At 61.6% G+C, this 274,531-nt stretch overlaps 7 protein-coding genes, 1 long non-coding RNA gene and 1 pseudogene across 30 annotated transcripts in view; 4 read left to right on the top strand and 5 right to left on the bottom strand.

The window, feature by feature from the left end:
• The first annotated feature begins 34,963 nt into the window (after positions 1-34,963).
• On the top strand, positions 34,964-50,352 carry FGFR3 (fibroblast growth factor receptor 3). Of its 10 annotated transcripts, none has more exons than XM_036227391.1 (18): positions 34,964-35,135; positions 35,509-35,719; positions 40,726-40,995; positions 41,197-41,250; positions 42,922-43,094; positions 43,193-43,316; positions 43,401-43,591; positions 44,491-44,641; positions 45,871-46,067; positions 46,392-46,537; positions 46,906-47,027; positions 47,121-47,231; positions 47,373-47,563; positions 47,662-47,784; positions 47,869-47,939; positions 48,095-48,232; positions 48,443-48,548; positions 48,672-50,352. In XM_036227391.1, exons 2-18 carry the CDS (start codon positions 35,611-35,613, stop codon positions 48,816-48,818), a joined length of 2,424 nt encoding a protein of 807 aa, XP_036083284.1. In that variant the 5' UTR covers positions 34,964-35,135; positions 35,509-35,610; the 3' UTR covers positions 48,819-50,352. The 10 variants fall into 10 exon arrangements, with proteins under 10 accessions (XP_036083284.1, XP_036083285.1, XP_036083287.1 ...); XM_036227392.1 differs by having other exon boundaries at positions 45,871-46,061; positions 46,389-46,537; XM_036227394.1 differs by having other exon boundaries at positions 42,925-43,094.
• A 5,260-nt stretch (positions 50,353-55,612) lies between these two features.
• Positions 55,613-86,778, bottom strand: LETM1 (leucine zipper and EF-hand containing transmembrane protein 1). 3 transcript variants are annotated; one of them, XM_016159266.2, is made up of 14 exons: positions 86,493-86,778; positions 82,275-82,335; positions 76,133-76,583; positions 71,357-71,500; positions 70,703-70,840; positions 69,836-70,039; positions 64,265-64,384; positions 62,900-63,031; positions 62,471-62,614; positions 61,757-61,885; positions 58,916-59,050; positions 57,627-57,817; positions 56,645-56,783; positions 55,613-55,864 (listed from the first exon to the last, which is right to left on the bottom strand). In XM_016159266.2, the coding sequence occupies exons 1-14, from the start codon at positions 86,569-86,571 to the stop codon at positions 55,715-55,717; spliced, it is 2,217 nt and encodes a 738-aa protein (XP_016014752.2). In that variant the 5' UTR covers positions 86,572-86,778; the 3' UTR covers positions 55,613-55,714. The 3 variants fall into 3 exon arrangements, with proteins under 3 accessions (XP_016014752.2, XP_016014751.2, XP_036083296.1); XM_016159265.2 differs by having other exon boundaries at positions 61,757-61,888; XM_036227403.1 differs by lacking the exon at positions 61,757-61,885.
• Positions 86,779-101,184: 14,406 nt separating this feature from the next.
• LOC118607833 lies at positions 101,185-101,777 on the bottom strand. Its single transcript, XR_004952870.1, has 2 exons — positions 101,681-101,777; positions 101,185-101,562 (listed from the first exon to the last, which is right to left on the bottom strand). It is a non-coding gene; the product is annotated as an uncharacterized LOC118607833 (long non-coding RNA).
• Positions 101,778-106,614: 4,837 nt separating this feature from the next.
• On the top strand, positions 106,615-162,498 carry NSD2 (nuclear receptor binding SET domain protein 2). Of its 4 annotated transcripts, none has more exons than XM_016159222.2 (23): positions 106,615-106,768; positions 124,589-125,219; positions 126,987-127,152; positions 131,263-131,429; positions 131,876-132,319; positions 134,733-134,877; positions 135,433-135,510; positions 137,085-137,203; positions 139,019-139,100; positions 140,175-140,299; positions 149,232-149,363; positions 149,734-149,857; positions 150,606-150,806; positions 151,404-151,583; positions 151,790-151,946; positions 152,076-152,281; positions 153,447-153,550; positions 154,448-154,717; positions 155,101-155,217; positions 157,380-157,521; positions 157,712-157,818; positions 158,399-158,600; positions 159,412-162,498. In XM_016159222.2, exons 2-23 carry the CDS (start codon positions 124,626-124,628, stop codon positions 159,681-159,683), a joined length of 4,134 nt encoding a protein of 1,377 aa, XP_016014708.1. In that variant the 5' UTR covers positions 106,615-106,768; positions 124,589-124,625; the 3' UTR covers positions 159,684-162,498. The 4 variants fall into 4 exon arrangements, 3 of the variants coding, with proteins under 3 accessions (XP_016014708.1, XP_016014709.1, XP_036083297.1); XM_036227404.1 differs by lacking the exon at positions 106,615-106,768 and adding an exon at positions 124,118-124,231; XR_001598693.2 differs by lacking the exons at positions 149,232-149,363; positions 149,734-149,857; positions 150,606-150,806; ... (8 more) ...; positions 158,399-158,600; positions 159,412-162,498 and adding exons at positions 142,747-142,897; positions 143,021-143,153.
• LOC118609160 lies at positions 119,342-119,460 on the bottom strand (annotated as a pseudogene).
• Positions 162,499-163,196: 698 nt separating the features above from the next.
• NELFA (negative elongation factor complex member A) lies at positions 163,197-182,121 on the bottom strand. 8 transcript variants are annotated; one of them, XM_016159228.2, is made up of 13 exons: positions 181,804-181,940; positions 177,706-177,930; positions 177,321-177,432; positions 169,405-169,576; positions 168,321-168,482; positions 167,192-167,281; positions 165,744-165,874; positions 165,585-165,654; positions 165,251-165,342; positions 164,872-164,983; positions 163,849-164,114; positions 163,613-163,712; positions 163,197-163,511 (listed from the first exon to the last, which is right to left on the bottom strand). In XM_016159228.2, the coding sequence occupies exons 3-13, from the start codon at positions 177,360-177,362 to the stop codon at positions 163,327-163,329; spliced, it is 1,422 nt and encodes a 473-aa protein (XP_016014714.2). In that variant the 5' UTR covers positions 177,363-177,432; positions 177,706-177,930; positions 181,804-181,940; the 3' UTR covers positions 163,197-163,326. The 8 variants fall into 8 exon arrangements, with proteins under 8 accessions (XP_016014714.2, XP_016014717.2, XP_016014712.2 ...); XM_016159231.2 differs by lacking the exon at positions 177,321-177,432; XM_016159226.2 differs by having other exon boundaries at positions 177,321-177,930.
• Positions 182,122-191,460: 9,339 nt separating this feature from the next.
• Positions 191,461-194,748, top strand: CUNH4orf48 (chromosome unknown C4orf48 homolog). Of its 2 annotated transcripts, none has more exons than XM_016159242.2 (4): positions 191,461-192,953; positions 193,154-193,308; positions 193,531-193,619; positions 194,637-194,748. In XM_016159242.2, the coding sequence occupies exons 1-4, from the start codon at positions 192,784-192,786 to the stop codon at positions 194,700-194,702; spliced, it is 480 nt and encodes a 159-aa protein (XP_016014728.2). In that variant the 5' UTR covers positions 191,461-192,783; the 3' UTR covers positions 194,703-194,748. The 2 variants fall into 2 exon arrangements, with proteins under 2 accessions (XP_016014728.2, XP_016014729.1); XM_016159243.2 differs by having other exon boundaries at positions 192,800-192,907.
• Positions 194,749-200,080: 5,332 nt separating this feature from the next.
• Positions 200,081-206,420, top strand: NAT8L (N-acetyltransferase 8 like). The gene is made up of 3 exons (XM_016159241.2): positions 200,081-200,540; positions 201,768-201,932; positions 204,277-206,420. Exons 1-3 carry the CDS (start codon positions 200,180-200,182, stop codon positions 204,642-204,644), a joined length of 894 nt encoding a protein of 297 aa, XP_016014727.2. The 5' UTR covers positions 200,081-200,179; the 3' UTR covers positions 204,645-206,420.
• Positions 206,421-206,978: 558 nt separating this feature from the next.
• POLN (DNA polymerase nu) overlaps positions 206,979-274,531 on the bottom strand; it is an 84,987-nt gene continuing 17,434 nt past the window's right edge. Inside the window, exons 6-24 of the mRNA XM_016159234.2 lie at positions 272,964-273,118; positions 270,799-270,867; positions 269,478-269,538; positions 268,753-268,817; positions 259,562-259,645; positions 259,163-259,258; positions 253,153-253,209; positions 252,219-252,272; positions 251,571-251,636; positions 240,346-240,403; positions 239,344-239,421; positions 238,428-238,539; positions 225,403-225,485; positions 220,299-220,430; positions 217,769-217,879; positions 216,947-217,025; positions 213,038-213,105; positions 211,678-211,739; positions 206,979-210,512 (exon numbers count right to left, since the gene is read on the bottom strand). Of these exons, the coding sequence (XP_016014720.2) occupies positions 210,327-210,512; positions 211,678-211,739; positions 213,038-213,105; positions 216,947-217,025; positions 217,769-217,879; positions 220,299-220,430; positions 225,403-225,485; positions 238,428-238,539; positions 239,344-239,421; positions 240,346-240,403; positions 251,571-251,636; positions 252,219-252,272; positions 253,153-253,209; positions 259,163-259,258; positions 259,562-259,645; positions 268,753-268,817; positions 269,478-269,538; positions 270,799-270,867; positions 272,964-273,118 (1,676 nt within the window). The 3' untranslated portion in view covers positions 206,979-210,326. The remainder of the gene's footprint in view (positions 210,513-211,677; positions 211,740-213,037; positions 213,106-216,946; positions 217,026-217,768; positions 217,880-220,298; positions 220,431-225,402; positions 225,486-238,427; positions 238,540-239,343; positions 239,422-240,345; positions 240,404-251,570; positions 251,637-252,218; positions 252,273-253,152; positions 253,210-259,162; positions 259,259-259,561; positions 259,646-268,752; positions 268,818-269,477; positions 269,539-270,798; positions 270,868-272,963; positions 273,119-274,531) is intronic.

Consider the following 274,531-nt stretch of genomic DNA (forward strand, 5'->3'; position numbering starts at 1 on the left):
GGGCCCCGGCACAGGCTCGGTGGCACCGAAGGAAGGATCTAGTGATGGGACGCCACTGTGCCAGGGGCAGGGGACACCAGGGGCTGGGCTTCCTGTGGTCAGGATTCCGGGGAGGGGTGGCCACTGGGCGCTGGGCAGAGGGAGGGCCCCGAGGGTGGGCTGCGCTGGTTACTGTCTTCCCGTTTCTCCCAGCTCCCAACCCCGCCTGTCGCCAAGCAGGAAGTGCCGGGGGCCACCGGCCAGACCTCCTCGTGCTTCTGGGAACCCCCTCCCCATACGCTCAGAGGGAAGGAATGTGCCCTTGCCCCAAGCCCAGGCTTGCCTGCCCCAGGGGCCCCACCAGCCCAGCCTGACACGCCCCTCGCCCTGGCCAGGAACAGCTGGGCGAAGTGGGCTTCTTGGAGGAGGCGTCTTGAGCCTCCTAGAGGCCAGACCAGAGAGGAGGCTGGCAGGTGAGGACTCTGGGCAGGGGCTTATCTCCAGCAGAGTAGGAGGCGGGGGAGACGGGGGCCAGGTGGAGGCTTAGGGGCCCCAGGTCGAGCCTCTTTCTCTAGCTGTCCCCTCCTTCACAGATGGGCTCTGAACCCCATCTTCACACTCAAGTCCCTAAACCTCAAAACCACTGCCCCCAACCCTCACCTGCAGGGACAATAACATGATGGGGACAGTAGTGGGTGAGGCCAAGCCCTCCTGCTGGCCAGGCCAGCTGTGCCCCTGCCCCTGCCTCCAGCCTGTCCGCGCAGGACCTGCGCCCACCTCCCCCCTGAACTGCTGGCGCCTGAGGGCTCGGCGGGGCCCCCACCCCCGCAGACCCACAAACTGGAACTCAGGGACGGCCCCACGGCTGGGAACTCAGACAGATGCTGGGAGCGGGAGGAGGTCAGCGCTTCGGCTGCACCTGGGTGGACACCTGGCCTGGAGACCCAAGTCCAGAGATGCAGCAGGTCTCAGGGAGAGCCATGTGTGGGGTGAGGAGGGCTCTTAGAGGGTGGATGGCCGGGACGGTGACCTTTGGGGCCTGGCCTGCAGGAGATGCTGATGGTGGGGGACACCGGGCCTGGCGTGGGTACCAGGGCCGGGCTCAGGGGCATGGTGGGAGCCTCCATACACTCAGGTAGGGGTGGTGACATGGCTATGCCGTGCCTGGCTGCCCCAGCAAAAAGCTGCAGCAGGCGGGCTGTCCCGGCCACGCCCAGCTGGCCCCACTGGCCCCCAGGCCCTCCCAGGAGGGGGAGCCCGAGGCCCCACTGCCCCGGGCAGGTGGGGGCATGCCAGGCCAGGGCCCTCGTCCATTCTGAGGCTGACGGGCAGCAGGGAGGGGGTGAGCTGCCATCCTGGGGCCGGCACTGAAGGTCCCTGGGCCAGGCCGCGGGGAACTGCTGGGCGGGGCGCACGGCGGCGGTGGCAGACTGGTGTCTCTGCACCCTCACTGCACCCTCACGCCGCGGAGCCCGGCAGCGACGGGACACAGCAGAGCTCGAGCGGACTCCTGGTAGCCTCAGGGTGACCCGCATACCCCCCACAACCCCCGACACTGGCCCCGGGCCAGGGAGAGGCCAACAGACATCCACCAGCTGGGACACCACTCAGGGGCACTTGAGCTCAGGGTGAGATGAGGGGCCCAGTGTTGCAGGCTAAAGAAGGGGCAGGGCGGGCTTCCTGGAGGAGGAGGAGGCCTGCCCCGCACCCCCATCCCCGACGCTGGCCCCTTGGGCCACCAGTTCCCACAGCTTGAGCAGTTCTTATCAGAACCTGGAATCTGCCATTTGTTTTGGGAGTTCTTGGTCTTGGGGAGGGGCTGGCCCAACCAGGCAGGCACCCCTCCCAGGCCCCCTCACACCCCAAGTCTGTCCTGGGCCCATACACTCCTTGGGGGACCGGGATGACCGTTGGATCTCACAGGCAGGGCATATAGGGGACGGGACCCCCCACTCCGTGAGGGGGGCTTCCTGGGAGAGGTGAGGGAGGGCGCCCCCAGGGAGCAGGGGCAGGACAAAGCTGAGCCACCTCCCTGCCCACCACACAGGCGGGTGACCCTGGCTGGGGCAGGGCAGGCTTGGCCAGGGGCGGGACCCTCGCCCAAGGCCAGGGAACAGGGCGGCTCGGGGCGAGGGGCAGCGGGCACGGTGGAGCGGCGGGCCCCGCTGAGCCCGGGAGCAGCGGGCGGGGGTCGGCGGCTCCCATGCCAGCTCAGCACGATGCGGTTTCATGACCAGCCTGGATCCCGCCCCAGCTGAGAAGGAGCATAAAAACCCAATATATTTTAATTATATCTTTGAGGGCCACGGGCACAATCGTTTCCAGATGGGGTCCTGTGGACGGCCGCTCTGTGCTGGGCCTGGGGAGGGGAGCGAGGGCTCAGAGGCGGCAGTGGCCCTGCGGCCAGGGCTCACTGCCCAGCTCACAGCCCAGAGTGGGCCATATGGGCCCTGATCCCCACCATGCGATGGGGAACCGAGCTCGGGCCTGGCGGGCCGCACGGCACAAAGCACAGGGAGTGGGGGGCCCTCCCTGGGGTGCGCCAGCCCAGAGAGTCGGGCTCCGAGTCAGGAGCGGGCCCGGACCACACTGCCCAGAAGAGCCACCTCCACGGGCGTGGGCCGAGCCCCAGCCGGCCGCGACCCGGCCTGGAGCACCGACGGGAGCTCGGGGCTGAACCTGCTGGGGAGGCCCGGCCCGGGGGAGATGTGCGCACGGGGCGGGCGGCAGAGGAAGGTCACTGGGCGGTCAGCGCCGGGGCTTCGGAAGTCGGCCAGCTAACAAGGTCTGCCTGCCGGCCCTCCCGCTCTTCCCGCGGAGGTGCTGGTGGCGTCTGCCCGGAACCTTCCCTTTTGCTGCCCGACTTCGTCTCCTGCCCCAGCTCAGCCCAGCCTGAGGGGGCCGGGCAGACACAGGCCCTGGCTCCCCGCGCAGCGCTCAGGGGACGGGTGGGATGGCTAGAGGCCGAGATTCCACTTCCGCTTCTGCACGGGCCTGGGGACCTTCCTCCCTTGGGCCGGTGGACATGGTGGCGGAGCGTGTGGGATAGAGCTGCGAGGGTCTGCAGGCAGGACTGCCCTCACCCTCCAGGGTGTGCACAGCGGAGGGCCAGGGCGGACCTTGGTCAGTCAGCCTGGCCCTCACCCAGCCCTGCCGACGCTGGCCTGGACTGGGGGACGCCACCCCATCATTTCAGGGAGGCTCCGCCATGGCTCCCCACCCTCTGCCATAGCCAGTGCCCCCAGAGGTGACCCAGCCTGGCCTGATTCCTTGAAAGACTCCAGAGGCCTGGAGAGGGAGACAGGCCGGGCCACTGGAAGGCTCTTTCCTCCTCATGGCCCACCCGCTTGGTGACCCCAGGACAACCCTGAGTGAGGTGAGGCTGCCAGGGTCACGGCGGGCCCTGGCCCAGGGTGGCTCTGGGCTCGGTGCCTGCCAGCAGGCCCCGGGGCACCCGCAGCAGACGTAACGTCAACACACTGGGCCCACCGAGGCAGGTGTGGGTGCTGGTTCATGCCGGCTCCCCAGGGCTGATGACTCAGCCCCGCCCCGCCCACCGCGGCCCCCAGCTCTGCTCTGGGAAGAGGCGGGGGAGGCGGGCCGAGGCCAGGACTTCCTGGGCAGGACGTGCGGCTGGCCCTGGGGGAACCCCGGGCACCCCGCACTGCGCATGCCAGCAGCTGCCTCCCAGCCCAAGGTGCCCAGCAGCGGCCAGCCCCACCAGTCTCTCGGACACGTGGGACTGGACAGGCCACGCCCCCCGGATTTCCGCCACCTTCCCAGAATCCCACGCCAAACCCACTCCAGGCGCCGTCTCCCAGGTTTCTGGGGGACGCGGACTCCCGTTTCCATGTTGCGCCCCCTCACTCGCCTGACCGCCCAGAGACCATCCCCACCTCCTCACCCTGCAGCGAGCCCTGGGCCAGCGGCACACCGCTGGCCGTCCACACACCTCCGAGTCGCCAGGCACCTGCGTCCACGCCTCTGGCCACCGCTCTACCGCGCGGCGTCCTCCCGCGCGTCCACGGGGCCCGCCATCGTCTGACCGTCGGTTACTGACCGTGCTCGCGGCCTCAGGCACTGCTAGAGTGAGGCCGGGGGACGGCGATGAATAAACGGGCTGCAGCGGGTGCGATGTCGGGAGGTGGGCCGCTCCGCCCCACAGGCCCCGCCAGGAAAGGCCAGAGCAGGCGCGGTGGAGGCCGCTGCGGCCTCAGGCCCAGCGCCGGGAGCGCGCGCGACCCCCTCTCCCATCCTGCTCTACCAGCGGGGCGGTGGTCGACGCTGGAATCCGCCCCCCCCCCCCCCCCCCGCACCGCACCTCGACTCCTCTCTGCCGCCGACCCGCTGCTCTCAGGGCCCCCTTCAGCCATCACTGCCCGGCCAGAATCCGGCCTGGACTCTCCTGGGGAGGAGCTGGAGGGTGCCGGGGGCCCTGTGCCTGAGCCCATCCAGAGCCGCCCATCACGCTGGGGGTGCAGAGACTCGGTTTGAGGGTGCCCCCGCCAACGTGGATCTCAAAGGCACTAGCTCAGGACCCGCCCCCCAGGTGTCAGCCCTCAGCCGTTCTGGGTCCTGCCTGGCACAGCACCAGGCCGGGGGACAGCTGGGTGAGGCTTCAGGGGTCAGGGCAGCCTCGCTGGCCTGCAGAGCCTGGGCACATCTGCACCTGGGCCGGCCTCGCGCCCTCCTTAATGGGGCCTGCGGGCAGTGGACCGTGGTCACAGCGCCTGAGGGTGGTGACAGCCCCTCTCGCTGCCAGCAGGTGGGCAGGAGTCGCTGTGGCCCCTGCCACCTGGAGGTGGTTCTGTCTGGTCATGCCACGTTCCCTGGACTGGCACGGTACCTGGCCCATGCAGGTGGCTTTTCACACCTGAGAACACAGACCAGACCCCCACTGGCTTTCAGTCTGAGGGGTGTCAATGGCCTTGGCCCCTGACAGCCAAGGTCAAAGCTGCCCCAGGTGCGGGGTGAGCCGAGGTGCAGGGAAGGCCCGCAGCATCGGTGATCGGGGAGGAATCGGTGTTCACCAGGCAGAGAGGAGAAGGCACGGCAGACCAGAGCCGGGAGGGGGTGAGCCTGGGGCTGGTGTGGAGGGCAGTGCAGGGCAGGGCCGGCCCGGGGCAGGGGCCAGGCGTGGACACCAGGGCCCTCCCAGGGTGCTCCTCGGGGGCCACCGGAGGCAGTGAGGCCCGAGGCAGACGGGCCGACGAGGGCCTCTTGGCTTCTCTGTAACTGGGCTGGGCTCGGCGGAGACAGAGCTGGGAAGAGAGGTCGGCACTGAGGACATGACGGCAGCCTTTGCCAGGGCCGGGACCCGCCCGAGGTGCCCAGGAGGGCCGAGGGGCCGCAAGCCCCAGGGAGGCCCTGGGCCAGAGGCCCAGCTGCAGCCCGCAGCCCGCAGCCCGCAGGGAGCATACGGCGGGGGTGGGGGGGCCTTCCTCGCTGGCACTCTCTCTGGCCACCTCGTCCATGTCCACGTGGCCCCCAGGCCACAGAGCATCTTCCTAGGGAGAAGGGGCCCCAAGATCCTGGCTGGACAGCCCTCCAGGGGCTTCTTGGCCTTTTCGGCGCTGGCCGGGCCCGCGAAAGCAAGCTAGGCTGCACTGGGTCCCACGGGCAGGCCCCTGGTGTCCCCTCCCCCCGCCAGGGCTGCCCCCCGCCCAGGCGGAGATAAACTCCCCCCGCGCCAGGCCCCGGGTACCACAGATCCCAGGAAGTCCCTGCCTCCTCCTGAAACCCCAGCTGGAGCTTGGCTGGGCGTGGGCAGGGATCCCCGCATCCGGGCAGGCCGGTCCCGGAGCCACCACCTCGGCAGGCCCAGCCGCGCCTCCCGAGTCCCCTGCCTTCCTGCCCTGGCTGCACTGCACCCACTTCAGGGCCGAGGTGACCGAGGGGTCCAGGGTCTGACCCCACGTGCCCCACCCCCACTTGGTATTGGCTCTAAATCAAGTGAGAGGCCCCTGGGGGCGCTCGCTCTTCAGTGGCCATAGTGGTGACCAGCTCCTACGGTGCCAGCAGGCCTGTCCGTGGTGAGGGGTCGGTGAGGAAGCCTATGTTTCTAGGATGCCCAGACTCGCCCCCCCGGGTCCCTCAAGGCTGCACTCTTCCTTTGAAGTGTCGGGGGGCAATGAAGGGAGGTACCACGCAGCCCCGTCACGGAGGCAAGTGGGCCTGGCAGAGACCAGCCCATCCAGGGTCCGCAGAAGGGGCGGGGAGGCCCTGGGGCGACTGGGGGGCACACTGGGTGCAGCAGGCAGGCAGCCAGGGGACACAGGTATTCCCGTGCTTCCTTCCCTTGAGCAAGGTGACACCCGCCCAGCCACGCCCTGGGGCCCCAAGGCGGGGGTGGGGAGACCCCAGCCCAGAAGAGTGAGAGCTCTCCCAGCAGGGCAGCGGGGCGGGGCGGGGAGGGGGGTCGCTCGCCCGAGGCGAGTGGAGACCCCGCAGCTCCAGGACCAGCGTCTCCAGATGTTTGTGCGGCCTCCAGAAAGACGGGCACACCGAGGCAGGGGTGGTCACCGGCAGGTGGGCAGCAGAGCAGGGCACCGGGGCGGTCGAGACGCTGGGGCGCAGGCGGCGGCAGACCCCCCTGAGCCTGTCGGGGTGCCTCGGGCCTGCCCCGGGGGGCAGGAGGCTGGCTGGGCTGTGTGGCGGGGGGTGTGGGCAGGAGTGTGGGCAGGAGTGGCCCTCGCCTGGCCGGGGGGCATGTGTGGCGCCGTCGGGCAGATGACTTAATCACAGGCGGGCTTTGTCCCCCTCCGCCCGCACGCCCGGATCCTCGCCAGGGCCGTGATTGCAGGGAGCCCCTCCCCAGCTCCTAGCAACCGGCAGCCAAGCGTGGGCAAATGTAGGCGGGCTGGGGGCTGCACCCCAGGCCTGGGAACGGCGCTGGGGTGGCCGTGGGGCGCGGCCGGGTGGGTCGCCCCGGCCTAAACTTGGGGGGCCCCTGCCCTGCAGGGCCATGCCAGCCCCCCTGGGAGGGCATCCTGGCACAGGAGGCGCCAGGGCTGGGGGCCGGGGGCTTTGTACGCTGCGGGCCCCTCTCTCTTCCTGGGCCCCCACCCGGCAATCCTGTCAGAGCCTTAGAAAGGGAGACAAAAGCCCGGAGGCCCCGGGAGGCCCGGACACAGGCAGGAGATGGGGTTTTAATGACCCAGCTCTAACGTGGCAGCCCGGCGGCTCGTTAACCCTGTCGGGCCCTCTCACTCGGCTGCCCTCCACCCGCCAGGCCCCCCATCGCCGACCCCACGAGACTGGGAACGAATCCCAGCTCCGCAGAGACAGGCCTGGGGACCCGAGTCCCCGGCGTCCCCACCCGGGCAACCTGTGCCCCAGTCCCCTGCCAGGGCGCCGGGTGGGACGGAGGCCAGGACCGCAGCTGGGCACAAGCGGGGACCCCCGTCTGCCATGCGCACGTGTGGCTTTTCTGCCTCCTGACCTCTGACAAGGAAGTGATCTCCTGACCGGTGCCGCCTGCCCCGTGGGAACCTGGCCTCCCGACCGCCAGGGGCGGGGCCCCCCTCCTCACGTCCCCGTCCCCGCACCCCGCACGGCTGCTCCTCACGCAGGCGGGCTGCGGGGCTGGGCTGCGACACGAGGGCTCGCACGCCTCGCACGCCTCGCACGCCGCACACCATCTGGGAGCCTCCCGGCCCTTCCTGCCTCGTTTCCCCGCCTCCGAGGCGGGCGCGTGGGCACGGAGCAGGCCGGGTGGGGGGGGCTGTCTCGGAGGCTCCTTGGCGAGCCCCGAAAGTGGTCTTCCCCGGGCCCCGGGAAGGAGCCCTGTGGATGGGCACCCCGACTGCCCCCCACACTCAGTCCTTTCCTGCCTCCAGCCCCCCCGGTCCCCAGAGGCACTGCTACGCCCACTGGCCCCCCAGCCCACTGCCCCCACCTCCCACCCCTGCCTCAAAGGGCAGAACTGGACCCGGGCCTGTCGCCAGCTGTGCCCTTGGCAAAGCCCTGGTGCCCTGAGCCATGTTTTTCTGGAGGGGAAGGAGTCCAGGGACCCCGGGACGTGGGGAACAGACAGAAGTCCCCAGACCACGCCACACTGGACAGTCCACAAGAGCACCAAGGCTGGGGTTCGGAGGGGGCGCCCCCAGGGCGTGGGCAGGGCAGGACTGCTCATGGGGCTATGGCGGGCGGAGGTGCCCTCGGAAGCGCTGCGCCCCTGTCCTGAGCAGGGCCCGAGGCCCGGACAGGGCACGTGTCCAGTGCCGGCCTCCCGTGCAGGAGGACCCACTTCCTGAGCGGGCACAGCGCCGGCCCTCCCCGGGGCCCCCTGAGCTCCGCTCACCGCAGCGTGACGCCCCTTCCTCGGGACCTGCATCTTTAGCCCGTCCCTAGGGTCCCCGCTCCCTGGTGTGGGCACCCCTCTCCTCCTGGGGGAGGGTCGCCTGCAGGCACTGGCCTGTCAGCGCGCACACACGACGTCCTGGCCTCGGGCAAGCAGGCCTCCAGCCGGGAGCCCCAGAACAGGACGTTTCCTGGACGTGATCGAATCTGTCAACTTACACTCCTGGGCGAAACTTAAGTCCCGCTGGACGGAAAAGAAATGAAACTGCCCTGCAGTGGCCGCCAGGTCCACTCACCTACGGCACGGCCGGCCAGGGGGCCTTGCTGTCCGGGGGCGGAAGGGGGGGACAGTGGGCACCAGGTAGGGGGCGGCTGCGTGCTGCCGAGGCACAAACAGTCGGCTTGTTTTCACCCACGGGTTCCGCAGGGTCTCCAAACGCCTTAGTAAGGAACGCGGCCTGGGCAGGAGCGTGGCGGCCGTGAATGGCGCCTGTGAGCGCCGGGGAAAGGCGGTCCTCTGTGGCCGGCCGGGGGGGGGGCCCGGGATAAATGGCCCCAGTCATGCCGCTGGCTGGCCCAGCGCGAGTGCGCGAAGTTGAAGCTATAAATTACCCTGGGCCAGGCCAGCGCCACCGCAGGGCGGGCGGGGCGGCCCGAGGGGCTCCGGCTGCGTAAATCGGCCCTTTCACCACTGGAGGCCGCGCACGAAAGAAAAACTTTGTTTTATTAAAGCAACATCAGGGCTGTGGCCGCCCGGCCGGGAGGCGCCAACGGCAGGGCAGGGCACCAGGCAGGCAGGGGGCTCCCGCCGCACCCCCCGGCCACGGAGAAAGGCTCCTTCAGTGGGGACCGGCTCCAACCGGGGGGGGGGGGGGGTGCCGCTCCCGAACCCCACCCGGCAGGCCCGGGGCCGTGGGTCTCGCGCTGGCCCCCCAGGTCCCATCCTGAGACAGGGTCGGGGCCAGTACCGGCCCCCTGAGCCAGCCTGTGTCAAGCCAGAGGGGCCTGTGTGCAGAGAGGGGTCTCTGGTGAGCCGCCTCCACCCCTCGCTGCGTCCTCCCTGCAGGGCCTGGGCTGGACCGAGGGTGGTCTGGGGGGACGCAGGCCCTGTGCAGCCCTGGCCGAGGCTTCCGCTCACCACCCACCGCCCCAGCTCCAGGGCCAGGGAGGCCGGGGCTCTGGGAGCTTCTAGGGTAATATTTAGACAACTTAAGTGGAAATAAATGAAAACTAGGGGGCTCATCTCCACTCTTCCCGTGGCCGGCAGGGCCCTGGGGTCATGCGGGCTCCCGTGTGGCAGATGGCGGGGGGAGCCAGGCAGCTGTGAGTGTGGCCTCTGCCACGTGCCACCCCCACAAAGAGGCCCTGATGGTCCACGGCCCTGATGCCCCTGTGCTTGCCCTCACAGGGGCTCCCCTGAGTGGGGTCCCCAGCCCATCACCTTCTGGGCCTCTAGCCTCACCCAGAGCCTCTCCCAAAGCACCCCAGCCCAACAAGCCACAGCGGGAGCTGCGGCCCAGCCGAGGCTGCCCCCTCCCCCCTGCTGCACTGCGGGAGGACAAGGCCAAGCTGCTCCTGCACCCCAGGCGCTGGCAGGATGGGTGCCGGGTGGCAGCTGGGGCCAGCAGGACAGCAGCCCTGGTGGGGGGCCCTCGGCACCACGTGGGGCCAGTGAAGGCTTATTTGGGGCAGGGAGTTGCCAGGCGCGTCTGCCTGTGAAGGTGCAGCGCTCTGGCCTTCCCAGACCCCCGGGGCTTCGCTGCGAGCCAGCCCCGCCCCTCAGAGCCCCTCTGCCACACTGTGCCCAGCCCTGCTCATGCCTGACTGCCCGGCCCCGGTGCTCGGGGGCAGCAGGTTTCCAGGGCCACAGGAGCTGCTAGGAGCCAGGCTGCAGGACCAAACACGACGTGCCCAGGCAGCTCCTTGTCCCCAGGGTCCCAGGCCTGGGCAAAGTCTCGGGGGAGCCTAGAGTCCCGAAGCCCAGGCCCACCTCCTCCCATGTCGCCCCTCACGCCAGAGGAAATCCCCACTTGACCGGGTCACACTGACTACAGCCCCCCTTGGGCCTGGTCCCCGTGCCCCTGTACCTGGAGGTGGCATGAGGCGGTGCCCCGGGCCTGCCTGAGCTCGCCCTGCGCGCCTGCTCCCTTGCTCCCCACGGGGCCTGAGAGCTCAGGCTCCTCCCGGGGTCACACAGCCATTCACAGATGCCAACCCCCCAGGGCACAAACAACGTGGGGTGAGGGGGCCCGTACACGAGGCCAGTTGGGGTGGGGCCGCCCCTCCAGTGGGGACAGACCACAGCCTGGGACCCAGGGAGTCGGTGAGCGTGAAACGGAGCGACTGGGTGTGGGGGGGGGGCGCCCCGAGGGGGGTGTGTTCTAGGGTTGAGACTTGGATGATAAGGAGGAGGCAGGCCTGAGTGGCTGTGAGGTGTAGGGCCCTTGGGGGCCCGGTGGCTGGAGCAGAGAGCCGGGGGTCAGGTAGGGGGCGAGCACGGGGCAGCAGGGACTCTGGCTTTGCCTGCGTGTGCAGAGTGGCACAGGGCAGCGCAGGCCTGTGGAGGGGCGGGGGGCGGGGTTGGACGGGGCGGGGGGCGGGATGCCTGGCCCCTGCGCTCGGACCCTGGGCCAGGCAATGCGGCCGGGAGACACGAGCTGGCTGGGCCGCGGTGCCGGGTCCTGCCAGAGTGCTTGGGGGACCCTGGAGGTGACTGCTCAGGGGATCGCCCAGCCCCCAGCCCTCCCCCCAGGAGATGGAAGGCACCCCACCTCGTGCAGGGCCCTTTGGAGGCTGTCGCAGGGCAGAGGGGTGCCAGGCACTGGGAAGGTGCTGCTGCTGTGGTGGCCGGGACCCAAACGGCCTCCGGGAGGCGTCCTGGCCACCCTCCTGAGGCCTCGCCATCCAGCTCCTGCCCGGAGGTGCCGGGGGCCGCGGAGGGCAGGACACACCACCTTCCTCGACCCCGGCACGAGAAGAACAAGCCCTATGGCTAGTGCCTCGGTCTCCCCATTTGGACTGCTGCATAGACAGAGCTTCCAGGAGGGGGAAGGGAGGGCCCGAGAGAGGCAGGCCCCAAGGCCCCTCTCTAATGTCCACTCCAGGGTCCAGGGTCCACCACTTCGTGGCCAGCACAGAAGCCCCAGCCAGAACTGGGGTGCGGAGCCTGGAGCCTGACTCCCAAGCCGGACCTTGGAACTGGGGGTCAGAATGCCGTGCCCCAGAGGGTGGACGCCCTCCCCCAGCCCCCTGCTCTGCCTGGGGGTGCCCGATGCCCTGACCCAGATGGGGGCTCTGACTCTGGGGCACCTGCGGACAGGGGCGGGGCCTGTTGCTGCCCAGGGCTGGTCTGGGGCTGGAATGTTTGCACTCACTATTTGCCAGAAGGGGGGCTGTCCCTGGCCTCTCCTGGGGAGCCCCTCCCCTTGCCCTGGGGCCCAAGCCCAGCTGAGTCCACAGCTCCCGAGCAGCTGGGGAGGAGGAGGGATCCTCTGGGCCTCTGGGGAATTCCAGGTCCGGCTGCGGCACAAAGGGGTCCCTCCTGCGCCCGGCCAGTCCGCTGGCCCCGTCCCGGCCCCTTCTGTCCCCTGCGCTGGGAGACCTCAGCCCAAATAGTTGCCCAGCCGATCCTCCCCCGCCCAGCTCTCCCCTCCGTCAGGGCTTCCCAGCCCGGCTCAGAGATTATGCAAATCCCTGCGGCTCCTTAATTAAATCCCTAACGAGGCGCTTGGGGCCGGGCCAGGGGCGGCGCTGGGGTCACGCTCCAGAGGGGCCCGGCCCGTCTGCGACGTGAGCCCCAGCGCCCCTCCCGGGCCTGGGAACCGCCGCCAACCTAGGGGGCCCAGACCGTCCCATCCCTGCCGCTCACGCCCCCGCCCCGCCCCCGCCCGCCGAGTCCCCCCCCAGTACCCCACCCCCAGCACCCACGGGGCAGCGCGCTCTCCTCCACCGGGGCGCGCAAGAGCCGGCACCCGCGGCACCTGCGCCCCGTCCAGCGCGCGGCTCCGCTCGGGGTCCAGGCGGGGGCCGCGAGGTCGGAGGCGGGGCGGCGGGGGCAGCGGCCCCCCGCGCCCCGCGCTCCCCTTTCAGGCGCCTGTTGTTGGGCCAACAGCCCGGCCGGGCCGCCTGAAAGGCCGGGATTAGCGAACATTAGCGGCCCTTTGAGCGGCGCCCGGGGCGCCCCTTCCCCGCCCAGCCCCGCCCGCCTGCCGGACGGTCCGCGGCCCCGCGCTGCCGGGTCCCCGGCGGGGTCAGGCCTGGGGCGGCGCGCGGAGGGCCTGGATGCCTACCCCGCGGAGCGAGCGCCACTGACCGGGCGACCCCTCACTGTCCGCCGCTTCCAGGGGGTGATCTGGGGAGGGTCCCAGCGCCTTCCAGGCCCAGAGGGAGAGGCGCTGCTGCCCACTAGGCCCTGCTGGCCTGGCGGCGGCCCCTCGGTCCCCGTGCTCGGCTCCCGGCCGGGCTTCCAACCTCCCAGCTGCCGGAGCAGCAGCCTGCTGGGTTTTCCCAAGCTCAGCTCCAAGCCCCAGGCCCCTCTGAAACCACCCTCTTCTCCTGGCGCCCCAGCTCCAAGATCACATGGGTGGGTGGGCCCCCCTCCCCTGGCACCCAGGGAGGGGGAGCGCCCACCCTTGTCTCTCTAAGGAGCTCCTGGGCTCTGGAGTGGGTCACTCCCAAGGGAGCGGAGAGGAGGCTGCAGAAGGGGGGTGACCCTGTCCCCAGGCAGAACTCAGAGCTGACAGCGACCGAGTGCTGTTTGCGTGCCGGACCCCTTCCCAGACACCTCGCTTGGGTTCAGGTACAAGAAGGTGTCGCTATCACCCCATTTAACAGATGGGGAAACTGAGGTCAGCGTGGGGAGAGCCGAGGTCCCTGCCGGTGGTGTGGAGTGAGGACTTGCCCCCGGCCTCCACCCAGGGACTCCTGTCCACTCCCGCCCAGCCAGCTGCCCGCGTGGGACAGCTGTGCGCCCAGGGGCCCTCGACATCTGCAGGCCGGAGCCCGGGGGGCGGGGGCCTCCGCTGCACCGTGCCTCCCACCCTGAGCCTCCGCTCCCGCTGACTTCTGGTGCCGGCTCAAACCTCGCCTGCCTCTTGGGACACATGCAGAGGGACACACACCTGTACACATGCACACGCATGCACACGCACCACAGCGAGGGGCCCCGCCCTGGGAAGAGTAAACACCTTCTCCAGGGGAAGCAGCAGGCCCGTCTCCCAAGAGAAAAAATGTGGCCAAACCAGACCCAGGCAGCCTGTGGGCCCCGCTCTCGCTGCTACCCCAGAGTCACGATGGCCTCTCGAGTCTGGTGGTGAGACACAGCCACCCCCATGGCCCGGCACCCCCGTGGCAGCTGCTGAGGAGCATAGGGGCCAGACAGGCAGGCCCCGGGGGTCACGGGGCGTGGCAGGCGCTGCTGCCCAAGCAGGCGCATGCGGGCGGCCCACCCCCTCAGGGACTGACCCTCGGGCCGCCTGCCCCAGGATCTCTCTGAGAGAGAACTGTGCTGCCTGCCCATGGGCCCACGGCCCTGCTGCTGCGTCTCCCTGCTCGCTGACCCTGTCCCTAGGTGGCTCGGCTCCGGCTTCGGGCAGGTGTGGGTCCTGGCTGCGGGAGGTTCAAGACAGAACCCCTAGTCCTGGGCCCCCAGGGATGATGCCGGTCCAGCAGTCCTGTCTCTGCTGGCTGCGGGAGGTTTGGACCGACTCTGACCCCGTGGCCTCCGGAAAGGCAGGAGAGAGACAGGCCCAGAGTCCCCCCCTCCCCGGGGGCCCCAGCCCCCTGGCCAGGACAAGACAGGCCTGGCCAGATCCTATGACTGTGGGGAAACCACGCGGAGCCTGGGGTTTGCAGTGGGAAACCCGATAGAGTAATGACAGGGTTGGCGTGGGGGGGACGGGCGGAGGGAGCCCCCCCGTGCCCGTCGGTGGTGGAGAGCCCCCCGCCCCCTCGCTCCCTCTGACGGCAGCCAGAGAGAGGTCCCGGCTCCTCGCCGCCCCTCTGTCTATCTCGTCCAGGGCTGTGAGCCTCTCCCTCAGCCTGGCCCCTCCGAACCTTCTGGATTCCGGGACTTCGCTCCTGGAGTCCGCCCCGGAGGCCGTCAGCCAGGGGAAGTGGGGCTCCTGCACTGTCACCTGCACCCCTCCTTGGGCCAGTTTAGGTTCTCCAGGCCCCAGGGCTGCAAGGCGAGGGCCTGGGACAGCAGAGAACTCACGCGAAGCCAGAGAAACACAGGGCCACACGTGTCCACTGCCAGTTGCCCCCGGAGCCGCGCCGCAGACGTGCACACACGCGGGCTTGGCGGGAACCCCCGCCGCTCCCCGGGGGCTGCCGCTCTGCTAGGGTCTGCAGTCTGGGCTGGACCCCTCAGGCCTGGTGCCCGGCGGCCCAGCCGGCTTTTGGGCAGCTCCTGGGAGGCCAGAGGCAGAGGCTGACCCACCCCCTGCTCCGAAGCCGGACCCACTCGTGAGCCATATCCTAGCCCCCCCACACACACACAAAACAGCCCGTGATCGTGGGCCACGTCAGCCCAGCTCTCAAAAGGGGAAACCGACTGCCTTGGTCACTCGAGAAAGCAGGGTGGTGGGCTGGCCGGGACGGGCAGATGTGGCCCCCAGGCCTCGCGGGCACGGGGTCACCTACTGCGGGCGGGCGCCAGAGCCCCCTCTGCTGAGGCCGGGCGGGCAGCTTTAATTACCGCTGGCTGGGCCCATTGAGCCGCACTAATCCCGGCCGCCACCACGGGCGGCTCAGGCGGGGGCCCCTCCCCCTGCAGCCCGGGCACGGGGTCCCCAGGTTCTCACGTCCCGCAGGCCCCAATTAAAGCGAGCTCGGCGGGGCTGGCGCTGCGCTAATGAGCTCCGCGGGCCACTGGGCTCCAGGCCAGGGGGGTGCAGGGGCGGGGGTGGGGTTGGCTCGGGTGGGTGACTTGGGACTATTCCCGAGGAGAGGCCCAAGGGACTCCCCCGATCTGCGCCCACCTGCTGGGTAGAGTTCTGTGACCGCCCCCCCCCCCCCGTCCCCCGGGAGAAACACCTGACTGGGGAGCCGCCCGCGGTGTAAAGGCCCCGGTGCAAAGCCCCCCGACAGCCAGCAGGAGAGGCACTCGGACGGGAGGGTGCCCGAGTTCGGAGCAGGGGCTGGGGGCTGGAGGTGGGGGGTGGGGCTGGCGGTAGTGTCAGTGGCCTGGCCAGGGCCTTCCTGTTGCCCGGGCAGCGGCCTGGGGACAGCGCTGACAGGCGGTGCATGTCCTGGAGTCCAGCTGGTGCCCGGCACCTCGTGGGGCTTAGACGCAGGGGTACACCCTCTTTGCATTTCGCTCAAAGGGACTGGGGGCCGGGGGCCGAGGGGCTGGAGGGTTCAAGGCCCGGCACGCCAGGCTCTGCAGCCCTAGGTAGCTGGACGGCAGGGTCAGGACGACAGGAACTTGACAGGAACTTCTGAGGTCCACCAGGGGTGCCACTCGGACTGGGAGGGGCGGCCTTGGAGGTTGGGGGAAGGGGTGGGAGGCTCCCTGGGCTTTGCAGACCCCCCATCCCAGGGCCTCAGGTCACTAGAGAGACAAGCAAGCCTCTGGCTCACGGAGTCAACCGCCCGGTGCGGACTGGCCCGGCTGGGAGCAGGCTGGAGAGTTCTTAGCCAGACCGGGTGCTGGTGGGCGGCGATGGGTGGCTAACGGGGCTGGGGTGGAGGTGCCGCCGGGGACGGCCCCCATTGCCAGCCCTGCCTGGGGTGCGCGGCGGCCTTGGAGCAGCCATCCCTCTCAGCAAGCAGGACTGGGTGTGCGGAGACTCCGAGGGATCGGGGCTGTAGGCCCGGAGCCCCCTCCCCACCCGGCCTGCCCAGCAGGGGCTCAGTGCCGGCCTTGCGGTTTCTCTGGGGCCTCCAGGTCTGGCTTGGGCAGCCCCCACTCCCTCTCCCACCCCCTCCAGCTGTGGCCCGCCGCTGTGGGCCCCAGCCTCCGCAGGGGGGTGAACGGGGCCTTGGCAGGCAGAGGCCCCGCTCAGCCCACAGAGGCCCGGAGGGGAGCGGCCAGCATGTGGGCTGGGAGGGCCAGCCTCAGCCTCGTGGGCTGGCAACTGGGCCCACCCGACAGGGCCGTCGACGGGCCTGGGGCCCGGGGCCTGGTCCGCAAGCCCCCCAAGGACTCCGTCCAGCCCCAGCCAACCCCGTGCACGTGGACGGGCAGGCACACGCGTGAGCTCATGGCCCCTGGGCAGCGACAGGCCTGGGCTTGGGAGGGGCCGTGGGGCCGGCCGGCCCGCCACAGGCTCAGGCTCAGTGACTGTTTGTGGTGTGCGGCTGGGGAGGAGGCCAGGGGTTCGTGCAGAGGGATGCGTAGGCCGTGGGATGACCCCGTTTGCTGGGACGGCCAGAGCCAGGCAGAGCCCTGGATGGGTGAGGGCGCCAGTGCCCCGGCCCGAGCCAGCTCCAGGCCACACAGAGGCGTGGGCACCCCGACATGCCAGAGACGCAGCGAAGGCGGGGGACCCGGGGGCTGGTTCACCGGACAGTCCACCAGGCTGGAAACGGAGGCTGTGGGAGGGGGTCACAGCTACTCCCACAGATGCCCCTGGTCGCCCGCTCACAGGGCTGGCTGGGGGCCACGCACACAGCCGGACGGGGGGCGGGCCGTGCGGTGTGCCCCCCGACCCCCACCACCTCCCCTCCGGTCACGTCATCAGACCAGGGCTTTGTGTTCTGGAGAGGAGGGGGCCCCCTTGGACCCCCAAGTCTGCTCCCCATCCCCACACCCTCCAGGAAGCCTTCTCTGCAGGCCTCTCGGGGCCTTGGCTGTCAGTGGGAGGCCACTCACAAGCTGGGAGAGGTTTGAGCCCCTGAGAGAAGCCGATGGGAAGGGGGGCAGGCTTCTCGCTTCCAGGCACCCCTCCCTGGGGCCCTGGCCCTCGGCACCCGCCTCCCTGCCCAGCCGGAGCCCGGTGCCAGGCCTTGTTCCCTGGACAGCCGGTGAGCGCTGGAGGTGCTATCTGTGACAGCAGCAGAATGGGCCAGTTGCACCCAGGGCAGGTGTCGGCGCCTGGGAAGGGGCCAGCTGGAAACCCAACCCCGCCTGCCACCCCCCGCCCGCCTCAAACCTGGCGGGCCCTCCCCAGAGACAGAGATTAGCAGGACCTTGTCCTGGCCCCGCCCAGGTCGATCTGCCCCAGATAGGGGCCGGGCGGGCCCAGGGGGCCTGCTGCCCCCTCCAGTGGGAGCGAGGCTGGGGTGGGCAGGGGAGGGGACGTGTTCTCAGTGCCCAGGCCGCGGGGACCAAGCTCAGATCCCACTCCCTTCCCTTCCTGCTCAGATGGCAGCGAGATCTGGGTCGGGCCGGGGGGGGGGCGGACAGGGGTGCACGGGGTGTGGGCTTCCTGCTCTCACACGGCCCCCCTCCACACCTGGGCCCAGACGGCCCTTGGGGCGCGCACGGGGGCCGGCTCCCACACTGCCCGCCCACCGGGCCTTTGCCCAGCTGTGGCCTCCACCCGGGGCCACCCCTGCCGCCCACCCAGGCAGCACCCCTTCACTGGCCACACGTGTCCTCGTGGCCCAGGCCCCGGCCTAGCGGTGGCTGCTCTGGGGAGCCCCTTTTGAGCCCAACTCCAAGCTCTGCCTGCTGGTCCGAACCCCAGCCGTTTCTGCTTGAGATGTGGGGCTTCCAGGGAGCATTTCACCTCGCAGCCTCATGCGTGGGGTGCTCGTCCCGGCCCAGAGTGCGGGCACTGACCCCACAGCCCTGGGAAGGGGTGCAGTGGGCATGGGGAAGGTCCCCAAAGCCCGCGGGGGCTGGCCCGTGCTCCGTCCTTTGGAGCAGCTCACCCTGCAGTCATAGCTCTGCTGCCGGCTGCCGAGCCCGGCTACCTTGCCGGTCGCATGGACAGCAGACCCGCGTCCACCCCGGCTTCCTGCGTCCGTGCAGCCCAGACTCGTTGGCTGCACCCACAGCGCGCGGTGTCCACCCTCTCCCCGAGAAGGCGGCCACCCTGCAGCCCTGCCCCGGGCTGGACGCACAGTGGGTCCTCACCCCAGCCACGCCTCCTGCCCAGGGGCCTCCCCGTGCCTCGTTCTCATCCCCACATGCCACCCGGCCGCCTGCTGCCCTTCCGTTCCCCGACTGAGGCCGCACACACAGCGGGGCCTGGTGGACACCACCCCCCAGGCCAACCGAAGGCCCGTGCTGGGCTTGCCCTGCTCCCCGCGACCGGTCTGCCCCTCGGCCGCCCCGAGGCCCGGGCCCACCTGTGGGCCCCGTTGGCTACTGCCAGCCATTGCCAGGCCCGGGAACACCTGTGCCCCAGAAGAGGGGCAGCATGGCCGCACCATGTCCACGGCCCAGCTCCAGCACCCCCGACACACCGCCCATCCAGCGCTGCGCGCGTTGGCCTGGGCACATCCAAGCTACCTGGCCGAGGGGGCTGCAGGCCATGCAGGGCAGAGGTCATGGCGAGGTGGGTCTGCTGGGGCCCTACACAGATTATCCACGGGACAGTGCTCACCTTCCCCTCAAGGCCCCTACTGCCTGGGGTCCAAGTCAGAGGCTTCTGGGCTGTGTCCTGGCGGGCAGCCAGGGGCCAGCGCGGACGCCGCAGCAAACAGCTCGTGCACGTGACCGTGTCCGGCTGAAGTGTGTATCCTCCCACGGGGGGCAGCCTGCCGGACACTCGGACTCAGGGGAGCTGGTGCACGAGCGCCGAGCGGGGCCCCCACAGCCCCAGGGCTCACCCCCGAGGTCAGCCTCAGCTCCTCGGTCTGGCAACGGGTGTGGGGACCCTGACTCAGTATCAGGGGGTGATGCCAGTGGGAGCGGGCCTTCGCGGCCTAACGGGGCAGAGGGGCGTCCTACCACCAGCCCAGGGGGCCTGAGTCCTGGGCTGCGCCCGAGCCTGGGGCAGCCGGCCCTCCCTGTGAGACGAGCCCCTCCGTGGGGGCGGGGCCTGTGGAGCCTGAGTGGGGGGCTGTTTCCTGTCCTCTCGGTCCCTCTTCCCATGGACTTCCTGCCTGGCCTACCCCTCCCGGCTCCAGAGACCACGGTCGCGGCAGATGAGGTTGCGGCTGGGAGTCCAGCCACCCTGAACCAGCCCGATGTGGACAAGACTGACGGGGGACATTGGACAGACAGCCCGGGCCGAGCCGGCCGCCCTCACACCCCACCAGGCCGGTGGCTGACGCCGGAGCCTCCGGACCCCAGCCCGTCCCGCTGCAAACAGCCGAGTTTGTCGGGCCAGACTCTGCAGTGAGGTGGCCAGTGCTGGGTCAGCACTGTTCGCAGCCCCGGGGCCAGCGGGGCACCCCTCCCACCCTCCCCGCCCCGCCAGGCCCTGAGGGACGGTGCCTGTCCCAGCCTGGCCCCTCTGCCTCCAGACACAGACGCTTCCGCCAGGAAGCCGCCTGGGAAGCAGATGGCCTCAGTGTCCCGGCGCGTCCAGGGACCTCCAAGGTCCCCACGCGACATCAGCCCCAAGCCAGGGAGCGGGCCCTGACCCCAAGGGGCTCTGCGCCATGGGGTGGCTCCGGGGGGTGGCTGGGGAGGCCGGCAGCGAGGGCACAGCCAGTCCAAGCCCCAATGCCCAGGGGCCCAGCTCTGCTGCCCACGGTCAGGCTGGCGGCAAACCCACTTGGCTCTCCGTTCCAAACAAGCAATGTCTACCTCTCGGCCTCTGGCCCCCTGCACTCACCTCGCTGGCCGCAAAGCCCCTCCTCCCCACACGACCTTTCCAGAGCCTTCGTCGGCCTTGGCTGTCCCTGCCCGAGCTCCATAACAATCTGTACAGTAACCTAAGGCCTGGCCTCCTCCTCACCCCTCCATCTGCCCCAGCTCCAGGGGCCTTGAGGGCTGTCCCCTGGGCCTGGACCGCTCTGCCCTGCATACCAGGGCTATGTGGCCTAGTGGTCAGGAGCCAGGCCTCGGGCCACTTACTCAGTGTGTCCTCTCCCCGCCCCCGGCTCAGCCACTGCGGAGACGCAGTCGGGGGGCTGGCCAGGTGAGCACGGAGGGCCGGGTGCTAGGGCTCTGCTCTGGGGACCCTTCGGAGGATGACCCCATCCCCACTCCAGTCACGGGGCTTATAGGGCCAGGAATGGAGGCCTGGGTCCCCTCACTCCCGGAGGGCTCGTGGCCGGGCCCGGGGTGAGAGTGTTCCGGGCCTCCCCGGCAGGCTGCGTTCTGGCCGTGCGTCCCGCCCCTGGCCTGGACCACGGCCCCCACCCCACAAACACATGCACTAGACTTTCCTCAAACAACTCCGTCCTGTCTGTGCCATCGATTGTCTGCGGAGACAAAGGCCCCTTTCAGGGCGTCAGAAGTTCAGCAAATAAATGAATGGATGAACTCGGCGGAGGAAGAGGTGGCCGGAGGGCTGGGGGCCAGGCCTGCGTCCTCCGCCGGCCGGGCCAGGGGGGACGGCGAGGGCCTGAGTCCTCCGCCGGCCGGGCCGGGGGGACGGCGAGGGCCTGCGTCCTCCGCCGGCCGGGCCGGGGGGACGGCGAGGGCACTGGGGTGCATGCCCACCTGGTCTGGGCCCTGAGCCGCGTTCGGGAGGGCTTGGGGGCCTGAGGCCTGGGACTCGGGGTGTCCCACGCAGAGGGCTCCCACGGAGGCTTGGGGCTTGCTGGGTCTGGAGTTCGATGTGTCCCGCGATACACCTGGGTGCTCTGGGGAGGACAGGCTTGGAAGCCTGGGCCCAGGTGACAGTCTCCTGCATGTCTCCATAAACCAGGTGTCCCCCTTGACTCTACCTTCTTGGTCCCAGAGACCACACTTATCCCAGGGGAGTGACCCTCCTGGGGGTTCTGAGCTCTGTGACGCATGGGCAGGATTTGGGGGTCCCCATGTGCTGCCTTGCAGGGTGGGAGGCCTGAGCTGTGTCCCTGGTCCTGGGACCGCCCACTGTGAATGCAGTGTGCGCTCGGAAGCCGGCCTGCCGGCCCCGGCGTGCTGGCTCCGCTCCTGGCGCGCCCGAGTCGGGAGCCCAGTACTGCCCAGCGCAGGCCAGGGACCCCTCGGAGACGGCCCCGTCCCCACTCCAGCCACCTCTGCCACCACCACTGGTCTCAAGCATGCACACCGAACCCCCAGAGCGTGGCCCTGAGCTCCTCTGCCTCTCTGCCTGGGCCCTGGGGAGGAGGAGCCGGGAAGGCTCAGGCTGCATCTCACACGGGGGCCCGGCCCAGCCAGTCTGCGGCAGAGCAGGTGGGGTGAGGCTCCCCAAGGAAAGCAGATGCTGTAGTCAGCTCCCAGCCCCAGCAGACACACTGCAGGACAGACGGACAGGAGGCAGGCAGCCAGTGGAGTGGCAGAAGGGGTCCAGGAGGCCTGCCTGGAGGAGGGAGCTGGGAGAAAGGCCGGCAGGAGAGAAGAGCTGGCCGGCTCCAGGGGCCTGGACCAGCCGCAGGGCAGCGGTGACTCCGGACCATTCTGCGACAACAATGGCCAACATTTAAATTCCAATTGAGTCAGCCTGAGTGGCCAGCGGGCGTGAGAACAGGAGCCCCCACCCCCAGCCGGAGCCCCGCCCGCCGCATTCCTGCCTCCCCGGAGATGGCCACGGCCAGCCTGTCGCCAGGGGGCCGGGAATGCGGTGCTCAATGGCCAGGGACAACGGCCCATTGAGCAGTGACGGGCGGGATTGAGCCGTCAGCACCCCTCCACTGGGGATCCCCCTCCTCTGCCCCACCCCCTTCCCAGCGCTGGACGTCAGCTGCTCACACCCTCCCGGACCCAGGGCTGGCCAGGTCCCCTGACTGACTGCAAGGCCTTGGTCCTCTCAGCCCTGCCCCCGAAGTCAGAGAGACCGGCATCTTAATTGGATCATGTCACACGCTCCTGCCTGTAGCCCTTGGGGCTGCCCGATGCCCACAGGGACGGAAGGCCAGGCTCCTCCTCCAGCCACAGGCCGGCTGGCCGTGGCCTCCCCTGACTGACCCCCCCCACCCCATTTTCCTCCGTCCTGACTTTCTCCCCGCGGTGCCCTTCATGGCTTGCTCATCAACCCCGCAGAGGCTCTGCGTCCAGCCCCCGTCCCGAGCCCAGCACTTGGGCAACTACATGGGTTTGAGGTATTGAGTTTTACTGCAAATGAGGACAGCATGGCCGGCACCTGATGGCCACGTCCCCTGGGACCCCACACAGGGCAGAGAGTCCTCACGGCGGCCCTGAGGGGAGAGCAGGAGGTGGCGTGCTGGCAGCCCTTGTCCCCCCTGGACCTGCCCTCTGCCCCTGGAGCCTCAGCAGTACCCACCGGGGTCCATCCCCACGCAGACTGGCTGGGCGCGGCACCCTCCCGGGCCGTGTCAGGCCAGGCGGGGGGTGTCAGATAGGATGCCAGGGAACCTGAGCCCACAGGGGTAGTCCCAGGGGGCGGTGGGTGACCAGGAAGAACAAAGCCCCGACTGCTGGGGCCCCCACCTGGGAGAGAAGTCGGGGGCTGGAGGGAGGTTGGCACAGTGCCCGTGGGTGGCAGGGTGTCCCTATGCAGACACCTCCTTCCGCCTTGCATGGGAAAGTGAGCTCACCAGCCTGTCTCCTGGCACACGGGGTGGGGAGCTGGCTGCGCGCACGGGGTGGGAGCCGGCTGGGTGCACGGGGTTGGGTGCTGGTTAGGTGCATGAGGTGGGGTGCTGGCTGGGCGCACAGGGTGGGGGGCCGTCTGGGGGTGGCACACAGTGGGGAGCAACCTCGGCTGGGCGGGCAGCCTGCTGGGTCTGGCACACTCAGAGTGAGCACGGTGTCCCATCCTCCCCAGACAGGTGTCTGGTAGCCGCAGACCCGCATCAGGTGATGGTGAGGGACACGGCTGGGCTGTGCGGGGTCTCCAGGGGCACGTAGGGGCGAGAGCTCCAGGCAGGCAGGCCTCCAGGCCCCGGCCACCCCGCCACGAGGACTGCCACCCCAGGGTCTCCCCAGAAGGCCTGCCCACGCCACCCTCACGCTCACGTCCACACAGCTGGAGGCGGGGGCGGGGCCTACCACACCAGGTCACTGCCAGCCCCTCACACGAAGTGTCCAGAACCCAGCTGGCTCATCGCCCCAGGAGCCGCCCCCAGCCGCCCTACCCCACTGAGACCCTCGGTCAGGTTGGCAGCGCCAGTGCCCCAGGGCTGCTAGCTCACAGCTGCCCAGGACACCCCTGCCCTGTGCCCCACACACCCCCAGCCTACCAACCCCGCGGCCTCAGGGTCCCTGGCCCGGCTGGCAGCGCCTCTGCCGGGAGCTCTCGCTCCTCACTGCTGCGCATCGGCGGTCAGCAAGGCGTGGCCGCCGCCCCCAGGTGCTGTGGACAGAGCCCACGCCGCCCTGGCCGGCAGCCCGTCCAGCTGGAGAGCAGGCCTTGTGCGGCTCTGTGACCCCGCGTCGTGACAGGCATACGGGAGGGGCCCGGGCAGAGCCGCGGGATGAAGGCGCGAGCAGACTCCTAACTCGCGGGTGCGGGGAGGCGGAGAGCACGGGGGCCGGTGGACAGCGCGGACCCGCGGAGCCTGCGGCCGGCCGCCCTGGCCCTCGCCTGCGCCCACGGCCGGGGGGCCGAAGCCCTCGAGCAGCCGGCCTTGCGGGGGGGGGGGGGCGGAGCTCGTGTAGGCTCTGCTCCTGAGGGGACGCCCTGGGCCGCCTGGGCGGGCAGCGGGTTCCACGCAGCTGCAGGAGGCTGGCCCCACCCCCACGCCTCGCCAGCCAAGCCTCGGCCGCAGGTGTCCCCCAGGACGGCCCCGCCTCGCGGGCCTCGTCCTCACGCCCAAGGCCCGTCCACGGCTCAGCCGCCTCGGGGTCGGTGCTGCCCGCGCCCCGGGCCTGTGCCCAGCAGCCCCACTCGTCCGCTGTCCTGAAGAGCTCGCGCCTGTGGCCAGGAGTGGACAGGGACGGCCTTGCGAGCAGATGGCACCCTAAGCACCCTGGTGGGCGAGGCGGGGTGCTGGGGAGCGCCAGGGGGCGCAGGGCCACTCGGCTCTCTTGTTGGTGGGTGAGTTGGCTGCACGGTCCCCTCCAGGGCACGCCAGCACTGTGCGGGCCGTGGCCGCGGCCTTCAGGGGAACGTGGCCGCAGAGCGCCCAGCGCCCCTCCCTCTGACAGCGGACCCCTCTGCATTGCTCCTTCCCGGCCTCAGCATCTTCTCTCTCTCTGTCCTGGCGGCCAGAGAGCTCGGGGTCCAGCCGAAGGCCCAGGAGCGCCAATGCCCCCTCGCTGGGTTCTGGAGTTTCTTCTCTTAACCCAAATAAATCCAGCGTAAAACAGCTGTATTCTTTTCAGCACTTCAAGCTCCACCTACACGGCAGACCTGCCCGGTCTCTGCGTCCCCAGGGTGCACGTCCCTTCCACCCCAGCCCCAAGGCCCGGATGGGCCAGGAACCCGCCCTCCACTGGCCGCAGCAGAGCTGGCCCTGGCCCTGCAGCGCTGGCCTTGGTCTGGGCAGCCATGGAGAGGAGGGCGGGGGGCAGGGCAGCTCTGAGCCTGGCCAACGTTCCTGCAAAGCCCGTCCTCAGGCCCCAGAGCCCGTCCTGTCCCCAACGCAGCAACGCACACCAGCCTGTTCAGGTGACCGCCCTCATCAAGGCCTAGGGACTCACCTGAGCCCCCAGCTGCCGCCCAGGGGAAGGGGCGTCTGAGCAGGCACGAGTGCCCTGCTCCCCAAGGGTTCGAGCTGAGGCCACCCATGTCCGAGGCATTGGCAGAGCTGCCGTGGCAGGTGCTGCTCTGGGTGGAGCGTCACGCCCTGAGCAGGGAGTGGCCGGATGGCCAGGGCGCTGACCCCCGGTGTCCTGCGAGTCTAGCTGAGGCCCACCTCGCCCGGACGCCCGGACGCCTCCGGAGGGCAGGACCTCGGGTTTGGGAGGCCTGACCGGGGCTTGGTGGTCCGGGGACTGGCAGGGGTCCTGGGCGAGGGTGGCGGTGCTCAGGCCACTGTCAACAGGCCGCTGTGCCCCTCCATGGCCGACTGTGCCCTGGCCTCAGTGGGCGGCAGCGGGCAGCCACACACGGCCCGGATGTGGGGCCCTTGGGTGCAGACTGGCGTGTGTTCTGGGGGCTCAGGAGCCCCCCTGTGCATAGAGTGAGCCCCGTACTCTGCCACCCCTGCACTGGTCAGGGGTCCTGGAAGCCCCGGCGGGCAGGGGGACAGGTGGGGGCCGACGACAGCCTGGCACACACAGACGTCCCCTCTTGCTCAGCCATGGTCCTTGCCTGAGGGCACGGGCTTGATCCCTAGAATGCAAATCCCCCTACTCCAGCCTGAAACCCCGGCCCCCAGCCCAGGCCACCCCCTCGGACGCTGGACTGGGCAGGGGTGTGGGGCCCAGTGGTCTGGGGCTGAGGACAGAAACCTTGGGAGCAGCACTGGAGACCTGGGGGAAGGGTGGGGTGGGGGGACTGGCTGGGACCCCCACAGCAGAGCCGATGCCATCGCACAGCGGGCTCTGCTGGGCTGAGGCCTGGGACGCAGACCGGCCCAGGTCCCCGACCGCGCGGGTGCAGAGGCGTGGCGGCCGGGATCCAGCCCCGCGGTCCCCACGGCCCCGGCCCGGGCAGGCGGCATTGGGTGGCACGCAGCCACCAGCTCTCCACCACCAGCTCTCACCCTCTGGGGTCACAGACACACTCGAGCCCTCGGACACCCAGCCCCGCAGGCCCCAGCCCGGGTCAGAGTCCCCCAGGCTGTTGGTCTGAGCTGAGGAACCTCAGGTCACCCCTGGCAGAGGACAGTGGGCGGAGCTGACCTCACGACCTCACGGGGTGGTCCTTCCAGGGAGAGAGAGAGCAGAGTGAGCAGAGGGGTGGGGGCGGGCGGGGTCTGAGCACAGCCCTCTGCTGCAGGGTCCCTGGCTCCCCCATAGGGACCCAGTCACCTCACCCCATGGGGTGTCACCTCTCTGTCCCTGTTCACAAACAGGCCCGAGACGCTTAGCAGTGCCAGCGGAGCTGGGACCCCTCCGGGCAGGCCGGGTGGTGGGGATCCTGCGGGAATGAGGCGGGGGGGCTCACAACCTTGCTCCCCTTCTCTGAGGGTCACCTGGGGGGTAGGGGCAGGGCTGCCTGGGGGGAGCCTGGGCAGGAGGCCCCGGGAGGGGCGCGGGCTGGCCCTGCGAGTCGAGTCCCCACCTGCCCAGGGAGCAGGATTTCTGGCACTACCAGTTCTGTGAGCTCAACAGTAGCAAACAGCCCAGAATCCTTTAAGCTCTTTACAAGAACACGGTGTCTGGGCCGGGTGTGTGCACGCGCGTGCGCACTCTGCTTGGACGCAGCACGCCTTGGGGGAAGGAGCAGGGGTGTCGCTCTGACCCCGCCCCCCCCGCAGGTGGCCCAGGGGACTCCCAGGAGTGGGAGGGGCCTGCAGCTCAGCAGGGAGCCTGGATGGGGGGGGTCGGCCTGCGAGCTGGGCTGGGCAGTGGGCCTGCCCTCGGCCTGGCCGAGCTGCCTTGTCTTGGAGGCTGAACTAAGGGTCCCTCGGCAGCAAGGCGGGTGGAGGGGGGCAGGACAGGGCTGGGGGCTGGGGGTGCGGGGATCTTTAACGCTCCATCGACTCTTGGTTTTGGAAATTCGCTGCTTCCTCCTCCTCCTCCTGTGGGGACATTTGCAGCAGGGGCCTGAGCTGCAGACCCCGCCCCGGCCTCGGTGAGCTGGGTCCAGGCTGGGCTGCTCTGGGCCTCCCTTTGCCTTCCCGGGACTGAGCCCCAGCCTGCAGGCTCCTGTGACCCGCTGCCAGCAGGGTAAACACCGAGCACTAACGAGGCCCAGAGCTGGTCCCCAAGGCTGTAGGGGACGGCCTTTCTGAACCCCTGGAGACTGCCACGAGGTGTGGCAGTGAGGGCGAGTGTCCCAGGGGACATGGCCACACCGAGGTGCCTGGAAGGCAGGCCGCAAGTCTGCAGAGGGGGTTAGTCCCAGATTCGCTGGGAGCCCTCAGGCAGGTCAACGCCCCCTCTGAACCTAAGCAGATTCCCACATGTCCACCTGAGAGCCTTCGCTTCCATAGCCCCATTCGTCCCCAGAGAAGGAGCCCTTTCCTGAGCTGCCCAGGGTTGGCCAGGGTCCCCGGGCCACCCAGTGTTTGCGGGCTAGCCTGGGAGCAAGGCTGTTGCCGTCAGCCAGGTCAGGGGCCTGTGGGGACCACCAGAGCCCTCGTCAAAGGCTGTCAGCTCCAAACGTGCTCGTGCCTCTGAGACATCCACACGGGGACGTGTGCGCACGTCGGCTCGGCCCGGGCCCAGGGGGAGCTGGGATCCAGAGCCCCTGCCCGCCCCAGAGCGTGCCCGGGCGGCTGTGGGGAGCCTGCCCAGCCTTGCTCTGACCTCGTTTCCAGGCCTGGCTCCCCGTGCCCGGGCGGCGGGCCCTGGGCCTGTGGCATTTTCTGGGGGTACTGGCGGGCTCGACGTGCTGAGGGCTTGGCTCACCCTGCGGACACGGGAGGCCGGCGTGCAGATGCGCGTGCATGCACACACACGCAGACGTGGGTGTGTGGGAGTGCTCGGAGGCGTGCCCCATGCGCCCTCTGGGGGACCCGGGCCCACACCGCGTGCCCCTCGCTGGGCCCGCCTGTATCTCATGCTTGCGCTGCTACCACGGTGCCCAGCCCGCCCCTACCCACCACCTCCGGGTGAGTGAGCCCGTCACCGGAGACTGAGCCCCGTGACCCTCCACCCGCGACCTTGCCGGTGCTTCTGGTCACCTCCCCTGGAGGCCCGAGCCCCAGAGCCACAGGGGCCGGGAAGGGTTGTGATGATGTCCCGGGGGGAGCAGTGGGGTCCATGCAGAGACCGCCCGGCGGCTGAGGGGCGGGGGGCGGGGATGGCCGTGAGGAGCCCCTTTGATCCGCGCTGAGGCTGCCTGTCCAGAGATAACGGGGCCTGGGAGAGGGGTTCTGGCGAACGCCTCTCCCTGAGGCCCCTCCCCGCCCCCGTGCCCTGAGCAGACCCCAGGCCCAGACTGTAGAGCGGCTGGTCCTCGGGGCAGTCTGCTGGGAGCTGGGGCGGGGGGCGCTTGAGCCGAGACTGGCAGGGACCCCACAGAGTGGGCCTGGCTACAGGGAGGGGACTGGTGTGCCCCATAGCTGTAGCCTGCTAGGTGGTCCCTGTGACCTGGGTCGCAGACCTGTGTAGACATGGCTCTGCGTTGGGAGGATGTGCATGCTGCCTGGGCACCCTCTGCCTGGCCAGCGTCCCCATGCCCCAGAGGGACACACTCTGGCCCTCGTCCGAGGGGCAGGACAGCTGTTCAATAAAGCTGTCAGTGATCTTGGGCCATGCAGAAGGCAGGTAGGCGAGGCCCAGACATCTCTATTAGGGACCGCAGACCATGCCCGGCCCCTGCAAACCATGCCCAGCCCAGGGCCGGAGAGACCTGGGAGGACCAGGCCAGTGTGGACAGAGGTGGCCCTCAGGCTAAGGACAGGCAGGGGACTCCCTGCCCGTCAGGGCCTCCCAGTGGCCCCTGGACTCGACTCCTGGAGAGAGGCAGAGGAGCACACTGGGGCTGGAGGCTGCAGGGTGACCGGGTGGGGGGGCACCCGCACCCCCAGACCTCCAGAGGCACCACAGCCCCCATCTCCCTCTGAGCGAGAATGCCCTGGGGGCCACACCGCCCCTGTGCTTAGAGAACCTCGACAAGCAGCCAAAGGGGCAGCCAGACCTCTGTACGCAGGTCACCGCACTGTGTCTCAGTTTCCCCATCTGTAACTGGGGCAATGGGGCGGCTCTTCTCGCCTCCAATGGTGCCCCCCGCATGTCTGGTGGGGGCTGCAGGGCTGTGCGCCCACCCCACCCCGAGGTCTCCGTGGCTTCGGTGTTTAGCAGCGAAGCTTGGGGCCCGGGGGACCCACAGAAGCGCCCAGCTCCCGGAGGGCCTGACCGGAGCCCTGGCTTTGGCCATCACCCAGCCTGCCAGGGGCGGCCAAGACCCCAGGAGAACTGCGGCCCCTCTCTGACAGGCCCGACAGCTGGGCTTGCGGGGGGGGGGGCCCACGGGCCTGCGCTCCCCACCTCTCCCCGGCCCCCGGGGCTGGGCAGGGGACGGGGTCGGGGTGCCATGTGGTCTCGGCAGCAGAGCGGGGCCAAAGCCTCCTCTCCGGGAGCCCAGGTCCACAGGAAAGGGTGGGGGCACCTCCTCCGTGACCCCTCTGAGTGCTGTCTCAGGCTGCCTCCTCCCTCCCCACCCTGCGAGCAGGCAGGGCCGGAGCCCCTTTACAGGCGGGAGACTGAGGCCTGGGCCAGTGGCCACTTGCTGAGACCACGGAACTGGGCCACGGCGGCCCTGGGCCTGCTCCAGGACTGCGCCTCAGACACCAGGCTTTGACCTTCCACCCCCTAGTCCACCCCTGGGCCAAGTGGCGCTGTGGCCTCCAGCCTGACTGCATAGTGTCACGGGGGTCGGCCAGAGCGCTGGGAGGGAGCCGGCCGCTGGGGCAGCCCGCAGTGGGGGCAGATCGAGGCTCAGGGCGGGCCCAGCTGGGGCGCATGCGGGGAGGGGGGGTCCTGACAGCGCTGCTCGGTGAGCCAGCAGCCTCTGCCCGGCCTCGGCAGGTTCTCCTGCAAACAGCTGCCTCCTCCAATTAGCTGTGTGCAGCCCCGTGTGCCAGCGCCGGCGGCCGGGCCGGGCAGGGGCAGGGACGGCCCCCCTCCGGCCGCTGGGAGCCAGCCTGAGGCTGGGGGTCCAGCCTGCTTCTGGGCTCCCTGAATACTGCAGAGGACAGAAACCTCCCCGGGCTGTGCCACTCAATTCTCTGTGCCTCAGTTTCCCCACCTGTCAAGCAGAGCTGGTGATGGGGACCTGGCCCCGGGCCCCCTGTGTGAGGAGCCTCCACCACTGCCCACCCAGTCCTCCGGTTCCCAGCTCCGCCCAGCGGGGGTCGCCTCGACCGGGGTCCTGGATGCCCCTTTGGGCCCCCTGGGCTGTGTGGTGTCTGTAGCCTCCGCCTGCTGGGGCTTGAGGCCCCCATTACTCGCTGGACCCAGCCGGCTCCCCCGAACTCATGGGCCATGGCTGGAAATGTAGCTGAGGTTTGTCCATGGGTGACCTTCACAGGGACCAGCAGAGGCAAAGGGAGACGGAGGCTCCAAGCGGGGCTCCGGCCGAGGCTTCCAGGAGCAGGTGACGCCACCCGGAAGGCCAGCAGAGGAAGGGGCATTCCCAGGAGGGCGAGGCTGCCTCTGCAGGGAGCCTGCTGGAGCTGGGGCTGGCCCGAGGGCCGGGGCCTCCGTTCCTAATTCAGCTGGAGCCTGCGAGTTGGGCTTGTTTATTCTTGGCAGGAAGGCTGGTGCTGGGGGTGGGGGGGGGGGCGGAGGTGGGGGGTGAAGCCTTTTTCAAAAAATAATAATAATAAAAACGCTCATTTAGAAGGCTCCCAAGACATGCTGAACTCCAAAAGGGTCTTGGAAAAAATGCTGAGAAGGTTTAAGTGTAAATGGACCCAAAACATCATAATTAAATTTCCCTTAAATTTACCAGAGTTTGGGGTCAAAGAAAAAATAAAACTTAGGGAAAATACACTTGAGGTTTCAGGCAAATGCCAAGTGCTTAGGAAAATAGATTTCTGAGCTGCTCAGCTACCGGCCTGGCCCCCGCCGGCCCAGCCCCAGGAGCTGTGGCCGCCTTAACCCCTCCCTGGCCGGCTCTGGCCACCTCCACACTGCCCTCATTTGGGGACCCGCCGCCCCCCCCCGGGGGCCTTCCCAGCCTGACTCCCCGCCCCTGCACTGCAGAGCAGCCCTGCATGCCAGGCTCTGGCGGGAGCTGCGGGCCCCTCGCCCCCGGCCTGGGCTGGAGCCTGGGGGAAGCCCGCGTCCTCGCCCCCCCAGGCCCCCCTCCGGCCGCCGCTCTCCTGTGTCCACACACAGCCTTTTTGTGCTCATCTGGGAGCAACCACATTTTCCAAACCTAAAGTCAGGATTTGAGGTCTAGCGGTCTGAGTGAACCAAGGGTCAACGAGGCCAGACTGCTGGGACCGGGGCTGCCTCTCGGAAGACAGCGCTGAGCGGCGCACACTGCGCGCAGTCGTCACCCTTTCTCCTCGCCTGCCAGGGAGCTCAGGGCCCAGGCGAAGGGTCTCGCACAGTAGCTAGTGTTGGCAAATGGATTTTGGAATATTTTCTATTCTCCTTGTGCTTTAAAATTTTGTGTCTGTTATAATAAACAAGTCAATTGTGCTTTCTATGTTAACCCTCTTCAAATTTTCCGAGAATAAATTTTAAAGGCAGAAATTACCCATAATGCACAATAGCCACAGCTTTTCTCAAATGCGTCCTTTCTTTTTTGGGGCAGGGGGTCAGCCCGGCCCAGCTCAGTAGGTCATGGGGAGGCGCCTTCTCCGCCAGGCAGGCAGTGGTGGTTTCCAGCAGGTAGGAGTATGCGTTTGGAGGTGGTAGACAGTCAGGGGGACCCAGCAGCCCCCTGGGAGTCCCAAGATCCTCCTGGGAGAGGTGAACTGGGCAGAAGGGACTTGAAGTACTACTGTTAGGGCCTCGGTGTCCCTTGTCCGTCCTCTCAGCTGAGAGGCAGGGCCAGGAGGGCCCTTGCTGGGCCAGGCACTCATCTGGAGTGGAGCTGACCGGGGGGCTCCCTGCCCTGGGCTGCAGGCCTGGCCACGGCCTCGATGGGCCTGCGTCGGGCACAGTGGCAGCCGCTGCTGTGGGCTGTGGATTCTAGAACACTCCAGGAACATCCCCGAGGCTGAGAGCACCTCACTGAGAGCCACGTCCCCAGCATCAGCCCAGGCCTGGCATGAGTAGGTGCAGGGCCGGCTGCACCCAGCACACGGCGCCCGGCTCCCCCCCCACAGCAGCCCCTGGAACTCTGCACAGGCCCCGGCAAGCCGCCTGCTCTGAGTCACAGACCGGGCTGGGCTGGGCTGGGCTGCCCTCAGCCCCCTGACTCTCATCCTGCTCCTGGCCTCCCACACTCACCTGCACTCAGGAACCCTGTGGGTGTGGGCTTTGGGAGACAGGGTGGGCGTGCAGGGGGAGTGGGCAGGGAGCTGCGACCACTGGGGGGGGTTGGCCGTGTGGGGCGTCTCTTGGGGCACGGGAGGCCACCCCTCGGACCTCCGTGCCACCGCGCCAGCCCTCGGTGGGCTCCCCACTCTCCAGTCTTGCTCAGCTGTCCGGCGGGCCTGGGGAGGGCTTGCCGCATCGGGGTGCCAGGAGGACCCAGCCAGGCAACGCCGCAGAGGGTCTCGGGGGATTTGCCGCGTCAAGGGGGTACAATGAACCGGTGGCTACTGACGACTCATGCATGCAAAGCGTCACCAAGAACAAGGACACACGGCAAAGACAGCGCCGTGAACAGGCCCGGCCCGGATGTCACCGGAAACCCCGCGAACGTCGCCTGCTCCTGGTGAACGTGCTGGCTGGGGAGCGGAAATTGAGAACAATACCACCATTTGTCAATAATAGTAATGCCGTGGAGAGCGCCCTCCTGCGGGGGTGGGGGTGGGCAGGTGGGCAGCGACTCCCTGGGTGGTAGCAATGGCCAGTGGACCTTCTGGAAGCAATCTGGCCAAATTAGCCCAGGCCACAAAGATGTTCCTGACCTTTGATCTAAATGGCGCCTGATGGTGCCAGAGGAGAGGCCAAAGGGACCACCTCAGCTTGTGAGCCGCAGCGCCAAAGGGACCAGCCAGGGCAGAGTGTGTGGCGGGCACAACGGAGCCCTCCCAAGGCCCAGTCTGCGTCCTGACCCTGGAACTCAGCAATGTGACCCCGTGGGCAGGTGTCATTAAGTTGAGCTTTTGCAACGAGGAGATCACCTTGGACTATGTGAGTGGACCTCACCTCCAATGACAAGTGTCCTTATAAGCCACGGAAGGCCATGTGACTGGAGGCAGAGGTTGGAGCCAGGAGGCCACCAGCCCAGAAACACCTGGAGCCCCGAGAGGCTGGTCATGGCAGGAAGGACCCTCCCCAGAGCCGGCCCTGTGACACCTGGGCCTGACTTCTGGCCTCCACGACTGTGAGGGACACAGTCTCAGCCAAGTGGTTTGCGGTAGTTTGTCACAGCGGCCCTGGGCGTGTAGTGCTGAGGTCCACCCCCATGGGCCCCGTTGCCTGTCTCCCTCTCTTACTGCTGGGCCCATCGGCCACACGCGCCCACAAACTGGAGGGCAAGGGGGCGGGGGGCACGTGGAGAACAGCCGGCCCATGACTGTCATGCAGAGAAGGATGGCCGGTCACCTCTCAGAGATGGGGGGTGCAGGACACCCTCGGGGGGCCAGCAAGGGTCTGTGGACATGGTCCTGTGAGGGGACCTACGGAAGGCAATGCAGAGCCCTTCCTGGGCCTCAGAAGGGTCCCGTGGAAGGCCAGCCCCGAGGGGTGGAGGCAGGCCCACTTCAGCGCCCCCAGGGAGAGAGGGCCAAGGGGGCCAGCAAGCCACAGCCATCCTGGCTTACTAAGTAACTGATTACGTAAGTAACTGGCTGATAGATTAGAGCAGAATGTGTCACTACGCTCCTGGAATGGCACCCCGGGGGAGCAGGGAAATGGGCATGGCCTGGGGCTGAGCGGCCCCCTTCGGCAGGCCCAGCCTGTCTGGGGGACACAGCACGACCAGGGTAGGCAGTAAGAACAGCATATGGCAGAGGGGGGCATCCGGGCTCCCAGGGGTGGGTCCCTTCCAGGCCCATGAAGTGTGACCTTAGCAGCTGTGGGGTCTCCAGGCTGGCCTCTCACAGCACAGGTGACGCCTGGGGCCAGTCACAGAGGGGCAGTCATCACCATCTTCCCGAAGAGCAAACCGAGTTCCAGAAGTCACAGCCAGGCCAGCCAGAGGCTCTTGGTTGGGGCCACCGCCGAGCCATGCCTGGGTGACACGCTCTCCTCTCTCTGGCTCCTGTGGGCCCCGACCCTCCCGGGCTTGCCTGAGCATGACGGACGAGCCCTCCTCCTGCGAAGCTGGCCACAGAAGCCCGTCACACTGGGTCCTCCCGCCAGCGCTGGCCCAGGACCTATCACGCCTCAGGCCAGCTCGGCCTCCGCCAGCGGCTCGCCTCCTGGTCCTTCCTCAGAGCCTTAGCTTTGGGTCTCCGGCAGGGGCCCCCAGCTCTTGCCCTGCACTCTGATGCCTGGCAAGCACCCAGTCTCCTGGGGGAGCAGGGAACTCGGGCGGCTCAGCTACATGTGTGCCACAGGCGCCGAACAAATGGGGCAGAGCACCAAGCTTCTGGGGTGCAGTCCACCTGCATTTCAGGCTCAGGCAGACAGGCAAAGCTGTCCTCACCTCAGGTCTTTGCACACGGCACTGGCCCCGGCACGGCCAGGCCCTTCTGCACCTGAGGGCTGGCTGCACACGCCTCTGGGGTCCGCTCCAGCAGCTCCCTGTCCCACAAGTCCCTCAGACGTGCTTCACCCACCGAGAACCCCCGAGGCCCTGATCGGCGGCCGGGCGGAAACCGGGACAGGGCGCTGTGCAAATTGAGGCCTTTGCTCAGCCTCCCTGAGCGCCCAGAGGTGCCATGGGGACCTCACCAGCCCAGCCCCGGATCCCACGCCCTCCGAGACCGCCCGGCGCCCCCGCCTGGCCCCGCCCCCTCTAATCCTCTCCGCCGGCAGGGCAAGGCAAGCCGGGGTCCCGCCTCCGGACCGCCCCAGGGGAGGGGCGTGTCCCCGCGCCCGAACACGTCGGGGCGGGCGGGGCAGGGGCGGGGCCGGGGGCGGGGCGGCCGCGGGCCGGCCCCCACTGGCTGCCGCGCGCCCGGCCGCCAGTGCTCAGTGCGCGGTGGCGGCGGCGGCGGCGGCGCGGGTATCTGGCGCCGTGCGGTCCTGCTCGGCCGGACGCACCGCCGACCTGACGGCCGGAGTGAGCGGGCGCAGGCGCTGGACCGGCGGACAGCGAGCCGAAGCGAGGGCCGTACGCAACGAGTGGGGCGCCGGCGGCCGCCAGGTCGGTGCGCGGGGGCCGGGCAGGCGTGGAGGGGTCCAGGCGGGCGCGCGGCGGGGCCGGAGCGCGCGGCGGGCTCGGATCCCGAGCGGTCTGTGCGGCGAGACGCAGCCGGGGCGCGGGCTTCCCGCTCTGGAAAGTTTGCCGCCGCCGCCGCCCTGGGAGGGCGCAGCAGCAGCCAGGGAGGGAAGGGGGAGGAGGGAGGGACCGCGGCGGGAGGAGGCGGCCGGCGCCAGGCGGCCCGGGCGCCCTGGGCGGCGGCGGCAGGCGGGGCAGCCGGGGGTCGGAGGGACCGGGGCGCAGGACCCGCCACCGCCGCTGCCGCCCCTGCGAGCCCGGCCCGCTCGCGTAACGAGCCCCCCGCCTCCTCCCGCAGACTCCCGAGCGGCGCCCTCCTCCCGCCGGTGCCACAGCCGGGCCATGGGGGGCAGCATGCCCGCGCGCGCCGCCTGAGGACGCCGTCGCCCCCGCCCCCGCCATGGGCGCCCCGGCTTGCTTCCTCGCGTTCTGCGTGGCCGTGGCGGTCGTGACCGGCGCTGCCTCGGGGCCCCCGGGCGCGGAGCAGAGCGTCGTGCGGAGAGCGGCAGGTAAGGAAAGACGTGACGCGTACGGAGAGGGGCCTAGGGCCGCGGTAGGCAGGGGCGTCGTGGCGTGAAGCGGCGCCTGGGCGGGTGGAGGCGCCGACCCGAGTGGGCCCTGGGCCGGCACCGCGGGGCCAGTGCCCAGGTTTCTGTCGCCATCCTTCCCTGGGACTCGCAGCCAGAGCTGGCGCGGCAGTTTGCGGGGCGCCTGGAGCGCAGGGCTGTCCCCCGAGAGCGAGGCTGCGGCGAAGGGCCGGGCACCGTGGTGGCACCCGCAGCCCCCGCCCCCGCGCTCCCCCGAGCGGCTCGGTCTGCCCCCAGGCGCCTTCCGGAGGGCGTGGGGACTGCGGGTTCTGCTCTGGCGGAAAGGTCCTTTTATCGGCGCCGCTCCCCTAGCCCTTCTGCGGGCCCCAGTTCGCGGCCGGCTTCGGCCAAAGCGGGAGACGGGACTTGGGAGGGAGAGTTTGCGAGCGCGTCGGCTCGTGCCGGGCCCTGGCTCCCAGTGGCCTGCGTGACGACGCGATACCTCCGAGTGCCTCTGTCCCCCGCCCTGCTCTCGTCCGAGGGGTGCGCGCGGGACTCCAGGAGGGGAGAGGGCTGGCGTGTGAGGGACGTGGAACCACGGACCCCAGGCTGGTGATCAAGGTCCAGCGGGACGACCAGAGCTTCGAGGAGGGCCGGGCCCGCGGGCCCAGGGCATTGGAGGGGCGGGAGCGGGTCTTTGCGCCAGGCCCCGCCCCTCACACGCGCCGCGGCCCTCGAGGCGCAGCGCGCTGTCCCCGTCCTGCCGGGCATCCCGGTGCCGGGGCCCCGACCGCGCGCCGCCAGGGTCCCGGGAGCAGGGCAGGGACGCGTGGCCCGGCGGGCGGCCGCGGGGAACCCGCCCGTTGGGGACAGCCAACTCCCGGGCGCGGGCGAGGGGGCCGCGCACACCCTGCGCCCAGCACGGCGGCCGCGCGGAAGGAGGCCTTGGCCCGGTGAGCTCACGCCCCACCCGGGCGCACCCGAACAGCCGCTCCTTTGTACCTCGGCGCGGCCACAGACGCGCATTGATGGCGGGCGCCGCGGCAGCCTCGCGGGGAGGTGTGAGCGCGGCGTCCCCGGGCGTGCCGGGCCAGCGAGGCGGCGGCCGCAGGCAAGACGCAGGCAGATGGCGGCCCGCCCCGCCCCGCGCCCCCCGCGCCCCTTTCTCCGGCGGCGGCTGCAGCCTCCCGGAACAATGTCATTTTTTTATGAATGAAAGTGGGCCCGGCGCTTGAATGTGCGTGTCATTCAGCGGCGTGACAGAGGCCGTCGGGAGGTCAGCGCGCGCTTTTAGCGCTTGCTCGGGCGGCCCCCGCTTGCCGGGGCGCCGAATAGGCGGCCGCGGGGGGAGCCCCGCATTAGCATTCCGAATTCGCATTCAGATAAAGATATTACTCCCTACGGGCGGGGAATGTCAACTAGCTCCGGGGGAGGGGGCGGCGCGCGGGGTCCAGACCCCCTCCGGGACCCCCTGCCGTGCGCAGGGGCAGCGGCCTCCCTTCTTCCGCGAGCGGGCAGTGCCTGCCGTGCGCAGGGGCAGCGGTGCCCCCGCTGGATGCGGGCCTGGGGCAGAGCTATAGGAGGGACCCCCAGGAACGCGAGAGGGGGGGCGCAGGGCCTCCTCTCTTCTGGAGCGTGGGCGTGCCCCCGCCCCCGCCGCAGAGCTGGCGAAGCTGGTTGGGATTGATAGGTCAATAAACTTAATCCGGTTCCTTAAAGAGATGGGCTGGGCAGTGAGAATACAGACCTGTGAAACTGCCGAGTTCTTGGCTCGCACTTTCTTGAGAACATAAATCGTGGAGCCAGAACTGTCTGGGGGTCAAGGACGGTGGGGACGGGCAACGTGTCAGCCACTGGGCTGCCCTGGCCACCTCAGGCCCCACCAAAGCAGCTTCAAGTCTCCACGTGGGGCCCGTTCTTGGTGAGGGGTCTGGGCTGGGCTCCCCACCAGGAAGGGAGGTCGGTGGGAGCAGCAGGAGGCGACCCCTTGCAGCCTGACCCCACCCGGCCAGCAGGGGGTCTCCGGGGGCAGCCTCTCCCCAGCCTCTCCCGGGAGGGCCCTGGCTGCAGCCTCTCCTCCTCCTCCCCTTGCTTGGGCTGGACTTTGAGCCTCCGGGGCCTCTGGGTGGTTCATTAACCTGGGCTGAGCCCCAGGCTGGACTTGTGGCCTCGGAGCCCCTGCACTGAGCCCACGAGTGCCCCTCCCCCAGGGCCTCAGGTCCCACTTGGGGCCAGTTGAGGAAAGAATGTTATGAGTTTACTTGAGTCAAACTGTAAATTACTGAGAAGCAAAATCTCAACAGAGAAAAAGCTCCAGAGAATGGCAGTTTTGCAGTGTATCTTACACATTAGGGTCAGAGGAGGAGACGTAGTTGGGGTTCATGACAGTGGTGGGTGGTCGACGGGGTGGGGGAAGGCACAGCGGGGAGCGCTCTGGGACTGGGTGCGCGGGATGCGTGGTTTACGTGGGCCGGTAGCGGAGTTCACGTCCGCAGCACAGAGAGGCTCTGCGGGGGGCAGTGTGGTCTCGGGGCTCGTCGCCTGCGGCGGTGCCTGGGAGGGGTCTGGAGGAGGGAGCGCTCTGGCATGTCAAAGGTATGTTGTCTTAGATGCACGAGCCTATAACATTCAGTCTCTATAACATTCAGTCTCGAGGTTAAAGACTGACCTTTGTCGCGGAAGCCCCAGTCAGGTGACTGCCCACCAGGACCTGCTCTTAGGTGGAATTTTTAGCTTCAGACCGCCCTGCGTGGCTCCTTTGGTCCCTGGGTTCGTAGGGCCCCCCGTGGGGCCCCTCCCGAGTTCCTCAGGTTCTGTGTGTCACCTTTGTCCACAGGCACAATCTGGAGCCTGGAGCGCCCCATTCTGTAGCTGAACCTAGAGAGGAAAGTAGGGTCTCCTTGAGGAGGTGGGATCAGAGTCTGTGCAGGCCCGGGTTTGGGGGAGGACCCCCCACGTCACCCCACCCCTACTGGCCACACAGAGGCCCAAGTGATTTACAAGTGAATGAGCTGTGAGTGGGGCCTCTTTGGCCAGGAGGAAGGGGCCAGGCTGCCAGCCCCTCGGTTTCCTCACCTGTCCAGGCAGACCGGTAATGGGGGTGCTGATGGAGGATTAGGCCGGATTAGCCTGTAAACCCTCATTAGCCCGCCCAGCCATGAGCCCCCCTCTTTTCTACTTTGTTACGAAACTTGGAGGAACAACTTGGAGGCGGGAACCTTCCGAGACTTCGAGGTCCCTTTGGGGCACCTCCTCCCTGGGGCAGCATGTCCCAGACTCCGCAGAGCTGTGGGGGGCTTCCCGAACGGCGGAACCAGAAGCTTTGTTGCTCACCCCACCCCGAAACCCACAGCTCTCGGGGCACCAGTGCCAGTGGGATGGTTGTTTCCTGGCCGGGGGGCTCTTGGTCAGGCACAGCCGCACCTGGGGGTGAGCGCCGAGGCGGGGCAGGAGCTTTGGGCTCCGCGGGGAGGACTTGCTGCCTCTGCCCACCCTCCTATGGCACGTGGGTGCCTGCTGTGGCACGCAAGACTTTTGTCCTCTGTGGGACCCAGTGCCTGTGTGGGTGTGGGCAGACCCCCTCTGTTGATCAAGAAAGACTCCTTCCTGGGGCCACTCTGGGGGTGGTGCTGCGAGCCCCACCTCTCCCTAGGTACAGCCAGACACTGGCTGTCTCGGCGCCCCTGCATGCCATCTCCACGTCCCCTGCCCGACACCACCCGGTCAGCCACTGCAGGTCTCTGCCCTGGTCTGGGAGCCCCTGGCCTCTGCAGGCACCTAGCGGGACAGGCTGGCGGGCAGGTGGGGGTCAGCCTGCTTCCCCCACCCTGGCAGATGGCTGCCCGAGGAGGCCGGCCCGGGGGGCTGCTCTGTGTCCCCCAGCCCCCTGCTGGACCAGGCTGAAGCAAACGCTAATGCAGATGACCTGACCAGCCATGCTGCTGCCCAGACCAAACCGGAACCAACTGCTGTTGCCCTTGGGCCAGGGCCGGGGCCTGAGGCTGCCACACCGCCCGCTCTCGGCCTTCTGGGGGGCCTCGGTCGGCTCCTGGCGCTGGGTGGTCCCCACAGGACGTGGTGGTCAGGATGGGGCTGGAAGTCAGGCCAGGCACCTCACACTGTGAGCTCCCCAGGGACACAGACCCTGTGGACACTCTGGAGCCCCTTCTGGTGGGCACAGGGCTTCTGGGGATGCCTGAGGTGGATGGGCGGAATTGGGCTTTTCTGGGGAGCCAGGGACTGGCATGGCCAGGGTGGGCAGCTGGGCCCTCGAATCTAGGCCATGCGTCGGCAGAATGACAAGTAACGGTGCGGCTGACCCAGCCGTGTGGTGGGACCACCCACCCCTCCCGGGCCCTGCGCCCGGGCTGCCCGTCTGCACTGGGCATTGTCTGGCCCTGGCAGGGAGGGCCGGGTGGTGGTCAGCCCCACCGGCGGTGTGTCTCTGGGTCTCAGGCCTTGTTTGCCCCTTGGGAGCTTGGCAGCCATTGGCATGGCCAGGGGCCCAGGGGTGGATGTCACCCTCGGCAAGGACCCTCCACCCCCGGTTGCCAGCACCTGTAGGGCGAGGTGGGCTGGGCTCCTTCTGGCATCTCCCTCTCCTCGGCCCGTGTCCTCATCTGTAACGTGGGGGTCCTGGGCCTCCTGGCCCCACATGCAGAATGGGTTTTGCATGTCTGCGTGGCTGGAAAACGTCAGAGGAGGAGCAGTACTTCACGAGGCCTCGGGATGGACTTCCCGGTGTCCGTTCCCCATTGCTGCTGGCGGCAGCCGCCCGTTAGCCGTTGGGGCTGTGGCGGCGGAGCTGCGCCGGGCGGAGGCACGGGCTCTGGGCGCAGACCCGCCCCCCTTGGGGCCCCAGAGGCCCTCCTGCTGCAGCCCCCCCGGCCCTTCTATAAAGCGGGGTGCCACGGGCTCTCCTGAGAGTGTCGAACCCTGTGTTCTTGGTTTGGGAGCACCTGCCTCACAGTCACCCATCTTGCCCGCAGAGGTCCCGGGACCTGAGCCGAGCCAGCAGGAGCAGCTGGTCTTCGGCAGTGGTGACACCGTGGAGCTGAGCTGCCACAGGCCGGCCGGCGGTCCCTCGGGGCCCACCGTCTGGGTGAAGGACGGGGCAGGGCTGGCGCCCTCCGAGCGCGTCCTGGTGGGGCCCCAGCGGCTGCAGGTGCTGAACGCCTCGCACGAGGACGCCGGCGCCTACAGCTGCCAGCTGCGGCTCACCCGGCGCGTTCTGTGCCACTTCAGCGTGCGCGTGACGGGTGAGTGCCGGCAGCACCGGGCCGGCCGCCGCTCTGAGGCCCGCGTGGTTGCTGGCGGCAGGGCCTCCCCGGGTGGCGCTGTGAGGGACAGGCAGGCCGGGGCAGGCCGGGGCAGGCCGGTGCCTGCCGTGGAGCAGCGGCCGGCACGGGACGTGGTGCCGGACGTGGGCCTCTCACCGCCGCCCCCTCACCTGCTTGTAGATGCCCCGTCCTCGGGAGATGACGAAGATGGGGAGGATGAAGCGGAAGACACAGGTGAGACGGGGTTCCCGGCACGCAGGGCCAGGCGGGCTGGGGGCGCCGGGGGCCTGCTCCCCAACCTGCCCCGACGCGCCCCACGCTTCCCAGGTCTGGGCCTCCTGCTCATCGGGCAGGTCAGAGACTGAAGCCTTGGGGCCCCTTCCCTGGTCACAGGCACGGGGCCTCCTCAGAGCGAGGTGGCGGAGCCGCCCGTGTGGCCGGGCTGGCGGAGCGAGGCCTGGGGGCGGGGTGCTCGTCTTAGGTGTGAGGACACCTGGGGTGTGAGTGTGTCAGGTAGGTGGCTGCTGTGGGGCCCGTGGCCTGAGGGATTTGGGCAAGTGGGGGGGGGTGACTGGAAGTCCAGATAAGAGAGGAGGTCACCATGGGGTGTCAGGGACCCCTGGTCTGGGCGCCCTTGCTGTAAATGGGGTGGTGCCAGTGTTCCCAGTGAGAGACCAGCTGGGGTGATAGCACCCAGACATTTTGGCTGGGACAGTGGTAGGTGGACTTGGCCCAGCCGTGGAGGGGCTGGTCAGGGGAGTGGGGGCACCTGGTGTTGGGGGAGCCAGTTTGAGATGCCAAGAGATGGGGACGAGCCTGTGGGTGGAACCTGGGGGCCTTGACCCTAACGGGCAGCAGAGATACAAAGGGGCCAGCCAGGGTCCGGGGAGAGCCGGGCTCCTCGGACCGGGCCCCAGGACGAGCCAGCCAGGCTCCCGTTGGTTGGCAGGAGGCTCAGAGCCTAGCCGCCCCGCCCCCCCCCGGCCCTCCCCGCCCCCCCCCCCGCCCCCTGCTGTCCCCGCCATGCCTCTGCCCACCACGTGTTCCTGGAGCCCCCGGCTGCCCTGGCCGTCTGGGGCGGGTTCCTGGTGTTTCTGTCTGTGGGCTCAGGGACGTGTGAGCCATCGAAGGCTCCATCCCAGGAAACAGCCCTTGCCACCAAACGGCCAGTTCCCGGGTCACCTCTGGGTCTGTCCCCAACTCCGGGGGCGCTGGGAGGCACCGCCCCCTCCCCCACCCAGGGCCTCAGTGCCCTCTGAAGTGGCTCCGTGGAACAAGGTCAGGGCAGGGGCTGCCTCTCTCCTGGGGGTCGCCGGTCCAGCCCCTACCCTACCCCAGAAAAGGAGAAAAACCAGCCAGGCTCTGAGGGAGGGGGTGGAGCAGGATGGGAGGGGGACCTCCTAGCCTCATGTCACTGCCAAGTGACCCTGTCCCCACTCTCTGCCCGTCAGGCCCTGGAGCACCGCAGAGGGTGGCTCAGGACCTCGCAGACCTGACCGCCTGTGTGGCTCCCGGTTCTGTGGGTGGCTGGGCCCCGCCTCCTCCTCAGCTGCTCGCAAGGCCTGGCCCTGCTCACCCATCCAGCTGGGCTGCCCTGTCCCCTCTGGCCACTGGCTCTGCCCCAGGAGAAACCTTTTGTCCTGAAGGCTCCCGGGCCAGTGTGTCGCAACCTGGACCCTGGGCCGGAGTGGGCACTTGGGAGACGTGGAGAGGAAGGGTAGGGGACATGTGACCTGGCTTTGAGAATGCCGGAGGGTTGGTGCCGAGGCTGCTGGGCATCTTGCCCGGCCCAGGGAGGGATCCTTGAAAGGCCATCACGCCCTACATTAGGGAAACTGAGGCTGGAGTGGGCGGCAGGGAGCCTCTGCGTCCCACCCGGGTGATGGCTGTTTCGCTTCTCGCCAGCAGGGGCCCCTTACTGGACACGGCCCGAGCGGATGGACAAGAAGCTGCTGGCTGTGCCGGCCGCCAACACTGTCCGCTTCCGCTGCCCGGCGGCCGGCAACCCCACCCCGTCCATCTCCTGGCTGAAGAACGGCAAGGAGTTCCGGGGCGAGCACCGCATCGGGGGCATCAAGGTGGGCGTGGCGGGCGCGGCCGCGCCCCTCTGCGGGGGCGGGGGGCGGGCCTCCCCGGGCCTGCTCAGCCACTCGCCCTGTGCCCTGTGCTCCCGCAGCTGCGCCACCAGCAGTGGAGCCTGGTCATGGAGAGCGTGGTGCCGTCCGACCGCGGCAACTACACGTGCGTCGTGGAGAACAAGTTCGGCAGCATCCGGCAGACGTACACCTTGGACGTGCTGGGTGAGGCGCGGGATGCACGCCACGCACGCGGCAGGGCGGGCGCGCGGGCGCCGCGGCCGCCTCTAAGCCCCGCTCTGTCCCCAGAGCGCTCTCCGCACCGGCCCATCCTCCAGGCGGGGCTGCCGGCCAACCAGACGGCGGTGCTGGGCAGCGACGTGGAGTTCCACTGCAAGGTGTACAGCGACGCGCAGCCCCACATCCAGTGGCTCAAGCACGTCGAGGTGAACGGCAGCAAAGTCGGGCCCGACGGCACACCCTACGTCACTGTGCTCAAGGTGGGGGCCGCTCCGGGCCAGGTGACCGCGGGCGGGCGGTCCGGGGGCTCCTGTGTAGAGCGCAGGTGGGGATGGCATCTCAGGCAGGGAGGCCCACTGGGTTAAAGGGATAGGGGGTCCGGCCTCCCAGGCCCTGCAGTGAGTTCTGTTTCCCTGTCTGCTCTCGGTCGGCCTCGGCCCTGGAGGAGGGCTTGCAGAGGGCCCTCTGAGGTGGGCCCAAGCTCAAGGCCCCAGCTGGGCAGGTGGCAGCTGAGCCTGCCCAGACCCTGTGGGCACTCCTTGAGATGGCCAGATGGGGTGCCGTCGGCATGTGCGGAGTCGCTGGCCACTCCTGCCTCCCGGGGCCCTGGGGCAGGACAGCCTCAGCCTTGTTCCCAGGCCCCAGGGTGGAGGCCACCCGAGTCGGGATGGTTGCGACACTCGCGGCCCAAAGAGAAACATCTGTTTAGAGACAAGATGGGCCGACTGGGGTGGGGAGCAGGCATGAGTCCAGACCCGGCCCAGAGAGGCCGCCAGGCTTGCTGGGCGGTGAGCTCGGCCTGGTCAGCATGTGTGCTCAGCGGGCGGCGTCACGGCAGGCCCTGCCGACGCGCCGGGGGTGGGTGGGCCGCGCGCCAGCCCCGAACGCCAGGCCCACGCTCCGGGGTGTGGAAGGTGGGCGCGGTGGGCGCAGAGGGCGCATCCTGTGAAACCACGGCCCTCCGCTGTGAGGTGCCTCCACGCCTCCTCCAGGCAGCCTTCCTGGCTGGCGCGGCCCTGTTCGTTCCTTGGGGGTCTCCCGCTTCCTGTCTCGGAGCCGGGACCTGGGGCCGCCCTCGCTGCGGGGTCTGCACTGGGGCCACTCCGTGCCCGGCAGGGCTGCCGCGGGCACGCCTGAGCCGGGTCTCTTGTCCCCGCAGTCCTGGATCAGTGAGAGTGTGGAGGCCGACGCGCGCCTCCGCCTGGCCAATGTGTCCGCGCGCGACGGGGGCGAGTACCTCTGTCGAGCCTCCAATTTCATAGGCGTGTCTGAGAAGGCCTTTTGGCTGCGCGTTCACGGGCCCCGAGCAGGTAACGACTCTGTCCCACGCCTGCCTGGCACGCCGAGCTCCAGCTGTGACTTCCCGGCCACGCGAGTCCCGCACGCCCCGTCCTGCTCGCCCCCGCCCCCGGCTCGCACTCTGCTCCGTGCGCGGTCGCCTCTGCCATGCCGGCACCTCCGGCCTGCACCGCGACCGCCGGCTTCGGGCCCCGTGGCCTGCGCTGACCCTGCCTGCATCCCCCGTCACCCCCAGAAGGCCCTCAGCACGGCAGGGGCCATGCCCCGCTGTGGGCGTCCGCCTTCCGCCTGGGCTGCTCCCTCTCCCTGCCCCCCCACTGCCTTGTCACTTCCTGTCCGCCTGCCTGTCAGCCCGTCCGCCTGCCTGCCTGCCTGCCCCCCGCCCCCGCGTGTACGAGGACCCCGCATGCCGCGTTCGTGCAGCACGCTGCTGGCCACACGCTGCTGGCCGCACGCTGCTGGCCGCACGCCTGGCGCTCACCTGGGACAGAGGACTCGCCGGTGGAGGGACTGGCTTCGGGCTCAGTGTGGACGCACGAGGCGGAGGACGCTGGCCGCCCGGCGGTGGTGGTGGCGGTGGCGGCGTTTTCTTTGCAGCTGGCTGTTCCGGCACCACATGGACTCGGGCTCTGGCGCCTGTGGGCGGTGCTGGCGCTCGCCTACCGCGCTCTGTCCTCTCTCGTAGACGGCGGGCGCCAACACCACGGACAAGGAGCTAGAGGTTCTGTCCTTGCACAATGTCACCTTTGAGGACGCGGGGGAGTACACGTGTCTGGCGGGCAATTCTATCGGGTTTTCCCATCACTCTGCGTGGCTGGCGGTGCTGCCAGGTACTGGCTCCTGCTGCTGCTTGCTCTGCACCTGTCCTCTCGGGGCTGCTGGCTGGGGACACGCCAAAGCCGCCAGGGACGTGGCCGCCCTGTCCAGACCCCTCACGCCAGCCCCTGTGCCCGGCACGGGAGCAAAGTCAGCCTGGCCCTGTCACGGCCCAGAGGGGCCTACCTTGACCCCCGCCCCACTCCCAGCCAGGCCCCCACCGCCCTGTGCCGGGCTTTGGCGTCTTCCCCGGTGGCGGGTGCGGGTGCTGCTGACTATGCTGGGCTCCTTCTCTCCTGGGTCTGCCTTGGGCATTTCTGACCATAGGACTGTCACCGAGTGACCGAGTGGGGCTCTGAGCCCCCTTCCCTACCCCCACGGCGCGTGCAGCCAGGCCAGGCCCCCAACGCCCATGTCTTTGCAGCTGAGGAGGAGCTGGTGGCGGCGGGCGAGGCCGGCAGCGTGTACGCAGGTGTCCTCAGCTACGGGGTGGGCTTCCTGCTCTTCATCCTGGTGGTGGCCGCCGTGACACTCTGCCGCCTGCGGAGCCCTCCCAAGAAGGGCCTGGGCTCGCCCACTGTGCACAAGGTCTCGCGCTTCCCGCTCAAACGACAGGTAACAGAAAGTAGATACCAGGTTCCGAGCTGCCCGTCCGCCTGCCCCTGGCCTCCCGGACCCCCGTGACCTACTCTGGGCCGCCTGGCTCAGGGATCCCACTGTGAGGCCTGGGGCCTGCCCGGGAACACGCATCTGTCTCCGCAGTGGGTGGGCCAACCCCTCCCCAGCCCTTGTGGTGACCACGTGGAGCAGAAACGTACGAAGTCTCCACTAAGCGCTCGGCGGAGGTCTGGGCCCGCCCCAGGCGCAGCCTCTGCCCGGCCATCCCTGCGGTGGGACCACCCCCTTCGCCGTGCGGCACCAACCTGCCCCTGCCGACCCAAGCAGGTGTCCTTGGAGTCCAACTCGTCCATGAACTCCAACACGCCGCTGGTGCGCATCGCCAGGCTGTCCTCGGGGGAGGGCCCCGCGCTCGCCAACGTCTCGGAGCTGGAGCTGCCCGCCGACCCCAAGTGGGAGCTTCCCCGGGCCCGGTCAGTGGTGGCCACGGACAGACGCAGCGTGCCGGGGCTGGGCACATACAGGGTGTGGTCCTGAGGGGGGCGGGCAGCTGCCGCTCAGACACCTGATCCGGTTCTGATGAGAATCAGGCAGGAATTGGGCTGCCGGCGGAAGCTGGGCCTCGGGTGGCTGCTCCCGAGGTGGGGACAGGGCCACTCCCCTCAAAGTGCTCTGTCTGGAGGGCACAGCAGAGGCCAGAGCAGCATTGTCCCTCATCCTCCGCAGCAGAGTTGTGGGGCAAGTGCGGAGGACTTCTTGGAGGCGGTGGCACTGGGCCACCAAGGCTGTCTGGGCAGAGCTGAGTGGCGGAAATGCTCATTACCTCTGCTTCTGCCCCCAGGCTGACCCTGGGCAAGCCTCTCGGAGAGGGCTGCTTTGGCCAAGTGGTCATGGCAGAGGCCATCGGCATCGACAAGGACCGGGCCACTAAGCCCGTCACGGTGGCTGTGAAGATGCTGAAAGGTGAGAGAGGCAGGTGGCAAGGGGAGGCCTGGGCCAGGCTGGGCCAGGTCAGGCGGGGGGCCGCGCTGCCTGACGCACCCCTGTCCCGCACAGACGACGCCACCGACAAAGACCTCTCAGATCTGGTGTCAGAGATGGAGATGATGAAGATGATCGGGAAGCATAAGAACATCATCAATCTGCTGGGCGCCTGCACGCAAGGCGGTAGGCGTGTCCGGGGGCGGCGTGGGGCGTGGCGGGGTGGGGCTGGGGGCGGGGCCGGGCCGGGGGCGTGGCGGGGGCCTGGGGGCGGGGGCGGGGCCGGGGCGGGGCCGGGCGGCCCTTCTGAGGCGCATGTGGCTGCAGGGCCCCTGTATGTGCTGGTGGAATATGCGGCCAAGGGCAACCTGCGGGAGTACCTGCGGGCCAGGCGGCCCCCGGGCATGGACTACTCCTTCGACACCTGTAAGCTGCCGGAGGAGCAGCTCACCTTCAAGGACCTGGTGTCCTGTGCCTACCAGGTGGCGCGGGGCATGGAGTACCTGGCCTCGAAGAAGGTAAGTGGGCGTGGAAGGGGGGCGCCGTCACGGCAGCCCTGGGCCCCAGGCGGGAGCGGCCCGGCGGGGTGGGTCTCAGCCTGGCCCCTGCCCCCCAGTGCATCCACAGGGACCTGGCAGCCCGCAACGTGCTGGTGACTGAGGACAATGTAATGAAGATCGCGGACTTTGGCTTGGCCCGTGATGTGCACAACCTCGATTACTACAAAAAGACCACCAACGTGAGCCCTGCTGGAGTGGGGGCAGGGGTGGAGGGAGGGGCGTGCCGGAGGGCGCCTGGCGCCAACACACCTCTCTGTCCCCAGGGGCGGCTGCCTGTGAAGTGGATGGCACCTGAGGCCTTGTTCGACCGCGTCTACACCCACCAGAGCGACGTGTACGTGCTGCGCCGCCCCCGCCCCGCGGCGCCCCCCGCGGCCCTCCCCTCCGCCCCCACATCCGATGCCTGGGGAGGGGGCCCTCAGCCCTGGTGCCTGGATCCCACCGGGTCTGTTATGGGGTGGGCTGCTGCTGATGGCACTGTCCCCCCAGCTGGTCGTTCGGGGTTCTGCTGTGGGAGACCTTCACCCTGGGGGGCTCCCCATACCCCGGCATCCCCGTGGAGGAGCTTTTCAAGCTGCTGAAGGAAGGCCACCGCATGGACAAGCCAGCCAACTGCACGCATGACCTGTGAGTGGGCACACCCGTGGCCACCCCCAGGCCCGGCTGCCAGTGACCCCACCGGGACACCCCCGCTTCCGAGGGCTTAGATCACCGCTCCCCCTGCAGCGTCTGCCCCTGTGACAGTTCCTGAGGGCAGTGGGGACACCGGCAGGGCCAGGCGTGGCAGGCATGGGACAGGCGGTTTACCTGAGCCCTCCCCCTGCCGGCCCCCGCCAGGTACATGGTCATGCGGGAGTGCTGGCATGCCGTGCCCTCGCAGAGGCCCACCTTCAAGCAGCTGGTGGAGGACCTGGACCGTATCCTTACTGTGACGTCCACCGACGTGAGTGTGGCCGTGCCACACCCCCCGTGGGCCGGGCCCTGGGGGAGGGCCGGCCTGAGGCCAGGTGTGGCGGGGCCCACAGCAGGGCACAGCCCTGACCGCTACCCACCCGCCTGCCCGCAGGAGTACCTGGATCTGTCGGTGCCCTTTGAGCAGTACTCACCCGGCGGCCAGGACACCCCCAGCTCCAGCTCCTCGGGGGATGACTCCGTGTTTGCCCACGACCTGCTGCCCCCTGCCCCCCCTGGCAGCGGGGGCCTGCAGACGTGAAGGGCCCCCAGCCTGCAGGCTGAGCCTCCAGCAATGTGAGCGTGGACCCCTGCCTCCCGTGCCGCTGTGGGAGTGCTGTCGACCTCTGGGGCCCGGGACCCAGGCCCGAGACCTGGCATGGATGGACGGATGGACAGACGTCGCTTCTGCGTGTGCGTGTGCGTGTGTGCGTGCGTGTGCGTGTCTCGAGGCCCCCAGTGCAGGGCTCCTTGAGGTGCCCACCCTGCTGTACAACGACCTCCTGGCCACCTGTGCTAGCAGCGCCAGGGGGACCAAATATAGAATGTAAGGGGGCTGCCCCCGTGGGGCTCCTCCCCGGGCTCCCTTGCCCCTCACTGCCACCCCACAGGGAGCATCGGGGACGGGCTGGGCTCTGGTGTCCTCCGAGTGCCCCAGCTGAGCCTGCAGGGAAAGCCCTATGTTGTGCCTCCCCCCTGAGGAGCACCTTGCGCCTGAGCGTGAGCCTCACGCAGCCCCCACCTCCGGGCCTCCCCACTGCCCACCCTGTCCCTTGGAGACTGAAATTACGGGTACCTGAAGGCGGGAGCCTTTGCCTTTTACCGGAGAGGTTTATTCCAGAGATGAGTGTACATTTATATAAATAGATGCTGTGTACAACACACACACATATATAGAAGTATCTATTTGGGGGGGGAAGGCTGGGGGAGCTGCGGGTGGGGGGTCCCCCCGCCGGCCTTCCTGCCGAGACAACTACAGAGACCGGCAGAGGGTGGAGGGGCTTTTCCGGCACCAGTTTTGTTTTAAAAATTGTACCTGGACCTGTATATTTGTAAAGCTATTTATGGACCCCCAGACCCTCTCCATGCACCCCCCGCCCCCACAGAGCTGTAGTGTTTAGCCCGCTGCTCAGCAACGGTTTAAGTCTTAACTTATTAACAGCTGAGAAGGCCTAAGCTTCGTTTAGAGGGGTCCCCGAGGATGTGCACCCTGGCGCCTGTGCTCCGAGGCCCGAGCGGCCCCTCGCACCCCTTAACAGGGCGAAGTGGCTGCAGTGCAGATGTTTTCTGGCCTTTGGCCTTCATTTCTCTAGGATTCTTCTTTAGATTTTTTTTTTTTTTGGCGGTGCGGGGGACCTAAAGCAAGCTGGTGTTTTCATACAGGTTCTTCTAACAGCTGTGTGTCCCGGGCGGGGAGGCCGTTTCCAGTGGGGACCAGCCCCGCACGCAGGTTCAGATGTTAGATGTTACGAGTTTATATATATCTATATATATATAATTTATTGCGTTTTTACAAGATGTGTTTGCCGTAGATTTAACACTTCTCACGCGACGATTCTAGACTTCCACAGCCCAGACTGCTGCCTTTCAGAGCTTAGAAGGGAAAGCCGCGAACTCCGTTTTGTCACCTCCCGTCCCGTTGTGCCCAAGCTCGAGCGGCCGTTCTCTGCTCGCCAGCAGGCCGGCCTGGCGGTGGCTTGGGGCACCCTGTTCTCAGGGCCCCGCCGGGTGGGGGCCAAAGGTGCCGGCCCGAACTGGCAGACATGCTTTCCCAAAAATAAACGATTTCCTTCCGATCCCTGCTCCGTGCCTTCTTGTCCCCTCCTGTCCTGGGACCCCGGGGCAGCTCCATGTCCTCACTGCCTCCTGGATGTGTGTGTTCGTCAGCCTGCCCTGAGGACAGAGGAGGTCCCAGCTATCGCTGGGTGGCCCTCAGACTGAGGCTCTCCAAGGGTTTCCAGCCCTGGTCTCTGGCTTGGATGGGACCAGTCCTGGTCAAAGCCGGGGTGAGGGTCCAGTGTGTCCAGCTGCATGGAGCCCCAACACTGGCAGGGCAGAACCTCAGGGTCACCGATGGGCTTCGCTGCCTGGGTCTGGGGTTCCCAACAGCAGGGGGTGCAGAGCACCCGGTGTCTGTGGAAGGGGGCAGTGAGACCTCCATGGGGGTAGGCGGAATGAGGGGGTACTGTGGCTGCCCCCCAGCTCCTGGAGACCATGTGGGTCTGGGGGGCGTGTGCATACGGTGGCAACTGATATGAGACCTCGCCCAGCGCCTGGGATCTGTTTACCCCGGCAGCGGTGCGGGGGAGGGTTCTGGGTGGGTCCCGCATGGAGCCACCTATAAGCACCGATTCAAGCAGACTGGGAAGCTGCTTGCTATCTGCACCAGCAGCCGCCCTGGGGCTGGCGTCCTGCCCCCCCCCCCCCCCCCCGCCAGGGCTGACGCTCTCGGGCTCCACCAGCGCCCCCTGCATTCCCCTGGGTACATGCTGCCTGCTGACCCGCTAGTTGGGGTGACAGCATCTGCTCCCCTCTGCTCCAGAATTCACAGCCTGAGGGGGTGGGATGACAAAGCCGGGTGGGAAGGGACACAGCAGGGCCCCCTCTGGCAGTGGCGGGGAGCAAGTCTGGAAAGGCTTCCTGGAGGAGGCAGCAGTGCCCAGATCAAGCAGGGAGACGGGTGGGTTCAGGGACGGGTAGCACAGACCCTGGAACCCCGCAGTGCCCAGAGCTGGCTGGCCCTCCCAGACTCACCCCTGCCTTGCAGGCCCCCTCCCGCTCCCCGTCCCTCACCCCTGGCCATCCCGAGGGGGGCATCCGGGTAGGCGGCCACTGGTCCGTGAACTTGCACTCCAGCTTCTAGGAAACTCGTGCTTCTCCTTTTACTGTGTTCAAGTCGCCTTCCAGGTGAGGGGCTTTCTGGGCCTGTTTCGGGAGAGCAGGCAAGGCTGCTGGGCTCCGGGTCCAGGTAACAGATATGACTCAATACCTTGCCCACGCTCAGGCGCTCTAGCACTGTGCCCCAAGCCTCTGACCCCCAAGCCCTCCCACCTGCTAGAGACCCCCGTGTTTGTGTCCAGAGCGCTGGGGACACGTCGCGACAGTGCCTGGCGTGGCCAGGGAACCCCGCGAAGACCTGAGCCTGGAGGGACCTCGAAGGGCTGTTTGCCGGGCGGAGCGCGAGCCAGGGGCGCCCTCTAGCGTCCGTCCCCCCGCGCTCCAGCCTGCTGGTCGACTGGGCTCCCAGTGCCCACTCGGGACACCGGGGGACCTGGCAGCTGCGAGGTGGACGGCGTCTACGGACGCTGGATGGAGACGTCGGCTGGGCGCTGGCCAGGTCCAGACAGACCCACGCCGACAGGTTGGGGCGCTGGCCAGACTGGCACCTTCGAGCCTCCCCACCTCCATTGCGCGGCTCCACCTCCTCCCGCGGCCCCGCCCCACACCTGCCCCACACCACCTCAGGCCCCGCCCCTCACCTGTCCCGAGCCACCTCCAGGCGGAGTCCTCACGCTCCACATTCCCTTGGAGGCCTGGGGTGGCGCAGTGGCCTCCGGAAGCGTTCCCAGCCTGTGACGGCCTCCCGCCTACCCGCTGGCTGGACACCGACCCCGCCGCACCCGCGCTTGCGCCCGCGCCCGCGGCCTGGCTGCAGATGCGGGTGAACACACTCAGACGCCAATGCCAGGTCTTGGGCCCAGGGTCCTCAGAGGGCGTCATCGCACGTGAAAGATGCACTCTGCCGCCCCAATGGGGAGTCCCCAGTCGCTCAACCGCAGCCTCCTCAGCGTCTAGCCTGGGACGGCCCCTGCCCTTCCTCCCTCTGCCGGTAGCTTTGAGGGGGACAGGCTATGCCGTGCAGGCCTGGGGCCACGACTTTCCTGCCCAGAGCTGGGGGACAGCGCCTGGGCGCAAGGCCAGAGGCCCTCACACCAGCCCCGCACCCCAGGCTGCCTTACAGAATGGGTGGGTCCAGCATCCCCCCGGCTGTGAGCTGCACTGCGCCCCCTGAAGAGCTTCGCAGTCGGACTGACTTCCTCTGGAGACAGGGCAGGCCCTGGCCTCTTATTCACCTCTTTCCACAACATGGAACTGGTGTGACCTCCAGCCACCCGCCACATGAGGCTTGTCTTCCTGAGCGTGACCCCAGGCCTGGCCTTTGTTCCCAGTCCATTCTTTGCTGTTCGGGTCCCTGCCTTGGCCAGGGGCATCCCTTCAGGCTGGTCTCAGGGAAAGGGTGCAGGGGAGGACGACCCTGAGGCGCCCGCACGGCCCAGGAGGCGTGGGCCAGTGCAGGGGTGAGGCCGCCTGGGACAGGCTGGACGTACTGGGCTGGGGGTCTGTCCACTGACGAGTCGAAGGGGCTGGGAGGGTGAGGGAGACCACCCTGTTCCTGTTCTGCTATAGGGACCCTCTGCTGGGCGGCCCTCCCTGCCAGGCCTCAGCTCTCCACCCAGGGAGGGTACCCTGCCAGCACTGCCTGGGCGCTGGGTGGCAGGCTGAGGTGTGGGAGGACCCGCCTCCTCTGGGCCCCCCGCCGGCGGGCAGTGGAGACCAGCACCTCGGGCCCTCAGGGACTTTCAGAACAGACTGTGCTCTCCTGGGTGAGCCCTCAGCCGGAGCCCCAGCCTCACCTGCCCGGGGAACTGGCGTTTCTCCCCGGGACCCCCGGGCCTGAGGCACCCACTGAGGGTTGGGTGGGGGGAGCCTGGTCAGGCAACGGCCACCGCACCGACCTAGACAAATACACCATGGCACGGCGACAGGTCGTCAAGATAGCGCTTTATTAACCCTTTTCCTCAGATTGAACAGGGCTCAGTGTGGGTACACAGTGACGGGGAGACGGGCAGGGAACGCTGCCGCAGAAAGGGGGGACACCCAGAGGTGAGGGACCCGGGATCCGGCTCCCGGCAGCACGTGCAGACCTGGGGCCCGCTCGCCCAGCCCTTCCGCTGCAAGCCGGAGCTGGACCCAGGCCACACGGCCGTCACGGAGGGGGGTGTTCAGACCCCGTGGACCTTCCCACCTGCACTTCTGAGGCGTCAGCTCACAAATCTGACTTCGAGCTATTATGAGAACGTTAATTTGTTATCTTAATAAAAATGTTATTTCTATAAAAGGTGCTTACATGTACAAACCCAGGACGGAGTGGAGCCGGCCCCAGCACCCTTGGGGGCCAGGTGGGGACGCAGCCAGCGCTGCGCAGGGTGCCGGGGGTGCCGCCCCGCCAGCTCCAGGGCCCCGCTGTGAGAACCACTGCCTGGAGAGCATTCTTCCAAAATTACAAAGTACCACTCAGCTTTACGAAGTCTGGATTTTCACACTCCATCCAGAATGACTCCGGAAGCCGCGTGCCAATTTCCTGAATCTCTAGAAAAGCAGGTGTTTGGGTGGAGTGAACGAGGAACCATGTGCTCAGAATCCACATTTTCGAGCAGACAACATGCTCCTGACGGCACAGAACAGGTGGCCCAAACACAGCCGCCTCTGAAGCACCTTGCCACACAAGACGCTTCTAGGTCCACCACTTGCCCCACCTGCACCTGGACCCCAGCTCCAGCTACGAGAAACAGAGTCCGGGACAGAAGAAACCAACATAAAAACGGGGTGGGGGGGTGGGAGGTGGAGGGGGCCTGCAGCAGGCCTCGCCAGCCTCCCAAGGGCGAGGCCGCCAGAGCGCGCGCGCCCGGGTGCACGTGCGCGGCCCGGGGCAGGCAGGGCCCCCGCGGAGCTGCGGGCTGCAGTGAGGGCAGCAGTGGGGACGCCCGGGGGGCCCGGCAGAGGCGGCGAGAGGGTGAGGGCAGGAGCCGGGCGCGGCTGACCAGGCCCCAAAGTGCTGCTGAGCAGAGCGCGGGCCAGGTCGCAAGCACAGCAGCCAAGCTCACAAGTGAGCGGCTCCTCCGCCGGGGCGCCGGGGGCGGCGCGGGACGTGGCCACGACGGCACGGCCCGCGCCCTGTGCAGGCAGCTGGCGGGCCGCCAAGCCGCTCCCCGTGCACGGGCGCAACCCGAGAACACAAAACCTCGCTCCCAGTTCGTCAGGTGTCTTCTCCGGTGGCCCAGGACAGGCTCGGGGCACTCGGAGGCATCGCTGCACGCACCTCCGCTCAGCTAACCTGCCCACCCTGGTCCTGTCTCCCAGTTCCTACGCTTGGATTCCCCTAAAAGACCGTCCTCGCCAGTAACAAACGCAGCCTTTGAAGGGCGGGTGAGGCAGAGCCGAGGCCACGGGGTGCCCACCCACCCCACGCAGTGCCACCCGACCTCAGCGGCCAGGTGTAAACCCTGCAGGACGCCCCGCCTCTCCGCCCAGGTGTGCCGTGCCGGCCCTGCGCTCCCAGGGCAGCTCGCTGCGGTGCCGGCCACGCCGCAGCGTCCCCTGCGAAAGCCTCCTGGGGGCCGCAGCGCAGGAGCAGCTGCCGCCGGCGGCTCATTCTCAAGGAGCCGGGAGGGAGCCGCAATGCCATGGTCGCCACGGGGCCAAGGAGACGCCAGCCACCCACACCGGGCAACGTGCGGGGAGCCGCAGGGCAGCGAGGCGCGTGCGCGCGGGACGCCCCGGGGCCCCTCCCGCCTCGCCCCGCTCGCGGGCACACTGGCGGGGCGGGGGGCGCCCTGCTTGTGAACCGCCTGAAGGGTGCAGTGAGAACCAGAGGTGACTCGAGAAAGCTGACGCACACAGACAGAAGGTGGCCCGGGACGCCGACGTCGCCAGAGCGCCGTGCTCCTCCGGAGGCCACGGGCGGTCCACGAGCGCTCCCCCGACGGTCACACGGGGCTCTGGACACGCAGCACGGGTCCTGCCGGCCGCACGCCCGCAGAGTCCTCGCCAGCGCTGCGGCGGTTCGCCGGGGGTCCACACGGCGGTCCGCTCCTCCCGGGAGACAGCGCCGGCGTGCAGGCCCGAGCCCACCGCTGAGCCAGGCGGCCGGTGTGGGGCCAGGACCCCCGCCGCACGGCACCGCGCCAGCGGCGGGAACGCAGACTCGAGTCCCGGGAGAGGCCGGGGAGTCCAGACTGACTGAGTCTTCATGGAATGATGAAAATTGAAAATTACTTGATTATGGAAGTTTCTGATTTATTCCAGACAACGTATCAGATCTGTCGCTAAGAAGCACCTCAAGGCAGTCACTCTCACGCGGGAGGGCGGCGGCGGTGGCTAGCCCTTCACCTCGGCGGCCTCCTTCTCCGCCTTCTCCTTGGCCTTCTCCTTCTCCTCCACCTTCTCCTCCTTCTCCAGCGTGGCCACGATCTCGGCCATCTGGCTCGTGGAGATGTGAATGTCTTCTTTGTCCACTAGCTCGATCACCTACACACGGGAAGGGACAAGGGACTCAGGACGTGTCCTTGAGCACCAGCTGAGACAGCCATTGGCACCTGCACAATACACTGTCCACCACCAGGGAGGCCCCAGGGTCCTTCCCTGCCCTAGTCCGCAAAGCAACAAACTCTTACCCACCCCCGAGGGGCCAACAGGCTCCAAAGCCCCAGGCCAGGTGACCAGCCACCAAGGGCCCAGTACTGAGACGGAAGGTGGGTGACAGCAGAGCAAGGCTGTGGAGTCACACCCTGTGGGGCTGGGGGTCTGCTCAGGACAAAGGCCCCTGAGGAAGCTCCCTCCCCGTGGCTTCCCCAGGGCATGGACACCAAGCTGCCGTCCACTAAGGAGGGCCCCTGGACAGGGCAGGCGACATGGGATCGGCCCTGCCAGCCCCTGCACTGGCAAGGTGATGACGCTCCCGCTGGGCGGATGTGGGCTGTCAGGACGGCCTGCGGCCCACAGACCTGGTGACCGCGGGCCCCCGGCCCATGCCTCCTGACCCAGAGTGTGCCACCCAGGTCACCTCCCAGGCGTCGGCTGTCATGCCCCCTCCCCACAACGTGGCTCTGAGAACTGCCCATCAGCTGAGACACAGCTCCCCTGAGGGGTCTGCACGTGCCAGCCGCCCTGCCACCAGACTGGCCAGCGCCCCGCAGGAGGCCAGGAGACGCCAAGTGTCTGCTCCCGAGACACGGTCTCACCACGCAGAGTGAAGGCCGAGGCGCCCTGGGTGAGGCCCCGCCGACCCTGCGCGGGCCTGTCACCCACCTTGACGAGGCCATCGATGTTGACTTTGCCGTCCTTGTCCTCGTCCAGTGCTGAGGCCAGGCTGATGAGCTTGCTTTCTGGAATGTGCTTGATTTGCTTCATGGCACTGATGAGCTCGCTGACGCTGATGACGGTCTCCCTGCAGGGACAGCCTGCGTGTGGCACAGCTGGCCCGCGACTGCCTCCCGGGCTCCCCAGGGCAGGCCCCCCCAGCCTCAGGCGCCCGTGCCCCTCGGGGACAGAGAGGAAGCACCACGTGGTCCGCGGTCGTGTGTGACGGTCCCTCAAGGGGCTGCTGCGCCGCAGGTTGCGAGGACGGAGCCCTGGGCCAGTGCGCCGTGCTGCTCGCTGACCAGGGCGGGCGGGCAGGTGAGCCCACACAGCGGGTCAGCCCCGGAGGGGTGCTGACCTCGTCTGGGGGTGAAGGGCCTGCAACCTGGGGACGGCAGAGCCTGGCCCCCAGGGTGCCCAGTGTTGGGTGTGACCGCCTGGCGGGTGGTTTCACGCCCTTGCAGCTGCCGCTGGCCTCCCAGGCACCTGGGGTGCGCCAGGGCAGAGATGGCCCTCACACAGGAGCCACCACCGAGTACCTGGTGTGTGTCAGGGTTCAGGGCAAGGAAGGAGGTGGGAGGGGGCCCAACAACGTGAGGGGAGCAGAGCTCAGGGTGGCTGAGGCTGGAGGGCGGGAGGTATGGCAGGCAGAGGGGGGACATGGGCTTCCAGGGGCGCTGTGAGCCAATGCACGTTCCGGAAGGGCCAGCCAGCCGGCAGCCTGGAGGAGTGGGCTGGGAAGGACACGGTGACTGTGGCTGCGGCATGTGCTTTGGGAGCACGAGGAGGGGGAGCTGAGCTCCCAGGAGGATGACCATGGAGAAGTGGCAATGTGTCTGGGCTTCGGCCAGAACCACTGGGCAGCGGGGGGCGGGCGGCCGGCACCCAGACGGAGAGCCGGGCTGTCAGAGGCGCTGAGCCCCACACTCACCCCTCAGGCGTGGCTTGGGCAGTGGGGCCCAGCTTGCCGGCCTGCTGGGCGGCCTCCAGCTGCGCGACCAGGCTGTCCATCTGCCCGATCATCTGCTGCACCCTCCTGGTCAGCCTCTTGCTGGCTTTGGACTCCTCCACTTCCATCTCCTTGCCAGTCTTCGAAAGCTCCTTCTTAATCTCTTGCAAGTCCTAGTGAAACCATCTGGGTGTTAGAAGCCCGGCCGCCCAGCGAGGCCCTGAACCCAGCCCGGCCCCAGTGGTGCCAAGGCACTAACTGCTGGCAGGCACAGCCGCGCTGGTCTCTCGCACACGAATGTGTCTGAATTTGCAAATTCAAGTGTTTTGTGGCAAGGGGAATGGAATCCGTTTTGAACCTCAACTTTCTTCATATCTGTTCAAAGACTAAGTAAATGGACAAAAGAATCAGGGAATGGCAGGTGTCTTCCTAAATCTGCCGCCGGCTTGGCCCTAGCAAGGTTCGCCGCGGAGCACCAAGGGGGCCGAGAAGGCCGATTCCCTGCAGAGCAAAGGGTCGCGCCGGGAAAGGCCAAGCTACGGCACCAACCTCGACGGGAGGCACCTTTCCCCAGCAGAGCTCTGAAAGCACAGTTCTTTTAAACCAGGTCAGAGAGTACTACATGTAAACCAAAAAAACAGGTTTTCCTCAAATAAATTAAAGAATCAACTATGAAAAAAAAGAAGTCTCTTTCGGGGACTTGTGAATGAAAATAAGATTTCCCTTGTCAAACGACCAGATTGTTCCTCTGATACCTTCGTGTGTTCAAAAAAACCAAAGCAGACAGGTGCCCGGCACATGCAGGCGAGAGGGGCCAGCTTCCGGGAGCAAGCGGCCCACAGCAGCGGCTGCAGGGCGGGCGCCGACTGAAACCGAGACCAGTCCTCGCCCGGACTGCCCCTGGCCGGCTCGTCGGACACCTGGCGGCAGCACCCCGCGCCCCGGCCCAGCCCGCACCCCGCGCCCCGGCCCAGCCCGCACCCCACGCCCCACGCCCCGCGCCCCGCGCCCCGCACCCTGCGCCCCGGTCCAGCCCGCACCCCACGCCTCGCGCCCGGCCTGCGCCCCGCGCCCAGCACCCCGCGCCCCACGCCCCGGCCCAGCCCGCACCCCGCGCCCCGCGCCCGGCCCGCGCCCAGCACCCTGCGCCCCACGCCCCGGCCCAGCCCGCGCCCAGCACCCCGCGCCCCGCACCCCGCGCCCCGCGCCCCGGCCCAGCCCGCGCCCAGCACCCCACGCCCAGCACCCCGCGCCCCACGCCCGGCCCGCACCTCGCTGTAGTCCTGCACATCCTCCTTCAGCAGCTCCAGCTCCTCCTTCTCCTTCAGCAGGGACGACTTCTGCTCCTTCAGCTTCGAACAGGCGTCGCTGAGCATGTCGATCTCTTCCTTGGTTATTTCCTCCTCCTGGGGAGCGGCACAGCCCGGGATGAGGGGCAAGCTGGGCGCCGTCCGGCCCCAGGGCACGGCGGGGCCTCGGGCTGCACGGGAGGCCGCGAGCTCGTGCTCGGGCAGCCCTGCTCTCCCCCGCGCAGGGAACGCCACGAACGTGCCACCTGACACGGGTCGCGGGGGAGACCAGCACCAGCTGAGAGAAACCTCGGTCACCCCCAAGCTTCCTTGTGCCCCGTGACCCCCACCCCCGCACTGCTGGGAGCTGACGCGCACCGGAGCAGGCTGGTCAGGCCGCGGGAGCTCGCCTGGTCCGCCGTCCCCCGCCCGGCCCCCGTGCCCTGGTGTGCCCCGGACTGCCCTAAGCGGGCACACCAGACTTGCCCGTCCGTCCCTCGGCTCTCCTAGGCCTTTTGAACGTGCATATAACGTTCGGGAAAGAGGCTGCTGTGGTCGGGGTGGCTGAGAAGCCCCCGAGCAGTGGGAGGGCACCAGCGTCGGGAAGTCGGGAAGTGGCCGTGCCCACAGGCAGACGCCTCCCCCGCTCCCGGCCCTGAAGTCAGCGGCAGTCGGCGCCCAGGTCCTGGCGCGTGTCCCACGCACCCCCGAGCCGCTGACTGAGCGGACGTCGCTGTGGCCTGCCTCCAGAGCTCCGGGCCCCTGCGAATGCCGGCAGACGGTCCCGCCGCCGCCACCATCCGCCCAGTCCCGCTGGTCCCGCGTCCGGCCGTCCTGGCGGAGCTGCCGTGAGGACAGGAGCGAGCGCGGCCGCCGCACCATCCGCTGTGCGGGCGCCAGTGTCTCCGTCCGCTGAGGCGGCCCCCCCACTGCGGGGCACTCCGGCGCAGGCGCTGGGGCCTGACCAGCGCTCTCCCCACGCCCCCCGAGATGGTCACGCTCGGCTTCCTCCTGGCTGGGGGGCGGTGGTCACACTGACCGACGTTCTCACTCGCTGGAAGAGCCCATGGGGCCACGACGCGCCACCCTTTCCACAGGAGCCTGCCTGCGTTTGACGCGCTACACGTCTGCTGAGGATTTTCACGCCTGTGCTCACGAAAGACGCGGGTCCGTGTTTCCTCGTCTCCCCGCTTCTGGTGTTAAGTGACGCTCATCTCAAAACAAGTGGGACGGGTCCCTTCTCTCCACTTCCCGCCAGGACCGTGCGGCCCTGGGACGTGTCGCCCGGACGTGGACGTCCCTGTAACTTCCCCGGGGCAGCTGCGCAGGCCTGGGGCTCCTGGGAAGGTTTTCAGCTACGAACTCGGTTTCCTTACAGGAAGAGAGCTGCTCGGGTTCCCTCCCCCTGGACAGACGGCAGCCCCAGTGAAGCCCAGGCCCGTGAGGCCCCAAGGACGGGCCGGTGTTCCTCCTGCCCCTTACGGTGTCTTTCCAGTGACCCCCAGGCCTTCGCTCCAACTTTCCAAAGGTTTTTCTTGCTGACGAATCTTTGGCAATCCTCAGGCCCCAAGTTGTCCTGTGAGTTCTCCACGTCCTTCCACATTGAAGTTTTTAACCCACTGGAAATGGGATGCGCCTGCCTGTGAGAGCCCGCCCCCCAGCCCCACTTATGGAAAGGCGCCCCTTCTCCCAGAAGCCCTCACGGGCCCGGCCAGCCTCCAGCTCTGCTCAGCTGTCCCTGCCCACGCCACCTTAAACACAGCACTAACCCTTCCCAGGTCGCCCTCTGGGGCCAGCTCGGCCGGGCTCCCGGAAGCCCCTCTTCCTGGCCTCGACGCGCCAGGCACACCCTGCGCTCACTCCCGTGTGTCCCCTGGGCTGTGTCCCAGGCGTGGCCCTGGCGTCCCCCACGGCCCGAAGGCCATCAGTGGAGGGAAGCAGAGGCCCACCAGGCTTGCCCCAGGACACATCAGTGGCCAAAAGCAGCCCGCGAGGCTCTGGAGAGCCGCCGCCCCCCCCGCCCCCCACCGCGCTGCCTCGGTGGTCACGCCGTGTCCGGTCACGCCCGTTTCCGAGCTTCATCGCTTCCCACGCTCGAGGGGAGGGACCTGGTGGCCGGGGCCTGGCTCCTCCGAGGCCTCGGCGCTGCGGCTTTTCCTCCTGGCGCCGCCGCTGCCATGGCCACGGCCACCGACCACCCCGCGCTGCCCAGCAGGGCTCACTCCGCAGGCCGCGTCCGCTGGCCCTCAGCGCACCCTCCTCCAGACACGCCCCGTCCCCCCGGTGGCCTCGGCCTCGGCCGCATGGGCGGCCCCTCCGTGGCCTCACGCGGAACCCCGACGTAGCGGCCACCCTGGTCTCTCTCCCGCTCCCGCTGCTGAAGGGACACGGCCGTGGGGCTGGTCAACGCCTGCCCCCACAGCACGTCCCAGACGCCGCTCCACCCCGGTGCCCCTGCCCCAGGACACCTGAGGGCTCCCGACAGAGGGGGTGCTACGGCAGCAGCACCCCAGGACGGCGAGGCCACCTGGAGACGAGCACCCCCACCTCGCAGGCTGCGGGGGGGTGTGCCTGACGCGGACCTCCGCGGAGGGAGCAGGGCAGCTCCCCCCTGCACCTGGTCTGGCTGACGCGACGTGTGAGCACCCTGCCATGCGGACGTCACTCCGCCCTCCAGGCGCCCGGGCCCAGCTCCCCACGGGCCTTGCCGAGGACCTCGCAGTGGCTCCCTGTTCCCGCGCGTCTTCTCAGGGACTTTGTCCGCGAGCTGGCCCCTCGCCCTGCTGCTCAGCCCCCTCCGGGGGGAAGGCAGGCGTCCGTTACCTTCACGCCCTCCAGGACGGGGGCAGTGTCCTTCAGGACCTCGGACGGCAGGACCACCTCGGGCGCTTCCGGCTGCAGCTCGGCCGCCGGTCTCCCAGGGCCAGCTCCGGCCACTTCCGGCTGCACTTCCTTCTGAAACACAAGGCCGCTGCCGGCTCAGCACACTCACCGCACCGCGGCCTTCCCGAGGCGTCCCGCACGGACATGCCGCCGGCCTGTGGCGTGACCGCTGGGACTCGGAAACACCCATCGACCAGCCGGCCGCGGCCAACGCGCCCCGCGAGGCTTCGCTGTCCGACTCCAAAAGCCACAGTCACGCGCCCGCGCACGTGCGCCCTGGTGTGTCCGGGGCGGCCAGGGCACCCGTGAGCAGTCCGGCTCGTGCGCCCTCTTTAGTCCTTTCCTGACGGCCACACACGGTGGCCTGTGACTTGCAGGGGAACACGTCGCGGTCATGCGTGTCAGGAGCAGCCGTCCACCCACAGCCCGGGCTGGGCTCTCGGCAGGCCCCACTGTGTTGACCGGCACCCGGGCCAAGAGCGAGCCAGCCAACTGACGGGTCCCTGGCACCCCAGGCCCGCCTTCGCCTCCGAGCACTGCTGCCCTCCTGCGCCCGGCCAGGCCGGAGCCGCAGGCACTGGCCCGTGAGGCCGCTTCTCCAGACGGCAGAGCAGGCGCGCTACAGCCTGCCCCCGAGCCCCGCCAGCCACTCACCGCCGCCTCGGAGAGCCTCTGCAGCTCCTTCTCCCGGTGCTCCTGCTGGATGGCCGCCTCCTCCTGCAGCGTGGCCTCCAGCTTCGCCTTGTTGTCCACCTGCTCGCCCTCCAGCTCGGCCGCCTTCACCTGCGCTTCCTTCGCCTTCAGAGAGCAGACACCTGAGCGAGCCCTGGGCCCGAGCGCACGCAGCCACCACCCGAGGCCCCATAGCTCCCTGGCTGCCTCTGACTGCTGTCACCAGCCGGGCTTCAAAGGGGGCAGGGCGCACCACTGGGAAACAGCTCCGGGCACCCGAAGGTCACATGTCAGGGGAACTGCGCGCAGGGGAGAAGAAAGTGGGTGGGCCTGGGCTCCCGCGGCCCCTCCCCTTGGCGGCGAGAGGGCCCCTTTCAGAGCGAGTGCAGGAGGGGTCTCCCAGCAACTCACCACGATCTCTGGGAGGGTCTGCAAGGTGGACTTGAGCTGGTCGGCGGGCGACAGGGTGTCTGGGAGGTACATGGCCCGGGACAGGATGAGCAGTGACGTGGGGATCTCCTGGTGCAGGTGCAGCTCCAGCCACTGAGAAGGGGAGGTCGAGACCCAGCCTCGCCTGCTGGCCTCAGCCTCGCGGCTGGCCCTACAGTCCCCCTCGCTGCCCTGGCCCGGCGGGGCGGGGGGCGGGGCGGATGGGCGGCGACCTCTGCGACAGGACTCGAGCAGACGGTTCCACTGGGTCACAGGTCGCATCCCCACCAATCCCCGGGAGGCCGAGTTACCGCTGCGCTTCACGGCTCCGCGCCTGAGAGCTGAGCGCGAGATGCCGAGGGCTGAGCACCTGCCCGCCTGCGCCAGGCGCCAGGGTGCGGGAGCCCCAGGCCAGACGGCCAGACTCTGCTGGTGAAGCTCTTCACTCAGAAACCGCACCAAACTCCAAGGGTAGCGTTTGTGAATTCAGCCCACGTGGAAGGTTTTACAAACCTGCTCCGGGCCAGACACCGTTCCAGGATACTTTAGTGACAAAGAGACCCTGATGACGTTTGGGCAAACACTGGGCCCAGGGAAAGAGGTGAGAGGAGAAGAAACTCTAAGAGCAGGGAGGAACTGCTGAGCAGAGGTGAGAGGAGCGGAGGGGACCCCCAGCGCCTGCGGACAGAGCCCTGGCCTGGGGGCCCGCACACATGCCCAAGGACTCTGAGAAGGCCTAGCACACTCGGGCAGGCCCAGGGAGGCAGGCTGCAGAGCGGGACCTGACAGAGAGCCACGTGGAGGCCGAGGGGCCACCTCTGTCAGCGGGGAAGTGGCCCGACCATCTCTGCCTCCATGGCGGGGACGCCGGCGGCACCGGCGGCTGGAGGGGAACCGGCTGGCGCCCTGCAGGCTTTGTGCCTCCCATGGGAAAACTGAGCTGCCGTGTGCCGCCTCCCGAGGCCAGGCTCACTCCAGGGCCAGTGGGGCTGTGGTGGGGGACCTGAGCGCACAGCAGGCTTGGCCGGCGCTGGCCCGGGGCCTCGTCACCCAGACGGCCCAGGCCCCAGGGAAGGGAGCTAACCTAGTCCTCGTCTGCCCACAGGCGCCTGGAGAGGGGCAGCTCGGACGCTGCCGCTGCCCGTGAGCAGCGAGGACTGTCAGCAGTCCTCACAGAGGGCCAGCGCAGGGCTCTGTGGCAGTCACGGGACCGGGCCCCAGCCAGATGGGAGCTGAAGGCCGAGGCGGCTGCCGCCCACCAGTCCCCGGGGCTTCTTCGTCTCCTTCGAGCGCCCCGCGGCGAGCCCACGTGGGCCTGGCGGAAGGGCAGGCCCCTGGGCCACGCACCTGCTTCAGCTGGTCCCGCAGGCGGTCTTCGGTGACGCCCAGCGCCCGCATACCTCGCGCCCGGCACGCCGCCTGCAGCTCCTTGACGTTGAGGCTGTCCACCCCTTCCTCAGCAATCAGCTGCAGAAGAAAGCCCACTCGTTACTTCTCGAGCGGCCACCAGAACTTCATGGTACTTACCTTCGTGCCCTTGGGAACGGCGTGTCTAAGCGCCGCCCACTTTCCCAACGTGCTCTGCAGAGTGACAGAACCACCACGGCAAGGCCTCAGGTTCGGGCTGTAGGGACAGGCCCGTCTGATAGGGAAGGGGGCCTGGGGAAGCACGTGATGGCCAGGACCCCCCCAGGGAGCCCAAGAACCTGCCTGTCCTGGCGGCGGGGGAGGGGTCGGGCACCTGCGGGATCCGTGCACTCTGCCCCAGCCCCCTCGGTACTCTTGGGGTTTGCGAGATGGGGGGGGAGGGCGAGGGCAGGGGCGACCCTAGGCCCTGACGTGTCTCTTGGCCTTAGCCAAAGTCTCTCGCGCCCGCCCATCTCAGCCTGAGGGAAAAGCGACCAGGAGCCCCAGAGACGAGGACGGAGCGCGGCGTGGAGGGGCCGGGGCGAGGGGGAGGACGCAGAGCCCCTCGTCTGCGCCAGGTGGCGTCCACGCCTCCCCACGCCCCGCACCCCATTCGACCCCGTTCAACCTCAGCGGTCCCGTGAGGAAGGCCGCTGCCCGCTTTCTTAAGCTTTCTACCTCGAGATGACGACAGATGTGACGTGTTTGTAACCACTAGAGTTCCTGGGTGTCTCCCGGGGTGACGTCTCACAAATCCTTACCAGGTCGCCGCCCTGTGCAGGTCAGGCGGGAAACCTCTGCACCCCCCCAGGACTTCACGCTGCCCTCTGCACACCCCCGCCCTGAACCCCAGCACCCACCGATCTGGTCTCGTTTCTGTAACCGTCGCTGGAGCCCGTGACTTTCGGGACTCCACAGACCCGCGCGGCGGGCAGGCCTGTCGATAAGCCGCGCCTTCTGCGTGCCGGCGGCGCTGCGTGGTGCGCGCGCCCGGCTTTAACCGTCCGTCCACAGAGGGCCCCCCGGGCTGTCCCCAGTTTCAGATGCTCACGAAACGATCTGGCCCCCATCTCCCCGTGGGCTGGCTGGGCCCCGCAGCCTCCGCTCTGGCGCTTCCGGGGGCGGCTCGGGGCGCTGCACAGGTGCGAGTAGCCCGCCCCGGAGCGAGTGTCCTCACGGCCCCAGGCCCAGGGAGCCGCAGGGACCTCACCGCCCTTGGTGCCCCTTGAGCGTCTCCATCCCGCTTACACGGACGGCCAGGCGCTCCAGGCCGCCGCCGACGCGAGGAGCAGGACGGCCTGCTGGACGCGCCACGGCGGCTGCGGCCGCGGCCTCCCGCCTCGCGGTCCACGTCTCCTCCGACTTCCTCTGTCCACGGAACCTCCTTCGGGCTCTTCCAGGGCAGGCTGCTGGCCATACAGCTCTCACTGCTCCCTCCTCGGAGGTCCGGTTTCCTCCTCGCTCCTGGACGTTTCTCCCGCACACACGAGTCCAACAGGTTTTTTAGCACAGGAAAAACATCGTTCCGCTTCCTTCCGGTGTCCGCGGCTTCCGACGAGAAACTCACTGCCGTCCGTCGTCTTTCCTGTAGGCGAGATGTCACTCTCCCTGCTTTGAAAATTACTTTTGTCCTTAAGTGCTCGTTACTTTGACTATGATGTGTTGTGGTGTGGACTTCTTTGGGGTTTTCCTGTCTGGGAATCAGGCGGTTTCCAAGGTTTACAGATGTGTGTCTCTCGCTGCACTCGGGACGTGTTCGGCCCGTCCCCTGGAGCACTGTCCAGCCCCGTCCTGTCTCCAGCCCTCCTGGATCCCCCGCCACATGCGTGTCGGCCTGTGGCGGCCCCAGTGGCCGAGGGAGGCTCCGGTCATCACCTCCTCTCTGGGATCTGGATGGGTACGTGCCACTGTCCCCCCCACCCCCAGCTCACTGCCCCGCCCTCTGCCCTCTCGCTCGGCCGCAGAGCCCCCGCGCTCAGTCGGGTCCGCGCTCCGGCTCCGCCGGGTCCTTCTCGGTCCCGCCCTCCTGCGCGGAGGCCGCACGGCCACGTGGCCCCACCACTGCGGCGCAAGCGTTTCACGAGCCGCGTCAAGGTCGCGTGCGGCGTCTTTAACCTGTGCCCTCAGAGCTGGCGTCCGCTCACCAGCTGTCAGCCGCTTTGGGACCCTTCTGGCCTCGGCATGGACAGACGTCCCGAGACCCAGGCTCTCCCCTGGGACGCCGGCCGTCTTGGCTGGCGCCGACCGTGGCGCGGCTCAAGGGGCAGCGTTCCAGCCGCCTCCTGCAGACTCTGTAGCCGATGACCCGGCTCTGCCGATCTGAACCGACGCCAAAGCTCTCCACGTGTCCCCGCGGCCCGGCTCTCGTGGGCGCATGGCGGTCCTGCCCCGGATCTGCCGACCACAAGCCCTGACCCGCGTTCACGTCCCGCCCAGCCCAGAACGTCGGCGGGCCACACCCGCTGCACTGGTAATGACGCCAAGTCCCGTCTCCCCTCCTTCCCCCGCTCCTGCGTCCTGGCCGGGGTGTGTCGGGTCCGTGCATCCCCGAGCAGGTGCTGGGCCCGTCTGTGGGGACCTGTGAACGACAGGCTCCTGTCGCCGCCACTAGCTCTCTGTGCCATCAGCCAAACCCATAACTGCACCCCAAGTACGTTCCGGGACAGGTGGGGTGCTGCCTTGTTCCTGCCAGGCACCCTGCTCAGCCTCAGAAGACCCCTGGGGGAGACGTGCGTGTGTCCCCCATGCTGGGAGGGGAGGGGTCTCTGGCTCCCAGCAGGCCCCTGCTGACACCCCCCAGAGCGGGCAGGGAGGCTCCTGGGGCTGTCCGGTGGGGTGCGGGCCTCACTGTCGCACGTGACGCGGGAGCCGGGGTTCCTCGTGACATCAGACCGGAGCGCAGCGGTGCCGGCTGGACTGCTCTGTCCGGCGAGGGGCCCCTCCTGCGCTTTGGCAGAGAGCGGCCTCCCGTTCTTGTCAGCGTTTCGGGGCTGCCCGCTCCTTCAGCCCGAAGCTGGGCTCTGAGGCACAAAGCCCCCACTGCGCTGCCCGGGGAGACCCGCGGCCTCCGCCCGCATCTCAGTCTTCCACGTCCAGAGGACCACGCGCCCTCTCCGCCTGCATGATGGCAGAGCCATGGCTGCTATCCCGGGTCATCGGGATCTGAGGCGCTCTGCGGGGGAATGACTCGTCCAAGGGCACAGGCGAGTGAGTGGTCGGCACTCAACCCCAGGCCATCTGCTCTCGAGCAGCCTCTCCTGGGGTGGGCAGCCACACTGGCCCTCGCGGAGAGGATGGCCCGCCCAGCCCCGCGCTCCAGCAGAGCGGGTGTTCTTGGCCAGAATTCATGACACGCCCGAGACGGGTCCCTTCTGTCCTTACACAGACCCAGTGATAGATAATCTGTATTCACAGCTGTGATGCGGGGTCGTTTCCAGCTCACCACCTTCCACCGAGACAACCGGAAAAGCCAGGGACAAGAAAAGGCAACACGCCCCAGGTGTGGAGGCTTCGAAAAGCAAAGACGACCAGGCGTTGGGGCAGGGAGATGCTGTGGACCGGGACGGACCAGGCAACCACGGAGGCGCGAGCTGTCCCTCTGTGAGCCGCCGGGGGACCCAGTGGCATTTGCTAACTCGTGGAGCTGAGGGTGCAGGCTAGAGGCTCCTGCTAAGCAGGGGAGACATGCCAGGCGAGGACGGCAGGAGTCGGGGGCCACCGAGGCAGACGGCGCTGAGGGCTGTGGCCCAGGGAGAAGGGGCTGCCGGGGACAGCGCTGGTGTCAGGCCTCACGACGAGAGGGCAGGGCCGAGGGCCGAGCGCAGGGCCTCCGGCTGCGCTGTGCGCGGCGCCCTGCGGGGTGAGCAAACCAGGGCCGCAGGCCCAGCCCCGGTGTGGCGTAAGACCATGGGGGTCGCGGCCTCTCCAAACAGAGCGGACTCGGGGGGCCCCCGGAAATCGTCACCACCCAGAACCTCTAGCATTGTTTACAATGTCTGTGTTCAAAACAGCTAAACACTACAAACGAACCAACCTGAGAGAATAGGAGGACCCGCAGGTCACTGTTACGGGATGACCAGACGCGAACCACTTTCAAGGAAAGGGAGCAAGAGGCCAGTTTTACCTGGGAACTGAGATCTTGAAAGAAACAAAAAACAACCCAAAAAGCTGCTTCTAGGGTGGAAACCAAGGACTGAGCAGTGGGTTTCTGACTAATCAGACACGGGGGAAGAGCTGCGGGAGCGGAAAGGCCCGATGGACGCCGGGGTGGAGGCGAGCCCGGGCGGCGGGGCCGGGGCCGGGGCCGGGGAGCAGGCTCGGGGACGGGAGGGCGGGGAGGACTCGGCGTGACGACCGAAGCGCCGGCATCAGTGAGCAGGGCGGCTGCGGACACAGACACGCCCAGGCACGTTCTCACCGTGCGCGGCTCAGCCCCAAACCGAAGGAAACCTCGGCTGCTGCCAGGGGCGGCGACACCTCCGAACGACGGGCCCCCCCGGCTGACGGCCACAGCACAGCACCTTGCGGTCCAGGAAGGACTCGAGCCGGGAGCTCAGTGCCTGGCAGGAACGCCCCGGGACTGGCAGGGAGGTCAGACACCCACGCGAGTGAGCTGAGGGAGGCCGTCCTGGGGCGGGGGGCGGGGGGGGCTAAAGGGCAGGGGGCGTCTGGGTGGGAAACACGTGGGGCACTGGGCCCAGTGTCTCCAGAGCCGGTGCCGGCGCGGGAGGGCGGGGAAGAGCGCGTCCCCCTACGGGTCTGCTGTGGAGACGGCCGGCCGCACCATGAAGGCGGCGGGGCGTGGAGTAAGGACTGGATTCAGCCAAAAGGGGACAGGAAAGAAGGTTAAGTGCCCCACCCCCAAACAGGGGGGCCAAGGGGAGCATGGACTATGTATAAATACTGCAGGCAAAAGGCAGAAACCGTCAGGCTGCACTCAAACACACACACACACGTTGTAGATAAAACGGTTCAAGAAGCTTCAACGTAAAAAGTCGGAATACCAGATGCTGCAGATTTTAAGGCAAGAAAAGCTCTTAGAGAAGCAGGGGTGTCCCCTGAATCCTCCCTGAGGAAGCGCACTTGGGGTGCACAGTGCAGCTAGCTGCCTGGCAGTGGGCAGCGAGCCCTGGGAGAGTCAGGTTGCGGGCCACAGCCTGCCCGACCTCCCGCCCCCTTGCCCGCCGCCGGGTTCTAGGTCACCGTGCTCAGGAAGTCGGCCATCGTGCCACGGGGTGTGCCGCGGGGCGGTCTGGGGTGGCAGGCGGCTCAGCGACGGCTGACGAGCACGAGGCGAGTGTAACGGCTTCCGTGGGCGCCTGGCAGCACGGGGAGGCCTCCCGCGCCACGCCACTGGGAGACCGCGCGGGCTGCGCGGCCCCGGCCCTGGGCCCAGTAGACACGCGTGTGCGCGCACGCTGGACAGCCACGGCCCGGGAGTGCCAGGGCCCCCAGCGACCTGGCCGCCGACCGCTCGAGGTGGCCCAGAGCCGCTGCCGGGAGGACGCCCACCTTGTCGTCGGCCTTGATGGAGCGCAGCCGCATGGTGAGCTGGAAGCGCAGGAAGTTGTTGGTGCCGATGGACTGCAGCTCCAGCAGCCTGCACAGTGCCACCAGCTGCGGCCGCGTGAGGTTGTCCAGGGTCAGCTCGTCCTCAAACAACTTGGAGAAGCGCATGATCTCCTCGTTGCTGGGCCTTTCCCCCGTCTCTCGGATCTGCAGAAGCCAGCCTAGGATCACTCTCAGTGGGGCATGTCCCCGGCACCCTGCAGCCCCGAGCTGCTCGCCCCACAAGGAAACAGGAGGATGGCTGGACATGCCCGGGACCCTGCACGCCCAACGCCAGAGCTGCCCTCTAAGGAGCGCCCGCCGTGGGCTGCCCGCACGGGCCCACGCCTTTCCTGACTGACCTGCAGGGCCAAGGCTGCCGACTGGGAAGGGGCCACGGGCCTCGCACTGCTGGGCAGGGGGCCCTGCCACCCTCTCGCCACCTCAGACGTGGCTGGGGAGCAGCCTTCTGCCCATCCCCTCCTCTGCTCGACCCCCCAGTTTGTCACACCCACAGGGCCTTAGGTTCCTCGTCTGCCAAACTCCCTCCCCCAGGGCTGCTGCGAAGTCGAGGCACAAGCAAGTAACTCTGAAAGTCAGCAGGTTCAAGTTCTTGGGGCAGAGGCCTGACCTCACTGAGCACGGGGAGCCTCCTAGACAAGCCCGCCCGGCACCAGGCACCACATGCCGGGGGCACCTCTCCTGTCCCACACAGTACAGAAGGCGCAGAGCGCAAGTGGGAACCGCTCCCCAGACGAGGCGGGGCAGCCCGAGGCTCTAACCAGCACTCGGGACCAGTGGGCCGACGCCACAAGGGCTCCGACAGGGCACCTTCTGGAAAAACACGGAGAAGTCTTTGGTGGCGTTGCCCTTGGCCGCCTTGTTCTTCAAGGCCATCTCCTCGATGGTGTCCTGAAGGAACTTGGCCAGCTCCAGCTTGACCCGCAGCTCCTTCTTCAGCCGCTCCTCCTGCGGGGCAGAGAGAGGACGCTGCACTCCCGGAACGGAGTCCCGGCTTCCATTACTCACCCTGTGCCCCCTGAGATGCGGCCCCTCACCGGGGGGTGCTGGCACCCTCCCCCCCAGCTCCCGTTCCCAGACCCGCTGTCCCCCAACCCCCAACAGATTTGGGCTTCACGGCCTGCGGTGTGGGGCCTGCCTCACCTCTGCGGGGGGGCACCAAAGAGGCGGACAACACACACACAGTCAGGCACGCATGTCCCCGGAAGACCCCAGTGACCAGGCACCCAGCGCCCGGGCCGAGATGGTCCCACCCCAGGAATGGGTCTCGCCCTGAGGCTTGCAGAGCTCTGGGCTCCCGAAGCCGTAGTGTGAAACCCGTCTGAGGAGGAGTGGCCTGGCCCCGAGCTGGCTGGACTGAGAGGCCCATGCCGGCCCCTGACGCCCTAGTGTGCGCCTCGGCTGTGCGGCCGCGGAGACCGCCGGGGCCAGGCTCTGCAGCAGCGCCCCCCCTGTACCCCTCACCTTGATGGACTGCGTCTCGAACGTGGATGGCAGCATGTTGGGGAAGAGTTTCACGACGACCGGAAGCAGGAACTCCATGAAGGGCACCACCACGAACACCAGGAAGGGCACCAGGCGGAAGAGGTCGGCGCAGATCCGGAGAAACTGCGAAGAGGCAGCGTGGGTCAGAGGTCACACGACAGCATTCCGTGGAGGCGCCCGGAGCTCTGGGCTCCGAGCAGCCCCCAGACAACTGCCTAAGGCTGCGTCTTTGTCTGGCATGCACCGGCCACCAGGGACAGCCCGCGACCTGCCCGCAGAGGCCCGGACCAGGTGCCCAGCCCGGGACCTGCTCTGTGGAAATGGTGTGGAAACCTGCCCACGGGCTGGCGCTAGCTGGACTTGAGTGACAGGCCGAGGACTGGTCATTGCTGGCAGCGCGAGGACCACCAGGGAAGGCTGTGGCCACACACAACCCCCCCCAAAGGCTCTGTAGGAACGAGGCAGCTGTGCACACACCTCTGGTTTCCCCTGTGAGGTTATACTTGAGACTATGCTTCATCATGGCCATTAGGGAAAAACCCAAGTGCTGCTTCAACACAAACTCCTGCTGACGCCATTAAGGGGACGGCATCCTGAAGCCGTCAGGATCCGAGACCAGCGGCCGCTTGCGGTGGGGCCCCAGGCAGCGAGCCCTGTCTCCAGTCCTCGCTGCCCAGCGCGCCGCTGCCTGCACTGAGGCTGCGCGCCCCGCGCCCCCATCTGCACGTGCGCTGTACGTCGTCAGCCATTTTTTGGAAAAGCGGCGTCATTCCTGGAAACGGCCTTGGTCTGGGCCACACGTTCCCCCTGGAGTGCTGCTTCCGGGGTGACGGCCGCCCCTCCCAGGCGCGGGTGAAAACCGGCGCCGTGCGAGGACACTCGGCCGCGTGCGCACTGCCACCCTCCTGCCCCGACACGCTCACCACGGCTCTGGCGCTCCCGCAACCGCGCCTTCCCAGCTGATCCCTCCCACCCACCAGCCTTGCTTCCCTGCATTCGGGCTCATAATTTATTATCAAAGTGGACTCGTGGAGTCCTGGTTCTCATTTGTTTACAGGTCATTCCTACTTTTATTTTTATGCTCACATGGTTCCAGACTTGGCCGTGGAAAGGCCCTCCAAGCTGGTGCCTTCCTGACATTTCTCCATTAAAAAATTTCAGCTGTTCTACTGAGGTTAATTTACATACCATAACATTCACCCATTTTAAGTGTGTAATTCAACGTTTTTTGGTAAATTTACAGACTGTGAAACCATCACCGCCATTCGGCTCTAGGAGGCTTTCACCACACCGCAGAGCACCCCGTGTCCACCTGCGCCTCCCCGCCCCCCGCCCCCCGCCTCCTGCCCCAGGTGAACGGTGCTCCCATGCTCCTGTGAATTTCCCTCGCCCGGACACTTCCCCTGCGTGGGGCCGCACCGCGCGCTCCTTCCGGGCTGGCGTATGCCGCTGGGTGCACAACCGTCGCGTAATGCTGCACCCTCCTGGAGGCCTGGCCCCTCTGTCGCCATGACACGACCTTCCTTGTCCCTGGTCGCTTGCGCTCTGCAGTTCACTCTGACAGTTCCTGTGGCTGCTGCGGGCGGCGCCCGGCTCTTTCCTTTTTCATCTACGCGTCTTGCGCGTCTTTACGTTGTTTCGCAGAAAGCGCAAGTTGGGTCTTGCTTTTTTTAGTCAAATCTGACAATCTCAGGCATTTAAATAATAAAAGAAGTAAAACCATATAATCATCTAAACAGATGCAGAAAACACATTTGACAAAATCCAAAATCATTCCTTATAAAAACTAATGAAATTTACAAAAGATATTAGAATTCAGTTTGTAAATAAGACCAATATGTAAAAACCAACTGTATTTCTATATGCTAGCAATCAACAACTGGAAAGTGAAATTTAAAAAGTTCCATGTACCTACAAGAGGCAAAAAGTGGAAACGACTCGAACGTCCGCCGCAGCATGCATGGGTTACGGAAATGCGCATGCGCACAGCGGATCACACCGTGGCCTTCGCAGGCAGGGAATCCGCCACACGCTGCGACATTGGGTGAGTCATGCCGAGTGGCATAACCCAGTCACGAATGGACACACACTGTACAGTTCCACTATATGAGGACCCTAAGTGGCCAGATCAAAGATAAAAGGGAGAACAGTGGTTATCGGGGGGGGGGGGCCGCGGAAGGGGAAATGGGGAGGTGTTTAATGGGGAGAGTGTCAGCTGAGAAGATGGACTTCAAGACGGATGGTGGGCATGGTTGTACACGAATGGACTTCATGCCACGCAACTGTACACTTAAAAATGGCTCAAATGGTAAAGTTTAGCTTGTGTATTTATCGCAATAAAAAAACTCCATTTACAATAACATTGAAATCTACGCGACTACACAGTACGGGCTGGATGAACGGAACACGCCCTGTTTCACCCCCACTGGCGCCAAGTGCCCCGTGAATTGTTTTCGAGCCTCTCCTCATTTTCTGGCTCAGGTTCACCTATACCACTGCTGTCCTGCCCCTGGACTGCGACATTTCCGAGAAGCCCTGGCTCCTCTTCATGGGAACAGCTAGAAGCCAAGGGCTGGGGGCCAGGTGTGCTCGTTGTGACTCAGGTGTCATTGCTGCTAGGCCTGGTCACCAGACTGAAAGGCAGTAGAAGGCACCGAGATTGGATGAGGGCCAGTTAACGAAGCCAGAAACGAAGTCACAGAATACCAGATTCATTCACGAGGACGTGAAGAAACCGTGTGTAACTTTCGACAGAGTGCCTGGCACCGAAGGGCAAGGTAGCAGTTTCATGGTCCTGAGAGATCAGCGAACCGGGAGAGCACCAACCGCGACGCTGCAGGCCCCGCCCTGGAGGGAGGGGCTCGAGGACGGAGGGACCCAGGCGGGGTGGGGGTGGGGCACAGGGCAGAGGCCTGGGCTCCCACCAACCCCCAAGCCCCCTCCCGGCCCCGCAGTGCCGCTGCATCTTCTCTACAGAGAACAGAGGTCGGCTACCGCATCTGAAAGAAAATTCAGCTAACCCCGGCAAGAACGAGGGCTTATTACAAGGCAGTCTCTCCCTGCACAGCCATGTCACATGCTTGTCGCCGCAGTTCAGACACGCGCTGTGACTTCACCTACGCGTCACAGTGGACTCCTGTCTGCTATCATCTCTGCCCCCTCTCTTTACAGCATTTTCATGCCGAAGCCGGGTCTCCTATGTCAGGGGGGAGCCTTCTGGGGACAGAAATCCTCCCCCCACTGAACGCTGCAGGTCCCCAGTTCCAGAATCAGGACACAGAACTGCTTCCCAAATGCCTCTGGTTCCACAGCAATGCTCAGACATTTTTGTCATTATTGAGCTAGATGAGCAAGCTTTCACCAGTTACGTGAACTTTAAGTCACATTTCAAATGCATCTTCCATTCAAGCAACACATATACATTTTGCTAATATATTTTTGAATTTCTAGTGTGGCTTTTCTTTGCCTTTGAAAATATCCTAATTTTAAGAATCACTTCTCTATAATTATCAGGACCACTGGCATTTTGTTCAAATTTGAATTATCTATGAAGCCCTAACCCAAGGAAAAAACAGCACAGCTCCCCAAACCCCCTCCTTAACGCTAACAGGGACCCTCCACGGCCACTCCATGGCCACACGGAGACCTTACCCTGGGACTCAGTCATCTGCTCCGACTTTTTTTCTTAAAGGTTCATGCTGTCTTCAATGAAGAAAAAAAAAAATGTAACTTTCACAGGAGAATGGGATGGGGAGGGGCTGGAGGGAATCCGGGTCATAAAGATTATCTTGTAACCAGGGAAACAACAACGTGCGTTGGAATCAATGCCCAACAAGCCATTCGGAAATTCTTATCCAACTGTTCCTACCTCAAACCCCCAACCTTTGCCCTGCTCAAACAGCACCCCTTGGAAAACTCCAGCCAGTTAAACAGAAACAACCCACGTTCTCAGTGAAGGTCTTGAGAACCAGTGTAACCAGAAGCCAGTGACCGTTCCCGGGATCAGCCAGCTCCAAGATGTGGTGACGTGCCCACTGTCTCACCACCACGGTCTACTTTGAGGGATGAGACACTTCTGCCCCTTTCCTTGGGGGATCGCAGGGCACTGAGAGCCTGAGGCCGCCCCTTTCCCCCAGTACCCATCCAGCAAGGGAGGGCAGAAGAAGAAAAAGCTCCCTGTGTAACTGTCAGTTACTTCACGGACCGAGGAAGAGGAGGCCCAGGAGGCCCGAGCACCTGGAAAACAGGAGGACTTTTTTTAAGCGCCGTGGGGGATGGAACGGGCTGCGCGCCCAGCTCAGCAGAAGCTCCTGAGAGCCCAGCGCGGCGACCGCACAGGTTCTGGAACCCGCGCCGGACCCGAAGCCTCGGGGCCCGGGGCCTGGATCCCAAACAACACATAAAACACACGCACGGGCCAGAGCTGCACAGCACTGACACGAGGGAAAGCGGGGACAGGGCAAGGCGGGCACCTGCACAAGGCACGCGGTCCAGCACGCGCGGACCTGTCAACAGCGAGGCGGCGCCAGAGGGCAGCGCGGACGCGCCCCGAGCGGACAGAACGCGCCGAAACCTCCGGCGGCAGAGACACCCACGTGCCGGCCGTGCCGCGTTTCAGTGCTCCTGTGTAGGGCAAGTTCGCTTTTTCAGAGGTGTCCTGATCTTTTTCCTTTACCAAAAACGGAAGAAAAGCCCTAAAAGTACTGAAGCGGCCGAAAGGGGCGGAGCAGGAGCGCGCGTGCGCGCACGCATTACCTGCCTGCGCTCGCGGCGGGTCAGGCTGTGGCCGTTGAGGATGCGCCAGAGCATGCGCGCGGCGATCTTGGTGTCGATCCAGAGCAGGCGGAAGCCGTGGTAGTAGTGCTTCAGCTCGTCCAGGATCCTCTGCCCCAGGGACTTCTTCTCGGCCACCTCCGCAGGGGGGCTGTACACGGGGCCCCCCTCCTCTAGCTTCTTGTTCTTGTCCTTTAAGGACTTGAGCGACTTCTCCACCACGGAGTCGTCGCCCAAACGGGGCGATGAGTGCCAGCCGCGCACGGGAAGGAACCGTGGCCCGGTGACAAGCAGCCCCGCCGAGGCGGGGGCCCACGGCACTAGGGCCACGGCGCACCTGCGCTCGGGCCTCGGAGTCCAGCCGCCCAAAGGGTCGCCTCGGAAGGAAAGGTACACGGCTTGGACGGTAGCGCAGCTGCCCAAAGGAGCACACCTGCAAAGGGAGAGAGGACAGTGAGGTCTCTGGCCACTCACCGGATCTCGACCACACACCCAGTCCACTCAGCGCATAAGCAAACACCCCACCGCATCCGAGGCCTGGAAAACACAGCCGGGGAGCCCTTCCCCTCCAGGGCTGGGGTGAAGGCACTGCCCCTCAGCGAGAGCAGCAAGGCCTGAGGGCTTCCAGCAGGCAGGCCCGACACAGACACAGCCATCAAGAGCCTGGCCCTGGGACAGATGACCCTACTCTGGGCAGATCTCCAAGGCTCCCCTGCCAACAGACTGGGGGACGTAGAGGTGGGGTGTAGAGCAGGGCACTTTCTACAAAAGACCTGCATTCCCGAGCAAGTCCTGAAAACCGGCAAGGATGCTCAAATCAAAGGTGGGCTAGACTGAGGTACCAGCTTTCCAAAGGCGTTTGTGCAAATTGGCAAAAACCAACAAATAAAGCCCACAGCCCATTTCCTCCCTCTCCGCCAGCTGCTCCTTCGCTCTGTACTGTCCCCTCATCACACACATACCAGCAGGCCTCTGGTCCGGGGGACGCCCTGAGGCACTGGCCCAGCGTGATGCATAGCACTGAGCTCCTGGTGAGCCACCCTCGCAGGCTCCCCCTGGAGCGGGGGCTCTCTGAGGCCCAGCGGGCGGCCACCAGGGCCTCGTGGGAGCCCTGCGAGGCCCCGGGGCTGCATGTCTGCTCTTCGGGGCCCCCAAGCAGCTGCACTCCGTGTCTACCCACGAACAGCCCCTACGGCCTGAGTGTCTGCAGCATGGACCGTGCCCCACCCCTGCAGCTTCGGGGCCCAGCAGCCAGAGCCTGGCACAGCCCAGGGTCCGTGTGCAGTGAAGAGCCCCTCCTCGGACTGCCGCCTACAGCCCAAGACCGGGACAAGTGGCCCATACAAGTCTCAGTTTCACTGCCTTCCATTCACCTCGCCTGTCACTAGACGCCTCTCCCTGCTCATGCCCAAACTTACCTCTAGGCAGCCCCAGGCTCCAGCTTACACCGAAGGCACTTGCCTGCTTCCTCCCGCCTGCCCCGCCATCTCTCTGCACCTGGCTTGACGCCAGCTGTGAGGACCTGAGCTCTGGGGCAGGCGGTCCCAGTTCAAATCCCGGCTCTACTAGTGTTGGTGTGTGACCCTGGGCAAGTAACTGAACCTCTCTGTGTCTCTGGGATGTCCTCTGTGAACGTGTGTGCTGACATGTCCTAAGAGCCCAGGACAGCGTCTGGTGCCCGGCAACACCCACCACAGAAGCGGCAGCTACTTCAACTGTCCACCAGAGCGGTCGGGCCACCAATCCAGGCCAAGAGAGAGCTGGGAAATGTCCGGTTTTGCTGCTCCTTTCACAGGTGGGGTTGCTAAAGGACAAGCGTGCAGACCGCAGTGGGCAGGTGCAGCTGACTCCAGGAGCTGCTGGCCCCCGCCAGCTCTCTGTCCTGAGCCTCTGCCCCTGCTTTAAAGGGCAGGGACAATCCTGTCCCGTGGAGGGTCCCTCAAACCCTCCCTGTCCTGACAGTCGCCCCCAGTTATGGACAGGCTGCAAACACAGCAGAGCCGCTTGAGCCTTGGTCGGCTGTGACTGGCCACTGCCGGTGCCTCCCTGCAGCAAGGACAGCACAGGCAGAGATCGAGCTCGCCCCTCGCTCCACTGAGCCTAGGTGCCCAGTTTCGACCCGCTATTAGCAAGGGTGAGGAGCTGCCGCAAGAAGGCACGACGTCAGCAGCCTCAAGGGGCAGCCAACAGGCACGGACACACGTGGAGGCGGACTGAGCGCAGGAGCACACGGCGTGCCCACCAAGGGCCCTCAAGGCCCCGTCTGCGGCCACCAAGCACAGGAGACAGTTATCACTGACACCCCAGTCAGAAAGGGTTACCTCTTTCGAAAGCATAAAACTGCATAATCTAGTATTTAAAAAATTTCTGTCGAAACTAAACCCATGTCGGCACTGCACCTCTGCGGGGCAGCTGGGACAGGGCATCACTGAGAAGGCCGGCCCCGCCGCGCCCCGAGCGCCCGAGCCCTCATCTGAGCAGGGCCCGCGGGCCCCGCCTCCCGCCGGTCACCACGCCTGCCTCTTCTCTTCCTTTTTAGATAAACCACCTTCGAAATGGGGGGCGGGGAGAGGCAGGGGACCCTCTGGGTGAAAGCGACCTCTCAACAACTGTTCAGCGGCATTAAAAAGCCTGGGGACTTCCATTAGCCACTTGTTTGACTTCGGAATGCTGAGTCCTGCGTCCATCTCGACCCAGGAGCCTTGCCATCCCAAGAAAAGAACCACTAAGCAGGGCCTGGCACAGGAGCAGCGTTCACGGCGTCGGCTGCGCAAACACCGGACGGCAGGCTCGGGGGTGAGGGCTGGGCCCCGCCCCCGCAGCGACCCCCTGACTCCTGTACACAGCTGTGAAATATGTCCACTTTAAGGGGGCAGCTCGTCAAGAAATGGCCCGAGGCCAGGCCAGAGAGGACGCCAGCCCTCAGTGTGTCACCCTCGGTCACTCAGGGACACACCACCAGCAGGGGCAACGTGACGCCAGCAGCAGCACAACCAAGGGGGGTGCTTCCAGAGGTGCGAGACCCCTCTGCCCAGAGACTCCAGGTAAAACCACGCTTGCCGGCAGGGCAGGCTGCCCTCCGCTGGAGAACCGGAGCCCACAGCACCTAACAGCTGCCGGAGGCCCCAAGGCCACGAGCCGTCGGCACACCACCTGCAGGGAGCAGGTGTCACCAACGTGTCAGTATTTCCATGGCCCATCTTCGGAGTGGTCACAGCTAGTGAGGCTTAATATAAACGGCCTCAGGTCAGCTCAGGTTTTCCCCCTGAACGAGGTTTCCGAGTTGCTGAACAGTCTGAGTGCTCACTCCAAGCTACGCTTCCTCCTCCCTGTCTTTATCTCTGAGGAAGGAGGTCCGGAGCAGCTGGACAACATCCACGATGACGTTTTAGGCCAGACCCCCTCCACCTGCTCACCCTGCAGGGGTCTGGGCCATCTCAACTGAACACTGAGACTGCAAAACAACTCATCGGTGGTTAAAACTACTAAGACTTGCAACTACTTACCTGTGTGACTCAAGATTCTTTATGTTGTGTGATCGAAATGAAAAGTAACAGTTTTTGGACGCTGAGACTGACATAAGATTGGATTCTCATCTGTAATTCCAAAGTTGAACTGCTTGAGTTCAGCAAAACAGCTTTATAGTTCTCATTGTTCAACTCTCTAAAGTGTTTAACTTTCTAAATAGCACAGCTTTTACGTTTGAATACGAACTTCAAATGCAAGTGCATTTGAATCTTATAAAAGTATCTGACAAATTCAACATCCATTCCTCATAAAAACACTTTAAAATAAGAAAAAACAGACATGGCACAGAGGACCGCAAACAGAAGCTGACGAAATGACACGGCACCGAAACGCAGACAGCCCACGTTCTGCGGCTGAGAGCTGCAGGAGCGCCTCCAGCTGTTCTGACAGCAGGTCTGACTACGGGACCGAACAAGAGCCGAAGCCACAACAGAGATGAGAGACAAACACATCAGCGCCAGGGGAACGCCCACCATCAACGACAGAGGTGTCAGGACAGGAGCAAAAATGGTGGAGCTGTGTGAAGGGGCCAGACACAAGGGAACAGACGCAAATTAGTAACTTCCATGCCGGCACCACTCACGAAAGCTGAGGAAAAGGAGGCCCATTACCACTGGCACAGAGAACGCATCTGAGAGTTGTCGTAGAGGCCACTCGTGTGGCCTCTGTATAGAAAATGACATCCCTTTTCCTGAAAGAGGAAAGATCTTAGTAACTTACACGGAGGAGCACTATGCCTGAGCTTAAAAGTTCATATTCCCACACGATTCTATGGGTTCAATGATGTTCCAGTTACAATTCCAAGAAGATCATTTAGAACTGAAACAATTCATAAGTTCTACCAGGACAGTCTAAAAGGAAGGAAGAAAGCGTGCCAGGCCTGGTCCCCAAGAAGGCGAAAGCTGGCTGGAGATGTCACTCAGGTAAATGAAAGGCGCAGACCGCCTGAGAACAGACGCCCCACTCAGGGGGACAGGCACAGCCGGCCCTGCCAGCTGCTGTGGTCCCCGCTGCCAGGCGCTGCCCCCCGCCACGCCGGGGGCTGTCCACCACGGCACACGCCGTCCACACGGCAGCCCTCTAACCAGCCTCAGCCACCAGGCTCTTCAAAGCAGAGACTCCACACCACACCCCAGACTTCCAGCTTGTCTCGAAAAGCACTGAAAGCTGGCCCCGTGGGGCCACACCCTTCATAGCAACCATGACTGTACCTGTTGGTCACCAGGCCACCCTGTTTCCGGCCACCCGCTAGGCCCCAGGCCTCTGAAATGCCACCTCCACTTCAGTAAGAGTGAGACGTCCTGTACTCGTACATTAACGGTCCCACATCAGAAACAGAAGATGCTGACGACAGCCCTGTGGCCGCAGAGAACCCAGCAGACATCAAAGCCCGGCGCTGGGCAGGTGGGCCCGGAGGCTGCCGTGGGCAGGGCTTTCAAACAGGCTTTGTCGCGTTCCCCGCCAGACACTGCCTTTGCGCCACTCACTGAAACAGAGACACTGACAAGAGCGTTTTAAAAAACCTCAAAGCAGGAGATGTGCTTGAGCACAAGTCTGCTCTAACAGCCAAGCTCCCATGTGTGACTTGTATAGCTTTTATTTTAGGGAATTAAATCTGTCCTAGGAGCATTCTCCAGAAGTTTTGTAGCCAAGATGAGGTGACAAATTAACAATCTCGAAGGCATAAGAAAACCCAAAAGATCCCGTAGCTCCATATAAGGGGGTGCCAGGGGCCAGCTGGACCACACGCGGCAGGAGGTGCCGCCCCTCAAACAGGAAGAACTAGAGATGCTGGAAGGGACAAGGTCCACTGTCTCCAGTGTCCAGGCTGTGACAAGGACCTGGTGCCAGGACAGAGGTCTGGGCATCCCAGCACACAAGTGAGGAGATCAGGAGTCTCTACCCAGGGAGGCCAAGCAGAGGGGACGGTGGGCAGGAGAGCACAGCAGCCTCAAGGGACATCCGGGTCTGTGTGCAGCGGTGGACAGGGCGGGGTGGGGACACACCCTCCAGGCCGCCCTCCAGCCTCACAGCAGGACGCAGGCCTCCCAGCAAAGAGAAGGGCTAAGTCCATCATGTGCTAGATGTGTCCCTAGAACTGGACAGGGCGAGCCCCGTGGCGAGACGTGGTAACGTGACGCTCCGTGAAGGACCGTGCGAACGAGGCGCGGTCTGTGTCCACCGAGCGCCCAGACCGACAGTGCGACCTGGCAAATCTCATTGTTTTCCACAAATGCATAAAAGGCCACTACAAATGGCTGAGCGTGGAAAAGACGTGCCCGTTAAGCACACAAGCCTCAACGCAGACTGCGGTCACCGCTGAATGTCGTAAAAACAGGTACATAAGGAAAAAGAGCGAAATGAAACACACCGAAATGCTGATAATATTTGTAACAGGCACTGGGATCATGAGTGTTCCATTTATTTTCCAAAAACTCACCAGTGGATGCAGTTATCTATTTCAAAGTGAAAAGACAGAGGTCAGATGAAAGAAAACAAAGAACAGGAAAGCAGGGTGCACTGGGAGTTCCAAATCGTCGAAGCATCTTTAAGCCCCCGCTTCCAAACAAGCAGAAAGCGACATTCGTTGACTTACGTGCGGCTTATCAACCCCATGGCACTGGCGCAACTCCGGCAGGCGTGACTCCCCAGACTACCTACGACAGAAACAAAGGGAAACAAGAAAGTCAGTCTCCGACGAGGCGCCGTGTGCCGGCGCGCTGCCCTCTTCTGCAGGGAAAGCTTCGGGAAGCCTGTTCTGCACGCGGGAAGGGCTCAGAGTGTGGCCCAGTGACGGGCCGCCCCAGTTAGGGACACAGTGTCTCTGGGTAAGGAGGGGGTGCCTGGGTCAGCTCCAGCTCCTAGAGTCCCAAGTGGGGGCACCAGGCTCTGCCAGGCAAGGCCCACAGAGTCCGAGCCTTGACGTCTCCCCAGATGACCACTCCCTACTTGCTCCAGCATGGCTCTGGTGGACGGAGGCCATGACCCCTAATGCACAGACAGACCTACGGGGCAAGCAAGGGAGGAGTCCAAATGACCCAGCGTGAGGAGGCAAGGGCCGAGAATTATGGAAAAACAAATGCCAAGAGTCAGCATTTGGACAAACGATACCGATGAGCATATAGCCGATTTTGGGATTCTGATAATTTTTTTATGCTTTCCCCAACTCTCTCTAGTTCCTGTAAGCAAAAGTTCAGGGTTCATTCACATGGCCAACGTTCAGGCCTTGAGGTCACGCCCTGTGCTGGGAAAACGGCTTATGGAGAGGCACGTCCGACACCGGAGGAGGCAGAACCTGACGGGGTGTCAGGCAGCGAGCCTGGAATGGTGGGCTGGCACCCTGAGGCCCTTCGGGCAGCAGGACGGCCCAGAGCAGCTCCGGGTGCCAACCACCAGTCTGAGAGCAGCAGAAGGGAGCACGAGAGATGGGCAGAGGGGACGGCACCAGCCCCGGCCACCCTCGGAACAGGGCACTGCTCCCACTGGACCCTCTGGGGACCCGGGCTTCCAGCTGTCACTTATGTAATTCAGCCAGAGGCCAGCGTCCACAGGGCAGCTCTCACTTTCTGCCGCGGAAGGCTATTCGTGCGGGTGGAACGTGGAATGTTAAGGTGCCAAATCTCAAGCTGTAGGTTGGCAGCTGGGCTCACCCGCTCACTCACCATTATTCACAAGGTAACTTTTTGTTTCAAAGGTTACATTTTCAGTTAAAATCAAAAAGCAGATGGGGAAGAACACACCACTCCAGCTGTGGGCCTGCCTTGTCTCCCAAACAGAAGCCCCCCAACACCTGTGCCTGTCCCCTCCCCCCACCCTGAGCCAGCCCCCCGCCCCCCCCCCAAGAACTTGGTTCAGAAAGGGCTCCGGCCCTGCACGTGCTCCCTGCAAGCAAGCTGTCACAGCTGCCAGAGCCCCTCGCCCTGCCCCACGTCTCTAAGTTGCGTGGTCACACAGCTTGTCCCACCTGCTCCCTTCCCATGCTCACCCTGCTCTGAAAGCTTCCAGCCCTGGCCTGGAAGGACACCCCACAGCGGGCTCTGGGGTTCTGGCCGCCCACCCCGCTCACCGGGGGTTGTGATCCACCGGCCAATCGCTCCTAGGAACACTGTTTTGTCTCTTTTCCAACTGCTACTTCTGCAACTGCCACACACAAGCCGGTGTCCCACAACTCAGTCCTGACTCCTGGAGTTAGTGCAGACCCACACATGAGGGCTCAGTCCCCACAAGACTGCCTCTGCGTCACATCATGTGCAAGCAGAGTCTCCAGGCTGCCCACACTTCCGCCAACCACAAATTCAGGGGTCTCCATGAGCCTGTCAGTTTTGATCATTTGCTAGAGGACACAGAACGCGGACAAGTGCTCAGCTTGCTAGTGCCGTTTTATTATAAAGGGCAGACACAAGTGTCCGGACGGCAAGGTCCACAGGGCGAGGTCTAGAGGAGTCCTGAGTGCAGGAGCCTCTCCTCCATCAGGTCGGCAAGTGCCACCAACCCAGAGGCTCCCCAGCCTCCCTGTTCAAGAGTTCGCCTTTGTCACTTAGGAGTGACTGATGACATCCTTGGCCACTGAGCTTGGCCCCTGACCCCCGGAGGTGGGGTGGGAAGGCCCACGGGCACCCCTGGGGTAACCCTGGGGAGAGGGACGGGGCTCATTATGAGCAACGCCTGAACACGCGAGTGTTCCAAGGGCCCTGGGAGCTGTGGCGAGAACCAGGAAGGGGACAGAGACCAAGCGTATGTCTTCCCACCCCGCAGCTTTCTCCACCTGGCTGCCAGACCACGCTCAACCCTCCAGACCCCGCCCCCGGCTCTCCCCAGACACCGCGGACACACGCAACCCAGAGGTCCCTGCCCACCTCGTACTCGACAGCTCCTAGGCCTCCAGGCTGCCCCAGCCAGTTCCCCCGCCCTCACCCGCTCTGACAAGAGCCGGAAGCCAGGAGTGTCCCTTGGCAGGCTGCTGCTCTCACACCCAGTCCTTGGTGAATGGGGTCAGCCCACCTCTGGCCAACCCGGCCCACTCTGGAGTATGTGCTGCGCACAACCTCCTCCCAAAGAGAGTGGGGCGGAGGGGGGAAAAGTGACTGTAGGGTGGAGGACCCGAGAGATTCCGCCTCAGCCCAATGATCAGGGTCATATCCACTGCCATAAATCACACTGCTAGCAGGCACCCTCGACAGGATGTGATGAGAACACCTGACCCCTGTGGTCTCTTCCCCCGAACCCACGACCCCAGTCTAACCATGTGAAAACATCAGCCGAATCCCCAGAGGGCACTCTACTCTACAGTCTAGCTGACCAGTCCTCTTAACTGCCGAAGGAAGTCTGAGAAGCAGGACAAAAAAGCACCTTACAACAAAGTGTGTGCAGAATAAAACACGTCAGTAATGACAGAAGGATACGTGCAGAATAAGAAGAAAGTATGTAATAGGAAAAAGATACCGGAAAAAAGTATGGAACAGGATAAAACAAATTTAAATACACTATGGACCTCGGTTAACCATAACGTATCAAAGCTGGTTTACTAATTGTGACAAAGAACCATAATGATGTAAGATGTTCATAGGGGAAATGGGGTAATAGCTGCAGCACCCAGCTGGGAAGTGTCTTTCTGGGAGTTCGGGGCCCCTGCTCACCATAGTCCAGTCCCTGCTGCTCCCACAGCAGACCTGCTGTCTGACCCGCTCTCAGCCCCTCCTGTCAACCGAGAACGCAGCCACAGGGAACATTTGTATTCCCCAAATGATACAACTACAGAACACATGCGTATCACTTTTAAACCTTAAACTTGCTATGGAAACGTGAAGTGGCCAGGGATTTTTCTTACCATCCTAACAGGCAAAAGACAGAGTGCTGTGACAGCAGAAACACCTAAGGGCGGACTGGAGCCCCGCGTCCTGTCCTGGCTGCTCAATGCCCCGCCCACCGCCGCTCAAAGGTCTGAGCAGCCAAGCAGCCGTACCCGCTGAAAGTTTCAAGAAACATGACTTCTTGCGGTACCTCTATAAACTGTACAGCGCCTTGAAATACATCATTTCACCTGAGTCTCTCAATTTTATCGGGCAAATTTATCTTTACCCCAACCTTAGACGTAAGGAACTCAGATACACTAACGTAAAAAGAGACACAGGGAGTGTGAGCGCGGGCGCCCTACAGGTGGACCGGAGCCCTGCATTGGGTGTGACCTCCATGCCACAGCTACAGTCACTGCAGTTCCTGGTACAAAAGGGCCTGCCCGAGGCCTGCACAGCGAGGCCTGGGGACCCTCTACAGACGCCCGGGAACGCCATGATATCGGTCGCACGGACGCCCCGGAAGCCCGCCGGCCCCCGCCCACCTCATCTCAGGAGCGCTGACAGCGGCCCAGGGAAACGACTGTCCTCGCGACTGGGCGCCCCGTTCCATCGCGCGTAACCACGAGTGGGGCAGAGGCCGCACCAGGGCCGGCTGTCAGCGCGCTCTCTTCGAAACTTTCCTGTCCCCGCTCTGGACGCAGCGGCCAGCGGCAGGGCGACTAAGGTCACAGCGCGAGTGAGTCACGGGCCGCCGCCCGGGCCCGGCCGCCCAGCGCGCACCACGCCCAGCGGCGGGCTGGCCCTCGCCGGGCGGCGGAGCGGGGCTGCCCAAGGCCCCGGCCCGGCGTGACCCTGGCCCGGCGTGACCCCGGCCCGGGCCGCGACCCAGCGCCCCGACCCGCGCCCTGGGCGCCCGCCCGCCCGCCCCGGCCTCGGCCCCGGCCCCGGCTCTCGTCCGCCCCGGGCCTCCCCGCGGCCCCAGCGCCCGCCCGAGCCGTCGCCGAGCGCCGGCCGCTTACCCTTCCGGGCGGCGGCGCGGGGCGCCGGGAGGCGGGCGGGCCCCCGGCCGCGGCAGCTCCTCAGTAAGATGGACGCCATGTGCCCGGCCGCGGCGGCCGCTCGGGCCTCCTGCTGATGCCTCCTCCTCCGCGGCGGCCGCGGCTCCTGGCCGGCCTGGCGGCGCCTCGGCCCGCCCGCACGGACAGTTGAGAGCGGCAGTTGGCTCCCAGTGGCAGGCGCTCAGCTCAAGGACCCGGCACCGGCGGCTGCCATGTCCGGGCACAGACGTCCGGCGGCGCGGGGCGGGGCGGCCGGTCGCCGCTCCCATTGGGCCCCTGGGCGCCCGCCGCCGGCCAGGTGAGGGCGGCCCCGGCGTGCCCCGCGGCCGACTACAGGCCCCGGCGTGCCCCGCGGCCGACTACCGGTCCCGGCGTGCCCCGCGGCCCACCTCTGTGGCGCACTGCATTCTGGTCCTTTGCCGCGCCGCGTGCCGACCACCCACGCCGAGGAAGCTGGCGGCGCATGCGTAGAGGGCCCTGTCGCGTCCCGGCGGCGAGCAGGGCGGTAACGCGGCCGGCGCCGCACGGACGCGCGGCCAGTGACCCCACCCCAGCGTCTAAGGGGCGCCGGGGGTCGGCCGCATCCCGGGCCCTCGGGTTCAGTGGAGTGCGCCGAGGGCCGGCCCCGCACGCCGCATCCGCCGCCCCGGGTTCTGCCCTGGCCACTGCAGGAAAATGTCCTAAGTGACTCGTTTCCAAGAACAGTCGCTTAACTAGCTTGCAGATGTGGCGGCCCTAGAAAGTGTACGGTCCCGGAGGTCCCCTCAACGAACTAAACCTAGAAACATGTCACCCTGGAGGGATAAAATGTCTACGTGAGCCCCGGCTCCCCAAGATGGTGGCTGGTCACCAGCCCTTTGTCCCCTTCACTTCCTGGTTCTCCCCGCTCAGGACGCTTGGCGGGCTGGTTCACGGGCTGGTCCTGAGCCTGCGACGCCATCAAAACCTGTCTGCCAATGAAGAGAGGGGCGGGGACAGCGGGTGCCTCAGAAGGGAAGGACGGAGCGCGGGGACACGTACCCCTCACCGTGCTCGGCTGGTGCGGGGCTTGCGCACGGGGGTGCGTCGCTCGCTGTGCGCGCTCTGGGGGTGCCTGGCCGTCCTGCGCGACCGCAGATAAAGCCTTGCTTCGCTGTACCTCGTGTCCCCGTGTCCATTCTTTGGAATTGGACGGGCGAATGCGTGTCTCACAAATTGGGGGCTCGTCCGGGATTTCTGCGACTGCAGGAATGATCCCCGATAGAGGGGGAGTCGCGTCCCACCCGATGGCGGGTGGCCTGCTGTGTCTGGGTGCCCCGGCCCCTTGCAGGACTGCAGATTCGCCCGCGACGATTTTTCTGAGGACGGCGAGAGCGACGCTAGCTAGCTGAGGAGGAGCCGGCACCGCGGCCCCGGCAGCCCCGCGCGCAGCCACAGTAGGAAGAGGACGGCCTGGATGGTCGGGCTTTTTCCGAGGTCAAGTGCGGGTGACAGACGTATCCAGATTCGAGAAGAGTGCGGTGTCTACCACAGTCCTCTTCTCCCGTGAGGACAAGGCGGGTCCCGATGTGTGCAGGAAAGAAACCTCCAGAATGGGGTGGAGTACAGAAGGGAGACTCGGATGCCAGGACCTCTCACCTAAAGCGAAAATGGGATGGGGACCCTAAGAAGGGAGGAATTAAGACGAGTCCCGGAACATTCCCTCAGATTGTCCATCAGGAGGAATGTTAAGTATGGGGAAGGAATTCCCGAACAAAGAGCAAGGAGAAACCAAACGATTAAGTACTGTCGTTTTATTTGGACCAAGGAACAGATTCGTAAACCTTTAGTCTTTGGCCACAATTTGGCCCAGATGCGGACTGGGTCCTTCGGACCCCCGACCTCTGTGTTAATGATAAATCTTCATCCCCCAGGAGGGAAAAGATTATGCCCTTTGCTGGTTACCGGGAGCAACTCCCATGTTCCTTTTTAAAACCCAGGGCGAAAACCCCAAGCAAAAATCCGGGGTCCCTCTGTGCTGCTTTCCTCCTCCTTGTGCCTCACAGATTGGGAGACCAGAGGCAGGCTGAATGCTCGGGTCCCCATGCCCATCTACCCTGGTGAATCCATACCTTCGACTAGGGAAAGAATTAGAACAGTGCAAGAAAGATCTGGAAAATGTCCTCCTTCCCTCAGGAGCTCCTGTGGAAACCTCCAAAATGTTGCTCGTTAGGGAATCCCCGTGGGGCAAGGAGAGATTGGATTTATGACTGCCCCCCTCACAAGTACTGAAGTTAGAAATTTTAAGAGAAATGAAATTATTAGAAGACCCCCCTCCATCTGGCAGACCAACTCTACCAATTCTCAGAGCCCAGCTAGTAATTACACTTGGGTCTAGATAATGTGTATGAGGAACGCCCTCCTTACAGGGGAGGAAATGAAAGATGAGGGCAGCTACATCCCTCTGGGACAGACGACCCCCTACCAGACAGGTGGTCCTCCCCACAGAACAAAAGTTCCCAAATTTGGACCCCAAATGGGACAATAATGATCCCAGAGATAAGGCCCAAACGCAAGACCTCAGAAAGTTAATAGTTAAAGGAATTAAGAAATCCACTCAAGGTCCCAGAACGTTTCCAAGGCCTTTGAGATTCCTCAAGAAAAAGGAAACTCCCTCTGCCTTTTCACAGAGGCTTAGAGACTGAATGAGGAAGCACTCCACGTTAGACCCGGAAGACCATATGGGACAGGGTCTCTGCGAAGTTAATTTTGTAACTAAAAGCTGGCCTGATATTAGTAAGTTACAGAAATTACATGGTTGGACTGAAAAACCAATTGAGGAACTACTCAGGCCCAAAAGATGTTTGCGAAGAAGGAGGAAGAGAAGCAAAAATCACGGTATCCATAGTAAAAAGAGGAGTCAGAAAGCACCTGGATTCAAACCCTCCTCACCAGGGACAAAAGCCCTAGATTCTAGCCAAGGGACCAAAGGGGTCCCCATGGAGAAAAGTCCCAAGCTAACAACGGGTCCTATAAACGTGGGAAGGCTGCCCTGGATGGAAGAAGAAAAAAGGATCCCCCTCATGACTTTTGATGAGGATTGGGGGCATTCTGGGGTTTCCTTTGACAAGGTCCCACCAGGAACCCTTGATAAACGTAGGGTGGGACCTAAGGAAGAAGGGAGAACATTTCTAATTGACACAGAAGCAGTTCGTTCGTTCCTCCCTCGTTTTCCAGCCTCGGCACAGAAGAAAAGAAAAATTGTTAGTGCCAGGGGTTAAAGGGGAGGGATTCCCAAGTTCCTGTTTTTAACACTATGAAGATTAAATCTGAATCAGAAACCATGGAGGGGTTATTTTTATACGGACCTGACACAGGAATTAATCTCCTAGGACGAGACTTAACCATAAAACCCGGCCTAGGACTGAGGATCAAGGACAGACAAATTAGCGTGGTAATGGCCTTCCTAACAGGAAGAGGAGAGAACAACTGACCCTCTGGTATGGGCCAAAGAAGGTAATAGAGGGACTGAAAGTAACTCCAATAGATCTAAAGTTAGCCAGGTGAGATAATGAAGACGGTATCCCATTCCCATCAAAGGCAAAAAGGGCCTCCAGCCTGTAATCGAGGACTAAGGACAGCTTGCTGGAACCTTGTCTGTCACCACACCCAGTCAGGAAGTCGAACAGGTCCTACAGAGTAGTGCGAGACGTGCAGGCTATTGACCAAGTTCTAGCCCGGTATCCTGTGGCCCCTAATCCTTACACCCGTCTCAGTAAGATTCCTCCTGAGCATACTGGTTTGGTGTGGCGGACTTAAAGGATGCATTCTGGGCACGTGCCCTAGATCCTGAGTGTTGGGACCTCTCTGCCTTCGCGTGGGACAATCCCACAAATGGCAGGCAGCGACAGCGCCGCTGGGCAGTGCTGCCCCGGAATTCATCGACACCCCCAAACCTACCGGTCAGATCTTAGAGCCAGTCCTAGGGGAATTTCGACCCATAGTGGGCACTCAGTTGTTAGAATATGTAGATGATTTGCTAATTTCTGGGGAAGGAAAAAATGAGGTCTCAGATGCCACGATTAGTTTATTTAACTTCCTGGGACAAAAGGGCTTACGAATCTCCCAAAATAAGCAACAGTTTGTAGAAAAAAGAGGTTAAATCTTTAGGATACTTGATTAGTGAAGGCAGAGAATAAACCCAGAGAGAATAACCGGCATAATAAATTTAACCCCACCAAAAACTGAAAAGGAACTCAGAAAGTTTTCGGGACCCACGGGCTATTGCTGGGTGTGGATTGAATCCCATGCCCAGAAAGCAGAAGGCCTATACTGAAAGCTGTTAGACAGAGCGCCTGCCCCTCTGCAGTGGTCTCCCGAGGAGGAACAAGCTCTGGAAGGCCGCGAGCAGGCCCTGTTCCAGCTCTGGTCCTGGCCCTTCCATCCCCAGAGAAGCTGTTCTGTTTGTAACAGCAGACCAAGGCGTAGCCCTTAAGGTATCAGCTCAAACTTAGAGGAGCAGAAAAGCAGCCTGTTGCTCTCATCTCCAAGCTCCTGGACCCCGTCTCCCAGGAATAGCCGGAGTGTGTCCGAGCCGTAGCGGCCACAGCTCTGTTGGTAGAAGAGAGCAGAAAACTAACCTTTGGAGGAGCCCTGATGGGCAGTACTCGCCACCAAGACAGGGCCATACTCAGGAGGCGGGACGATGGCTCACCGACTTCCAGGCTCTGAAATACGGGGCTAGACTGCGAGAGAAGGATGGCCGGGTCCTGACGACAGGTGCCTGCTTGCACCCAGCAAGGTTCCTGTGGAAAGGTGAGAAAAACCAAGGGGCGTCAGATAACTGGCCAGACGTCACGGATTAGCAAACTGAGGTCAGCCCAGACCTTGAAGTCCCATTACAGAATGCACTTGGACCGTTTGATGAAGGGTCATCCCGGATGACAGAAGGGAAAAGACACATGGTTTTACAGTCGTCGATGGTGACCAAAGATCCGTATCCGAACAGGACAGGTGGCCCGGCGGTTGGGCCGCACAAACTCCTGAATGCTTGCCCTCGCTCAGGCTCCGAAACTCCCTGCAGACCGAGGACCAAGAGGACGCCACCTGCGCTGACTCTACACACGCCTTCGGGCGGTGCACACATTCGGGAAAGTCTGCTGAGAGCGCCGTAGTACGTGTGAGCGGCCATCACAAGGGAGCTCCTTAGAAGCAACAAGAAATAATTCGGCAGATGACACGGCAAGAAGGGCAGCTTTAGAAAAAGACGTCTTACCCCTGACATCCCTGAGGCAGCCCCAAGTCCTCGAGTTACAAAGGAAGGAAGGGAAGAGTTGAACAAACGGGGGGCCGTCCAAAACAAGAATGGACGACGGTTCCTCCGGACGGGAGGGGAATGGTCAGCAGACCTGTGATGAGAGAATCGATGACTGCATGACCACAAGGGAAGCCATGGGGGTCACAGGCTATGCGTGACCCCCCCCGCCCAAAACCCGTGGGCGCAGAGGGGTCTGCGCTGTCGCTGAGCAAATGTGCCCAAGCCATGTGACTTGCCGAAGGATGAATAAAAAGGTGATTTGAAAATCAAAACCAGGAGGGAGAGCCCCGGGGTTAAGACCATTCCTGAGTGTCCAGGCAGATGTCACAGAAATGCCTAAAATGGGGAGACAGATATACCCGCTAGTAACAGCAGACCACCTGGCTGGGTGGGTCTTCCCGCCACGGCGGCGATGGCAGGCTCCGTTATCAAGGCAGTTCTAGAACAAATTGTACCCAGATTTGTGTTAGTGGAAAATTACACTCAGGAATGGGAGTCATTTACCTCTCAGGTGCCACAGGGACTAACGAGAAGCTTACAGATTCGATGGGATTTTCATACTCCCTGGCAGCCGCCTTCGTCCAGGAAAGTAGAGAGGATGAGTAGGACACTTAAAAAACATCCTGCCAAACTGGTGTTAGAAGCCAAGTCACCCTGCACAGAGTGTCTCGGGGGTAGAACAGCCCCTTGGAAACGTGCGGGCCTGCCTCCTTATGGGTTACGCCGCGTCTCCCGTACTCAGGTAGGACCGCTGGCCTCCCCACCATGGAAACTAAAGACCAGTCTCTCAGGAACTGTATACGGGCTGCAGCCTCCACTGTCTTTCCTCAGCCTCAAAGGACTCCTCGTTCAGCTCCCGGCTCTTGAATTCGCCGTCCATCCCTTCTGTCCTGGTGACCTGGTGCAAAGCAAGTCCTGGGAAGGAGACAAACTTCGGCCAGACTGGGAAGGTGCACGCCGAGTGCGCCTCACCACCGACACTACTGTCCAAACTGCAGAGAAAGGGCGGGCTCACGACGCCCAGCTCAAGGGACCGAGACTGGAGGAAGACGAAGATCGATGGGAAGTGTGCAGGCCCCTGTGAGGGTCTTCACGGAAACTTAAAGGAAAGTCCCGTAGGAAATAAGGGCTGGATTCAAGTTCAAGTGCTAGCATGGATGATTATAAACGGGGCAAAAGGTAACTGAGGACCTTACTGAGGGCCACGCAGATACCGGATACCCTGTCCAATTAATGATGAATATAATGAAGACCTCAACATCCCAAGCCATCCAGTCTGATGCATGTCAGGTCCTCCCCTGCGGCAATTCAGAAAATCAGAGGCAACTGTCACAGGTGGATAAATACCTCCGTCCAGAACCAGGCAATGGCTACCATCCCTGCCCCAGCTGGGGTGATGTCTGTAGACCCAGGAAAGGGATGGACAGTAAACATGGGATGGGCCACCCCAAGCTGGAGGCCCTTATAGGATAAAATACATTTATCTAAGGGCATCCCACCAATGGCCTGCCAGAACCTAAAGTGTAACCCCAGACTTCTATTAACGACCCAACCCTCTAGGTCAGGAACCTACGGTGGTGTCCTGAGTATCTGGGCTGGGAGCGGATATTACAGGAAGAGGTCCCGTGGGGTGGTTTGCTCTCAGGCTAATTGAAAACGACACCGTAAGTACTCCCGTGCCAACCTCAGATTCCAAAGAACGATGCAGTCTTCCCGGTAATGACCCCAAAAGGGTGACAAAATTGATGTGAGAGATTTGAGGCAGACTCTGGAGATTGAGCCTGGAGATGGGTAGAGGGGGTTAAATTCTCTGTGCAGGCAGTGAATAAAAGTGATTGCTATGCGCGTGCCGCAGGAGGCCACGTGGTCCCGTTTCCTCGTGGTTGGGGTACAGAGCCATCAGGAATGAACCGTGTTGGCTCTGTACCCAGACAAGGGTGCTTGGGGCAACGGGACTTGGGGGAGCCTGTCGCTGCGCGTGCCTGCCCTGCAAAGGTCAAACCCAAGAGCGACCCCTCCCCCGCGGGGACGACGAATCACTCCTCCCTCCTCTCCAGACAGAGGGAAGAATTCGGCAAGCCTGCAGGAGACCCGTCCACTTGCGCCCACATCCTAAATGTCTCTGGTAAGCCAAGTCACAGCTCTTCCAAGCTACGCCTCCTCCGAGCAGACGTTAGGTGACGCTGTGGGAAGAGGGGCCTGCGTCGTCTGTTGCTGCCCAACTGGACCGGAACCCATGCTTCGGTCCAGTCTGCGGTTCCATTCGCCTTGGCATTCCATCACTCAGCTAAGAATAACAGCGCCCACCGAAGACGAAGGGCCCCAGGAGGATCATTCGACTCTATATATAGACTGGATAGGAGTGGGGGGGGGGCGGTCCCAGTGAGTTCAAGGCGAGGAGGCAAACAGCTACAGGATTCGGATCGGCGCTCTCCTGGCGGTCTGCCATTAACGGGACCGTGGACTGGGTTCCTGATATTTACGATAATCAACAAAGGTTCATTCATACCAGGGATGCCCTCCAAGGTAGCTAGCCAATTAGATGCTACTAGCCACACGGCTTGGGAAAACCGAATTGCATTAGATACGATTCTGGAAGAAAAAGGGGAAGTTTATGTCATGCTAGGTGGAAAACGTTGTACCTTTATTTCCAACAACACTACCCCAGCTGGGACCCTTGCTAAGGCATTACAGGGGCTTATGACATTGGCAAGCTGGCTGAAAATGCAGGTACCGGTGACGCAGTCGCTGATTGGTTAGAAGGATAGTTTGGAAAATGGAAAGGAATAATGACGTCGGTCCTGACTTCCCTTATAACTGTAGCTGGAATTTTAACAGCAGTCGGGTGCTGCATTATTCTTTGTGTCAGAGGCCCGAGGTAGAGGCTCATAGAAGCCACAATTAATAAATGAATGAATGCCCATGACTTAACGCCCGAAACAACCTCAGACTATGATGAGGAAAGCCAACAAATACTAAGACGATTTGAAAAGAACCAAAAATACCAGAACAATGAAAATGGAATCAGGAACTCAGAAAAAGTCGAGGAGGGAATTTGTAAGAAAATGACCTAAGTGATTCGTTTTCAAGAACAGTCGCTTAACTAGCTTACAGATATGGCAGCCTCAGCAAGAGCATGGTCCCCGACGGTCCCTGAACAAACTAAACCTAGAAACGTGTCACCCTTGAATAAAATGTCCACGTGAGCCTTGCCCTTTGTCCTCTTCGCTTCCTGGTTCTCCCTCCTCAGGACTTTTAGCAGGCCTCGTTCACAGGCTTATCCTGAGCCTGACCTATCAAAACCTAAGCTAACCAGTAAAGAGAGGGGCGGGGACAATGGATGCCTCATGAGGGAATAACACAACTTGGGAAGAGGCGCGCCCCGTAGTGCTCAGCCGGCGAGGAGCCGGGGGAGGGGCTTGCGCCCGAGGGAGTCGCTCGCCGTCCGCGCTCTGGGGGTGCCTGCCCATCAGACGCCGGGTGGTGCACGACTGCCGGCCAAGCCTCGCTTGGCCGAACTTCGTGTCCCCGTGTCCATTCTTTGGCACTGGACGGGTGGATGCATGTCTCACACCTGCCCCCTGCCCCCCAGTCCGCGCTGGGGCCTCCCGCATCCCCGCCGGTCCCAGCGGAGCCCGCGGATCCGCGCGTTGAGCTCAAGCGCCCCCTTCCGGCCTGGGAAGGCGAGACCGGCGGCGTGACCTTTGAGCCCCACCGTCCCCTTCTCTCATCTGAGGTCACGTTCGCAGCGGTCGCGGGCGGATTGACGAGGTCACGCAGGGAGAGCAGGCTGGGGGTAATGTGGGGACCCGTCCTCCCCCAGCAGGCTGCCCCCTCCAGCCTGCACCCCAGCCCAGCGGCTCCGTCCCCGGGACTCGCCGCGCTGCTGCCCGGCCCCCCAGCCCCGCAGCCCCGCAGCCTCCGCTTCTCTCGCGCCCTCTGCCTGGAAGCGGGCCCCGTGCTCGCCCATCCGCCAGTCCGCCGCGTCCACTGATGTAATCCCAGGGTGCCACATGGCGCGGGTCCCGCAGTGCACACTCAGCGCGCATCTGTTCTCAGAGGTGCACGAGCGTGGCGCTCTGATCCCGGCAGGCTCCCCGGGGCTCCCGGGCTGGTTGAACGGCACGTCTCCCCCAGGAGGCGTCCCCAGCCCTCAGCCTTCACTTTCTGGAAGAAGTAGCCTGCCCTCCTGCGGTGGTTTTCCTGGACCAGAACCGCCAGGCGCGGGCCGGGGATGGGCCTGGCGTCCCCGTCCCAGGTGTGAGAAGGTGGCGCAGGTTAACAGGCCTCTGCGGCCGCAAACCGTGGGGCCATGCCGTCCCTGGCCACGCCCCTCCGCCCAAGGTCAGGCCTGAGCCAGGTGGACAGACGCGCACTCAGGGCCAGACAAGACTGGCACTTTAACATCCGGAGTGTAGGAGTATGCGCGTCCTAGTGCTAGGAACTGACATTGGTCCGGAGCTCGCGAGGGCCCTGTCCGAAAGCCATGGAGGGCAGGGCGGGAGGCCCCACAGAGCGGGCACGAGAGAACCCGAGCTGGTCCCTGACGGCGCCGCAGGGTCCCAGCTGTCCCCAGACAGGGCCAAACAGGAGGCAGTGACCGTTGGACGGACGGACGAGGGTGCCTGTTTGAAGGACTTTGGAGGACACCGTGTTGGGCCGGGGGGTGGGGGCGGTAGGGAAGCCGCCTCCCCTCTCCGTGTTGCGGGAGGCCCCGGGTGTGAGGAAAGGAAGCAGTGCTGCTCACCTGCCCTTGGGATGACTCACTCCTGACCCATCCCGGAGAGGCGAAAAATAGGGTCTCCACAGAGGGGCAGGCGCGCTGCGTCGGGGGCTTCTGAACGGCATCTGCGACGCTCTCTGCAGCCCAGAGAGGGTGGAGTTTTAGAGAAATTCATTTTTCAACATTTTATACCCTTCTTGGGTTTTCCGATTATCTAAAGAACATGTGCTCGTAGTAGCCATTTCAAGTTTATAAAAATAAAGGCAAACGAACAAGTAGAAAAATGGCATCCCACCAGCGTGCCGCCACACCCTGACGCCAAGTGGGTGGCCATTTTCCCGCCCTGCACCTCGGGGCTGCGGCCCCAGTGCGCAGAATCACGACACAGCCGGTTCCTGTCAATATCATGGACTCTTTGTTTTTTTTCATTCTCTGTTTTTTTTGGGGGGTTCTGTTTTCCTCTTTTCTGTGCTCCACAAATCGTGCATAGCCTTCCATGACCTCTCTGCATTTACACAAACGACAATACTATAAACAGGGTGGGATGTCCCCGCAGCAGGAATGCCTCCGGGGAGGTTAGAGAATTGGGTTAGAGGTGAGGTTAAGGGAGGTTAGGAAATCCAGTTAGAGGGTCAGGTTAGAGACAGGGTTAGAGAATCGGAATTGGCTTAGGGATTGGATTAGGAGCCAGGTCGGGGGTCTAGGTACCAAAGGAAGACTTGGCAGGACTTTGAGCTGTACCTCAGCCACGCTCAGGTGCAGAGCAGGTGGAGCCGGATTCGATACGGTTGTTTTTTGCCCGAAAGTGTGGTGAAGGGAGGGAGGGACAGTGCTGGAAAGGAGTGTTCAGGATAGCAACTGTAGGGCTTGACTAGGAAGTTTGAACTGGGAAGGAGAGGAAGGGGGGAGGGGGTGGAGGCAGCTCAGGGCAGTGGAAGGTGGCGGGATCACTGGCCTAGAAGACTGCTGGACCTGAATGGGCTTTGGAGTCGGGTACCAGAGCAGGCAAGCTGGTAAGACGGGGATGCTCAAGACGAGGCGGAGGCCGGCTGGCACTTATGGGCCACGGTAAGGGCTAAGCCAGGAGAACAGCCTGAGGTGAGGCCAGAGGGCAAAGTCCTCAGGAGAGAGGGGCCAGGATCCCTTTGAACTGTGTGGGTAGACATGCCTTCCTCCAGCGGGAAGCACCCTTGACCAGGCACACGCAGAGGGAGGAGCAGGTGCAGCTTCCAGCCTCCTGTCACCCTGTAGAAACAACCAAGGCAGTGGCCTGGGCTGGATATGAGAGGATCATGCCTTTGGGCCCTGGGAACCCAAGAATGTTGTCTGCGGGAATGAGGTTGAGCTTATTGGATCCCCACAGCAACACCCATTCTCGCCTTGCCCTTCGTAACAGAACCCTGGGGTTACTGGAAAATGCAATTTGCCGGCCTCCCATGAAGCCAGAACTTGGGACTTCGGGGGAAAGATTTTTAAATGAAAGGTGGCCCCTTGACCCTTTGGCTTCCTTCTGTCTGCCAAGCACTGTGGAATAGATGGAAACAGGCCTGGACTGCCACACTCGGGCTTGCTTGACATGACTGAGAAAACATCTACCTTTCTCAGCCATTGCTATTTGAATGAGTTTCTGCATGTGAAGCTGAACTTGAGCACAGTAGATTCAAGGTCATGTCCCAAGAGGCTGGATTGCTGGGTCAGTGTGGTTGCAAATGTGTATTTTTGTAAACTTTTATAATGAAAAGTTTTTCCTTTACTGTGTTAAAGTGAAGCGACAGGTCCAAGTCCTCCGTGTTTCGCCGAAGCGTTTTTCCATTATGCGCATGCCCAGACAGTCCCACGCCAATCACGGCAGAAGGGGGCCGGCTCTCCGAAGCCTCCTCCTGCCCCCTCCGACATCACTCCTTCTCAGAGGTCTCCTCTGCTCCGGCTTCTATGGCCCAAAATCACGTTTGCTTTTTTTCCAACATATAAATGGAATCGAATAGTGTATACTTAAAAAAATAATAATAATAATCGTGGCTACTCTATCCTAACATTACACCTGTCAAACTCATCAACATTGTGTAACATTAGTTTCTTGTTGGTCATTGCTGTGCAACATCCCACCATGTGTTTGTCAGTGCTCGGGTTGGTTGAACTTCTGTTCTGGCGATTGCTGTTAACATTCTCACACGTGGCTTTTGTTGCCTTCGTAGGAGGAGAATTGCCCATCAGTGGTCACATCCAACGCCAGTGGATACTGGCGAACGCTTCCTCAGAGTGCTTCTACCAGCCTGCCCCACCAGCAGCAGAGCAGCGGATGTGGGTCCCCCAGCTCCCCATCAATCCTCGTTTTTGTGGTAGATGTGATTGCGATCGTTCTGGAAGGTGTGGGGTGTGTCGTGGTTCATTTGGCATCCCTTTCCTGACCAAGAATTTCAAGGCACTTTTTCATATGCTCTTGACCATTCGTTTGGACCTCTTCTTTTGTGAAGTGTCCATTTCTCCATCGGGGCATCTGCCTTTTTCTTTGTATATTCTAGATATGAGTCCTTAGATATGTGTATTGCAAGCATTTTCTCTCATTTGGTCGATTACCTTTTCAACTCCTAATGGTGTCTTTTGGTGAATTATCTTGATTTTAATGATTTAATCTCTGTTTTGATGAGTGTTTTTTTATGACTGAAGAAATCTTTGCTACCCAAGGTCATGAAGACATTCTCTTAGGTTTCATTCTGCAAACGTAACTGTTCTGTCTTTCACATTTAGGCTTCTGATCATCTGGAACTCGTGTTTGTTTTGTATATTGTGTCAAGGGTGACTTTTCCCCTATGGGTACAAAATAGACCCAGCACTAATTATTGAAGAGACCATCTTTCTCCTGCTTTAGCAGGCAAAATAATAGCCCCCCAAAGATGTCCCATGTCCCATCCTAATTCAGGAACTTATGAATATGTTACTTCACATGGAAAAAGGCATTTTGCAGAGATGGTTATGTTCAGGATTTTGAGATGGAACATTATTCTGAATTACCTAGCAGGGCCCAGTGTAATCGAGCATACTCAGAAATGGAAGGGGGGGGGGCAGAAGTGACAGGAAGAGGGAGGTCTGGCCACAGAGGAGTGATGTGGCTTGTCGGGCACGCCGGCAGCCATTTCTGGCTTTGAAGACGGAAGAAGGGGCCTTGAGCCAAGGAATGCAAGCTGCCTCTAGAAGCTGGAAAAGGCAAGAAATGAACTCTTTCTAGAGCTTCCGGAAGCGGATGAAGCCCTGACAACGCCTCAGTGTTTGCCAGCGAGACCTGCATCTGATTTCTGACCTGTGTCTGATTTCTGACCTACAGCACTTCAGGGTGATAAATTTGAGTTGTTTTAAGCCACCACGTTTGTGAGAATGTGTTGCAGAAGCAAATAACTAATAAACCCCATTGGATCACAGTGGCAGTTTCGTGTTAAATCAGGTGGCCACGTGTGAGTGGAACTTTGGTCTGCTGCTTCGTCTTTCTCTTTAGACCTGAGCTGATGGCACGTGGTTCTGATTGCTGTAGCTGTATAACCTGTCTCGATGTGCGGTGCTGCCAAACACTGACTGCTTTTTCCCCTTGTTACGGCCATGTCTTCTATTTCCATTGTGTGCCCAACGGCTTTTTATTACGTGTTGGTTATATCGCAGACGACAGGCTCTAGGGTCTCTGAATTCTGTTTTCCTTCTCTGGAAATGACAGCGTACCCTCTCCGAGGTCACCTCGCTGAACACCTTGTGGTCCTGCCTTCTTCCCCTTTGAACTGCGCTTTGGGGGGAGCCAGCTTCCGTGTTAGGAGGAAACCCAAGTGGCCTCCGGAGGGGCCCTCGTGGGGAAGGACTGAGGCTCCTGGCAGCGCCCAGCACCACGGCACAGACCTGCTATTGGCCCACCACAGGCCCTACCAAGCCTTCAGGTGACGGCAGCCTCCTGTCTGCCACCCCGCGGGACACCTTGAGCCAGGTTGTCCAGTTCAGCCATTCCCGAATTCCTGACCAACGAGACTGCATGTGATCATGTTTACTGTTGGTTTGAACCACGAGATTCTGGGGTAACATGATATGCAGCAACAGACAATGGAGACCGGGTGTATCTAGAGAATGTTTTGCTCTAGGATAGGGCCAGGGGATGGATCCCACATCGCAGCTGCGTGCCTGGGATGTTCATGGCAGGTGTCCTCTGGCAAATCTGGGTGTCTTGCCCTAAGCACGTGTAGCCCAGTCCTTGTCCAGGGACAGTGGGGGCATTTAGACTCCCTTCTCCACACTTCTCCAGTGCCCTCCCCACAGACGCCAGCTGAATCGCTGTCCCCTCAGCTCAGTGGCACAACATGCTGTGGTTGGACCGCATCTCCCTATGCCATGGGAGGACACTGCCTGCACATGGAGATGGGGTGGTCAAGGTGGACCTCGTAAAGGTCCCTTCACTGGGGGTCGCAGTCCTGCACGTCTTGTTTCCCGTGGCCTGAAGACAGCTGCCGGGTCCGTTGGTCTGTAACCAGTTTCCTCTGCAACGGCTGCTTCCAGCCGAAGGGGGGGTCTGCTCCAGGCTTGTTACAACTCACAGCAAAAGCCTAGGCTTTGCTTTGTAAGAGCCCCTTCTACACGTGTGGGTAAACTGGTGCGCTCTGATCAAGGCTGAAATTTAATTAAGGGTAATGGACCATCGTCAGTAACTTAGTTTGACAAAGCTGCCATGGAAACCTAATGGTGTTGACTCTAGGGGAAACAGGTGTGTGGGGGACTCCATATTGGCACTGCATCTTTTCTGTAAATGTAAAATTACTGCAAGAAAAAAATAACGAAATAGATCCTTCTGGCTGGGGAGCGAGGAGGAGGAGGGGGGTTCCGTGTCCCGTGTGCCTGCCTGTCGGACTGGCTCTGAGTGGCCGCTCCTGCTGTCTGTGATCTGTCCCCAACTCAGAGGGCGAAGCGGGCCAAAGCGCTCCCCAAGCTGTTACCAGTGCTTCTTACATCGCGGGCTCAGGAGAGACTTTTATTTTCTCCTTTCTGCTGTTCTGGGTTTTAATTTCCTGCAATTTTCATAATTAGAAAAAGAAGTGTTACTTTAGTATAAAATGATGTTTCTTTAGTTAAACCCTGAGCGCGTGGGCAGCGCTGGCTGCGGGCCCTCCCTGGGTGGTCCTCCACCTGGGGCAGCCGCTGCGGAGGAAGGAGACGCAGGGGCCGCAGGAGGTGTGGGAGCGACATGACGGAGGTCGCCCGTCTTCTCGCCACTGCCCTCCATTCTCGGGCATCGCTTCCTTCCCTTAGAGGGACCCAGGAACTCCTCAAACCCAAGAGCCAGGCCGCGCCCTCCCCACCCCAGGGCGTGGAGTCGGGAGGCAGGAAGGTGAACCGCGGGAGCCGCAGCCGGGCGAGGCCGCGGGGCGGGGCTTTGACGCGCTCGGCCAATGCGGTGGGCGGGACCGTGTGGGGCGGGGCCCGGGGGCGGGGCCAGGAAGGCGGGAGGCCTGCGGCGGGCCGGCGGCGCAGGTCTCTAACCCCGCGGCTCCCGCGGCCAGGCGGGGCCTCCACGTCCTCCCCTAGAACGTGCGAGCTTGGCTGCCCCAGCCGCGCTGGCCCCGCTCGGCTCCCACCGCCCCCGGGTGTCCCCTGTGCGTTTTGGAGGGAGAGCAGCAGGGCAGGTGCGAGCACGAGCCCCGGGGAGGCGGGCTCTGCCCTGACGCGGCCATGCCTTCCCTGCAGCCGCTCCCGGAAGGGGTACTGCGTTATCACTGACACGTTTTCCTCACAGAGGCCTCACACCTGCCCAAGGTCGTACAACTAGTAAGAGAGGCGTGGGTTGAATTGTATCCCCCAAGAGATATGCTCAAGTCCTAACCCCCTGCTTGTGAATGCGACCTCATGTGGAAACGGCGGCTCTGCAGACACCCTGGTTAAGAGAGGCAGGTCATCAGGTGGGCCCCGCTCCGATGACCGGTGTCTTCATTAGAGAAAACAGGCAGATGGGCACACAGGGGGACGGGCTCGCGAACACAGAGCCTGGGGCAGGAGTGATGCTGACACCAGCCACGAACACCCCGGACTGCCGGCCGCCACCAGAAGCTAGGAAGACGCGGGGAGGTAATCCCCCGGGGGGGCCTTCGGAGGGAGCATGGCCCTACACACAGCTTGCTTGCAGTTCTGGAGCATGGCCTCCAGAAGCGTGAGAAAATAACTGTGTGGTTTTGCGGTACTTTAACCAGCGGCTCTAAGGAACCAGCAGTCCGGCTCCAGGCAGCATTGCCCCCCTGGGATGAACACGGGCCGTGAGTTCCCTCCAGCCAGCCTGGGAGGAGGTCAAGGAGGGCTTCTGCAGAAAGCAGTATCACAGCTAAGACCTGGCATGGGGCAGGGGACGGGTCGAGGAGAAATTCATTTCCGGACCTGCCTAGGGAGTGTGTGTGGCTGTCACAGGGTGACGTCTGGGGTCTGGGGGGAGTCAGCTTCACAGCCCCGGAGCTCTGGGGAGAGGGCTGGGCTGGCGAGGCAGAGCTGATGCTCTCCCTATCCCTGAAAGTCCAACACGAGTTTGGCTGAGGAGTGGGACTTGTGTGAGGGGCACTGGGGACACAGAGCAGGATTTTAAGTACGTGGGTAATATGGTCAATTATGTAGCTTAAAAAAAATGCAGAGAGTGGACTGGAGGGGGAGAAAGTAGGGCAGGGAACCCACCGGTGAGGATAAAGCTGACCCTAATTCGGGGCCGGAAGCTGAGTACGCCCCTGGCAGTGGTGGGGGCAGAGCAGCGGGAAGGGAGGGACTGGAAGAGAGAGAGTTTGGGAAGTGCAATCCGGGATGGGGGAGGGGAGTCCTGGGGCTCTCCAGGAAGCAGCCTTTGAGGAGGGGAAGATGAGTCTGCTGTTGCCTCCAGGACTGGACCTGGTTCGGGGCTATGGTTTGCTCCTGGAGGTGACCACTGAGACTCTGATGACAGGCACCTCAGGCCTCTTGGGAGCTCCCTTAGGTAAGCCCAAGGCGACATAGAGAGGGGTGGGCAGGGAGAGGTCCCCTGCTTGGCCTCCCAGCCATGGCTCGGGCGGGGCAGATTTTGCAGGGTCTCAGCCTGCATGTCCATTTCCCTGTCTGGCAGGGACCCAGACTCAATAGAGGGTTGGGCCATGTGGCCCACGGGGCCTTGCAGTACCATCCGATGGCTCCTGAGATCTGTTCCAGTGGACCGAGGTGGTCCTTTAACTGGGCGGGAGTGGAGGCAGAGACCTGCCTTGGGAAGGGCGAGCTTCCAGCCTGGAGCACAGAACGGTCATGGCTGGGAAGGGGCTGCGAGAAAGCCAGGGGATGGGAGGCCCCTGCCTTGCTCGACCTGGGCTGAGGGGAGCGGGCTTGCCTCCCCTCCCCTCCCCTCCTTGGAGGCGGGGGCCACCTGGGGCACAGGAGGAGGGGCGGCTTGAGACCACTGGTTTCCACTTGGAAACCCTCTTTATTTGGCGGGGAATGGAGAAAGGCTGGGGTCAGAGTGCACGCATCCCCATGGAAACAGCAATGAGCCTGGCCCCTGGGGGACCCTGGCCCTGGTGGGGGATGGGGAGGCCAAGCTGGGGCTCAGGGGCTCCTCTGGCCAAGGGGCCTGGGCCTTGCCTTTGCCAGCAGCTTTCACAGGAAGGCCCGGGCCAATGAGCAGCAGGGACTGTGGCAGTGAGGAGCAGGGAGGAGGAGCCCCTTCAGCGCGGTCCACAGGGAGAAGTCGAGGGCAGAATGGATGGTGCCTGAGTAGGCAGCTAACAGTGGGCAGCCAGAGGTAAGAAGGCTGCAGGCCTTGCAGCCAGGGGACTCCCAGTTCTGCTTGACTGTCTGAGAGGCTGCGGGTGCAGGGGGGAGCAGGTGGAAACCGAGATGGAAGGCAGCTGAACCCCAGCAGGCCAGAGCAGGGCAGCCCTTGCCCTCTGGAAGGCCTCTTGCTGCTTTATGTCAAGACTTAGTCCCTCCATTGACTGCACTCACCCCCACCTGAGTATGGAGTTTTCATTCAGAGAAGTGACAAGTCTCAAAGAGACCCAAACATGTTTGGTTCCAGCTGCTGGTTCCTTGAGTGCCCTGCACGCCGGGGGCTCAAGGTTTCCTCTCCTGGCCCTCAACCCCACCCTGGCATGAGGCCTGCTACCCAAGAACAGCTGTTCTCTCAGCCTACAGTGTTGAGGGGTTAACCAGGCTGTTCCCACCAAAATAGTTGCCCCAGGAAAAAGTGCCTACCGGGGGAGCCGCCAGGTGCACCTGTGAAGGGCAAGCACCTGTGAGGGGCGTGCACCTGCAGATAGGGCCTCCTTGCTCAGGAACCTGCTCATCAGCTTCCTGTAGTCCATGGAACAGGGCCTCGGCTACGGGTAGGGCTGGGGGGCTGTCAGCCCACTAGACTCGCTGAAAAGGCCTCAGGATTTCCACGAGACAGCTGGGCCGGGTCGGGTCCAGGGAGGCCTGTGCTGGGTGGGGAAAGACCAGCCAGCTTCCAATAACTTTCTTCAAGAAAATCCAAATACACACTCATATGTTTTGAATAAATTTACATGATGATTGCACTATTCTAAATGCAGACCCCACCCCTCCTTTCTGGGGAAGAGGAGCCTTTTATTTCCAATCTGTGAAGTTGAATGAGACACGTGGTGATTTATCTTATACTGCAGGGACTTAAAAGGTGCTAGGAGGCTTGAAGTTTGCAGGCTTGCTCTCCAGAGGGGTCCAGGACCTGGAGAGGGCACCTGTTCTCCCCACAGCCAGAAGGATATGGCAAAATGCAAATGTGAAAGGGCTACTGCCCAGCTAGACCCCTTCCAAGGGCTGCCCATGGCCAAGCACATCTGTTCCAGTTGCTCAGAGGCCCCAGCGCCGAAGGACCTCACCACTTAATCTTTGGACAGAAGGGCGAACAATCCCATAACCCCCTTCAGGTGGGTCACTGGGGGTGCGTGTGTCCTCTTTGCCCCAGTCTGCCCCAGGGCAGTGCCTGCTCCGGGGGCAAGCAGCTGCAGCTCCTAGTTGGCGGAAGAGCAGAGTGAGACAGCCAACTTCTCTGAAGTAAGTGTTGTCTACTAGAATCTTGCACTGGCAGAACTGACCAGGCCATTATACCCCCACCTCCGGGTGTGTGCTTCTTCAAGGAAGCGAGACTGGCGGTGAGGTGGCTCTGGGCGGAGGCCCTGTAGAAGCTGGTAGCCGGAGGCTGCGGAGGAAGACCCTCCTTGAAGGGAAACCCGAGGCGCATCTCTGCGTCCATTACACCAGCCAGCCTAGTGTCCTGACCGCAGGCAATGATCTCCCCAAAGCTGGATTCTGAGCAGAGGCTGGCACCCCTGGGCCTCTGCCTCACTAGAATGGCACGTCCCCCAGCAGCTGCAGAGACTGAGTCCTAACTCTGACAGTGTATCCCCATGGAAGGCAGCTCCGGGTTTGTGACCGTCGGTGGTAAGTCTGTGCTGAAGGGTTCAGGAGCGCAGGCATGGGGCGGCTCTGCGCCATTTTCTGCAGCCCCGGGAGGCCTCTTCACGCCCCCCGCCAGGCCCAGCTGGGTCTCTGCGTGCAGGGGCAGCTGGAACCCGACGCCAGCGCTCCCCGGGGCGGCGGCGAGGCCAGGCCGGCGCCTTCATCCCGCCGCCGCCGCTGCAGGGCCGCGGCCGAGTCCCCGGGCACCTCCCGCGCGCGGCGCGTGCGAGCGAAGGGCGCGCGGCGTGGCGGGGAGCGAGCGGTGCCGCGGCCGACGTCCCGGGCTGGGCCGGGGGCGGGGGGCGGGCCCGCGCGCGCCGATTGGGCGCGCGGCCGTGACGTCAGCACGCGCCCTCGCGCGCCGGCCGCTACCTCCCGCTCCGAGCTTTCGGCTCTGCTGCTGCCTGGCGCGCGCCCGGCCGAGCAGCGGGAGCGGGGCGCACGTCGGCGCCGGTCTGAGGCGGCTCGCGGGGTCCCGCGGTCCCGGCCCGCGCGCCCCGCGTCCCCCACCGCCGCCCCCGCCCCGCCTGGCCGCCCGGCGCCGATTTGAAAAGCCCGGCCGCGGCCCGCGAGCGCGGCAGCCAATCAGCGGCGCGCACTTTCCCGCGGCTTCTGCGGCGGCGGCGGCCCGGCGGCGGCGGCGGCGGCGGGCGGGAGGCGCGGGGGCGGGGTCGGCGCCGCGCGCGGAGAGCTTCGGCCTGGCCTGGCCGCGCCGCGCCCGCCGCCGCCCCCTCCCCTCCCGCCGGCGCCGGAGCCGGAGCCGGAGCCGATCGCCGCGCCCGAGGATGCGACGCACCACAGGTCTCTGAGGCGCCGCCGGCCGCCGGGGGCTGAGGGCCGGGGCCGGGAGCGCGGGCGGGCGCGGGCGGGCGGCGGCGGCGGCGGGGCCGGCGGGCGCGGCCATGTTGGGCCCTCCGCCGGCGGCTGCACCTGTGCCGGCCTGCGGGCCGGGCGGCCTTTGTTCGCCGCCGCGCCGAGCGGGCCGGGCCGGCTTTGTGAGGCGCTGCCGGCGCCGGGCGGTGGGAGGGGCGCGCCGGGTCGGCGCGGAGGCGCTTTTTGTCTGCAGCGGGCTCCCGGGCCGCACGGGCGGGCGCCGGCCGTTGGTCAGCGCGGGCGCCCGGCAGCCGGGCCTTGGCAGGTGGAGGCGCGGGGCCGGGCCAGGGGCCCCCCCCGGAGCGGAGGGCGCGCGGCGCTCCCGGGGCCCGCGCTCCGTGCCCCCAGCGCCGCCCGCCGCGCCGCCCCCGGCCCTCGGGGCGCTCGAGGGCCCCTGCGGCCTCCGGACACGCAGGAAGCAGCTCGCTCTCCGTGTGCGCGGCCGGCCCGGGCCGCCCCGCAGGAAGGGCGGTTTAAAATCTCGGCGTTTAAAAAACGCTGATCTTGACTTTCGGTAGAAAGAACACAGACCCATTGCGGCGTTCGTCTTTTCTCCCGGGAGCCCGGGATCTGAACAGTAGTCCCAGGCTTGACATTCAAGTTGAAACTTAGTATCACAACGACGGAACCCTCTGTAGGCAGAGAACCGGGGCTCCGGGCCGCGCGTGTGACGGGCCCGGGCCCTAGGCGAGCGGTTCGGCGCGGCGTGGGTTCGGAGCGAGCCCCGGGAAGTTCTTGGCAGTGACAGCCCCGCGCTCCGACTTCCAAGGCCTTGACTTTTAAATGAGTCAAACACCAAGAGGTGCGCCTGTTAATTACTAAGCAGCTAAATACCTCAGGGCAGAGCCACACATCAATTTTGTCGACTCTGTTTCATGTACTTTTAAATAAGGTTATCAAGATGGGAAGTGAGCTGCCCCATAGATGCAGCTGGGACTTTAACTCTTTTATTTTCCGAAATGGTTTGAGTGCCCCGGTTACGTATTTAAAGTGTGAGGAGAGCAACAATATTAAAAAAGGGACCGCGAGCAGCGACGGAGGGAAACCAGCCCTGTGACATAGCCCCTTCCTGGTGCACTTGGCGGTGCCCCTCTGCCCGCCGCGGTTCAAATCCAAACTGCTGCGAAGCGGGGAGGACTCATGCCTTAAGCACGACTACTTTGAGTCATTTCCTTTTCTTCCATTTTCTCAGACGCCCAGCAGCCCGCAGTTTTAGGCCAGTGGTTGCTAAAGCGAGGGTTCATGCCTGGTGGTGAGTTCATGTGAGCTTTTGTGAAGAACTGATGTGTTCAGTACAATAACCCTCCCCTCCTGGCTGCCTTGCTGCCCACGAGGCTGGCCTCCGATACCAGCCGGCCGTCAACATCCCAATTTAAGAGTATCAGATAAGCAACTTAATGAGTTTCAAAGAATGAAGGCAATTTATTCTCCTCTGCACATGTATGACATATTCATGTGTAACTCATAAACATAGCGAAGTTTGGAGAGGCAGAGAAAAACAAGGTAAACGGCCTCCGTGGTGGACACTGGGCTTCTGGGTTTCAGGCAGGCGATTTACACAGGGCTGTTGAAACAGTATCTGCCTAAAAGTGAGGAACCAATGCTGAGTGGGCCTGTTAGAGACCCTGTGGAGGGGGAGGGGAGAGGGGTTGGGCTCTCCACCCACTCTGTCCTCCCCTACAAGTAGTCCAGCTTTAAAAGGTTTATTCCTATGGCAGATTGTAAACTAGTTACTTCCTTTTTTATGGTTTGCTGCTTTGGCGTAAGACATGTAAAAGTGGGTGGAATTAGACTTACTGAGAAGTGCTGGTGAGAGGATGAAAAACACTTGTGGAGTGTGTGCTGCATGCGATACGGCGTTCCTGTCACTGAGAGCATGTGCACGGACGTGTTAAAACGGTGCTGAAGTTCATAATCCAGATTTCTTTTGCCCTGCGCCGTTAGGGTGGACAGATAATCTTTCTGAGTGAATGCTTTGATGAGCAGGAACTGGAGATCCACAGCTTTACACGCACAGGTTCTGGCGTGCGGGTTGCTGGGTGTTTTTGTGGACTGCTCGGCTGTAGAATGTGTACAATTTGGGATCGGCATCTGTCTTCTGAGCCTCACTCTTCTGACGGACTGCAGTAAATATCCTTGTTCTCCAAGTATTTGGTGCCCTGTCCAAACTCCGGGCCTTTGCCTGGACTGTTGCTGGACTGTTGTGTGGACTGCTGCTTGTCCGCCCTTTTTGGGTACAGGGTACCCGCCTTTTAATGGCCACACGTGACCTTTCTCCTATGTTGGTTGAGCAGAAGGAGGACTTATAGCCTTGGGCAACCCAGCCTCTGCTGGTGCCCCTCATGGCAGGCTCTGGTAAATGCTGAATAAATGGACATATGACTTAGGTTAACAAACAGCCCATTTAATGCCAGAGCCTAGCCTCTCTTTTTTGTAAGTCAGCGTTGGAACAGAAAGGGAAGACACTGAGTAGGAAAGTAAGGGCCTGGCCTGAGGTCGCCCTGCTCGACTCCAGGAACCAAGGCCATGTTTGCCAGGCAGACCTGTTTTCTTTTCCTCATCTAGCTAACACAAATGTTAAATAAAAATTAATTACGAAACATCCCAAGGATATAAGTGCAACAGTAGAACAGACCTGTACCCACCACTGAGGTGAAGCGAGCAGCGATGTTTCTCCCGCAGCTCTTGGTGTCGGGAGCGAGGTGAAAAGCATGCACAGTGAAAGCAGGAGGCGACGTGGGGCTTCCGGAGGGTCGGCTGCGACTTTGCAAACTACCTTAATATGACTTGTTAATGTCTTCAGGAATGATGGCTTTTAGTAAGCACTTTGGGGAGAAAAAGACTTAAGTTGCTTCCCCCAGAGACTTGCCAGCATTTTACATTTGTTGGTTGGTTGCAATGTAGTTTTTGAAAGAGCTGATCGATTCGACAAAATATGGTTTGCTGGTGAAAAAAATCAAGATGGACCTCAAATTAGTTTTTTTTCCCTTGAGTCTGCCTTCCAAAAAGCCATTGGCCAATGAATGGCAAGTTTTCAAAGCATCGTCACTTCTGTAATACTTAGTGGTTCCCACGGCACATGCAAGGATAGAGACTGCACGGTGTGGGTTGGGCTGAGTGCTGGCCTTCCCAAGCCAACCTGTGGGGAATTGATGCTCTATTCCCGGAAGAAGTTGGGAACCTTAGTTTTTATGTTGAGTGAGTTATCGAAAGTTGATGGATGATGATGTGAATTTAGTTTGTTAGGCCGTGAAAGTATATTTATGTCAACAGCGTTTTCACGTTTCATTGCATTTCTTGGCATGTTCTAGCCTCTGTCTTGGAGGCCGACGGGTCAGAGAGCTTTCTGACCCCGGTGCACCAGCTCCGGTTGGCTCTGCACCGTGCCTGGTCTTTCTAAAATCACACGTGATTGATCACGTGAGGCCCGCTCTTCAAGGGCCTCCATTGCCCTTTGGGGTTCAAGACCAGTCTCACTGGGCTTCGTGCCTCTCACTGCGTTTCTTGCTTCGGCCGATCCCCCCGGCCCAGTGTGGGCACAGCTGGCTCTTCTCAGTTCTTGCCCTGTGTCTCTCAGCTCTGACCCCCCCCCCCCCAGAAGGCCGCCCTGAGGCCCGCCTGCCTGGGAGGCGCGGTGCGTCTCGGCAGCCACCACCCTGGCCGGCCTCAAGTCCCACAGCCACGTGTGGCCTCCGGCTGTTGCTCTTCCGTCCCGTCTGTGTGGGGCGCTCCTCCCTGACACCCGCACGGCTCATCCCTTGCCCGCCTCTCTTTGGCCCAGCTTCCCCTCGCTGGGCGCCTTCCCCGCCCGCCGTGCTGCCCTTGGGCCCACGCTGCCTGCCCCGCGTGCTCCGCAGCGCCTTCCTCTGGCGTCTCAGTGTGTGACGTTTGTCCAGCTTCCTGCCTGCACCGAACTGTCTCCTTCGGCTTTGGTTACTGTCGTACCCCCATGCCTAGAAGGGCACCTGGGTGGCTGTCAGCCATTCAAGTGACAACAACTGGACCCTCAGCCTCTGTATAATGTTTAGTGTGTGGCGTGTCCCAGAAGTGGTGTGGGTGACGGGGAGTGGCGTGAGCATGCTTGCCCTGTTGTGAGGTTAGAAGGGTGTCGCCTCACCATGGTCTGAAAAGAGGCTCACAGACAGCACTGGAGGATGGTGGCCTTCCCAAGGCACAGGAAGTGGGGGAAGAAGCGTGGACAGATGCAAGAGGGGGCCATAGTGATGTGGGTGGGGTGCAGCACAGGGCTCCAAATGAGGGGAGAGCTGGCCCCAAAATTCTGGGGTTCATGGTTTGAAAGCCTGGTGGGCGGGGCCCTGTTCTTGTTCCCTTGAGCTGGCAGAAAGGGAAGGTGGCCAAGTCGCTCATCTATCTCCCTCTGCTGCTCCTTAAAACGAGATCTGATCGCCCCAGCAGCCGAATGTGACCTGGTGCTTTACTGTTCCCCCGGAAGAGGGCACCCTCCGTCCTGAGTGGGGCATGTGGTCCCTGCCTGTTTTTCTCGAATCTTCACTGGGCAATCCTTCGTGCTGCTCTGAGATTTCATTGTTGTCTGGGGCAGCTCTGCCCCCCGCCCCGCCCCCGGTCCTTTGTGTGCGGGGCTTCTCCCCAGGCTGTCCTGCTGGGTGCGGCTGTCTCCTCGTGGCCCAGCCTCGTGTCCGCGAGTGCGGGCCCCCGACGGCCGCACTGCGTGCCTTCTCGCTCCCCTCTCTAGGCGCGAGTTTTCAGGGAGGGACCCTCTGCTGCGTCTTCTGGGCTCTGGGCCGTGCCCAGAGGCACCCCGTTAACATGGGGAGAGAGCTTTGGAGTCTTCTGTTTTCCTGAAGATTTTTATTTCATAGATAAGCGAATCCTAGATTTTTTAAAATTAAAATATGTTAGAAGTGAGAGGCTTCTGTGTTGCTTCCCCCAAAAGATGTGAAATTGAGGTGCCCCCTGTATAGAGGTCTCCCCAAGTGGCTTTGAGCTGCAAACCCTCTTCACCTCATCTCACTGAATCCTCCCAGCGGGAAACCGAGTTCCAGAGATGTTAAGTGATGTCCCAGAGTCACCAAGCTGTAAGTGATTAGAACGCCTGCAGGGCCTGCCCTGTGATGACTCTGTACTCTGGGGACCTAACTGTCCTGCCTCTCAGAGGACGCTTTAACATAAGGCTGTCTGTTCTGGAAGAGGAGGGCAGACCATTATATTTCTGTTAGAATGGACTTCTGTCCAACACTCCTTCCTTAATTGGCTGTCACCTGTGTGCCAGTGATGAGCCAGAACCCGTCCTTGGTGCCCTGGAGTTGACTGACCTGTGAGGGGATGTAACGGAGAGCCAGTGGGCAAAAGGTCACGTCTTTGGAAAACCTGTGAGATAGTCTAGCTAAATAATTGAACCCAAATCGGATCAAGCCTTTATCGCTAGCATCGTTTACAGGAAACGTGGGGAGAAGGGAGCACGCGAACCCCGCTGTAGGACGCCACAGCAGGTGTTGGCACGGGCGGGGGGGGGGGGCCTGCACGGCCGGCAGCCGGTCTCCCGTGCGGAGAGGAGGCGAGGGAGGAAGGGCCCGTGGCTGGTCAGAGACGGGCGGCCTGGGCTGACGGTACTTGAGATGTTCGGAATCGGGACACCGACTAGACCTGTTATTAAGGAGTTCTGACTTTCTAGCTGCCATAGTGGTTTTATTGTATTTAAGAAAAGGATTCACAGCCTTTAGAGACGCACACGCGTGTTTAGGTGAAGCGACACACCACCTGCGGTTTGCTTTGGAGTTCTGCGAAGGAGCAGTGCATGTGCGGCTGGCGACGCTGGCCCAGGTCGATGGCGGCGTGAGTGCGTGGGGCTCCGCCTCGTCCCTTTACGTGCACTCAGGATTCTGCCTAACGAGAAAGGAAGCTGCCATGGGCCTGCCGGGTCCCGTAGGGGACTGTGCCTGGCTGGGACCGGGTGAGGAGGGGCTTCTGTGGGGTCCCTGCTGGAGTGGAAAAGTGCTTGTTGGCGGGTGGGCGGGCACAGAGTGGGTGTGAGGGGTCCAGATGAGGGCACAGCCTGTGCAGAGACCCTGTGGAAGGAGCCGGAAGCTGGCAGGCGTGGCAGGAGCAGAGGATGCGGGGAGTATGTGCAGCAGGCTGGGAGGGGCAGGGTTTTTAGGCTGGGAGGCCCTTCAAGGGTGTGCGTGTGTGTGTGTGTGTGTGTGTGTGTGTGTGAGTGAGTGAGAGAGAGAGAGAGAGAGAGAGAGAGAGAGAGAGACGTGACTCTTTGTCTGGAAAGCACGTTTCCAGAGGCCTCTGGAACTGGCGGTGGGTTAGGGCAGAGTGAGGAGCGGGCGCCGGAGGCCAGGCGGGTGCGTCTGTTCCAGGCTAGGATCGCCCCGGTCGTCCCTGCTTTGCGCGGGGTTGCCCCCCCACTACTTGGTGTGGCCGCGTGGTTTGCTTGGCCAGTTGAAAGGGGCATGTCGCCTCTGTCGGCTCTGAGATGTGTGCTTTATCACACTTTTTTTCTGTCACTAACTGGGGAAACACATGTAATGTGAGCAAGGAAGAAACCTTCGGGTTGAGCCAAGGAACAAGTGGCCGCTCCTGGGCTTGTTACTGCACCATAACCCAGTCCACTGGTTCTCAGAGTCTGGCCTCCAGACGGGCAGCACTAACCATCTGGGACTGGTTAGAAATGCAGATTCTCAGGCCTGGCCCATCTCCCGACTAAGTTGCGAGCTCGAGCGGGGCTGGCCGTCCGTTCTGCTGAGCCCTTCCCCGGGTTCTGGTGCCCTCCCGTGGAGAGACCTGCCTGCCAGTGTGCTGGCCGCTGAGCCCGCTGGCAGACGGAGGGTGGGAGCTGGCGGTGGGCCCACGTTGGGACTCTGGGCAGGGGGCGGGGGGACAGGCTTAGCGGGGAAGGGTCCCGGCGTGCGGCTGCCGCGGCCCCTCACTTGGGATAGCAGAGCTGCCGGGGGAGCTGGCAGCGACGGCCCCGAGCTTTGTGTTCTCCCCGTCCCCGGCCTCCACCCCACTCCCCTGCGCCAGCCACCAGCTTGTTCTCTGTATCCGCGAGTTTGTTTTCGTTTTGTCTGTTTTGTTCTCTAGATTCCACTTACAAGTGAAATCGTGGTGTTTGTCTTCCTCTGACTTATTTCACGTAGCATGATGCCCTCTAGATCTGTCATGTTGTGCATGGCAGGACTTCATTCTTCTTCATGGCTGAGTAATATTCCGTGGTGTATATGTGCCACTTTTATCCATTTATCTGTCAGTGGGCACCTAGGTTGCGTTCATGTTTTCGCCACCCTAAATAATGCCACTATGAACACAGGGGTGCACATGAATTAGGGTTTTCATCTTGTTCGGATAAATACCCAGAAGAGGGGTTGCTGGGCCGTAAGAGAGTTCTATTTTTAACTTTTGAAGGAGCCGCGACACTTTTTTCCGTAGCGGCTGCACCAGTTTGCAGTCCCACCAGTAGTGACAGGTGCGAGGTGACATTGTGGTTTTAATCTGCATTTCCCTGATGATTAGCGATGTTGAGCATCTTTTCATGTACCCATTGGCTATTTGTCCTCTTCGGAGAAATGTCCGTTTGGGTCTTCTTTGTGCATTTTTAAATCTCATTGTGTCTGGAGACCGTGTCCTGCGCTGTCTCCTCGGCGCAGTCTTCACGTTTCCTTCCTTCCCGCGTCTCCTTCCCACCTCCCTCCCCCCCCTCCACCCTCGCCTTGCCTCTCCCTCCTTTCCTGTCCCCCCTCCTCCCTTCTCCCTCCTCCTTTTGGCAAGACTGTGGGATATGCATGGTATCTGTCTTCTGTCCCTTAGCAGTTGTGGAATGCCGTTAGCACTGTAATTTGGGGAATATTTTTACATTTTCGTGATGTTCCTTTAAACATCTAAAGGAGAACTTTGGATGGCGTATTCCCGTGCTTCAGAATTAGGAAGTGTGGTGTGACGATCTCTGGCCGCCCCAGCCCCCCGCCCCTAGCAGCGGCAGGGGCTGCGGGTGGACCGCGGGCCTGCGCGTGCTCCAGCCACAGGTGGCGGTTCTTGGGGGTTTCAGCCCGTCCGGTGTGTTCCTCTGGGCTCAGTTTCCCTTTGTTTCCGAGCTCTTGTCTGTCATAGTGAGTTTTCTTGGATGCGTGATCGCCCGCCACGGAGGGCTCATCGTTAAGATGGAGGTCCGGAGCTGAGGGGTGGTCTCCCTCCAGGCGGGGGCTTCACTGAGGGCCGGTCGATAGGGCCCCCACTGTCAGTGTCGGTAGGTGCTGTCCCCGGGCCCTGCAGGTGTCCTCTGGTGGCTGTGTCCTGTTGCTCAGAGGTCCACAGCCCTCAACCCCCGGGCTGTGGACCAGTACTGGTCCGTGGCCTGTCAGGGACCAGGCCGCTCAGCAGGAGGTGGGTGGCAGGTGCGCAGCGAAGCTTCATCTCTGTTTGGAGCTGCTCCCCAGCTCCACCTCAGATCGTCAGGCGTTAGATGCTCACAGGAGCACCGGTCCCTGGTGCCACACAGGCTGGGGACCGCTGTTGTAGCTCGCCGCCAGACTTTGAGGGCACCTCAGCTCGCTCCATGTCCCTTTGCGGGACCGAGCCCTCTCTGCCAGCGGAGGCGGGGGGGCCGGGCTGCGTGGCGGGTGCGGGGACTTCGTGCCGTCTCCTCCTCAGACACCGAGTCCCCGTTGCAGCACACCGAACGTCACTGTGCTCCAAGTGTATTCCAGAGGGAAAGGAAAGTAGTTCGCAGATGATGAGCGAGGCAGCCTTGTGTGTGACACCTGCCCGGTCGACAAGAGGCTGGGTATTTTAAAAATTGACCTAATACCCGCCATTTCAGTAAACCATTTGAGAGCGTATAATTCAGTGGTTTACGGCATATTCTCAGTGTTACACAACCATCACCATACATCCCTGAACGTTTGCATCACCCGAGTTAGCCCTGTCCCTGTGAGCGGTCACTCTGTCCCCCTCACCCCTCTCCTGGCAACCAAGGTCGGCCGCCTGTCCGCGTGCGCCCGTCCCCGGCACGTCTCGCAACCCGAACCATGCACCGCGGGGCCCTTCGTGCCAGGCGCCCGTCCCCGGCACGTCTCGCAACCCGAACCACGTACCGCGGAGCCCTTCGCGCCAGGCGCCCGCCCTCGGCATCGCGGGCAGGGCACGTCCGCCCCCCCGTCGTGTGCACGCGGCTCCTCGCGCGCTCGTCGGCGGTCGTCGGGGAGGTTTTTGCTTTTGTGAACGGTGCTGCGGTGAAGAGGCTCAGGCGGGCGTTTTCTGGACATGTTTTCGGTTCTCGTGGGTCTGTGCTTAGGGCCGGAGAAACCCCCTCTGCGTGACTGTGTCCCCAGCAGCGTGTGAGGGGCCTGGAGGCTGGACCTGTCGCTCTGGGAGTACAGCGGGGAGGCCAGTCGTGGGAGCGGGGCGGGTGTCAGCTCACAGCCGGCAGACAGTTGGGACTGAGGGCGCGGACAGCCACCCCCAGCTGCCCCGGAGTCTTGCTGTGGCCCCAGCTTCTTCGTAGCCAAACAGAATGGGCTCAGGTTGGTCACAAGGTTTACTGTCGCAGGCACATTGTGTAGGAGAAGCAGAACTTCTGAGTAAATTCTGCCTTATGAAATACGGCCGCTCCCTGGAGGACCCGTCTCGTGGGAGCAGGGGCCCCTGCCTGCTCCACAGCTGGGCTGCCGGCCTCATCGCTCTTTGTTGAGTTCTTCGCTAGAGGGACGAGGTCCTGGCGTCACACAGTGTGGGCAGTGGCAAACGTGCCGGGTGGACGATGGGGACCTGCGGTCGGGCGTGTCTGCCAACTTGGGCCCCCACTGCAGGGGCCTGCAGCTCGGCCCCTCTCCTGGCCCGGTGCCGCGGGCCGTGCTGGAGCCTTCTAGAGCCTTCCTGTTGTCCCTGCAGTGAGACCTCTCCAAGGCGACCTGCTCTTGGTCGGCTCCGCGGGTTGGGCAGGGCGGGCTGCGGCCTGGAGCGCGGGGCAGTGGGGCCCGCGGCGCCTGTGCGGCCGAGCGGGTCTGGGTCGCGCCGGGCCACGGCCAGCCCCGCACCGCATCTCCCCTCCCCCTTCCCGCTGTCTGGTGTCTGTGCGCGTGGGTGACCGCCTCCGGAGTGCCAGCCCTGGGCTCAGGGGATGCGCGGTTGCAGCGAGCTTCCCCGTGCCAGCACGGGTCTGGCCGTTGGTGAGTCGTTCGGGTGCCGGTCGTGGTCCAGGTGACCTTTCCCCGCACCACGGAACGCCGTTCCCACTCCGCAGTGGCTTTCCACCCGCCGTTCTGCTCCCCGTCCGCCGAGCCGGCCTCTCTGGGTGCTTCGCCTGCGGCGTGGGCCTTGGCGACCGGCCTCTCACTGAACGTAGCGTGTCCAGGTGCACCTGGTCGCCGCAGGCCTCAGCACCTCTCTCCCCAGGGCTGAGTGCTGGCCCCGTCTGCGTGGGGCACGGCGTGGCCGCCCTGCTGGCTTCCGCGTGGGGCAGCTACGAAGACACCTGCCGTAAACGTCCGAGCGCGGCTTTCTGCGTGTGGGCGTGAGTTCACGTCCTTCGAGTAAACGTGAGGCCGCGCTCAGCTTCGTGAGAAACCGCCCAGCTGCCTTCCGAAGTGGCGGTGCTGCGTCACGCTCCCGCCAGCGGGGGCAGCGTCCCGGGGCCCGCGTCCTCGCCAGCACTGGCCGGCGGCCGCGTCCGGGACCTTGGCCCTGCGGTGGCAGCGTCCCGGGGCCCGCGTCCTCGCCAGCACTGGCCGGCGGCCGCGTCCTGGACCTTGGCCCTGCGGCAGGTGCGCAGCGTACTCCCTGCCGCGGCCCGCGTTTTCCTGAGGCCGGGATGTGCAGCATCTTTTCATGGGCTTGTTTGCCATCACTGTATCTTTTTTGATGTCGCCTAAGGTCTTTGGCCTGTTTTTTTCCTGTTAGGAGGTTGTTTTATTTTCTCATTGTTGAGTTTTAAGAGTCATTTTTATATTTCGGATGACAGTCCTGTGTCGGATGTGTGTTTTGCACCTCTTTTCTGCTCCTCTGTGGCTTGCTCGTCTCATTCTTTTGACATTGTCTTTCACAGAGCTGAAGTTTTCTTTTTTTTTTTTTTTAAATGAAGGCAAACTTTTTCTTTCATGGGCTGTGCCTTTGGTGCTGTGTGTAAAAGGTCCTGCGAAAACCAAGGTCGTCTAGGTTTTCCAGAGGTTCATAGTTTTACACTTCACGTGCAGGACTGGGGTCCATCTGGAGCGGACGTGCGTGGCGGGCGTGAGGTCTGTGTCCTCACTCGCGCTGTGGCCTGTGGATGTCCCGTGGCTCCAGCGCCGCTGGCGGAAGACCTTTGTCCCGTCATGTTGTCTTCGCTCCTCTGTCACAGATCAGCTGACGGCATTTGTGGGGTCTGTTTCCGGTCTTTCGCGTTCCTGGCACCACAGCCGCACGCCGTGATTGCGGTGCCTCCGGAGCGTGTCGGGGAACGGGGGGGGGGGGTGGCCCTGCCGCGGGGGTCTCTTCCACATGGGGCGGGCCGTTCTGGGTCTTTTGCCTCTGCACGGCGTTTAAAATCAGCTGGTCGACATTCACAGAATAACTTGCTGGGATTTTTTTCTTTTTGCTTTTACTTTTCTTAGCATTTACTTGATGCTAAATTTACTCCTGGGCTGTAAGGTTTCATGTCTTCAGTTTCTTCTGGGACGTCTTTTTCTTTGCGCACCCTCCTCCTCTGGCTTTCGCAGTGAGGGTCGTCTCGTGTGGCAGGGAGCGTCCTGTAGGGGTTTGCGCGCCCACGGGCTCTGCGCGGCCTCTGGCTTTGTCCGCCTGGCTGTGCTCGGTGACCAGAGTCTGCATCCAGACCCTGGGGTCCGGCGTTGCCCCGCGCTTGTAGGCACGCGCAGCAAGCATTCGGCACTCGGGGGCAGCGACCCTGTGTCCAGCACTGTGGTTCGGCCTGGGCACACCTACTAGCTCCAGCATCGCAGCAACAATGGCACACATTGCTTCCGTGAAGGGACTTCCTTCAGGTGGTTGGTGGCCTTTCTGATGTGCTTGCCCTTGACGGCGTGGGCTGCTTCATGGGTGTTCTCAGAGTGAACGCAAAGATCTGATCCTGTCCATTTGCGTGATTTCGTGGGGTTTTCTGGGTCAGGTGATGAGGAGACATTTTTGGTGGTCACCTCAGGCCGCTTATGGGAAGAGCGCTCACTGGGATTTTGGTTGGCATTGCACTAACCTATCGATTAAGTTGGGAGAACTGACATTTTGACAGTGTTGGGTAATCCTGTTCATGAACATGGAATGTCTTTTTCATTTTTTAAATTGTTTGGCCTTATTCGTGAGAGTTTTGTAGTTTTCCTCTTCTAGGTCTTGTACATGTTTAGATTTATTTCTAAGTATTTCACTTTTGGGGGGGTACTGATGTAAGTAGTGTTTTTAATTTCAATTTCTACTTTTTCACAGCTGGTATATAGGAAAGTTGATTTATTTGAGTGTTGGCCTTGTGTCTCATAGCTTTGCTATAATTTCTTCTTAGTTCCAGGTTTAAAAAAAAATTTTTTTTTTTAATGCTTACAGCACCTGGTCTTCCTAGGTGGTCTTCCATCCAAGTACTAACCAGACCCAACTCTGCTTAGCTTCCGCGATCAGATGAGATTGGGGACGTTCAGGGTGGCATGGCCATAGTGTAGGTATTTTTTGACTCTTTCAGATTTTCTATATGCGTGATTACATCATCTGTGAACAAAAGACAGTTTCATTTCTTCCTTTCTAAACTGTGTACCTTGTATGTCCTTTTCTTGCCTTATCGCATTAGCTCGGAAGGAGAGTTTTTCATCTTGACGTGTTAAGTGCTGTACACCCAGCACGTGGAGTTCAGTGTCTGGCACACCGTAGACAGTCTAAATTTCTCAAAGAATGAAACGGGAATGTCATGTCTCGTAATCCCTCCCAAATAGTTTCCATCTCTTTATCAGCCATTTGCCTTGGTGATTCGTTCACGTTTATCTTATGATCTATTAATTGTATATTTAGCTGTGCTTAGTCTGTATTTAACTATCGAGCTTTTTATTGTGATGTCTGCTTTTCTCTCCCAGATCTGTAAGTTATTAAACAAAACACCCATTTCCTGTTCTTATTCCGTGGCAGCCCTTCCACTTTAACCTTCGCGCAGCTCCCCGGGTCCCCCTCACTGTGGGCGTGGGCTCGCTTGCTGCCATGTCTCTCTCAGTTCACTTCGCAGGGGTGTCGGAGGTCCCCCGAACCGTTGCCGAGGCCCCCTCGCAGGGCCCTGCCAGCATCACTCCTTTCAGACTTGTTTTTACGTAGGTTTTTGGGCCCAGGGTTCGGGGCACCACAGCCTCCGAGGCAGAGTCCTCCAGGTGCTTCCGGCTCCCAGTGGCGTCTGGTGGGCAGTGGTGAGGCTCAGGTGACAGGACCGGCCTGTGACAGCAGACTCTCTGCTGACTCCTGCTCTTCTTCCTCCGTGTCTGGAGCTACCCTGCAAGGCCAGTCCTCTGTCCCCAGGAATCGAGTATGGAGGGGACCGTGTAGTGAGTGGCTCGCCACGGTTAGGAAGCAGTGGAGCCGGGCTCCAGCCCCGGGCGGTGGCCTCTGTGCTCTGTGTTCCCGGGCCACGCCCAGCTCTCGCAGGCTGGGGTCCTGCCCTCGGTGGCCTGTACCCTGGAGAGCTGCCTGTGCCCCCTCCCCGTTTCTGGACCTAGGATTTTCTTTCCTGCTAGGAATAAGATGATGTAGCTAACTTTTTCTTTAAAAAACAGTTTGGCTGCTGTCACCAGAAATCTCCTGTAGCGTGTTAGCGTGGCGACGTAACGTGATGTGGAGCCGTTTGTGGACAGACCCTCCTCAGCCTTGGTGCGAGGGAGGGGCCGGCCCGCTGCAGGCCCCGGGCTGCCCGCCCCCGCCCAGCGCACCGGCCCGCGGGGCGCGTGTGGCGTTGCTGTTACCCGGACCACTGTTTTCTTTCACGTTAAAGAGACTTGAAGAAAATGTGGCAAAATCCTAAACATTGTTATTTTGGAGCAGTGGGTATGTAAGTTTGTCATGTTCTTTGCCACCCGCCCCCCCCACAAGAACGAGCAGTCACCGGAGGGCGGGGAGACTCGCCAGGGACACTCCCGGCCTTTCTTCTGTGGTTCCCGGGCTCTTTCGGTGTCCTACCGCCTGGTCAGGTTTTATATTTTTCTTAAAATGCTAGACGAAGTGAAAGATGTTCTGACTTAGTGGTATCGGTTTGGTAAAACAAACACTCTGAGAAAGGTCGCGCGGCCTCGCCCCGTGGGGAGGAGGCAGGGGCAGGCCTGGCTCTCGGGCCTGGGGGGGGAGCCTTCTCACAGGCGGGGCGGGGCGGGGCCCCTCAGGCGGGGAGGGGACCCTGCAGGGCTCAGGGAGGAGCAGCACCGGCTGAGGAGGAGAGGGAGAGGCAGCAGCAGTGGGGAAGGGCTGTGTCGTGGCCGGCATCACCACTCCCGTGACAGCCACGTCTCACATGCAAAACCTGAATGGCCCTGGACACGCCGTCAGGAGCCAGCGTCCCGGGTGGCGCGGGTCACACACAGGCCGTGGCCAACGCGGGCCCAGCTCTGGTGCTAAGTCCTGGCCCCGCGGCTTCCCAGCCCTGTGACCCCGAGTCCCTTCTGAGAGAAGCCAGGAGTCAAGCTCGTGTGAAATATCCCGAACCTCAGCCTGCGGCGGCTGTCCTCGGGTATCTGTGCACCGGCTCCGCCTCCCTCTCCCTCTGGTTGCAGGTCGCACCCTCGAGGACGTGTCGCGGAATGCTCAGTTCCCGCGGGGCCACCTTCCAGCGGTGTCCGTGCGTCTCGGGTCTCCCCTCCCCTGTGCCGCAGTTGTCATGTGTCATAGTCGTTAGGCTGCGACCCCACCGTCTTATGATTTTTCCTTTGTTATATGAATTTTAAAGAAACTACGAGGGACAGGTATCTTCCACGGCGGCTCACGCTTCCCGCGCCCTTGACCTGCGTTCTGGCTGCTCTTTCTCCTCCTCCAGGGGAAGAGCATCCTCAGCACTCTGCGTCGTGTGGACCTGCTCACAGCGTTTCAGTTCGTATTTCTTGTTAACTCCATTTGGCCTTCATTCTTGAAGGGTGTGTTTTCTGGATGTCAGGTTCCGGTGGACAGTTGGGTCCCCCACCATTACTCTCAACTTGTCACCCACTGTCTTCTGGCCTCTGCTTCTCTTGAGAGTAGATGATCACTCATAACCTTGTTTTTACCTCTGACAGCTTTCGAGATTTTCTCCTTATTTTTGCTGTTCAGCCTTTTGACTGCCATGCCCCTGGGTGTGGGTTCTCTTGTATTTACACTGCGTGGTGTTTGCTGAGCTTCTGGCATCTGTAAATTTATGACTGACCAAATTTAGGAAGTTTTTTTGGTTGTTTCTGTCCAAATATCTTTTCTGTCTCCCTTTTCCCTCTTCTGTGGCTGGAAGTGGGAATCCAGACCTTTGGATATCGTCCTATAGACTGCTGAGGCTGTTTCCTTTTTTGAAAAAATACTTTTACACAGTATTTTCAGATAATTTTTACTGATCTATTTTCAAGTTTCTTGATTTATATCTGATATGCTGTTAAGGTCATCCAATTTTTTTTTTTTTTATTGTTGATATAGTAATTATCAGTTACAGGATTTCCAGTTGGCTCTTTTTCATAGTTTTTGTTTTTCTGTTGCTGCTTCCAATTTATTACTTTATTATGTTTTAGTTTTTGTCCTTGAGCATGATTATAATAGATGCTTTGAGGTACTCACCTGCTGAATTTTAACATTTGGGCTATTTTGGGGTTGGTTTCTGTTGTTTACCTGTTTCTTCATGCTTAGTAATTTTGAGTTGTAGCCACGATGTTGTGAGTGACACCTTGTGGTTACTCTGGATTCTGTTATATTCCTCTTAAAAGTGGCCTTTTATTTTTAATTGTGTTAAAATGCGCTTACTATTGGGTTTACGTGGCTGGCTCGGCGGTGCTGGGAGCTGCTCACTGTGCAGCCCTGAGCGCCGCCCACACCCAGCGCTCGTTCCTCTTGCGAACCTGAACCTCCGTCCCTGTTGGACACTCACGTCCCCACCCTGCCCTCCCCCGCCTGGCCCCGCCATCTACTTTCTGTCTCTGCGGCCGTGAGGACGCCTGAGCGGCTCCCGCAGCGCTCGTCCTGCGTGGCCGGCTTCCTGCCCGGGGCCGGTGTCCCCCTGGCCCGTCCACGTTGCCGGCGCCCCAGGGTCCCCTCCTCTCTGAGGCCGCGTCGCCTTCCCCCGCCTGGCTCACCCTCGCGCGTCCGCGCTGTGGCAGTGACCGCCGCCGCCCTGCGCACAGCGTGCAGCCCGCTCTCCGGGCCCCCGCGCTCGCTCCCTGGTGGTGAGCGCCAGAAGTGGGGCGCGGGGCCGTCCGTGTTTAACTGTTTGAGGCGCCCGCAGCGGCGGCACTGCTCTGCGTTCCCCGACAGCACGTGGCTCCCTTCTGCCTGCGCCCCGCCGCGTGCCCCTGGTTCGGCCAGCCGTCCTCGCTGCGCGCGCTGGTTCTCACGGGCCCGTCTGGAGGGCGGTGCTTCAGCGTCCCCCCGTGGCGCTGCTGGCGACCTGCTGGGCTGTGGCCGGCGCTGCGGCAGCCGCCTCCGGCCTCTCCCCAGCACCCTTGGCGGTCGCCTCTCCGTTTCGCCCCCTGAGCCTGAGCCTCAGGTCCCCGCGAACACCCTGGGTGCGCGCCCCGGTGCTGACGGCTGTCTGCCGCGCGCGAGGCTCAGCCACCCTGTGTCGGCGGGGTGCACACGCCGGCCATCCCCACCCGACAGCCCGGGCATGTGCGGGGAGCAGCAGGCCGACTCGGCCCCCTTAGCGACTGTTCCCACGCGGGCTAGGCGTCCGTGGGGCACAACCGTCCCCAGCCGAGCGTCGCTGCTGGGCGCCGAGGGTGTCCCCAGTCTGGCGATGCCGTGCCGACTTTCCCGAGGGTCTCCTGGGTGGCTGTCCCAGTAGTGCATCCCCGCTGGAGTGGGTGACCCGCCCTTCCTTGTTCCTGGCCGCCCTCGTGGGGTTGGTTCCTTCACTGGGTGTTCCTCACCGGGGACTCTAGCTGTGCAGTGAAGACCCCACGTGACCTCAAGACCTCGCTCCCTGCGGGACAGTGACATCGGGCTCCGCAGTCGCCCTTGCCCTGCTCAGCCGCAGGTGGTGGCCCGCGAGTGCAGGGCGGCTCCCGTCGATAGCCACACGCCTGGCAGGGCGGGCGGCGGGGCAGCTTGCCGGCGCGCTGCTGTCTCGCTCCTGACCCTTGGCCTTTTGCTTCCCCCATCAGGCTGGCCCGATAGTGTGCTGGGCTTCGGGAGACCTGGTGTCACACTTTGCTGACCAGGCACTCCCGTGCATGTCGCTGAACCTCGGCCCGGGGGCCGCTTCAGCCATGACAGGCGTGGCTCTGTTAGCTGCCGCGGGTACGTGTACCGGGGCAGGTGGCAGTGTCCCTTTCAGGAATGATTAAGCAGATGGAGTGACCTGCCCACGGCCATGTTGCTTCTTAGATAGAGGTCGTGGCTGACTTGAGGTTCCTTGTCGGATACTTTTGTTGTCCTTAAAGTCTATTCCTGATCTTTTTCTTTTCGCTTTACCATTTTGTGATTTTGTATCTTTTTCGTGGGATTAGAACCGCCTCCTGTGACCCAAATCATTATGTAAGACATCATAAATTACCTCAAAAAACACCCAGAAGAAACCGCACAAAGCTATAGAGACACCGGCACACTTGTCTTCAGTTGTAAGAATAATGTTTCCTTTTCTTTTCCTTTTTCTAGGACTGTAGTGTTCTGAGAAAGGCAGCATCTGGACTGAATGGACTTTAACATCCAGGAAGGTCCTTTTTCTCTTCAGAAAGCTGTGAAGAGCGTAACAATGAAGCAGGCACCGGAAATCCTTGGCGCGAACGGGAAGACGCCAGGCTGCGAAGCGGGCCGCGAGTGCTCCGTGTTCCTGAGCAAGGCCCAGCTGGCCGGCAGCCTGCAGGACGGCGTCGTGCCCAAGTTCAACGGCCACGACGCGCTGCCCTTCCTGCCGGCCGAGAAGCTGAAGGATCTCACCTCCCGCGTGTTCAACGGGGAGCCCGGGGCTCCCGATGCCAAGCTGTGCTTTGGGCCCCAGGAAGCGAAGGGCGTCGGGACACCGCCCAGCACCGCCCCCGCCAAGAATGGCTCTCCGGAAATCAAGCTCAAAATCACCAAAACGTACATGAACGGGAAGCCCCTCTTCGAATCTTCCATCTGTGGCGATGGAGCTGCCGCCCCGCCCCCGTCGGAAGACGGTGGGCAGAGGCCGGAGGCCGTGGCCCGGCGGAGCAGGAAGAGGAGCCTGAAGTACGAGTCCTTGCTGGAGCCGGGCCTGGCCGAGGCCGCGCTGCCGTCCACGGGCTCGGGACCCCCGGATAGAAAGGTATGTGGGGACAGCACAGCCCCTGCTCCCTGCGCGGGAGAGCCGCGTCAGGACGCTGCCCCGTGCTCTGGGGAGGGGGAGGCGCGGGTTGGGGACAGGCATGGCCGATGAGGCGCCCCTGTGGTGGCGCAGGCCTGGCCCCAGAGGCCCGTGACGTCGCTCCTGGGCACGTCTTGCAAGGCCTAAAGAGGTAACGAGGCGTCCAAGTGTGACGTGGCCACAAAGAGGCCACGCAGTTTCTGAGCCCGGGTCTGGCTACTTTCAGCCCTCGCACCCGAGCCGCGTCCGCGGGTCCCTGCTCCAGACACCCTCTTCAGCCTGCTCTGGCCAGTGGGACGGGGGCACCTGGGTGGGCCTGGGTGGCAGCCATGTGGCGAGGTGCTCCATTCACTCCTCCCACGCAGCTGGCTGTCTGCGCCCCTGGCCCTCCACCAGCGGGGCCAGCAGGCGGTGCACTCCTTGAGGATGGGGCTGTGTCTTCCACCCTCATGTGCTCGGTCCCAGCACAGAGCACCGTGAACAGGCGTTCCCTCATCAGAGGCCGGGCGGGGGCCCTCAGTTAGCACGAGAATACGGTGCCCCGTGTCCTTATCTCATAAAGTGACACTCCGGAGGGCGCACCGCCTACATGAGAGACAGCCACGCAGGGCAGCCTGGCACCCAGTCCACCTGGGGCTGGGCTCTGGGAGCAGCCGGTGCCCACTGGGCCGCAGTGCGAGCTGCGGGCCCCTCGCCGGAACGGGAAGCTGCGACCGGCGCGGCTGGGCCCGTGAGCGAGGTTGGCATGTCTGGTTTAAAATTTTAATTGAGGCATTTTATTTGCAATTTCCACAGAAAGGAGGGGACGTGGTCCAGATTTCTTTGCAATTTTCAAAATAATGAACTTTGAGGGTTTAAAAATTATTTTTGCATGCCAGGGCGCTGGTTAGCCCTCGCTAACGCACTTACAGTGGCAACTCCTTGAAAGACCCCTTCGGTGGCCTGGGCCGCCACAGGGCCTCTGAGGTACGTGTGCGTCTGAGGCCAGCCCTGTCACTTGGTTCTGGTAGAGCTCGAGTAAGGCAGAGTGGAGACCGTGCGTGTCCCCGTGGGCTCGCCACGTGGCGTAGGCGACGGGCGTTGTGGAAGTGCCGTGCCCCAGCGCGCAGCGTCCGAGGGGCGGCCCCCGGTGCCCACTCCGGTCGGGCGTGCCCGCTGCACGTCCCCGCGGGGCAGAGCCGGAGCGGTGGGGCTGGCTCCAGTCATGTCTCAGCCTCCTCGCCCACCTGCGTTCCAGGGTGGGGAAACTGAGGCTCAGGGCGCCCAGGACTCAGATGGAGTGGTGGGCTGAGGCGTGCCGCCAGGCCCCTGATATCCTCGCCACACTGGGTCTGTTCACGCTGGACGATGCGTGTGCTTCAGAGAACGGACAGACCTGGGCGGAGAGGCCCAGCATTAGGGTGCAGATTTGGGGTTCCCTGAGGGTTCTTGACCGGGTGGATCAAGCACATTTAAAGACCACCCACCAGGCAAGGAAACAGATGGAGGTGGAGACCTTGGTGACGCCGAGCGCCTGCCGGGTGCAGACACTGGCCCACCCATCAGCCGAGGGCCCGGGCCAGCGCAGCTCTGCGGTGGTGGCAGGGCGGCCGTCGGGAAACAGTGAGGGGGCGCGCCTCGCTCGGGGGGGGTGGGGTGTCCGGACCTCTGGCCCGAATGACCGCCGGTCTCCTGTGCATGGGAGGCCGGACCCAGGTGTTGTGCATGTCTCGTGGTGGTCTCTTTCAGGTTCCAGCTAAGAAAGAGCCCTCCTGTCCGAGTACCGGCCGAGACCAGGACCCGCTGTTGAGATACAATGTCGGCGATCTGGTGTGGTCCAAAGTGTCCGGTTACCCCTGGTGGCCGTGCATGGTTTCTGCTGACCCACTGCTCCACAGCTACACCAAGCTCAAAGGTGCCGCGTTTGGGCCAGGCTCCCCCTCAGCCTCCCCTCCAGCTTCTCCCGCAGATAAGCCCTCCTCTGGTTCTCTTCCTGTTTTTAATTTTGATAAAACGCACATGGCAGAATCACCACTGTAACCATTTCAGGTGCACAGCTGAGTGGTGTCAAGCCCATCCCCGGGACTCTCCTCTTGTGAATGTGACCCTGTCCCCATCGAACATCGCTCCCTGCCCCCCACCCCACCTGCCCCCTCAGGCCCTGGCCGGCACCATCTGCTGTCTCTGGCTTTGACTTTCTTCCCTTTTGATTAGTGATGCTGAGCATCTTCCCATGGGCTCGCTGGCTGTTTGTTACGTCTTCTCTGGAGAAACGTCTCTTTGAGTCCTGGACCCATATTTGAATTGGGTTATTTTTTGTTATTGAGTTTACTGCGGTTCATTTTTGCAACTTTGCCTGAAGTTATTGATTGCTTCAGATGTGACACACTGCCATTTCTTTTTAAATCCAATTCAGATGGTTTACTTTATCAGATTGAATTAGTGTTAAAAGAGAAGTGGTCTTTGCCTTCTATTGCTTTTCAGGTTTTATGATGAATAATTTCATTGTTATTTAGATACAGAGGGTGCTTATTTTAGCATAATTTTCAGAAATAGTATATTACATGCTGAGTTTTGAGTTTTAAAGATATCCCAGTTAATTTTATTAGGCCTGTGGGAAGGAGAACTAGAAATGATCATCTTTAATGTCATGAAACTTGGGACAACAAACTGGTACATAGGACAATTAAAGAACATACTAAGAGTAAATGTTATTGATACAGATTAGAGCAGGGTATAATCTAAATAATTGGGCATCTCAAAAAACAAAAACTCATGTGTTTGAGAGGTAAAAAAACAAGTTATCAGGTGGCTTGAGATTCCTCTAGAGTGAAGTTTGGATTTAGTGTGGGGAAGGCGAGGTGTGAGTCACATACAGGTGGGGCTGAGCAAATTAGTTCCCAGGTGACCCGTGCGCCCTTTGAAAGTGTGGGTGACAAGAGCTGTGGACTGGGTCGGCGGGCGCTGCGGCCCAGCGTTGCGAGCCAGGCAGCCTCATCGGCCCCCTTCTGGCCGTCAGCTGGAGGCCAGAGCTCGAAGCAGCCATCTATCTAATGGCCCGCAATGGGGAGGAAAGGAACAGAGTGCCATGCGAGGTACCTGGGCCATTGGAGGCCAAGTTCTCATTAGGGAGCTTTGGGGGGAGTTGGGGACAAGTATATTCATACCAGCAGCTGTGGTTAGTGAACACCGGAGACAGCAGAGGAAGGAAGGATTACTCACAAATGGTGGGACAGCTGGCCAGTTATATGGTCAAATAAAACGAGATACTGACCTCTCAACGTGGACTGAAATAAAATTACAGTAAAAATAGAAAATTGGGTTACATTGTTACCAAATTCCTGGGCAGGAAAGAACTTCAGAAATGTTACCTTCACTTTAGAAACTGGGGATCAGACCGTGGTATTCTGCTTTGCGTTTTTCCACCCGACACGGGAACATTGTTTGTGCCACTGTTTATAAAAATGATGTGAGTTCGTGTTTTTTCTTTGTGCTGTAGTGGGTTTTCTTCGTTATGCAAAGGCTGTGACACATGTCTGTGTTCATTTTCATGACCGAGAAAAGTTATTTCAGAGTATTAAAGTGTAATGGAAGAAGCCACAGTCACTTGACATAGTTTTGAGTCTTAGCTGTTCTAAAATCAAAGACATGTGCGCACTCGTAAACAAGTCATGTGCTGAGAGGGCGATGGTGGCAAGAGGTCCCCGGCTCTCCCTGGGTGTAATCGTTTCTCACTCTTCCAACATTTCCTTCTAGTTTTAACTACTATTGTTTTTTTATTTATCATTTACACATTTTCTGTTGACTTTCTGCTCTGGAAAATGAACATCGAGCTGTTCAGTCATTTCTTATTTCTTCCCCTCCCACCTTCCCGTGTAATTAACTCACTGTTCATATCACATTTAAGAGTTTATGTAATTTTGACTAAATACCACTCAGAAAAATCAAGTCGTGTTCTGTGATCGTATTTTTTTGCTTAATCTTTTGTTTTTCTTGGAGTTAATTCTTTTCTTTCTTTTAAAATCATACACTTCGCTGTCCATATAGCCCTAATTTTCCCCAGGTACTTATTTCTTTGTTCTTAAAACTCCTCCTGTTATATGGTTAATTTCTCCTATTGGGGGAAAAAAATGAAAACCCATGTTTGCCCCCCGCCTTCCTTTTCCGCACTCCGTGGATCGCGTCTGCTCACTATTCCCCGCTGCCCGGATTTTCTCGGGGTGTGCAAGGCTGGCTTACCTTCCACCCCTGGAGCCCTCTCCCGGAGCCCCCCTTTGTCCCGCTCAGTCCGCGTGGCTGGCACTCTGGACTGGGTGCAGCGGTCATCCCAGGCTTCCTGTGAGACACTGTCCTGAGTGACAAGGGTTTTCTGTGGCCCCACACCATGCTCTTTCTCGGTCAGTTTTCCTTTTCTTCCGGAGTACGTCTTTGGCATCCTGAGAGTGTGTAGGGACGTAAATTGCGTCCCTCTGGTTCAGAGACGGTTGCTTCTTCGTCCTTACACTTCCCCGATGTGGCTGGGTATAGAATTTCATGTTGAAAGTAATTCTTGTCAAGATTTCAAGGTATTGTTCCATTTCCTTCTGGCACCCAGAGTTGCTCCTCAAGCACCTTGTCATCCTGCTTCTGGTTCCCTTAACGTGGACGCTGCCCTCTTCCCCGCTCCCACCGACTTGACTGTCCCAAAGATGTCCCCTGGGATGGGTGCTGGATGTGGCACTTCGGAGGCCGTAGTTCTGAGGCATGTGCTTGTGTTGTTAACACCGTGACGACTTCTGTTTCTCTGTCTAGAAGGCCAGCCACTGATTTGGTGGCATGCCCCCAGATTGGTCCTGGTCCCGTAGGCTTCTTACAGGAATCGATGGTTTTCGTCTTAATTTTTTCCTTCTTTCTGGGAGATTTCTTAACTTACTTTCCAAGCTTCCTTACCGAGTTTTCTTTTTATAATTGTATTTTAAAATTTCTAATAGCTCTTTAATTTTCTTTTTCATAATGAAGTAGAGTTTTCCTCTCCCTGGCCCTGCATTTGTACTTGGGGCCCTTCTGCCGAGGCCTCCTGGTGCTGGGCGTGCTTTGGGGAGTAGCCCTCAGCCCCGCCAAGGGCTGGCTGCTGTGGAGGGCTGGCTGCGGCTGGGCCCCTCCAGAAGAGGGTGTGTCGAGGGGATCCCTCTGGGCATGCCCGTCTCCAGGAAGCGGCCTCGGGTCCTTGTGGCCAGCGCGCTGTGTGCAGGGAGGGACTGGCACTTCCTGACACAGGACCCCCCTGCCCACTTGGCATGGAGCTCTGACCTTTTAACCCCCTTGCAGACCCAGCCTCACCCATCTCAGCCGGCCCAGCGTCCTCTCTCAGGTTTGGGTACCAAGTGTCTTCTCCACCTCGTCCCTTTTGGCCGCACTGTAGAATAAGGTTTCCTTCCTGCCAAAGGCCACAGTAGTGGACATCTGAGGGGCCGCTCTGTGGCTTCATGGTGGCCCTCGGAGGTCACGTGCGCCCTTATCCCCAGGCTGAGCGCTGCACGTGCGTAGCCAGCCCAGGGCTGTCCAGCCAGTAGGTGCTGGCTGGGACTTGAACCCAGGCCTCGCTGTTGAATGGCCCTTTCGCTGAAGTCCTCTCTCTCATCTCTCTCTTTTTGGTTTTTATCACTCATTGGCAGCCTGTGGCCATTGTTAATTTTATTTATTTTTTTATTATGGCGACGTGGGTTAACAAAATCTAGTAAGTTTCAGGTGTACAATTTAACAATATCTTCTTTATTTGGCATCTTTGTAAGTGGATCTTGGAGGGGAGGGGGTACGGGGATGCGCTTACTCACTGCTTCCCCTGTCGGTTTTGGACCTCACTGGGCCTCTCGTGACTGCGTTTCCCTCTCTGCCTGCAGCCTGATGGGTCGGGAACAGCGGGGTTCACTCTGAGGTCGGCATACTCAAGCAGCGCCCAACTCCGTATCAGTAATTATTAATAGATTTGCCTAATTTTGTCCCATATTCTAACTTTCAAGTTCTAACATTTTATTTTAAAAACTAGGTCAGAAAAAGAGTGCACGCCAGTATCACGTACAGTTCTTTGGTGATGCCCCAGAAAGAGCTTGGATATTTGAGAAGAGCCTTGTAGCTTTTGAAGGAGAAGGACAGTTTGAAAAATTATGCCAGGAAAGTGCCAAGCAGGCACCCACGAAAGCCGAGAAAATCAAGGTGATAGATGTTCCTGAAGTACAATTTTAGACCAAAAGTTTTATTTTTATTCTTAATTATTGATCTTGTTTTGAACTTATGCTTACTTGAAATAGTGTAATGGCTTCTTATGTCTGTCATTGTTTACTTTGCCCCCAAGTATGCTATGTTATAAAATACGACAATGTTTCTTTGGAGACACAATTTATTCTTTTTACTCATTGGATGACTCCCAGAAATAATTTGTTATACAATGTTTATTTTCCTCTATAGCCATCCCCGTCCCCAATGCTCTGTGTAATTAATGTATGTGTTGATTTAGCTAAATGTGATTGCGATTGACCTCTAGTCTAAAGAGACAGAGCTGTCAGAGCGGCTGAGCTCTGTCTGGCCTGGGGTTAGTGGCCGGCGCGGGTCCGAGTGTCCGCGGCGGGCGCGCAACCCACGGCCCCCGTGTCTCTCCGCAGCTGCTGAAGCCGGTGTCCGGGAAGCTGCGCGCGCAGTGGGAGGCGGGCGTCGCGCAGGCCGCGGAGGCAGCGTGCATGCCGGTGGAGGAGCGCAAGGCCAAGTTCACCTTCCTCTACGTGGGCGACCAGCTCCGCCTGAACCCCCACGCGGCCAAGGAGGCGGGCGTCGCCGTGGGGCCCGCCGGAGTCGCCGAGGAAGCCGCAGAGGGCCGCGGGCCCGCGCGGGCGGACGGCCGCCCCGGGGAGCGGAGGCGCGGGGCCCGGCCGTCTCGCTGCGCCCCCACAGCCGAGACCACGCCGCCGCAGACGCTGGCAGAAGCCGACCCCAGGAGAGGCCTGGGGTCCCCTCCTGGGAGGAAGAAGGCGGCGGCCTCCACTCCGCGGAGCAGGAAGGGCGACGCGGCGTCCCAGTTCCTCGTCTTCTGCCAGAAGCACCGGGACGAGGTCGGTGCTGCGGCGGCGTCTTCATTCCGGGGCCTTGGTGACCGCGGGGCGTCCGCAGCCGCCTGGGGCAGGGTCAGACCCGGTCCGGCCGCGCCCTACACGTCCTGGCGGGAGCGGAGCGGGGGCGGGACCCCGGGGCGCAAGGGCTGCTCCAGCTGGGCGGGGCCGCACCGGGCCTTTGCTGGAAGCCCCGCTGCTCCGCAGCTCTGGCTCCGCCCGGTTCCGGGCGCTGTTCCCCGAAGTGGAGAGATCCGCGACCACAGGGTGGGGTCCCTGTCCTAATTGGACGTCACCCTCTCTTAGTACACCGTGAGGCTTTATTCCGTTGTACAGGGCTGAGGGGTGCAGGCCCCATTTTTGGTGGTTTGCTGTGAAGTGGGTGGGCTGGCAGGCTTGTCTAGGAAATGCAAGGACGTGTGATGTTAGTCTGCTGTGACATACACCGTGGTGGCCTGGGCGCTCAGGCCAGCGGAGTGAGAAAAGGCATTTGATCTAATTCACTGCCCCTCGATGCGCGGTTAGCGAGCCTGGTTAGGGAGTGTTCTCCGTCTGTTGAAAACTGTCAGCAAACATACTTCTTAGTGAAGCCTTAGAAGTATTCCCTTTAAAATTGTGATTAAGATAGGACTGTGTTCGTTAAATATTATAATGAAACTACCAGCCAGTAGAGTAAGATAAAAATTAAAAAAGACGTGCAGAGGTCTGTGTAGAAACGCAAGAGGCTCCGCAGTCTTCGGGACCAGTGTGAGCCCCCAGGGCTGCCGGACGGGCGGTCCACGTCCAAGAGCAGAACCTGGGAGGTGTAGTTGGGAAGGATGCGCACCAGAAACGGGGCACCAGGGACCGAATACAGCAACCCGTGCAGCTGGAGAAACTCGCTCTGCTGTTCTGGCACACCTGGCTGAACAGGGGAGTTCTCCTGCACGCCAGCTTCCGTGTCCTGAAGTCGGATTGTCAGTTTCTGCTGAGGGATAAGTCAGTGCAGTCCCAGAAAAACTCCCAGTGGGAACTCGACTGCATGTTTCGGGTGGAAGCTAATGGAGGGCATTTGGAGGGAAGCTTGGCCAGAGGGAGTTCTGTCATTGAAAACATGCTGTTGCCAGTGACACTCAGGCAGTGACTGCCTGGAATGGAGGCCAGGAACGGCCTCTGTCGAGCAGGCGGAGACATGGAGAAGGGCTGCCGGCCGTGGGGCGGGCGCTGGGGCCACAGGGGTTTCAGGACTCAGCACTGCGGGCGGGGGGGAGGCCCTCGTCATCTTGGGAGAGGGAGGGTTTCTTAAGCCCAGCTGACCCCATCCCGTGAGAGAACTGTCCCCGAGTATGTGCCAGGGACACCGAGCACGGGGAGGGGGCAGCTCCGGAGCCCAGACTGGCGGAAGGGAAAGGCTGTGGACGGGGCGATTCGCGGGTGAGCCCGGCGGCCGGCGAGTCCATCAGCCGCCTCAGCCGCGGTCGCTGTGTGTCGCTGTCACCAGGGGGCCAGCCACATCACCGTCACCTGGGGTCAGAAGCTGAGTGGTGGCGGAAGCCTGTGCAGGCTGGCGGGCTCGCTTCCGACACCTGGTTCTGAGAGGAGTTCGGTGCTTTGGGGACAACGCGCCCCAGTTCCACGTAGGGAGACCTGGCCGTGCTAGGCGTGGCCGTCCCCTCAGTGCAGCTCAGCCATGGGGGGTGGGGGACAGGTCCTGTCACCCGGGTGAAGTGCCACACGCCCACCGTTCAGTTTCACAGACCGTGTCTGTCCAGAGGGCGAGTGTGGGGCCAGCGGGGACGCTGTGCCCACGGGCCGCCCGTGCGCTGCTCACTCTGTGCTCACGGCTTTGCCACGAGTGTCACGCCGAAGGTGCACGCCGCAGCTCCGCTCTGCCGCAGGCAGCCGCTCGTGAGCTTGTGTCGTCAGGAAGGTGACAGCGCGGGCGTCCGGGGCCGGCCCAGCTCACTGCTGCTGCGGCCGGCGTGTGCGCGTGGGCCCTGGAGTCAGCGCTTCTGGGTGCGAGGATGCTGCTCCGGGAGCCCCGGCAGGACGCCAGGGTGTTTCGAGGTTGCTTGTCCTTTTTTGGGACTGGCGGCACGTTACAAAACCCAGGGGTGGTTTTCGCTGGTAGGTATTGGTTAACCAGTGGCCGCCCCATGAAGGACAGAGCCCATGATTGTGGGGCGGTCCTTCCTCAGCCCTCGTCGGTTCCTGCGTCTCCGTGGCGCAGTCTGATGGTTCGCACCAGCGCCGTGTTCGTCCACGTGCTTTCCACGAGGCACGTCAGCTAAGCGCTGTTTCTCTTTGAAGCTTTTCTAGGACATAGTTTCATGATGTGGGAATCAAAGTGCCATGTGCTGAATTCCAAGGACCACGCGTGGGACTTGGTGCAGAACAAAACGCAGCCATCTCACCACACCCTGTCCCGTGTCCCCAGGTCGTTGCCGAGCACCCGGATGCCTCCGATGGGGAGATCGAGGAGCTGCTCGGGTCCCAGTGGGACGTGCTCAGTGAGAAGCAGAAGGCACGCTATCACACCAAGTTTGCCCTCGTGGCCTCCGTCCAGGCTGAGGAAGACTCCAGTAAGCGTGAAGCCGTGCCCGCGCCCGTCCTCCCCCACCCCCAGCCCCCGCGCCGGGGCTCGCGCCAGTGCCCAGAGCGCGTGTGCGCGCGGGGCCGGGCACTGCCGTCGCCTTCTCACTGCTAGTCCTGAGAGCTGCCCGCGGAGCCCGTGAGGCCTGTGCCTTGCGCTTCTGTCCAGGGGGAGCGGGCACTCTGCCACTGCGGCCTGCGGGGCGGCGTGCGGGGCTCCCGGGGGGTGGTGCAGACCGTCTCTGCGACTGCAGGATCCTGGCCTGTGCCTGGGGGCTCGCGGGACGAGGATGGTGACTGGACCGACCTTAAGCGGAGTGTCCCGTAGTTATTAGGCCTGTGGCCTGAAACACAGAGTGGTTCTGTGCCTCGGGCTGTGCCGGAGGCGGGGCGGCTGTGCGTTTTGGGGGGGGGCGTGCCGCAGCGGCCGGTTGGGTCGCCCGCGTGCTTGGACACGTGTTGTGGAAAATGGGAGTTTTTAATGGAAAAACAAGCGGCACAGTTGGGCATCAACTTAAAATACGAAACGTTCTGTCTCTCTCGAGGTTCGTCCCTGAAGAGTTTTGGAGAGGCCAGACGCAAAGTGTTTCAGGAGCCCCCGCGGAGGACACCGAGGCCCAGAAGTAATTGCGCCTTGCCGCGTGTGCGAGCTCGTGCTTCTCAGCCGGCAGTGTGGTGTGACCGCGACTGAGCGCGCACGCCTGCACAGCCGCTGTGTTGTTCACGGATGGTCTCGTCCGCGTCTGTAGGGCTTCCTAGCTTTCTGTCCCCATCAGCTGTCGAACAGCGGTAGCACCGAGCTGCGCTCGTCTTGTTCGGGGTTCGCTGCGGCGCTGTGATTTGGTGTGGCGAGGACGGCGGGCGTCGGCAGAGTTCAGCCCGAGCCTCCCGCCAGCTCCGGATTGGTGTCCTGCAGCAGGTGGCTTGTGTAATCGCGGGTCGGGTTTTCCTGCAGCCAGATTCAGCTCACACGTGCGCAGCGAGTGCGAACGTGGTCGTGTGTGAACGGTTCGTCTGTCACCAAGCGGGCGGGGGAAGGCCAGCGTCCGCCCCCCGTGCGCCGGGCATGTGCCTGTGCCGGAGGCCGGTTCACCCCTCCCTTCAGGGACCGCAGTGCTGACGGCCAAGATGACAGATTGTGTCCATTGGTGCCAGCTGACCAGACAGATCCCATAATGCTTATTTCTGTAACGAATGCCAGCTGCCTCATTCTGGGACGGGGTGGAGGGACCCTATGTAAGGGGACGAGGAGGCCCCGGCGACGTTGGCTATGGCAGGTGTCTGTCTGTGGCCTAGTGAACACCTGATCGGTGGCAGGTCTGACCGAGGAGATCCTGACCCTTTGGGCTTGCTGTGCCCTGTGCTGGTCTTGCTTGGGCAGTGGCTGGGCAGACCCCACCGCCTTCTGCAGCTCTCTCTCTCCCCGGGGTTCCCCGCAGCCGGCCCGCCCCACTGTGGCCACGGACGGAGCTTAGGGAGGCTGCTTGGCATGCTGGGGCCAGCAGCTGGTGAGGGCCGGTGCTCTGTGCTTGGCCTGTCCCCAGTGATGCCGGGCCCCACTGGATTTGAGGGGGACAGTGCCCTCCCAGAGGGTGTGTGGTGATAGCCGGGGAACAAACTCTGGGCCTCTAGAGCAGTCACACAAATGGGACACTGGGATCATGTTTAAAATAAACACTAGCACGTGCCAGCTAGTCGTCTTGCTAGCATTTACACGCTCAGCCTGTGTCTCGTCACGTGCCAGCCCCATTGCACACGTTAGGTCTCAGATTAGCGACGTTGCTGGGAACACCTGGTACAGTTAAGGACCGTGGGGCAGGCCTGTAGCTTGCAGATGCAAGTGTAGTGCTGCTGCCTAGGATGTTTCCCTAAGGAAATGTATAAAAAGTAGCAAATCGCATGTTTTTAAAATTCTACTAGGCTTCGAATGTTACTAAAGGATTATTTTACAATAATGGAGTCTGTTTAAATTAATGGTATAACATATCAGAATGTGACAAACTCAGCCTGACCACCTCAGATTAGATGAGCGTTTTCCAGCGTTGGATGTGTCAGGGAACAGCCCCTTGCAGTTTAGAAACACAGAGCTCACCCATGCCGTGGCCTGAGGTCAGGGCGGGGGCCCCGTGGGGTTCGCTCAGGGAAGGCTGGGGGGCGTGCAGTGTTCTCGGGTAAGTTTTCCCATCCGCATTCCAAGGTAACCTAAATGGGAAAAAGAGAACCCACACCAAGAGGACGCGGGACTCTGCAGGAGACGCCGATGCTGGGGACGCGCCGCGGAAGCGGCTCCGGACAGACAGGCGTGGCCTCTGGAAGGTAACCGCGCCCCCGCCGCGATTCCCAGAGGGCTGTGGGCGGGCGGGTGTGTGCGGGAGGCCGGCCGCTCGCTTCCTCCGGGGGCCTGTGGGGCTGGGCGTAGCAGGGCTTGCTTCTCTCGTGGCACCTTCGAGAAGGCTGCTGAAGAGAGCAAGTTGCCACCTGTTGGGGACTGTAACAGAAACCTCTGACACTTCACTGTCAGAGAAGAACGTCCAGACACTTTGAGTGGCACTCGATGTTTCGATCCCACAAACTCGTACAGTGAGCATGACTTGTCTGCAGGGCGTAAACAATGAGATGACGTGACAGCACCAGAGTCCGTCACAGATACGCGAGGTCCGTGCCTCCGCAGGAGGTTTGAGCGTCCGCTGAAGACGTCAGGAGTGGGCCCCGACCCGGGCAGGCGGCCAGCAGCTCGCACTGTGGTGTGACGGGGGTGCCCAGGGGCCGTGCAGATGGCAGTGTAGATACGGCAGCCCCGCCTCACGGGACCTCGAGTCCCAGCGTGGCTGGCCCGCACGCATCGTGGGGCAGAGCGTGCCTGGCGCCCGGACGGGAAGGGCGCTCACAAGGCCGTGTGGCTGCGGAGACGGGTACGCCGCCTGCAGCGGGGGAGTGCCAGCCCTGCCGGTGTGTCCCTTGCGCTGCGGCGCTGGCCGGGGCCCCGCCCAGGTGTAGGGCGCCCGCGTGCGTCCGAGCTCTGCCTGAGCTGGCCGTGGCTGTGGATTGAGAAGTTGCTCCTTCTGTTTTGCTCTGTTTTGAAAAACGGAGACTACCTCTCACACGTCCAGCGCGCAGGTGCGGCCACCACATCCGTCTTCCTTCCCAGCCGCCTGCGCAGTCCAGGGCAGCTGGCAGGCTCCGCCCCATGCTCCTAGCCAGCAGGTCGTTCTTTTGGGGCGCCTGTCGGGACGTCGGTGACCCGGCATGCAGCGCCGAGCCAGTGCCACGCGCCCGCATCGCCGTCGGCGCTGGAGGCACGCGCGTGGTTCCCCGTGGCACCGCCGCGAGGTGGCCTCTGCTGCCCTCCACGCTGCCGCCGGTGCTCTCAGTGTCTGTCCAGACGACTCACCTGAGGAATGGCCTTGGCCTGTGGGACCCTAAAGTCCCTCTCAGCACCTCAGTAGAAATGGCTTTTTAACTAGAAACAGCTCTGGGCGGCGGCCGACGGCGGCAGTGGTGTGCGCTCTGGCCTGGCCGTCACAGCCTCCGCGCAGCGTGGCATGCCCCTCCCTGAAGGCTGCACGCAGGCCAGCTGCTGCCCAGGAGCTGGGCGCCTGTCGCCGTGTCCACAGCTCTGACCCATCGCCCCACCCGAGCACTGTCCGCTGCTCTGTGGCCTGCCAGGCGGGTCACGAGGCTTTCGAGAGGCCGTTTGCAATTGCGTTATTCCCTTTCTGAGCACCAGACAAATGTCCACGATCCCTTCTTTTTCGGCCATTTTTCTCAGTTGTGAAATGTGCTTACTGTGGCGCCCTGCTTGTGAGGTTCCTCCAGAGCTTGTTTCGAAGTTGGAAATTCTCAGTGTCATGAGTTCGTGGTGACGTTGGCACTGGCCTGGCAGGCTCCACAGTAGGAGGCCCAGGCCACCTAGGGTAGAAGGGTCACGGCGCACACTTCACTGTGCGTTTGGAGCGAGGCTGGGTTGTCAGAGCTGGTGCTCCCAGCCACGGGGGCCAGAGGTGGCCCGCTGGTGGCCGCTCACTTCCGGGGCAGGCGTCCGCGTGGCCGGGCTCTTCAGCGACCTGCTGGTTCACGCTGGATCCCCCCTCCTGCCCCCTCCCATCTCTGTTTTCTTCCGTTTAAACGCAGAGAGAGACGCTCACTGACAGAACGGCCCGGACGGGCTGCTGCCGGGCCTCAGAGGCCGCCTCCTCGCCGAAGAGCCAGGCAGGTAATGTGGGCAGCGCCCCGAGGACCCCTCCGGCCGGCCCTGTCCTCATCCCCGTCCTCGGGGGCGGTGGGGGGACGGGCAGGGTCCTTCAGAGCTCAGTGAGGTGGGAGGAGGCTCTTGTGCAGTTGGAAAACTATCTTAGTTTTCATGCTTCGCTTGAATTTACCGAAGTCACCTTTCTCCTGATCGCTACTTGGCCTTATTGTTTTTGGTGTAAAATGACATTAGAGAAATGCTTTAAACCAGAAACGTCGGGGTGTCTCGCTGGAGGGTGCCAGTCCCTGCTCTGCATCCCGCCACTCCCAGCGTGTGACTCTCTCCCCACAAACGAGCCAGAAGGAAAAGTGCTGACTTTTCATTTGTTTCACGCGTTGCGGAGTCGAGCCTAAAATAACCGTGAAACAGGAGCAGGTAGAATCAGGCTACCTGTCGCCTTCTCTCTGATCACCTTTTTGGTGTATCTGTTAGTTTATTAAAGGAAGCTTATGAGCCTCCAACTCCAAATAAGAAAGGGAAACAAAAGTCAGGAGGAAAAGGAACGAAGATGGAAAATGACTGTGTGTGTGTGTGTGTGTGTGGGAGAGAGAGAGAGAGGTGCTGTACTGGTCTTCAAGAACCAGTTAAGCGGACTAGTCGAAGGGGACAGTTGAAGAGCGACTGGAACGCTGAGCAGATGTTCGAGAGGCAGGGGTCACTCACCCCCTTCACGTGTGAGCGGCCCGGTGGCCGCACGTGGGCCCGTGTTTCAGACCTGTGCACCAGCCTTTCTGTGGGTGAAACGCTACGTCTGGGGTTGGCTCCGGAGAACCCGGGAGGGCTGTGGGCCCAGGTGAGGGTGGAGCCACGGTGGCCCCAGGGCGATGGTTTTGGGGGCAGGCAGGGGGACATTAGGGTTTTTCGGACAGTTGTCTGCCTTTGTTTACATTCAGATTCCCCACAATAAGCAGTTAAGCCCTGTAGGATGGCAGAAGCCCAGAGCGGTCGTCTCCAGAACCCCACTTTTCAGAGGGCAGTTCTAGGGCAGCCGAGCGACGAGGGCTCCCGGTCACACTTCACGAGTGCGTTGTCTTGCAGCGACGAAGCACCTGTCCGATGCGTGCAAGCCCCTGAAGAAGCGGGGCCGGGCTCCGGCGGCGGCGTCCTCGGCTCTGGCCTTTAGCAAGAGCTCGTCTCCCTCCGCGTCCGTGACCGAGAACGAGGTAAAGTAGCACGAGCAGCGACGGCGGCGGCCGCCCCGTGAGGGCCGCTGCGCCGCACGTGGCGAGGCCAGGTCAGACTCAGTCAGCGTGAGGTGGGCGCTCGCCGCAGGCGTAGGTGAGCTGCAGGGTCTCTGAAAGCTGCGAGAGTCTCGCAGTGGAAAGAAGTCACTCTGTAGCCTGTCCGAGCACTTTAGGTGTCGACACGCGCACGCGGTGCAGGCACACGCGCACGCGGGCGTGCCCCGGTCAGCGCGTGCGGTTCTGGAGTCTGTCTCGGGTGTCGTGCTCTTTGTGGCCCTCACACTGACTTTTCACGTGAGAGCAGCTCTGCTTTGTCCTGGTAGGACACACTGTCCGTGGGCCGACCCTGGCCCCTGTGCCCTCACCCTGGGCAGGTGAGGGGCGGCCCGCATGCACCTCGATTCTCGTGGCTTCCGGGCCAAGGCTCACGGAGGGTTGTCCTTATGCGCTCATGGCTTGGGGCCCACGGCTGTCCTGGGCCCTTCAAACCCTGGCATGTTCCTAGGTGCTTGAGTGTTGAGGTGAGTCAGAGCTACCGTGGCTACATGGCCCACTCTTCTGGACTTCAGAAGATGTAAGAGCAGAGTGACAGCCGTCTGAGGCGGCTGCCATCGTTGTGTCGTGACATCCAGACTTCATCGCCCAACCTAAAGTTGTCGCCATGATGAGGAGCACAGCAAAAAATAGCCTCAGCACAGATACGACACTTTCTGCCCCAGGGGAGTGTTGGATTTCTGCTTTTAGTGACTATCCCAGGAGCTTGTTCTCAAGTTTTAATTTCTGGTTATTTTGTCCCCCTGGCGCTCTTTTCCTTGTAGACAGGAGTCCCAATTTCTGGGCGTTGTGAGGAGGCACGAGATGGGCCCCCACACCCTGCTGGGCCAGGAGGAGGCACTTTGCCCTCCTCTTTGCCGGGACCCCTGGTGGGGACCAGTGCTCTGTCTGCTCAGTCCGGGTCGCTTCCTACCGTGAAGCGAGGGGCGGGCCTTCCAGCTCTGGGGAGCCTCCCGGCGCCAGAGCCCAGGGTGCCGTGCAGGCCCAGGCCAGCCAGCTCAGCCGCTGGGCCGCCTGCTCGGGCACGGCTCCGCGCCCTTGGTTTGCCATGTATGCGTGACCGAGTGTGTCTCACTTTTGGGCACAGCCAGGAAACCCAGTAGGGATTCTTCACTGAGCCTGTGGAAGCTCACTGACATGTGAAAAGGCACGATCTGTACAAAATAGTTCTCCTTTTTTTCTTGTCTAAGTTCAGATCGCTGTCCTAGAAATTACATGGAAAGGTGGCCTGCAATTCTTAAGAATAATACTGAAAATAAAAGGTTTCAGTTCTGTAGACCTTTTTGCTGAAGTTGGCTTTCTTGTTTAAAAACACTTGTACTGAGTTTTTCTTTCATCATCATGTTCGGTCCACGTCTCCAGAGGGGTTTTCCCTTATGCTGTTGTCAGGATGATCAGAAAGGCACGCTGAGACAGCGAAGTGCTCGCCTGTCCTAATCCGAGTTCTGTGTGTTGAGTTCTGGGTTTAGAGCAGTGCTCCCAGGGCTGGCGGCGAGCCGGGTGTCTGGCCCTGCGCTGGGCACGCCCATGTCCGAGATCAGTCCCAGCCAGGCGAGGTCCATCTTGGGGACTCAGACACTTGCTCTGAGCTCAGCAGACTTGCAGCACATCGTAGTGATTCGACGTAATCGATGGTTGGTTCTTTACCACTTCAGAAGGGGATAGGTCACTGAGTACGTTTACGTTACATGTCAGACACATTAAGATCATGTGCTTTCCCTCCTGCATTTTGAAGGTGATACACAGATCTCATGGCGTGCATTCTGTTCCTCATGAGACAACATTCAAACCACGAGGCCTCGTCCAGCAGGCTCCTTCTGCGTGGCTTGTATAACACTCCCATTAAGAGCCAGTTTTTTACAGAGAGATCCTGCTTCTCAGAACCACTGTCGGCGGACAGAGGCTCGTCCGCGGTTGTTTACGCTGCTGAGCGACAGTCAGTGTGCGCTTACGACACAGCACGCTGAGTGCCGTTCAGCACACGACGCGAAGCACGTTGTTGCGAAGGACGGCCTGCAGAGCCCTGGGTCCGCTGCCCAGGGAGGAAGCCGGCCGTGGGGCGCGCCCTGTGCGGCTCGGACCTGCCTTTTATTTGGTCGCATGCCCTCCGCGTGCTTGTAGTTCTCCCTGTCCACCACCCTCGATCAAAATCAGGAATTTGCGTAGGGTTGGCATTTCAGGACGTTTTAGGTCACGTCCTGGTTTAAACCTTTCCCAGTGTGTGTGACAGTCAGACTCGGGCGAGTGCACGGAAGCGCACGCTGCATGCCGGAGGCTGCGAAGGGGTTGGTGTGGTTTAAGTGTTCTGTAACTCCGTTTCTTATTCCCTTAGTAGAGCAAACTCTTATTTTTTTCGCCTTCACTGGTAACAGCTTTTGTGGGAGCCCACACCAGTCGAGTTGGACTTGAACCCAGCTGCCCTGTCCTGCACTTAAAATGGTGTGCTATTCCGGGACGTCAGCTGCAGGTGGCGCATCGTCGTGCACGCGGGTGGCGTCCCCACCACAGCCTTCTGGGGAGGAGGTGTGATAATCTGTTTTTATTCGTATTAATAAACATACAACGAAGAAAACAGATAACAAATTTTAAGACCAAGGTAAGATGCCTGACAAGGCCGTTTAACCAACCACATTCATCTCGTGACAGAAACGCATTCACGCTGCAGTGACGAGTGTAGACTTCACCTTGAGGGGCCCACGGCAAGGACGCAGCGCCGAGGGGCTCGCCCCGGTAGAGGCCGCTTTCTCCTCTAGTTCCTCACTCTCTGAGTTTTTACCGAACGGTGTCGGCATCCGTCCCTTCAGAAACAAGGGTCGAGCGGCACACGCCGAGCGGCGTCCTTGTCAGCTGCGCGCGGCCCGTGCGGCGTGCTCGGCGCCGCAGAGCGAACTGACCCCAGCGTAAAGGGCAGGGAGAGTTTCGAGTCTGTCTTTTTTACTAAACTGTTTTACTACGACACTCGATAGAGCAAATGCGTAGAGAGGAACACCGTGTGCGGTGTCGTTGTGACCATTGACTCTCACTTCAGCGACCGCTGTGGGGGCCACCGCAGCCGCCTGCCTCCCCCCGTCACGGGTCTTCGTCCCGGGGACCCCCCGGCGGCGCTCCAGGGCCCGCCGTGCATGGTGCGGGGTGGTCTCGGCGGTCACTCCGGCTGCCAAGCGTGTGGCGCTCGGGTGGCCCCCAGCTCTCCTGTGTGGCTTCCTCTCACGACAGTTTCTGACTGATACTTATGTGCTAAGGCGCTGAGCAGTGACGCATGGGAAACATGGGTGCCTGGCACCTCGCAAGGACTCCGTGGTTCACTCTCGTGACAGTGATGGTTATAACAATAAAGTAATAAAGTCACCATCGTTGCATTTGACCCAAAGGCATATGTTTCGTTGGGCACGAAGGGCGCTGCTCCGGGCAGGCCCGGGGCGTGTTTGAGGGACGTCTCGGGACTGGGCTGGCGGGGGGCTGGCGGGTGGCTGTGCTCAGATGCTGTTGGGACACCTTGAGGATGTGGTAGAGCTCAGGGGTGACACGGGGCTCTCAGAAGGCTTGTCACTGATTGCAAAAGTGAAAAAAAGGCAGTGTAAAAATGGTCCTAATTCAAGAAACAGTCACCGAAAGCGAGGACTCGCCAGAGAGGCCAGTGGCAGGGCTGAGAGGCTCGGTTGAGATCGTCGCCTGGCGGGTTCGGGGTGGCCAGCGAGCTCTAGCGACAGGAGCTTCAAGAGTCAGCCCCCCAGTAGGTGTCTTCCTCTGTGGGGGGGGGGGGGGGTGGAAGGGCCGGCAGAGCGGAGCAGCTCAGAGCTGGCGTGGCCGAGCCCCCGGGGCCACACGGGCAGCAGGCGGGCGACACGTGCAGAGGCAGGGGTGCTCAGCACCCTGCAGAGGGCAGGATGGCCCTGTTCCAGACGCCAGTGGGGGCCTCTGAGGGCTGATGGGGCAGGTCCTGAGAGGACCCCCGTGGCTTCCCGAGGTCACGTGTGGGCAGAGCTCGTGTCCGGGGAGAGCCTGGGGACAAGATGCAGCCAGGGCGTGAAGGTTTGTGGACCTTCTGTCCCGAGGCCACTGCAGCAGCGACACAGCCTGGCCCCAGGCCTGTGTGGTGGCACCTGGTAGGGCAGGTGGCCCTGGAAGGACGCTCGAGTACAGACGGAGGCGGTTGCCGGAGCAGGGGGTGGGCCCCAGCTGCTGCAGGCCGGCCTGGAGCGGGCCCCAGCCGGCCCGACGTGCATCTGTGTGCAGTCTGGGCCTGGCGTGGCCCCCCCGTGCCACGCGGGGCGTCGTGCCCCCTGCACCTGCACGCCCCACTGAGCATGGCCATGTCCGTACGGGGACGCTCCTGCGACCAGCCGGACCCTAAGGGAGGGGTCACGCGGAGGCGCCTTGGCGGATGTTAGGTGGGGGTGTGGCCCCCCGCCCCGCATGGCACGGCATTCGGCCTGCTTTGCGGGTGACCTCGGAGGCGCTCCGGCTTCATGTGTGCCGGGGTCGTGTCCTCGCTGGGGGTTCCTGGTTAGATTTAGCGTGGGGTGCTAAGGGGCCGGGGAGCACGGCAAGGGAGGTGACCGTCGAGGGTCATGCAGTCGTGGCCGTTGACAGCCGAGTGCAGCCAGGAAAGGGTGGGGAAGGCTGGGCCTCCAGCGGCAGGAGCAAGTTGGTTGCGCCATGGCCTCTGGCCCAAGACTGACTGCAGGTGTGCAGGGGCCGGGCCTGAGGGCGGAGCACAGCCAGCGTCTTCATAGGAACGTCCTCGGGGGAGTGGGGCGCTCAGGCCCCAGGGCGTCCTGCGGGGCTGCAGGAAGCGCCCGGAGACAGGTCTTGCTGAAGCCTGCGGGGGGCGGGCGTGGGCCCTGCCGTGGCCGTGGGCCAGGGTCCTGGCATCACCCTCTGGCAGCAGCCCGAGTGGTTTTCCGTGAAGGGCAGGCCCCCATTCGTTAGGTTGAACCCAGCGGGGCCAGGGAGCGTGGGAGGACTTGCCGGTGCTCGACACAGACGCCACGGTGCGGGGGGCGTCTCCGCCCTCCTCTTCGCTGGGGTTCGAGCTGCCCCGCCCGCGTGTCTGGAGCGCGTCCTGCCCCTCGGGTTTGTCCCGCCCACCTAGGTGTCCTGGCCGGGCGGGCGTTTGTGGGCGGGGTGGTGACGGCCCTTTCGACTCGTGTGCAGCTGTCGTTTATGCTTTCGTTGTCAGTAGCTTCGTCACTTCAGTTCCTCGTTAAAAACCTAGAGACCGAAGAGGCGACGCTCGGGGGCCGCTGCCGGGCTGCGGGCCATTCAGCCTGGCCAGGACGGCGCCCGGCCGAGCGCAGCCGCCCGCCCCCGGTCGGGACGCGCCTTCCGCGCGCGGTCAGCTGTCCCTGGCTCCCTGGTGGGCCTCCGAGCTCTGTGCTTTTGAAAAGAAGCATGCTGAGTCTTTTGTGCTTTCCGGGTTTTGGGTCAGTGAAGCTGATTTTGATTCCTTAAGTACTGTTTCTGCTGTTTTATCTCGAATGTCAGAGGTCGTCAGGGACTGACCTGCCGGCAGCGGGCTTCGCGGGCCCAGGGCTTCGCGTCTCGTGTGTCTTGTCCCTTTTGCTGTCTGGTGAGGGCGGCGCTGACCGGGCGTCCCCCCCCCCGGTGCCCACCTGAGCACCGCCTCTCTTCACACGCCTCGGGGACCCGACAGCCCCATCACACCCACAGGAGCGATTTCTTTCTGGCCCACGTGTACTGTCAGGTTTTTGCATGTAACATTTTTGTTGTCCATTTTGAAGCGTGCCAACCATTCAGGCACATTGTGTCTTCCAGAAGGGACAGGGGGCAGCGGGGCGACCAGCCCAGCTCTAGGGCGTCTGCCCAGAAGCTGCTGGAGCAGCGGCCGTGCGCGCTCTGTCCCTGTTCTCCCGTGCGCCGCCCTCCCCCCCCGGCCCTCTCTCTGGTGTGGCCGCTGCTGAGGACACAGCGGGGCCCAAGTTAGGTCGAAAGGGTTGTCTGCGACTATTTTAGAGACACGTTTTTCCTGTGACAAGCGCTGGCCACTGGAGTCTGGAGCAGCAGCCGCGTGGCCAGACTCCGTGGCCAGGCCACACCAGGCGCTGGCTGGCACCTCCTGGGGCCCGTGCGGCACACAGAGGCCTGGGCTCGGCGTGGGCAGGGTGCTGGGTGGGCCGGCTTCACGTCCTCCCTGACTCGGGCCCGGCCCTGGAATTCAGGGACAGCTAGGAGTTCCAGTCCCTGTCACCTACGAAGGTCGCGTTGATTGAAGCTATTACGAACTGTCGTATTTCAGGTGATGACTTTTAAAAATAAGTACTTGAAATCCACTCTAATATTTCACTGTGATGTTTACTTGGAAGATCTGTTTGAGATTAGAATTTTGGTTTTAAGTTAGTGAAACCTGCTGAACACAGGATTCTCATCATCTGTGAATCGGGAATGCGGGGTGAAAGCGCCCTAGCTCTCCGTCTTGCTCTCCAAAAGCCGAACTTAAACATGGAAATGTTGATTCACAGAAATGCTCGTTTAAGGTCTGTATTTGTATTTCCGAAACTGATGTAGCTTTCAACTTGTGAAAGTTTGTTTTGTCAAAAGATTAAAAGTTCACTGTCGCACCGAGGGCCTTGGGGGGCCGCTCCCCAGCCCCAGCAGGGAGGACCTGGGCCTGGCATGTCACCCCGCGTGGCTGCTCCGTATCTGGAAGTGGGCTCAGATGCGCTCAGCCGGCGCTCACACTGTCCGTGACTGTCACCTGTGTTGAGGAGACTGCGTTGTTTCTGAGGCCCATGGGCGAGAGGACCCTGCCACTCGCTGAGCAGCGGCAGGGGAGGCGCCTTCAGACCCGAGCAGCTGAGGTGCCCGGAGCCGAGTCGCGGGCCGTTGGCGCTGCAGGTGCGGCGTCGGGGCGCATGGGGGGTTCTCGGCCGGGGTCACGCCCCGGTCCTCTTTCCAGACGCACCCTACCGGATGCGGGTAGACCGTAGATGCCTAACGGCGACTCGGGACTGTGTTGGGACCGCGCCGGTGGCTGTGCCGTTGTCGCAGACGGAGGCGCAGCTACAGCGGAGCGGGGCCCTGCCCTGGCCCCCGCCGGGCTGCTGGGGGGCTGGCCGAGCCCGCGCCGGGCCGGCGGGGCCGGTCGCGGTCAGGTAGCCGGCAGGGGCTGGGGCGAAGGCCGGCGGCCTGTGTCTGACCTGCATGTCTCAGAATGTGTATGGCGCGGTGCACAGCTGACTCTGTTAATTCAGGCACCACCACCACGTGCAAACGTGCTGACTCTTTCTGTAAATCTTAAATAAAAGGTGCTGTCCCTTCCTTCGACCCAGGCCTGGTCTGTGTGTTCTGTCCTCTCCATGCGTTTTTCCTTGCAGCGTTTACGTTGGCGCAGCCACGCCCGGGGGGGGCACAGGTTGGCGGGGGGGGCACCGGGTGCTGTCCCCCAGCCCACACCTCAGGCCACAGCCCCTGCCTCTGGGTCCGGTGCTCGGCAGCTCGCCCCCTGGCGGCCCTGGGCGCTGCTCCCGCGCCCCCCACGCCCCCACCCCCCTGTCCCCCCGCCTCATGCAGCCCACCCGTGACCCTGCGCCCGATGGGCGCCCTGTGACCCTTGGAGTTTGAGCCCCGCATTTTCTCAGGTCACCTCCTCCCTGGGCGTCAGTGTCTGGAGTGGGAGGACCAGTGCCGGCCACTCGTCCGGGCAGCCTCAGGTGGCAGCTGTGTCAGACGAGGGAGCGTGGCCACACACCTGTCACCCCCGCCACAGACGCCGGAGCCAGCGGGTCCGTCAGAAAGAGTCAGCAAAGCCCCGTGTTCGTTGGGGCTTTTATCTGCTCCCTGTAGCGCCAGTGGGCTAGACCTGGAAGACGCTGCCGAGGCTGCAGCCTTGTGTGGATCGCCTGAGGTGTTTTTCTTTTTAAAAATTTTCAGCGTGGCCCAATTTCAGTTCCTGGCTCTGTGTCGATTGGCAAACAGTAGGCCTGAAACACGGTTCCTTGTTATTGTGGAGGTGGATGGGAAATATAGTTTATAATTCTGTGCTAAAAAAATTCAGTTTTCAACATTTATTAACATCAGATAAACTCTAAACATGTCTTTAGAGTTTTTTAAAATCTGACATGGATACGTAAAATTTTCTAATTACAAAGTTGCTGGTTAGGAGTTACTGCTGCCGGTCAGTGAGGGGGACGGCGAGTCCGGGACGAGGGCGGCTGGCCTCATGGTCTCTGACAGGTGACTGCTGACTGCGCTGGTGCAGGCCTTTCACTTAGACGCACCTGCCACGCGGCCGCAGGGTTCACCCCGCCCCCCTTCCCCTCTGGCAGGGAACATAGGCCGAGGGGGGCAAGACCAGGATGGTGAGCCAGTTACAGGTGTGACGAGGCGGCATCAGAGCCCCGCACAACACGACTCCGAAACACCTGATAGCCTAGCGCAGCCACCGGACAGCGACCGAGGTCACGGCCGGGGCCTCGCACGTGGCTCAGCACTTGGCCCCCCACCGGGTGCACTCGGCGCCCAGACCCGTCTTTTACCTGGAAGTAGTTCGATGTTAATAGTTAATTGGGTAAGAAAGGTCGAGAGCCTCAGGCCCGAGCCCTGCTTCGGTCACCTAGTAGAGCACACGGGTGTTCAGGAAGTCGCTTCACGCCTGAGGCATGTCGAGGGAGTGTCCCGCCTCGTGCCTCTCGCTGCATACCCGTGCCGCGTAGTCAGGAGAATAAAGCCGGCCGCCGAGCTGCGTGATCCCAGGAGCCGTGGACGCTGCACACTCGACAGGCAGTGGCACAGGGCGCGTGCGCGGGTGGGGCACGTCCTCACGCACGAGTCTGCAGCCGCGTGCCCACCCCCAGCTCTGCGACTAGTGAACTGTCCTCCGCCTCCTCCTCCGCAGGCCTCGGACGGCCCGGGAGACGAGCCCCTGGAGTCCCCGTGCGAGAGTGCTGACGAAGCGCAGACCGAGGTGTCCGTCTCCTCCAGGAAGTCCGAACGCGGCGCGGCCGCGAAAAAGGAGCACGTTTGCCAGGTGAGGGCCGCGCGCGGTGCGTGCCCCAGCGCCCCCGGCTCAGGCCCCCGGCCCGCGGGCGCGTCTCTTCCCTCCATCCCCCCTGGCCCCCGATCGCCACGGCCACTGGTTTTTGTTTTGAAGGCGCCGGGCCACCAGTGGGTCCTGGGAGGCAGCGCTCCAGGTCGCGTCATTCAGTGCCAGTGTGCACAGACGCTTCGTGCAAGACGTGGAGTGGGGGTGGCCGTCGGGCAGTGCCGGGTCCCCAGTGGGGACGTTCTGGACCCTTCCAGCCTTGGCTCCACATTCTCGGGTGTTCTTGGGGCCCACGATCCCATTTGTCCCCTCTGCCCGCCCCCGGCCACGTCACCAGGCCCCTCTCCACCCACAGCTGTGCGAGAAGACGGGCGGCCTGGCCCTGTGCGTCGGCCCCTGCTGTGGCGCCTTCCACCCGGCCTGCCTCGGCCTGCCCCGGACCCCGGAGGGGAGGCTCACCTGCCCCGAGTGCGCGTCAGGCAAGTGCTGCGTCCTCACCCACAGACGCCCGGCCTCCCTGGCCCCGGGGCTTGGGCACCTGGCAGGCGCGTCCCGTTGGTTCTGGGGATGCGTCTCCACCGCCCCCGGCGCCCGCGCTGCCCCCGAGGAGGTGCTGGGGGCTACCCTTTGATTAAAGACTCACTCAAGCATCAGGGGAGCACAAGGTGCTGGGCAAGGCGTCTGGTTAACTGGCAGTGGGCTTTGTCGTGCCCTTTGCCTCGGCCGGCATGAGCCTGCTGTCTGTGGGGGACTGTCACGGTGCCACAGCCCGGGTCACAGGAGTGGGGGCCCTGGGGGGTGCAGCTTCAGTCAGCACCTGACCCAGAGAAGGAGCAGCTCCTTGCTTGTCCCCGAGCGGCTGCTGCTTCTCTGCTGCGTGGGCTTCCGCGGTGCAGTCCGGGGCTGACGGGAGGACGTGGGGTCCCTGCCTCCTGTCCATTGGCCAGGCCTGGGGGTCTCCTGACTCCTTGGAGCAGGGCCTCGGTCGGGGTCTCACCCCAAGTGAGGGCATCTAGAGGGACACACTCGCTCCCGGGGCACCTGTCTGTGGTGGTGAGTGGGGGTGTGCCCTGGGCAGGGAGCCTTTCCTTGGGGTCCTTTCCTCCAACTTCTGGCCAGCCTGAGTGACCGCCGTCCTCTAAGTGACCCTTGGCGGCCCAGGTCCCTGTGGTGGGGCAGCCAGCCGAGCCGCACTGCAGTCTGAGTCCCGGCCCCGCCCCCGCGTAGGGGTCCACTCGTGCTTCGTGTGCAAGGAGAGCTCGGGCGACGTGAAGCGCTGCGTCGTGTCGCAGTGCGGGAAGTTCTACCACGACGCCTGCTTGCGGAGGTTCCCGCTCGCCGTGTTCGAGAGCCGGGGCTTCCGCTGCCCTCTGCACAGCTGCGTCAGCTGCCACGCCTCGAACCCCTCCAACCCGCGGCCCTCGAAAGGTACAGACGCGCCTGCGCGCGGGCCCGGGGCGGGGGGCACGCGGGACGGTCGCCAGCGGGCTCTGACTCCCGCCGAATTTGCAGGAGTCACTTCTCTGGCTGGACACAGGCCGGGTCAGGATTTTGACGGGCCCTCTGGGCTCTGTTCCTTCCCGCTGCGTCACCTCGATGACCCTGAATCAGGGCGGGGGGACCCCCGGACCGTCGTGATAGGCTCCGCTTGCTCTCCTTGCAGTGGCTTTGCCCACGCGGCAGGAGTCGTTCGAAGTCAGCGAAATCAACGCTGGGCGAGGGGGCGGCGGGGGGCGGCTTCGCTCCGCCCAGCGCCGCTCGCTGTCCCCCACCCCCTCCGGGCGGTCTCGCCCTCGGAGGAACTTGGCTCCGTTGGGGAGATTTGGGGGCACCTACTGGCATCGGGCGGGCAGAGGCGGGGGCGCACTCAGCGCCCTACAGAGCCCAGGAAGCCCCGCCCCCGTTCCGCGAGCGAGCGCGCCCCGCAGTGGCGCGAGGCACCTCTCAGGGTGTCCTGGGGGCGGCGTCTTCCCTGTCGCCGGTCAGTCCCGCGCGAGCGCGTCCTCAGCGTGCGTCTCTCCGCAGGTAAAATGATGCGCTGCGTGCGCTGCCCCGTCGCGTACCACGGCGGGGACGCCTGCCTGGCCGCCGGCTGCGCGGTCATCGCGTCGCACAGCATCGTGTGCGCGGGCCACTTCACCGCGCGCAAGGGGAAGCGGCACCACGCGCACGTCAACGTGAGCTGGTGCTTCGTGTGCTCCAAAGGTGAGGGCCGGCCCCGGCTCCCCGCGGGTCCCCGCGGTGCTGGCCTCGCGGGCGCGTGCGGGCTGCGCGGCGGCGCGTGGCAGTCGGCGCGTGGCAGTCGTGTCCGGGCCCTGCACACGTCGCCGGGTTGAGGCCGCCCCGGAGCTGGGCGGGGCGGGCGGGAGGGGCGAGGGGCGGCGCCCGCGGCTAAGCCCCGCCTCCCGCAGGCGGGAGCCTCCTGTGCTGCGAGTCGTGCCCCGCGGCCTTCCACCCCGACTGCCTGGGCATCGAGACGCCTGACGGCAGCTGGTTCTGCAACGAGTGCCGGGCCGGGAAGCGGCTGCGCTGCCAGGACATCGTCTGGGTCAAGCTCGGGAACTACAGGTGCGAGGGCCGGGCCCCGCCTCCCCTTCGCCCGCTCAAACGTGTTGTTTTTACTTTACAGAGCTTAATGTGTTGGAATGATTGTCTCTCTGAAGAGTCTGTGAATCCTGTTTTTAATATTTATAATAGATGGTGGCCGGCAGAAGTTTGCCATCCCAAAAATGTTCCCCCAAATATTCAGAAAATGAAGCACGAGATTGGAGAATTCCCTGTGTTTTTCTTTGGGTCTAAAGATTATTACTGGACGCATCAGGCGCGAGTGTTCCCGTACATGGAGGGGGACCGGGGGAGCCGCTACCAGGGGGTCAGAGGGATCGGAAGAGTCTTCAAAAACGGTACGGAGATCTCCAGGCGGCGCGCCACGGCGGTCTTGGGCGCAAACCCTCCTTTCTGCTTTCTGAGAGTCTGATTTCTGTCGAGGACGCTGGGCTGAGCCTGCTAGCTGCACTGTAGGGGAAAGGGGCTTTCAGACCGATTTGCTGAAGCACAGGCTAGGACGTGACTTTGACGTCAGTAGTGGTTAACTTCGCTCACTGCAGGAGCACTGAAGCTATCTCCAGGAAGTTACGTTCGTGCAGATTTGCAGGGGTATCTTCCAGCTTGCCTTGTGCAGGACACAGGTGTCGTGGGAGCTTCTTGCTGTCAGGGCCCTGTGCACGGGGCTCGATGTGGCTCATGTCACCTGTCAGCACACACTGGGTGTCAGGTGTGGGCGGGTAGACAGGACACTCTGCCCCCGAGCTTGCTGCCAGGTGGGAGACGGGAAGGGAAGGCAGCCCTCAGACTGGAGGACACGGTGCTGGTGCTGGGCTGAGAATGAGGACAGCGTGCCCACGGCCAGTGCCGGGCAAGCAGGAGCCTGTCCCAGCCGGTGGCCTCGGCGAGGGCCAGCACCGTGTCTGCACTGGGCAGGGGTCCCGAGCATGCAGTAGGCCCTCGGGTCTGAATGAGGGTGAGTGGGCAGCAAAAGATTCCCAAACACATTATGAAACTGAGAGGTGGCAGCGTGCCGAGCATGCGCCAGCCGGCAGGTGGGCTTGGGACACCCGTCTCTGGATCCCCGGCACTGGAGCCCTGACCAGCTGCCCGCCCCAGCCCTGACCAGCAAGCGCCTGGCCACGGCTGGCCCCCAGCGCCCAGCCCCGATGGTGGTGTCCCGCAGAGCTCAGGGCCTCGTGTCCCGTCTTCACTTCTCAGAGCGTCTTCTCGAAAGGAACAGAATGTGTTTCGTTTTGTCTCAGGGCAGTGTGGCACGCCTGGCACGTTGTCACTAGGTCACAGCTGGGGGGCTGTGGTGGCCACCAGGCGGAGGACCGGCCCGGGCCTTTCCTGTAGTGAGCGGGCTCGTTAGCTGACTGGGCGTCTCTGCCCCTCCCAGCTCCCCGTCCCCTCCAGTCTTACAGCAACTGGAGACCCCCGTTAGCGGAGCGGGAGGGCGCAGCGGACGAGACCCGGCCCCTCGCCCCTCGCCGACATCTTCTCCCGTCTCACCGGCTTTAGCGCTGCAAGAAGCCGAGGCACGTTTTCGTGAAATCAAGCTGCAGAGGGAAGCCAGAGAGACGCAGGAGAGCGCGCGCAAGCCCCCGCCCTACAAGCACATCAAGGTGAGGTCGCCGCCGTGCTCCTTCCTGCGGGGGCAGCCGGGCAGAGCTGGCCGGGCTTCTGCTCGGAGGCACAGTTGCCTCAGTGCGTGCGCAGCAGCCCTGGGGGGCCGGAGGACCAGCCCCCGCCCCCGGCCTGGAGCATGCCGTCACCCAGTGCTGGGACCAGAGTGGTCAACGCCGGCCTGGGCTGAGCCCACCGGCCTTCCTAGCGCAGAGGGCGTGGCAGGCGAGGCAGGACTGGCGTCCGGCTGTGGCCCAGAGTCCACCCCGGGGCTAAGAGTCCCGGCAGGGAGCAAGCCCGCGCGTAGCCAGGGCCTGAGAGGTGGCACCCCTTTCACAGCCTGTGCCACGTGAGCCGGTGCTGCTGTGCCCGAGGTCCACAGCCTCGGGCACGTGAGCTGGCCGCGTCTGCGTGCCGAGTGGGGGCCAGCGCTCTCCACCCTCGTCCGGGGAGTTCTGACGCTGCTGCGTCAGAGCCAGAAGCGTCGGTTCTGAGCGAGTCCGCCCAGGGCGGTGTGGCACGCTGTGCCGTCCCTCAGCAGTGACCCGTGTCCCCACCACACGCCTTGGACCTCGTCCCTTGTGCTTCAGTCTCTTCTCACTTTTCTCTGCCGCGTTATTGTTGGGTTGCTTTGTGCCACTGACGATGATGAGCTGAGTTCACGGGAGCAGGGACTGTGACCACTGCCACCTCCCGGCGCCGTGAGGACAGTGGGTCTCGTGTCTCTCACAGCGGGCCGGAGAAGTGTCAGCTCTCGCCGATCAGCGAGGAACAGGGCGCAGATGGGACTGGGGGCTGTGGGGTCAGGGCTGCGCTCTGGGTGCGAGGCCGGCCTGTCCGTCGCCCCCGTGAGGGCCGTGGTGCTGTGTGAGGGCTGAGGCCCCCTCTCCGCGCAGGTGAACAAGCCGTACGGGAAGGTGCAGATCTACACCGCCGACATCTCCGAGATCCCCAAGTGCAACTGCAAGCCCACCGACGAGAGCCCGTGCGGCTCCGACTCGGAGTGTCTCAACCGGATGCTGATGTTCGAGTGCCACCCGCAGGTGTGCCCCGCCGGCGAGTTCTGCCAGAACCAGTGCTTCACCAAGCGCCAGTACCCCGAGACCAAGATCATCAGGACGGACGGCAAAGGGTGGGGCCTGGTCGCCAAGCGGGACATCAGGAAGGTGTGTGCCCCTCCCCCCGCCTCTCAGAACCGGGTCCGCTGGTCCCTGGGCCGGATGTGCCTGTCGTGCTTTCGTGCTCGTGGGAGAGGGGTCCTTAAGGTGTTACCTGGGTTATTACGATTGAACGTCGTAAAACTTCACCTGGAAGTTATCTGCCAAGGTAAAGGTCACAGGGTCCCATACAACGTGCCTCTGGTCAGAACGCTGGTGGTCGCTGTCCTGCAGCGGGAGGAGCCGTAGCCCAGCGGCCGGCAAGCTCGAGGGCACCGGCCCGGCCGCGGGGAGGTGGCTCGGCGGGGAGCAGGCGGCGCGCCCAGCCTGTGAGGGACACGCGGGCGCTCAGCGGCGTGGGCCCCGCGGTGACTGCGCCCTTCCGCTGCCAGGGCGAGTTCGTGAACGAGTACGTGGGCGAGCTGATCGACGAGGACGAGTGCATGGCGCGGATCAAGCGTGCGCACGAGAACGACATCACCCACTTCTACATGCTCACCATCGACAAGGTGCCGGCACGGGCTGCTTTGCCTGGGGCCGCGCGGCTCCCGGGGGGGCCAGGGCCGCCGCCCGCTGGTGGGAGCCCGGGGAGGGGAGCAGGGCGGGGCGTGCCGGCATCGCTGCGCATCAGGGGAGGGGGTGCGCACGGGCGGGGACCGGCGGGGGAGGGGGCGCCGCCGTCACGTGCTGGTCTCCGTAGGTGCTGCGGGACTGCGCCCTGGTTAGGACGCGCTTCGGAAGGCCCGCTGGGCTGGCGGGCTCGGTGGAAGGAGGGCCGGCCGGACGCGAGCGGGGCCGGCATGGCGGTGGTCCTGCTGCGCCAGCTCTGACACCGACGCCGGAGGGCGCCGGGCCCTTTCCAGGCGGCACATCCGTCTGTCACACCCTCCCTTTTGGGTGCTGAGGGTCGTTGTATGAGAAACGGAAACTTGAGGTCCGCGCCTCGGCACGGTTCAGTCTGAATTTAAGCTGCTTGTGTGTCGTGAGACGCGCTTCGTCGGTCGGTTAACGCGTAGACGGGTCCCCTGAGACGACGGCCACCCCGGGGCCGACGCAAAGGCAGTGTCCGCGACGCAGGAGAGACGCGAACGTCTCGTGCCTCGTGCCCCCTGCGAAGCCGCAAGGGGCCGCGGGAGACCCCGAGGTGTGAGACTGAGTCTCAAGAGGGGTCAGCAGCACGGCCGAGCTGGTCGAGACGGAAGGGAGGCGGAGCGTGGCGGCCCCGCAGAGACGGCGTGGTGCCCGGGGCGGCGCGGGCGCAGGGGAGCAAGCAGGAGAAACTGGCCTGTCGGGTGCCTTAAAACCCGCTGTCCTGAGAGGCAGTCGCTGAAGCCGCAGACGCCGTGCAGGGACCAGGCGGAGCGGCAGGTCGGCGACAGGCCCAGGCCTGCGGCCGGGGGTGGCCGCGCTGTCAGGGCGCGACGTGCCAGCCGGCTTCCCGCACCCGCCGGCACGCCCCAGCCCGCGAGGGCGAGGGCGGGCTTCTGGGGCAGCAGCCTGGCCCGGGCCTAGCGGCAGGGGACGGCGGCAGGCAAGACGGAGGCCGTGCTAGCTGGCATCGACGTCCCTGGCGCTCCACGTACAAACGGCACGGGCAAGGTCTTTGCAGTAACAGTTCTGAGGGAGAAAAGTACTGCGGAGCCGAGACCCGGGCGTCGCCCGAGGCAGTTCTGGACCGGCACCGCCAGGGCCCGGCGCGCGGCGGGGACGCCGGGCAGTGTGCGGGGGGCACTGCGGGCCTGTCGTGGGCGGGGCGTCGTGCCCCCCAGTCCCAGGGCGCGCCCTCGGGCCGGTCTGTGCCCGCGCCAGTGCGTGGACGTGAGCGGCGAGGAGGGGCCCAGCGTGAGAGCTCTGAGCGCGTCCCCCCCGGGGCCGCGCGGCTGCTGGGACGAGGGACAGACAAGCGCGTCCCGATGCCGGTTCCGCTTTCGAGGCGCAGGGCGGCTCTGAGTGTGCGCGGAGCGGAGCTGCCGCGGGCCGGGCCCCCGGGACCTGTCACTCGGGCGGGGGACCCTGGCGGGCGGCTCGGGCGTCTGGCCACCTTGGTGCTCCTGGGTTCGCTGGGCCTCGTGCCACGGAGGTCTGTGCGGGCTCGGTTCTGCGTCTCTCGCAGACGTGGGCCCCACGACGGGGGACGTGCGCGGGGGCGTCTCCCCGGCCTCCCCTGGCTGTGCGCTTGTCTGGAGACGGGGCGCAGGGGCCGCAGGCTGTGCTCTGTCCCCCGTCCCTGTCGCCGGGCGGCCACGTCACCTCCCGATGTCCGCGCGCACGGGCGCTGCAGCTCGTCCGCCTGATCGGCCCCTCGAGGGCCACCTGCCGATGCCCCCACCCGTGTCACGCGCGCTCGTCCCGTCCTGCTGGCAGCCTTCCCACGCGCTCCTGGCCTTCAGCATCCAGGGTCCTCGTGCTTCGCTTTGTCACCTCCTGGTGGCGTTGGCTCCAGCTCGCCTCCCCGTTGTCACCAGGGCTCGGCCGCTCCCCGTGGCCCCCCCTGAGGGCGCGAGCAAGAGAACAGGACTGCTTTGGGGGTGTCCTGCCCGAGTGGATGTGGGGGACCACGGTTCTCAGTCCGACAGCAGCTGCCCAGCGCGTCCCTGGACGGCGACAGTCCCCAGGGAGTGGCCGAGGGCCGCGCGTGAGCGCCGCCTGAGGCCGGAGTTGTGCGTTGCAGGACCGCATCATCGACGCCGGCCCCAAGGGCAACTATTCCCGGTTCATGAACCACAGCTGCCAGCCCAACTGCGAGACCCTCAAGTGGACGGTGAACGGCGACACACGCGTGGGCCTGTTTGCCGTGTGCGACATCCCCGCAGGTAGGACGCCTCGGGGACCCCGCCCAGGCCCCGGGGGCGGCGGGCGGCGGTGCGGACGCCTGGCCGTGTGCGGAGTCCTGCAGCCGTGGTGTGCGCGCGCCGCGTGTGGTGTGGGCAGGGGCGCGTGTGGTGCGCTGCCCGGGGGCCTCGCGCGGTCGTGGTCCCAGCCTGGCCTGTCCCCTGTCCCCAGGGACGGAGCTGACCTTTAACTACAACCTGGACTGCCTGGGCAACGAGAAGACGGTGTGCCGGTGCGGGGCCTCCAACTGCAGCGGCTTCCTCGGGGACCGGCCAAAGGTAGCGTCGCGGCCGCGGGTCCTCCAGCAGGGGCAGCGACTCCGGCACCAGGGAGCACGGCCCTTCCCGTCACGCGGGGGGCCCCTGCGCCGACGTGCCGCGCCAGGCCCCTGCCGCAGAGCGCTGCGGGCCCGCGCGGTGGGGCCTGCGCTCCCCACAGGGCCCCTCCTCTCCCGTGGCCTCTGCCCGCACAAGGGCCTTGTCCTCACAGGGACCAGTGAGACTGGGCTTGGGCTCGCCTAGCGCCAGCATGACCTCGTCCCAACTTAGCCACACCTGCAGTGACCCTGTTTCCAGGTGGATCACACTCTGAATTTCCAGGGGGGCTAAAAACTGGGGGGACACATGCAACCCAGTGCCCTGGCCAGCCACCCGGAGCTGACCGTCCACACTGGCTCTGCCCCTGGTTCGTTCACGCTCGTAGGGACACGCACTGGGGAGCAGCAGCCGAGACCAGGGCGCGCTGGCGCCCAGGGGTGGCCCGTGCTCCCTGCCCCGGGCCCCGACTGGCCTGGCTCGCCCTCTGCCCCGCGGAGCGAGGTCCTCAGCAGGCTGCATGTCTCGTCCCTCTCGCCCCTAGGCCTCGGCGTCCCTGTCCGCGGAGGAGAAGGGCAAACGGAGCCGGAAGAAGAGCCGGAGGCGCAGAGCGCGGGCCGAGGGGAAGCGGTCCGAGGACGAGTGCTTCCGCTGCGGGGACGGCGGCCAGCTGGTGCTGTGCGACCGCCGGTCCTGCACCAAGGCCTACCACCTGGCCTGCCTGGGCCTGGGCAAGCGGCCCTTCGGTGGGTCCCTGCCCTGAGCCCCACCTGCTGCAGTCCTCGGGGGCCGTGTTGGGCTGGCCAGATGGCTGTGCGTGTGTGCGGCTGGGGCCCGGCCGGGAGGCGGTGTGGGCCGGAGTCTGAAGCGAGCGGGGTTGGTGGCCCCGGGTGGTGGCCTGGAGCCCAGCCTTTTGCGGTCCGCAGGCAGCCGCAGGGTCCGGCCCCACCAGACCTGGGGAGGAGGCGGGCAGATGACAGGCCAGCCCTCAGGGAGACCAGGGAGGGGCTCCTTCTTCTGCCATCCCAAGTTTCAGGGAGACCACGGGCCCCAGTGTGGAAAGCGACAACCCCAGAAAGAAACGCGAGGGCTCAAAGACAGGAACGCGAACAGCTGTGAGGGGAAGGCAGGCTTGCCCGTGAGGCCACGTTTCAGATGGTGAAAGGTGACCGAGCCAGGGGCGGACTAATGCCGCCGTCGGCGCCTGCCCGCAGCGGCTCGGCGTCTCCCTGGCCTAGCGGGCCTGCGCATTGGCGCGGGGAAGGCTGGCGCCCAGCAGTGGGAGGGGCCGGAGCCGCCTGGACACAGGGCCCGGCCTCAGTCACGGCCAGCGCCCTCGACCTGCCGTGCACCGTTAGGCGGGCGCGTGGCCGGACGCGGGCCGGCGGCCCCCGGGCCTCTGGGCGCCAGCGTCAGCTCTCCGTCTCCTGACGGCCGGGTGGGAAGCAGCCCCTCCTTCGGATTCGTGTTCACCTCTTAAAGTGTTTCTGGCCATGGAAATGTTAAGTGCTTGCGATGCATCGTTTCTGCCCAGTGATACGTTGTGTCTCGTTGCAGGGAAGTGGGAATGTCCCTGGCACCATTGCGACGTGTGTGGCAAACCTTCTGCTTCATTTTGCCACTTTTGCCCCAATTCGTTTTGCAAGGAACACCAAGATGGGACAGCCTTCAGCTCTACCCAGGACGGGCAGTCCTACTGCTGTGAGCATGACTTGGGGACAGAGTCCGTTAGAGGTGCCAAGGCTGAGAAGCCCCTTCCGGAGCCCATCAAGTCCAAGGGGAAGAGGAAGAGGAGGAGGTGTTGGCGGAGAGTCACAGAAGGCAAATAGCGCCCGGGGGGACTCGGCTAGATCCCAGGGCAGCACTGGGCGGCCAGGGGCCCAGGTGCGGGTCCGGCCCGCAGGGCCGGCTCGAGGTCGCGTGCCCGTCGCGCAGGCCTCCTGGGGGCGCCCGCCCCGCCGCCGAGCCATCCTCGGCAGCGCCCGCTGCGTCCGCACGGGCCACGTCTGAGCCGCGTGGGCCGGAGCGCTCCGCCAGCGCAGCCTCCCTCCGCAGCGTCGCGGCTCCACTTGAATTTCTGAGTGTCAGGGTTCCCGCCTGCTCTGTGTCCTTAGGTTAAAGTTGTGATTGAAAATTAATCGGCGTGTGAAACGTTTCCGTCCCACCCAGGACTCTCTAGAGCAGTGTTTCTGCTGAGGGGTCGCCGTCACCTCCTTCCTCCTTGTGTGGCACTCGAGGGACCGGGGGCTGCCGGGCAAGGACCGAGACCGGACTTCCTCGGAAACCAGGATTCTGGCCATTACTTTCGCTCTTATGAAACAGCTGTATTTTTTTGTACTAATGTGAATTTTCCCTCAGAATGCTTGTTTTCCATCCCTGTGAGAAGCTGGCCCAGGAGGACGTAGTGATAGTGTTGTAAGATTTCGCACTTCGCTTTTTCTGTCCGTGGATCTGAACCGCTGGCGGCCCCGTGAGGCGCGGCCCGCCCGGCTGGCACGGGGCTCTTGCTGACACTTGGGGTACTTTGTGTAGGGTCTTTTTAGTCGGTTTTTACCAGTTTTTGGTTTTTATCCTCAATATATTTTTGCTAAACTCGTCTTACCAATACCCCACCAACTGAAATGCGTGTTTACTCGTGCGGCTGGCCTGGTTCCTTGGGGAAGGGCTTCTGCAGGCCCAGAGCGCGGGGCACGTGCGTTTCTGGAAACTGCTCTGCGTGGGGTTGGAGGAGGGACCTAGAGTTTAGAGCTGCTGTCATCTGAAGTCGCCTCCATGCCTCCGTCGCCCTTTGTGGGCCTGCTCACGAACGCGAGGTGTGCTGGGGGGCGCTCGGCCCGCCTGTGCCCCAGGGAGGGCCCGGCAGCCACCACCAAGTGCCAAGCTCTCGGGAAGCCAGGCCCCCTTCCCTGGAGTGCCTCCCGGCTGGGGGTGAGACGTGCCATGCTTCTCCCCGGCCACTGAGCACATGACGCAGGCATGCTCAGTAACAGGTGCTGTTTTCTGGCTTTTCTCCTTAAAATCACCGAAGAACATCAATTCTGCGAAGTTTACACGGCTATTGCCGCAAACTACTGCTGAGGCTGCCTGCCCGTCTCTCCTGTGTCGCTTTGCCTCGTAGAATTTCAGGGCGGCCTGGCCTCCAGGCCCCTCATGACTCTCTGGGTCTCGTGACGTGACCGCGGTGGTGGTCTGCCCCAGCCCGAGGCCTCTGGGGCCTGAGGGGCCTGCGCCTCGAGTGATGACTGTGGGTGAGCAGAGCTTCACTGGCCGGCCGCACCCTGGCTCTGCTCTCACAGGCCTGGGAGGAGCAGATGGTGCAGAACCAAGAGGCAGACCGGGGCCTTGCCACCAGCCAGGCCTCTGCGCATGCGGCTCCGGCCCCCTGAGCTCCCGTGCTCGACAAGACGTGGAGACTGTGGTGCGTTCTGCTTTAGAACTCAATTCTGGAATCTCGAATTGTCTTGAAAATACTGGATCAGCTTACAGATCGACGCACCTTGTGCTTTCCGGCAGGTCGGCCGTGCCCATGACGGCCGAGCGGCCTGGCCTTCAGCCACCTGCGGGTTTCGGGTCTGGGCACAAGTGGCACCAGAGGCCTGGTGTGGGCGCAGTGGCCATGGGCGCGGCCCGCGTCCTGCCTGGCAGCTGAGGGACGTCTGTGGGAGTCGACATCAGACTTGGTTCTGCAGTGCACTTTGGCAAGCAGAGTAATTTATTTTTGTATTGACGTTAGTAAAATCTTGATTTTTATGTCCCTTTGGTGGTATTTCCAAATTCTTTTATGATCTTTCTGAAGGAAAGTACTAGAAAAATTGTCAATGTGGTTGTCCTCTTTCCAAAAGCTTAAACTAATGAGCAATTAACACTAACTCGGACGTCTTCAGAAAGCAGTCTGTGAACCGGACGAAGCACTCCAGGCTTCCGGGGAGGCCGCCGAGCTGAGGGGCCGGCCCGGGCGGGCTCGGCCTGGCTGTGGGCCGTCAGGGTGAAGCGGAACCAGGAGGACGGCCCTTCCCTCACACGCTGCAGCCGTCCGCCCCGTGGCACCGGCCTGGGAGTGCGGTGCTCCCGCCGCCGTGGACACAGGGCTGCGTCCGGCGTGACCTCGGTGGGAACCAGCTGTGGTACCCGCAGCACACAGCGAGATGCCCCTCAGCCCGGGAGCCGCGTGGACCGCCCGCCTCGCCCTCGCCTCCTGGGCCCCGCCACTCAGGTCTGTGCCTCTGGAACCACACTGCAGCGCCCACCAGAACGGCCTTATGTTCAGCAAAGATGAGCCAGTTTTAATGAAAGTTAATGCAAATAACTGTCAGTTGCCAAATTCTCGACCCTCTGAGAAGTGTCGCGTTTGATGCATTTCAGCCAGTAGAGTGAGATGCTGTCTGTGCCCACTGCACCCTGCCGAGATGTGAAATGCCGTCAGAACCGTGCCTGTCGGTGCCTAAACTTTATCGAGGCCAGGCTCCTTTTAGGGACACTGGGTGCTGTCACCAGTTTTGATTGATAGACATGAAAACTTGAAACTCGCTTCTGGGGGGGGAGGGTATACTGAAATGTAGACTTGGGGAACATAGCGTTTAAAGTGGGAAGCTGTGTTTGGAAAATTGTGTATGAGTATTTTTGTATTAAAAAATTTCTAAAGGCTTTTTTCTTAAAGTTATTCTATATGAGATCACATTGTGAAGTTTGGGGCTTTCTTCCACTTTTCCGGTCATTCTGAACTGTCACCCCCAGGCACCTGGCACAGTCCTGACGCCCCTTGCCCGGAGAAGGACTCCGTCCTAGGCCAGCCATTCCGCTTCCGACTCGCAGGGCAGAGGCGATGTGGCCTTTGGATGTAAAACAAAAACCGAGAACAGTGTAGTTCTGGTTTTGAAAAATTTTTTTTATTTTAAAAATATTAAGTTGGTTCCCAAGTCCCATTAAAGGTGAGGCACACGCTCAGGGCAGGGGGAGCCCGTAACCCGCTGTGCCCCAGGTCCCAGGAGGGAGCCCCGGACACCCTCCCCCGCGGGCACAGAGAGGCCGAGCTGGAGGGTGTCGCGCGGATGCAGGCCCCGGGGACCGTGCAGGCGAGGCGAGCCCAGCAGCTGCTGAGTGGCCGGGCTCCCCTCCGCCCGCAGCCACGCTGGGGGCCACCTTTGGTCCCCTCAACCTCCTGGGGCAGGAGAGCCAGAAAACACCTCCCCTCGTCTGTGGAATTTAAGAAAAGTAAAAAAGGTAAAAGTCTAACGGCTGTCGCTAAAACTAGGAAGTTATAACTTTTTTGGTTAACTTTAACATTCAAAAATGTAATATCGAATCCAAAAAAGTGTCTTAGATCACACAAAAAGTAACCCATGTTAAAATTTAAAAAAATAAGTCCAAAACACCCCAGAGAGAGGAACCTAAAGCTTAAGTCAGCCGGGGCTCGGCCGCACGCGGGGGGGGGGCGGAGCCATGTCCCTCGGAGCCCGGGTGGCGCTGGCGGCCCTAAGACACGTTGGCCATGGGCTTGTACTTCTTGAACCGCGTCCACTGGCCCGTGGCGTAGTTCATCTCGAACACCGTGTCCACCAGCATGGTGGTGCTGCCCTGGCCGTCCGACTTGGGCAGGTCCTCCGTGTGCTCGCTCAGCTTGATCTGGATCACGTCGCCCTGCTCCTGGCACGGGTTCTCTGCGGAGGGCGGGGGCTGGGTGGGTGCCTGGGGCCAAGGGGCCTGTCCCCCACCCCAGCCGGGCCCCGGGCCCCCCACCCGGCCAACAGCATGGACGCACCTCGGGAGCCAGCCATGAAGCCCAAGATGAGGGCCTTCTCGGGCCGCGTGACTTTGTTGGCTGTCTTGAACATCTCCTGGGCAGCGAACATCTGCTCCCTCTGCAGGGCGTGGGGGCGTGGGGGCATGAGGGCCTGGGCCCAGCCTGCCACCTCCTGTCCTCGCGCTGCCAGTGTGGGAGGAGGCCAGGCCCCACTGCCCGCCTGGCGGCCCGCAGTCCCGCCAGGGCATACCTACCGTGAGGGACAGGTTCTTCTTGGGCTGCTGCTGGGCGGGGGGCTGGGTCTGCGGGGCCACCGTGGCCACTGGAGGGGCCTGGGCAGCAGGGACGACAGCTGGGGGCGTAGTGGGCGTCAAGGGTGAGGTGGGAGCAGCAGGCGTGGGCGTGGCCGGGCTTAGGCCGCTGTTGTACATAGGAGCCCTCTGCTTGAACTGCGCTGGCAGGGCAGGGCTGGGGGCGCTGGGCTCCTCCGGTGGCCGGCCGGCTTCCCGGGAAGACGGGGCTGTGAGCAGAACGAGGCCTGAGGGGCCGGCAGGACTGGCACCCCCCCAGGTGGTACCCGGCCCTGCCTCTCCTAGGGGAATGGAGAGACCTGCCGTACTTCCCTGGCGCTGATGGCCTTTGGCTCCAGGCTCCTGGGCCCCTGGCAGCTGGCACAAAGGGCCTCAAGCAGCACCTCCAGGGGGTCAGGAGGCAGAGCACCCGAGGGCCCCAGCCTGGAGCCAGAGGTCTTAGGCCTTTGCAGACAAGATACCCGGGCTCTGGTCAGCTCCTGGCCTGGGGCCAGTCCCCCCGACCCCAGGCACTGGCGAGAAGGCGGGAGAGCAGCCTCGAGCCCCACCCGGCTGCCAGACCTCGTGGCCGCCCCTGGTGGCCCCTCCCCAGGCGCAGGCTCTGGGCAGCAACGCCGGGCCCCCCCGAGCAGAACCCTCCGAGTCTGCTCTTCCCTTCAACACCTTTTCTCTGAAATTCTGGGGCTGTGACTGGACTCGGACCCTGAGGCGCTGTCACCTTGACAGTCCCGAAGCTAGGACCCGCTCCTGCCACATGCACAAGGAACAGCTAGCTGCCTGCTGCCCCCGGGAAGGGCGAGGCGGGTGAAAACTGGGTTTGTTCCTTCGAACCGTGCCCGCCAGGGGCCCGGCTGGCGCCAGCAGGGAACACCATGTGGGCAGGGGTCACTGCCAGGGAGTGCTGGGGGGGCCTCGGGCCAGCTGGCCCTGACATGCTGTCCACCCGGCGAGCCTGGGCCCGCTCACCTGGTGAGGTCTCGGAGCTGGGGACGTAGGACGAGGCTGGGACCACGCTGGGCGTGGCAGGCAGGTAGCTGGTGGAGGGCAGCGCAGGCTCTGTGTTCAAAGACCCCAGTTTCTGGAAGACAGAGTTCGGGTCCGTCCTGGGAGAGGCCAGATGCGGGGCTCCCCTGGGGCCCTGGCGCCTCCCCCCGCACAGGTGGACAGTGGCCCTGGCACTGGCCCTCACGCCTGTCCACGTCCACGCACACACACGTGCACGTACATGTGCATGAACACACGTGTTCCGAAAGCATGTCTCGGCGGCTAATCATCAGAACACTAGGGCACACGCTCTGGGCGCAGTCCGGCCAGCGAGACTGGCAGGCGGGGGCGCCGGCCCTACCTGAGTGGACACCAGGCCGGCTGCGTAGTCGGGGGTGGCGTTCTCGACGACCGTCTCCTCCTTGGCTGGCTTCTCCACCACTTCCGTGTCTGCTGACGAAGCGGGGTCCTCGTCAGGGCTGGGCTCGGCAGGGCCGGCCCTCCAGGTCACGGGCAGAGAGCAAAGTGAAGCCTCGGGAAAAGGGCCGCCACTGCGGTCACCTCTTCAGCTAAAACTGACCATGCTGAGACACAAAAGGCCCCGGGGAGACGAGAAACAGACCTCCAGGAGGGGAGAACAGGAAGCCCCACCGCCCTCTGCGGCCGTGACCCCGGCCGTGACCCCGGCCACGCACCCAGCGTCTTCCTCCTCCTCTTGGCTTCTCGGCCGGCACCCACCATGTCCAGCTCGGAAATGTCGAGCAGCTGCCAAGACACAGAAGCCCGCCCTCAGCTACGGCGTGGGCGCGAGGCCAGCCGGGGGGCCAGACGCCGCGGGGTAAGGGGGGGCCCACCTTGACGCCCCTCTCCTTCCGCAGTGGCGTCCTCGAGGGCGGGATCGGGGTCCGATTCCCGGCCGGGCTGAAGACACTGGGCGTGGTGGGGCTTCTGAAGGGCGCCTGCTTCGGGATGCCTTTGAGCGGGGCTGCAGGGAGGACGGTCAGTGGCCCAGGGGCGACGACCAGCAGAGACGGGTCGTCTCCTGCCACTTCTGCGTTCCCCGCTTTTCCCTCAGGCGCAGAGGCTGTTTGCATGCTCTGGGGAGCAGGCCCACTGCCCCCCGCCAGCACACGATGCCCTGCGAGCCCGTTGGGTGCTGAGCAGGCGTGTGCCCTGGGGAGACCCGACGCGCACCTCCACGAGGGCGGGGAGGGGACGTCCCCAAGATGCCACCCGCCCACTCTCCGTGGCCGGCCCACAAGAGCAAGGCCTTGGCAAGCGATGACATCGCAGTCCACCCAAGACGTTTTTGCCAAAACCACTGAGCAAACGCCACCTCGGCAGCCGTGCGCCTGGCACGCGGCGCCTCTCACCTGCATGAGAGACGCTCGGCCTCCAGGCCCGGCTCCTGCACATGCCGAACCACCCTCCCTCCCCCAAGCCTGGCCCTACGCCTGTCAGGACGTCGCTGGACACACCGGGGTTCCCCATCCGCACCCCCGGGGCCCATGTCAGCGCCTGGCACGCAGGCCTGGGCCCCACAGGGGGCGCCCACAGGGAGCCGACACCCAGACGGCAGGGCCCACGTGAGAGCTCCGGGGCTGTGCGTCTGCTTGTGACAGAGGGAAGCAAGCTGCGTGGCTGCCCCACAGGGGCGCCTCCCAAGGGCCCCCAGTGGCTTGGCGTCGCACCCGTCTGTGTGCACATGCCCATCCTCCCCGCACCCTGGGTGGTGGGCGGGTGGCGGGGACATGGGGCTCCGGAGAATGTCCGTCCTGCCCTCCTGGCTGTTTGTCCCTGACTTCCGCAGGCAAGCGGCAGGGTAATCCATCAGCTCCGCACGTGCAGGTGGCGCGTTGTGCTCCCAGCCCCAGGAGGCCCATGTTGCACCCACCCGCCCCGGGTCAGTCAGTCTTGAAGCTCACCAGGTCACCAGGAGGGCCCACATTCACCCCGTGGGTGGCACCCCCTCCCCGCTCGGCACCACGACGCAGAGCACAAGGACAGCACAGGGCCAGGGAGGGCGGGGGCGGGCCTGGGGCGGGAGCCGGCGCCGCCGCAGGCCACACTGCACACTGGAGCGTCCCCACCCCCGCAACCTGCTCTTCCGCGCCGCAGCGCGCCTGCGCACACCCTGTCCGCCCCTCTGGGAAGGGACAGCGCCTCTGAGGCTGCCCCGTGCTCTGGCCTCACTGCCCAGCGCCTGCCGACAGCCTGCCGGGGTCCCCAAGGCCCGCCGGCGCGCCGATCGGTTTCGTGAAACCCTCCTGCGCGCCGGCGACGGCAGCTCCGCGCGGCTTACTCGTGGTGTCCATCTTCCGCAGCGGCCCCCGGCCTTTGGCGTGGAAGGGCACCCCCGCCGTCCTCTTCAGCTGCTGCGCTGTCTCGGTGGCTGCGGGGACAAGGGCGGTGTCAGCGCCTAACGAAGGGACGACACGCCTTTCCCGCACGGGGACCCTGTGGAGGGGCGCGCAGGCCGCGGCGAGTGTGGACGTCCCGCCGCTCTGACGGGGCCGGACGGGCCTGGCGAGTGAGTCCCTGCGCCGCGGGCGGCACCCGGGCAGCCCGGTCCTCGCCCACGGTCACCCTCGCGTTTCCCCACAGATGCGTCAATGTGAGGAAGGAAGGGAGATTTTCGAGCCGCGGCTCAGAGAGGGACAGAGCTCCGCGCCCGGCTGACCACTCGGGGCGGGGGGCCGAGGCCTGGCGGGTCCTGCCGGCTCCGTGAGGCCACAGCCGGACGCTTCTGTCCCTAACCAATGCTGCCACATCTCATCCCCATTCTTTGAAAACAGGGCATTTACGGACATTATTACTGTCAGCTCCACAGCAAGCGAGGACAAGTTTACTGAAATCCGTGGTTTGCCACGTGGCTGAAGGAACTGGTTTTCTTGCCTTTTCCCTGGCGAGCAACTTCGACACACATTGTACAAGCCGCTGCGTGCGAAGCCACTAAAGAAACCGACCCAACATCCTTTAGGTCAAGCTGAGAATCTCCCCAGCTCAAGAGTAAGGAAAGTTCCAGGAGGGGCCCCGCCTTCCAAAACCCGCGAGGCCACCTGACTCAGCGTCCGTGTGACTCAGCTGGCACAGGTCTCATTTTTGTAACAGAAATTACAGTTTAACAAAAATTCGGAGTTTCTAACAGATTTTTAGTGCATAGTTCAGCATAGCAATAAGTGAATTCCTAAGAAAACCCCAGAAAACGTTATGTACTCTGATGGCCTTGAGAAGACAGTCTCGGCACCATAAACCCTAACGGAAACCGGAGAACGCGAGCCGCAGAAGGCAGGCAGGGTCGCGGCGCCCCGCCCCCGGCCCCAGGGCGCCCCGCCCCCGCCCCCGGCCCCGCCCCCAGGGCCCCCGGCCCCGCCCCCAGGGCACCCCGGCCCCGCCCCCCCCCCCCCCCCCCCCCGCCGGACAGCACTCACACTTCTGCAGCAGCTCCGCCCGCAGCGTGGCGCTCTTCGGCTTCCTCTTCAGCTGGAAGTGCTTCACGGGGGGCGTGAGGGGCCCGGCCAGGGTGGTCAGGGCGCTCTTGTTCAGGTACCTGCACTCCAGGGGCAGCATGGCCGACGCCTCGCACTCGCTCACTGCCGGGTCGAGGACCAACACAGCACGTCAGGGGCACCAGGCCCTGCGCGCGCCGCGGTTTTCACAGCGAAGATGAAGCACGTCCAACACGCGAAGAAGGCCACCCCCCGCGGGACTGCCTGCCCGGGCCCCAAGGCCGTGGGGGCGGCTCTTTTCCAGGGCCCGCCCCGCCCCCCAGTGGCCTCCGGGACCTCAGAAGCAGCCACCAGGCAAGCTTCCTCCGTCGGCTGCTCGGCTCGCCCGGGGAGGGCTCTGGCTGCCCAGGTTAGCTGGGGAGTGACCCGCACCACGAGCCCCTTCCTGACAGGCCCAGGCCAAGAAGCCCCAGTGGAACCGACGACAGAGCGGGCCCCTCCCACCCAGGGGACGTCACCCAGGTGGCCATGGACCTGGCCTGGACCCAGTGCAGGACAGAGACGTCTCGGGTCTGCTTCCCACACCCCAGAGGGTCCGGAGGGTCCGGAGGGGTCCGCAGCATGCTGGGCTGTTACAAGCGAGTGGGACCGAAGCAGGAATGCGGCCCCCAGGGCCGCGGCCCCGACCTGCAGACCAGGAGAGGGTCCCGGGGAGCCGGGCCCCCCCTGCCAGGCCCCTCAGACACCCGCAGTGTTTCCTGAGTGGTGTCCAGTCATGTCCCGAACACAGGCAGCGCGGACACCGGCAGCTCGGCTCACGTCTCAGCAGCCGCCCCGAGCCGGGGAGCGCCAGGCTCTGGGGCGACAGCCTGGGCAGCTGAGCGGGGGGACAGCACGGATGCGGCAGTGACTGCGAGTTCCAGACGACACAGCAGAGGACGGCCGCGCGGGGGCGGGGCGGCCTGCACTCCAAGGGGCACCGCAGGCCGCTCGGTGGGGGGTGGGGGGGAGGGTAGAGGGAGCAGAGGGAGAGCACCCCCTCCCGGCAGGGCCCACACACACCCACCCTTTTCTCTGAGCTCCCCTAAGACATCCTGAACGTTGGGGTTCTGCTCTTCGAGATCGAGGTTAAGCGAGCCTGTGTCGGGGAAGGACTTCAGAATGTCGGCCACCATGAGCACCCAGGGGTCCGAGTCCAGGGTGGCCAGCTGGATGATCTCTGTGAGGGCGGCCTTCATCTGCCGAGAAAGGAGAGACGGGGGTCCTGAGCGGGCGCCAGCAGCCCCTGGGCAGCGCCCCGCAGCCCCGCCCCCGGCCCCTGCTGGGACCCCACTGCCACCTCGCCCATGCCTGCAGGTGGGACCGAGCGGAAGGGAGCATCCACAGTCCTGATCTTGAACACGGAGGGGCCCTCCAACCCTGTGGAGCTTCTGGGGGGTCATAGGCACCCTCCAACCTCTGCAGCAACTGGCCCCATGCCCAGCCCCACCCACACTAGAGCCTGTAGGCTCCCTTTCCTCTCTGCCCCCCACCCCAGGGCCATCCTGCTTCCTTGGGCTCCCACGGCCACTCGCAGCCAGTGCCCCCACCTGGACCCACTGCCCACCCTCCTGCAGGGGTGGCTGCACTTCCCACAGACCCCTGTGGCCACACCTGGTGTGACAGGAAACATGAAGGCCAGCCACAATGAGCTGACACGTGCCAGCTCCTGCCTTGGGTGCACGTAGCCAAGAATGATACCCAGCACCCACACCACGTTCAGGAGGCCCGCTGCTGGGACCCCCGGGGCCCGGACGGCAGGGCCTGGGGCAGTGCCGCACGGCACAGCGCTGCGGCGAGCAGGGGGTCCTGCCGCCTGCGGGGCACACGCGGGGAGGTGCCAGGTGCTCCACGGTGCGTGCCCGCCGGCCCCTTACAGAGGACCCTGGCCTTTGGGGGCTGGAGTCGGCAGGCGCTGGGCACCGGGTGGCCCAAGTCGCTCTCTCCAGATGGCACAATAGAGCCCAGAGGAGGCCAGCACACCAGAGGAGCAGGGTGACGGGCCGCAGGAGCTGGGGCCCCGCCCACGCCCCCTCAGCGCCATCTGCCGACCCTGGAGCCCCAGCTCGCAGGACCGCCGCAGCCAGCCGAGAGCCCGCCACGCCGAAGCACTGAGGGCCAGCGTCTGCCCTGCGCCCCCCGCCGCGCTCCTCCGACAGGTGCAAACGGAGTCAGGGCGAGAGGGGTGGTCGCCTCGGAGCCCTCTGCTGCTGTGCTGTCCTGGCTGACAGATCCCCAGTCCGAAGCCCGAACACAGCCCCCCCCCAGTCCCCTCCCCGCCAGGCTCTGCCCTTCGGGGGCCTGCAGCCACCCACCTGCCACCTGCGCCCTCGGCCCCACCCTCTCTGACGCTCCGCGGCAGCGCATGTGCCCTCGGAGGGACCCGTGGATCCCATGGATCCCATTCGCACTCCGGCTGGAATCATGCCGTCAGCTCGTCGCCACCTTCGGCAGACAGGGAACCCCGACCTGCCTCCAGAGGCCACACCTGACCCGGGCCCGGCCCTGGCCCGCTGTCCTTCAGGAATGGGCCTGAGCCTGGCCGCGCATTAGGGGCCCAGCGTCCCGCAGCAGGCAAGCACCCGACACGGGCCGCCCATGCAGGGAGAGACGCAGCTGCCCTCAGGGTTAAAGCCCCGAGGCTCCGGTGTCACAACTGACCCTGGGCGCTGCCTGTCGGCCACACGTGGACCACGGGCCAGGCGACCTGGTTCTAAAAGGCCACCCCTGAAAGCACGCTTTGCAGAAGCACGGTCTCTTACACGCGGCACAGGGTGCACGCATCTGGCATCTGTCAGCGGCGCGGTGGGGATTTCTGCTGTTACAGGGCGCGGCTCGGCGCCACCCACCCACCCTTTGTTAAGCTGAACTTTAAGCTCTGCTCCACATTAACAAAAAGGTGTGAAGTGAAAAGTGTTACCTGGCACTTATACAGTTAAGAACAAACACACGACCAGGGAACAAAGTTACGCTAAAAAAACTACTCGCATCTAAAGCTGGCGTGAGGGGCTCAGTGGAGCCGCAGGCCCCGCCCTCGGCAATGGCCCGAAGTGCCCGGAACGGAAAGGCACACCACGCTGGAGGACGCCCGGGACGTCCGGCTCCCAGAGGGCCCTGGGAGAAGCGGCCGCATGCGGGGGTGGGGGGCGGCCAACGCCGCAGAGGCGCGGGGCAGTGGAGCCCCCACCGTGGTGGGTGGTGGAGCCGGGCGGCCGCTGGGGGGCTGGCCACACGCCCGGCAGCTCCGCTCCCGGTACAAGCCCGAGGCACCGGAGGACAGACGTCCACCCGACGGCCGAGCCTGGATGGGAAGGGTGAAATGCGGCTGACCTCCACGATGGCACGTCATGTGGCAACAGAAAGAAGTCCTGACACCGGCTGCCATGTGGCCGAGCCTTGGCAACCTCAGGCTGGGCGCAAAGCAGCCACTCACAGAGGCGCACACAGCGGTGACCTCACCCACACGGGCCGTCCGGGAGAGAGAGACCCAGTCGCAGGCAGGAGAAGGGTGGTCCCTGGGGTGGAGGAGCAGGGACTGGGGAGGGGCTGCTAATGGACACGTTCTGGTGTCAGACAGACGGTGGTGCAGCTGCACAACACTGTGAATACACCAAAACTCCAGACCCGTACAACTTGAAAGAACAAACCCTATGTGAAAATCTAGATTTGAAAAACTGCATGAGGAAGAAAACAGGTGGGGGACCTGGGAGGCCAGTAGAGGCCAGCCCGAAACACCTGCAGGCCCCTCAGACCCGGCACTGCAAGGGGCCCTCGCCTGGAACCAAGGGGACCCGGCCATGCCTGGAAGCAGGAATGTCCCAGACGTCAGAAGTCTGAGTCAGCGGCGCCCGCGGCAGGATGGCCCCGCTGAGCCAACCTGGGCGGGCGAGGACATAGAAAGGCCAGTGTCCCACAGACAGTCCCTGTCAGCTGGAACAGGGCTCTGGCCCGCCTGACACAAGCGCCTGCTGGGCCCGAAGCTCTGCCTCAGGCGGGGGCAGCTGGATCCCCCGGAGGAAGAAGCCAGTGCCGCGCGGGAGGGCGGCGGCTCCCGGCAGCTGCCGCAGAGATGTGGGGCCGTGGAGCTTTAAACCTGGAACGAGGACACGGAGCAGAGAAGTGAGCTCCAGATACGGCAGCCGGACAGCAGGCGACCAAGGCAGCACGGGCCGGACCCAGAAACGCCCCGAGACGCGGAGCCCCCGCGAGGCCTGAACAGACCCACGGCGAGTGGTGCCGAGAGCCGCAGATAGCCCCCCCCCCCCCCGCCCGGGTACTGTGACTCTGGGGCAAGGCCACTCGAATGCCAGAAAGATTTCTGCACAGAACTGGAGAAAGTGAGTCTAAACTTCCTGTGAAAAAAATCTGCAAAGAAAAATAGGAAGAAAATTTAAAAAGGTGAGAAGAGAAAAGATATTAAAATATATGGCTGATGCCTTATGATTCCTCACCTCTCGTTTCATTCCTATATAAACTCCAAGTGGATCAGATTTCAGTTTGAAAAATAAGACCATAAATGTACTAGAAGAAGCCACGGAGGGCTTTCTTTTTTGTGACTGCCAAGTGAGAAGGCCTCTGAGTACGAGTCTAAACCAAGGACCACAAAAAACAAGAATTTTAATTTTACTACACGAGTATTTTTTTTGCATGAAGAAACACAAAAAACCCTCCGCATCCTATAAACGAAATCAAAAGAGAAAAGGACCAACAGGAAAGAACATTTGCGACTCCTATCACAGGCAGTTAAAAAGATACCGCCGAAGAGGCTGACCCTGCACGTCGCTAAGGAAGTTTGACATCAGAAAAATGATTCGAAACCCTTGAAAATGCAAAGGATACTCAGCCCCATTCGACATAAGAGAAATGCGAAGTAAAACCAGGTGGGGACCGCACTCCCACTGAGGACCACAGGGTGGGCCTCCCTGGGGGCTGGGCGGGTGGCAAAGGCTCCCCGCACAGCCCAGCCTTGGAGCCCTGGATCTGCCACCGACCCTGGGCTGGGGCACGGTCCCACCTGTGCCCACGCCACCACCCACGTGCCATACACGGCTGACAACCGCCAGCTTGCATGGCCACCCCGGGGACTCGGCACCTGCACTGGCGGCAGCAGTGAGCACTTCCCAAGGGGCAGGTGACCACGCTCCCGCTACAACACTGAAGTGAGCTCTGCAGGGTTCCCTCAGCGACACTCACCAACTCCTAGTGTGTGCACCAGCGACAGGCCCTTTCCCGCGCTCCTGAGGTGCTTGGAGGTGAGAAGTTACAGGAAAGGACAGGCTGCGCCCCCACCGCCGGGGCGCCAGCTGCTTCCACAGACCAGAGCTGACGCCCCAGCCCCGGGAGGACTGAGCTCTGCTCCACGACTTCTGTGGCCACCTGCAGAGGTCACATGGGCGGTGAAGCATTCTCCTGGGCCTGCGCCCTACCTGGCCCTACCTGACCAGGTACTTGGACAAAACGCCCCAAAGGCAAAGCTTAAACAGAAGCTTGATCTTAAGGGACAACTCTGGAATTCTTCATAAGGGCCCCTGAAGCAGCTCATAGGAAATCTCTTTACAAAAGGGGAAAATTAAACTAATCAGGCCTATTCGCTATGCTAGAATTTGGGGGTTTGGAGAGTAGATTTTAACCCGACTGCCCCCTTCTCAAGGACAGAGATGTGCCAGTAACAGTGTGCACGCCCCCTCGCCACGTGAAGTCATCGTGCCAGGTGGCCGAACCTTCCAGAAGGGCCCTTCCCGCCTGGGACAGCCCAGGGAGCACGGGGGCGGGCGGGCCCCGCAGCCTACGGCGGAGTCTGCACCAGGCCTGCAGACGCGGCCCTGGCTTTGCAGAGCCTCTGGGAAAGCCAAGGTTCAGCTGGCGACGAGGCTGTCTGTAAACCTCCCTTGGCCTGAAGCCCTCCCCAGGGACCGCTCAGCCCAAGGGCCGCTCCCTTTGGTGAATGCTGTCGCCCTCTGAAGCACCCGCGGACCCCACTGAGACTGGGTCACCGGGATGTGTGCGCCTGCCCAACAAGGGGGGCCTTCGGACTCACCGCAGAAGCCCCGAAAGCAGTCTGAAGCTCGCACAGCCTGCTCCTGGAGACGGCGCCCTCGACCCCAGCAGGGAAGGCCCCGCAGGGCCCCCGCAGCCCGCCGGAAGGACGCCAGGCATGGCCATGTGTGGGGCCTGCACGTCCCTCGCTTTAAAGGCTCACTTACTGCCCCACTCACTGGGGTGTAGGACGCCCCGCCTACAGGAGGGCTCAGAGCAAGGTTATCCAGAGAGGATGGCCGTCCGGACGAGGCCGGCCAGGCCGGTCCCCACGCTTATCCGCTGCTGCCATAAGGTCTGTGCTCCTGGGCAGGTGAGCGGGCCTCGTTCTCCAGGGACAAGCCCGTCGCCTTCCCTGTGGTTTGGGCGGTGTGCCCTGGACACACCACCCAATGCCCGTCCCGTCCTTCCGTGAAGCTGACCCTGTACTTATCCCATCAGCAGCTTCCTGACCGGCCCTAACCCCGCTGTGAACGTCACACGGCGCCTGCTCGGCGGCTCCGGCCCCTCCGCCACTGGAACCCGGTTGCCTCGCGCCCCCGCACAGCAGGGAATGGCTGGTCACAGGGGAAGACCTGGCCTCGCACCCCCTTGTACGAGGTGCCGTCTGGGCCGTGCGCCCCCCGTTTCCGGCCAGGCGAGGGATCTGGTTGTTCTAATTTGCTTAATGTGCCGCTGCCCTGTGTGACCGGAGCCTGGAGCCCCTGTAAGGACTCGAGGAGTGGCCGCAGGGAGGGTGACGACCCGCCGTGCCCGCCTGGCCGTCCCTTCACTGCACTAGGTCACTTCCCGCCGGACCCGGGGGCCCGTGAGCTGAGCGGACGACGCCCGTCGCCCGAACGTCTGCACGCTGCAGACAGAGTGTCTTTATTTGTTCTTCGACTCCTCCCTAACTGTTCGGTTTTACAGGAGACTAAAAAATCCTGACGGTGACCAGGGTGACTCAGCATAAAAGTAACTTCAGAGAATTTCTGTGCAGTCGGCAGGTGCCTGGGAGAGACCTCTCAGACGCAACGGCCCCGGTTATTCCGCTGGCTACTGTGCGGCAGCCATGGCACCTGGCAGCGGCACAGGACAAGCTGACCTCGGCGATGACCAGCGCTGTCTCTGGCAGGGTTTACCCAGAGGGGTAAATGTGAACCCTGAGAACTCATGGCGGCCACGCTTCGGGAAAAGCCACAGGCTCCTGCTGCCTGAGTCGCCCACCACGTGGGGTTCCTAGTTTCCCCCTAACCCCCGGACTGAGGCCCGCCTTGTCCATCGGCGCGGCGCCACGTCCTCGCCCGCGTCAGAGCACGGTCCAGCCCGGCCGAACCGTGCGGGTCGGGAGCCTCGACTGCACAGAGGACCGAGCGGGGTCTGGGCTCTGGCCTCCCGTCTGGCCACAGAAGCACATGGAACCCGCTTCCCTCCGCCTCTCCCCCGACCAGACCGTCCTGCCTGAGCGAGCGTCGCCCACCCTGCCCTCCACGGCCCCGGCTTTGTTCTGGGGCGCATGGTCTGCGAACTGTCCACCTGAGGAAAGTCTCCCCTTTCCACTCCTCCCTGGGAGTTTTTGCTGGCAGGTGCCATTTGTGTAACGTTCTAGAAAACGCAAACTACTCTGCAGTGGCAGAAAGGAGGCCAGGGGTTACCTTAGCATGCGGAGGGGGCGGGAAGAAGGGTTCCAGAGCGGCCGCGGAGGACGCAAGGTGTGACCCGTCCCCTCGCTGTGCGGTTTTGACAGGTGTGCACGTCACACGGTACACTTTAAGTACAGGTAGTTTAGGTCAATTACACCAAAAGTGGAAAAAAATCCCTAAAAGCAATACACATTTTTAAAGAGCACATACACGAAAACACATTAAATAGAACCAGACGGTCGCTATGTACGGGGACAGTGTAGGATGTGGGGCAAAAGGGGGAGGTAAAACAGAAGAGACCGCGTGGGAAGGAAAAGGAAGTCACGAGAAGGAAGTAGGAGCACGTGGCGAAGGACCGGCCCAGAGTGCGGCAGGGGCGGCGCGGGGCGCAGGGGGGCCTCACGCACGCCGAAGCCGCGCCTCGGAGAGGCAGAGAAACGGGGCCACAGGCGCTGTTTGACGAGGAGCTGCTGAGAGCTTTCCAGGACACATGACAGATACTTATGATTGGGGGAGGCCCAACGAACTGCGGGGTGAACTAAACATTATTTTCACCAAAACACGTCAGAGAAAACCGCAGCGGCCTTGGCGAGGCCGACCCGCGCGAGGCCACCAAGGCAAACGCCAGGCCGGACGCGGGCCACCGACTCACGGCTGATGGAGGTGCCCGTCGGAGGCGGCGGCCTCCCCACGGCCTGGGGACCGCGCACCGGATTCGGGGCAGCGGCAACGGTGCCGTTCAGCTGAAGTTTCGGTGCAGTGCTGGGTCTGTGTGAAAGGTCAGTGTCAGACCTGTGACAGGGACCGGGGTCTGGTTCCCTTGGAAACAACAAAGGCGAGGGACGTGCAGGTCTTGCCTGGACGTCCCTTCCCTGGCCTCGGTGCCCGAGCGGGAAAGAGGGGCTCCCTTAGGTCCCTGAGCCCAGGCGGACACTCCGCTCCCGCCGAAGCGCTTTCAACAGCAGAGCTTCCGAGGGCCTGTGATTTTGACAACGGTTTCTCAGCGGGTAAGACAGCCGCAGTGACCGAAGGGCTCGTCGTGACACTTCGCGACTGCAGCCTGTCCTTGGGAGGAGCACTGTCTTGCGTACTGTGCGGCGGGCCTTCTGTTTCTCATTCCGGCCGAGACAGATACACATACGTGTAGCTGTCCCAGTCAGTGGTCGCTGGGAGCCCTGAGCCTTCCCACGACAGTATCGCGAGTTGGATAATTCTATACATTAAACAGTTATCTCGAGAAAGGATAAACAAATAAACAAACAAACAAACAAATAAATAAAATTACCTCAGTCACCTCTGTTCTCCCTAAAATCTCCTCTGGTGCCATTGTCAAGGTCTTGGACCCAAAAAGATCACTGGTTTCATCCCGCAGCAGCACGGATTACTTCTTCACAACGCTTTCAAACATAACCGAAGCATCACGAAGCCAGTGTTCACACTTCACAGTTAGCCAAACACCCCTGCACTGTCCTGAAATCACCTGCCTCAGTTTTCAAGACGTCATTCCCACTTCCCCAACCAGATAATAACTTCCTAGAGCGCAGGGGCCCTAATTCCCCCAGGACCCCTCGCTGAATAAACTGAAATACTGGATCACTAAAATATCTTTTCCTCCTCCCCGGTGTTAGCCGAGAACTGTTGTTCACTTAGCTTTTGAGAGAAACACATACATCACAGAACAAGTGGGCTGGTTTCAGGATTTCGTTAAGAAACGGGTTGTAGCAGGTGCTGCGTGTGATGGTTGATTCTGGGTCCGCTTGACTGGGCCACCGGTCAAACGTTACTCTGGGTTACTCTGGGAGCATCGGCGAGGCCATTTCTGGGTGAGATTAACGTCTGGATGTGGAGTGAGGGGAGCAGATGGCCCTCCCTACGTGGGTGGCCCTCAGAAAGACCTGAACAGGACAAAAAGGCTGAGTGAGACACACCCGTCTGATGGACCCATGGACATAAACACAAAATTCCTATACCAAACATCAGGACGACACAATCCAACAATATAAAATGACCAAATTAGGAATGCGAGTTGGCTCACGATTAGTCCTACTCTGTTAACATGGTGAATTACCCATCAATAGATATTTTAAACATTCGATAACATTAAAATTCACTCGTGTTCACAACTACAATACACACACACAATAGCAAGGGTTGGCAAGGATGTGAGAACTTAGAACACTTAAAAGTCACTGGTGTAAAATGTAAAAATGCTGCAGCCACTGTGAAAAACAGTTTGGCAGTTCCTCAAAAAGTTAAACATAGAGTTATTATACGACCCCAGCAATTCCCCTCCTAGGTCTATACACCTGACAATTTAAAACATGTCCACGCTGAGACCATAAAACATATGGCCATAAAAATCTGCCAGGAATTTTCACAGCAGCATCATTCGTAATAGACAAAAACTGGAAACCCAAACAATCAACTGATGAATAAAATATAGTCTATCGATACAGTGGAATTTCATTCAGTCATGTAAAAGGAATGACGTACTGACACATGCTCTAACATGGATAAACCTTGAAAACACACGCTAGCAGCCAGTCACGAAAGATCACGCGTATGATTCCACCAACACGAAATGTCCAGAATACGCAAATCCAGACCCAGAAAGCAAAGCGGTGGTTGCCCAGGGCAGGGGGGTGGAGGGAGGGAGCCTGGTAACAGCACAGGGTTTATTCGGGGCTGATGAAAATGTTATAAAATTGACTAGCGTGATCATTGCACAACTCCGTGAATATTCTGAAAATCAATTCAATTGTACATATTGTATGGTACGTAAGTTATGTCTCACTGGAGCTATTAAAAAACTAATTCACGATTAAAATAATTTTTTAAAAAATTTGGACTAGAAAAGGATTTCATGAACCAGAAAAAGGTATCTACCAAAAATAATATGGAACATACTACGTATTGGCGAATATTCAAAGTTTCCCCCTGTGGCCAGAAACCACTGGATGCTATGCCAGTGTCAGTGAGCCGAGGAAAATAAACAAACGGTTGTTGGAAAGAGAAACAAAGTAACAGGAGGTACGCAGAAAAATAAAGCAGATTCCACAGGGAAGTTACTGCAATGGGTAAGCCTGTAGCACAGACGCTATTCAGAGACTCATTTAAAAAGAAAATAAAATTTTAACATATCATTTGTAACAGCATGAAAAATACTAAGTATCTATGAAAATACTTAACGAGAGAGGCAAGGCTTCGATTGAGAAAATCATAAAGCTTTACAACAAATCTTAAAGAAGACCTAAACAGAGATATGCCTGCATTCTTAACTTATAAGATGCAATATCATTAAGACGATTCAACCCCAGAAAGAACTATGAATTCGCTCAGTCTTAATCAAAATCCCAGCTGCATGTGGGTCTACGTGCAGCCCGAGAAGCGAGGACGACATAGATGGAGGTGCGAAGGGCCGCGCAGCCAGAGCCTTGCTACACAGGAAGTGGAGAAGGCGGCGTCACAGGGCTCAGCGGGTTATTAATGCCGCGACGTGCACACAGCTAAAGGAGCAGAGTGGGGCCCAGGGACAAACCCGCAGCCCAAGTGTCCGTGCAGATCAGACTGAAGGGTCCTAAGTGTCAGTGCAGATCAGACCGAAGGGTCCTGCCTGGAACATGAAGCCGGTCGTTTCAACAAATGTGCCAGGCTTCGATGTCTGACTGCGGAAGCTAAGCAGGGTTGGGCCTGGTTAGTACTTGGATGGGAGTCCAAGTGCCGTAAGCATAAATACATTAAGAAAAAGAAATGCGCCAGGCTTATACATCCATGTGGAAAATAAACAAGTCGGACCCCTACACAATAATTACTTCCAGGGAGACTGAAGACTCGAATGTGGAAGGCAAAACGACACAGCTGACAAGAGAACAGGGTGTGCCCTCACCTCACCTGTCCTGAGCAAGGCAGTTGCCCGCAGGAGGAGGTGGGGGAGGACGGTGCATCTGTCACCTAGCTAGTCATGAGCTTCTGTCCACCCAAAGATTCCATGAGAAAGCCAACTCAAGCCACCACTGGGTGACATTTGTGACACATATAATTGAAAAAGGACTGCTAGCCAACATTTATTTTTACAAAATCCTACAGAGCAATTTAAAAAAAAAAAAAAGAAGGAAAAAAAAGAATTTGAGGACGTGGTTCCATAGTGCAGCAGTTAGCATGTCTGCTTTACACACAGAAGGTCCTGGGTTCGCGCCCCAGTGGAGGAGCCACGGTCCAAGGTCTACATACACCCGCCACGCTGAACAAGCCCCATGTCTGATCTCGGAAACTAAGCAGGGTCGGGCCGGTTAGTACTTGGATGGGAGACTACCTAGGAAGCCCGGGTGCTGTAGGCGTAAATAAGTTAAAAAAAAAAAAAAAAAAAAGATCTGAACAGACAACTCACAAAAAATCAAACTGAATAAACTAATGAAGAGATGCACAACGAGGTAACCACAAATTCACCCACTGGGAGGACACCACGCGGCTGTAAGGCACAGCACCGGCACCCGTCAGGGCTCCTGTATACTGCGGGTCTGAAAGCTGCTACCGCCGCGAACCCTCGAAGTTCCCGTTGCAAGAAGAAAATACCCTGTAACTGCGCGGGCCACAGATGTTACCTAGACTCGCTGTGCCGATCATTTTGCAACATATACAAATATTGAATTGCTACTTTGTACTCCTGAAACTAACATAATCCTGGATGTCAAATACACCTCAACTATAAAAAAATGGTGCAGGCACCCTGGAAGAGAAACTTAAAAACACCGAACGACGCACCTTCGCACAACCGCCAGGGTGGCGACTGGGGACAGTGAATTCACAAGCAAAGAGCTGACCACAGTCCACTGTCTTCGGGTGACAGAATACAGTGCTGCGCGCTCAGGGGCTGGGACGTTACGCCGCAGCCTGGATGAACCGCCGAGGTGTCCACCGAAAGCAGACGGCGACACCCGGCACGCACACACACGACACCCGGGACGCACGCCACAGGGCAAGCTCCAGCCAGGGAAGCCACTCCGCTACCGAGGAACGCACATGCGACCGAGCAGCTGCGGCAAGGCGACGACGGCCGCCAGGTGGGAGGGGACGCGGCGCGCGCCGCGGCGGGGCGCAGGCGGCGGCGGCCTCGGGGGGGCGGGCACGGCCGCTCCTCCGCGGTGTTCGCTCCGCCTGCGGCCGCGGCGCAGCTCACGACAGCACCCGCCCTGGCCCCCGCGCTGCCGCCCCGCTGCAGCGGCCTCGGGGAGTGTCCGGACCGCGGCGCGCCCCGGCCTCTTGAAGACCTACTTGTCCCTTCTGCACGAGAAGCCGCACGGCGCACCGCGGAGGAGCAGACGGGCCGGCGCGGCGCGGAGGCGCGGGGCCCCGAGAGGCCGCGGCACCGGGGGGCGCAGGCGCCGCCCGCCCCCGCAAGGGGACGCGGAGCCTGGCGCACCCCGGACGGCCCTCGCGGACCGAGGGGCCAGAGCCGGCTCCCCGCACTCCGCCCCGGACCCCGACTCGGAACTCGGGGCGCTGGCGCCGCCTTCTTCCGCAGACCCCCGCGGGGACGCGCCGCCGCCCGGCACGCCCAGGTGCCCGGCAGGCAGCGCGGGGGGTTCGGGGTTCGCGTCCATCCTCGCCGCCCCGCTCCGCAGCGGAGGGAGCCGCCTTTTCCTCCCCAAGGGGAGCGGGGGACCCCGCGTGGGGGGGTGACGGTGCGCGGAGGGCTGAGGGGGAGGGGCCGCGAGGGCCGGGGCCCCGGGGCCCAGGAGGGGCCGGCCCCGCGCCCCCGCCCGCCTTACCTCGTCCACCGCGCGGCGCGGGAGGTGCAGCGTCCCGAGCAGCAGCTTGAGCTTCACGGCCGACGAGAGGCCGTGGAAGCAGAGGCGGATGTTGTCGATGACCGCGGCCGTCAGCAGCGACGCGATGCTGGGCGGCGCCCATAGCTCGTCCGTGGCCCCCAGCTTGTTGTGCAGCCACAGGCCCGTGTCGCTCTCCCGCATGGACGCCATCTTGGGGGGGAAAAAGCCGGGCGCCGCCGCCGGGCCGGCATCTTATGAAGACACCTACGCGCCCGCGACGAGGACCCCCAACATGGCGGCGCCCGCCGGACGGGCCGCGGTGACGTGTCCGGGGGCGGGGCCTCTGCGCGGCGCTCTGTGGTAACGTCGGCGAAGGCCCGCCGGCCGCCGTAACTCAACGTGGCGGCGCCCGCAGCTAGCTCGCTGGACGGCCCCGAAAGATGACGTCAGGAGAGGCGCCTGCGCCCTGGCGGCGTGCGCGCGCGGCGGCCTGAGGCGCAGCCTCGAGTCTGCTCCCGCCGCGGAACCAGGGCGCTCCGGAGGGAGGCGTCCGGGGCCGGAGAGACGTGCGGGCGGCCCCTCGGTCACGAGAGCCAGGCGGGCTCCCGGCTCCGCGCGGGCCTCCGCAGCGCGGGCGCGAGGCAGAGCCTCAGGCTGAGGACGCGCTCGCACTGCGGCGGCTTTGTTCTCCTCACGCGTCCGGAGCCAGGAGGGAGTCAGGAGCGCGGGGGCGCCGCGCGGGAAGCCCCGGCATGGGTGGGACGCGTTTACGGCATGTCGGGGACAAGATCACGGCGAGGGCGCGGACGGCGAGGGGCTCCGGGGCTTCCGCGAGGCAGAGTCAGTCCGGGCTGCGGAAGGAGCGTCGTCCGGGGCGCTCCGGGCCGGCGAGCAGCGCTCGCGCAGGCGGAGGCTGGCCTGTGCCCGGGAGGCTGCAGGCCCGGGGCGTGACGCCCCGCCGCGACCGGTCCCGTTAGGAATTTGTGAGCAGACCGCCCTGCGTGGTCTCTTTGGGCCACTGAGCTTGTCAGGGCTGCCGTGCAGCCCCTTCTCCCGTCACAGCTGGGGCACAGCGGTGACATCCCGACCTTCCCCTTTGCGCGGTCCGGGACCAGAGGGCGAGACGCGGTGCGGAATGGCTGGGCAGGGGCAGCGAGCGCAGCTCCGCGGTGCGCCTTCGCCTGCCAGCACCGGGGCCAGCTTCCTCAAGCCTGCCAGCCTTCGGTCCCCAGCGCCCCTGCTTTTTGCATTTGCTAGGCAGCTGCCCCACGCCCATATGCCCAAAGTGGGGGGTCAGTGGTCCGGTCCCCCTTGAAAGGAAGTCGGCCCTGCCTTGGGCACAATCAACGGGGGCACAGAGTCGGGGCTTCAGCCCAAAGCTGAGTGCCCCCCTGGCTGGAAGGGGCCCTCGCCTGCCTCCGGTGGCCTCTGTCACGGGGCTCAGGCGCAGGGACGGGCCACCGGGGTCCAGGACAGCGACCTGGAGGCACTCCCGCGTGTGGTCGTGAACATGGCGCGGTGGCATGGCTAGCGCCTCCTCTCTGAGGAGGGGTCACTGCAGCCGAGGCCGAAAGAGGCCACAGGCACTGAGCGGCCTGCACAGGGAGCCCCTCGGCCCGGGAGGGACCCCAGCACATCCTCGGCCCCCGCCACCCCTGTCCCAACCTGGGCGTTGCATCTCCGGGCAGAGCGCCTGTGCCTGCCTCTCCCCTCACCCCCCGCCACCCACCGCACACCCTTCACGTGGTCCAGACCCCCAGGGGAGGGGCGGGCACCTGCTGCCTGGCCTCAGGTGGGCCTGCTGTCCTCACTGGCTGGGATGAGGCCCGACCCTGCTCTGATCTTTTGTGTGTCCGACCTTCCACCATCAGTCCCGGAGCTCGCCCCTGCCCCAAGATACCTCGTCCCCCGCTCTAGTGTGCTTGGAACGCGTCTGAGGTGTGCATCCGTGACAAACGTAAAGCGTTCCTGTGTGTGCATTTGTGCCTTCAGTGGACAGAGGTGAGATCACGCCCCGCCTCACGTCTGCCGCATTCCAGCTTCCCCTGCCCCCAGGACTAGACACGTCGCTTCCCGTGGCCCACCCCACACGCAGTCTACGCGAGGACGGGTCCCTCTAGGGCTGTGGGTAAGGGCCTGGGGGCGCGGCCCAGAGTAGGGGTGTGTTGGCCAGAGGGCACCCCGGCAGTGTTATGGAGGGCTGCCGAAAGGGGCTGCCCGCTGACCCCACGGCCACAGGCCTGGAGAGCCGTAGGCGGTCTCGGGAGTTTTCCAGGCCTGTCATTAAACAGCCATTAGCAAAAATTATGCTTTATTGTATTGATTTTTCTACTTTACCTTTGGTAAGGTGTTTTACTTCATTTCACCATTACCCGTGCTCTAGATGTTACCGTCCATTGTAACTGAATGGTGGACGTGTCCCCAGTAACGTCCCATGATCATGTCGATGAGAACAAAAGTGGACTCCCGGCCGGTGCCGCCGTCAGTGCGGAGCGTGCACGTGCCCCCCGTGTCCGCGTGGGTTTTCGCCGGGTCCTCCAGGTGTGACGAGACCGGCGTGTCTGCGTTGTCCCCGTGTGAGCGAGAGTGGACGTGGGCGCGTGGCCCTGTGACGGCAGGGCGTCCCGTCCAGGGCGGGCGAGCTGCCGGAACGAGCGGGGCGGGAGGTGACGGCCTTCGTGTTTCACAGCCGTGTCCGGCGCGTGCAGAGCTCGCGCTGACTGGTGTTTCACCTGAGCAGTGTTTTGGGGCTGTACTTCGGAGTTTGGTCACGTTTGTGTGACCAGACATGCTGGGCACGTAACTCCCGTGGACGCGGATGAGCCTGGGGCAGACTGGTTTCGCTGCACGCCGTTTCACTGAAAGTCGCGGTTTGTGGGGAGCTGGCGACATTAAGTGAGGATGGGCTCACACAGCACCCCCACTGCCGTCACCCCGGCAGCCTGCGCTCGGCAACTTACATCACGGACGTCAGCAAAAGCCACAAAATCAGGGCTCGATTGCTTTGTTGACTGTCTGGACTTAAGAAAGTGACAGAGAAAATGCTAACAATGAAGATTAAACTTAAAAGTAAGTTGTGTCTGTTGTCATTACGTTGTGAGGAGCGTGCGCACACACACACGAGGCCATATTTCTTCCAGTATTCAAAAACGATTACCTGGTTCAGCAGAGAAGCCCTTCAAGTCACTGACTAGTGGGTGAGAGTCTGAAATAAGTCCTGCCGAAGCTAAAAGAAGTTCCAGTTTAATAAACAATTTTTTTAGGGCAAGAAGCCGTTTCACGGTTGGTTATGTAGCAAACTTAGTGACAATACATGTATTGGGGAAAAAGCAGATTGGGATGCAGCTCCACACGTCAAATAACGATCGAACCGTGACGACCGGCAGCCAAAATGAAAAGCCTTTGTTCCCCACACGCAGCTGAATACAAATGTCCATAGCAGCTGTATTCATGAGTCAGAAACTTAGTCCAAGTAACTTGTGACCCTGTTTGTGGCTTTCTAGAGAATATTTGGCATTTCGTGTGTTTGAGTTCTCATTTTATGACCTTTAAATCAACTTTGGGTCGTCAGGGAAAATTCTACGTAACCACTGGCTTAACAACGAAGACAGACCGCCAGGAGGGGAATCTGCAATATTGAAACACAGCAGTGGACTGACATTTAGAATGAGAAAAAGAATGCCCGTGAACCGATGAGAAAAAGGCAGACGATCCGACAGACAAATGGGCAAAAGTTAAGATCGGGCAGTTCACAGAGGGGAAACCCAACCCCCGAGAAGCATACGAAGAGATGCTTAAATTTATCAGTAACCTGAAAAGTCCAATGGAAGTAACATGATACCTCATTACGCCTGTTAGATTGCAAAATTAGAAAGTCGAAGTTTTTGTTTTTAAATATGGATATCTAATTATCCCAACACCATTTGTTAAAAAGACTATTCTTTCTCAAATGAGCTGCCTTTGAACTTTTGTGAAAAATATGTTGTCATTTATGTATGGGGCTATTTCTGGACTCTTCTATCCTGATTTATTTATACAATCTTTACTGAGTTTTACACTGTCTTCATTATCACATGGTCTCAGTTACTGCAGCTTTATAATAAGTCTTGAAATCGGGTAGCGTTCTCCAATTTCATTCTTTCGCAGAGTTATTGTGGCCATTTAGGTCCTTTGCATTTCTGTATACATTTTAGAATCGTTTGCTGATGCCTAGGGAAGCACCTGTGGGCAGAGTTGCTCACAGCATCCCTTTGTTATCTTTTTTAATGTCCGTGGGATCTGTCGTGATGTCGCATGTTTTATTTCTGATGTTAGTGATTTGCATCCTCTCTTTTTTAAAATGGAGGTGTGATTAACGTGCAACAGTATATTTGCTTCAGGTGCCCATAAACTATTAGTGAACAGAAACCTCATCTAAAATAAGGTAGGGAGGCCAGACGGGGAACTCTCATGGCCCACATCACACTGGGGGCTAATAACCCCCTCCCACTTCCTCTTCCTGGGGGAAAAGTTTCCTCACCTTTTTAGCCACCTCCATGTGGCCCACCAGCCATGGTCACGTGTTTCGGGTTGCGGTTCTTTGTGGTTACCAAATGAATCCATTTGCTGGGGGATATCTGGCTGCCTGTTTGAAGTCAACACGTACAATATGATGATTCGATATTCATATATATTCTCTTTTTTAGTTAACCTGACTAGAGACATCGATTTTATTGATATTCTTAAAGAACTGCCTTTAGGTTTCATTGATTTTTCTTTATGCGTTTCCTCTTTTCATTAATTTCATTATTATTTCTTTTCTTCTTTGGATTTAATTCGCTCTTGTTTTCTAACGTCCTAGTGTAGAAGCTTACGTTGTTGATTATAGGTGTTTCGTCTCTAATATATGCATTAAATTCTGTAAATCCCCTCCAAGCACGGCTTCCACTGCAGCCAACAAATTTCGATGATTCATTTTCATGTAGTTCAAAATATTTTATAATTTCTCTTGAGATTTCTTCTTTGACTCTTGTGTTATTTAGACGTGTGTTTCCAATATCTGGACATTGGGGTGTCCTGGCCATCTTCTGCTGGTGTCTGGTTTGACTCCGCCGTGCCTGAGAGCAGACACTCCACGTTTCTGTCCTTTTCAACGTGTTAAGGAGTGTCACGGCCCACAGCGTGGTGACTGTTCCGCGCCACCTTAAGAAGGGCGCGTCGTCTGCTGCCGATGGGTGCAGTGGTCTGTAGGTGTCATTCTGCCCGGTGATCGATGGTGCTGTTGGGCTCAGCCACGGCCGCACCGACTCCCTGTCCGCTGGCCCTGTCCACGTCCGGCAGAGCAGGGCTGACGCCTCCAGCCCCGGCGGCGGCTCTTCCCCGTCTCGATCATTCTTGCCTTAACATCTGTTCTGTCAGACGATGACGGTGATGCCGGTCTGTTTCTGTGTCTTCACCTTTTATCTAGTCTTTGACTTTCAGCCTTTCTGTGCCTTCGTAGTGTAGTCGTGTTTCACAAGCAGCAGACGGTTGTGTTGGTTTTGCTTTTTTCCAGGATGACAATCCCTGTTAACGAACGTTTTGTCTGTTATAATTGAATAAAAATCATTGATATGTTCCCTCCTTTCCTACCTTCTTTCAATTATTCTTTACCATTCATTTGATCACAAACACAGTAGTTTAGAAATTATTCACTCTGGCTTTTTTTTTTTTTTTTGGTAGTTGTACCAGAAATCACGGTGTTTCTGTTTAGTTTATTACAGTCTAAAATGAAAAATACCAACTTCTGCTCACAGTCAAATGGTCTACCTCTTTAAATGTCTGAAAAACTGGACACAGTGCACCAAGTGGAAAATAAATGACAAGCAGCCAGAAAAAATAATTAAATGAAAACAAAAAGCTGGACACACAGAAACAGCTCTCCAGGCGAACCTCAGGCGGGGTAGCGGGGTGACACAGGCGAACGTCCGGGTGAGTCCCGCCATGAGCCCGGCCCGGCCCCAGCCGCGGGCCCGTCCCAGGTCGCAGGGCAGCGAAGAGGAACCCACATATAGCGGGGCAGCATTCTGGCTTGAGTGGACAGAGTGCAGGACTTGGGGTGCCCGAGATGACTGGAATTCTTAGGGCGGCGTGCCAGAGCAGAGGCACGCGGAGGAGGCAGCAGCTCCCTGCGGCGCGTCCCGCAGCGTGTGCGCAGAGCCCGCCGCAGCGGGGAGGGAACCGGAGCAGCGGCCAAGGCTGGGCAATGCTCGGTGCGTGCAGGGCCCGAGACCGGCTGTGCTTCCGACCGCCCCAGGGCGGTGGGGCCAGTGCGGGCGGGCAGCCGCCCTGAAGGCTGTTCTGAGCTCATCCAACAGCGTAAAGACCCCAAAGATAAGATTATTTCCCAGAACAAAGCTCAAAATTATATCAAGGAATCACATCCCAGTACCCCCGAATCTCAATGACATTGTAAAATTACAATGTCTGGCACCCAACAGAAATCACCGTAGATGCAAAGAAGCAGGAAAAAACAAGACGAGCAGAACCACACGACCAGCACGGCCGGGCTGGGCTCACCGCCGTCTCCCTGCTTCCCGGCGCTCAGCCCGCTCAGCCCTGGCGCCGCGGGCCGGCTCCTCTCCCAGCCTGCTCGGCGTCGGTCAACCAAACTCCGACGCTCTGCCCCTCGTTCCCCCGCCTTTGCCTCCTCTCTTTCTTTCAAACCCATGTCCATCAGCAGCTCCCGTGGGCTCCACCTCCCCACCTAACCTGTCACCCCTCCTGGGAAGCGGATGAGGGGTGAGGAGAGGGTTTGTGGCCATGGCAGCATCCCGACCGCCAACTTGGGGCGGCCGGCCTGTGGGTGCATCCGCTCTGGAGCGGGGGAGGGCCCCTGAGGGCAGCGTTCACCTCGGTCCCAGAGTGGTGGCAGCCGGACGAAGTGTGGGGGGGTCGCAGGTCCGAGGCATTGGCGTGGAGCCGCCACTGAGCCTGGAGCACCGCACCGTCTGGGCACGGCTTCTGGCCCAAGTCCCGCCCCTTCACGCCCTCACCTCTGCGAGGGCAGCTGCCCGCCAGGCCCTCCCTCCGTCAGCCACCTGCCTCACACCAGTCGCCTGCAGACTCAGTGTCTCCCGTCTACTGGCTACGGTGGCCTCCCAGCGTGCCCTTGGTCCCCTCTCGTGCCCCCCCAGGCCCGGGCCATGCGGTGGCACCTCTCTGGCCGTGCAGGCCGGTCTCCTGCTCACCCGGGCCCCCCACACTCCCGCACCCACCCTTCCTGCGCGTCTTCTGAACCCTGGCGGGTTCCAGAAGCTGCAGACGCAGCAGGAAGCGCGAGAGACAGACACCTCCCGCTGGGGCGGGAGCATGGAGACCAGGCTTCTCGCGGTGGCCCCATCCACAGCCCCGTCCACAGCCCCGTCCACAGCCGGGCGGCCGCCCTTGGAGGGCCCTGCCCTTCACCCCGGAGTTTGTTCGGCAGCACCTGGCCTCTCCTGGGTAGGTTTTGTGGCATCTTTCCTGCAGCTGTGACCACACGGTGTGCCCAGACACTGCCAAATGGGGCAAAGTTGCCCCCCCCAAGAACTCTGGGTAAAATGAAAAATCAACATAGGTAATATCGTATATAGTGAGTCAGAAAGTGAGAACAGTAAGGAAATGAACAACGGGGTCAGAGCAAGAGGCGCTGGAGGATGGGGTGGTGCTGTGGGCGGAGGCTCTGTGTCCCCAAAACTGATATGTCGAAGCCCTGCCCCCATGTGGCTGCATTTGGGGGTGAGGCACTCTGAGGAAGAAATTAAGGTTAAACAGGGTCATAGGGCTGGGGCCCTGATCCTACAGGGTTGGCGTCCTTATAAGAAGAGTCACCTCAGCTTCTCTCCCCATCTCCTGCCCAGCACGCCCTGAGGAGGGACCTGTGGGGAGTGGGGACCACAAGCCAGGAGTTCCGACCAGAGGCCAGATCCGCTGGACGGGTCCTCGACTTCCCGCCTCCAGAACTGTTGTTTAAGCCGCAGTCCCAGGTGTTGAAAGCCCCCTGCGCCGAGCAAGCAGGCAGGGCGGGCTGCAGCTGCACCCTGCATCGCAGAGTCCAGGTGCCTGCGGGGCAGCCAGCGCGGCCCGGAGTGGGGGGCCGGAGGGGGCGGAGCCGAGGCCCCAGAAGCGGGCGGCGTGGCCCCAGGGACAGCCCCGCGGCTGCGCCGGTGTCCCTGGCCCGGGCAGGTGGACAGCCTCCACGCCACGTCAGGGCGGGGACTGCCCCCTGGGGTGGGGTGGGTACGTGGAGGGCCCTGAGCACGGAGGGGACAGTGTCCCTCAACCGCACGAGCCCCAACACGGAAGCAAAACAAGTGTCTCCCCACGAACGAGCTACGCGCGAGGCAGCATGCGCACACACGCGCACACACCTGCGCAAACGCGAGTGTTACTCGGCCCCGAGAGGGGAGTCCTGCCACAGGCTGCAGCACGGGGCCCCCGAGGACGTTGTGCTCAGTGAGACAAGCCAGTCCCCCCCAAAACAGCGTGGGATTCCATTTGCGTGAGGTGCCCAGAGCAGCCACCTCCGCAGAGACGGGATGGTGGGCGCGGACCAGGCGGGAGTGTTCAGTGCGCAGAGTTCGCGGCTGGGACGCTGCCGGCTCTGGGGATGGACCGGGCGGTGGCTGCGTGATGCGAAGGCGCCTGACTCCGCTGACTGCACATTTAAAAGTGGTCAAAATGGTATATTATATGTTATATGTATTTTACCAACATTTAAAAAAGAAGCTATAAGGTCCATCTGGTTGTCTTACGGACCACAAGGGGTGGCGACGGGATGACAGGTGAGTCCAGGCGGGGAGGGGGGGCCGGGGGGAGCTGTGCAGCAGGGCCAGCAGCCCTAAGAGGGGGCGATTCCCACAGCGCTGGGGGAGCAGCGGGCAGAGGGCCCAGCGCTTCTGCCGGTTCCGCCTGAGCATCTGCAAGAGGGAGCTGCCCCCCCCCCCCCCGCCGCACACACCCCCTGGGGCGGGACTGCTGTGCAGAGCTGCCGAGTTTTATCTGGGGCCTCGAGGGGTGCAGACGGGGTCAAAGCAGGTCCGTTTTAGGCTCAGGGCATTGAGAAGTCTGCTCTCCAAGAGGTGACAGATGTCCAGGGTGCAGCTGGACACGGGGACCTGGAGCTGCAGGGCCGGTCTTCACAGTCCCGACTGGGTAGGCTGGCAGAGGGTAGGCGTCGTGGAGAAGGGGTCCTGGAGAGCGGACACGGAGCGGCGGAGGGGGGCAAAGGGCCGCCCATCAGCATCCCGCTGGGGCCGAGATGCAGGGGCGGGGCCGCGGCCGCCGATGGCCCCGCGCGGTGGACGTAGGGTTCCGAACGTGGATCAGGGCAGCGCAGGGACCCGAGCCCGACAGTGGGCTCAAAAGAGAAAGTGGGGAGAAGCTGGGCAGCGAGGACGGGTGCCGGGCTCACGAGGTTTTGTTTGGATAGGAAAGAAATCAGCCTGTTTCCTGAAGAGAAGTGGGGGAGGGAAGGAAATTCCGGCGTCCGGGGGAGGGGAAGGAGGCAGGCTGGGGCGAGGGGACACCCCGTGCAAGGCGGGGAGGAGCACTAGGGGCCCCGCGGGCCTCCGACCCGTGGCGCGGTCCCCTCAGTAGGGGCGCGCAGTCGCGGGGAGGATGCAGCCAGGGATGGAGAATCCTGGGGTGCGGGGGAAGCGGGAGAAAGTGGGTGATGATGGTCCCGGCGCCTGAGCCAGATGCCACCCGGGCATTGAGGACGCAGTGGGCCAGCGCCCCTCCCTATTAAGCAGTTTGCCTCAGACCAGTCCGCAGAGACGCCGCCCGAGGTTTAGACGGAGCCTGACGTCTGCGCAGCCCGGGTCCCTTTGTGCGCGTGTGCGGGGAGGGGGCGACGGGCGCCGGCCGCGAGCTGGAGAAGTGAAAGACTCAAGTACCGCGCCCGCGCCCCGGCGAGGGGCTCCGGACAGAGAAGCGCGCCGAGATGCGCGCGTCCCGGAACGCGGCCTGCTGTCCCCCGGCCCTGCGCCCGGACCGGGGCTGCAGCGCGACCCTGTCCCCGAGCGCCGGCGACGGGGCGCTCGGCCCCGCGTCCGCTCCGCGATAAACAGCCTGGCGGTCACGAGCACGTCCCTTCCCCTGAGTCAGGAAATCCGCGTCCTGCCGCGCGGCGGGTGTCCTCGTCCCGTGCCTGGGCGACAACCGACCCGAGGCGCAGGGGTGGAGGCAGGGAGCCGGGCGCTGCCCACCAGGAAGGGGGCTGGTGCTGCCCCGCGACGTCCCCCGGGCGTCGCGACCTCTGTGCTCGTGGGGGGCCTTGTAGAAACCAGTGGATGCCAAGTGAGTCCCCGCCTCTCAGAGGGGCCGGTTCCCAAGCACGTTTGGACCCGGGGACCTGACAGGCGCGCGCGACGGGTGCCCACCGGGGCCACACGCGGCCCTTTACTGCGCACCCCCCTGTGCGTTCGCGGGGTAGAAATGAGCACAGAGAGCCCTAGTGGCCCCTCTGAGGTCCCAGAGTAGGGGTAGGAGGTGGGGCCTCCAGGCCGGGCGAGGTGGCGGGAGGAAAATGGAGAGAGGGAGGGAGAGAAGGGATCGGGACCGAGGCTGGGCCGCGGTGCGGGTCGGAGAGGGTGGACGCCCACCGGCCCCAGGGCCTGGGTCTCTCCTGGACCGGACCTCACGGGGCCGATGAGACCCCACCGGCCCCGGGGTGGGGCGCACAGGTGCGTCTGTGCATTCACTGTCCCCCAGGCCCTCGCGTGCATAGAGCTCCTCCCTCAGGATCGGCCCCAGGGACACCCCGAGCCCCCTGACCACCGAGCTCCGTGGTAGATTTCCTGCTTCCTCAGCTTTGCTCCCGCTGGCGATGGCTCTGAAGATTCCGCCCAGACACCGCCGCCTCCAGGCAGCCCTCCTGACGCCATCCCGTGGGCCGGACAGTGCTCCAGTTGAGCACACGGAGTCCAGGAGCCGCCTCGGTCCCTTTAAACTGGCGGTTCACGCAGTATCGGGGTTTCTATGACGACGACGTCAGAAGGGGGACCGCGGGAAGGGTCGGGTCGGGGCGCATGCGCAGTGCGCGCCAGACGCAGCACGTCTTCCCGAGGCGCCCGCGCTACTGTCGCGGGGTCCCTGAAACGCGGTAAGGGCGGGGTGCGGGGAGTCGCAGGGCCGGATGGCGCAGTGAGGTATTCGCCGGATAAGGGTCGGGATGGATGTTCGGGGGATGGGGGGCAGGTTGATGGGGGGGTTCGCTGGGCCTGGGCGCGGGGTGGGAATTCCCAGGATGAGGGCGGGGTGCGGGGGTTGGCTGGGCCCAGAGGGACGCGGGACGAGTGGTAGGGGAGGGTGGCGGGCGGGCGCCGCTGACCCTTCCCGCTCGCCGCAGGGCGGCCGGCTCCCTGCGCTCGGCCATGGCCCCCCCGCCGCCCTGCAGACCCCCGAGGCCTCCGCGGCTGCTGCTGCTGCTGCTGCTGAGCGTGGCGCTGCTGGGCGCCCAGGCCCGCGCCGAGTCCGCCGCCGGGAGCGCGGTCCCCGCGCAGAGTAGGTGCCGCGCGCCGGGATGCCCAGGTCCCGACCCCACCCGGGGTGCGGGAGGCCGCACCTCGCCTTTGTTCCTGGGCGGTCCCCGAGCCCCGCCCGCCGCTCCCGGGCCGCGCCGGCGATGGGAGGTGGGGGGAGGGCGGGGTCTCGTTGTTCTGTGGGACGCGGTTGCGGCGCCCACCCGCCCCCCGCGCTGACCCGCGCCTGCCCGCGCCCCCGCAGGCCGCCCTTGCGTGGACTGCCACGCCTTCGAGTTCATGCAGCGCGCCCTGCAGGACCTGCGGAAGTCGGCCTACAGCCTGGACGCACGGGTGAGCGGGAGGGCGCCGCGCGCTCGTCTGGCTCGTTATCCGTGGGGCGTTCTGGTTGCAAGTCTCCTCTGTGAGCACGCCCCTCAAATGCCCAGCACTAGCGAGGGGTGGCAGGCTGTCCAGCCCCGCTTCCTCCCGGAGCCCTCACTGGGCACCTTTCCCTGTAACTCGGACGGACTCTGATCTGAGGAGGAATCGCTTGTCCCAGTCCAGCAGGAGTGGGGTGGGATGGGGGTGCAGAAGGGGAGCCGAGGCCGAGGGAAGGGGGTTGAGGTCGGCATGGCAGGCCACCTCGGGCAGGAGTATCTGGGAGGGCCTGGGAAGGTCTGGGAGGGTGGCCACCCCCAGCTTCCCCTGTGGGGGGAAGGTGCCTGTGCGGGATGGCAGGGTACCAGGAAAGGGGGAGCTTTGGGAATGAACAGGGGGCCCCCCATCCTTGCTGTGTCCCAGCCAAGGAGTTGCATTCATGACTGAGCTATGCACTCCTGGAGGAGGAGCAGAGCCCCAGAAGTAGAAAGGAGGGGAGGCCCCGAGGCCTCGATGTCCCTTTTTAGCCAATTCTAAAGGACCCTGACCGAGGCCAGTAGCCCCCCAGGTCTGAGGGCCTGATGTCTCGTCTGCCGCTGAGCTCCTGAGAGGAGCAGCCCCCCCACCGCCTTGAGGACAGGGAGGTGGGGTGTAGGGCAGGAGGGAGACCGTGAGAGAGGGCTAAAGAGTTGGAGAAGCAGGGAAAGGTAGCCCAGGTGAGGCGGGTTGTGCACAGGGCCCCCAGGCAGGAGGAGCAGCGAGGGGAGGGGAGGAGGGGGCAGAGGGCAGAGCACAGGGGGGCAGCAGAGGGTCGGTGCTCTAAGTGGCGGGTGGTGGGCCTGGTGGGGCTCGCAGTCAGGGGCAGGTAGAGACTGATGGCCAGCAGCCAGCGGGCTTTGGGGTGCAGGGGGCGGGGCAGCTGGGCGCTTGTGGGCAGGGCTGGCCCCCCCCCCCACCCCCAGCACCCTCACGGCCCCTGTTGCTTTGCAGACGGAGATGCTCCTGCTGCAGGCGGAGCGCCGCGCCCTGTGTGCCTGCTGGCCCGCCGGGCGCTAGGGCCCTCACCAGCGGGTGCCCCTCAATAAACGCCCAGCCCAGCGCACCTGTGTCCTGTCTTCCTGCTTCCTGCGTCGCCCTCAGGAGTCCTCGCGCGGGCCCCTCTGTGGGCTGAGGCCCTCCAGCCCCTCGGTAGGACCCACAGGCACTGTGGCTGCAGCAGGTCCACCTTCCAGGCCCCTGCCCGCTCTGCGCTTGTTTTGAGGAGGGGGTGGTGTAGCAGCCGCCTGGGTCCCTGGAGCAGCTGCCCCCACCCTGAGCCCCTCTGCACTATAGTGGGCTGGCTGTAGGGCTCCCTGCAGGCCCAGCCTGTGCCTAGGAGCCCGAGGCTGCCAGGAGGGGGTGGGTGCCTGGGCACCCGGAGTCCGCGAAGGGAGGGCTGGGACTTGCCCCTAGCCCGCAGCCTGCTCGCTCAGTGCCTCCCACAGCCCCCAGTCCTGCCACTGGGCACCAGGGACCCCCGGATGGGGATCTGTGCCTGAGTGCAGGCACCTGCGCAGGACAGCAGGCCTGCCTCTCACCCACACAGTGAGTGTGTGCACGGCCCCCCTCTGGGGCAGGAGGCCTCCAGGGGAGGCGAGGGGCCCCTCTCTCCCTTCCCCCCTCCCTGTACTCCTGAAGTTTTTACTACGAAAGCAGTGCCTGGCAACGCCCAGGAGCCCAGTAGCACTGAGTGTAACTACAGTGGGACACTTGGCCCCTCCGGGACTTAGTTCCCTGGTTGTGGCCACATCAGGGCAGCTAGAGCAGGACAGCCCGGGCCCACTGCCTGAGGACAGCCCCCACCCTTCTGTCCTATCTCTGTGAGGAGTATCTCCTCAGATCCCCTGGGCCCCAGCAGGACCTGCCCCACCCTCCGTGACCGCCCCGCCCTGCCCTCAGAGCTTTTGGGCTTGGAGGCGCCTGGGGTGCAGGTGTGGGGATCCCGGCGAAGAAGCCGGAGCCCTGCCTCAGCCCAGGTGGGAGGCCGAGCAGAACGTCCGGCGCCAGGCCTGGGCTGGCCTCAGGCGGGGCGCGAGCCGGTGCAGTGGCCCGAAGGGTTGCCTCTTCCCTGGGGCCCCAGAAGGGCACAGAGGGCTGGGTGAGGCCCGTGCCTCTCTAGGGCGCAGCCCCGCTGTGCTCCCGCAGGATTGGTTGACCTCAGTCACGTGGCCATTCTGGGTTCAGGGGAGGCCGAGATGTAGCCCCAGTTCTGGGCTTGACCTGTGGATTTAGCAAATACAAATACAGGGTCAATGAATACTTCTCAGTGTGAACCAAGTGTTTTTAGGATGAGCAGCCTTTAGCATAAGTATACCCTATGCAATAGTCGGGACATAATTGTACTAAAAATCATTCATCGTTTATCCAAAATTTAAATTTAGCTGAGCTCCTGTGTTTTGTGGGCGGTCATAAGCCCCGGTACAAATTGGGGTTTCTATTACTAGAAAAGATGGGGGCAGCCGAGAGTGCTTGTCACAGCCCATCTGGGACGTGCTCTTTGGGAGGAAGTAGGGGCAGCCCGTGGGGAGGGGCAGCAGGTGGGGCCTGGAGGCAGGTGTTCTGGAGGGAGTGGGGTCTGAGCAAGCAGGGACCTGGCTTGACGCCTGAACAGAGCACTGGCTGCCGGGTGAGAGTAGTTCCTGGGGTGGCAAGGACGGACTCGGGTCTGAGGAGGTGACGCAGCGAAGCGGAGGGTGGTGGCAGCAGTGGCAGGCCGAGTAGTAGCTCGAAGCTGAGCCAGTAGATTGGCCACTGCGGTGGGTAGTGAGGTAGGGGCGCAGGGGGAGGGAAGGAGCTTGGGAGATGGGAGGGACAGGTTAGATGGGGCCCATATGCCGGGCAGAGCAGTGCAGGAGGTGACTAGCCAGATGCCCCCGGGAGGAAGGGCTGGGAGGAGCAGGTGGGAGGAGTGAGGGACCCCAGAGGGGAGGGGGCAGGGTGAGGGCTTTGGGGAGAAGGGAGGGGATCAGCATGTCATGTGCCGCTGAGGTAAAGCTGGGCCCGGGACTGGGCCGCTGGGTTCGGCAGCTCTGGTCATTGCCGACTGGACCAGAGCGGGGTTGGCTGGGGGCGGGGAGGGCCTGATGGGGTCCTGCGGGAGGGGCACAGCAGGGGGTGTTGAGCCACACGGGTCCCAGAGCCAGGGCCAGAGGTGAGCGGGCCGCGCCTGCAGCCCCGGGCTGGGCGTTACCTGCAGGATGCTTTCGTTCCTCCTGGACTTGGCGTGTGCCCTCCGGTCCCGACGCCGTCTGCCGTGATCACATCCTTGTGCTCTCTAGCAGTCAAGTCACCCCCCCTCCAGCTCCCAGCCAGCTGGACCTCCCACTGCCCACTGCCCCCTGTCACGCTTCCGTTTGGGATCCACTGCTCCCCAGATCCCCTGTCACATGTCCCCAAGTGGCCTCCTGGAACATGGCGGGGCAAGGGGACGTTCTGAGCAGGCCCAGCACATCCGGCTCACGGCCCCCCCCACCTGGGGGGCTCGGCACTTGCTGACCCTCTGCACAGCCTTCTCCGTGACCTGCCTCACCCTCCAGCCCCACCCCACCTCGCTTTTCCTCATCCCCGAGGGATCCTGGGGCGATCTGTGATAAGGGGGTGAGTGGCTTCGGTCGCTAGCCCCCCGCTGCCCGCCGTGGGTGGCCGCCAGCACCCTCGTCCCCTCCCCCTCTCCCGGAAGCCCTTGGTACTGGACGGGTTTGGATTGGGCTGGGCCCTCTCGTTGGGAATCATGGGCGTCACTCCAGTGTCACCGACCGCACCCCTTCTTTTTGTGGGCACCCTGTTTGCCCCCCGCTAGGCCTTCCGATTGGCCCCGTTTGTTTTTTGTTCCCACCCCCTGGCTTTGTGGTTTGCTTCCTCTGTCGCTCCTGCGCAGTCCCATTCCCCAGGACCCCCGCCCCTCACTCCTGTTTTCCTGCCGCGGGGACAGGTGGCAGGCACCCCGACCCGTGCCCAGAGGCCCAGAGGGTCTGCCCAGGGGCCGCTGCGGAACGTGGGCGGGGGTCTCGCTGCTGCCCGCGCCCCCTCGCCTGGGATCTCGGGAGCTCTGGCGGTGCTGTTGCATTGTGGAGGCACCACGTGGGGTCTCGGGGTGATCAGGGCAGCCAGGGGGTCTCGGTGGGTAGGGGACCCTGGTCAGCAGATGCAGAGGAGTGGGTGGGATTTCACTGGGCAGGGGAGGGCGCCTGGAGAGCAGAAGCCTGGGACCCGCCCGGCCTGTTTTCCTGTCTGTACAATGGGCTCCTGGTGTGGCCGGGAGGCACCACCTCCCTGGGCGGGTGGGTGCCCGACATTTCCTCTGGAGAACACTGAGCCTGGGGTCACACTGAGCACATCAAACACCGGCCCTGACATCTCCAAGCCCTTCCAGGTGGCTGTCCCTTCTGAAGAGTCCAGGTTACCCTCTTCCCATTGCGTCCTGGGCTTCCAGGCCCCTTGGGACCAGGGGGCTGGAGCACTGGGCTAGCCAGGAATTCCCCCCAGGGGACTTCCAGGGACTTGGAAGCCTGAAGAGTGAAGTCAAGCCACCTGGAGAGAGGGCCACCAAGGTCACTCTGAGTGGAAGCCCAGGTCCCTCCCTCCATCCTTGGGCTTGGCTGTTAGACCTGGAGGAGGGACCCTCAGGCTAGAGTCTGGTGCACAGGTGGGTGGGTAGCAGCCAGCAGAGGTTGTGGCTTTGTAGGGGCTGGGTCACTCTGCTGTGAGGGGCCCCCTTAGACCTAAGTCTGGGGTTGGGGTCAGGACACTGCCCAGGAGCTCCTGGACAGTGGACCCGACCCTCCCCATACCGGCCCCCATCACCGGAGTGCTCCCTACCTCCCTGGTCTAGCTACAGAGCAACGTTGGATGCCCAGCCTCCCTGCCTCTGAAGCCCCTTGACCCCTCCAGGCACTCGGTCCTGGCTTTTCCTTCCTGGACCCCTTCTTGCCATCCCCTTGGCTGACTTCAGGACACCGCCTGGTCCCACTGTGGCTGGCCCCAGGTCTCCTGCCGCCCTGCTCAGGCAGCACGTGGGGAGAGTTCCGACTGGATCCCCGAGTTCCTTCGAGAGTTTTCGCGATTCCACTTCAATCTCCCGGAAGGTCACAGCCAGGCCCAGACAAGCCTGGCACTGCCGCGACGGTGATCCCCAGCTTGGCAGCCCTGGCTGTGGACTAGTTCAGCGCCCGGGTCCGGGGTTCCCACTCTGCCTGGGTCCCTTAGGGAGATATTAGCGATGCGTAGTCCCTTTCTGGCCTCCAGGCGACTGCAGCCACCTCACTTGGCCGCGACGCGAGCTGAGTATCCTTAGGCCCGGACCCCTCACCCCGCGCGCGCGAGTGTGGTGAACTCAGCTCCCGGCTGCCTTGCGGGATCACCCCGGGGAGGATGTGGGGCGACAAGGGGAAGGGAGTGCAGAGCAGCAGGGGCTGGATTCGCGGAGTGCTGGGTGGAGTGTCCGGGGCCGCCTCCGCCGTCACCCCTGGCTCGCACCGTCGGCAGGTCTGGCGTTCAGGGGCCGGCGGGACGTAGCCAGAGCGCCCGCTGCACCTGCACCGAGATCGTAGGGCGCATGCGCGGGCCGCGGAAAGCTGGGCCCGGCCGGGAGGGGTCCTGCGGGCCCCCGCACCCCCAGTGCGGGCCAGGGATATCTAGTGTCGGAGCGAGGGGGTGCTGCACTGCGCCGGGTGACGCGGACGTCAGACCCCGCTGCGACTGCATCCCCGCGCCTCCAGCCCGTGCGGCCACGGGCGCGGGTTCCCAGGGGCGCGGGGCGAGGAAGCCCGGGCGCCCCCTCCCCAGGGCCCTGGCGGGGCGCCGCGTTCAGACAATGGGTCGGGAGATGGAGATGCTTTCGTGACTGCGCCTGGCGGCCGGAGAGGAGAAGGACGTGGCGCTGCGGGATCCAGAGGCCGGGCCCCGGGTCCGGGCGCTCCCGGGCCCGCGCGGAGCAGCGGGGCTGCAGGGCCCTGGCGGGAGGCGCCCTGCCCGGAGCCCCGCGGAGCGGCCCCTCCGGGCCGGGAATCCCGGCCGCGCGCGCTCGTCCGCGGCCACCTCGCGGGGCTCGGCCGCTCCGTCGCTCCGCCGGCCACTCGCGCCGCCCCCACGCGGGCGCACTCCCGCCGCCCGCCCGCGCCCGGCCGCGCCGCAGCGCCCCAGTGTGCCATCGGGCGGGCGCGGAGGCGGTGTCTGCTCCCACCCCCGAGATCACATGGTGACCCTCGGCAGCCAATGCAGTGGACGCTAGGACCCTGCGGGACCCCGGGCGCCGCGACTGCACCGGCGCCGCTGCATTATAAATACTTCTCCAAAATGCGGCGCAGCTCCCAGCGCGCGCCCCGGCCGCCCGCCGCCTCCGCCCCGCGTCCCTGAGCCGCCGCCGCCGCCGCCGCCGCTGCCGCCGCCGCCGCCGCCGCCGCGGGTCCGAGGGCGCCGCGCCCTTGCCTTGGGCCCGGGCTGTGCCCGCCCGCAGCCCGGACCGAGTCCCCGCGCTGCGCTGCCCGGCCGGGTGCATGCATTGTGAGCCTCCCGACATGGTCTGCGAGACGAAGATCGTGGCCGCCGAGGACCATGCGGCGCTCCCGGGGGCCAAGAAGGACGCGCTGCTCGCCGCCGCCGGCGCCATGTGGCCCCCGCTGCCCGCCGCGCCGGGGCCGGCCGCCGCGCCCCCGCCCGGCCCCCAGCCCTTGGGCGGCGCGGGGGGCGCGGAGCCTCCCGGGGGGCGCGGCGTGCACATCCGCGAGTTCCGCGCGGCCGAGCAGGAGGCGGCGCGCCGCATCTTCCACGACGGCATCATGGAGCGCATCCCCAACACGGCCTTCCGCGGCCTGCGGCAGCACCCGCGCACGCAGCTGCTCTACGCCCTGCTGGCCGGTCAGTGCGCGCCGGCCTGCCGCAGCCCGCGCCTCCCCGGCCGCGCGGGGGGCGCACGCACGGCTCCCTCCGCCCGCACCGGCCCGCCTGGGGTGGGGGGTCGCGGACCCGGCCGTCCCCTCGCACGCGCACGGGCACGCACCCGCGCGCCCCCCGCATTCTGCGGCGGCTGGGGCGAGGTGGCTTCCAGCAGTGGGGCGGCGGGGCTCCCGGCCAAGGCGCGCCGGGCGGGGCGTGGGAACGAGCGCGGGCCGGGGCGGCGGGCAGGGGCAGCCGGGGTCCTCGCCTGCGTCCCCGCCTCTCGGCCCCCTCCCGGGTCATCCGGGTGGGGGCGCGTGACGGCAGGTAGCACTGCCGCTGAGGCTCCGAGCCTGGCGCGTGTAACTATATTTAATCCGCGGGGCGGGGGCGGCTGTTTCGCCGGCTCCAAGTGCTAATTTATGAGGGGAAGGCGGGAGGGCGTGCTCCGAGGCGGGGCGCGGGGCCGCCTGGCGGCCGCGGGCAGCCCCCGCCGGGGCTTTGCAGCCCTTCCCTGAGGCTCCGCCGCAGGGCGGTACTTCTCCCATTTCGCAGACAAGAAGCTTGAGTCTTGGGGGCGCGACTCTCCCAAGGTCATGAAGCAGAGGCGGCTTTCACCGTGGGCGCGTCTGCTCTTGGCAGCCTCAATGGGGTCGCAGCCATCTCGGGTATCCTTCCCCAGGGTCTGTGTTCGCAGCCCTGGGGCTGGCCCGGGAGGCCTCTCGGCAGGGACCCTGGGCGGAAGGCGGCCTGGGCCCTGGCTCTGCGAGGTGATCCCGTTGCTGGGAGCTGGTCAGTCTGCAGCAGCCGGCCGGGCAGCTCCTTGGCTTCCCACCAGGTGGGAGTGGGCGAGGACTCTAGCAAAGCCCCTGCCCCAGCTGGGGCCCGTAGGGGTGGCCGAGGGCCGCTCCCCAGGAGCCCTGCCTGGGGCTGCCCCCACCGGCCGCCGTTTGGGACCACCTGTCCAGAGGCAGGGCTGTGCCAGGTGCTTTAGAGACCCTGTGGTGCCCGCTGTTAAAAGACGCGGGGCCGCCCCTGCGGGGAGCGTGGGCGAGAACAGGGAACCCTGCGCAAGAGCAACTCGCGGTGCTGGCCCTCGGGGACGTCCTGGCAGGGGCGGAGGGGCCCTCTCTGCGGGGCTCCTTGAGGCCCTTCTGGGTGGCCGGCCGGGAAGCCCCGCCTGTCCTCACGGTGCCCGCTTGCCCGCAGCACTCTGCTTCGCCCTGACCCGTTCGCTGCTGCTGACCTGCCTGGTGCCAGTCGGGCTGCTGGGCCTACGCTACTACTACAGCCGGAAGGTGATCCTGGCGTACCTGGACTGTGCGCTGCACACGGACATGGCCGACATCGAGCAGTGCTACATGAAGCCGCCTGGTGAGTCCCCAGGTCGCTGCCCCCACCCTCAGCTTCCTCCTGGGCAGAGCCAGCCCTGCCCAGCAGCCTTAGGCCAGGCCTGCGGTGAGGGCCAAGCAAGGGTGGTCCTGTGACCCGAGACTGGGTGACTGGGGGCTTTGGCTGAGAGCTAGGGTACAGTGGGATGGCCGGGGCTGGTGGCAGAGCTGGGTTCGTGGTGCTGAACCCAGGGCCCTGGGTGACCACGTGGGCCCACCAGGCCCGGGGCCTCTCTTTTTGGTCCTCTTGGGTCAGGGTGCTGAGTGGCCTGAGCTGGCCCTGCTCCTCGCTCTGCCCGCTGCCCTTTCCCTGCTCCCACTGAGAGCCGGGGGTCTTTCTTGCCTCTCATCGGGCCTGTCTGGTCCCGGGCACTCACTAGGGCCTTGCTGGGCCCTGGGCTGGCTGAGAGAGGACCGGGGAAGGGCGGAGGTCACTCTGGGGAGGCAGGGATCCGCAGGAAGCAGGGGTCTTAGGTCTTGGTCTCCGCTTCTGGTCCCTGAGTCACTCAGGCCCCTGGCGATGCCTCCTGTTGAGGGAGGGGCCTGTAGCCCCCTGCGGGCCGCGCTGTGTGGCAGGCTGGGTCCTGGGAAGCAAGGCCACTGGTTTCTCCATCCCTGGGGCCCAGGATGCATCCTTTGTCCCAGCCATCTGGGGCACGAGGGTCTCCCAGGTGCTGGATGGCCCCTGGGCTGATGAGAGAGACAGGGTGAGCCCCAGCGGTTGGCTAGGGTCTAGCCAGAACCCAGTGAGTGCCAGGGAAGGGCAGTGGGGACAAGAGGGCCAAGATGTCTTAGAGCAAGAGTGACGTCCCTGGGTACTGCCAGCTCCTGTGCCCACTGGCTCTGGCCAAGCTGCCCTGCCCCATCCTGTGGGGGCTGATCCCGCCCCCCACCCCTGCCCCTGCAGCTGGCTGGCTGGCCTTGGGCACCCTTGTCCTAAGCCCAAACAAAGCATCTTATCAACTTCCACGGAGCCCTAGTTCCAGCCTGGCTATGCCTGTGACGGGAGGTGGCAGAGGGTGAGCCCCGTCTGGCTGGCACCAGGGTCCAGTCTGCAGGCGCTGCAGGGGACTCGGGTGGGCCAGGTGTGGCATGCGGACCCGCTGTTGGCCTGCCCTTCGGGCTGCAGGCTAGCTGGGCGTGAGACGGGGAGTGGGGCCCGCCTGGCCCGCCTGGGCCGCCTGGGCAGAGAGGCCGGACAGCAGCTGCTGGGGCTGCTGGATTTGTGGGAGCTGCTCCCACAGTGGGGACACTGAGGCTTGCGGAGGGCGAGGCTCCAGGGGCTGTCCCGGCCTCTGGGCGGGCCCGGGGGGGCGGGCAGTCGAGAGCAATGTGCCTCCAGCATCGCGGCAGCTCAGCCACACACCAGGCCTCAGGGTGTGGCACTGAAGGGGACAGGAAACTTTGCAGAGCTGTGGGCAGACAAGACAGTGGGGGACCCCTGGGGGCTGGCAGAGGGCTGAGGCATGTCTTCCAGGCAGGGGTCAGGAGCAGAAGTTTAAGGAGGGAGAGGCTGGCCACTCGCAGAGGGCGGCTGGGGCAGGGTGGGGGTTGGCAGCGGGGGGTAGTTGGTGGGAGGACATGTTGAGGGGGTGGAGTGGCCATAAGGTGTGAGCTCGCCAGTCTGCAGATGGACACCCACCACTTGCCCAGCCCTTGCCGCCTGTGGGCCCTGGGCCTTCAGTCACCAGAGGCAGTGCCCTCCCCTCTGGTGATAGGTCCCGGCCATGGGCGGGGACGGTTGGTCTGGCCGCCTGGCTTGGCCAGGGTCAGTGGGGTGTGGGGCCCGTGCCCATTCCCGGCGCCCCACTTGGATTTCTTAAGTGTCCACACAGCTCTGCCCTCGAGCCTGCCAAGGGCCTGCCTCTTTGTGTCCAGCAGCCTGAGACCCGGGACAGTGGAGGCCTCAGGGTTGGCAGAGCCAGAGGCCCCTGAGGTCCCCAGGGTTGTGGCTCCCGGAGGTGGCCCTGCCTCCCAGGTCTGTCCTCTGGCCCCTCTCAGCCCCTGTGGAGACCCCCTCCTGCACTCACCTCTGCAGCTCCCTGGTGTGGATGTGTGGGTCGTGGGGACAAGTCTGTTGGGCTCCAGGTGGCTGGGAGCCACGGCGGGTTGGCCTTACCGTGGTCTCTTGGTGGCCATCTGGGGCCATCCAGGCCGGTCTGGGCGGTGCTGGGCGGATGGGGGGCGGGTGGCTCACTTGGCTGAAGACCGCCCAGCTCTGTGTCGCTGGGGGGACTCAGGCCCAGGGTCGGAGTCCGCTCCGGGTCTGGCAGGGCCGGCTGTGTCCCCTGGCCGTGCCAGCGCCCTGACTGCCCTGTCCCCCACAGGCTCCTGCTTCTGGGTGGCCGTGCTGGACGGCAACGTGGTGGGCATCGTGGCGGCGCGGGCGCACGAGGCGGACAACACGGTGGAGCTGCTGCGCATGTCCGTGGACGCGCGCTTCCGCGGCAAGGGCATCGCCAAGGCGCTGGGCCGCAAGGTGCTGGAGTTCGCGCTGGTGCACAACTTCTCCGCGGTGGTGCTGGGCACCACGGCCGTCAAGGTGGCCGCCCACCGGCTCTACGAGTCTCTGGGCTTCAGACACGTAGGCTCCAGCGACCGCTACGTGCTGCCCGGCATGACCCTCTCGCTGGCCGAGCGCCTCTTCTTCCAGGTCCGCTACCACCGCTACCGCCTGCAGCTGCGCGAGGAGTGACCGCCGCCCGCCCGCCGCCCGCGCCCGCGCCCGCCGCCCGGGCCCGCTTCCAGACGCTCACCTTGGCGTTCCGTTGGGTTTTTCCTTTTCCGACATCACGTGGTTCTCTGGCCGGTTCGGGAGGGCGGGGCCGTTGCTTGTACGTGACGTTTCTGGGGGTGGGTTGTCAGCAGCCACGGTCCCTCGCCCTCCTTAGCCTGCTGGGGCCATGCCCTGAGGAGTGACAGCATGGGCCACCACGCGCCCATGCAGCTGCCTGGCCCTGGCTGGCGGGTCCCCTTCTGGCCCTCGGCCACTGGGCCAGGCCCCGCCCCGCCCACCGAGCACAGAACCTCCGCAGCGAGGCCCCCATCCTGCAGCCCCCTGGCCACCAGCCAGGCTGCGGCTCAGCCACTGGTCCCCGGAAGGTGTGGCCTGCTGGGCCGGCCGGCCACTGCCCCATGGGGCACTGAGCTGGCCAAGGGCCGCTTTGCTCTGTGCATGCTGAGCACGTGGCCTGGCAGCAGCATGCCGCATGCCCACCGCCCCGCCCAGCCGCCCTGCGCAGACGCGGCCAGGCTGGCGAGCGCCCCGCCCCGGCCCTGAGCCGGCCCGGCGGCCGCCCGCTCTCGGCTCTCGGGGGGCCTGTCTCACAAGCCCTTTGCTCGCCCCAGTTCAGCTTCGCTTGGACGCCGAATCACTTTCCTTCTTTTTGGCCCCCACCCCTCCCCTGCCTGGGCTTTGCTGATTGGCGTCATCACCCCCGTGTGGTTCCCATAGCAACCCGCTGCCCAGCAGTGGTTAGGGCCCTTCAGGAGAGCCAGGTGGGGAGGCAGTCTTGGGGTCACCTCTTCCTGTTCCACTGGATCACAGTGGCCTCCCCCAGACCTCCCCAGGACCCCCCCAGCTCACAGCCCACAGGCGCTGCCTGTGACTCTTACTAACCCAGGCCGCTGCCGGCACCTCTGAGCCCACAGCTTCTCCCAGCCTGAAACCGACCTGTTTTTTAATACGTTATTTAGACAGAATAGCACTCTGCATGTCTTTAATTCTTGGGACAAAACGGTAGTTTATACCTTAACACACACACACCAGTGTGGTCTAGAATATGCAGTTTCTGGCCCAGTTTGGTGGGGGTGGGTGGCCGGGTGGGTGGAGGTTTCAAAGTCTGAAACCTGGAAGGAGACCCTAACTGAGCACGACTCCCCCCAGGAGCGTTCCTGGTTGGCAGGCGGCTCTGGGCCACCCCTGCCGGGCCCTGCCGCCTCTGGGAGGAGAGCAGGTCCGGAGCGGCTTGGGGCTGGCTGTGCCGCTGGCCCTCCTCCCCGAGGTGGGGGCTCTTGGCCTGGATGGCCTGGGCGGAGGGGAGCAAGGTGGTGGTTGGCAGCACCTGTACCTCGAGCTGTAAGCCTGGACCCGGCTGTGGTGGCAGGAGGGGCGTCAGCGCCTGCCAAGACCCCTTTCTTTGGGAGTTGGGGGAGGGGAGCGGGAGGCGAGGCAGGCCACTGAACTGGGTCCCACGTGCCTGAAAAGGCCTTCGGAAATTAGCAAGTGAATGAAACAAGCCCAGTTTCCCAAGGAGCCTTCTGTGCTGTCAGCAATCGAGATATTTGCAGAACACTGTATAGACCCTGCTGTCCCCTGTACATATCCCCCTGGTGGCACCCGGTCCCTGCTGGGGATGGGAGTTTTGTAGACTGTACAGAAATTGGCACCCTATTTTCTTGCAGTTCTCAGATTTTGTTAACCTGGATTATACAGACAGACGTAAAGTGTTTTAGCAAAATGGAAAACAAACAGTTGTGCCTTTTTCCTCTTTCTGTTGGGTTTGGTTTCGGCTCGAGGCAGCTAGTTGCTGTGGGGTATTTTGGGGGCTGAGGCTGGTCTGAGGCCTGGTGGGGTGGGAAGGGTGGGGGGCGCCCACACGGATTCAGCATGCTGGGTCACGAGGTGGCAGCTTGGGGATGCTGATTCTGTGCCTTGGGCACCTCTAGTCCCTGGAGTGGGGGTGCAGGGGTGGGAGCCACTGGAGCCCACGGGGGTGGCAGAGCCTGGGGCCCTGGGGCTGCCAGTGTCTGGGGGATGTTGACCCAAGCAGCTTGCTGGAGCCGTTCCTGGGCGGCGGTGCAGCCGGCTCCCGTTCTGGCATCTGTCTGTCCCCACAGAGGGGTCTGTGGGCTGGGTGGGCTGCTGTCGGGCAGCCGCGTGGCAGTGGATGTGGCCTGCACTCCTCACCTTTCCTTACTGCCCTTTCGTTGCTGCCAGGACTCAGGGGATGTGCCCAGAAGGGTGTGGCAGGGTGGCCGCGTGTGCGGAGCCCTGCTGCCCAGCTGCTGAGGTGGGCAGAGGCACCTCCGCGCCCACCAGGCTGGGCCTGCGTGCCGCCCGGCGGGTCCCTGAGGGCCACTGGGGCAGCTTTGCCACGCATGCCCGGTGCCAGAGGCCGGGCACGCTGGTGGGGGGCTTGCTCCGGCAGCCGCCTTCCTTCCTGGGAGGTAGCTGCTCTGACAACACACACCGAGATGTGAATTTTATATGTTTGTAGAAATTCTGTTACTTCTACCTCTGTGGAGCGTCTCCTGGGGTCCCGCTCGGTGCCAGGTCTGGGCAGCTTCTCTGAGTCGGCTGGCCCTGGGCTGTCCTACCTGCTGGGCTCCTGGGCCCCCCCGACCCCCCAATGGCTGCCTGGTGCTGCCCCAGGGAAGCCAGCCCTGGGCCAGCCACCGGCTCAGGGGCCAGGCCTCCCAGGCTTCTGTTGTCTGGAAGTCTCTTTCTGGAGCAGGTGGTGGGAGGTGGAGTATTCCAGAACATCTTCGTCAGATGATCCCGGGACACAGACTCCATGGGCAGCTCCGGGCAGTGGAGGGCTGCAGTGCCTGATGACCCAGCACCACCAGGGGCCGGGCATGCGGCCGGTGGGCCATCCCCTGGGCGACTGCCACGGCCGGCTCCCTGGGGTTGGTGTCCGTACGTCCGCAGTCCGTGTGTCCTGGCCCCAGGAAGGGCCATGGCAGCAGCTCCCACCTCTCGTCCCGCCCGTGTCCTGCCTGACCCCCCACTGCTGCCCTTAGGTGGGGTGGGGGGCAGGCCCTGGGAGCAGGCTTAGGCTGGGAGGCCCAGAGGGCGCTCTTCCTCAGAGGGGACAGGAAACCCCCAGGTGGCTTCTTTGGGCATCTGGCGAGTGCTCTCCAGGCCCCAGAGCCTGGCTCCGGCCTCCGGGTCCACACTGGCCATGTGAGCACCTGTCCCTGCCTCCTGGGGGTGGCCGGCACTATGCTGGGGCCGGTTTGGGTGCTGGGTGGCACCCATGAGGCCACCTTCCTGTCGGTGTCCAGGGGATGGCTGGCCGTGGCCCTGAGCCTCGGGAGCCAGGTGGGCGGCACTGCCCCTGCGTCCTGTGTGTTACCCGCTGCTCCCGCATCTGTTTGCAACTGCTCTGTGAACCGGCGCCGGCCACCGCCGGCGTCCTGAGCTGGTGGCCCTTTGCATGAGGCCTTTAGTTTGAGATCTTGGCTGGGTAAGAGGCAGATCTTGGGACGTGTTTGTTCCTCGGTGCCGACCACATGCTCCCTGTGCTGGGCGAGGCGCCGGACGAGGGCGGCCCAGGGCCGTGGTGTAGGCGCGAGCCTCACCTGCCGCCGGACGTACTTTTTTTAACAGCAATAATTAGCCGTTTTGGAGAAGGGGTGTGTCCGCCCGTGTGCGTGCACGGCTGCATGCATGTGCACATGAGCACAAGTATGCGCGCCTGTGAGCATGCCTGCACATGCACGTGGCTGTGTGTGCCCGTGCGCATGTGCACATGTACACATGTGCACTGTGCACACGCATGTATGTGTGTGCACGTGTGCATGCGAGTGGTGACAGGGAGGGAACCTGGTGGCCGAGGGCTCGGCAGAACAATGGCTATGCCGGGGTCTGGGTGGGGAGGGCGGCCCGGCCCAGGCCGCGTGGCCGTGGCTGCCGTGGCTGCCGTGGCTTCTGGCCAGTGGAGCCCCAAGCCTGCCGCGGTGCCTGGTTTCACCTTCCATGCTTTACTGCTTGTGAGCCCGCGACGGGGGTGACTTTCCTGAGCAGGATGTGCCGAGACGGCCCCCAAGGGCCCAGAGTGGGGCGAGCTGGGTCCCAGAGGAGACAGGCAGGTCCCGGCTTCTGTGGACGGGAGCAGCAGGAGGGTGGGGGCCATGTGGTCCTTTCGCCTGCACCCCGATGCTGCTGTTTCTCAATAAAGCCAGAGTTGACAGAACCAGGCTCCATGCTTTTTTGAGGCGTCCCCAGCCCGGCGCTGGGCTGCATGGGGCTTTCTGGAGACTAGGCTGGACCAGGTGCAGGGTGACCTGGGGGGCCGAGATGCCCCCTTCCCTATCAGGCACCCCCTGCTGGGCGCGGGCTCCGCTGCAGGCCTGGGCATCCGCAGGTGGTGTGAGGCCCACTTGGGAGGGGCGGTGGGACCCTGGAGTCTGTAGGGAGGGGGATGACGTGGAGCTGGGGGTCCAGGCCGGAGAACAGGGGGCGGAGGGATCAGTGAGGTTCGAGGTGGACACAGGCCTGCCTTGTCCCTGGGGACCTGAGCTGGCCCCGCTCCTGGCCCACCCCTTCCCAGAGAGTCTGCCATCGGGGGGTCGCCAGGGTGCTCCCTTCTCTGGGGTCCTCGGAGTTGAACGCAGTGTCGGTGCATCTCGAGGCCTGAGGGCGGCAGTGTGGCCCTGGCGGGGTCCCTGTGTGGCACTCTGGCCCCGGGGCATGGGGCGCTGTGGGATGGCGGGCCCCGGGCCAGTCTGTTTTGAACAAGACGTCCCCCGTGTGGCCCGCCAGCGGCCATGCCTCTGAGGTGAGTGCGGACAGGCCGCCTGCGAGGTGTGGCCATGCAGTGCGCACGCAGACACAACCCCGCAGCTGTCCTGGCCAGCTCTCCTGCCTCGACCTGCGGAAGCAGGGACGGCGTCCTAAAGCCTGGGCCCGGTGAACTCCAGGGCCTGTGTCCACGTGTGCACGGGAGGCGGCACGTGGAATTCCGCCTCCACTTAAACGAGGCCGGCCTTGGTGCGTGGGGCACCTTTGCTCAGACCCGGAGCCGTGCCTGGGTGCCCGCTCTGTTCACCTGCCCTGGACAGGGGCCATGGGGACTGGCAACCCACTGAGAGGGTGGCCCATGGAGCCCTCACCCAGATAAGGAGTGGGAGGAGCCGTGGCCCCTCAGGGTACAGGGTACTCTGGAAGCGGGGCCCCAGGCGCACCCCCGGGGGCTGTGGTGGGGCAGCCGGACAGGGGCCAGCCGGGCACCAATGAGCCGCGTGCACACGTGCCGGTGACGTGACTGCTCCCTGTCTGTGCAGGGGGCACGCCGGCCCCTCTCACGGGCTGCTGGGGGGGCTGTTGGGCACGAGCTGGGAGCCACGAGAGTAGATTCAGGGTGGGAGGAGCCAGCCTGGTCCCCCCACCCTGGGACCGCTGGGCCCGAGCTCCGAGCGGCGAGGGCCGAGGCATGGCGCTCCCCGCCCTCCAGAAGCATTGACCGACTGCACAAGGGTGACGGCAGCTTCGTGTCAGGCGTTTACTCCTGGGGACGGTCCAGAGAGCGAATGTGGCCCCCGCGTGGCCTGCGGTAGCCAAGGAGCCGGCACGAAGCACCAGGCCCTGACCTTGGGGAAGGCCACACAATGGCTGGTGGAAACCAGCTTGTCCTCCCGCCGTTGCCTGGGGCTACGGACAAAATGAAGGTGGAAAATGCACAGGCGGGGGGCAGGTGCCGGCGGGAGGCCCGGCAGGGGCCGGGTGGCTGCCTGGAGACTCAGCAGGACGGGCACTTGGCTGAGGGCGCAGGGCCTCCTGCAGTGGCACCAGGTGTCCCCAGGAGCGGCCAACACTCAGGCTCACCTTCAAGGGTACCTGCGGGTGGCAGTCAGAGGTGAGCACCAGGCCCTGCACGCGGGTGGACAGGGCCCACAGTGCACAGGCGGCCACCTGACCGAAGGCGCAGTCAGACGCATCCACGGCAGTGCTGTGCACAGGGGCACACTCACGCACACGTGCAGGGACAGGCGGACGGGCTCACGTCGCAGTCACCACCAGTCAGGATGCCTTGACCTTGGCCCAGCACCCCCACCTGACCTGCCAGGGCCTCTGTGCCAGTGAGCATGCCTGCGGGGTCCAGGCAAGGTGCCCAATCTGAGCTCGCCACTTCGGGGCCCTGCTCCCTGGGGGACGACTGGCCCTGCGAGGTGCCGGGGGCCCTGGAGAGCCCTCTCTGGGCCCTTGACCCTGGGTGGGCTCTTGCCTGAGGACCTGGGCCGCTGCTTATCAGCTCCCTCTCCAGAGGGGGCAGCTGCCCCCGGCTGCAGCCCCTGCCCACAGGACCACCAGAGGGCGGGGCTCCCTCCACACCTCCGCCCGTGCAGGAGCGAACAGGGATGACCCCGGACTCCTGGCCCCGGCTGGGCCCATGGGCCACTCCTGCAGAGCAAGGTGAGGGGTGCTGCGGGGTGATTCTCGAGCAGGAGTGCAGAGGTGGCCGCGGCCCAAGGAAGGGAGAGCGAAGAGGTGGGGGAGCCTTTCCCAGAGGAGCGAAGGCCACCATGGAAGTCAGTGGCCCTCCCTGGTGGCTCCGGTGCCTGTCGGAACAAAGCACCACTCCAGGGTGACAGAGACAGTGACGGAAGTGTCTCTCTCACTGGGGCCATCTGCACAGGCTTCCCACCTCCACTCCGGGTCTCCCCACCCTCCCTACTGCCTTGTGGGGGTGGCCCTCCAAGAGGTGACCAGGAGTTGGGCTGGGACCGGGCTCAGCAGGACCTGGGGTGCACCCGAGGCAGGTGGGGTGGCACTGGGTAGAAGTCTAACAACGCTCCTTGCCAAGCCCCGAGGGACACCTGGTCCATTGCCCACGGCCCCTGAGGACACCCACTGTGGCTTCTCAGCAGCTAGAAGGGCCACGGCTCGTCACCCTGGCAACTGGGCTCCTCGCGGGACAGGTGGGAAACAGCAGTGTCTGGCCGGCCCTGCTCCCCGACCCTCCTGCCCTCTCCCACCCCATCCCCGCCCCGCTGCCCCTCACCTGCAGCTGTAGCTCCAGGGCCCGCACGTGCTGCAGGGACTCCATGGTTCCCCTGACCAGGGCTAGGACAGAGGGAGAGGGGGCGGCTGAGCCCCAGGCGGGGCTGGCCATGAGGACAGCAGGCCCTGGCACCCGCCACCAGTGCTCCCCGGCTGCTCCCTGTCCCCTCCTTTGTGCTGGTGGGACAGTGAGACTGAGTGACCCCAAGTGACCACTGTGCAGAGGGGCAGCGACTGTCAGCTGTCTCTCAGCCCAGGGCTCTGTGCGGGCCACGCTGTACCCTCCGGCCTCCATCGTGGGGCTGTGCGGGCCGGGCCCCTGGTGCTGGGGGCTGCGGAGCCTTCAGCCCGGTGTCTGCTCCACCGGCGGCCAGCAGGTGTGTTGTGGACCTCTGACCCTTTAAGAGGTGGCTGCAGGCCCCGCCCAGCCCCTGCTTCGCTGTCCCTGGCTGCCCTCCAGCACAGCGCCGGTGGTACCGCCAGCCCAGGGCTCACGCTGCCGGGAGCCCAGGTCCAGGGGAACCCGGCTGCTCCTACGCTGCTCCCACCACTGGAACTTTCTCTTCCCCTCTTTAACCAACACCTCAGGGTAGGTCACAACCATCGAATGGCCTCATAGGGTGGGCTTGTTTTCAGGCCCATTACCTTCAAACAAGATTCAAGTAACAGCCCCCAGCCCCCCCGTAGGACGAGGCCCCCCGAGAGTGAGGTGGTGAAGCTGGGAGAGGGCTGGGCAGCTTGTCACTTGGGAGCTGGTCCCAAAGCTGGCATCCGGACCTGATGCCCACCCCTGTACTCCCTGCCAAGCCCAGCATGCTCCCCGACAGAGCCTCCCAGGACAGCGTGGGGCCCCCGCCCCGCCCCCTGCCGGGAGGTGTGTTAGGGGAGGAAATCCTGGCCTTCCTCGCGGCCTGGGGGGACCGGTGGTCCTGGCTGCGAAGAACCGCTGAGCGCTGACGGCCGGCGGTGACGCCCCTCAGAGAGGGCTGTGGGACGCAGGCTTGGCATCTGCACTGAGCCTGGGGCCTCAGCCACGGGACCCCTAACATAACCGCCTGCTGGCCCCACAGCCCGGCCCCCCACCAGTCCAGGAGGCCAGATGCTGCCCCCAGCCTCCTGGGGGCCCCGGTAGCTGAGGCAGGGCCCAGGGCAGGGCTCTGGCATTCCCTGAGGGCTGCTGGCCAGGGCGCAGCCGTCTGGGCCTTTCAAGGGTCCCCAACCCAGGCGCCCCCCGCCACCCCTGGTCTATCAGGGTCCAAGTGACATGCAGCGTGAGGCAGGGGAGGAGCCTGTCCAGAGGCAGATGCCGCAGACGCCTCACTATTCAGGAAATGAAGGCGGCCTGTTCCCTCCGGGCTTACCGGCAAACTCAGCAATCTGTGAATCTTCCACTTCGAACAGCAGCTCGTCGTGAATTTGGGCGACCAACCTGGAAGACATGTGGCCCAGGAGGGCATCGCCTGTGATGTGGGTGGTCAGGACACCCCGCTCTATCAGCAGCCGGGGGGCGTTAGCTGGGGTGTGCACACCGGGGGCTCTGCAGAGCAGAGGGCCCGGCCCGCAGGGCCCGGCAGGGGGAGGGGCAGCATGTCACGGCCCAGCGCAGGGGTGGGTGGCGCTGGCTCTTTGTGGCCGCTGAGCGGGACTCTGCAGCGGGGCTTCGTGGGGGTCTACCGCAGCCCTTCTTCCTCCCGTCGTCGTCGGGCGGGGTGACGACGGGGCCAAGTCCCCAGCTACAGGCATTTCCTAGGCTCTGGGGGGGGGTGGCCCCCAGGCAGGCTCTGTGAAGGGCTGACCTGGCTGGGAGCTGGGTGCCTCTGACCATCACGGCTCTCTCCTCTGGCCGGTAAGGCGTAGAGGTGGCTGGAGCAGCCGCTTCCACCACGGCGCCAAGAGGGAAAGGGCCAGGGAGCCGGGCGGGGGGGGGGGGCATGGCCCTGCGGCCCCGCACCCTGGGCCGGTCAGCAGCTGGTGCTCCGGGCTCCTGACGAGGGGTGAGGCCGCGTTCTGGAGCACAAGTGTTGGCACCTGGGCGTGTGGTGCCACTGTGAGCACGCACCCTGGGGTGAAGCCTGGGGTGTCAAGCCACGCGCAGCCCCCGCGGCCACCCCGGAGGGCGGTGCCTGTCCTGAGGGGCAGCCTCCGGCCTGGTGCCACGGCCGCGGCCCGTCCCGACGCCAGGCCAGGCTGGCAGCGTGGGCCCCGCCTGCGACTTGACCGCGAGGCCTGTGGCGGGGTCTTCGGCTCCCACGGGACTTCGCTGTCACGTGGGCAGAACCTGCGGAGCAGGCGGGTCTCGCAGCGGTGGTTTTCACACCTCTCGGAATTGCATTGTGAAGTCTGGGCCTAGAATAGGTCTGAGCTGTTAGCCACTCACGTCACCGTCAGCTGACGGCGGCAGCCCGCACTCTACCCGGAAATCAGGACACGGACGCGGTGGAGGCGGCGCCCCGTGCGGGCGCGTGAACGCGGGCTCCGGGTCCACCGTTCCCGGGAAGCCAGCTGACTCTCAGCGTACTGCCTGTCCCTCTGCCCCGTGGGGACGGTCTGGCAGAGCCTCGCCTCTCCCCTGTGTGGCCTGTCTCCTAGGCCCTCTGTTCCATCTGCTCCAAGTCCCCCTGCTGCGTCCCCGTCCATGGCAGGCGCAGCTGGGAGCTGCTGAGGACAACCCGCCTGCCTTCCCTCCATCTCAACGCTCGGGGTCCTGCCCCCCTGGCAGTCCCAAGGCCACCCCTCCTGCGTCCCTGGGGCCCCGAGCACCTCCTCTGCCCCTTCCTGAGGCCGAGAGAACAGCTGTGCCTCGGTGCTTGGTGAGACCTGGCACAGGGTGCCCTTGGGGGCTGCTGCCCTGGGAGGCGGCCAGGGGTGCAGAGGCCGCCTGGATGGCGAGCAGGGACCCGACTTCCCCAGGAGCCCCTGCGCCTGCCCTGCTGTCTTCCTGCCCAGCACAAAAGAGCCAGGCTGCTGCCCAGGGGCTGGTGGCTGGGTGGGGGGAGAGGGGGGGAGGGGGTCCTCGCCTGTGCTCCAGGCCTGCGGCCAGCCCAGCTCTACACAAACGCGGACATTCGAGTCGTGCGGAGCTGTTTCCCCGCCCCTCACTCGAGTGTTGCGGCCAACAGTCCGGAAGCTTCCTCCCAGCAGCGCCATGCTCCGACACCTAGCGAGGCCTTTGCAGAGCCGTGGCAGGCCACCAGCGCTGACAGCCCCCTCCCCGAAGACCAGCGAGCTCTCCAGGGCAGAGCTCGCGGCCAGAAGCACCCCGACTTCCCGCTGGGCGAGGCCCCCGGGGTGACTGGACGGGCCTCCAGGGGTGCGTGCGTCCCTTGCGTGAGCACGGGCCTCCCGGACACGTGTTTCTGTCATGCTGCTCAGGCGGACGGCTCACACGCAGGCCCCGCAGCGCGGGGAGGACGCGGCGCATTAAGTGCCCCCGTGCTCGGACCGCCAGACCCGCGGCGGGTCGTCATGGAAGCGTTCCTAAGGAAACGAGGGACTGCTGACCGAAAGAGGGCCGGCCTGGCTGTTAAACTCCTGGGCAAGAATTGTTCGTACTTACCCCAGGGCTCTGCCACCAAACAAGACCCCGGGTCCTGGTAGCCACTGCTTTTATCGATCCCACAAAACTCGAAGATGGACCAGACTTTTCTAGACTTACGACGTCACAGATGCTGAACCACCTGCCCAGGTGGTGAGCGGGACAGGCTGCTCACTCCCCTCCCACGTTTACCCGCCAGACAGACACAGGTGAGCAGGACACGCACATTCAGAAGTTCACTGGAAGACCCCGCGGGCGAGCCGGGCGCGGCAGCGGAGACTCGGTGCGGGAAAGCGTGTTACTGCTACTCTCTGCTCTTGCCTCTCGCCTCCCCAGTTCCCGCGGAAGTCAGAGCCCCAGCCCAGACTCCACCCAGTACAGGGACCAGAAGGGTGACGGGCAGCGCTCCCAGCCCGGCGGGCCTCAGGCATGGGACCCTCCAGCCCTCCCCCCAGGCCCCGGGGTGACAGCACAGGCATGGCCTCCTGCCAGGCTGCTTCTCCCCAGGGTGGACGATGCAAGGCGGGTGGCCGGCAGTGGCTCTGGGGGGCTTGGGGACAGTCTCTTCCCCTCTCCTGGACTGGGGTGTCCTTCGCCGGGTACACACTTATGTACAAAGCGGCTGAAATTGCCAAAGGAACATAGGCTCAAAAGTCAGCACGAATAGTAGAACATATCTGAAAATCTGTCAGCGAGGGCTTGGCGAAGAGAGGAGGCGGCTGCCTTCAGACAAAGGAAGAGCTGCCTCAAGGACGTGCACTAGCACCAGCCCCAGGGAAAGCTGCGAGCTCAGAGGGACAAGGGAGGCCCCCCCCCCACCCGGGCCTCTGTGCCAGCGACATGCCCGCCCAGAGCGACTGGGGAGGTGAGCACGCGCCCCCTCGCCCCGCCCCTTGGATAGGGCCGGTGAGTCAGTTTCACATGGTCTGGAGAAGGGGCTGCCTACCTGCTGTGACCTGCTGTGACCTGCTCTGCCTGCGGGGAGCCCCCTCCCACCCGCAAGAAGGGAGGGAGCCGGACCCACCGGGCTCTGACATGCTCGCTCGCTCGTCTGGGGACTTCAGGTTAGCCACAGCAGCCACCAAAGGCCCCAGAGGATTCAGGGAGGCCGGAGGGGTGGTTCTGGGCCGGTGGGGCTGGGTGAGGCTCCCCGTCACGCACCAGCCCCGGGCTCAGGAAGTGGACCCCAGGGAGCCAGTGCGGCAGGGACCCGAGAGCCATGGCCCAGTCGGAGCCCCGAGCTCCAGTTGTGTCTGGGCACAGGCTTGGGGGGCAGGGACGGCCACAGCAACCGACTGGGTGGGCGGCAGTAATGAGGTTGGGGTGGTGGCAGTTTGGAGCCCCCACGTCCTGTTTGAGGCACAGTGGGGTCCACCCACCTCCCGGTGGGCAGCTGCTATGCCCGACGGGGCCAGGCGCCCGGAAAGGAGGGCCTGGGAGGAGCCTTCTGCACCAGGCTGACCTTGAGGGACCGCGCGGCGCCGAAGGTCAGTGGCCTGCCATCCCCGCGTCAGCCACGGCAGGCCCTGGGCCCTTCCAGGAGAGCTCAGAGGCGCTCGGGCTCAAGGCGGTCCCTTTGCTGGGGGTGCGATCTTGTGGGAATCGTGACCCAGACCCAGGGTGGGAGCCTGGGAGGTGGGTGGGTGTGGGCTGGCCCCAGAGCGGCAGGCCTTGTGGGCCCTGGGAGGGGCAGGCGCATGCGGATGCTCGGCCGGGGAGCCTGGTGCTCACTGACCTGGCCGTCAGGGTCGGGGAAGAGGCCACCGCAGCGAAGATGTGGACCATGGCCATCTTGCAGAGGTCTGCAGCTGAGCCTGTGGGCACAAAACCTTCTGCTTCCTGGGCAGTGCGAGGCCCAGGCCCCAGCGCCTGCCTGCACTGCCTGCCCAGGCCGCTGTCTTAGCTCTCTATGCTATATACTCATGACCCCACAGCCAGCAGGTCACGACACCCCAGATCGACCGTCTCATGGGGCCACATGTGTACAGGGGCCTCTGCTTGGGTCTCAGGCTGAGATTACTGTGTGACCCGGACATATTCTCACCTGGAAGCTCGACCAGGTGAGACCCACTTTTAAGGGACCTCAGCCTGTTGGTGCTGGGGGCTGTGGATGCCAGGGGCCATGCGAGCCGGGGCCAAGGGTGCTGGGGGCTGCGGGAGCTGAGGGTGTACGGGGTTTGGTGCTTGCTTGAACTCTTACACCTGCCACGCATGAGGGGCACAACAGAGAGTCCCAGGCCATAGTCGAGGGTACAAGCTGCAGGCTTGACCTTGTGCTGGCTGGACACTCTCCTAGGGCCTCGGTCCCCCTTGGCAGACACAGGGAGAGCCCTGCTCCAGCCTGCCTCCGGGGGGGAACGTCACACTTATACAGATGGCCACGTGCGGGGCACCTGCCACCTTCGGGCGCTGTTCCACTGCTGCCTCCTGACAGTCACTGCCAGGGGGGACAGGAGGAGGAAATACCGTGATGACGATCTGGTGTCACCCGGCCCTGCAGCTGCCAAACACCCGAGAAGCAAATGGACCCGACGGGCAAGCCAAGGGCTCTGCGCACCTTGCACCACGAAGTTCACCGCCTGTCGCTCTGCCTGTGCCCGGAGCTGCGGGTCCCGCTCACGGATCCTTGGCAGATGTCTCCTTCTGCCCATGACGGACACCACGTAGCCTGGTCGCCCGAAGGAAAAGCAGCATGAGAGGCAGACAGAGGAAGGCAGTGTGGAGCCCTGGCGGCCGGGGCTTCCCTGACTCGGGCCAGGGGCCAGGCAGGCCTCCTCCCGCTGCGGCCCTGAGCCGGGCACCGCTGGGAGCTCGTCCTGAGGCCTCCTGGCCTGCAGTGGGAGACACGGACCACAGCAGGGTGGCCTCTGCTTGGCCGTGGCACATTTCTGCACTCCTCAGCTGGATTCCCAGAACGGCACCGCCACTCCAATGCCCCTGGCGTGGACAAGGGCTCGGTGGGGCGGGCTGCAGTGGAAGAGGCGGCAGCCTTGGCCTTTGCCAATTTTATGAGAGACGTGACTGCGTGGACACACGGGGAGTGGCGGAGCCCTCCGGCTCGCCTGCTTCGGCCGGCCGGTGGGGCTCACGCCACCCTGCCACGCCTGGCTCCCAGCGGCTGACGCGGCCTCACTGCCCCCACCTGGGGTCCTCCCTGCATCCCACCTTCAGCTACGGAGCTAACGCCCGTCACCTCTAGGCCGCTTCCCAGGGGCTGGCTCCGACCTGTCTCCCACAGCTGCCGGATAACGGATAACGAACCCCAGGCTCCTTCCGCTGGAGGAGCGCCACGCAGGGTCTGGCCTCCGCTCCGGCCCACCTCCCGGCCCATGCTGGGCGCCACCCTTGGCCGTGGTTTGGCTGGGGTGGGCGTTCCCCAGGGGTCTTGTCCGCTGCTCAGCACCTGGGTGCCCTGCTGCCTCCCACACGCAGCCCCGTCTTTGACACTGCCGGAAGGCGCTTGCTTACCCGTGGGTTACCTGTCCCCCTGGATCGCAGCCCCAGGCCAGGCAGGACACGGTGCTGGCATTCGACAAATGTTTGGGGGAGGGTTTAATGATCGCTTGAGTATTTCCTTACAGTGTCTGCCCAGAAGTGCAGTTCCTGGGTCAAAGGGCATGCGGACGTCACATCTGGACACGGGGTGCCCCATGGCCCTTCAATAAAGATCCGTGCGAGGAGAGAGGGTCTGGCTCTGGGTCTCCGCTGCCCAGGGCTGGGTCGCAGCCCAGTGCCGCCTGCTCACTGTGGCACCGGGTCACGACACTACCCTCTTTTTAGAGCTGCAGCCAGCACCACATACGTTACTTTATGGGAAGCCACCAAAATCGCGCCTGGCCTCTGGCGAGTGCTGCATTTCCGTTGTGTTTCTGTCTGCAGTGGCCCTGGCTCCATAAACTCATCAATACTGGGTTCTATCGCTATTTTAGCATTTAAAAATTGACAGCATTGTGCTTTTCTCAAGTGTGGGGCTCCTGGCGCGTGGATGGTCAGGGCTTCTGGGGTTTCAGTGAGGACACGGGAGGCTGCGGGCACAGGCCCGGCCGTGCAGGCCTCTGTGGGGCTCGCCCCCCAGGCCCGGGGAGCCCAAGGCGCGCCCTGCACAGGGCTGAGTGTGCCTGGCACACACACAGGCTCCTGCACTGGCTGGTGTCTGGACACGCAGTCGGGCCCAGGAGGAGACTGTGGAGCGGCCACCCCGGAACCCGGGCTTTTGGGTGGGCTCCAGAGAGAAGGGCCATCAGCAGCCCCTCCTGGGAGAGTTCAGGAGAGCGTGGCACCGAGAGACGTGGGAGTCGGCGAGGACGGCGAGGCCCGCGAGGCGGCCGCCCCTGCCGGCCTCCCCTGGAGCGTGCGCCCCGTCCTCTTTCCTGTCCTCCGCATGATGTTCCGCTCTTTTATTTCCTTCCTTCTTCCTTTCCTCTGCTGCTCTTCTCCAGATGTCTCGTGTTGAACACAAACCACCTTTTTTTCTTCTTAAAATACTTTAAAATATTCCTTCACCTCTAGTGCAGCGCCAGCTTGGCCACGTCCCGGTTTTTCATGTGACATGCTTCTACTGTCATTTAGTTCTAAAATGTGCAGCTTTATTGAGACTTCTTTTTTAATCCTAAATCATTCAGGAGTGCAATAAATTTCCAAATAGACAGATGGGTGGATAGCCACACACATACATGTAAAGCTACCTTTTTAATTTACTGTGGTCGCGGAACACGTTCTATTTGATATCGTTTGAAATCTGTGACCAAGCTGTGAAGTCGTCACATTCCACGCGCTTTTCTAAGAACATATGTCCTGTTTTTAGGTGCAGGATCTTACTTCTCTTCGTCTGTCTGCCCACTTATCACATTCTAACTCAAGCTGGTTAACTCTGTGGCCTCACGCACAGCCTGGCTCTGGACTCTTGTCAGGCGGAGCCTTTTGGCCCCATTCATCCAGCAGGGCTGGACAATCATGAGGCCCTGACCCTCCCTCCCCCCAGGCTTCACCGCCCCCCACCCCCATCTGCCTGGCTGCCCGCTGCTGGAGCAGCCACTGCGTGGGAGCGGGGAGGTGCCCGCCGGTGGCTCCGGCAGCTGCCGGCTTACCTGTCTGGTGACACCGGGCAATGGTTGCTTGAGCGAAGTCCTTGATTTTCTTGTACTTCTGCAAAAAGCTCTCCAGAAACCGGGTGGCTTCCTGAACGGAAACGCCAAGGCAAGCAGCAAGCCGCTCCTTACCTGCGCGAGCAGAAACGCCACAGTCAGGAGCGGCCCCAACCCACACCCAGGGCGCACGGCAGTGGCCGAGGCTGTGGCAGACTCGGTGAGTCAAGGTGCAGTCGGCGCCACCACTGTCTTCTGGTTGGTCGGGATGGTGCTGGCTTTTGGCTTCACAGCCGAGCGCAAGGTGCTGGCCAGCCTGGACTGGGGCCTAGTGATCGGGCATTTGCTCCAGTGTGGGCCGAGGGCCTGCCAGGGGTGGCAGGTGAAGCCGCGAAGGAAGCAGAGGCAGCGTGCGCTTGGCCTGTCCAGAACTGCAGGAAGCTGCCCGGGGCACAGGGGAGGGGGGGAGGGACGCACAGCTTCTCTGCCGATGAACAAATGTCACCCAGGCTTCCCTGTCCCGGGATTTTTATTGCGAGACACTTTCGTCCAGACCCACATTTGGGTCCTAGAGGACACAGGTATTCCTGTGAAGCCTCTCACTGCAAGGTCTCTGGTTGGGGCAGCACCCCGAGTTCCAGGATAGCACCCCGAGTCCCATACAGCTTGCCGGATGCGGGTGCTGGGACCACACAGATGGGTCTGGGTCCAGCTCCGTCCCCATGGGAGGTTCTGCGTGGCCTCGGGGGAGCCGCCCGACCTGCAGTAGCTCCGGTTCTTCGCCTGTGCATTTGGAACACTAGTCCTCATCCCCAAGGGCTATCGGGGGGTGGGGAGGGCACGAACCGAGGCAGGTAAGGCTCTAAGCAGACTGGCCCGACTTAGTACTCAATGTGGAGTCATTCTCATTTTCCTCCAGAAAAAATAACTTAGATAGGAACGAGGAGCCCATGAAGACAGGCCCGGGGCCTGGCTGGACAGCAAGGTCACGGGTGAAGCCCAGGCCTCTGAGCGACTACATCGTTGGAGGGGTCCCCAGAGGGACGAGTGGCTGAAGATCTGAATCCTGGGAGAGCGCGGCCACGACCAGGAGTGGGCTTGCTGCCTCCACGCCGGGTCAACTCTGGGGCCACCTCTGGGGCCACACTAGAGGGTACCCTGAGGGCCTCTGGACAACACGGCCTAGAAGCCTCAGCCCAGAAGTGGGTGGGGTGTGACGGCCAGAAAGGAACTGACCTGTCCTCTCCTCAGCCAGCCACTCTGGGGCCCGGCTAGAGACGCTTTTAGGGGTTCCGGACAGAAAGAGTGTTTGCGTTGTGGGAGAGTGAAAGGGCGGATGTTTGCTTCCACAGCTTGGCCAGGAAGAGTGGAAAAGGTGGGGGTGTCCTGTAGCGCACAGAGGTTCTCCCGGAAGAGGGGGCTTTTGGAGGCCCCAGGCCTTCTCTGCCTATCCATCTGGCTGGGAATGAAAAACTCTGTTAGGGGCGCCACAACCTAAACGGGCCCTTAAGGGTTAAGGATAAAACATGCTGGGCTTGGGCTTCACAAGAACAGAAGACAAATAGCAGCTCAGCAGCCCGTGACACCAACATGTTTGTACAGAGAACTCTGAGAACTTCCTTTGTTTTACACCACCTGTGCTTGACCGATCAGTACATGACCAGTACCCCCTTTCCTCTTCTTTCCTTCCACTGCCCCTTGTCCCCATAGCACCAGCTGAAGACCAATTATATTGTGACAAGTCCCTTTTGCTTGCCCCCCTTTGTTTTTGCTGTATAAATATAGCTGCTTTGCAAAATAAAATTTGAGGCTTGATCAGAATACTGTCTTGCCTCCACTCTTTTCTCTCGTCCGTGTTACCCCTCTTTTCTTTAGGTTGGGTTCTCCTCGGTTCTCCCACCAAATAACCGGTCCCGCGGGCGGGACAAAACTCCGACTCTCCTTTCAGGGCTTGTTAAGAGCACGCGATGGCTCCATGGACACATCGTACTGAAGTTGTGGATTTGCAGCTCTTCCCTCCACAACGCTCCACTCGCCGCCCCTCGGCGCCGGCTCCGGGGAAAACTCCTCCGGCTTTCAGGAAGGGACAGAGGGCGGCTCGACACTCCCAGCAGCTCTGGCTCCTGAAGCCTCGAGTCTTCTCAGCTGAACCCCTTTTCATGTCTAATCTGCTGTTAAGCCTGGGCAGCCCCAGGCAACATTTCTGATATTGCAATTTTCAGTTTTGGTTTCCATTTGGTTCTTTTTATTTTCTGAGATTCCCTATTTTTTTTCATTCATTATAAGCATATTTTCCATTAGATCCTTGAACATAGTTGTAATCGTGGCTTTAAAATCCTTGTTTGCTAATTCCAACCTCTGGGTCATCTCATTGCCTTTCCTCTTGAATATGAATCAGGTTTGGATTGTATCCTAGATATAGTGAATGATGTGTTGTAGATAATCTCGATTCCGTTATGTTTTTCTGAGGAATACTGACTTTTTTTCCCTCTTAAGGGGACAGTTAATTTGGCTAAAGTCACACTTCAAACTTTGCCCCTCTGCACTGGGCGAGCCGAAGCCGCAGAGCAGCTCTCGTCGCCTTAGCTGGGCCGTGCGGAGTCTGCCCCAGCCATGCCTCGTCAGGGGTCAGTCCGAGGTCCGGGCGGAGCTCACACTCAGGCTCTCGCGTGCTCCTGTGGCCCTCTCCTTTTGGAGATTTCTCCCTTTACCTTCCAGAGTCTCTGTTTGCCCTGAATTCCACCTCTGGTTCCTCGAGCCGGTAGGACTGCGGGTTTCTGCCTGCGGTGCGGCCTCCCCCAGCGCTGACTGAAGCTGCTGTCAGGTGAAGAGCTACTAACGGGGAAACTCGCCCTGTGCCCCTCCTGCCTTCCACGTGGCGACCTATCTCTAGTTTCTGTCTGCTTCGGTCACTTTGCAGAGCCTTCAGGCAGTTGCTCATCACGTCTTTCCGCAGTTCAGGGCTGACATCTGTGAGAGGGTGGTCTGACAGGAGCTCCTTGGCCGGTACAGGAAGCCACACTCCTCAGCATCTATGGCTGAGAAAGAATCCCCGTCCTTCCTTCGGGGGAGCCGCTGGGCTACCTGAAGGGCAGAGGTTGGCCAAGGTCTCGGTGCCTGAAGGAAGCCGTTCGCAAGAGGAGCAGATGACGCGGCTACTCCAAACGCGGCCGCCGGAGCCGCAGGGTCCAGTCAGCTCTCCGGGCCCTGGATTCTCCCCTTGCCAGTGGCGCTGTCACGCTCAAAGGCCACTGTCCTCCCTGCCCCCAGGAAAGATGGCTTTCGGTTCTGCAAAGGCTTCTGTCCCCTGCTCCTTGTAGACTGGCGGCTTCTTTTCACGAATTTCCTGCACACTGCGGTTCAGTTGGCCAGGTTTCTGCCGTTTAGGCTGTAACCACGTGCAGGCTGTCCGCTCGCGAGGAGGGTCCCCTTGGAGGGGCGACGAGGCTCTCCCTGCTCTTAAACCCTGTGTGGACACACAGCCTGCCTTTTCCCACAGACGGCTAATCACACCCTGTGCGTGTGCGCTGTGCCCGTCTCCGCTCTGAGGGGGCCCTTGCGCCCTCCCCTCCACGCGCTCCTCCGCCCCGCGCAGAATCGCTGCTTCTCGCCCTTGCTGACAGCGAGTGCCTGGCACACGCTGGGCCTCTAGGGACGCTGGCTGGTCTGACGGGAACAGACCAGACTAAGTCCTACGGGCTCGTCGAAACTCAGCGTCGGCGCTGCTGCTCTGGGCGGTGTGGCCAGCTCCCCCCTCGCAACCCCCCCCCCCCCAGGGCCCCGGCCAGGGGGCCAGGGACAGCGGGGCGCACCGGCGAGGGGCAGGGCAGTGGAGGGCCGGGCTGCGGAGGGCAGAGCGCCGGAGGCCGGGGGAGGTTTGGAAAGGGGCACTCGGCAGACAGGGGCCCGCCGCCCCCGTGCCCCCAGGTCCTCATGGCCTCCTGGGACCCCCCCTGGATTGCGGGCAGACCTGCCACTCGCTTCTAACAGACAGAACAGGCGGCGGGGCCGAGAAGCACGTGATTGTGCCTACGTTGCTAAGAGCGGCTCTTGGCTGGCCTCTCCCTCCCCTGCTGGCCGGAGCCACCTCGTTGGGAGACCCCCATGGAGAGAGTTGGGGGAGCCGACAGCCGGCAGGAGACTGAGTCCGCAAGTGCATCCCCCGCGGAGCCTCAGCTGAGACCACGGCCCCGCAGAGGACCCGGCCACGCTGTGCCCAGACTCCTGGCCCGTAGAACCTGTGAGATAATTCGTGTCACAGAGCTGTACTGGCTCCAGGAAGGCTGGGAAGGGGACGGCTGAGTGAGGAGCTGCAGGCACGGGGGGCGCGGGTTCTAGTTCAGGGGCGGCCCGTGCGGAGCCCTGCGTTGGGAGCCGGCTGGCCGGGGCGAGGCGGGTCCCAGGCCGTCACAGCGAGTCACTGCCAGGCCCGGAGGAGGCACAGGTCGCTCTTGCACATGCTCGACCACGCACTGGCCCACACACACGTTCTTGCTCTGGACGCCCGTTCAGTTCTGCGGCCTTTCCTTTGTCGAGGAGGGTCCCCACGCAGCAGGACGAAGTCCCCCAGGGTCTTTGCAGAAGTCCCGCTGTTCAAAGCCGTGCCGAGCCATGGGAGAAGGAGGTCCATGCAGGCCTGGCCACAGCCACGTGGACGCTTCCCTAAGGAGGGCTGGCCACAACCTCTCCCGAGGGACCATCAGGCCCTACTGAGTCAGCATGATGGAGAGGGAGAACAGGATGCGAAAGCCCAGACAGCCCAGGTCAGAGAGTCGCAGGGTGCGGAGAGGGAGGGAGCAGGGGCCTCCCCGGGGCTGGAGGAGGGGAGGGCAGGCGGGGAGGGTGAGGGCGGGGGTCTCCCTGAGCCCCTCACAGCACACGAGCACCCCGCACGCCCGGTGACACCACTCCCGGCTGGGTGCCTTGGTGGACGCTGCTTCTGCACCTCTGTCCTCCCACTCGAAAGGTCGACGTGAGCACGGAGCGAGCGAAGGGCCGCGAGGGGTCTGACTGGTGTCTGGTGCATGACAAGTGTCATCGGTGTTGGTGCAAACGGCGCACAGGGACGCACAGAAGGCGCTCCACGCCACGCGCAAACGCAGCCCACCTGCCCCGTAGACCACGGAGTACACCACCTTCTTGGTCTGCTCTCTGTCCGAGTGCGTGACGCGCTCAGCGGTGACATCCCTCCTGCACGGGAAGAGGCGAGCTGTCAGGCTGTCAGGCGCGGGGAGGCCAACCCGCCACCCCCCGCACTGTTTCCTCTGGCGCTTCTTAACCGTTGCAGAGTTGGGCCTGTCGTGCAGGTGGGGCACACATTCCGTGACGGCGGCGTCCACCTGGCACAGGCCCCCACTCAGATGCTGGCAGGGGCCAGAGCGGCCGCAAACCCAAACCAGGCGGCGCTCTTGCTAGCCCGGGGGGAAAAAAGCCTGCCCCTGGCGCCAGAGTGTCCGGGTGCCAGAGTGCTGGGTGCTGGGTGCCAGGGTGCTGGGGTGGGTGGGCTGCTCCCAGCGCCTGGCCTCGCTTGGCCTTGGCTCCCGCAGATGGGGGTGCTGGGCTGAGCCCGCCACCTCGGCATGTGGCCGGGAAGAGGAGCCTGGCCCAGTCCTGGGCCCCTGAGTGACAGCCCTGAGCCCAGCCGCCAGCCCCAGCTGAGAGCCGCGGCTGTCTGCGCCCCTCCCCACAGGCCTGGGGCGCGGGGCTCCCTGAAGTCCCCAGGAGCCACAGGCCTGGCACGCCCTGGCAGCCTGAAACCTGGCCCTGCTTCTCCGCCCAGCCCAAGCCGGCAGGGCCCCCCGCCTGCCTCAGCTGTCGGCTCCGCTCCACGAGGCTGCAGGCTCCTGACCCCCGAATTCCAGAGCAGCGCCTGCCCTCGCCTGCCCCAGGGAGCTCGGTCCTCAAGGGCCCCAGACAAAGGCAACTCTTAGCGGGAAAAGTCGGCTGGCTCCCTCGGGAGCCAGGGCCAACCGTGCAGCGCTGGGCACACGGATGCGGAGTCCGAGGGGCTGGGGCGAGTGGGCACGGCGCACGCCCTCCCGCTGGCCGGGCTGTCTTTCCCAGGACTCGGCGCCCGCCCGGCCGGAGCCATTCACTGGTTCCCAGAGGTCAGGCAGAGCTGCTTCGAACAGCTTTCGCTCGGCGTTTCGAACCTCCCTTTCGGGGCACAGGCCGCCGGAGCCGCCCGCTCCGCGTGTCCCCACGTCCCCCGGCTCGCGGGCCGGGACCGCCTGACCGCCGCGCTCCAACGCGCTCCTCTCCCTTTCGGCTCTTCCTGCCCTTACGCTGTTTCGCCCCCTTGCTGATCTCGCCTCCTGAACAGCTATGTTTAGATAAGAAGCAAAACCCCGAACGCTCCCGTACGCTGAACAAACGCACGACGCCTCCGCCCGGCCTGTCACCAGACACCCTCGCAGCCCACCTAGGAAACCCCGCGCCTGCTCCGAACCTGCTCAGGAGAGACCCTGGTGATAAGCTCACGAAGACGGGCATTCCCCGACCGCCCAGGGCCACCCGCACTGTAGCGATGCCTCAGTTCAAACAGGTGGATCTGGTGACAGACCGTGGCGGGGGTGGGGGGGAGTGGGAGGCATTCTGGAGCAGGGCGCCCCTCAGCCGAACCACACAGGCGACCGCCCCTCAGCGTGTGGATGGAGCTGGGGAGTCATCTAAGGAGGCAGCAGTGAGCTCTGCCCACACCTGCTTCTTCCCAGAGAGCCACCTTGTGACTCCAACAGCCCAATCGACAGATAGATGTTGTGGACATGGATCAAACGCCACGCTCTGATGAGAGAGCAGCTTCTTCTCGAGCACACGCAGCTTTACAATAACCTATCGCATCTCAGGGCGCACAGAAAGCGTGCAGCCGTGGCACGAAGTAGAAATGTTAAAATAGCACTCCGATCGCAGTGCAAGAAAACGAGAAATTAAAGACAAAACCCGCTCCTCTCCTTAGAAATAAAACAGACAACACTCCTGTCATACCACTTTTGGGTGAAGAGAAATACAAACAGAAATCACATAATTTCTAACGACAACACTGTATGTCAGAACCGATGGGTTATATGTGAAGCAGTGAGGAAATTTCATAGCCCTAAACGCCTGTATCAATAACACTGAGGAAATAAAAGTAAACGGATTAGGTTGGAACGGCACGAACGCGAACCGAAAGGACGCGCGAGGGAGACAACACCTGGAGGAAAGACCTGCGCCGCGCGGCGGACGCGGCGAGGGGCAGCGGCTGGAGGTACGCGGCGCGGGAAATGCCCGAAAAATTACCTCGCGCAACTCCGTGCAAGTGAATTTGAAAATCTAAGTGAAATGGACAATTTCTTATGAAAATAGTTATAAAAACTGACCGTAGTAGAGGTGAAAGTTAAACAGACTGATATCCACAGAAGACATACAGAAAGTTGTTAAGGAACTGCCCACGCGAAGCACCAGGCCCGGACAGCATCAGAGACCAGAGTCCCCGTGCTGCATGAAATTGTTCCAGAGTGTAGAAAATGAAGAAAAACTTCCAAATTTAATTGATTAAGCAAGAACAATAGTAATACCAAAACATGATAATGAGACTGGAATAAAGGGAAATTATAGACCTATACCTCCTGTGAGTATTGATTGGTGTAATAATGCTAAATAGAATATTGGCAAATAGAGTCCGATACTACACTGTGAAAATCGTACACCACGTCCAAGCAGAGTTTATACCAGGAAAGCAGGGTTGGTTCAATGCTAGGAAATCTATTGATATATTCACCGTATTAATAAGACTAAGGAGAAAATTACATCATTATCTACGTAGTTGTTAGGAAAAAACCATGGCAAAATTCAACACCTACTCCTAATAAAATTCTCGAGAAAACAGGAATAGGCGGATTCTTCCTTAAAATTATAAAATGAAGCACTTCGACCCTGAAGCCAGCCTCTTCCGGGAAGCGGCAGAGGCTTCCTCGCTGAGGTCAGACACAAGGCCAGGATGCCGCTCCCTCCACCGCCATTTAGCATCATTCCAGAAGGATCAGCCAAGTAATCAGAGGCCCAACATTTAGAAAATTAAAAACCTTCTCCAGTGGCAGATGACATGACGATATTCTTGGAAATCCCTAGAGAATCAAGAATAAGCTAATTCATCGAGGTAGCAAGAAAGAACATTAACACAACAGGTCCACGGCCTCCATGTAGACACATGGTCACTGCGCAGAGGCATAACGGAAGAGAAAATCCGATCCGCAGCATCGATGAAGCAGACAAAGTACTCAGGAATGAAGTACGTGGGCAGAAATGTGAGGAACCTGTGTAAAGAGACTGTCAAAACCCCCTGGAAGCCGCGAGGAGACCGGACCACACGCCAGGCACCGCTCGCTCTTGACTGACAAGGGGCAACAGCAACACGTCGGCTTTCTCTGCGTTAATTTGTGAATTTAAACTTTGTTTCTAACCAATGAAAATTATAAAGAAAAATTAGGCCATACAAAAAATCTCACAGTAAATGCAGAAGAGTCGAGTTTCCTACCAGCAATGAGAGGAAAAATTAAAGTGCTGCATTCACAATAGCGATAAAACCCCAAACACCTGACGATGTTTCAGAAGGTGCCAGGTCTTCGTGAAGGAAGGGACCCTAAGGGACACAGAGGAGACAGGCCCTGCGCGTGGGCGGGAGAAGGCCACACTGAAAAGGTGTCACAGCACCCACGGAATTTGGGAGTCAAAACTTTACAGAGTGACCCCAAAGTCCATCTGGACAACAACCCCGTTGAGAACCGTCACGACGATGCCAGAAGGGTGAACGGGGAGAGCGTAATGGTGGGATCAGACAGGGAGAGCCCGGGGCCGACGGCGGCGTGAACACGGAACACGGGCGGCCGGAAATGGGCCGCGGAAGACACAAGGGCGTGGCCTGCGATTCGGCGCTGCACGTCGATGTCGGGCGGCAGTTGATTAGTTATTTGGAAAGTTATGAAGTTAAAAGTCTGTTTCGTTTCATACATGAAAATAAATTAGAGACGAAGTAACATACAAAGAGGCATTATGAGGGGATGAGGACTAAATATCTGTATAAAACTGCTCAGGAAGCCACGGGGCCAGCTGGTGGCTCCAGGCCTCGGTGCAGGACAGGGAAAGGGTGGGCTGGGGTCTGGGTATTCCATGCGCCACGCGGGGACGGCTAGTTTGCTGTGTTGGAGAAAATCAAATTAGATCTTAGTTTTCATGTGTCCACAAAATCAGAATCAAGATGGATTAAAAGCCTACACGGGAAAAAAAAAAAGTAAATCTTAAAGTTAAGGAAAACAATGAATGATAAGGTGGTCTACATCACAATTTTAAAATCCTGCATGACAAAAAGGATCCTAAAAATTAAGAGGCAATTAAAAACAATGCACTAGGCTTATAAAGGAGAAATAGAGTAACAGCCAAAATATATACAGAACCTCTGAAAGCTGATGAGAACAATAATCTGATAGAAAACTGGACAGAAGATGTAAACAGAAAATTTTAGCAGTGGCAATGAGAAGGGCTCATTAATAGAACATATAAGCCCTGTAAAATGCACATAAAGAACACGGGACGTCACTCTCCACGGAGCAGGCCGTGAAGTCCGCCCACACCCAGGAATGACGAGGACACAGGTTCTGGCTCGCAGCCAGGGCGGCTGCCCGAGGGGCCTCTGCAAAACTGACCCCGCAGCTCCAAGAAGCAGAGACACTGGTCTCAAGCCCAAGCCAGACCCCTGGGGGCTCCACGCGCCCGAGGGTGCGCCCGACCCGACAGCAGCACCCACGATGCTTTCCGCTGACCAGGCCCACGAGGCTGGCAGAGGATAGTCTGGTGTCAGAGACACCGAGCTGCAGAGTGGTACCGGGAGCCGCCCACGCGGGCTCTGCCACCTCTAGGACTTCCAGTTTGGGACAGCACCCCTCATCAGGTGGTGCAAGGACCTCCCTCCTGCCCCCCACCTTATGACCCATTCCCTGGTTCCCTGCTCAGTGACCACAGCAGGATGTAAACGCCCCCTTGCCGGGGTTCCTGGCGAAAGTGGCAGATTAGTCACACAGGTCTGCCTGCCCCCTCCTGGAATTCCACTAAAATACAGCAAAGGACTCGAAAGGTGTGAATCTGCAAGGAGAAGGGGACAGGAGAGGGACCGCCAGCAGCGAGAGGTCCCAGTGCATTCCGGACGGGGCGGGGAGGGCCAACGCACCGTGTCTGGGAACCCACGCGGGCGATGGGGTGACGGGGTGACGGCAGAGGGGGTACGGAGGGCTCGGGAGTCGGGTACAGCCCAGGGCCAGGGAGCGACCAGGGGCTGGGCGAGGAGCAGGGCGGGGGACAGGGTGGCAGAATGCCGAAGTGCCGTCTGGGACTCGGCACCCGGCACCCACCCAAACGCACCCAGCCTGCGTCTGGCTGGGCACCTTCTCTCCACAGGGACGGTCACGACGATTACTACAATGGACCAGAGGATTTGCTGCTGAAATCGGTGGCCCTAGAAGTGACCTGCGTGTTGGGGTGCTTAGGGGTCCTCAGGGGGCTGCGCCCCAGGGCCGGGCCATGGTGCCGCGAGGCCCACCGGCCAATGATCTCTGCTCGCCCAGTTGACCCTGCATCACCTCCCTGAGCGGTGAGCGGTGACTCTGAGGGAGCCGGGGCACCCCATGTTCCCTGCAGTGGGTCTTGACGAGCTCCCCACACCCTCACGGTGCTGGATCCCGGCCATGGTCATGGCTCACGGTGGCCCCGGAAGACACAGGCACGTGGAAGCCCCTCCTCAGGCTCATCTCTCTGGAGCCGCCCACCGAAGCGGTGTGGGCAGTTAGCCCGTCACTCCCTATTCCTAATCTACATAAACATACAGAGAGCTCTGCGCCCCGCCCCGGGGTCACCTCTTCCAGGCGGGAGAAGAGGAATCGTGCACTTTCTTGACGCCCCAGCTTAGGAGTCACACGCGTCACTGCTGCTTCATTTTATTAGCCAGAGCAAGTTGCACACCCAAGGCTGACATCTGCTGGGCAGGGGAGCAGCACCTTCCCCAGACAGAGGGGTGCCCGCGACGCTACCGCATCTGCCTTACAGGGAGCATCTCAGGAAAGCACCCAAAAGTCTGAAGCAGAGGAAAAGCGAATACATTCTAGAGCGGAAAATTCTTTTTCAAACTTCAGTCTGAAAATACCGAGTTGGATGCATGGCTGATAAGGACTGTGTTTCATCTGCATTCACCTGTAAAACTTAGGAAGCCACCCGATCAGGCGGATACGTCATGATCACGGAAAAGAAGGATGCCTCCGCGGGCGGCCCGCAGTGTCCTCCGGGCATCTGGAAACGCTGACCCGGCGCCGGCTCCTGGGGTCGGTCCCGGCTCTCTGGGCCTCAGGCTCTCATTGGTCAAGTCGCGGCTTCACAGGTGATTGCTGAGACTTCTCCAGGTCTCCATTTTTAGATATGACCTATACATTCTTAGAGTTTCGTCAAGGATATTGCTAGCCTCTGAAAACATTACTAAATATTTCAGAATATACCATCCAGTTGCCTTTTTGCTTTTCGTGTTTCAAACACTGAGGCAATTACCCGAAGCAAACATTTTCGAGAGTGGATTTGACCTTGCTGCTTTTTTACCATGTGCTATTCTAGTCCTCTGTATGGAACATCAAAACCATTTCCACAGCAACTAATTACAGTATAAGTCACAGTGTTGGATTATCACTGCTGGTGGGGAGTTACAAGGAACCACCACGCAGATATTCAAAGCTTCTTGTTTTTGAAGCCCTGCCAAGAACTAATACGAGTTAATCAAGAGCAGGAAAGACACACAATAGCCGATGTAGACATGAACTTTGCAGGATAGCCTGACGAGTGATTAGCGCGACGTGAATCTGAAGAGAATTATTTCGTGCCTGATACTCAAACCTTTTCCAGAGTTGGCTGCGCACGCTCGTGTGGGCGCACTTCTGGCTTTTCTCTTCAATCCCGTCGTTCCCTGCGTCTGCCCATCTGCCAACACTACGCCCTCTCGGTTACTACACATTCCGCGTTAATATCAGGTGGTGATGCTCCCTGACTCGACAGGAATTGACATTTTTTGTCAAGACCATTTTAGCTCTTCTAGGGCCTGTGCCTTTTCATGTTTTATAATACGCTTGTCTATTTTAAAGTTTACTCGGGTTTTAACAGGGATTGTATTAAGCCTGTGGATCAGTTTAGGGAGAACTGACACATTTACTGTGTCGTCTTCCTCTCCATGAACCTGGTGTCTCCATTCATTGTATCTTTAATTTCTTCCATCGGCGTTTTGTAAGTTAATGTTTCATCTTCGTTAGTGTTTCGCGATTTAGACACAGACGTCCTGTGCATATTTTGTTAACTGTACCCTTAAGCACTTCGTTATCTTTGGAGTGACTGTGAATGGTACTGCACGTTTAATTTCGGTGTCTGCATGTGTGTTGTCAGTTTATGGACACCCAACTGATCTCTGCATGCTGACATTGTGTCTTGTGACCTTGCTGAACTCATTTATTAGTTCTAGGAGTTAAAAAAAATTTTCTTGTACATTCTTTGGGGCTTTCTATCTAGACAATTATGTCATCTGCAAACAGAGGTAGTTTTACTTCTTCCTTTCCAATCTGTGTACCATTCATTTCATTTTCTTGCCTTACTCGTGGCTAAAACTTCAATATTCAATATTAATAAGTTGTTCTATATCTCAGCGGGGAAAGCATTCAGCCTCTCACTAGTAAATATGCTGTTAGCTGTAGGATTTTTTGTCAAGCTGAGATTGATTGTTCCCATCTCTTTCTAACTTCCTGAGAATTTTTATCATAAATGGATGCTGCACTTTGTCAAATGCTTTGTCTGGGTCCATTGATATAGGCATATTATTTTTACTCTTAGCTTGATCATATGGTGGATTACACTGATTTTCAAATATTTAACCAGTCTTGCACACCTGGAATAAATCCTACTTCGACATGGTGTGTAATTATACTTAGACATTGTTAGACTTGGTTTGCTAACATTTTGTTGAGGATTTTGCGTCTACATTTGTGAGTGATATGGGTCTACAGTGGGGTTTGTTGAATTTCATATTTACTTTGTCTGGTTTTGGGGTCAGGCTAACACTGGCATCGCAGAATAAACTGGGGTGTGTTCCCTCCTCTTCTACTTTCAGCTAGAAGTTACATGCGACGGACGTTAATTCTTTCTTTTGAATGTTAAAACATTTATTGGTCTCTTACCACGTGTCGGACACTGAGATAAATGCTTTTCCCGCTGTTATACGCATTCTGGGAATGCAGAACCAGTCTCAATGTGACTTCCCCACGGCCTTAGTTATAGGGCTGCTGCTCGGCTGGGCTTCAGATGCTTCTCCAGGTGGACTGTTCTGTAATTCAGGTGGAATTTCATGTGGGCACAGGAGGCGGCGAGCACAGCATTTACCTTCTCCACCGCCCTGACCGGAACCTTGTTTCAACTGGTGTTAATTCTTCCTTAAATGTTGGGTAAAGTACTCAGGGAAGCCTTCTGGGCCTTCTTTATCAGGAGCTTTTAAGTGACAAATTCAATTTCTTCAGTCATTCTAAAGGCACTATTAAAGTTATCTGTTTCATCTTAGCTGGTGGTTGGTAGTTTGTAGTTTTTAAGAAATTAGTCCATTTCTTCTAAAATTTTGAGCATAAAATTGTTCATAGTTTTCCGCTGTCCTTTTGATGTCTGCAGGGTTTGTACTAATATCTTCTGTTCCATTCTGGAGACTGATGATCTGTGTCTTCTCCATTTTTGTCAGCGTTCTCTATTTTTGCTAGAGCTCCTCAATTTTACTGATTTTTCAAAGAAATAGCTTTTGTTTCATTGATTATTGTTTTCCTATTTTAATTTCACTGATTTTTGCTCTTCTATTATCTTCTTCCTTCTGCTTGCTTTGGGTTCATCTTACTCACCGTTTTCAAGTTTCTTGAAGTAGACACTTAGACTATTGATTTGAAATCTTTCCTCATTTCTAATGTGAGCACTGAGTACTATTCATGTCCCTCTTGGCACTGCTTTAGCTGCATCCTTTGCCTGCGACTTTGACAAAAATATTTTGCTGTAATACTTGGTGAGCAACAGCCAGAGTAGCTTGAGCCCACTGAGCAAAAGACAACGTTTGGTGATCCACACTCAAACACTCATCTTGCACCACAGATAGATTCTTTCGTGCACGACAAAGAACATCCAGGGCGCTGCTCCAGCAAAGCACCGAGAATGCAAGAAAGCTCACGAGTGAACCAAATAAGCAAAATAGTCTCCTGGTCTAAGCAGGAACCATCTTCTCACCCTTCCCAAACCTCCGGAGAATGGGCTGGGGTATTATGAGACCTAGTACGTGCCTTAAAAATTCTATATTATCTTGTCCTAATGAGGAAAAGGGAAACGGCGGAAAGGACATCTTCTGGGAGGAAGCGCAGGAGCAGCCGGGGCGAGCGACTCGCCCCAGGTGGACTTGAGGTCCAGGCGTCGAGGGGGAAGAGAGGCAAAGACAGCGCGGTGAGAGGCTCAGCATCGGCAGTCGTCGGGGAGACGCACATCAGAACCAGAACGGCGTACCGCTCCACACCCGCCAGGCGGCTGGGATCGAGACGACAGACAGTGGAAAGCACCGGCGAGAACGCGGAAGGACTGGAACCCGCACACCACTTAGTGTGGACGGTGTGGAATTTGGGAAACCGGGGCCTCGAAAGGTCAAATACGGTTGCCACTGTATTATACATTTTTAAGTGGTTAAGACGGTAAATTTTATGTTACACTATTTTACCACAATAAAAAAAATTAAACATAGAATTGCTGTATGACCCAGCAAGTCTACTCTTAGGTCTATACCTAGGTGAAATGAAAATGTACGTCCACACAAAAACTTGTGCATAAATGTTCATAGCATATTATTCCTAACAGCCAAAAGGTGGAAACAACCCAAATATCTACCAACTGACGAATGAGTAACCAAGTGGGATGTTATTTGCCTTTCACACCGAAACATAGAGAATATTCGACTCCACATAACGGGAAATTATTCTGCCATAAAAAGAAGCGAAGTCCCGATCCATGCAGCAGCGAGGCTGGCCCTCAAACACATGTTCGGGGAAAGAAGTCAGACGCAGAAGGCCGCGTCTGTCTCACTCCATTAATACGAAATGTCCAGAACAGGCAAGAGCACAGTGACGGGAAGCGGATTAGCTGCTCCCGTGGGCGAGAGAACGGGGAGAGCTGGTTAACGGGTACGGACGGGGCTTCTCTCCGGGGTGACGGAAATGCTCTAGACTCAGACAGGGTGATGGGTGTAAGACACTGTGAACGTGCTAAAAACCACTGAGCTGCACACTTCACACGTGTGGATGCACGGTGTGTGTTACGGCTCAACTTAAAGAAGACCGGTGCCCACAGAGAAGGGCGCCCTGGGGGGCAGGGAGCAGGGCCTGGGACGGGGGTGAGAAGGGTATGTGGAGGGGATGGAGGAGCCGGGAAGGGGCCAGGAGCAGAGCGGGCGGGCTATGAGTTGGGGACCAGGAGCAGGGGAGCCAGGAGCCAGCACTGGGGCTCGGAGGCACCCAGGTCAGTGGCGTGTGGTCAGCGCAGGTCCCCGCAGAGCCCTTGACCAGGGGTGGGGGCGGGCAGGTGCTGGCTCTGGACCTCGGGGCCAGCTGCACCTGGAGGAGGGTGATCATTGTTTTAGGTGGGAGGAGTTCCAGGATTCCACCTGGAAAAAGAAACGCCTAAGCAGGTAAAATGGAAGTTTATTCAAAAAAGCAAGAAGGCGCGGGTGGCGAGAAGCCCTGGGAGTGAGTGGCCCTGTTTCGCACCTAGGGAGTGACGGAGGGCTTCAGGGGGCCAAGACAGGGTCCCCTAAAGGCCCTGGAGAGCAGCTGTCCTCTCCGGCAGAGGGGAAGGTGGACGTCGATGGTGGCATTAACGGTGCGGAGTACAAAAGCGAGCGAAGGGGACGCGGAGGGTGCCGGCCACACGGGTCTGGGCGCACCGCCGTCCTGATCTGGGCAGCAGGGGGTGCTCCCTCCCCTGGGACAGGGGCCTGTGACGCCTGGGAGGACGGCGCACCATGACGTATTGAGGCAGCGTGGAAGGGTGGGCAAGGGCCCCTGCCTGAGGACTGAGGAAGAGGGGAGGCTCTCTTCTAAGATTAAGAGAGGAGTAGACATTTGTGGGAGGTCAGAAAAGTTTGCAGCCGCTGACAAGACAGAAAGCAGAGACCTAGAGGCCGTTAAGGGTCCCCGTCAGGTGGGATGGCCCGAGCTTCTAGTGGCCTCGCTGCCACGTCACGGCTTTCTCCAGCCCCTCGACCGGGGAGGGAAGAGGTGGGGCAGCATGAGACCCAGGGGCGGGCTGATGGGGCTCAGTGGGAGGCCAAGGGGTCTGTCATGTCTCCTCATGTCTCCACTTCCCTAACGACTCATTTAGCGGCCACGACGGAGTGCCCAGGGTGTGACAAAGAGGCGGAAGGTACGCCTGGGCTGCGCCAACGGTCGCCCCACAGTGTGCTCAATGACAGATGCACGGGCATGGCCCGGGGGGACTCGAGGGGTGGGCGCAAGGCCAGTGAGGGCCAAGCTCCAAGTTCAGGGTCAGAGAGAGGGGTCCAGGCCACACCTCAGCGATGGGGCGGAGGGCCGAGTGGGTCAGGGTGGGGACCAGGTTCATGGGCGGCGGGACGGCGGGCCAGTGTGTGTGCACAGTGTAGAGAACAGGAAGGGACAGCCAGAGACCCCTGGCCCGGGCAGGGTGGCTGGGACGCAGGCGAAGCCTCAGAAGCAGGACAGTGTGCATTCGGGCTACTCACTGGTTCGCGGCGCAGACCCTCGCCGAGCCTCCCTCGCCCAGGGGAGCACGGCCAGGGCGAGAGAAGAGAAGGCGTCCGCCCCACGGAGCTGCTGACCTGAGTGACAGCGGCGAGGGTGGTGCTGGAGGGGGCAGGGCGGCCGGGTGAGCTGGTGGACGTGGACGCAGGGGAGAGCGCTTCCCAAGCCCTCGGGGGAGGGAGAGGCCGGCGTGCTCCGCGCACCGTGCACGCGAGGTGAGGCGAGTGCCAGGACCGCGGTGCCAGCGTGCTGGGGGGCAGCGGGGGGCAGCGGGGGGCGGAGGGGCCGGCACTGCACGGGACGAGGGGACGGGGGGACGGGCCGCTCTGGTGGGCTCACACGCCTTCTGAGAAGTCAGTGCCGATGACAGAGAGGTGCGCGTACGAGGGGGGAAGTGCAGGGGCTCGAGGACACAGAGGGACAGCCCCGGGGTGCGCCATCTGCTTCCGGGGTAACTCCTGGGGGTGATGAGGTGCAGGGAAGGTGAGGAGAGGCCGAGAGGGAGGGAGGCCCTGCAGCTGCTGGAGGAGGGGACCGCGGGGGCAGGAGCAGCGACCTCCCCACAGCGGCCCCGGGCCCCTCCCGTTTCTCGAGAGTCTGACTTTGTCCCAGGCACTGAGGTGCCGGCCCTGGGGAGAGCAACCCTGCCTCCCGTTCCAGCGCGGCCCTTCCCTGCGGCAGGCCCCCTGCAGCCGCTGCAGCAGCGGTGACCGTGGGATGCGGGGGGGGGGGGGGGGGGGGGCGGGCAGGGCGTGGGCGGGCAGCCCGCACCCCCCTCTCCCTCCCGCTTTGGAGACGGGCAACAGGTATGCCACAGCCATGAAGACACGCCAACGTGCTGGAACAGTGACCCGGGCCCTGGACGATGCTGTGGGGCTGCCCAGCAGAACCTGGCCGCTGCCTCCGGAGTTCTCGTAAGCCAGGGCTGTCGCTTGGCGGCTGGGGCAGCAGCATTAACGTCCACTCCGCTGTGCCGCAGGGGGCGAGCGCCCGGCTCCCCGCGCCGTGTCCCGTGCACTGGCACTCATCTGGAGGCGACGCGTGACTTGCGCTTTTAATTTTTCCCATATTTTTATTACATTCTTTAGCAATCGGCTCCTTTTCTAGTGGTGAAGAGCTATCGGTTTTCATAACTAGGAAGCTCTTGGCATCCTAGCTATCTACTCTTCTTTTCAAACAGATTAACCGCTAGAGAAAAATGTGATTCTTTCTTATGAAAATAGCCTCGCGATAACTCGGGCCTTTCATTCCTGCAGATCTGATAGCGTCGCGAGCTCGAGCTCGTGTGTCTTACCACTGCGAAGCCAGCGTGGAGAACGCGTCTCTCTCAGATTCCTGGAGCAGCTTCAGAAGCTCTGGGTCCCCAGATAAGTGCGCAAGAATGCGCAACTCGATCTGTGAAAAGTCTGTTCAGCGGAGTCCTGCATCAGCCCGGGATCCACCGGCAACGTCCCCCCTGCCGCTGCCCAGGCTCCGGCCCGCCCTCGGCCCTCCCTCCCCAGGGGGCGGCAGGGCGGCCCCCCCCATCTGCCGGGGCCCTTGGGCCACAGGGCCACTGGCCATCCCGGCGTCTGCCAGTCCTGGGCCCTGTTCTTTCTTCCGTGCGGCTGGCTGTGCCGCCGTGGTAGGCTGCGCCCGTTCACTCTGTACATGCGGATTTTAGAACGGGCCTACTGTGTGCCGGGCCGTGTGCTTGGGATGTGCTGGCAAATAAAACGGACCTCGGCCCCCTTCCTGGGGAGCTCTAGCAGGGGGATAATGTGAGGGTGTGTTAGCGGACAGGAAGGAGGCGGCTCGGGAGGGCCGAGGGCAGGACAGGGCAGCGCTGTTATCAGTGGGTGATCAGCGAGCACCTCCTGAAGGGGGTGGCACTGAGCAAAGGCAGGGAAGCAGCGAAGGAGCGAGCAGGACGATCTCTGCGGACGAGGGTTTCACACGGGGCCTGAGCCGGGCAGTTGGAGGACACCAGGGTGGCCGGAGGGAGCCCGGGCTGACAGGACGGAGAGGGGAAAGGAGGGGGCCGCGTGGGGCCGCGTCAGGCACTGGGATCTAGACGTGGGGGCGGAGGCGTCCTTACTGACTGCGCACAAACGGTTCCCTCGGGGTCTGTGTCGGGGACGAGTGTTACGAGCGCCTCCGAACCAGGCCACTCCTAAGTACTTTAACTGCCTGGGATGTGGCGCCCCTGCCCCTGCCCGGCGCGCGCCTACCTGCTGCGAGGAAGCTGTGGCCTTCGGAGGAGACGAACATGGCCCTCGGGGAGACGGTGAGGACTCCGCGCTCCTTCCCTGAAGGTTATTGCAGGGCACTTGGTGAATTTGGCCGTGATCCGCGGCTATGCCTCATTTAAAGTTATGTAACATCATTCTAAAGTCAACGGAGTCTAGATTTGGGGCTTCTCTGAACATCTTCATTAACGTAATTTAAAAATATCGTATTACTACCAAAAGCAAATTGATTTTCTGTTGTAAAATTTTCTGCTCTATCTAGAATCCTAACGAAGAGAAAGCTGAATGCTGACGCTGGAATGTCTCTGGTCAGAGCCACCAGGCCTGGAGGTCCTGGAGAACAGTGAGGGAGGGCAGCAGGGTGCTAAGGGCCCCCTCCCCCTTCCCCGCCTCCACCCCCAGGGCACTGCAAAGGGCAGTCGGAGGCCAGGCTGCTTATGGTCACCTTCCAGGAGCTCGGTTAAGCCAGACTGCGTGTATTTAAAAGGGCCGCTCCCTAGGCCTCGCTGTCCTGCCGTGCCCTGGGACCCTCCCCAGCAGCTGCTCCAAAGTAAGGGGGGGTGGGAGTTTGTGGGGAACGTGCTGGGCTTGGCCTCGGCCTTTTTCTTTTTCAGAAATGCAGCCATCAGTGTTGACAATGGCAGTGGCTTAGGGAAACAAGAAGGCCGGGCGCATCGACAAACCCTCCCGGGACTTTCAGATTTCCACACGGCCAGTTCTGCTGCTGCTGCTTTACTGGGAGGTTGGTGAGGGGACCATTAGGAGGGACTGTGCTCTGTCTTGTCTGTAAGCTGCTAAAAGGGAGGTGCCTCATTGCCTGAGCTGAATTTTATTTTTCAGTGTGCATTTCAATCTTGGTCATGCAAACACAGAGAACTTCAGGAAAGCAAAGCAGTTAGTTGTGTAGAAAACCAATCACGAACACTCGTAGGTTTTTAAAAAATGTTACCTAAGACTTCAGCAAAATAGAAAGAAATGTGTTACCTTTAAAATTTTGAGGTTTAGTGATTTGAATTGGGTGCTTGGAGATACCTTGGATATTCTGTTAATAATAAAAGGAGAATAGCTTTAGCTGGAATATCTGCTCTTAAATTAATTTGTACATTTAAGGATATTTAAAATACGTCACATTTTATTAAACATTAACAAAATAGCTAATGCCAATGTGTTAGTCATAAAAACGTTAATAATTAATATTAACACTGAAACATAATTTTGGTTGGGCATGCCACGGAGTATAATAAGCAAATATGAAAAGGATTCTGACTCCAGCCTACGACCCTTATCATAATTATACACATTAATTCTTTGACTAGAAGCTTAACTTATAAATTTAATTAACTTAAAAATTCCTATATAACACGCTAAACAGATGTTTGTGAAATTCGTATGTTGCATTTGCCTTTAAAATCGCATCTGAAGACGAGAGCTCTGGCCCCTCTGTTCTGATCACCCCTCCCCATGGCTCTTGGCACTTGGTCCCAGCCTTGGTCTCTGCGCCTGCAGCCTGCCCTTGGGTGGTGGCAAATGTGTCTGTGAGCCCTAGAAATCACGGGCATCGCCTCTCAAGCACCTTCATACCTTTACGACTCGGGGCGACAGTGACAGGCCACCGCCACGCACTGGACGGCTGGCTGGCCGGCCTCCGGCCGGTTTCTACCAATCGAATCATGAGAATTCCTGTTACGGCAGCATCTGGACCATGACACCACGTGTCTGGGGGCGGCTCCCCTGGGCTCCCGTCGGTCTGGACTCCCTGACTAGACCCGCTCGGCTGTGGGGACCACGGTGCACACTGACGGCACACGTCGGTGCCCCGGCGACCCTGCGGGACGGGAGGCGGGGCAGCCACCCTCACACCGAGGCGCGGAGGTACAGACGAGTGGCTCTCGAGTTTTCTGTATGTTAGAATCACAGACATTTTTTAATAATGCCGAATATTCAAATGGCAAGCTCACCACAGACTAGAGAGGACAGAAAAAAGAGCCCGTGAACGTGAAGACAGAGCGATAGAAACCATCTAACGCACGGGAGAGAAGAAAACTCTCGGAGGAGAAGGCGCGGAGCCTCGGGGACCCGGGGGATTCCGCGGATGGCACAGTGTCACTGTGCTGTTTCGGCCCCTGAGGGAGGAAAGAGCTACCTGCACAGAACAAAATTAACGAAGGCTCAAAATTCCCCGGATTTAGTGGAAGGCGTGTGTTTAGATTTAAGAACCCTAAAGAGGCTAAATTAGAAGACAATCGGGCCCAGAAACATCGCGATCAAACTGCTGAAAACCGAAGATGAGAACGGCGTTCGGAGGGGATCGGCTAAATGGAGCTCATCTCACAGAGCGGTCTGACGTGCGTGACCCTCACGCCTGCTGACGGCAGCAAAGAAGCCACAGCCCTGCCGCTTGTGGAGGACGCTGGCTGTCTGGGCCGCGCAGCAGTTTCTTCTTTTCCTTCAGAAAGTGGCCCCCAGGTTTTCACTAAGGGCCCCGCCTTTAAGCCGGCGCCAGAGCCCATTCTGGCCACCGGGATCAGTCCGAGGGTGGCCGGTGACGCTCCTGCCCTGTGCAAGGAGATGCTGCCGAGGGCGACAACGGCCAAGACCTGCCTCCCCACACGCGTCTGCGGGCTCCGCGGAGAGCCAAGATTGTCCCCACCGCAGGAATCCGGAGCTACCCCGAGACCTGCTGGGGTGCTGAGGGAGACGAGAGATGGGGACCGAGCAGGGCTGGCCCGCAGGGCGCAGGCGGCCAGGTCACGCCTCACGCACACAGCCCCGAGCGTGCAGCGCGCTGGAGGACAGTCCTGCGCCAAGTGAGTGCGCGCTGTAAGAACCGGCGACTGAGTTATCCTCTGACTCGCTGACTCGCCCCCCCTCCCCGCCCCCCGGTGACACGTGAGCTGGAGCCGCCACGCGGCGACTGAGGTGGACGTCCTGGCGCTCTCGTGCCTCCAGGAACACTTAGCGACTGCTTGTCACAGTCGACTACTCATTTCTGGGACGAAATGCTGAAACAACTCGAGGAGCCTATGGGAGGAGGAAGGCCATCGCGGGAGCCAGGGACCAGCGACCCGAGAGGCTACGCAGGGGTGCTGTGCAGACGTGCGTCTGCGACGAAGCTCGTCTGTCCAGATTGCTGAGAAAGGACAGATAAGCCAAGGGCACAGGATTCAGAGTTCAGAAACAGACCCATGCGTTTATCGAAGCTTGTATATAACCGAGGAACCACGATTATTGTAAGTTGTCCTAATAACTTACAGTCACAATAGTTATAACAATCAGTCATCCAAATGGGCAGCTAACCAGATCTCTGTACAACAGCAAAACTCTAAACTGTTAAAAGGAGAACTTGAGTATCTTTATGATCTTCGTGTGAGAAAACACTCCTTGAACAAGATGCTAAAAAGCACAAACCATAAAGACTACAAATTTTATGATATTAAAATAGAAAACATTTGTAATTCAAAGTAATAGAATACGACATGGAAAAAAAAATCAAACAAAGGCTGGGAAAAGATATTTACGTAACTGAACAAAAGACTAGTATCCATAATATGTAAAAAAACTTTTGCAAATGAGTAAGAAAAAGACAAACCACTAAGATGAAAATGAGCAGAGGAGATAAATAGGAGAGTCTTTGAAAAAACCCGCATAACCAGTAAAAATGCAAATATACTTACTCTCTCCAGTAATTAAAGAAATGCAAATGAAACCGCAATAAGATACAAACTGACACTCACCTAACTGGCAAAAAGTAAGAAGTCTGGAGATACCAAGAGCCGGGGCCCCCAGAGCAGAGAGCGCCCCGCGTCCCCCGTGCTGCGGGCGGCGTGAGCTGATCCACCACCCGGAGGCACCTGGCGAGCCAAGGCAGGCGGAGCCCCAGCGCGCCCTGTGCCAGGCGATGCGGGGGACCCTCGCGCACGCCCGGCACTGCTTCTAAGAGTGACAAACTGGAAAATATCTGGCCCGTTTATACAATGAAATACTTATCCAGTAGTGAAGACAAACGAACCACAGCTACTTCGTCAACACGGATGAATCTCCAAAACATAATGTTGAATGAAAAGAGAAAGCTGCATAAACGTGATGTGACGCCACGCGCATGAAGTTCAAGGGAGAGCATCAAGACGGGGTGACGGACTCTGCACTGGCGCAGAAAGGGGCGGCGCGGAGCACGCCCTCGGGAAAGGCTCACAGGGTCTTTGCACGGACGAGAACTGCTCAAGCTTTTAGGCAGACAACGGACGCGCGTGCTCATTAGAGTGGCTCTGCACCTTTCTCATAGGAAAGGGGCATAAACTGAGCTTCGGGAGGGGGAAGACGTCGTCGGGGTGTCCAGCGAGGCTTCCCGATGGACGCGCTCCCCAAGTGGACATCGGAGAACTAAAGGCGGCGGCCAGGCACAGAAGGCTGGGCCGGAGGAAGGCGTCCCCGGGGGCCTGGGGGGAGAAAGGCTCCTGCACAGGCTTAACGCTAGGGGAGGCACGAAGTGTCAACGTAAATTGTGTGAAACATTAACCACAACGTGACAAAGTCTCAATTTGGCTGTAGCTCGATTAGACACCTTAGAGCCAGGACAAACACGCTCACAAAATGCCGCACAGAGAGTTAGAAAAACAAAGAAAACTAAGGGGAAAAAACACTCGCGAAGCAAAAATCCAGCCGAATAATGCCTGGATTCTAACATTTCCAATCAATACATTTTAAAACTGTAACATTAAAAAATATTAAAAAAAAAATACTAACCTAGAAGGAGAACTCAGGACACTGAAGAATTCATAAAAATACAATGTGAAAGGTCAGGTATTTTGAGTTACAAAGTGTCGATACCTTCTGAGCCGGCAGCGGGAGCCGCGTCGCAGTGAAATGAGGAATTTGGCAGAAACCCGCCTTGTCAATGTAGCCACATTAGAAGGGACGGCAAAGCCACACCCAATAAGGAGGAGCTGGACGATGACGAGAGGGAAGAGCGCGGCTCTGCCAAGTGTGACAGGAACAACAGAAACGAAGGGCCTGGACCCCTCCCAGGAGGCCTCGGCAAAAGCTGGTGGCCCTAAGGGGGACATGCAAAGCAAGGGCTGAGAGGCACAAACCCCGATGTTCTGAGTCAGGGGAAGAAGAGAATTGAGACCAAAGGCCTCGTGACCAGCTCATGCCTAGGGTGGCACGTGTGCTGCTCTGCCATGGGACAGAGGCGTGGCCCACACTGTAATCTGATGATGACCCCAGACCAGACAATTTGGGAACCTCATCGCACGTCCGGCTTCTCATTTGGCAAGTACTCGGTGCCTCCCGCGTCCCAAGCAGGGGCAGGCCTGGGGAAACACCAGCGAGCCGGCAGAAAGGGGCCCCGTCCCGTGAAATGCACAGTCCAGTGAGGGCAGGAGAAGCGAACGGGCGGTCAGAACACACGGTAACAAGCACCATGAGCGGGGAGTGCAGGGGACATCTAGACAGGACTCCGGACCGAGGCGCTGATAAATCAAATGTCGATTAACGAACGAGTCGATGCTCACAGAACATAAAGAACACAGGGCTTTAGTTGGATTAAAAGTTATTAGACGGGAGCTTCTACTTCCCTTGGAATGTCCACAGCTGACAAGGAGGTCCTCCCAGCCGCATACCGAGAAGACAGGTTATCTATAAAGTCACCCCTTTCCGGAGCCCGGCTGAGAGCTGAGCGTCCAGCAGAGAACTGACCAGCGCATGCGTGTGAGGTCACTACCGAGGCCAGCGAGACCCACCCAAAGCGGTTAGCAACAGCGCGGGACCCTCACACAGGGCCAGGAAGAGTCCCCACCAGCCATTCCCAGGCACTGATAACTCACGGGACAGCAGGCAAGAACCCTCAGGAAGGCCTTCCCTCAGGAGTGGGGCCAGCCGGCCAGCCTTGGAGGACGCGCTTCTCCAGACCTGCTTGCAAAAGCAAGACCAGAAAGCGACGAGCTGCTTCCAAGGAACGTGACTCATCCCGGAACAAAGCTCAGGGATGTTCACAGACGTGCAAGAAGGTGCGTCCCCCAACGATGTCACTCCACACTGCCTGGCGCCCGAAGATCACCAGCCACACAAAGAGGCAGGGAAATGAACTGGTCAGGAGAACGGCCACCTCGTGAAACTAACCCGTAACGGTCACAGATGCTGAAACTGCAGACAAGGACAGTAAAACAAAAAACACTCATTATAGCTGTTGGTATATTTGAAAGTTGCTAAGAGAGTAGATCAGAAAGACCTCATCACAAGCAAAAATAGACTGCAACTATGTATGGTACGTCAATTAGATGTATTGTGGTGATCATTTTGTAATATATGCATACATCAAATCATTATGCCGTATACCTGAAACCAATATGTTATATGTCAATTACAGCTCAATAAAAAAGTACACTTTTCTCTTCATAGTAAGCAGGCACCACACTTATGAGCATCACCATTACAAGTGTTTACAAACTCTTCTGTAAATGCATTACAGAAGGGCTATCACATCCATTCCGTGATAACACACTTTTCAAAGCATCATGCACATACAACTCATTCTTATAAACATCTTCATTACATGTGTATTTAAACACTTCTCTAAATGCATCGCAGAATGGCAAACACATCCCTTCACTTGAAAAAAAAAGAACAATGTTGGAGTAGTTACACATCCCAATTTTACTAGAAAGCTACAATAGTCAAGACATGATGCATTGGTATGGCAGACCTTTAGATCCACTGGACAGAACTGAGAGCACAGAAGTAAACTCTTACATTTATGGTGGATTCGGTTTTAACAAAGGTGCTGAGGCAAGTAAATGAGAGAGAGGATGGTCTTTTCAACCAATGGTACTCAGACGACTGGACATCACGGACAAGAAGATAAATTTAGACACATGCTTCACACCAGAGACAAAAATCAATTCAACATGGATCATAAATCTAAAAGTAAAGCCAGACACTATAAAACTTCTAGAAGAAAATAGGCCAAAATCTTTGTGATCTTGGTCTAAGCAAAGATTTCTAAGATGTAACACCCAAACCATGCTCCATATGAGAACACACTGGTAAATCAGCATTTGTTAACATTTAAAACTTCTGCTCATCAAAAGATGGTGTTCAAAGGATGAAAAGAAAAACCACGGGCCGGAAGAAAACATCTGCGAAGCACACGTCCGAGAAAGGACTTGCGTGTAGAAAATACGGAGACCCCTCAGAACCCGGTGGGAAGACGGCGAACGATCCCTGAAACAAGAGCAGACGCGGCCGAGCGCTTCGCTGCACCCGAAGAATGTGCGGCGGAGAAGCGCACGGGGAGAGGCCTGGCACTGTCAGTCACTAGAGCAACACATGGACCCTGTCTGTAAGGGCGAAGGCAACAGGGCTGAGCATGTCGGGGGCCGGGGGCGCGGGCGGAAGTGGGGCCCTCATGCGCTGCAGGCGGGAGTGGCGAACGGTACGGCCACTTGGGAAAACGGTTTGGCAGTTTCTTAAAAAGCGAAACATATACCTAGCATTGGACCCAGTTGTCCCTCTCTGTGGTACTTACCCCAAAGAAGAGAAACTGCATGTCCAGACAAGGACTATGCGTAATAATGACTCAAATTGGATAATATCCCCAAACTGGAAGCAACACAAATATGGATCAACAGGCGAATTTATACACGTCATGTCACAGATTCGATAGAATACTACTGAGCAATAAAAAGGAACAAATTACCGAACACAGAGCACCATGGCTGAACCTCAAAATAACCCTGAGTGAGAAAAGAGTATATAGCATCTAATACACTCTTTACAAAAAATGCAAACTAATCTATATGACGAAAAGCCAGTCAGTGGTCGCCTGAGGACATGGTGGTCAGGGTGGGGGAGGGTGAGGTCACAAGGGGCACAAGGGCACTTTGGGGGCGATGGACGTGTTCACTGTCTTAAGCGTGGTGACGGTTTCATGATCATCTGTGTATATCGAAACTTATTAAAGTGTTTGCAATATGTGAAGTTTACTGTTGGTTAATTACACTTCAATCAAGGTGTTAAAATGAAGTTGACTTTCCTCGTCCTGGTAAGATACTGGGAGCACATTCCCTGAAGGCAGCTGTAAAAACTGGGCAGCGATTTGGAAATCTGATGCATGAACATCGGCAGGCGGACTGGAGAAGCAGACCAGAACCTGCGATTCATCATTTCTTCCTCTTGGTCCTTCCGCTGGGTCCCAGACATGGGACCAGCGGCATAAAGTGTGCAGCAGAACAGGAACACTGAAGCCTCAGATTTCTGGCTCGAAGAGCAAAAAAAGGGAGGAAAAAAAGGGTGCCAAAGAACCAGAAATTACCTAGGGAGACCACGGAGAGGGCGGGGCTTGGGCAAACGGCATCGAAGGGTTGTTTGTGAACCACTGGGCTCGGCCTCGAGCGGCACGTGTGGAGGTATCACCCTCAATGGCATAAGGAGGGCTTGAGAATGGAACCGACAGACCACAGCTCAGTTCCCAGACTGACTCCCGGGTGGCCGCCACTTGGAAATATCTGAACTGGCCACGAAGCCTTTGAAAACTGAACGTACGTTGGAACCACAGCTCGTGGAAGGCAGGTCACAACTTGCAGCTTGAACCTAACCAGGCTGATGGCCTACTAAAACAAAAATATCAACATGTTAATGGGATTCCTAAACAAGAGCCGGACTATCATAACAATATGTTTGAAATGTCCAGGATACAGCCCAAAATTACTAGACACATAAAGAAGCAGAAAAATCTCAAATCACATGGGAAAAGACAATTAAAAGACACCGAAGGTGATACAAGATGACAGATGTTGGCATTATCTGGCAAAGACTTTAAAACAGCTATTATAAAAATGGTCCAATATATTTATTACATCTATTACTGAGACTGGAGTTGAATCAATTGAATCAACTATTTCCTCCGAGTTCTTAAACAAACCGTAACCTGTTACTGCTTCATCAACACGGCAAAACATGGGAAGGACGCAGGTCAACCAAAGACAAAAACATCTATGTTTTCCTGTTATTAGAAATAACCGCAGAGCAGAACACAGAAGTGGGAGGGGGAGGTCGACTGGCCGCAACAACTTCCTCTTGGGAGGGCAGACGTGTGTGTGAGAGAGCAACTTTCTGGAAATGTCGAAAAACAGTTGTAACCTGACTTTTAAAAATATTAAGTGCCTTTTGTGCACTTTCAGTAAAAAAATATAATTCAAGCTGTAGCCATTTAATGGCACCGTCATGTGACCTACATAGTATCTGGTTAAATAATGGACAGCTGGGTTCAGGTTTTACGTATGAAAAAGTGGAAGTACAGACGTTCTGTAAGAAAACAGAGGTGAATGTCCAAACGGTCTCGGAGCCGAGGAAGGTCACTCCGAGATGACACTAAGGCAGAAGCCATGAGAGGCCAGCAGCGGCGGGAGCCGGACGTGCTGTGTGAGCCGGTCTGAGCCAATCTAACCACAGCTACTAATAGTGAAAATGTGGGGTCCTCTGGCCAGTAACCCCACACCCGACATCTACGCCACAAAGTACGAGCGCTGCGGCCCCAGGACGCATGTGCACGATGTGTGCGATGTGTGCGGCAGACCTGCCCCTGGAGGGCGGGGACTGGAGGGGAAGGCTGGGGAACGGCGTGAAATGGGGCTCTGTCGGATCGCCTGCAGGGCTGGAGTCCAGGAGCCCGTGCCGAAAGGAAAAAAGCCAGAGGCAGGAAAATAAACTCCAATTCTGTAAAAGAAAATAATGACGACGAAGCCATGACCTGTCTCTATGTACGTATGTATAGCTATGTATCGGTCTGGGGCAAAATACGGATGTGCACACTCTAGGTCGCTAGCATAGGCGCCCATGGGCACCGGGGCGAGGGTCGGGGGTGACATCTGGTGTGGTGAGGGAGTGTGTACAGTAATGACACATGTGATGCAGTCCCATTCATGTACGTGTGTGCACGTGCGTGTGCGACCGTGCATGCGTAAAGAGGTAAGCTGTAGGGCAGTCACCAAAGGTTAATGATGTAACCGTTGTCACAGGGCTGTGGAGTTTGAGGTGACTGTTACTGTTATTTGTATTTTATCTATTGTTTGAGTTCTTTAGGAATAGCGTATATTGTTTATATAATAAAAAAGCCATTTTAAGTATGATAAACACAAAATTTAAAGGGCAAAAGAAAAATGTAGAAAAATAATTCACCATTTTACAAAGGGTTAATCTTTCTCATAGAGCAAGCTTTTCCATACCTATAGGAAAAACTACATCCTGCAGAGACAGACAAATGACACGAACAGACAATTCATAGAAGAATCACTGTTTTAGGGTCAAGCTCACTTAATTTTTAAAAGGATGGAAATTTAAAAATCAAAATCAAGCCAGGGAATGAAACCAAAACGAAGACTCCTTTTATCGGTAAGGGTGTAGGGGACCAAGCATTTCACACATTGTTTGGTTGAGAATGTAAGATTTTTTTTTTTTTTTCTGGAGGACAATTGAGTAATGTAAAGCCTTAAAAGTGCACATATACTTGGACTCAGAAATTACACCTTTAGGAATTTATGCTATGGAAATCATCAGAAAAATGTACCAAAAATATGGCATCTCAGTATAAAATAATTAAACCTAGAAACTCTGTAAACGACCGTCGGTAGGGACAGCCAGTGCGCAGGGTCTAACGCGGTGACGTCGCGGGTGTCCAGCTGAAGGCGGAACCGAGTGCGCGCACTACGCTTACATCTCCTCTTCCCAAAGGTCAACCGAAATACCAGAAAAACGAGTCAGCAGAACCAGAGCATCGCTGAAGGCCTGGGAGGAGTGCCACCCACAGACCAGAGACGTTAGACTCTTCTGGAAGAGAATGAAGCAGAGCGGCAGTTAACCCGAAAACATGGCAGGAAACGGGCACCTCTAGCCCTGCAGGGGAGCAAACACGGGCTCCCTGAACCTGAGTTTTCCCGGGGCGGTTCCTGGAGCACCCCAGGGAGAGGCAGCACCGGCAGGGGCAGGGGTGGGGGAGCGAGCTGAAGGAGCTGTCAGGCGAGGCGGTACCAGGACCGGCGTAAGTAAGAGTCCCGCTACCAGTCAGCGGGGTAAGGACCACGAAGAGCTCTCGAAAGTAGGATGTCCAAAACGAGTCCCTTTAGTGGTGGGTTCGGTCCCGAGAGACAGACAGCTGGTGTAGGCGGCGACCGCGAGGGGACATCCTGCACCAAGAGCCAGAGCTCCCACGACCCGGCAGCCCTCCCGCCCCTCTGCTCCCCTGCCCGCTCTGCACGCACCGTTGCCATCTACCATCGATGCAGGCCCGGCGGGGTGCGGTGCCCACCCTTCACGGGGAGGGTGGGGCAGACAGGGGTGGGACGATGGGAGGAAGAGGAGAGCGGACCTACAGATTAAGTTCCATAAGCTTCCACGGTACTTGAATTTCCTTACCGTGAACACATATTCGTGTGTATATATCATATAGTGCATCCTGAATTCATACATTTAAGTAATTCAAATATTTAAATTAGATTAGGATCAATATTGATGTATATCAAGACATCTCACATAAAGTTAAAAAGCATAAAATAAAAATATAGTGTTGTAGTGAAGAGCATTTTCTAAATGGAGGGGTAGACACCAAAATTTTAACCACAGTTCATTTTGCATGGTGGAACGATGACTTTTATTAGCTTTTTTTTATATTTCTTTTCCATACTTAAAGAGCTTTTCCTGTAATGAGGCGTCTTTAATTTAAAAACATAAAGCCATTTAAAAAGTTAAGTGCTCTGAGTGTCATTAAAGCCGGGTCCTACATCAAGGGCGTTTACAGTGTTTTTCGTCAGAGGTCACCTTCAGCGACAACATAATGGAGCTCATCATCACATCATCAGATATTTCAACACGCTTCTGAAAACCGGAAGCCACCTGTCCAGTACGAACCCGGAAATGGAGGACGGGGTGGGACCGGGTGTCCTCTGTCGCGCTCGGCACTGAAGGCATGACTCCCTGGATGGGAAGAAGCCCTCACTAACGCGACACTTAGCGATGGCACGAGTCATGTGTCCTGTTCCCCCACCATGTTCCCCAAACACAGCAGTGCTGAATAAATATTAACCGAAAGAACAGAAAAAACACAACCTGTCAGCCTGGGGTCCCCTCTCGGAAACGGAAAAGGCGCAGACAAACACGTCTGGCAAACGTCAATTCCGAGGCTTGGAAACTGCATTTAACAAGGAGAGGCAACTCACGGGGTGCTTGGCCGAGAGCCTTCCGGTCACAGCTCCAGTCTGGTTCCACGTGGAGGAAATGGCGCCCTTTATTAGTCAGAAAGAACCAGTGTCAGCGCTGACAAGGCTGGGCAGCGACGAACCTGCTGGAACCGCAGCCTCTTCCCGCCCCCCCCCCCACACACACACACTCACTGCTCCCCTCCAGGGGCCCCGCACCCCGAGCCAAGGCGCTCCGGGTATCACGGAACTGACGTGTGATCAGGGCGGCAGAGGCGCAATCCCCTAACTGCGGCAGGACGTGTGGGGCTCTGAGCATGGAGAGGGGTGCGCTGGGGCAGGCCGTGCACCCCGACCGGGGCTGGGGGCCTCGGGCCTCGCTCAGCCCCTGAGGACTCCTCGTGCAGGAACTGAGCGAGGTCCCCCTTAAGGGACCGCAGAGAAGATGCAGGGATGGACGTGCAAGCCGGGGCGGCGGCAGAGCCTCCGCGGAAACGCCAGGCCCCAGGGCATGGCGGCGCCTCCACCAAGAGGCCCGAATGATACTAAAACCATCGTTCGTAGTTTCAGGAGTGCTAGATTATCTCATTAGCTAAAACGTAAAGAAGCTCTACATCTGCCTGAACTCGTGTGTAAACCTTATTTCTAATATTTTTTAGCTTCAGTTACCTTTTTCATGTAAGCAAGCAGTCCGTCTACAAAGGTTGACTTGATCTTGTGGACCTAAATTACAAAGATAAAAACAATCGTTTTCTTTGTTAAATATTTAAATAGGAACGAGTGTCAAAGCTGTGTTTTATAGCGTATGAGGCATGTACCGCTGATGTCACTCCAAGAGGCCCTCAAGTGGCCTGACATGGTACCCAGAATAACAGCACCCACAGAGAAAGGTGTCACCCTACCCCTTTTAAAATAAATTTCTTATTCTAGAATCATTCTTTTACATAAAAGTTGCAAAGATAAATGGAGCGCTCCCACATACCCGTCACCCAGCGTCCCCACAGTGGCCCTTTGAGTCCTCTTTCAATCCTCTCGTTACTTCAAGGAGTAAGGGCCAGTGGCCACCATCATGCTCCCTCTCAGCTGCCCGGCCCTAGCACAGACACCAGGCCACACGTTCAGTGAGCGCTGGAGTGAGCGCTGGAGTGAGCGACGGCCACTGTTACACACGTGGCTCACGACCTTGGACACTCGGCAGGCATGTGAACAGGGAGGACGAGCAGCTGGCAAGGGAAGGAGACATGTCAATCCGTGAGCGTCAACACCAGATGGTGAAATACAGCCGTGGGGCGCTTCCAGGCCCGGAAACGGGGCAGGCGGGTGCTGCCGTGGGGTGTGATGAGCGTCTTCGTCACACTGAAGTCCCACGGTGACGCACCCGACACTTCCATCAGTGTTTTCATCCGTCCTCTTCCACGGGTGGGAGCAGGGCTGATGCGGACGTGAGTGAACTCACGCAGGGCACGAGCCAGCAGTGCCAACCCGAGGTCACTCCAACAAGCTATGTCCCCTTCAGAACCACGGCAGGGCTACCTCGGGGATTACAGGTTTCCATGCCATATGCTTCCCCTTTGTCACCAACTTACAAAAAAATTTAACTCACCTGCCTGTATTCCAAAATTATCTTGGGTAATGGATGAACGTCTTGCAGAGCATTTAACTAAAAAAAGAGAATAAATACCACCAATATAAACCCTTCATTTAATTTTGACATCTCGAACACTTATTTTCAGCTGGAGGAGGGCCTAATAAGAAAATGGGCTACAATGAGCATATTTTCCAGAACGAAGATGCATGACAAGCTCGGTTGAACAGGCATCTTGACCTTTAACCCTTACAAACTCATCGTGGCCCTCACGGGAGCTAAAAGTACTTCGCATGGGTTTAGAAATAAGATTCCTCATGAGATGCGGATTAGTGGAGCCTAAGTCCAGGGCATGCAAAATGCCGTGTGGGCGAGCAGATGGGGAAATGCCCACAAAGCGTAGGGCGCCGTGGAGGACGCCCAGCGTCTGGGCCGCCGCGGTCAGCGCGTGACGCTGGAATGCAACTACGGGTAAAACATTTTCGGAAAGTCGAAACATGCAGCAAAGTGCAAGGTCACAGGAGCACGGCCTCTTATGCTGTCACAAAATAACACACTCGGGTACTTCGCCCAGATGGACTAATCCAGGCTCCCGAGCAGGTCCCTCCCCCAGGGGTAACCACCAGCAGTGAGGCCTCTGTTTCTAGTTTGAACTTCCTGCCAGTTGAGCAGGGTAGGACCCTTTGTGCGTGGCTTTCACTCAGCACTGTGGTTTCGAGGCTCGCTGTGCTGTTGCGTGAAGCAGGCTTCACTATGTGGGCTGCTGTATCCAGCCGTGTGACCGGCGGACGGCCACTCGCCCACGCCCCCAGCGACGCCATGTGGGGGTTTGCACTCTGGGCCGCTACCAACAGTGCTGCTGTGGACACTGTGGAGCGGACTCCGGTCAACAGGTGTCCATGGCCCTACGGAACGTCCACATGGAGGGGACGGGGAGAGCGAGGTCCCGTGTGGTGGTGACACCAGCCAGTTCTCCAAAGTGAATGCGCCAGTGTGAACCCCCTTGGCAACACGCGAGTCCAGCTGTCCCACACCCCTGTTAACGCTGTCGTCCTAAGTCTTCCCTCTAGCCCTTCTGGCAAACCGAAGTGGTATCTCACTGCAGTTTTGATGTGCATTTGCCCAGTGACTGACGAAGCTGGACGGTATGCAAATTGCAAATATTTATTGACTAATCGTGTATCTTCTTTCATTAAAGACCTGTTCGTGTTGTTTGCCCATTTAAAAAAAACGGTTCGTGTCTTCTTCTTGATTTGTAGGAATTCATCAGTCTAGACAGGTTTTTTTTTTTTTTAGTCAATTATATTTACTGGAAATACCTTGCTTTTTTTACTTGCTTAATGGTGTCTTTTCATAAACAGAAAGTCTTAATTTCACTGTTGTCCAATGTGTGAGTCCTTCTTCACAGCCAACGCGCTCCGTGGCCTAAGGGCGCCCGCCTGCCTCGAGGTCTGGAGGACGCCCTCCTGCGGGAGCTTCTACCTTCTGCATGTTTTGCCTTCACTACGCAGATGTGCGAGCCACTTGGAACTTACTTCTCTGTACAGCGTGAAGGAGGCGTCACGATGCTCGGGCCCTCGTCGTGCACGGAACCAGCCCTCTCAGCGGCCGGGAGACTTACGCCCCCGGTGGGGTCTGCGCGTGGGTTCTCTATCCCGGTCCCTTGGTCTGTTTATCCTCGAATCGACAGTGCATTGCGCTGCTTGATTAATTTCTGGCCGTTTCTATTGCTTTGTGCTGAGTCTTGATATCCAACAGACTAAGTCCTGCACTAGTGCTTTATTTCCCAGGATTATCTTGCTGCTTCTTAGTTTTTTGCATCTCCATGTAAATTTGGGAATCAGCTTGCCAATTAAAAAAAAAAAAAACTCCTGCTAGTGTTTTACTCAGAATCATTTTGAATCTATTAATCGATTTGGGTTAGAAGTGACAATGTAATTCTAACAGAATAGTGTGAACCGCAGGATTGTAACACTCTGCGTGACGAGCGCGGACAGAGTTTCGGCCAGCCACAGCAACAAGCAGGAGCGCCGACCCTGGTGTCCCCGGAGCAGGCGCCGCCCAGGGGAGGCACCCCGACTCAGCGCAGCCCAGAGTTGCTGTTTTTCTTAGAAAAGCTATTCCTAAGGTGATGAAAGTGCACGAAAAGCACTTAGCCAAGAGCGCTGCTTAGGATCAACTAACTCTTTATCCGAAACCTGAGCCGCGCAGTCCTTGCTGGCCGCAGACTCCCTGCGCGTCTCCCAGGGAGCTCTCTGAGAGCACCTGGAGAGAACTGAGTGTTCGACCTCATAAAAACCCCGGCTAAAGCCCGACCAGAGGTAATGATCGGGGCCGGGCGTCCCTGGGACAGCCGCTTGGCGCGCTTTCCCAAACGCTCTGCGTTGGCTCCCGAGGCCACATTCTTCTCACCTTTCTCTCCCTGGGCCACTCTGCAGCCTCTCCATGGCACCTCCTCTCTCTCTCTGGCTTCTAAATGGCAGTTTCTGAGTCCAGTTCTGGGGTTATCGCTCTGGTTGCTTATTAACATCAGCTAGGGCGCTTCAAAAGCACGCCCGTGACAGGGCCGCCAGCCTGCAGACCGACCCCACGGATCGGTCGTGGGCCTGGGCAGAGGCTCCTGCCAGGGCAGAGGGTCAGCACCCAGGCGGCTTCAGTACAAACTGGCTGACCCCCTCCAAGTGTGTCTCCAGCACAAGACCCCTCCTCACAGGCCCGAGGGCCGTGCGACATCTCTGTGTCAATGTCCCACGGACACTTCCGTCTCAACCTGTCCAGGACCGAACCCCTGACTCTGACCCCCGCTCCAAATGAACTGACCCGTCCCAGTTTTCCCAGAGCAGCAGCCGTCTCCACCGTCCCGGGTGCAGAAGCCAGAAACCACCACCATTCCTGACGTCTGTCACAGGAGCTTCGGCACAGGGTTCTTTTCTGTCATAAAGATGCTCTGAAAATCCCCCTGCTTTGCCCCGCTCCACTGCCATCACATGGACCACTGAGACGTTGGTCCCCCGCAGTGCCGGCCTGCTGGTGTGCCCCCCCACGCCCCAGCCAGCTGTGAGACACACGACCACCCGTGAGCACGGCCGGCCGGGACGCAGGCCCCTCCCGCCAGCACTTGCTGGCCGAGGACGGGGAGGCCCGGGGCGCGCTCCTCGCCGGTGGGAACACCGAGCGCCGCGGCCACCTGAGACAGCTCGAGGGCCTCTGATAAGCCAGCACGCTCTCGCCACGCGGAGCAGCAGCCCCGCTCCCCGATGCTTACCCCGAGGAGCTAAAACTGACCCCGCGCGAAAACCTGTGCCCAGATGTGACTGCAGCTCTACTCAGAAGCACTAAGACGTCCTACAGCAGACGAATGGCAAACACGCCGTGGTCCACCCGGACAGTGGGCCGCTCCTCACGGCTAAAAAGAAATGAGCTCTCGAGCCATGAAAAGGCGTGGAGGAACCTTAAACGCACGTTACTAGGGGACAGACACCAATCTGAGAAGGCCACGTACCCTGTGATTCCAACTCCGTGACATTCCAGAAAAGGCGACAGCACTGAGGTCAGCGGCTGCCGGGTTGGGGCGGGTGGGGGGCGAGCAGGTGGAGCGTGGGGAACCTCGGGCAGCGCAACCACTCCGTGGGGTCCTGGAGCGGTGGGTACGCGACATTACGCACGGGTCCAAACCCGCAGATGATGACAACGCGTCAGCATAGTCTCAGTGACAGTAACAAGGGTACCATCTGGGGGGACGGTGACGGTGGGGGAGGCTGCGTGTGCATGCATGGGAGACAGGGGTGCCCGAGACTTCTCTGTACCTTCTGCTTAATTGTTCTGTGACCCCAAAACTGCTCCAAAAAGTAAAGTCTAATAGAACCATAGGTAAGGCCACAGCTGCACCCTCACTTGAACGTCCCAGGCTGCTCATGCCCCCGGGGTCTACAGCCTTCCCCGGGGGAGGGGGCCGGGGGCAGAGGGGTGTAGAGAGAAGGAGGCCTAATTTTGAATTCAGAACCACACATGTGTTGCCTGGCAAAAGTTCATCTTTCTTAAATACACAGGATAGTAGGACTTGTTCAGGTAAATAGGAGAGTAAAAGCTACCACGGTTTATGTCAATCATGTCTTTGTGAAAAAAAACTAACGTCACTGTCTTAATTCTGCCCACCGGCGAGCAAGGCACCGCCTGAGGGGAGTCGGTTTTCCCTTCTGGAGTCGCTGGCTGTGGAGGCGCTAAGGCAGCGAAGGGACGGGCAGGACACTCAGCCCGAGACCCCTGCCGGGCGCGGCTCTCCAGGTGCCACCGCCGGCGGGCTGCGGGCACGTGGTCGTGCAGGGCACGGCGCTGAAATCCACAGCAGCCTCTGCAGCAGGCAGGGCCCGCGCCCTGCTGCCTCCCGCCTCAGGGAATACACGGGCAGGGAACCGAGGTGACCGCCCGTGATGGCGAGCTGTGTGCAGAAACCAAACCGGGGTGAAGAGATGGGGTGCGACCGGGGGCCTCACCGCTGCCCGCGTGACCAGAGGAGGTTTTCTGACGGCAGCACGGGAGCCGACCATCAGAGGCCGGCCTGGCATGATCTGGGGGGAGAGTCTGCGGCCAGAGACGGGGCAGCGCCGGCCCGCGGGCCTGGGCGACACTCCCGATGGCCTGGATTTTATTCTAAGTGTCAGGGGAAGCCACTGGAGGGCTATCTAAGTCACAGGGGCAACATGATGTTCCAGAGCTTGAGGACCATGGTGCCCGGAGGTGATGGGTAAGGAGCAGGTGTGCAGGGGGCAGACAGCGGGAGGCATAGAAGGCTCTGGAAGGGCCTAGGCGGAGGACGCAAAAGCGGTGACTGAAGGCAGAGGGAAGCAGGCAACTCGAGACGTGCTTTGTGGGCAGAGGACATACGACTTGCCGTGGGGGGTGAAGCCGAAAGGAAATCAGCCACGACGCCTCAGTTTCCGGATTAAGAAGCTAATAAGAGCCGATACTTGTGGCTTCTGAGAGCTTACTAGTCAGGCGCAGTCCTAAGTACAGTTTTGCACACACGCACACACACGCACATGCACACACACATTGAATCCTCATAAGATCCTAGTAGAGAAACTACTATCATCTCCCTTCCTCTGCAGATCGGGAAACCGAGGCACAGAGCGGTCCAGGAACGTGGCCCAGGCTGTGCGGGTGAGTGTGGTGGCCCCATGGCCCTCGCTCCTGCCCCCCCGCGGGCTCCCAAGGACACGGAGCAGGACAGACCACGCCCTGAGGTGGAAGCGAGGGCGGGCTCAGGGACCCGCAGAGGAGGATCACTCCGCGGCTGTCTGAGAGTCCCTCGGGAATCGCCACCCAGGCCACCTGAAGGCCAGGGGCGGGCAGCCCGCAGAGGGGCTCTGCCAGGGCCACGACGAGCAGACAGGGGCGTGCTGGAGACAATACGCATGGGGCAGGCTGGAAGGAGGGCGACAGTGTCCAGCGCTGGACGAGCACAGAAGGCACAGAGTGGGGTGCCCACAGCCGCTGTCACCAGATGGACGTGAGCCCCGGTCACTGAGCCCTGCTCCGCTGCTTCCGGGGTCCGGCCGGACTCCGAGCGGACGCCGTGCCCATCACTCTGCTCCAGAAGACTCTCCCTACTCCCTGTCTTATGAAATGTCTCTCTCCCACGGGAAGGGGAGCTACAGTTTTCTAAAATGACAGTGGGGACGGGGCAGACTGGTGACCTTTCCCATTTCCAGTCTCTTGTGGAGGCGTAAAACAGAGAGGCTGTGACTGGATCGTCAAGAAATTGGTTTTCAGAGCAAAATCCCACCAAGTCTTCTTTGTAGAATATTGAGCCAACTGGTTGTTTCTGGAAACTACTGTCTGCTTCCTTCTCTTCGGGTCATAACCAGGAGGGGAGCCTCGGGGTGGGGGCGACAATCAAGCCGAACGGCTCCGTGGTGTGGGCCGCTGGCCTGTCCGTCCCGGGAGCCCCGGCGGCCGGAGAGCCGGCCCACGCATGGTGCAGACACGCCACCGCTTCAGAGAGAAAGGGACGATGCTCCCGCCTTACCACGGCCTCGGACGTGGACGGGGGTCTCCGCGGCCCCGTTCTGCGAAGGGTCCCCCTCGGACTCAGCAGGTGCAGCTTCAGCTTGCCGAAGAGGACCTTCAACAGAAGGATTGCACACATGAGAGGGTCCCGGAGGTGAGGGAGAGCTGGCGTCGCCACAGCAGGGTGAAGGCCACCGGCCAGAGGAGACGCCGACTTCACACCACGAAATGCTTAGACTTGGATTTAGGAATCTCTTTGAGTTAAAGACGTTGAGGTCATGAATCTCCGTGTGAGAGAACACGACCAACTTATACACTCTTCAGATAAGCAACAAAATATTTACAGAGCCAGACTAAATCTCCCTTTAGCCCCTGAAGAAGAAGCGCATTTTATAAAAGCACCAAAATGCGGCTTTACCTCTCGGAGCTGATGGCTGCTCATTAGGAGAAACTGTTCTCCTGCCACAAAGTGGGCTTCTTGCTCCAGCTCCTTGAGACGAGACTGTGAACGTGAGGAACGTAAACTCGTTAGCATCTGTCACAATCTAAGATGGTTTCACTTGTTCATCAAAAAATTCCCAGCAAAAGCTCTTCTAAGAATAAGAACAACCTATAATTTACCTAAATGGACATTAAAAAATACACATTTTGACTCATGGTGGAATCCTGAGGCTCATAGGCTCACTCGTTTGCAAACTGAAAGAAGCAAAAATAGTAAATAATTCACCAAAATGAGGGAGGGAAAGAATGGGTTCTCCAGCAGTACCATGACAGGAAAGAGGACCGAGCATCACACTGTGAACATCGAGACGCCCCAAGTCCCCCGAGGCAGAACGCAGGACCTGGCTGCGTGGTGACCGAGGGCGGTGGAGGGCCTTCCTCTGACAGGGAGCGCAGCCCCGGGGGCAGCCAGTGACAACGCTCCGTGGTGCGGACAGCCACACCGACCGATACGGGGCCACGGCCTGGGCTGGCGGGCCACGGCGCGGCTGGGCCGGGTGAAAAACGAACAGGTGTCGCGAAGCGGCCGATGGGGACGGTGCCGGGCAGCGCGGGGCGCCGCGAGGCGGGGAGTCTGCAAACCCCTCGCAGCTGTTTCGGTCAGGAGAGAAGGAGAAAGAGGCCAGGGCTGCCTGGCTGACTATTTAATTTTTTACTTTTAAGTTATAGTTGGCACTCAACATGATATTAGTGTTGGGTGTACAGCACAGTGGTTTGACTCTTACATAGGTAACAAAGTGAGCCCTCCCCCCATGTCTCGTCCCCACCTCGAAGGCCAGGACTTTAATAAAATAATTATGAAAGAAAAGAGAACAGCGTCCGAAGCAACCAGCTCTGCCTTCTGCTCTTTATCACGCAAGAACTGCCTTTAGGCTGAAGTTCTGCAAGCGGTTTACACGAAGGGGCCAGAGACACTAGGAGCGGGGCCAACACAATACGAAAAAGTAGTATCTGGGCAAAAAGAAGGATCCAGAAACAACCGTCCCAGTGAAGGATGCCCAAACGCTGTAGAAACAAATGATAAGAAGAAAAATAAGGAGAAAAGCATTAACAGAGAGATAATAGATTCCTTCAGGAATAAGTCACGCCCTAGGAAACGAAAAATTCAGTAACAAATTGCTTGGTCTCAAAGAATTGTGAGAAAACATGAGCTCCCAGTTAAAACAGCCCCGTAAGCTCCCACGGCAATGCGTCCCGTGCGTGCAAGCACACAGCAGTAACAGGAAGTGCGAACGGAGAAAAACACAAAAGAGTTCCAAACGCAACGAAACATGAGCACCGTGTCAGAGCAGAAACAGAGGCGAACTGCAGAGCAGCGGCCAGGCCGGCGGCCTCGTCAAGCTGTGGGACAGACTGAATGTGCCCCGTTCACAAGGGGAAGCGGCCGGGGGCAGCGGTCACCCACGGCCACAGACACACTGCCCCAGCACACACAGCACTGCACGTCCACGGTTCTGCGGGTCGGCCAGGCAGCGGGACTCAGCTGGGCGCCGGTGCTGGCCTCGGGGCCTCGGGGGTACAGGTCTAAACATCTTTCAGTAGATTGTTTTCAAATATTTAGCCCACTTAAAAAATTGTGTTAACTGGCTTTTCTTTTTTTGATAGGAGTTCTCTAGTCTGCATCTTAGCCCTTTGCCATAAGTGTTAAAAACGATAAAAATCTCAGCAATTTTTTTGAAAAGCAGATCACAGAATTTTATACAAAAGTACAAAGAACCTAGAAGAGCCCGTCCCACGGGGAAGGAGAACGAAGATGGAAGGCGTACCACGGGTATCGAGACACACGCCACGCAGCGACAGCTCCTGAGCCGGGGGGCCACCAGCGCAAGGACAGGCGCATAAACCCGTGAAACAGAACAGAGTCCAGGAAAGAGCCACTCACACACACAGTGACCTGATTCGTGACAGACACGACAGCGGCCCCCCTTGTGCACGGGGGCCACGGCCCAAGACCCCAGTGGAGGCCTGGAACTGCGGGCAGTGCCACGCCCTGCGGATACTGTGCAGACCCGTGATGAAGGTTCACGCATAAATTAGGCGCAGTAGGAGATTAACAATAGTTAATAATGAACAGAGCCCTGATAAGGAGAGGCTGTCCTGAAAGCCAGGACTGCACTCTCTCCCCACGCCCTCGCCTCAGGGGACGTGCTGGGCTTCTCTGCCTTGTGCCCTAACCGCCAGCATCACTACGCTTGTGCCTTTGGGCCATTACCAAGTAAACTAGGGGTGACTTGAACACAAGCACCGAGATTCTGTGACAGTTAATCTGATAACTGAGACGGCTACTAAGTGACTAACAGGCAGTGTACAGTATGGATACGCTGGACAAAGGGACAATTCTTGTCCCAGGTGCGACAGCATAAGATTTCATCACAATACGCAGACAGTGTGCAATTTAAAACATGAGTTGTTTATTTCTGAAATCTTCCATTTCATATTTCCAAACCCTGATTAACCTCAGGTAAGTGAATCCGCAGAAAGTGAAGCTGGGTAAGGGGGGGCCGGAATTCAGTCGGGGAGACGATGGCATTTTTAATAAATGATGCCGAAATAAATAGAAATCCATTTGGGAAAAAGTCTGAACTGTACTTTATACCATACAGCAAAATTAATTTGAAACAGACGATAAGTTAAAAATAATACAGCTTATAGAAGAAAACACGGGAGAATATCTTTACTCTTAACACACAAATTCTTAACCGTTTAAACAATGGCTCACTGGACGTCATTAAAACGAAGATTCTGTTCATGAAGAGACACAGCTATTAAGAGAGTGAAAAGGCGAGCCGTGACACAGGCCGGCCAGGCCCCGCGGGCCACATGTGGTCCCTGTCGCGCGTCCTCCATTTTTACTTGTTCCTTTTTAAAAAATTGTAGCAAACACCCTTAACCTGCAGGCCACAGGACGGATCTGGCCCACAGAGCATTGTTTGCCAAACCCGAACTGGAGAAAGCATTTCCAATGTACATTGCAAAGGGCTCACATACAGAATATGTAAAGAATTCCTACAAATTGATAAAAAAAAAAAAAATCAGTTAACGTAAATTTTAAAATGGATAAAGCCTTTGAAAAATTGTCTCACAAAAGAGTATGTCCAAAATACCATGAACCACATGAAAGGCGCTCGATATTCTTACTCGTGAGGGAAATGCAAATTCGACCTGCAGCGAGACAGCTGCAGACCACCAGACGGCTGTGTGAAGCGGCCTGCCGGGGAGCACCCTGGGGCTGAGGACGGGGCAGACGGGCCAGCCTGAGAGGCACTGGGCAAGCACGGGCACACCCTGCGGCCCGGCAGTCCCCTTCTGGCTGTAAAGCCAAGAGCCAGCAGCGCCCATGCCCAGCGCAGGTCACATAGGCGACCTTCAAGACTGCCACGATCGCAGCCCCCACCAACGGCAGGGACACAGACACGCGATGGCACACTCTCACAACAGGCGCGAGTCAGCAGTTTTGCTGGAATGCGCTTCTGCTACGCGTCGCCAGACGGGTGGATCCCGCAGGCGGCATGTGCACAGGAGGAGGCAGAAGCAACGCGCCCACAGTGCGTGGGGCCCTCTACAGGAAGCTCGGGGTCACCGGGGACCGCATCGGATTAACCGTATCTCTGGGGTACAGACTGGGAGGAACCAGGAAGGAGCCTTCTGGGTACTGGAAACATTCCGGATCTCAATCTGGGTGTAGGTCACACGGGTGTGCACATATGTCAACATACACCAAGCCGTACACTTAAGATGCGCACCAGGGGGAACTGGGAGCGTGAAAGAGGAGGCCGCACCTGCGAGGTGAGACGCGTCTCCCACCTGGGCAGCCATCGCGGAGGCACGATCTGTCTGATGAAATTATTCTGGGGCCCTGGAGTCTGTGGAAGGCTTGCAACTTCAGGGGAAGCCGTGGAGGGTAAATCGCAGGTTCATTTTGGCCAGTTCAGCTAAGCGGCAGCTACCATCCCCCGCTCCAGCCACGGGGCGGGTGGCTGTGCACGTGGCCCTGGAGAAACCTACGTGCAGTCCGCAGGAACCAGGGTGGGCCAAGAGGGCCTTTCCTCCAAACGTCAGGGATCCGTGAGCTGTTGGGCGACCGCTGCTTCTGAAGCGGACATAAGGACATGCGGACAAACAGGCAGGGAGCACCACTGCTGCAGCGCCCCCCTTGTCGCAAGCCACGCCCCTCCAGCTGAAGCGACTTCCAGGGGTTTAAAGCCCTGGCACCCCTTCTCTCCACTCCCCCTTAATGCTTCCCCTTTTTCCCTTTTGGAAGCCAAACATTTAGACAAGGACATTCAAACACAATGCACCTACAAGGAAAACTAGAAAGTGTGCATGCCCAGGGAACATCTCAGAAAAGATCTGAGAAGATTTTAAGTTTACTCCTCAGGTGGTGCTCGACACAGAGACCAGCCAGAGTAAGCAAATAAAGACAACCAATGAATAAAAACAATCACACACACACTGAGCAAACCCTGGGGAAGGGGGAGAATCTGATTTCCAGAGATATGACATTATTAGAGTCAAATGTCCAGTATCCAGCAAAAAAATCGCAGGCTACCAAAAACAAACAAACAAACCAAAAAAAAAAAACCGGGAAAATTATGGCATATTTGATGGAAAGTCAATAGAAACTGTCCTTGAAAAAGACCCAATGGGAGATCTAATAGACAAAGACTTTAAAACAATTGTCTTAAAGATGCTCAAAGAACTAAAGGAAGATGGGAAGAGAATCAAGAAAATGATATGTGAATAAAATGGAAGTATCGGTAAAGAGACAGAAAAAGTAAAAGGAAACCAAAAAGAAATTCCAGAGCTGAAAAGTACAATAATTGAAATAAAGTACTCCTCAGAGACATTCAAAGGCAGATTTGGGCAGGAGGAAGAAAGAAACAGTGAACTATAGGAGAGAACAATGAAAATTATTGAAGCTGAGGAACAGAAAAAAATTGAAGAAAAGTAAACAGAACCTAAGGGACCTGTGGACACCATAAAGTGAACCAGTGTGTGCACCGTAGGAGTCCCGGATGGAGAGAGAGAGAGAGAGAAAGGGGCAGCAAGACTATTTAAAGATTTAATGGCTGAAAACTCCTCAAACTTGCTGAAAGACATAAATATAAACATTCATACTCAATAAACTCCACTAAGATCCAAGTAAATCAAAAAGGAACAGAGAATCTTAACATTCCTGTAACCAGTAAGGAGACTGAATCGGTAACCAAAAATCTCCCGACGCGGAAAAGCCCGGGGCCCGATCTCCCAGCCGGACCACGGGAACCTCCTCCACGTCCGCAGTGCGCTGCTGCGCTTCCCTACCGCTCACGTGTTCACGGGAACGCGTCTCTCAGTTTCCTTCAGGGACTTTTCTTTGCATTCGCGTCCTGCCTACGCGTGCGGTGCGCGAGGCCTAGCTTTTGGCCCACCTTGAGTTTCGACACGTCTATGTCACTAGAACTAAGCATTTCCAGATGCCGATTTCAAGTGAGAGACGTGCGACTCTTCTCTTCATTTGGACACTTAGAGGCCACTGTAGGGTTATTTACTGGCCTGATTTCAATATTGTTGAGTCTTAGTGGACAGGGAGGCCCGAGGAGAGGCAGGAAGATGTGGGAATGGCCTGTTGGTGGGGCAGTCGAAACACATACAACATTTATCTATTAAGTTTGCTGTCTTATATGGGCGCTGTTCTGGCACCTCAAAAACAATTACAACAGTGACATCAAAGACCACTAATCACAGGTCACCACGGCAAATATGATAATAATGAAAAAGGCTGAACTTCTGCATGAATTACTAAAATACGACACAGAAACAAGAAGTAAATACTACCAGACAAATGGCATCGATAGACTTGCTCAGGCGGGATTGCCACCAACCTTCCATTTGTAAAAAATGCAGCATCTGTGAAGGGCAAGAGAGTGAACAGCAGTAAGACGAGGTATGTCTGCACTTAGGAATTAACTTGACCGAGAAGGTGGAAGACCTGTACAATAAACACCACAAACATTGCTAAAAGAAATTTAAAGACACAAATCAACGGAAACACGTCTCATGTTTGTGGACTGGAAGACTTAATATATCAAGATGTCAACCCTATGCAAAGTGACCAACAGATGCAACACAGTCCCTATTGAAATCCCAACTATATATTTTTTCAGAAATAGAAAAACCCATCTTAAAATTAATACAGAATCTCAAGGGACGCCAAGGAGCCAAAACAATCCTGAAAAACAGGCACAGAACCGGAGGACTCACACGTCCTGACTTCAAAACTTACTACAAAGCTACAGTCATCAAAACAGTGCGGCGCTGACGTAAAGACAGACACACAGACCGGGGGAACAGACAGTGAGCCCAGAGATGAGCCCTCGTGTCTGCGGCTGGCGATTTCCGACAAGGGCGCCAGGCCCGCTCAGCGGGGGAAGGACACTCTTCTCAACGAATGGTCCTGGGAAAACTGAATATGCACATGCAGGAGAGTGACGTTGGGCCCTTACCTGACACCAGACGCCAGCTTAACTCAAAGTGGGTCGAGGACCTAAACGTAAGAGCCAAAGCACAACTCTTAGAAGAAAACACAGGACACATGTTTATGCCATTGAATTTGGCAATGATTTCTTGGATATGACACTAAAGACACATGTAACAAAGGAAAAAAAAGAAAGTTAGATTTTATGAAAGTTTAAAAATTTTGTGCAACGACACTATCAACAGAGTAAAAAGACAACCCACAGAATGGGGGAAAATATTTACAAATCATACATTTGATAAAGGATTAATATCCAGAATACATAGAGAACTCCTAAAACTCAGTAAGAAAAAAATAAACCCAGTTAGAAAATGGGCAAAAGTTAAAAGATATTTTCCCAAAGAAGGTATACAAATGGCCAATACTCACATGAAAAAATTCTCAGCATCACTAATTGTTAGTGAAATGCAGATCAACAACGCAAGACAGCACCTCACACCCATTAGGATGGTCATTACCAAAAAACAGGAACAGCAAGTGTTGGCCGGATGTAGAGAAATCGGAACTCTTGCGCACTCTTGGTGGGAATGTAAAATGGTGCAGCCGCTATGGAAAAAGTACGGTGGTTCCTCAAAGAATTAAAAACATAATTACCATAAAAACTAGCAATTCACTTCTGGGTGTATATTCAAAAGAATCGAAAGCAGGATCTCAAAGAGATATCTGTACACCCGTTTTCACAGCGGCATTACGCACAATGGCTGAAATATGGAAGCAACACGAGTTGCGTGGGTCCGTCCAAAGATGAATGGATGAGCGAAGGCGGCGCACACACGACAGAGCACCGCTCAGCCTCACGGCGGAGGGGCGCGGCCACGGGCCACGCCACAGATGAACCCCGAGGGCATCGTGCCCCGTGCAACAAGCCAGTCACCAAAAGACACACTGTATGATTTCACTCATGTGAACCAGTTAGAGTAGTCAAAATTATGGAGACAGAAAATACAGTGGTGGTTGCCAGGAGCTCGGGGGACCCCCTGTTAAGGAAAGAGGGGGAACAGGGAGTTATCATTGTTCAATGAGCATGGCGTTTCCGTTTTGCAAGACGAGAAGTTCTATCGGGACGGCTGGTGCTGACGGCTGCGCACGTGCGCGCATGCTTAACACCCCTGAGCTGCGCAGCTACAGGTGACGGAGCTGCGAACTTCACGTTAAGTGAAAAGATTTACACCGTTCATTGTATATAATTTTTCGTAATTAAAAAGTACACAAAAAGAATAGAAATCCTTTCCAGATGGATTATAAACCTAAGTGCAAAGGCTAATGAAAATAGCTTTCAAATATAACACATGAGAATACTTCGTGAGCTTGAAGGAAAAATTTCTTAAACAGATGCAAAAAGCACTAAGCATAAAGAAAAAGGTTGATAATTTACACTACGTTAAAAACTGAGAACCTCTGTTCACCATCATGGGAGCAAAGAAGATAAGACGGAGAGGGAGGAGGAATACGCGACAGGCTTGGAACCAGAGTGTGCCGGTGTCCCACAGATCGAAGAGAAAGACGAAGCCCTCCACAGAAAGATGGATAAAGAACGTGAGCAGAAGAGAAACCTCTCACGGGCAAGCATGACGAGGAGCTATTCACTCTCCTTCAGAACCAGGAAACTAGAAGCCGAAAGCATAACGCGAAACCATCACGCCCTCGCCAGCATGGCTGCCATGAAAAGTCTGATGTCCCGTGTGGGTGAGGGCGTGCAGTGACAGGACTCCTGTGCGGTGCTGGCAGGTGCGGCATCGGAAAACGATTCCCTGTGCCCCACCAGCCAGCAGCCCCACCCTGCCCCGCCCCCAGGGGAGCGTGTGCTCAGGCCCGGCCACGTGCTCGAGGGCGCGGTGTGCGCCGTCATGACTGCAGACTGCACAACCCAGATGCCTCTCAGCAGTGCGACGGGGTGGTGCAGTGGAGGACTGTGGCACCGAGCGACACTGTGACGTACGTGGGGCAAGACACAGGCTGAGTGAGCCAGCTCAGGCGCAGATGTCCACTCACAGTCCGAAAGGAAAGCTAGACGCTCCGCCTAGGCGCTGAAGACAAGCAGAAACCTCACGACAACGGCACGTCGGGATGGGGCCCCTTCCCCAGCAGGCAGGGGGTCTGGGGCACCCTGTGTGGGGCACGCAGTCCTCCTGGGAGCGCGACGCTTCGACCTTGGAGACGGGTGTACCGGAGTTTTCTTTAAAATAACTCAAGTGGAACATTTTAATGCATCTTTTCACGCATCTTTCTGCATCCCTCTGTATTTTTCATTTTTCAGTTAGAAAGTGTTGTTTTTGCTTTTTTAAAGACTCCAAGGAATCCATGAATTCCCCTCACCAGACTACAAGGGGCAACGTCCCTGTGGGAACCTAAGTCTTCAGGTCACTGAGCATCCGCGAAGCCACGCACACACTCATGGGGCGGGAGAGGGCAGCTGGGGGTCATGCTTCCTCTGCGAGGTGCTTGCGGCAGGAGTCAGAGACAGGGACCGCTCGGCCCCAGTCTGGGACGAGAGGAAGGGCAGACAAGGGAGGTCGCTCCAGGCTGGCCGTGGTGAGCGACCTGCCACACAGGGAGCACCGACAACACGACTGGTCTCGACAATAACGTACCCCAAGAAGCGCTGAGGCCCTCTGCATCTCCTCCTTGTTCACCCGAACGGTGTGGCTTTCCATCACTGTGATCCAAAGAGCAAAGCAGATGAGAAAACCCTGCACCCGCACGTGGTGGCCGCCGACGAGGGGCAGGGAGTGGGCTGCACGCCTTGTGAGGGCGGCGACGACAGTGCCCGCTGTGAGCTGGCCCAGCCAAGTGTCCGCTCGGGGAGGACTGGAGCCCGGCAGCTGGTGGTAGGCACAGGGACGCAGAGTGGCCAGCCACCCTGGACGGGGAGCTGCGCCGGCAGGCCCTGGGCAGAGGTGGAGGAGAGCCCGCCACGGTACTCTGAAGGGATCCCACGAAGGGGCAAAAAGGACAGCACGCCAGGACCAGGGACAACTGCTGACATCCGAAACATCCCGGCCTCCTCCCGGACGGCTGCTCTGAGTAGCGTGGGAGTCAGGCGGATGGTCACCTCTGCGCCAGGGCCGGAGACAGAGCCAGACGGCACAGCAGCGTCCCCTAGGACCCAGACGCCAGAAACTTCTAGTCCTACTACAGCGAGGGGGGTGTGGTCCAACCCCTCCTGTTACAGAAGGGATAAAAAAGGGCTCACGACCTCTTCAGTGCCCCGTCCTACTCTACCTGCCCTGAAATAAGTTGAGAGAAACAGCCGTTCCCAAACAGTGCAAAGAATTCTCTAGAAAGATGATTGTATATCACCTTTATGGTAGCATACCTGCCAAAATTGGTATCAGAGGAAGCTCCAAAGTACAAAATAGTTGCCATAAACCGTAAACCTGTTTCATAGGAAGAAAAACCAGTGTTACCTTGAAATGATCGTTCCCGCCTGCCTTTGGCTGAACAGCCTAACTCTGTGGAGCCGGAGTCAGGGCACCTTGCACACAGGAACTGGGGGCTCCTGCCCCGCGGCCACTCCTCTCCCATCCCCCTTCCTCGGAAAACCCCTATTTCCTTTGAGGATCCTATTTTATGGCCAGACCTGGTAGACAGAAAGAGGTAGGACGTGCCCACTACTAATTTTCTTTGATTTTTCTCATTTTTAAGTGTGATTTAGGTGTTTGTGGACTTGCGCTCTTCCACTTCCATTTTGGAATGAGTTGACAGGATTCCCAAACATGTAACTGGAATTTTCGCTGATGCTGCACTGACTCCGCAGGTTCATAGGTTAATGTGATGAGAAGCGAGACCCTCAGCTCAGCTCAGCTCAGCTCACCTCCCCCGAGACCACGAACCTGTGCGCCATGCACTTGGTCACCTTCCGTGCCCTCTCGGTCTCCGTCTCTTTCACCCCTGCCTGCTGCCACCTCAGGGTCTCTGCTCGTCCATTCCCTCCCGTGGGTGACCTGCCCCTCCAGGCCACGTCACCTGGGCCCCTTCTCTGCTCTCAGGCCAGTTTTGCCCACTCGTGGCGGCAGGAGAAGTGAGTTCCCTCTCCCCACGCGGCTGCGGGGAGCCGCTGGCTGTGGTCCTCTGCCTGCAGCCACAGCTTCGGAGACCTGGCTCCTGACCAGCAGCCCCCTGCAGGGCCGCTGCCCAGTCAGGTCCTGGGAACGGCTCGCCCTTCGAGCCCAGGGCTGGGAAAGCTGCCAGCCAGTGCTTGTCCCCAGAGGCTTTTCCGCTCTTTGCTGGCTCCCTTATCCCTGCCTTTGCCCTGGATGGAATCCCTTCATTCAACTCTTCTCGATTGTTCCTGCAAATGCCCTCTGCTTCCTAATGAGACAATAAGCATTTCACCATTAACTAAATAAACTCAGCTTTTGTTGGCTGCGGCATTAGAAACATTCCACTTGAATTGGAGCCCTTTAAAAAGTTGCAGTTGTCGTCAGCCCTGGAACACGCTTTAAAACTCCGGGTCTTATCGTGTGGACCACCCTGGGATGCAGGCTGACGCAGCCCTGGGACCCAATGCTGTTCCCTGCACATGCAGAGGCGCCACAGGTGTTGCTTCCGGCGAGTGTGGACGGAGCGGCAGGCGCCCCCCGGACGGCCAGTGCGCGAGGCGCCCGCTCACCGGAAGTTGTAACGAAATGCCTTGCCTTCAGCCGAGAACAGAGGTCCATCGTCAGTCTGTAGAGTATCCTCAGGTTCGCACATACATTCTGATCCTTTAAAAGATCAAAAGAATAAAAAGTCAGGCACACTTGGCGGCAGTGACCACCACCATTTGGAAGCGACACCACTCATGGAAATGTTTGCCGCTAGGCTGCGCGAGTCCTAACATGGCAGACACCACTCATCTGTCACATCGCCAGTCACCCCGAGCACGCGAGTTCCCACGCTATGGAATGCACTGTCTCCCAACCTGCTTTTCTCCGTGTTCTACAGGTAGTGGGGCACAAAGAAGCCAGTGCCCATGGTGTGCAGACCATGCGTGGTAGGGACAGGAGGACGCGGACCTGGCCCCTCGACTCCTACAGCCTCCACCCACCAGGAGCGAGCCAAGGAGCCCCCGGCCACGTGCCACGCCCTGTCATCCTGTCCTGGACCACACACACACGCTGAGTCTCTGCGGGGTGGATGAGCAGGGTGGCGTGCTGGGCCGAGCCCCCACCACTCGGCCCGCCCCGAAGCCACCATCGGCACCTCCCACCAAGCACCGCCCTCTGCCACAGGACTCCTGGGCTCGGACTGTCAGGCGCAGCCTGTCTGCCAAAGGCCGTTGGGAGAAGCCGGCGGCACGGGAGGCGGTGCTGGCTGCGGCTGGCTGGCCTTTGTTTCTGGTCAGTCCTGGGAAGGACTTGGTGGGAACCGTGAGCACATCCACACCACCTTCTCAGCTGCCGCAGGGCTGGCTGCCGGCATGAGCCTCCTGAAGGCCAAAGCTGACCAGGGGCTCCCACTTAAACAGCGCCAGATCGAGCTCCCCAGCAGCTTGCGGACCCATGGTGGAGCCCACACCTCCACTTCCTCCCAGAGGTCTGGCAGGCGCACTGCTCCATGAGGACCCTGACCGCCTGCCAGTCACCCCTTCGGGGCGGGAGGCGGAGCCCACAGGTTAGCAGCCCCAGTGAGGTACAGGGGGAGGCCCTCCGAGGCTGGAGTGGCTGAGGCCTTGGGTGAAGCTCCCCGTGGAACCCTGAGGCCAGGGCAGGGGGCTGCAGGCGTCACGGCTGCTGTCAGGGGCTGTCAGGGAGAGGGCACCCGCTGAGCTGGCACTTCGTCCCCTGCGGCCACTCCCCCCCGACTTACGCATGTGATGCTAGAAAACGACTCGATTTTCTGGTCAGGATCCAAGTCTTGCACCATGGCCCCCACTTGACCTTGGGCCAGGTGCATTCACACGTGGACCTTTCTGCACCTCAGTTTTGTCACCTGTAAACTGGGACTGATAACAGAGGCCCACAGCTCTCGCTCCCGGGGGCGAGATTTCAGCCTCTGCTTGGGGGCAGTATGGAACCTGGGCAGGACCGCTGTCTCATGCCCCCGCCTACATTCCGGGGTGCGGACATGGGAGGCGGTGACATAGTGGCACGCAACACGAAGGCCATGGCTCGCTGCTGGCTCGGGCCTGTGGGCTCCCGTCCCCTGGGTCCTCTGGGCGGCCTCCCTTCCAGGCCTGGCTCTGCTTCTCCTCGGAGCCAGGAACGACCCCCGGGCCTCCCCCAGGCCCCCCATGTGCAGAGGGCGAGTGAGCCCGTCTGACACAGACGGTCTGTGGGACAAAGGGCTCCCACGGCCGCCGGCCTTGCTCCCTCCGCTCGCACCCCACAGCCGGCCTGCCCCCCCGGTCGAGCTGTCCATGCTGCTCCACCTCCAAGAGGCCTGACAGCGCGGCGCCGCCCCCCCCGCCCCCGCCGGGCGCCTGCTGTGGGGCAGCGCCTGTGCGTCTGCAGACACACGGCGGTGCCTCCCCGGGGAGGGGGTGCTGAGGGCTGAGAGTGGCCGGCCCAGGCCCCCTGTCGTGGCGGCCACGTCACCAGCATGGAGCATTTATTAAAAAGCAGCTCTCGACTCAAGGAGAAGGCGAGTCGCTGCCCCAGGTCCATTTTGAAGGGCCAGGCGGTGAACAGAATTCCTCGGGAACAGCTTCTCCCGAAACAGAGATCCCCGCCCTCACCCACATCCTCCTCGAGATGACAGGGTGAAAGGTGAAAACATCTGCACTGAACGAGCCAAAGCGAATGCCCACGACGCCCCTTTCGCTGCCGGGCGGCGTGTGGCGCGCGGCGGTGCCGACACACCGAACGCCAAAGCCGCTCACCACGTCCCCCGAGGCGTTCCCCCGCGTGCTGCTCGCTTCGGCAGTGACGGCGTTTCCGAGGTATTTTGCCACCAAATCTTCAAAAGAGGGTGCAGCCTCACTAGGATCTATAAGCCACGCAGCAATTCTGGGATCTAGCCCCACAAAATCAGCAACTAAAGAGAAGAAGGTCATTTAATTATCCTAAGAGAAATGAATAATCGTGCGTTCCCTGCTTTTACTAGGTCCTCAAGGTCTAGATTAACCATCGCAGCATTACCAACCACCCCCTCAAGCTCCGGGGCTAAGCACGAGTGATGCTCCGTCAGGATCAAGGAATTTCCAGCCTCTGACAAGCGGCCTCCGCACACACGGGTCCTGGCCAGTCTGGTGGGAATCGACCCCACAGCCGGAAAGGAGGAGACTCCGAACTAACGGGGAATTTGGATCTCTTGGGTTTGAAAGAGGTCCAAGTCAGAACGCTCAGCCACCCTTCCTGGCTCTTCTTCCCTGCCGTCCTTTCTCCACCTGCCCCCCATCCGCCTGGCCTCTCGCTGCCCCAGGCGCCTGTCCCCCTCCAGATGCACTTCCAGCCTCGCCACCCCTCCCAAGGCCTCCCCTCCTCCGGCCTCCCACTGCGCTGCCCTCCCAGGCCGCCCCGACCCCGCATCGCAAGGGTGTTCAGGAACCCTTCTCCTGAGCACATGGCGTCCTCGTCGCCGAGTCCCGGGGCGGGAGGACATCCTGTGAGCTGGCCAGATGTCCTACATCGTGACGTGTGAAAAGGGCAAGAGTGAGATATCCCTGTGGGGGGTGCGCTGCCCCCCAAGTGTTAGATTTCTCATCTGAAAACCGAGAGGAAAGAGAACTGTGTGGATCTAGGAGACATATGTAAAGGTGCTTTTTAAAAAATAAAAATGATATTTGCTAAAGAGGAAATGTTAGCACCAGAGTATTTTGGACATGTTGTGGGGGGTGGTCATAAAAGGATGGGGGCACTGATAAATCTGAACCCTACGCGACTGACTTGCCAAATTCCTTTAACACGTAGAACTGTGCTATGCAGAGTCAGGCGTTCCCCTTAGAACAGAACTGGAACCGTGGAGCACGTCACATGAGCCCAGTAGTTCGCTTTCGGGCAAATTCCACTCGCACTAGTCTAAGAGGTTTACGGTCACCAGCAGCTTTTTGCCGGCCACCCGGGAAGTCTCTGACGCTGGCAGGTTTGGAATTCCAGGTGAGAGGAAGTCAGCAGTCATGGCTGCGAGCCCCTGAGGCGGCTGGCCATGACTTTCCATGGCACCGTCTGAGAATGCTAACTGACCCAGGAGGGTTATGTCTTTCTACTTGCCTTTTCAAAGCTCTAATGTTTCAAAATAAAGAGTTCTTTATCAACCTATATTTTTGAAAATCCTCAAGGAAATTCAGACAGCACTAGAATGGGGACTGGTCCCTATAAAACTTTGTATCTAACAAATGGACCCTGCCAAAACAAACCCCACACTGGGAAGAAAACGCCAGTAGTTGAAAAAGAAATGCCAACAAAACATTTAAAACAGGCTAAGAAAAAGTAAATAACTAAAAAATTA

The sequence above is a fragment of the Rousettus aegyptiacus genome, unplaced genomic scaffold, assembly GCF_014176215.1.
Source record: "Rousettus aegyptiacus isolate mRouAeg1 unplaced genomic scaffold, mRouAeg1.p scaffold_m13_p_10, whole genome shotgun sequence".
Taxonomy (NCBI): domain Eukaryota; kingdom Metazoa; phylum Chordata; class Mammalia; order Chiroptera; family Pteropodidae; genus Rousettus; species Rousettus aegyptiacus.

Bases quoted from the DNA above. Each gene is read 5' to 3' on its own strand.
- CUNH4orf48 (XM_016159242.2), top strand. From the start codon at position 192,784: ATGACGACGACGTCAGAAGGGGGACCGCGGGAAGGGTCGGGTCGGGGC. The intron at 193,309-193,530 runs GTAGGTGCCGCG...GCGCCCCCGCAG, and splicing joins GAGCGCGGTCCCCGCGCAGA to GCCGCCCTTGCGTGGACTGC. The intron at 193,620-194,636 runs GTGAGCGGGAGG...GTTGCTTTGCAG, and splicing joins CCTACAGCCTGGACGCACGG to ACGGAGATGCTCCTGCTGCA.
- NSD2 (XM_016159222.2), top strand. From the start codon at position 124,626: ATGGACTTTAACATCCAGGAAGGTCCTTTTTCTCTTCAGAAAGCTGTG. The intron at 127,153-131,262 runs GTGCCGCGTTTG...TTTAAAAACTAG, and splicing joins CAGCTACACCAAGCTCAAAG to GTCAGAAAAAGAGTGCACGC. The intron at 155,218-157,379 runs GTGCCGGCACGG...TGTGCGTTGCAG, and splicing joins ACATGCTCACCATCGACAAG to GACCGCATCATCGACGCCGG.
- NELFA (XM_016159224.2), bottom strand. From the start codon at position 182,013: ATGGCGTCCATGCGGGAGAGCGACACGGGCCTGTGGCTGCACAACAAG. The intron at 164,115-164,871 runs GTGAGCGGGCCC...TTCTGCTCACAG, and splicing joins CAGCTCCGAGACCTCACCAG to CCCCGTCTTCCCGGGAAGCC. The intron at 163,512-163,612 runs GTGCGTCCATGC...CGCCCTCCGCAG, and splicing joins CTTCATGGCTGGCTCCCGAG to AGAACCCGTGCCAGGAGCAG.
- FGFR3 (XM_036227391.1), top strand. From the start codon at position 35,611: ATGGGCGCCCCGGCTTGCTTCCTCGCGTTCTGCGTGGCCGTGGCGGTC. The intron at 35,720-40,725 runs GTAAGGAAAGAC...TCTTGCCCGCAG, and splicing joins CGTCGTGCGGAGAGCGGCAG to AGGTCCCGGGACCTGAGCCG. The intron at 46,068-46,391 runs GAAAGTAGATAC...CGACCCAAGCAG, and splicing joins CGCTCAAACGACAGGTAACA to GTGTCCTTGGAGTCCAACTC.
- NAT8L (XM_016159241.2), top strand. From the start codon at position 200,180: ATGCATTGTGAGCCTCCCGACATGGTCTGCGAGACGAAGATCGTGGCC. The intron at 200,541-201,767 runs GTCAGTGCGCGC...GCTTGCCCGCAG, and splicing joins GCTCTACGCCCTGCTGGCCG to CACTCTGCTTCGCCCTGACC. The intron at 201,933-204,276 runs GTGAGTCCCCAG...TGTCCCCCACAG, and splicing joins GTGCTACATGAAGCCGCCTG to GCTCCTGCTTCTGGGTGGCC.
- LETM1 (XM_016159265.2), bottom strand. From the start codon at position 86,571: ATGGCGTCCATCTTACTGAGGAGCTGCCGCGGCCGGGGGCCCGCCCGC. The intron at 64,385-69,835 runs GTGGGCGTCCTC...TTTCTTCTGCAG, and splicing joins CCATCAAGGCCGACGACAAG to CTGATTGCTGAGGAAGGGGT. The intron at 59,051-61,756 runs GTAACGGACGCC...GCCGCTCCCCAG, and splicing joins CCGTCCTGGAGGGCGTGAAG to GAGGAGGAAATAACCAAGGA.